Genomic DNA, 288,358 nt, shown 5'->3' with positions numbered 1-288,358 from the left:
GCTCTGTGGTTTAGACCACAGCACCACCCGTCATGTACTTAGACATGTTTAACTTGGAACAATGCACTGGAGGTCCAACAAGATAAAACCATGAAAGTGGCTTATTTTCACAGGCTCCTCTTTTCTGACCCTTTCATAGTTTTGCTATCTCATTTGTTTAATAAATATACTCAACATGGTCTCTGCAGCCATGGGCAACAAGTGCAGCCCTCCACCCTCCACCCAAAACCACTCAGAAAATGTCACCATCTCACTCCTGGGTGTCCATGTTAAGAACATGTTGAGTTGTTATCAAGAAACTTCCCGCCAGTTTCTTAATCTGTGGTGGTCCTCCAGCTTTGGGAGGGTAGCATGACGGCTGGGGGGGCTGTTAAATTTGGGGGTCTCTCCCCCCATGACAAAGCAGTGTACGACCCATGAGTTCCATGTCAAAGTACTCTTACAGCCCACTAGGCAGTGGCGGAGGGGGAGGCGGACCGTTTGCAGGCCCCACGGTGAGTGCCACATGGCATTTTGTCACTGCCCCCAGTGGTGACACCCGGGGCGGACCGCCCCCACCGCACCCCCCCTTCCTCCGCCCCTGCCACTAGGTATGAAAAGTTGGGCAGTCCTGGCTTAATCCCTCAGTCTAAATGTTCTGTTCCCACAACTCCTTAGGATATCTTAAGCACCTTTGGAAGTTTGCAGGTTGCTTGACTTCTGGAAGAAGGCTAGGTGAATATGCAGGCTACTTGATTTCTCAACTTTACACATCATTTCTACATTATGGGAACTGTGTTTGCTCTTCCTCTCATTTGAATCTAACAGCAGCCAACACTGACATGGGGTGGGGGAACACACACACAGTAAAGCAATCAACACTGGTATCCAAAAGAAAACTTAGATTATGGGTTGCCTTTACTGTGTGAACAAAAAGCTTAGTCGCACAAGTCCTTGTGTTTTCAGTTTGCATTTAATATTTCTCCCTGAGAGGATCTCAAATACTTTTCCCAGATAGCATTTTAAAGCTTATCTGATGAGTTTTCTGATCCAATCAAAGCCAAAGCTGTCAGGACAGACTTTACCAGAGTGAACATCCTACTCACCGAGAGCAACCTACAAAAATATTTTAACACAATTTACTCCTGTCCTTGTTATCATTGCGCGACAGCTGTGTGTGGGCTTCTGCATCTGCCCCACTTCACCAACCTCCCACAGGTCCAGCGCATGCAAGAATACATGATGTGCTCTTCGGAACTAGAAATGATGTGTGTTTTCATTACCTCCTTGCTCTTTTATATAGTAAATTGACTGTCTTCAGAAACATTCAGGCCTGAAAATAGATGTCCTAAGTGTAAGAAATAAACTAGCATACCTTTGACTTCCACCTTATAGTGGATTCAAGATTTCGCTCCTTCAAGGAGATAATGACTTCATTGCTTGCTGAGACTTACCACAGCTCCTTCTGGGATAAATTCCAACAGCTACTGATCAGTGCATGGCATGATGGCATGCTGTGACAGTCCTGGACAAAAATAACACCCAATTAAAATAAATTCATAGTAAAATCACATATTCAAAGCTCAGCCATAAAAAGAGGGGGGGGGACCTATATATAGGGACTTGCCTACATGATGTTCTGAATATCTCAATTTGATACAGAATGCCTTCAAAATAATTATCAACCTGCTAGAGACTTGGATAAATTAAGTGCACATATTTCAGCACATCCAAATGTTCTCACAGCCCCACTTGGCGCTTTCAATTACAATTCTATACACACTTATTTGGGATTGGGAGTATATCTATTAGAATCAATCAAAAGTGCTCTCCCTGAATATTGACTATGCTGACAGAGGCTGATGTAGACCACAACAGCTGAAGGACACCTCACTGGCCACTCCTGCATGCTGCATGAGGCTGTGTAAATTAATCCCATTTCACCATTTCATGTGCTGCCACATGAGAGACTTGTGTGTATGCTTCTTTCTCTATAGCTGACCTCTCCCAGGTTCTGCTGATCCAAGGTGCACAGAGCAGGTGGTGACTGAACGGCATGGGAGAGAATCGCTCTAACTCTCACTTCATGTGGAATGCCTTTACTTCACACTAGATTGTGAGTACAAGTTCATCCTACCATCCCATAAAACAGAGACAGGGCATCCTTTACAGTAGGGTCACCAACATTTGGGGGCCAGTGTACACATTCTGAATTTTGAGAAAGTCATGAGTCACCAGTCTCAAAATGGCAGCCATGGGCGGGGGTGGCGCAATACAAAATGGCTGCCTTGGGTGTGCCATCACACAACATGATTTCCACATCTAAAAGCACAGAAAAAGAGACAGGGCAACAAAATGGTTCAGCCAACACCCATCAATGACGAAAAGGCACCAATAACACTCACCCCCTCACTCCTTCACAGAGAAAAGCTCTTTGCAGCTCTCAATTCAGAATGGAAAGCAGGGTGGACATCCAATTCTGGCACCCAATGAAAGGTGGGCATGTTTTGTTGGAGTGTAGGAAAGGCTTAGTCAGTGCAGACAGGAACTGAGTAGGAAGAGCTTTGTGCATTTGGGTTTTTGAGGGATTATTTATTGGGACCTTTCATGGGTGCCCTAGGAGGTAATGGTGTGAGTCCTTGGAAAGGTGGAAGTAATGTTTACTGCCCTGTCTTTATGACAAAATTAATGGAAATTGTGAGTAATTTTTCATCAGGCTCCACTTCAAGGTTGGTTAACGTGAATGGTAGTCAGGAGAGTACTGAGGAATTTGGCTCCTTGTGTGTCAACTCACAATTATTTCATTCGCAGCTCTTTAGCAGCTCAGGACACTTATTACTCAGTTTGCCCATTCAGTTTTCACAGAAGGTAACAGGTAGCTGAGGTGTTAATTATTCTGTTCAACTCTAGTCACTTTTTTTTTTAAGGGCAATTTAAGGCCCTTGATATTCTGACCCTTGCTTTGCATGGGTGACTCGACGAAATTACACCTCACTTCACATAGTGCTAAACCAATTCATGTCTTTTTCCTAGACAGAGTAAAGCAACTGCAGCTTGTTCATATTCAACAAAGTTTCTAATAAGCAGGAGATAAAACACTACAGCAAACCTATCAATCCATCTAACTGAGAAAAACCAAGATGGTAATAAATAGAATTCAACTTTTTGGGACAGGAAATATGTACATTTTAATAGATGCTATCTTGGAAAATTATTTTCCAGATGGCAACAAATTTGGAGAAAGTATTTCCCATCCTGCACATGACAATTCACTTGCTGTAAACACTAAGTAAAGAGAAAATTTGAAAATATATTAACGTGGAAGAGTTTATCTGTAAGTGTTTTCACCTTTACAGAGGCACTTAGATTAAATTGTACTATTGCATACAGAATAAGAACATTTGGAATGGATTAATATCAAAATTAATAATTTGGGATTAATTGAGAATATGACTACATCCCAGAATTTGGGCAGCTTGGTGTCACAAAATGCATACAAACCAATACAAATGTGCTGTCACCTTGAACCACCTTTGGACAGACTATCAACAATTATTTGCTTTTTTAAAAGACAAGGATGTGCTTCTGAGTCACAGTTCCTGCCTGTGTCCCAGGTAATGTTGCCCTTTAAACAGAATAAAGAGCAAAATTTTTGATATATTTCTCCCCAAAAGTAATAATCTACAGCGCAAATGATCACAGAAAAACAACGGGGACACAATGAGATGGGTTTTCCGCTGTCACTTTCACCCTCCAAACTGCTCCTTCACAACAAGCAAACAAACCCACAAGATAAGTCAAAGTACCATCTCTATGTATGTGGTAGATTTAATTTGTTTGATGTTCAAGCCATCTCCTTGGATGTTTTAATTAGCAGTTGACTTTCTTCCAATGTAAACAGCCAAGGCTACTTGTATTGCAATTGAGGAAAGGAAATGTAAAAGTACATCTTGAAAATATCCTTGATAGCTATATCCCTCTTGACTGGTGCCAAATTTTCTTTCAGGCTCAAAGTGCTTAACAGACATGGCCCACGACAATTATCTGAAAATATAAAAATAGCATTGAAATCAGATACTGAGGGCACATTTGTCCTTTGCATTGCAATACTGTGAAGTCAATAGCATTTATGTCTTGTGATTCCACTCAACCTCAGTTTATATTTGGCATATGAGGAGGACAAATAATTCCCAAGATTACCATTTTCTTGTAAAAAAAAAAATCCTATTAACTATTCATGGAATAATAAAAAGGGATACCTGGGAAATATATGTAAGGCAAAAAATGTCAGATTTCATTTATAATTAATAATGTGTTTTTGGATCAGAAATTATTCAAGGGATTCTAGGTTTCATTAAGGCACCACTGTGCAATAAAATCTTTATACATAAAACTGAAAGCAATTGATACTTGAGATTGGCAATAATTTAGATGCAGTAGAATGAAGCATCTTGTGCAACATCGTGGAAATATGGTGCAAGATAGAGGATTGTGGTTAATTTGCATGAGGTGCATATCAGAGTACGGTAATTGGCACAAAATGCGCACAGATCCAAGATTCATAATCTGTTTTCAGCAAGTATGTAACATTTGTGCAAGTATGAGACTGAGTGCCACATTAACATAAACATGGTGCCATGGCTAGGCGATTTCCTACATCCAACCCATCAGCAGACTCCACACATAATGCTGCACTTTTATAGAATTGTAGAATTGGGGGCTTCTGGTCCCACCTGCCTTGATGGAAGCAGCCCCCATGACAGCGGGGGATCATCGGCAAATGAAAAACAAGGATGAGAGAGGGTAAATCATCCTTGCAAATTCTCCCCAAGGACGGGGGGGGGGGCGGGAACAAGCTTCACTCGCAGTTTGTCTCAGTACCTGGCTCTCGCTCCGGCATGGAATGTGGGAAGCAGAGAGGCAAAAGCACTTCGCCTGGCGAAAACCCTCCTACGCCTTTAATAATCAGAGTTTTTCCATTTAATGGGATCTTTAATTTGGCTATTATTAGGGATATATTGTAAAACACACATACACATGAATTGTAGAATTGTAAGAGAACCCAACGGTCATCTAGTCCAACTCCCTTTTGCCACCTGAAAAGGCTCCCACCTATGAAGATTCCCACCTCCAACCCTGAGTCCAGGGATGCCCTTCTTCCAATGTGCAGTTAGTAGTCCTGTTTCTGTAATCTGAAGACCTCATGGAAGGAACTGGGAATAAAGCAGTTTCTAAGTCCCTGACACTGTGATATGTTGTTAAATGGGTGAATCCTGAAAATCCTGAAATTGCCCTCAAAATGATGTGATTTGACATAATACTAAACTTTTATGATCTACCATTTTGCCTTCAGATTACTGGTTTTTATTAATTTATTTATGCACCCAATTTGGACTGTGCCACCATATGTTTGGTTCCCACTTTCTAGGTACCCAAAGGGACTAAAAATACAAAACAGAAGTTTCTGAGTCTGATAAAATCCCATGAACTACAAAGGTTTTTAATTGGTGCTGTTAAATGCAGAATAGTTCAACGTAATATGCTGCAATGAAAGTTGATTTACCAGGCATTCCATTCAGCCATACAGAACTTGGCTCTGCCACTTTGTTGTTTTATTAGACGGATAGAGTCATTGTGTTTGGCAGATAATAAATATATTTGCCAGTCTCAGAACTGGGGGGGGGGGGATAAATCCAAATGTGGAATATTTGTGTTAGCCACATTGACATATCTTGTGTTGTGAATGCTCAGTTAATCACTCCACACCAATTCCGCACTGACGATTCACACAATTCACTGTCACTCAAACAACAGTTATTCTCAGAAGCCTATTAACAGCGTACCTTATGGCTTTTTCTACAGCAAAAAGTCAGCCACAAATGAAAACTCCTCTTCTTTCTGCCAATTAAGAAAAGCATGCGAGCAGACAGAATCATACACCAATTATCTGATTTGGTGACCGTCTGTAAGACACACATATAGTTATTCTTTCCCTCCCAGGTACTTGCATAAAAAGCTCTATGAAACCGGGGATGTAGATAAGCTTTATTGTACTAGCCGAAGACCATGACAAAACCAAACAGACACTATCCAAGAAAGAAATATATAAAAATCTATATAGCTATATATAAAATCAATATAAAAACACTCAGCTTCATTGGATGTCCACAATGTTAAAAGATGACATAACACCTAAAGAAAATGAGAAAGGGGTTCATGAGGTAGTAACTGAAAATAAGACACTAAAGGCTAGCCAACTAAGTGAGAGCAGAGAATAAAAACGTTTTATTTATTTTGATGAGAGATATGGCATGTGGAGAATGTTGAAGGTCAGTCTTCAACATCCTGATGCCCTTCAATGTTTTGGACTACAACACCTTTCATAGCACTGCTGAGTGGGCTTCATGAGAATTGCAGTCCAAAATATCTGGAGATGTTTGGCAAAAACTGGTAAATATGCCTGGCATAGATGGATAATCGGGGAACACGATTCCACAGGAGAGGATGGCTGAGTCAGTAAAGCATGAGACTCTTATTCTCGGGAGTCGTGGCTTCAAGGCCCACATTGAGCAACAGTTTCCTTCATTGCAGAGGATTACAGTAAATGGCCCTTGTGGTCCCAGCTCTACAATTCTATGATTCTGTGAAAGGTACCAGAAGAAGAAGAAATGGAGGGATGGAAAGAAGATAAAATTTAATAAGAAAGCTTATGACATGGCTCCCCAAATCAACACAGACTGTGGAAACTTCACACTGTACTTCAAGCATCTAGCATTGTGTGCCTCCCCATTCTTCCTCCAGACTCTGGGTCCTTGGTTTCCAGATGAGATGCAAAAGCTGCTCTCATGAGAAAAGAGATTTGGGGAGCCATGTCATCATCTGGTGTTGGTCTACTGTGCTTCATTAAGTCCAGGGTCAACGCAGCTGTCTACCAGGAGATTTTGGAGCACTTCATGCTTCCTTCCGCTGACGAGCTTTATGGGGATGCTGACTTCATTTTCCAGCAGGACTTTGGCACCTGCCCACACTGCCAAAAGTACCAAAACCTGGTTCAGTGCCCATGGGATTACTGTGCTTGATTGGCCAGCAAACTCACCTAACCTGAACCCCATAGAGAATCTATGGGGCATTGCCAAGAGAAAGATGAGAGACATGAGACCAAGCAATGCAGAAGAGCTGAGGGCTGCTATTGAAGCATCCTGGTCTTCCATAACACCTCAGCAGTGCCACAGGCTGATAGCATCCATGCCACTCTGCATTGAGGCAGTAATTGATGCAAAACAGGCCCAAACCAAGTACTGAGTACATATGCATGCTTCTACTTCTCAGAGGTCCAATATTGCTCTATTTGCAATCCTTGTTTTGCTGATTTCATTTAATATTCTAATTTTCTGAGATTGTTAATTTGGGGTTTTCATCAGCTGTACACTATGATCATCACAATTATCACAAATAAAGGCTTGACGTATCTCACTTTGCATGTCATGAGTCCATTTCATATATTACCGGTAGTTTCACCTTTTAAGTTGAATTACTGAAATAAATGAACTTTTCCACGATATTCTAATTTTCCGAGTTTCACCTGTATTGAAATTAATGGAGCTAAGGCAGCCATGTCCATTTATTTCAGTGAGTTTGCTTTGATTAGCACCAGCATTGGAGACAACCCTAAATAGTTTTAGTTCTGACACAATTATATCTTTTTAAGGTACTTGTGATAAATCAGTCAGCAATTCAATGATATGTATTCCGCTGCAAACTCATCAAGACTGCACAAAGATTAAATTTGGTTTAACAAAATATTTAAGATGCCAAAAACTCAAATGCCAGAAAGTGCACCTATGAACCGTGGGGTTTGTTTGTAGCTATATATCATTCTAATGTCAAGAACAACTACTCCAGTTCCTAATTAGCAGAGGATAATTTCATTAAACCAATTAAGCAAGTTATAAATCATACATACTGAGGTAGGAAAGAAAGACCTATAAAATTTAAAATGGAAATATAATTTATAGTGGGGCAAGCTAGTATATTTATATGAAGAATATTTAATATACTAGCCATAAGTCATTAAGTGGAATGTGTGATTAATATAACTGGAAAATTGATAAAAATGAAAAATGATTTAAAGTAAATTATTCATTTAATGCCAGTCGTGAAAAGTAGTCATTTTCATCATTGTCAAACCAGAGAACAAATACAAAAAGACGAGTGAGTTTCATCAACTGGTATTCTGAAACATGTAATACACATATTAAGTCCCACTGAGGTGAGAATTCCATATGTGATTCCGACACGTTTCCAGTAATTTGTTTCGATTTGACCCACTTATTTATAATGCTTACTCTTAAGAAAAGAAACAACCTCTAAAGGATTCAGACTAAGACTGCAATCCTAACCAAACCTACTCAAGGGTAAGATCATCTGTAGAGGTGGATTTAGGGCAACCCAACTGGTTCCTCAACACAGGGTACAGGGGCCAAAGGGACGCCCTCCCAAAGCCTAGTAAGTGCTGGGCTTTGGGAAGGAGGCGTAAGGGGTTTGACGGGGTCCCAGAGGCCCCCTTCCTCCTTCCCAAAGTCTAGTTAGCACTTGCCCAGCTTTGGAAAGGAGGTGGGAGGGCTATAGACCCTGCCAGAGCCTTACACTTTCTTCCCAATGCCCTGCACCTCCCTTACCTGGTTTTGGGGAAGGCACCACAGGGGCTGGGGAGATCAAATATAGGCCTTGCACAGGGCACCATATTACCAAGGTCCACTCCTGTCCTATTGAATTCAATGGAGCTTACTCTCACGTAAGTGAGATTAAGGGTAGAATTCAACATCACTTGATCATTCCATCAGTGGAAGCATTTCTGCTCGCCAAATGAAATTATCTCCCTCTTAGCCTTACATGTGTTGTTCTGGGTCTTCTCTTGACCCTCCAGAGTGGATTGAGGGTGAGGTAGGGTGGGGAAGATGGGAAGCCCCAATGTCCTTGCAGGCATCTTTGTGCTGGTGCCCACTAGCACACTGGGTTAGTTGTATCCTTAGGATTACATCCAAGTTTAGTTGAACTTAACACCTAGGGTATGGTGTGAGAGCCAGCCTATCACTTTGCCAGGTTTGTAGGGCCCAAATGTTCATTTATGTTCACCGAGAAAACATCCTTGGAATCTCACCAGAATCTTCTGTAATGGCCTGACATACAAAGAGTTTGCAAGAATGAGGACTTTGAAAATCATCGGTCAAGAAAATTCCCATATAATTTAACCCACCAATTCCTTAGCTGGTCAAATAAATTTCTGGGGCAAATCTAAGGTAGTGGAGTTACTTGGGTTTCATTTTCGGGGGTGATCATTCATGAATCGGATAATGCTACTGCAGGTACAGTGGATGTAGCTATGAAATCTTAACAGTGCCTTTGTAATGCTACCAATATACCAGGGCTTCTCTTTTTTTTCCTGTATGATGCTAAAACTGGGACTTTGTTCACAGAGCTGACACAGCCAGTGCTGAGGGAATATATTAATGTGTTCTCTCATGAATACCTTTGTTCTTCCCCCTTGCAGTTTTCTTCTTTATTAGAGAAAGAATTGAAAGCTGGACTGAAAGCAAATGCTTGCTGTTTCTCAGTCTGTGATCCTGCCCTGTAAGGCTCTTTATTGAATGAAAGATGATGTGTATTCCTAGAGCTGAGCCAACCCCTTATCGGAGAGTTGCTTAAAGGAAATAAACTGCAGGAAGTGAATTCCAGAAGAATAGATGTATTCACTGCTCACTTTTAGAGAACAGCTGTTAATTCCAGTTGCTGCAGCTATTACCGTGATCTGGTCCCACAAGCAGGCGAGACTATTGGACTCTCCATGGTAGACCAGACCCACCAAATACAGAGCAGTAATCATGGCTTCTGCTTCAGCAAAACCTTAGTGTAATGGTTTGAAATCTGTGCCTACTCAGTGCTCTTTGCAACAGAGCACAACTGTCCTCGTCTGACATCACTGTGCTGTATTGGAAGTCAGGGGAAATGATCCTGCACAGCAGCAAGCTGTTAGGATTCAGGAGGAGGAAGCACGCTCCATCACCCCCCAAAATGACAATGCCAGACAGCAAATTATTTGACATGGGCAGCACCTTCATTAACTTGCATGCCCAAATTGCAATACTCTTAAGTGCATAGTTCAAACCAGCCACCCGCAGCTAGTGCTTCCACAGACTTACTTCAGAGTAGACAAGTATCTAGTTGCACTTTTGTGCTCATTCGTCTGTTCAAACAAATTCAGTTTCCTAAAATATGAAATATAAAAACTCCTCCTTGGCATTACCTGTGTATGAAGCCCTGTAATTGTCTTTCCAGGGAAATAAATAAATAACTCTGTTAACAGTAATAATAAAGTCAAAAGGGGTCATGAATGTTGCAACAGAAGTAGTGAAGGTTCGGGAGATAGGGAAAAATTAGGATGCTACTAAAGCAGCCATGAAATTATTCACAGCTGTTTCTGTACCACCAGTGCTTCTGTTTGTTAACATGAAGCTTAGCTTTATACTACCAAACAGAATTATTGATCTGGACTCAAGCGCTGGTTTCTGCCAGTGCACACACATTTATAATATGTATTATCTTTCCCAGACCTTCAATACCAGGCTTTTTAAAAATAAAAAAAAGTTCACAAGCTATTCCCATTTGTTAAGCTACATATCCACTATAATCAAAAGGTGACTTCACAAACTTTCCCTAATTGTTATGGAATTATAGAAGCCAGGACTGCTTTCAGGATTCTGTTAGAATCCTGGAAACTAAGACCCAAGTTTGAGGCAAATACTCTTTGGTGAGGGAAGCCCAGCAGAGAAAGAAAAAGCATGGAAATACAGGCTGTAAAACCTTTAAAATGTGCCCTTTCAGTAAATTTTAAAATGTTCCTCTTCCCTAGCATACAGAGTGAGTGCACGTTTGGTAAGTTATAAAATGATGTACTTACAAAATTCTTAGGTCAAATTCATGTGCTTTTCCATACAGCAGTCAGAAAAAGTTGCACATGCAGTAAAATGTTGCTTGGTTACAAAATGGTAAGAGTTCCTAAATGGTATACAAAAACACTAATTTCAGGCTCTATTCTTGTCTGATACAAAAGAGCCTGGTCGAAACCATGCGGCTGAGCTGGAGCAACAAGTTCAGAGCTCCTCACATACTGAGTTCACATGTAGACAGAGTACAATAAAAGACTTGGTTTCCCATTTCCTCCCAAGGTGGAGGGGAAGTGGTATAGGCTAAGCCCGGCAGGACAGCTTACTCTATGACATTAACCCCTTCATACATTCATTCCACTCAAGCATGCTATTTATATGAGGCTGGTTACCCTACAGATTTCGACTACCTTGACAAACAAGTGAGGGCTGAAAAATGAATGGCTGCAAATTCGTCTTACCTTGCAGGTGCTGCTCCCTGTCAATGTATTGAGGGTTTTAGCATTGACTCTTCCTTGTCAAGCTGCTGGGAGGAGGGGATGGGCTCTCTCCAACTGCCCTGGAATGGCAGTCCTCTTGAGAGGCTGCTCAAGATGCCAAGACACCATCCAGCTGTAAGTTCTGGTCCTGCAAGAAAGTGACTGCCTTGACATTTACCATTGTTGGCACCGCCATCAATCCCAATGGTGCTAGGAAACAAAGCTACATGCCCAACACATTAGCAACAGTGCTCCACTTGCTGCTACAGCATCAGAGGAGACCACCTCTCAGCTTTGACTGTTTAACCCAGCACTTATTTGAAAAGGGGGCATATAAATGAACCAGGGGCTCATCCACACTTCTGCTTCTCCAGCTGCTTTCTCCAGGGAAAACCTGGTCTTTACTGCTGAATCAGAACAACCATCAGTCAGGTTTTCCATGGATAGATATTTGCTCTGATTCGGTGATAAAAAGTGAGCTTTCCCAGGGAAAGCAGCAGGGCAAATACAAAACTGTTTGGCTTGGAGCCAATTTGATTCCCTCCCCCTCTTTCTTTTTTCTTTTCCTTTCTCCTCCTGCGATGAGGCTACATTTTAATATTTTAATGTTTCAATATTTTAATGTTGTATTTTAATTTTGTTTTTCAGTTGTATTCATTCAACTTGTTTTTATTATTGCTTGTTAGCCGCCCTGAGCCCGGCCTTGGCTGGGGAGGGCGGGGTATAAATTATTATTATTATTATTATTATTATTATTATTATTATTATTAGGATTTTTGCCTAGAAAGCACAGGGCAAGCAAAGTGTGAATGAGAAATTGATGTTATAAGCTGGTAAAATTGAGCCCCACGACATGGTTTTCCAGACCAGTCCAAATTCAGTAAGTTGCCTATTCCTGCTCTGTGTGATGTGTGCTGCACTGCATAGACTACAAAACAAAACAAATTCCTTCCAGTAGCACCTTAAAGACCAACTAAGTCAGTTCTTGGTATGAGCTTTCGTGTGCATGCACACTTCTTCAGATACCAAGTGTGCATGCACACGAAAGCTCATACCAAGAACTGACTTAGTTGGTCTTTAAGGTGCTACTGGAAGGAATTTTTTTTGTTTTGACTATGGCAGACCAACACGGCTACCTATCTGTAACTGCATAGACTACAGTATCCACAGATTCCGTGGAGCATCCCTTTCGGTCTTGCTGCCGCCACTGCTGTTTTATGCAAATGGGTGGAGCACAGAAAGGCACACTGCCTATAGCAGCATGACATTTTAGAGGGTGTGGGTGTGTATCTGTGCGCATATGTACCTTTCATGTTAGAAAACAACTACTCTGCTCTGAAAAATTGAGCCAAGTTAAGAAAGGTCAGAAAATCAATGTTATTAGTTGTGTCAACAACGGCTGCTCTTGAGTATTGATTACTCTAGCTGCAAATTATCACTGATTGCTTTGGGGGGTGAAGAGGGGTCAATAACGTGTTCTGTTCATTAACTTGCCCCAAATGAAGTGAATGTGATATTTCACGTTTCTCCTCTCTGCTCATGTTTCTTTCTTTCTTTAAATGAGATTCAAAAGAACAGAATTTTCTTCAACAAGGCTGACCCCAGATACATTTTGCTGCCTGAGGCATAGGACAAGATCGGCCTTTGCCAATTAGCACAGCTGTGCTGTCTGGAGCTGGAGGGAGTTGCAGTTAAAAACATATGGAGGGCAGCAGGTAGGCAAAGCCTGGTCAAAATGGTGCCCTCTCTTATTCCATCCAGCCTTTTCTGTGATGGCTCCCCGCTTGTTGAATGCCCTCCCCAAGGAGGCTCACCTGGCACCTTTGCTACATACCTTTAGGCACCCCCAATGACATTGCAGAAAAGCTGGTAAAATATGAGCTGGGTGAGATGACTGTTAGGTGGATTTGTAGCTAGTTGACTGACTGAACCCAAAGAATGCTCATGAATGGTTCCTTATCATCCAGGGAAAAAGGGGCAAGTGGGGGTATGTGGTTTTGTGTTTTTATAGTCAACTGCCCTGTGATTTTCACCTCACATCCAAGCTCCTAAGTAACTAGGAGCAAGTCTCACTGAAATAATAATAATAATAATAATAATAATAATAATAATAATAATAATAATAACAACAACAACAACAACAACCTGCCCATCTGGCTAGGTTTCCCCAGCCACTCTGGGTGGCTCCCAGCAGAATAGTAAAAACGTGATAAAAACATCAAACATTAAAAACTTCCCTAAACAGGGCTGCCTTCAGGTGTCTTCTGAAAGTCAGATAGTTGTTTATTTCCTTGACATCTGAGGGGAGGGTGCTCCACAGAGAGGACACCACTACTGAGAAGGCCCTCTGCCTCAGGACCTGTGCATAAATCTGCTTCGTACTACCCCACTGAAAAAGTCATCTTTAACCAAGATAAAATTTGCCCCCTTATATGAATTTAATTCAACAGCATTGAGTGAATCTGCAACAATACTTCTCTCTTGCTTTCTCAGCTTTAATCCTAAGTACCTGCATCTAGGATCAAAGTGTGGTTGTTTCAGGGATGGATAACTGAAGATAAACAAAATATAAATAAGGTTTATTTTAGCCTTCCTACCTGCAGATCAAACAAATCCCAGGTATGAAAATATTCAAAGGTTGTGGTGGCAAAGCACTGTCAAATATGAAATGCTAAGGTATAATTTGCACTGCTTATCTGTTCTTTAATCACAAAGTATGGGGGGAAGTGGGCGTGCAGGCATCAGTGTGGCTCCCAAAGTCCCCAGCCCACCCTGTCCGTGGAATTGGGAAGTCTGCATTACCTAGATCCCTGATTGTGATAGACATGCTCAGCTGAATGCAGTTAGAAGCCCCATTCAGACCTCCCCACTCAATACAGGAAGGTCAGAGTAGAGAGCTACCATCCCTGCTACCCTATCCTCCAACTCAGGCTCCCACAGTTTAGCCCCTGCTCCACACCATTTCATCCCTCTACTCCATCAGAGCCTGCCAACCCAAACCTGATCTTGACACTTGACATTCCAGGTTCAGTCCATAGTATCTCTAGTGGGCCTCAAATAATAATAATTATTGTTTAATTTTTTTTCTTTCTCTCTGTTTGGGGTGGGACAAATGTTCAGTTGGGGCGGGGGTTAGTTTAATTTTAGCATACAGTGGTGCCCCGTAAGACGAATGCCTCGCAAGACGGAAAACCCGCTAGACAAAAGGGTTTTCCATTTTGGAGGTGCTTCGCAAAATGAATTTCCTATGGGCTTGCTTCGCAAGATGAAAATGTCTTGCGAGTTCCTGCGGGGGTTTTTTCCTTCCCCCCTCCCTTTTTCTAAGCCGCTTATCTGCTTATCCGATAAGCCGCTAAAAGCCGCTAATAGCGCTAATAGCGCTAATAGCGCTAATCCGCTAAGCCGTCAATGGGCTTGCTTTGCAACACAAAAAAACCGCTAGACGAAGAGACTCGCGGAACGGATTAATTTCGTCTTGCGAGGCACCACTGTAATTGTTTTTTGCTTTGTTTTTACTTTTACTATTTTGTTAGGTTATTGTATAGTTTGTATTTTGCTTTTTAAAGGGAAAGGGTCAGGGCTGCCTGGAGGTGGGCCTCAGACAACAGAATGGCTGGGGCAGGTTCCACAGGGGCAGAAAAACTGGGACATCCGATCTCAGTGATTATGTGTAGGAGGAGGAGTTACGCTAAGACCAGACCATGTCATTACCAAGGAGGCAGGCTTAGTCATTGTTTGAGGACTATCCCTGCCTCCGGGTCTGGTCCTGACTGGAATGATACTGGAATCAGCAAGGGAAACCCACATGACCTGAAAGTGCTGCTGTGCAATGCCAGGTCAATGATGAATAAGACCACTGCCATCCACGACCTGATTGTGCATGGAGAACCTGACCTGGCATGTGTGACAGAGACTTGGTTGGATGAAGCAGATGGGCCTGTTTTAGGAAGTCATTAGTTTGCACCAGGCATCCTATTGGGAAGACCCAGTTTTCTGAGTGGATGTTCTGGAAGTTGGGAAATAGGGGCAGTATAGGATTCCTTTTGGTGTACCGACCTCCCTGCTGCACCAATTATAGCTGTTTTCCAAGGCAGTGATAATGACCAGAACTAGTCAGAGATTTCCAGAGACCCAGAACAAAACCAGATACAATACAAATGAACAGTTGTAATATTTTAGCATTGTGGGTTAAAAAAAAAAGGTTAAAGGTAAAGGTAAAGGACCCCTGGACTGTGAAGTCCAGTCAAAGGCAACTATGGGGTTGGGACGCTCATCTCGCTTTCAGGCTGAGGGAGCCAGCATTTGTCCACAGACAGCTTCCAGGTCATGTGGCCAGCATGACTAAACAGCTTCTGGCACAACAGAACACCGTGCCAGAAGCCAGAGCACATGGAAACGCTGTTTACCTTCCCGCTGCAGTGGTACCTATTTATCTACTTGTACTGGTATTCTTTCAAACTGCTAGGCTGGCAGAAGCTGGGACAGGGCAACGGGAGCTCACCTTTGGAGCACATGTTTTAAAGCATATTGTTCCTGATCCTCCCAGGAAAAACCTGGTCCATTTGTGGACTCCTGGCCTTTGCAAATTTGGTGATCTTCAGTGTCTTAGAAGGCATAATATCCTTTCTAAGACAGCAAAGCTAGAACATAATTTCACTAGTCATTACTCAACTTTCCAAGCTTCATTTGCTGACCTACATTACTGGCAAAGGAGGTCTAGTAGCTGGCCAAAAAAACAATGTCTAAAATGTGCTGACACATATATAAGGCAAGCTCACCCACTAAGTACTATTTCTGTCTTACCAGATGTCCCTGCCTACACCATGCTGTGAGCTCCAGCTATTTGTTCCAGCTATTGGTTCCCTTTGGACACTCCATGGAGTAAACACTGCTCTGAAAGCCATATTGATACCATGGTAAATTGCATGGTAAATGGTTGGACAGTGTTCTCGAAGCTACAAACATGAGTCTGACCAAACTGCGGGAGGCAGTGGAAGACAGGAGTGCCTGGCGTGCTCTGGTCCATGGGGTCATGAAGAGTCGGACACGACTAAACGACTAAACAACAACAAATTGCACCTTGTCCACATCCTCAAGCCCTAACAACATACAGTAACAATATAGCTACTCAGCTGAACATACATCCTGAAATTTCAGCAGTATGGTATAAATCAGTCCTCATACTGAACTGCATTCTTTTTACAAGAAGCATTTACACCAGGGAAAGGCAAGCTGGGAAAGGGCCACATTACCCCAGTGAAGAGTTGTTGGGGATCACATTCCAGTAAAGGGCAGGTCCCTTTCTATTTCCCATAGAAATAAAAACATAGATTTAACTCACAGTAACTGCATTCAGTGTTCACCCTCTATGTCTTACACAGACTTTTTGAAGAAGAGGAAGAGGAAGAGGAAGAGGAAGAGGAAGAGGAAGAGGAAGAAGAAGAAGAAGAAGAAGAAGAAGCAGCAGCCGCCGCCCTGTCCTCAGAGGGCAAAAATAACTTGGTAATCCCAGCAGAAGAATGTAAATAATGTCAGTCTCCAGATGAACTACAAGCCCTGCTTCACAGCTATTCAAAACTGCAAAATGCAACTGCAACCCCATGCATCCAGTTACTAAATGGATGGGCACTTTTTGCATATTTATAAGAAACTCAAGTCTACTTCCCTCTTTGCCAAAATGTTTCTTCCTCTGCTTTGATCTTCTTGCAACAAATCTAATTTCGGAAGGAGGAGCTACAATTGCACACTTTATACAATAACAAAGTCATTTTGCTTCTCTCTGAACTTCTGTTGGGAAGACTATGGTCCCAAAGTCTGGATGAAATCAATGCAGATGCAGACCTGGGTACCAAACCGATGATTTACACAAAATACAAACCTCCCCATACCTATCCTTCCTGCAAATCTACTTCACCAACAGAGAGGAGCACCATTTAGTATCCTGCTTCAAAGCCCTGATCTCAGATATTTTCCAGACTGAACTGAGGAAAGCAATTTTAAAATTGTATTTTCAAAACATCTGCTACTATAATTGTAGCAATGCTGTCAATAATCCAGGTCAAACAGTTATACTCACAGTTACAGATAGGTAGTCGTGTTGGTCTGCCATAGTCAAAACAAAATAAAAAAAATTCCTTCCAGTAGCACCTTAAAGACCAACTAAGTTAGTTTTTGGTATGAGCTTTCGTGTGCATGCACACTTCTTCAGATACACTGAAACAGAAGTCACCACTATATAGAAGGGTCTGGTGACTTCTGTTTCAGTGTATCTGAAGAAGTGTGCATGCACACGAAAGCTCATACCAAGAACTAACTTAGTTGGTCTTTAAGGTGCTACTGGAAGGAATTTTTTTATTTTGTTTTAGTTATACTCACACACCTTTAATCTCAGGAATTTGCACTTTGGGCATTAGTACCTAAAACATAAGTCTATTTATATGTTTTTGCAGATGTCGCTCAGCAGAAAAGGCCTATCAAATAAGCCATACATAAAGGTATAGTAAAATAACATGTGTTTCAAATCAGGTGAATGGAAAGGTGCCTTTTTCTAAATTGCTTTGATTTCTGGACTGCATCTGCTTCTCCACAAGGTGGATATATTTCTGCAATAGAAGCATAATAGACTACTTTTGTGTTCACTTAAACAGGGGGACTTCAGATCCAATGTTTCATCACTGAGCAGCATATGGTAGCAATGTATTCCATGGCAAAGTTCAATCCCATTCCAGTCTATCTCACAACCCTCTAACCATCTGAGACTTGCCTATGACAAGTCACAATTATGCACGAGGTCAGCTTATGCAAATCACCTAAATTGGTGGCGCCATGCCAATTTATGCCATCTGTGGACCTAGACCTGCAGCTTCCCATAGTTGGCAGAGCCATGATATTTCGAATGATGCTGATTGGAGAGGTTTAAACATTTCAGTAATAGGTATTTAGATAAATCTTAGAGGTTAAGCCAGGGAAATCTATCATCTTCAGGCAAGTCCACCGAGCTGACAAAGCTAGCAAGGCTCCCTACCCCTCCATTTATATTTAACATTGGAGGGGGGGAGGCAACAAAGACACATCATCAAAGTGTGATATAAATTGAAAAGCCTGGAAATGTGTGAAAAGCGAGAGAATTTCCTGTGATAAGATACTTTTCCTCATAGGCTTAACTCAAGTGTTACAGTATCACAATCCAGGGCTACTTAATAAGTAAGGGCCTATGGCACATTCTGGGACGCGGGTGGCGCTGTGGGTTAAACCACAGAGCCTAGGACTTGCCAATCAGAAGGTCAGTGGTTCGAATCCCCATGACAGGGTGAGCTCCCACTCCTTGGTCCCTGCTCCTGCCAACCTAGCTGTTCAAAAGCATGTCAAAGCACAAGTAGATAAATAGGTACCGCTCCGGCGGGAAGGTAAACGGCGTTTCCGTGCACTGCTCTGGTTCACCAGAAGTGACTTAGTCATGCTGGCCACATGACCCGGAAGCTGTACGCCGGCTCCCTTGGCCAATAAAGCGAGATGAGCGCCGCAACCCCAGAGTCGTCTGTGACTGGACCTAACGGCCAGGGGTCCCTTTATCTTTATCACACATTCTAAGGGCAGGTTTGGTGGGTTCTTTGCTCTCAGTAGGAATTTAGCTTCCCATCTTTGATTATGATGCACAGAAAAATAATATTAAGCATTCCCCCTCCCCCCAGTGGAAGTCCCATTCAACCACAGGGTTACTGTTGCTGCTCTTCCTAAGCCTGGCAAGGAAAACAAGCCTTTCAAAGAGTGTTCTATGCCTAGTTGCCAGGCTATACAGACATAGGATCCAGACAAATTCCCCCTCCCCTAGTCCTGCCACTTCTACACCCCCAGAATGCCCCCTTTAGGGAGATTTGCAGCAACCTCGGCTCAGCCAGCTGATCCCCAGCTGAGCAAGTTACCCAGGCACCTCTTTGGCTGAGCTGGGGTTGGGGACATAACCCTGGCTGAGCGAGGAATCAGCAGATTGAAGAGGCATTTTCCAGTATCCTAAGCTGCCCATCCCAGCAGATCTTGGCATAGGATTGTCCATGAAACCACCACAAATAAAGATAAAAGATAAAAGCAGTCAGTGGAATTAGTAAGAATAACCAAGGAGCATAACAGTAATTCACTTTTTATTTAATATATTGTAACATTGATATTCCGCCTTCTCTCGAAAGAGCGCAAGGTGACATACACACTTTTCCTCCTATCCTTTTTATCCTCACAATAACTGTTATGTACTGAGTTGAATAGGATCCAAACTGCAGCAGTCTGATTGGTCCTAGAACAATAGGCTCCAAAAGGCAGCAGTCTGATTGGTCCTAGAACAATAGGATTCAGAATGCAGCAGTCTGATTGGTCCTAGAACAATGCAGCAGTATGATTGGTTAGCAGGAACCACCCAATCATGCTCCAGATAGAAGTGAATCCACAACCTGATTGGCCTACAGTAGAATCCTGGAATTAGCCAATCATGTGCAGCCCATTGTATAAATAATGTATATAAAGCAGATACTTTGAGGGGACATCCATTCATTCCTCCTCACCACTATGAGCTGAATAAAGAGCATGAAATCACTTTGCGACTCTGAGTATATTTCACTGGCGACGAGGATGGGATCCCGCTGAGCTGACTGCCACACACAGCACCGCAGCACCGCCACCTGCCGCACCGCTGCCTCGCACCGTGTATCCAGGCTTCAGCTCCGGGACACAAGGAACTCAGAATGGCAACTGACAGCAGCTTCTCGCCATTCAACCCAGCATCTGGAGACTGGGAAGCGTACGCCTCCCGTTTCACCTTCCTCCTAGAAGCCAAAGGTCACCGATGAAGAAGACGCCAAGAAGAGGGCAATATTCTTCAGCGTCTGCGGAGAGGAGACATTTGAAATCGCCCGGGCTCTCCTTGCGCCTGAAGACGTCGCTACTGTTCCCTACAAAACAATAATGGAACAGCTGAAGGGGCACTTTTCGCCACAGCCCTCAGTGGTGGCTTGTCGAAATGCCTTCTACACAAAGCGGCAAGCCCCTGGGGAAACCATAACTGGGTTTGTGACCTCTCTCCGCCAAGCTGCCCGGTTCTGCAACTTCTCAGAGCTGGAGAACATGCTTCGTGACCGCCTCGTCGGTGGCCTGAAGGATGAGAAGCTGCAACGACGCCTCTACGCTAAGAAGAACCTAACGTTCCAGGTCGCTCTGGAGGAGGCCCTGGCAACGGAAGCTGCTGAGAGGTCGACGCAAGAGGCACGGCTGAGCCAGCCGTCCCAACCGAGGGTCCACCACGAAGACCTCACCAACGACTCGGGATCCGACAGGGAGGAGGTGCACCGAGTACAGCAGCGCACTCAAGCAGCCCACATACCACAGCTGCCTCGACGAGAAGGAGGGAACTGCGCAAGCTGTGGAGAAAGTCACGAGAGGAGGACCTGCCGTTTCCGCAACGCAGAGTGCAGGCAGTGCAGAAAATTGGGACACATCGCCCGGGTGTGTCGGGCTCGGCCCACCCGAAGCCAGGCATCAGATGACCAATCCAAGAGCCCCAGGTCCCGGGGCCCAACGCACCAAGGCAACTCGACGGAGCTCACAGACTTCCAGGTATACCAGTTGCCCCACCCCAACGTAGAGAAAATTTATGTAGAGGTACAGATAGAGGGGACCCCATGCCGCATGGAGCTTGACACGGGTTCAACTCTATCCATAATCTCGGCAAGGACCTTAAGGAAACTGTGTCCTACTGGGGGTCCCAAACTCAGGCCGGCCCCATTCACCCTCCGGGACTTCCAGAAACGTAAGGTCCCCACAATGGGGGTGGGGACCTTCAGGGTGCAATACCGAGGGCGGACGCGGCAACTGGACTTGCTTGTGGTCAAGGGCCCCTACATTAGCTTACTGGGGTTGGCATGGTTTGGACCACTGGGACTAGCCATCACCGGGGTGAACCACATGAGCTTACAAGTGGACGTGGACGCCATATGCAAGGAGTTTCCGGGGGTTTTCGATGGGAAATTGGGACAGTATACGGGCCCCCCCATTGCTCTACAGCTTGACCCCGCAGTACGACCAGTCAGGCTCAAGGCCCGCCGGGTCCCATTCGCCCTGAAACCCCGTATAGACGAGGAATTGGACCGACTCGTGGAGCAAGGAGTGCTGGAGCCGGTGCCTAATGCCCCCTGGGAAACCCCAATCGTCACACCCGTCAAGCCTAATGGTTCGGTCCGCATCTGCGCAGACTACAAATGTACCATAAACAAGGCCCTCATGGCCCATGCATACCCAGTGCCAGTGGTCAGCCATGTCCTTGCCACCCTGGCTGGGTCGAAAATTTTTGGCAAGCTGGACTTGGCCCAAGCATATCAACAGCTGCCAGTAGATGAGGCCACAGCAGAGGCACAGACGATTGTGACGCACAGAGGAGCGTTCAGGGTAAAGCGGCTGCAATTCGGGGTCAGCGTGGCACCAGGCATATTCCAGAATCTAATGGACTCTCTCCTTAAAGGGATTCCTGGTGTCACCCCCCTTCTTTGATGATGTGTTGATTGCCGGGCCCACACCAGAGGAGTTTGAGGACCGCCTCCGCACTGTTCTGCACCGTTTCCAGATGGCGGGTCTCAAGGTGAAGCGGGAAAAATGTCTACTAGGAGTACCTCAAGTGGACTTTCTGGGATTTATGGTGGATGCAGAAGGGGTTCACCCGACTGGGGACAAGGTACGGGCCATTTGTGATGCCCCAGCGCCCAAGAACAAGACTGAACTTCAGGCCTTCTTGGGATTATTGAACTTTTACCATTCCTTCCTTCCCCACAAGGCGGCGGTAGCGGAGCCCCTACACAGACTCCTGGACAAGCGGGCCCCTTGGGTGTGGGGCCAGCGCCAGGAGGCCGCATTCCAGGCAGTCAAGGACTTGCTTGTCTCAAACTCGGTCTTGGCACACTTCGACGAGAGGCTGCCGGTGGTGCTAGCATGCGACGCCTCGCCCTATGGCATCGGCGCTGTCCTGGGACACCAACTCCCGGATGGAAGAGAGGTACCGGTAGCATACTTTTCCCAGACACTCAACGAAACCGAGCGGAACTACTCGCAAATCGACAAGGAGGGTCTGGCAATCGTGAAGGGAGTAAAAAAATTCCATGATTTCTTGTACGGGCGGCCCTTCACCGTGGTGACTGACCACAAGCCGTTGCTTGGCTTGTTTGCCCCCGAAAAGCAGACCCCCCAAGTGCTGTCTCCTCGCGTCCTCAGGTGGTCAATTTTCCTTGCCAGCTACCAGTATGCACTGATTCACCGCCCTGGAAAGGCGATGGGCCATGCAGACGCCCTCAGCAGGCTACCACTACCGGAAACAGGCCCCGACCCAGCACCTGCACAAGAGGTTATGAGCCTGGAGCTGCTTCCTGACCGCCCCATTCAGGCACAAGAAGTTGCACACCATTCCAAGAAAGATAGGGTCATCTCCCGGGTCCTGGACTGGGTGTGGAGGGGATGGCCCAGCCGCAGCCCCGGGCCAGAATTCGCCGGCTACACAACCCGCAAACATGAACTGTCAGCCCACAAGGGGTGCCTGTTATGGGGAAGCAGGGTCGTTGTTCCCCAGCCCCTCCGCAAAAGGGTCCTCACAGCCCTACACGAGACACACCCAGGGGTAGTAAGAATGAAGGCCCTTGCCAGGAGTTATGTGTGGTGGCCGGGGATCGACGGAGAGATAGAGGCCTGGGTCAAACACTGCCAGGCCTGCCAGGAATCCCGCCCAGATCCCCCAAGGGCCCCAGTCCAGTCCTGGGAGTCCGCCCGAGCACCATGGTCACGCCTGCATGTGGACTTCGCTGGCCCCTTTCAGGGGAAAACATTCTTCATAGTGGTGGACTCCTACACCAAATGGCTGGAAGTCGCACTGGTACCGTCCACTTCTACGTCCGCAGCCATCCGGGTACTACGCAGGCTGTTTGCAACCCACGGGCTCCCTGACACTCTCGTCTCAGACAACGGGACTGCATTTACATCAGGAGAATTTCAAACCTTCACAGTGCAGAACGCCATCCGCCACATCCGTTCGGCGCCATTCCACCCTGCCACCAATGGCCAAGCAGAACGCATGGTGCGGACCACCAAGGACACCCTTCGCCGCATGACGCAAGGGGATTGGGAGTACCGCCTTGCCACATTCCTTCTAGCACAGCACAGCACCCCCAGCTCAACGACTGGCCGGAGCCCCGCTGAACTACTAATGGGTCGGCGCCTTGCAATCAGATTGGACCGCCTTCACCCCGATAGAGCTCAGGATGAGGTAGTGGTGGGGGAAGGCAGGAACCCCTGGACCTTCGAGGCCCAGGACCCAGTGTACGCAAAGAATTTTGGGGCAGGCCCTGCATGGGTACCTGCCACAGTCACCAGGGTCACGGGCCCCGTGTCGTACGAGGTGCTAACAGATGGGGGGCAATGCTGGCGCCGCCACTGCGACCAGATACGGCGACGATTCCCGGGAGAAAACCAGGAGGAGGAGGACAGGTCAGAGGAGTCCCAAGGGAACAGTGGGGCAGTGAGGCCCATAGAGCAGCAGGGGCAAGCAGGAGAGGCAGAATCAGTAAATACAGAGAGGACCCGCGAGGCCGAAAGGACACCGGAACCAGAACCACGACTGAGCGAGCCGGTTGCGCCAGACCAAACAGCCCCATCCTTGGAACACGAGCCAGAACCTGAACCCCGGACCAGGGAACACCCCAGGCCGCAACGCACACGTAGGCCACCGGCGTACCTTGAGGACTATGAATGCGACCTTCCGGGCAGGACTGGAACTTAGAGGGGAGGGGTGTTATGTACTGAGTTGAATAGGATCCAAACTGCAGCAGTCTGATTGGTCCTAGAACAATAGGCTCCAAAAGGCAGCAGTCTGATTGGTCCTAGAACAATAGGATTCAGAATGCAGCAGTCTGATTGGTCCTAGAACAATGCAGCAGTATGATTGGTTAGCAGGAACCACCCAATCATGCTCCAGATAGAAGTGAATCCACAACCTGATTGGCCTACAGTAGAATCCTGGAATTAGCCAATCATGTGCAGCCCATTGTATAAATAATGTATATAAAGCAGATACTTTGAGGGGACATCCATTCATTCCTCCTCACCACTATGAGCTGAATAAAGAGCATGAAATCACTTTGCGACTCTGAGTATATTTCAATAACCCTGTGAGGTAGATTAGGCTGAGACACAGCGACAGGCCCAACGTCACAATGTGCGCTTCATGGCTGTGTGGGGATTTGAACTCTAGTCTCCCAGGTCCTAGTCCAGCCCTCTAACCACTCCACCACACTGTATATATACAGAGAATACAGAGGAAAGACCCATTGAAATCAATGGATTTGATTCCAATGGATCTACTACAAGTACGACTGTGGTGGTGACAATATAAAACCTTCACGATCATTTTTCAACCCTTATACAGTGGTACCTCAGGTTAAGCACTTAATTCGTTCCGGAGGTCCGTTCTTAACCTGAAAGTGTTCTTAACCTGAAGCATCACTTTAGCTAATGGGGCCTCCTCCTGCTGCTGCCGCGCTGCCGGAGCCCAATTTCCGTTCTTATCCTGAAGCAAAGTTCTTAACCTAAAGCACTATTTCTGGGTTAGCGGAGTGTGTAACCTGAAGCGTATGTAATCTGAAGCGTATGTAACCCAAGGTACCACTGTATTAGGATTTACCCTAGAGAAAGACAAAGAGGGTGCCTGAGAGTTTGAAAGAACAGAGAGCACTAAGCACCATCAGCTCAGGGCCCATGTACAGATTGTTATTCTTACTGCTACTAAAGGAGGTTGTATCAGTCTCATTTGTCTTTTAGGATTAGAAAGTTAAGCTATCCTTTCCATTCAGTTGAGCAGGGCACCAACAAAAATCCAAAATTTGCAGTATGCTTCAGGATGTTATTAGTCTACTGCTATCACAATCTCTGCTGCCACATAACTATCTTTTACAGCAACATCACTAATATTTATGAAAACTGCAAGAGGTCCTCAGATTGCAACATTCAGAGCACTTGCTCACAATTTAGCCACATTAGTAATAAAAAAATCAAAACAATTAAAGAGAAGTTAATTCAAACATTCTCAAAAATCAATTAGTTTTTATCAGTCCAATTCTAATTGGATCCAATTATCATCCAACTCTAATTTAAAGTTTCAATAACTGTTTTACAGCTAGTTATATTATCTGATTCATGCCTCTGGGTTAGAGATTGCAGGAAACTGGTGGTGGCTTGAAGACTTTCAACTCACAATTTCTTGAGGGGTAGGCGAGAGGATGCCCTCCAGATGTTGCTGAATTAGAACTCCCAGCATCCCTTACCATTGCCGAGGGAGCCGGCGTACAGCTTCCGGGTCATGTAGCCAGCATGACTAAGCCGCTTCTGGCGAACCAGAGCAGCGCACGGAAACGCCGTTTACCTTTACCGGAGCGGTACCTATTTATCTACTTGCACTTTGATGTGCTTTTGAACTGCTAGGTTGGCAGGAGCAAGGAGCTCACCCCGTCATGGGGATTCGAACCGCCGACCTTCTGATCGGCAAGTCCTAGGCTCTGTGGTTTAACCCACAGCGCCAACAAGTAAATAATCAGTTGAGTCTTCTACTTCTACTTTTTCCTCAAACTGGCATGGGGCAGTGGCAGTGGGTGGAGTACATAGTATTTATATATCAATGTGCTTCATGTGTGTGTGATGCTTAAAATTCTGTAAAGTGAGTCTACTACTTTTCCCACATTCCCACATGAAGGACTGAGGCTTCCCCAAGGTCAGAAGGTGAGTTTGTGGCAGATGAGAGATTCAAACCAGGGACTTCCAGATCAGGAGCTCATTCCCTTAACCACTATGTTACACCAGTTATCAGTCTTCCTCCATCCACAAAAGAATTGCCACATCAAAATCCTCTGTGTGTGTGTGTGTGTGTGTTTAACCACTTTGCCATCATGGGCGTAGCCAGGGGGCAAAGGAGGCAGCTGCCCACCCCATCAAGTAAATAAATAAAAATACTTAACTAAAAGTAGAAATTGTAGAAGATTTTGACAGATTTTTCTGAGCACTTGGGGTCAAAAGAAAGTAATTTTAAAAACTGTTATTGAGACATTTCATTCCAAATCTGCTAGACAGAGCCAGACAGAGGATGATGACATGGGGGATGTCCTGCTCCAGTAACATAAATTCTGGCTACCTTCCTCCCCCCCCCACACACACACACTTAAATCCTGGCTACACCCATGTTTAGCATGATGTTCCACCAGCAGTAGGGGTTTTACAGCAGTCAACCCCAGTTATGAGAGCAAAATTGCTCTTCAACACCCTCAGTCAACTCCAGCCTACATGCATAGTGTGGAACTATTTGCAGTGTATCGCTGCCTTTAGAGTCCGTGCCATTTCATGATATTCCCTGCTGCTTTAGCACAGATGGTGCAGCATTTAAATATTTCATTGTTTCTGTTTTTGCTTTGATTTACGGTATGCGATACTTGTCTCGTTTTACAAGGAGTTCAGTAACAAATGGCAGTCAAATATCTGCACATTCCTTTTTCTCTTTTCATTTGTTCTGGGCTGTAACTCCGAAAAGCTCTGCTTTAGAGACAGTTTTATGCATTCAGGCACAGCAGTGATAGTCCCTTGGATTCAATGGGATGGCATGAACAGATGTTTGTAATATTGGAAAGGAAATAACGATGGGATAAAGTGACAGGGAATAATGTTCACAGGTGTACCAAAATGAGAGCTACTTATTAACTGAACCTCTTCTTTGTAATCGGTAGCTTAAATTACTCTTCAGAGTCATGTGCCATTAGAAGCTTGCTGGAGGACCTGGAATTTGAAGTAAATATCACATCTAAATATATAAAAATATCCGTATACAAATTGCACTTACGAAGGAAAAGTAAGTGTTGACTGCCATATTAAATCCAAAACAGATGCCTATTTTGTAAAGAGGGGTGCTAATACAAACTTTTTCTGTGGTTTATTTCTATAGACTGCAGAATGATATTATGTACTATTATTCTTTATTAAAATTGTATACCATCCTTCATCCGAAGATCACAGGGTGGTGCACAACATAAAAATACAAAATGAAAACATCATATATGCTTTTCCCCATGTTTCCCTCCAGACCTCTTTTGGAGTAGGCTAACAAGTAAGCCTCCAGATGTTTTGGGGCTACTAACTCCCAACAGCCCCAGCCAGTATGGCCAATGGTCAGGGATGATGGGAGTTGTAATCCAGCAGCATCTGGCGGGCCAGATAACTCCCATTTATTCCTATTACTCTACATCCATGTATGGTTAAGGCTACAATTTTAACCCCACTTACCTGGAAGTAAGCTCTACTGAAGTTGGTAGGACTTCTGAGAAATTGGATTGCCTGGCCCTGTAAATTATGCAAGAGCTTCCTTGGCTGGGCACACTATTTATTTATTTATTTATTTATTTATTTATTTATTTATTTATTTATTTTTTCTGATTCCATTAGCCAATTCTGGCGACATTCATATGTGGATTTCTTGAGAAACTTAACCATTTGTTCACAGTTTGACATTCCCCACTTGCCTCAAGAGAACCTGTGTTCTGACTATCTAGCATTGAGGATTTTCTCTTGCTGCTTGGTTGGCTACCATCAGATGCCAAATAGCAAGAACGCAGGAGAGATTTAAGCACCACGAGGCAGACACTGCTGGGGGTTTGTACATTTATGTTTTGATTCCAGTTAAACAATACCCAGAGGGCCACCATACTAACAAGCTTTATAATGATTGACTTCACCAGCCACTTTGAGACCTTGGCTTCAGCTGAGTAGCTCGAAACTTCAATTAGCATGAAATTTATGTCTGAGAAAAGAGCAGTGATGCATTGGTTTGGTTTCATTGTCCTCAGGGTCTGACTCACACATAACATTTATGCTTAGTAATTTCAGGCAATCAAAATTAAGCAATTTAATCTATAGCATGTGGACAGAACCAAATATGCTGGTGACTACTGTACATACTTTTGCTTATACTGTTTATATAATGTTTAAGTAGATATTGCAATTTTAGTGGTGAAAGACCCATGAAATTTTACAAATGGAGAGTCCATTTGTTGCCCCCATTATTCTGAATGCATTATCTGTCCCTTCGACTACCCTCCTGAAGCCAGTTCCTCATTTGGAGCACAGCTTTGTAAATGTATCACTCTCTTGACCAAAAGAGCCCTAAAGCTACAGACAGTAATAACTAGAAAGCCACAGCCTTTTTTGTACCTAGACTCAAAAGATCAGAAATCCCCTCACAATTTTTCTATCAGTAGTTCCCTTTATGAAGACTCCTAGGGCAGAAGAATGGAAGAATGGGGCATGACAGAAGGAAGCAGTGATCTCTCTCTCCCCTTCCTCACTCTTCTCAACGAAACAGCGAGTCACTCCAACTCCCAGGCCCTCACAAAAGTACCTTTTGTCAAAAGCCCTAGATTCCAGTTCACTTTCTCTTCCTAATTCTCTTTCCGTATAGAATTTTCATCCTCATAGAATAACAGAAGTTGTGTACTCTTTGTGGAGCAGAACCCAGAAAAATACTACTTGAGATTCTACACTTATCTTGCCATCACACATTATCCCAGTATCTTGTTATAAAGGGCTTAAACAAATAGCATGATAATAGATTGGAACTGATTCAATGTTAATTGGGTAAACTGTGTTCCAAGGCTTAATGAAGAATCCCTGATCCTTCTTCAGTCTGGCATGCCTACTGCCTCATTCTTTAAACAGAGCAATTAGGACTTATCTCCCACAGCTGGTGTCCCATGGAATCAGAAGTGGAGGAAAAGGTGCTTCGAGAGTGGATGGATCCTACTGAATTGTATTAGCAGTAATTTAGCCCTTTAAAAGGAAGACTTAACAGAGTTGGTAAGCAGAAGCAAGGTTATTTGTTTCTATTGGAGACTATGCATCTCCTGTGAGTGTGCAAAGCATACAAAGTATGAAGAACCATTTTGTCTTTCTGGTTTGGTTTTGTTTTTCTTGGACACAAAAGCTGCAATTCTATACACACTTACCTGGGAGTATGTTCCACTGAGCTCAGTGGGCTTTGCTTCTGAGTAGGCATATGCAAGATTGCTCTGCACGCCACATACTTTCCACACAGTTCAGGCCAAAAAATAAATTCCCTTACAGCAAGGCTGTCTTGCCTATAGCTGGTTTGAACAACCATCAAGAAGATGCTTCACTTCCTTAAAACAAATGAACGCCTGTGCTCAGCCTTAGAGGAAACATGAAATTGTTTTGAGTTGAACCATTATGTCCTAAGCAGGCAAGCCAGGTCAGTTCTGGAAGGCAAGAGTTGTTACATCAGGAGGACTGTTACTGCAGCAATTTGCACCATCCTGTGTGCCAATTGAATCTTGCTTCAAATCACACTTTGTCACAAAAGCATTTGAAGCTGGCAATCTTTTGAATTTTAGTACTAGTCATTTTTCCAGGCTCCGAAACTTTCTGTCAAGCAGACAGATACCCTATGGATCTCTTGCAAAGACAAATATCTAATTCTGTCAAAAGGAAATGGCTGCCAATAACAATGCTTTTCCTATCCCTATATTTATAATGCTTATCTTCTCTCTGGGGACAATGCTGGTAAAGGGTTATAGACAGAGAGATAAATAAAAATATTTAAGGGTTTTTCTCCTATTAGATTTGTGTTTGGGAGCTTCCTCAGGAAGCACAAAGACTGCAATCCAACTCCCGGTTAGTCTGCTTAAATTTTATTTCTTTCAGGAGGACTTAAACAGCCAAAAAGTGTACAGGGTTGTCATCCAGGAAACCTCTTTGGAGGAGCCAGAATGAAACTGTGTGTGAGAAACGCATTATTCATGTGGATATCCAAATTACTTGCATCCAATTAGCAATAACATACACAGAATATTTGGCACAGATGTCTGCAGTATGCGTGTGTTTTTAACTTCACTGTAAATATTAACCAAAAAAACTTAATTGTATCATAAGGGTCTTGGATTACACACTGTAAAGTAGTGATTCATGCCTCATAAAGGCGCAATCCAAGAATATTAGATGCAGCCAAGTCTCACTCTTTTATTTAACTGGGTGCTTAAATCCCATACATTTCAATGGAGCAATGCCTCATTCCATCTACGCACACACCGAATCCTGGAATCTCATAGAATTGCAATTTCCAGACCCCTTGACAAACTACAGTTCCCAGAATCCTTGTGGGGTGCTTTAAAAGTGCTTTAAATGCCCAACCCCATCCCCACTAATCCCCCTGGCTCACCACCCACTATTCCACTCCACAGCACAAAACTTCCAGATAAAAACCTGGCAATCTCCTTTCTTGTAACTCACTCTTTGATATTGTCTTAAGCATGTGTTCCCTGCATGATTGCCTCACAGTAGAGCTTCTCTGATTTTTACTTATAACAAAGAGTACATGGAGTAGAGTGTTAGGGTCTGTCTCACAAGAAAATGAGATTTAAGATCCATCATGTGAGACAGCCCCTCACCTGTATTTTGAAGGGGTTTTCATTGGCTCTGTGGGGGCTGGGATATGATGATGTGGTCTGGCATTGAAGCATGATGCCAGTAACACCCTAAGTCAAACTGAGGACCCCACAAAGCCTCTTGTCACTCTGTAATTCTGATTCTGTACTTTTCTGTACAATATACTCTCTCTCTCTCTCTCTCTCTCTCTCTCTCTCTGTGTGTGTGTGTGTGTGTGTGTGTGTGTGTGTGTTTCTCTAGGCTCATGGGCTTTGCAAAAAGTGAGGGTGCCCAAAATGCTGTCTCTGAAGCACTGAAGAGCACCTGGATGGTTATTTGTTAAAACATAGTGGCTGTTTATTTTTTAAAAGCTACAAGCTTCGTTTAAGCTTTCAACAAAAAACAAACAAACCCCGAGCTCTTTCGAATCCTGTGGGCAGCATTCTAGATTGCCCAAATTGCATGGCATAAGAGGATAAAAACAACCACTGGAAAGAAAGGCCAATGTGAAGCTGCAAAGTTTTTTAAAGCATGCAGGGCGCAAATATACACGCCACTCAGACACTGCTTAATTATTTTAAGATAACAAACAGCAAGAGAGGAAAAGCCCTGCTCGCACCCTTAAGGGAGAATAAGGAATCCTTTCTACTTATAAAGTAAATGTCATGGATTTACTTGTCGGCAACTTGGTAAGTGTAATCCACTCTGAAGGGGCACTTGTTCCTCTAAATTTCATCAGCTTCAGCCAAAAGGGGTGAGAGTTATAACCATTTTTAGATTTCTCATTATAGTGAATGCAGGGAAGCAGGGTTTCATTTCATACAGAGTGGTTCAGAACCTAAAACATGATCAAATCTGAGGGAGGACAGAGTGACTTAAAAACATGGAAAAAAATTTTAAAAGTTTCAAATACCAATACAAAGGAACTCCTGGGGCCACTGCACATGCTTAGAATTTAGCCCAAGGTGAAGAAAAACATCTGCTGCCACCCATTCACATGCAGAGGTTTATCAGGATGGCATTTGAATCTTATTTCAACACTGGTGGAGACAAAGCCTCTCCTCCTCCCAGAGGGGAGGGGTTGTGAGCAGGAGCAGCCTCCCGCGGGGACAGGGAGCCGTATTCGGCTCCCTGCTCCTGATTGGTTCTGCTGCCGCGGCCAAGCCTCTCAGCCAACCAATAGGGTTGGCTGGTGGGCGGGGCTAAATGCATTTAAACAGCCACAGCAGCCCTCTTCTCTCAGTCTGTTCCTGCTTCCTTCAGATCTCCCACCCTCCCTCCCTCTTAGGTCAGTTTCTTTTGCGTATTGACCTTGCTATGGACTTCGGTTGGTTGCCTTGGTTGCCCAAGGGGCCTGGTAGGACTTTTTTATCCATTTGGCAAATTGGCACCAGCCTCTTGGCTTTTTTAGCCTACCTCGTAGCAATTCGTCACAACTTTCGGGTATTGGCGGTTAGGCATTGGAATATGTGTGCTGTGTTGGAGGATTGGGTATGCGCCATCATCTACCCCTCCTCTTTTGGGTATTCCGTTAAAGGAATCCGGTGGTCGTAGATCCTGTCCAATGCCCTGCTAGTGGCTAGGGCCATGGCACGATCCCCGGTGATGTCATGGGGTTATGACTCCTGGCTGTGTGTGGTGAAGTCCTGTATTGCTGTTTCATCCAATGCCTAAGCCAATACTACTCACATGCTGTAACCAATAAAAGTTGTGGCCTAATTTTGCCCATTAACCTAAAATAACGTGTCTGTGTGATTTATTATAATCCTTTGCGGGTGGAGGGTCCTCGACTCACAACAGTGTCCTGAGGGCAGGAAACTAGCCTAGTGGGTGCATAGCAGTCTGCACAATTCATGCAGTGGTGTCCTCCAGCACCTCACCACCACTCCGCTTTGCCCAGCATCTGCCAAGGCGATCGCCTCATTCTACCTAATGGCAGAGCTGGCCCTGTGTGAAACTGGCCAAGTTTCAGCCCAGTCAATTCTTGCCATGTTATTTAAGAACTTTTGCAAGGGCTTCTCTGATGAAATCAAAACATTAACAAAAATATGAGGCATATCTTTAATTTTAAAATGCATTTTCATTTTTATAGGATTTGAAATGATTTATGCAGGAATTCTGGTAAAGAAGAAATCTGACATACGTAACAGACACAATCCATCATAGAATTAGACTGAACTGTATGTTGGATTGTGGCCAGTAGGCATTGATTTTCTTAAAAACTTCCATGACTCTCTAGTCGTACACTAATGATCTAGATTAGTTCATGTTCCAGTAAATTCAATGTTTTTATGTTTTAAGAAGCTTATAAAATATAACCAAGTATATGCTACCCATTGCATTAAGAAGACTGCATTATAGAAAGGCTGTTAAAATGAGTTCATAATGTATTATGCATGATGGAGGCAAATATGTGATATTAGTCAATAACATTAGCCTAACATGACATCACCCACTGTAACTGAACAAAGAAAGGTTGCCTTATTACAAACTAATGTGTTCCAACTTAATGAAGCGGCTAAGGAAAGAGACTTTCCAGTTTTTGAGCGCATTCATGTCTACCACCAAAGTAAAGGATGGGGAAGTTCGTAAGTATTGAATGAAGGGGCTATATTTGGGAGTGAGAGCTCCACCTCCCCGGGAACCCTGCAACAAAGAGGATTTTCATGACACAGCTGTATCATGTGTCATGAAACGAAGGCTGACAAAAAGAAGGCTGCATAGCCTCTTTCTCTGCTTCCTATGGGAGAAATGCACAAAGGGACAGATTTGCCCATTTGTCTAAAAAAAATTATTGATTGTATATTGTCTAGAGTAGACTCCATTGTACAGCTCACTGATTAAGCCCCTTTGTGGGAAGAAACACTGGTTGTACCGGAACAGTGTCTGGGTGTCGGTTTACGAGTTGATGTTGTTTCTACTAATGCATGATTGACTGAAAGAAAAAGACTTCTTCTCTGATTTATTTGTTTGCTTGTCCACACTCCTTACTCGGGAGTAGTTGCCTTTGGTGATATATTTTTGTATGACTTTACAGCCGTATCATGGCAAGGACTTGGTAGTTTCAATGGCTCCCTCCTTGTGCGTGAAGTCAAATGGTTGGTGGCAGCTCAAAACTCTCAGTTTTGCTCTTTCCTTGAGTTCAGCTTCTGAATACCCATTTCCCATGCCTTTTGTTGATGTTGCTGCTGCTGCTGCTGTTTTGTTTCCCTTTATTTATTTATTTATTTATTTATTTATTTATTTATTTATTTATTTGGTTTTTTTAGCATAACATTTTCAACAATTATTAAACATACTTTTATATCTTATACAATCACGTCTGAAAATTTTCCAATCTTTTTCACTTAATTTACATTTCTTACTTTCATTATTACATTTAAATATCATAACTAATATCTCTCTTCATTCTCTTCTTTACACTATTTCATATATTCCTCCTTACAAAGCTTCTTGTAGTCCTACTAGCGTAATTTGTTGATACAGTTGCTCTTCAAATAGTTCATATATTTCTTCCAATCTTCGGTAAATCTCTTATTTCCCCTGTTTAGCTACCATAAACCATGGCATTCTGGATATCTGATTAGAGTGAGAATCAGATTGCTAAATGTTATCCTTTGGGACTATTTCCCTGCAACCCGGTATTTGTGCTATTCAGTTCCACTGGTTTCTATTTTATCCTCTGTACTGTTTAACAGCTACGTAAAAATATTGGGGTCATCCAGGAGGTTAATGGCTGTGGGAAGGGCCGAGGCTCAGTGGTAGAGTATCTGCAGTGTATGCAGAACGTCCCAAGTTCAGTCCTCCTGCCTGAAACCTTGGAGACCCACTTCCAGTCAGTTTAGGCAAACCTGAGCAAGATGGGGCAATGGTCTGACCCAGTAGAAGGTTCCTATCCAGCTTCCTGGGTTCTTATCCAGCTTTCTCATCAACCTGTTACAGAAATGCAGTTAATATGCATGTTTTTAGCTTTGTAAATGGCTGCAGGGAAGTCTAAGCAGCCTAGGAACTATTGGAGGCAGGTGGAGAAGAGAATTTAGGTTTTTCTCTCTCTACCACAGTCCTGGGGGGAAATGCTTATCGTATGCTACTATTTGCATTTCAAGGGAAGCATTGGCATCCCTGGCTTCTGATAACTGGTTTTTGATGGGATCATGGCAGAGAGAGAAAGAGTTAAACTCTTCTTCTCACCCGCATGACCCCAAAGCTGTTCAGGTTTCTTTGTGGCTGCTACTTACACAACAAAAACATGTACATTAACTGCATTCACACATTTAAGGTCACATTCTACCTTGGCCCTAGGTCTTGTTATTTTCCTCTTTGCTGGATGCTTTCACTCATTTTGTTGTTGTACTGGTATTTATTTTGCTCTTTTAATGAATGTGTATTGGGAGGGTTCACTGGTTTGTTTTGTTTAGCACTGTGCACTTAATTTTTGTCTTGTTGCTTTTAATTTGCAAGCCACTATTGAATTGTGGGCAGAAATATTCATCCAAGGCCAGTCAAGTCTTCTTTTTATTTTGCTTTATTTTACCATTGTTGTCACCGTCACAAGTGGTGACATTTGGTTGTCGTCTGTCAGAACAAAGCATTGAGCACAAGAGAAAATTGCAAAACAGGGTTATTTGTCAAGCATGTTACTTGTCAGGAAAGATCTATGAGTTCTAGCTGATAAAAAGAATCTATGGGTTGTAGCCAATGCTAGTCCTACTCAGAGTAGACACACTGAAGTTAATGAACCCAAGGTCATCACATTCACTAACATCAATGAGTCTTCTTAGAGCTGAGATAGCGTTGGAGACAACCCCATGTTTTAGAAAACTTTGGAACACACCCATCAGAACATAGCTTAGCAAATGTATGTAAACTGATAAAATGCATGTAAAATGTACATTCATGCAATATGAGTGTATTCTTCCCCACCCACCCCATTAATTGGTTTAACTATTTATTTCTGATTAGCATATCCTTTGCCTAACAGTTCCCTCTGAACTATGTGCATAACATTGTATAGTTTTGTCTCACATTTTAAAGTATTGTTTGCCCTTCTGTTTTTATGCAGATGTGTGGGAAGCATGTCTTGCACTGTATTTTGGATCTGTGTGCCTGCAAAATCTCAAATCTAAATTCCAGGGGAGAGCTACAAGAAAAACAATTTTGAAAGAAGACAAGACAAATCAGAGGTCCTAATTCCCTCTGCTGCAACTCTCCAAGCTGTGATGGCTTATATAGCCAAAACAGAACCACCTAAACAAAGAGGAGAGAGAATCTAGCTGCCCATAGGACTGGTGTTTTCTCCTTAATCCAGCACTGTCTCAGTTCTGACTCCTTGTCTCCCAGAAGACCTTGCTGGGCTTTCTGCTGCAAAAGTATTTTGTCCAAACAAGCAACAGATGGATTTTCAGAACACAAAGAATCAAATGTGCAGATCTCTTCCAAGACAGGGACCCAGGGACAGGGAGCCGAAAGCATCTCTTACATGACAGTCCATTGTCCAAAGATATAAGAAAGAGTGTGGTCATTTTGACTTCAATCCTGGTTGAAGAAAGTGATTAGCTATTCCTACCCATGATCATTATTCTGTGTGTACTCATCCAATATTTTAAACACAGTTGTTTTTTGTTAACACATCTATCACAGAGGCACCTGAATAAGTCCCAGGAAAGGTGCATCTTATACCGTGGTTACATACGCTTCAGGTTACATACGCTTCAGGTTACAGACTCTACTAACCCAGAAATAGTGCTTCAGGTTAAGAACTTTGCTTCAGGATGAGAACAGAAATCGTGCTCCGGCGGCGTGGCAGCGGCAGGAGGCCCCATTAGCTAAAGTGGTGCTTCAGGTTAAGGACAGTTTCAGGTTAAGTACAGACCTCCGGAATGAATTAAGTACTTAACCTGAGGTACCACTGTACACTGATTAGGGTAAATTGAGATTCCAGGTTTTTAATCCAAAACACACCATAAGAATGACTCTCTAACGAACTCAGTTTCACTCAGCTGTGCTGCGGCTAGTTCTAGCTCTGGGCTGGCATGAACATTGGCTGTGGAAGCAACTCCAGTGTTCAGCTCATTGCAAGGAAAAATTCTATTTTTTTTCTCTAGACTTGTTTGAATGCATCCATCTGGACCTTTACTACTCATTAGATTTATTTGTGATGGAGGGTACTAATGCACTGAAGGTTTGAGTGCTTTACAATAACACAAGCCAGCTCAATGTCATGTGGAAAAAGAAAATGGGCCATTTGAAATGAGCAGCTTCTGTGCTGGGTTCTGTGAACCAGTTCACTCCAATTTAGCCATCCTGTAGATAGAAATCCATTCAAGCTGCCAATGGCTAGCTGGTGGCCAGTTTTAACAAAGCTCATCATAACACTCCAGTCTGCATTCCATAGCACTTACTATACTAAATGTCCTCAATAAAGTTACAAATATAGACTGAAATGCTATTAAACGCAATCACAGACAACGAGAAATGCTGTGATTATATTTTAACAAAAGGATATATACAGACTTCCACCTGCATTTGGGCACCAAATTAAAATAATTACCAATTATTTTATTTATAAGCACAAATATGCAAAAAATATATGAACACTGTAAGACAACAATAAAAGGAGCAGTGCAGATAATTACAATATTTGATGTGCCAGAGATATTGATACAGAGGTTGTTTAAGAGACCCAAATTTCTTTCCTTGGTGCAAACAGATAAGTTTCGTAGTTTTTGTTATGTGAATGGTGCCATGGACCCCCTGCCTGGGTTACGTGGACCCCCTGAGGTCTGTGGACCACCAATTGCAAACCACTGGTCTAGTTAACTAAAGGGTATTCCACCTCTTTTCAGTTACAGTCATCTGTATATCAAAAGAGGTTGGGATAGTAATCAAGAGCCTGTGCAAATTTCCAAAAGTTCATCATAGAGAATGGACACCAACCCCTTCCCTTAGTTCCTTGATTTGAATCTAGTGAGGCTAGAGAGTAGCCTCTACTCTCTAGCCTCACTAGAGCACCTTTTCTTAGCCACCCACAAGTAAACAATTCATTGGCTGTATAGGTTATTACTCTAATATCTTTGAAAGAGCACTAGTGTGAAGCAACCTCTACCATGGAGCCTCACCCAAGAAAGATTCAGCCCAGCATCATGGTCAGAAACCTCACATCAGGAATGAGGAACAGATGCTATTGCACTCCAGCTCCCACCAGCCCTTGCCAGCATGGTTGATGATGAGGGGTGATGGGAGTTGCACTCCAGCAACATCTGGAGGGCCATAGATTCCCTATCCCTGCCCTAGATGCTTGCCTCCCAGACCTCTTCAAACAGCCGTGTAAAGTAATGCTGGTCATGAATATAGATGAGAAGCAATCTACCATCCAAGCATAGCTCCATACTCACCCAACCTATAATGCCTTGAAAACCTGTATTCTGTTTCAGTGCAACTAAGCTTGCCTTCTTTGTTTCTTCTTAGAAGGCTCCTGTGCTTGTAGCAGCTGAAGTTTTTGCCAGCATAGAGAAGCAATAAAACCTGACCCATTGAAGGCATGCCTGCCCTGCGGTTGTCAAAGGCAAATGAGAGCCTGCTTGGGAGAAGTTGCAACGCTATTGCAACTGGGCAATTGAAGTGTGTAAAACGACAGACCCCTGTGATGCTTTGAAAAGACGGTCTCTTTGCTGAGCATCCAGAAGACAACCAAAGGCCCAGAGTGGAAGGGAAGCTGCTAAGACTATTGCTCTGCAGCCTAACAGGATTGCAGCAAGAAATTAGCAATAACTTGCCTAAAAGGATACTACCCTTGTTCCAATGGGGTCTCAGGGAGGAGGTGACCTCCAACATGTGTTTGATCCAAACTGTTTTGGGATGTGTAAGTTAGAAACAGCACCAAAGTGGGTTAGAACAGTAGCTTCACTTTTTTTTACAACCAGCACCGCTGGCTCACTCTGATGTGCACTATGCACCCATTTGGTTAGGTGTCTTGTTATAATCTTCATTGTTTTTTCATAAACTTTTCCCTTGCCCTCTTTTAAAAACAATAGTGGCACTGTGGTGTGACCCACTTTAGGACATTTCTGGATCCAACCAACCAGTCAAAAAACTATGTTTTGGACTATTTTCAATTAATACATGAAAACACTTGAAAAAATACTATGATTGGTTTGAACCCACAATTCCCTGACTTACCATATCAGATGAAAGTGCCAATTAGCCAATGCTCAAATTGCTTATCTTTGTGACAGCCCCCTTACTTTTGGTTTTAGAAGACTATGGGGAGAATTAACTGATAAAGAATGGGGGGAGGGACACAGGGTTGGCTTTCTGTACGTCATTTTGGAGGGGGGGCTATAGTGAAGAACCACAAGATATCCTGTGGCATACTGTTTTCTCTGTAAAAGCCCAAAATAACAGTGCCTGTATATGAGTGAGAGGAAGAGAGCAGAATAGTATACCCTTAAAACCCAGAGATCTTCCGTTCTCCTTGATTCTAAACTTAGCTCTGCCACTGGTCCAACCGTACAGATGACTCACTCGACTTCCTTGGATTTAAATCATCCGTCTTAGAAAACTTGTTAAAGAAATACGTCACAGAAAATTAAATGTTGTCTCTAAGTTTAGCTATGCTGCCCAGAGTATAAATATTTTAACTTTCATGAATTCCTATCTCCTTTTCATCTGAAAAGCTTGTTTATAAAGGAAAAGAAATTTTAATGTGCAGTTTTATGGGTCATTTTAATGTGCTGTTTTATAGATTGACTCTTTTATTCTTAGGTTTTTGACGTAACAGCCCACAATTGATTACAACTTTAACCATGTTCAAGGTTGTTTCATTCCAGCACAGCCCACACAATGTTCATTCTCTCTGGCTTTGAGGTGTTGCTTGTCTAAAAAAAAGGGCAATTCTTGAGCCCTCCTGATAGCATTCTGCCATTAAACTGTTACTCAAATCAGGGCCATAGACAGGATAGCTCAGTGGCACATACGGTGAATTTTTTTATAGGGAAACAGTTAGGGCCAGAAACAATTGTGTTATTTTTTGCAATAAAGAATTCTGTACAAACTATCTGCCATGTGCATTTTTTTGACTGCGGAGCACTCTTGACAGCCACAGCCAGTGGTCATGTTCTCCAATATACCCCACCAAGAGTTTTGGGGTGGTAAGGGAGGCCTCTTGTCAGTGCACCCTGTACCTCCCTACTGGCAAGGAGATCAAAGCCACAGCTGAGCCAACAGAAGAAGACGGCCGCCTCCACAGGGCCTTTCCACACGCACAAGGGAAACAGGTAGTTGCCTAATACTAGTTCACACCAATTATCCATCAGTGTTGCAGACTGTGAATGGCAGCAGCTATGCAAGTCTTGGACACTGTTTTTCACATTGTCTGCTACGTCATCCTTGTTCAAACTGGCCCCTCCCTACCCATAATTCTAGGTCTAGAGACACACAAATGGTGTAATTCTTCACTGTGGTTTTATAAAAACAATGTCATTTATAAAGCTGGTGACCTTTTAAAAGTTTGAGGCCTGTGTGGCACTATTCTGTGGCATGATTTGCCACTTGACATCAGGGTAATGCAGTAGAACAGGGAAGTCTTGCAGACAGAGCATATGTGCCAGAGGATTTTAGTCCTTCCTGATCACCTGTCATGTGCTCATCGTACAGTCTTTCTTGTGCATCTCATTTGCTCACAGCCTCAAAACTACTACCCACAATATGGTGACAATAGTAGTCTACCCCACAATAGTAGTCTACCCCACATGCTATGAGAGGAAAATGCAATGAAGATAATTAAATGTGCTAGATAAATAGCTGTTGGATACCACCTTTTAATCAGTGAATGCTGCTACATTTTTGCAACTTTCCTTCCAGGGAAAATTGTATATGTATAGAATTCTTATTTGCGATGTTTGAAAAATTCAGTGCATTTTTTTTTTTTTAAGTTTGCCTTAAGTTGCTGGACAACTTTCAATACCCTGGTGAACTACCTTGATGATTTCCATTTTATGGCCATGGCAGGGTGTGGTATGTTCTAGGTTAAAAACTTTAGAAGATAAGAAGAGACTGCTGGTTCAGGCTAATGACCCACCTAGTCCAGCATTCTCATAGTGGCCAACCAGATGCCTATGGGAAGCCTGAAAGCAAGATTTGAACACAACATCACTCTCCCCACTCGTGTCAGACCTGGCTTTCTAGTCCAAGCAACAGAGCATCCAATGTAACAACTGGCTGCAGAGAATTCAGGCCTCCCAGAAGAGCATGGTAAGGTGAGAAGGAGGTGGCATTCTGCAGTTTTTAATGGTTATGGGCATCCCATGGAAGGAAAGAGTTGGTGCTTTTCCCTTGTTGCTCTCAAGGTGTTTGTCAACAGGTTGCTGGAAAAGGAAGGAATGAGGGCGGGTTGTTATTTGTGGCCATAGTAGGGTGTTCCGGATCAGCCGCAAAGCAGCAAACACAAGGGCTAGAACACAACATGGCCTTAGCTAGTGGCTGACCATCTGATAGGGAGATAGGTCAGCATGGCATGACTTGGGACTGTCTCCTGCCAACTGTTTTTCAGTATGGTTGGATTCAGCTGTGCTGGGATGATTTGAGGCTATTGAAAGAACAAGTCCTGGTTTTGGAGCACATTGGTGGAGGCATATTTTATGATCAAATGCATTTATACCATGCATAGTTGGGAGGGGGTTGGCCCTAGTGACTTAAGCAGAGCTCAAAATGAAATGAATAGAAACCTACATTTGGCATTGTCCAGGATGGAGGGAAGTATATGTCTCACTATGAGAAGAACTGCACAGGACAGATGGGATCTATTGGGCTGATATCAGTCATGATATCTACCCACAACAACTTTATGGTTCCTCAGCATAATATTGTGTTAATGTGTCTGGTGGAAGGAAGCAAGGAAGAGTAGCTGGCATGGCTGTTGCCTACAGGCACTAATAAGTTCCTTTGTGTGTGCCAGAAAAATCAGTGTATCATAGAAGTCCTCTTAGGATGCAAATCACTGTTCACTTAATATCCTCCTGCCAGGAGAAAAGATCTCCCAGCTATAAAGGAGCAGAAATAGACTGGATCATGACATACACACCAGCCCAGAGCAATCCATACAATCAATGTTTTTGTTTGCTGTTAACCAGATGTTAACCTCATGAAATCTGCTCGTTGGAGGTCAGGTAATTGTCCCCTAACAGCCTAGCCTCTCATTAGCTTGAATGGAACTAACTCAAGTTCTGTAACTTTTCCTTCTGCACCAGTGGGTCTTGCTTCCAAGTATCACGGTGTTAAGGCACCTTTTCCAAGCTTAGGTTTTTACTGAAGTAGCACATCATCTTGGAGTGGGCCTGTTGCTCCTGCTGCTGCTGCTGCTGTTTCTACAACTTCCTAGTTTTGCCATCTTGGAGTGGTTTGATTATTTCTGGTACTGAACGAAGAAGCATAGGAGGATTGTTTTTCTTTCTCTAATTTAAATGTGGAAGAGCTTTTTACACTCTAGCTAAGAACAGTTTCTAATCTGCTGGAATGATGGCAGTCACAAGCATAACAAGGATCTGGAGTATTTCCAATTATTTCCCACACATTTAACGGAAGGCTTCCCCTTAGAATACCCTACTATGAATCCTTATGCTGTCAGTTCAACCTGGTTCCCAGGTAGCAGGCACCGTTCTCAAAGGAGCCCCTTAACTCTCCACACGCTGGTGGATGGGACTTGAAGCAACACTTTTTAGAGTAGTGGAGCCGTGTTTTTGACTGAGTGGTCCTACTGCTGTTGCTTTGTACCTGAGTACAAACAGGTGCAACTTGAAACTGGAGTGCTTAGAGCATTGATAGCATTGGAGAAATGGAATGTTTTAAAATGTATCTGAACGTTTTGTGTTTTTAGAACAGTCTTCCCCAGTCTGGTGCCCTCTAGATATTTTGTACTGTGTGACACATCAGCCCCAGCCAGAGGCTGCTGGGAGTTGTGTTCCAAAACATTTGGAGGACCACAAGTTAACCACCCATGCTTTAGTTTAGCACATCCTCTTTATTATAATAAAAAATGCACTACTGGGAATTCCTGGGCTGTCCATTACTGCTCATTCTTAACCATGTTTCTTAGGGCCCCACAAAATGTCCTTTTTATGGAGTATGCGTCATGCTTTTGTGTCCATGATGGTATCAGGGTGGTTAGATGCATTCCTGCTTTCCATGTTGTTTGTGCCTTCTAAGGTTTGGGGGCAGTATTTCTGCTTCGTTTCAGTGCATGTCTCATGGTTTCCTACTAAAATCCCATAACTTTTCATATCACAGACATTTGCAGGGCATGTGCCACTTCTGTTGCACTACAGTGCAAGAGTGCTCCTCCAGATGGCGAGAATGCAGTAACACTCGTGACAGAATAGCTAAGAAAGCAGCAGGATGTGCACACAGCCCAGTGTAAATCCACCACTCGTGCACTCTTATTGTGTTAATGACAAGTTGCAGAAAACACCCACAAAAAGACACCAGTCTGGAGGGGCCTGTGGAAAGTCCTAAAGAAAGTACTAAAGAGACAGACCTGCTGAATTTGCTGGGGTTTATTTCACAGAAAACATGCATGGAATAGAGCTGCAGGCCTGATCACAGATTCGCCTCCAGGAGACAGTCTATGTTTACTCCAAAATAAATCCCATCACGTTTTTAATGAGATTTACTCCCCAGTTAGTAAGCCTGGTTTCAAAAGTGCAGCTCTTGAACACAATCCAGAAATACCCGTGTCTAATTCCTACAGAATTCAGTTGTACAAGAGGGCCCAGTGAAGAGCTGAACAGCACGATCCCGTTTACTCCGAAGAAAGTCCCCTTGAGGTTTCCTCTGAGAAAGTGTGTAGGATCACACTGCACATCCTATTAATTTCAACGACATTTAAACATGGATGGTAACATTCTTCGGATAGTTGCCCCACATCTGTTCGACTTGACTTTCTAAAGCAGGTGTGGCTAAACTGTGACCCTCCAGATGTTGCTGGACTACAGTTTCCATCATTCCTGACCACGCTGGGTGGGGCTGATGGGGCAGGACCAGTCCAACAACATCTGGCAAGCCACAGGTTCCCCATTCCTGCTCTAAAGTTAGATAGCTGAGAGACTTAAACCATTGCTTCAAGAGCAGCTGCAACAAATTCATTGGAGTGTAAATAAGAGCTGGCTCTCAAAGCGATTGGAGGATCCCTATAATAAGTGGGAGAAAGTAAAGCTTTATTTCTTTTTAAAAAAAAACCTGATTATTTTGAATGAGTTGGTTGGGGTGGCTTTTGCTTTGGTTCTCTCGATTGTGTCTGAAGTTGCAGTTCCAATAATTTCCTACTTGATTATATTGTAGAAGCGTCAAATAAGAAAGGGGGGGGGAGAAGAAACCCTACAGGTTAAAATAAAATGTTATAGATTTCATTAAAAATAAAATAATCAGAATCATAATTTAAGAGGTTATTTCCTGGTGGAAATCCATTTGCACTGTCTCCCCCAAACATTAGACGAAATGGCATTGTTTACAAAAATTTATTAATACAAACTTTACACACTTTGAAATAACAGTTCTCAAAGTCCTGTTGATGGAAACCACGGGTGTTTTACTTTTTGCTGTAGTGCTTTTTTGATACTCAAGTTGCTACACAGAAGGAAGAAAAAATATATAGATATAGATAGATATCTCCAAAATACTGACATCTAACCTCAGTGATCACTGGATTTCCAATTGGATCCATGGGATTTAAGGCTCTTGGCGACAAAGGATAGGTATCCTAGACAGGCGACCACGGGCTGTGTGGAGAAACGTTACGCTGGCAGACTGACTGAAACTGACTAGCCCACTGGACTAGCAAGGCGAAGCTGAGCACGACTAGCACGTCAAAAGGGAGCCCCTAGAGGTCGCCGTCGCGTCATCGCACCAAACATGGGACACAAACACACAGCAAGAGGTCCTGCCCGTTGTCCTCGTCAAAGGAACAACTCGCGAGGCTTGGAGACTTAACACCAAAAGAAGGAAAGGGAAAGGGGGGGAAAGCGAAAAGAAAGAAATGCAAGCTGATGTGTTGCAGCATTGTAGGGCCACTAAATAGCCATCTGTGAACTCGTGGCGATTTAAAAGGCGAAGGGAAGGCACGAAAAGCTGCAAACGGCATCCTGCGTCACATGGCCTGAAGAGAATGCAAAATTCAAGTAAGATTGATCTCATACACACCACTCAGGCATCAGATCGAAGGCCCTCGACGGCTGCGCTACCGCTGGCTGCAGCCGTAGCCTGCCTGGGACCTGCATGCAAACTCGATTGGGTTTGCTGTGATGGATTACTCGGGGCCCGGATCAGACCGGGGGGGGGAAGAGTCTGACGGGTGAGACGGGCGCCTTTTCTCTGCTCGACGGCTGAGTGGCTCGTAAAGCAAGACGAGGCGCTGGGCTCGAGGGGGCGCTGGCGTGCACCTTCGCCCCGGCTTTGCCCTTAGGAGATGCGTTCCATTCATTTCAACGGGGAGCCGGCTGCTAAACTGCCGTCGGGATCAGAGTGCCAATCTCTCAAGAGCTTCCAGATCTCCCCACCACCCGTTTTCAGTAGCTGAGGAGCTGGGAATCCTGCTGACGATTCTCGCAGATAAAAATCCCCTTTACTCGGAAAAACAAGGGCCATTCATAACAGGGCTGTCGTTTCAGACACCAAGGATAATTCTACGTTAAAGTTACGGGGCGGGCACAGCAGAACTACAGATGCGCTGCGCATTTTAAAGCAGTCTCCTACCCCTTGAAACGGTCGCGGCTTCCCTCAAAGAATTCTGGGGACCGTAGTTTCTTAAGGAGTGCTGAGTTGCTAGGAGAGACCCCTGTTATTCCCCTCAAAGAGCTACAGTTATCAGAGCTCCCTGAGTAGAGGGGCTGATTGTTAAACCACTCTTGCAATCCTAGCTCTGTGAGGGGAATAGTGCGTCTCCTAACAAGGCTCAGCACCCTTAACAAACTACAGCTATCGGGATTCTCTGCGGGGTGCGATGCTGCTTTCAATGTTCAGCGCAGCTATTTGTTGCGCGTGCTCTTTCATATACCCCATAATAACTAGAAGCAATGTTATCAACACAGAAAAAAAGGTTGCCTTCTCCCTTCTTCTATTTAATTTTTTGAAGCAAAGGAGACTGTCCTTAGTATGGTCATATTTGTCCTGCTTTTAACTTGACTAACTAGAGGTGTCCAATACAGGAGGAAGAATCACACGGAGTTGGAAACCTGGGCAACTTTTTAACTTGGGAGATACGCTTTGCATCGAGGTTAGGTTTTCACCCCGTTGACTTCAGTTGAACAGTCAAGCAAAATCCCACTGCTAAAAAAAGAGATTTCTTTCCAGCACATGAATGAAAGGTGGCAACCTAAATGGATTTAGATCCAAGTCCTACAACTCAACAAGGAGATCTGGGATGGGGGCTCTAGAAATAAGGCGCCCACCCGTTTGGTCGAGTCTGAGCTGCGGGAGACCCAATTAATCCGAGGCCACCCTATGATTGAAGCTGATTGACACCCTGATCCTTTAAGGCGCATTGCAGCCGGCAGCCAACATCCCAAAAGGTACTCAGCTCGTTAAAGCAATGGTGCCGTCGAGACAGGACCCTGGGAAGAAAGACCTGGGTCCCTAAATACAGTAGGGCTTGTTTACCATCTGAAGGGGAGCGGGAGAGCCGCCAAGGCTATTCAACCCAGGGTAAAATGACCGTAATGCACCACTGTGTTAAGAGAACCCTCAACAAATGTGTTTTCCATTGAAATGAATGGGACGTCCTTCTGGATAAGTCTGCTGACTTAAAAATGCCAAGTTCCCTTGATTTCAGTGGGAACAGGGAGAGGGGCGGGGTGTTGCTTGTTCTTTGAGCAGCTTCCGTTCATTCATACCTGTGACTGGCGCCGTGCGCAGGCGCATGTCAAATAAGTGTGAATGAACAGAAGGCAGGACAAAGACCATCAAGGAGAATGGACGGTTTGGAACTGCAACCTTCAGCCCCACTGAGTTCAACAGAACTAGATCGGCTTCGAACCACCCTATTTACATTTGGCAGTTAATTCTCTGGAGGAAAGAGGGGGAAAACAAGTCCCTTCTGAGTTGGGACTATTTCAATACCCACTGCACACAATCCAAGGGATTATTTCAATGCCCTCCACACACTTCACACACAAACACAAACGCACGCGCAGGCGCACACGCACTCACATTTCAAGGTCCCCGTCCCCACAGAAAGATGCTTGATCAGGTCTTAGAAACTGAAGCGCAGAGGGAACACTACACATTCTAGCATGACCAAAGTTGATTGTATGAAATAAATTTTACTAAGCGGTTAAAGCCATAATGTAGAAAAATACATTTTAAACCTCCAAACTCAATAAATCAACAAGGAACCGAAAAGGAAAGGAAAAATAAAGAAAAAAAAACTTTTTCGTCATAGTGCATAATTCTTTAGTGGTGGAATATATAGAGAGATATATAGATATATGCGCTACAGCAGGGGGGGAGGGGCCTAAGACAGTCTGACAATTAAGAGCTTGCATCATAACAAAACCAAAAGTGCCTGAGGCGTTCACAATATAATTGTTGGTTGTTGCTTTCGAGGGGAAAAAGAAACGAAAGTGGCCCCGATGGAAAACACAACATTTGCGAGAGAGGCCATAGAGGGCGGAGAAGCGAAAGTTCTATCAGGGAACCATGAACTGGGGCGGGGGGGGGGGAGAGTGAAAGCGACTCCCACCGGGTGGGCGGGCGGGGCGGGGGGCGATTATCAAGAGAGAACGCTAGCCAATATATCACAAGATGAGAAGAAGGATGGACAGCACTGGAGAGTTACACGTGAATACTTTGCATCAAGATCCGATACCAAACAGCTCGTAGGCCGATGGATCTCTTTGAGGCGGGATCCACACCTGCAGCAGAATAGGTGGAAACGGAAGGTGGTAGAGTTGCTAAGGTTGCAGAGTGGAATATACCATTTCAGATTACAGGTGCACTTTTTTAATTAAAAAAATGCACCCTTTAATTATTTCTATATCTTATTAACTTCTGGCGTTGGGAATGGAGGAATGGGACTGTACTAGAATCTTCCTTCCAGTTCTCTACTGACAGGGCTCTTTCTTTCTTTCTTTCTTTCTTTCTTTCTTTCTTTCTTTCTTTCTGAAGTGCTATTGTCCACTTTGCCATCACGAGTTTCACCTCCGTCTGCTGCATGGATAGATCCGGCCTGATGGGGCATGTTATCTTTAACTCCTAGAACCTAGTCTGTGCCAAGTCCAAAACCCAAAGGGATGGGGTAGGGGGGTCGTTTCTTCTCTATTCCGCCCTAGATCTGAACTCCGAACTTCCTAACGGATCGAACTTATTACTTCTGAGGCTACCTCAGGGTTGGATCCAGACTTTGGCGTTCTTAGAGTTGACGCATCGATCTATTCTGAGTATGGCCAAGTCTGGACCCTACATATGCACAGTGTGAGATATGTATATATTTATACACAGTGCATTGTGTATCTATATGTGTATACACACACCTGCATATGGGAAGAGGCCCCCTTCTTAGTCTGCTATCCCAGAAACCAGAAAAAAACAACTCTTCCAGGATTTCTCATTGGGGCGCAACTATTTATTTCGACAATTTGCATCCTGCTGAACTACAATCGTCTCTTAAACTACTGGACCCTGGTCTTCTCTACTTACAAGCGCTAAGGCGGATCGGCATGACCCTTCACCCCCTTTCCCCTCCTACAGGTAGGGAGAGGCGCTCCTTTGCCCCCCCCCCATTGAGAGGAGTGGCCAGGAGAGAGGGGTTCTGGGGCGAGGGGTGGCCGATGCACCTTAAACGGTCTTGCAGGCTCCGTTCTTCACTTGGTCTCAGAGCAGATCCAGATACATAGAAAAAAGGGCAGTCAGAGTAAAGCAGGGAAATGTCATTTCTAGCAAGGGAGGGGGAGGAGGAAGGACGTGTCAAAGGAGCCTGACAGGAGACTCACCAGGGCAAGGAACTGCGTCAGTAATTCTCCCAAATCAATAGCCTCATATTCCCCTTGTAGCAGGGCATCTTTGTCTATGTACAGTAGCAAATGGAGAATAGTAATTTCTTCAACCCTGTCATGGATAAAAATACTCTCCTTTTAATTTCCATTACAAAAATAGGAGCAATATTCAAAACAATGATTGTCTTCTCCACTTTTTTCTCTTCTTTTTTTTAAATATAAAAACATAAAACAGCTCAGGCGAATGTCCTCGGTCTCTTGTGCAAATGCTAACCACTGCAGCATCAATTGGTCCTCTCTAATTCCCTAGTCTATCGAGCTAGCTCTAGCAGGTCTATAGATTCTAATCTTAACATTTAGTTAGTTTAAGGATTGGTCCACAAAGTAGATCTGTGCGTTTTCTCTAGTGCTTATTCTTAAATATTATTTTGGTACAAAAGAAAAACAATATTATTATCAAAATATTCATTTAATGGCTTTACTTCATACATAAATACATGTTTAGATAACACAGGAGCGGTGATTGATCAGTCAGTTTGGAAATGACTTTTTAGGGACGGGGGCGGGTTGGGGGGGTCCTCTCTCGGATTTTTTTTCCCCGGGGGCTTTTGTATACACTGGAGCGATTGGGAAATTCATCGCTACAAATAGGCTACTCGGCGTCCTTTGTTTCTAACTCTTTGTTTATACCTTTTCCCCAGGACTGCTGCCAAGTATTTCTTGACAGCCATTTGTTTTCGGTAGCGGCTGTAGCTGTCTGTGAATATGCCGTCCGAGTGCCTTTTGGAAAGCGGTTCCGAGTCATCCTCCAGGCCGCTCGCTCCGCTGCAAGGAGTAGGGGAAAGAGAGGAGGAGAGAAAAAGAAGAAGGCAAAGCGAAACGTGGTTGCAAAATCGGAAACCGCCAACCCTGCCGCAGGAGCTACGTCTTTCGGAAGCAGAAAAGGGAAAGGGGTCGGGAAATTGCGCCCCAAATGCACAGGCAGGCCACCTTAACGCCCAGAAGGCTGGTCAGTTTCACTGCCAAGGGGCGTTTGCTGGATGGACTCAGTGTAGACTCTTATTGCGCACCATCTTGTTCATAAACAAGAGGAAGGAGTCACTTTCTATTCTTCTTTATCTTCCATTGTATTGCTTTCTGCTGTGTGTGTGTGTGTGTGTGTGTGTGTGTGTGTGTTGGGGGGGGGTGTCCCAGCTTTCCCTTTTCTTTCCTACCCAGGCTTGCTCCACAGGCCAATGCCCCCCATGCCAAACAATAAGCCCCTCGCGATCTGCCCCGATTAATCTTCATCCTTTTAACAATTCGAAGCTTTATGTGTGTATGTGTTTCCCCTTTTATATCATCCTCATTATCACCATCCTTTTTATCACAGTTATCCAAAAACATTTGGTCTAGGGAAGGATCTGGCGGTGGAGTGTGCAGGGACGGGGGTTTTGTTTTGTTTTGTTCCTTGAAAGATGGGGGTCGCTCCTTTCAAGCAGCGCGAGCAACACGTAGAGCAGGGGCCGGAGCAATAAAGGGCAGGTTCTTTCCCCGGCGCCAAGAAACAAAGGCTTTCTCTAACCACGCTGCGGAAGTTGAAGTGTGATCATAATACAAGTCGACAGTCGGGAGACAATCTCTTCCTGGCATGAATTATTCATCCTGAAATGGTGTAATCCATTTCCCCCTGGGCTTTATTAAAATGTTGCCTTCTGCCGATACACGCGCGAGCTGGCATCCGGCTAGGAGGGTTGATTTCAAAGCAGAGGTCGGGGACCGGGAGGGAGAAGGAAGGAGGGGCTGCTTTGTTTTTATTTCCCATTTTATTTCTTTTCCGCACGTTCTGTGGTCAGTCTGCGCCTGGATCTATGAAAATGATGCCCTCTTCCTCCCAAAGGAGCCTCGAGTATTTATTTAATCATCCCCAGCATGTTGGAGGGGGTCGGTCAGACTCTGCGGAGGAGCGAACTGTGCAACTGACAAGGTCTTTATCAGCTGAGCTTGTCGCCGCACCTTTTCATCCTGTCAAGCTGAATGGGGCGGGGAGGAAGGCCGGTTGTGTCACATTCGAGGGAGCGTGGAGGATTAGCAACCCTATTTAACAATATAGCCCAATCCTCTGAAGGTTGTAAACCGGGAAAGCCCACCTCTCCGGGAGTTCAGCCCAGTTCTGTTTAATAATACTCTTCTCTAGATGACATTCCACCCGTAGTTTGATCAACAGCCCAACTTAACGGCGACGACCCGATTGGCACCCAGATTCCCTAAACGCGAAAACAGACTTGTTGGTATAGCTGTCAACATTTCCCTTCTTTTAAGGGAAATTCCCTTATTCCGAATAGGATTCCTCGCAAGAAAAGGGAAAAGTTGACAGCTATGCTTGTTGGTGTTCCACAAACCCTGGGACAGCTTGATCCAGAACTGTGAATCGAACTGTGATCCAGGTTTGCATGCATTTCTATCGTTTGTGCAGAGATGTCAGATCCGCTGAGCGCTACAAAATAACATGCCCAGTGCCATTTAATCCATTCTAACCCCATGGGATGGTTCATTAATATTTGTTCCTTAGATTCTCCCCCGCCCCCTTACACACACACCCTCCCTCCCTCCCCCCACCCCCACCCAAACAAGGAAGACCGTCTTACCCCACCCGCTTGGCCATCAGAGAATGAAGGTACTTCCTCGCCGATAACTGGCCCAAGACTTTCCTGTAGGCTTTATTAAAGATCCCATCCGCATGCCTAGAAAGAAGAAACGAAGGGGGGAGGGAAGTGGTGGAGAGAGGGAGGGAGGAGGAGGGAGACACAGAGATCAAAATAAAACAGGCAACAAACCACAACCAGCAAGCTGGTGGAGGAACCTAGTACTACCCAGAGCTCATCCTGCAGGGAAACCTCAGCAAGGGGGGGGGAAATCTGGGGGTCGGCCTCTGCTTGGGTCCCCCAGGGACCTTGGGCCGCTCCTGCATGGGCAGCGGAGTCTCGAGCGCGCGCGCGCGCGCTCCCACCCCTCTTCCCCCCCCCCCCAAGTGGCAGCTGTCGGGGCAATTCGGGTCATTTTCTAGGACGGGGCGCGCGGCGCGCTGCTCAGAAACTGGCTTTTTTTCCCGGAGAGAGGTAAGTCGGATTGCTCGCCTCCTTCTTCCCCACCCCGTCTGTTCTCGGTCTGACGCGGAAACCTTGCAGAGGAGGATCCTCGGCTTGAGAAGGGTGCTTCTCCTCCTCACCCCCTTCCAAAGACAAAGCGGAGGAAGGCTGGGAAACCACCTCTCTTCCCACCCCACCCCCACTGGCCCGCCACACCCACCGCGCGGTCCATTGCGCAGCTGCTCCGGCGCAAGGGGCGCGTCCAGTCCAGGTCAGGGTGCCCAGGATGGCAGCCTGCACTGAACTCTATCTATCTGTGGCTTAATCACCTCTTTTCCGGTGGGTAATACAAGGTGTACACGTCGTCCAGCATGGAGGAAGGGTCGGCTATCCCGAGGGGCTCGCTGTCGAAGGCGTAGTCGGGCAGGGTGTTGCCGTCTTCGTCGTACGCTTCATCTTCCAGCCTGTTGTAGAGGGAAACAGGCGCCGCGCCTTGAGTGCGGGATCGCGGCGGGAGCGGGGCGGGTGGGCACGTCGAGGGGGCGGCGGTGGGAGGAGGGGGAGGCGGCACTGGCTGGGACCATGAGGCACCCTCACCCCACTCAGATGCACCCATGGCGCCCGAGGCTCGCTCCCTTTCCCCCCACTTCGCTTCCCCTAAGCTTGGTCTGCCCCCTTAGCCGCGAGGAAGAAGACTGCCAGCCAGCTAAGGGAGCCCCCCCCCAAAAAAAGGGAAAGAAAGAGCCCCACAGGCTGCTAAAACGAGAGGAGGGAGGAGGAGGGGCAGACATCTCTGCAGCAATTCCTCCTGCTCGCCAGCCTCCTGTTTTGTCCTTCTATTACACTTTCAATCCAGAGGTCCACGTCCAGTTCTCCGTTCCTAGGTAGCGTTCAAAGGACTTCGCGCATCTTTTCTCATTCAAGCCAAAGGCTTTTCGCGCTCCCAGTTGACCCAGTGGGACAAAGGGGGGGATCTTGAACTCAAGACCTCCCCACCCCGTTATCCTTTCTGCCTTTCTGCAAATCGGGTTCGTTTCGATTTTATTTCGGTGTCTCGGACAGTTCAGAGCCAATGGGAGTGGAGTGGATCAGAGCATGCATGGAGGCTGGGAGATTGGGTTGAAATCCTCGCTTGGCCATGTCACTTGTTGGGGGGAGACCTTGGGCACGTAGGGACGAATTAACCATTACATTGATAGGGTTCAGGCCAGTGATGGGAACCTGTGGACCTCCGGATGTTAACGGACTCCATCAACCCCAGTTAGGCTGGATGTCGAGACAGCAACCGGAGAGTCTCCCTCTGTTTCCCAGTTAAGCTCAATGGGCGACCTCGGACCCACCACTTTCTTGTAGCCTGGTCTTCCTCACAGGGCTGTTGTGAAATGAGAATCTATGTATGTAGGCATGAACTACATCACTCGTGACTTTGCCACAGCTATAGGGTAGAAGAGGGATTTCCCTTTAAAGAAATTAGTGTTCCGATATTTATCTATTTCTTTTCTCATTTTAATACATATTAATTTTAGATAATTCGTTTGATGAATTAATGCTTCTCTCCCTCGGCAACATACAGTTCCCTCCTATTAGCCTAAGATCCCTTGCACCCTTAATCCAGGCCTGTCGGCAACGCAGAATCTAACCAGGGAACGGTGTAAAAACGTTGGGAGATGAAATGATCTTTATACACCCAACACACGCCATTCACACGCAGTGTCTGGGAAGCAGGCCAGAATCAGCGTGTGAAAAATAAGCAATAGGGTTTTTATTATGGGTATATTTTTAATGCCTATATATTTTCTTCACATATTTGAAAGAGCTCTGGTAAGACACACTTTTACAATGCATAAGATTTAATCCCTCGCATCTCCTGGTAGGACTGGAAAAGCTTCTGTCTCGACCAGTTCTCCTCAACCTTGGGTCCCAGATCTTTCTGGATTACAACTCCCGTCATTCCTGACCATTGGCTAAACTGGCCGGGGCATGATGGGAGTTGTAGTCTATGGAGCTTCAAGACTGAAGAACATTGGAAATCCTAAACTGACTGTAATGCTGTGGCTCGGTTTAAGGCAGCTTCCTGTGGGCTGGGTTTTCTTCCCACCTCCTCCCAAGGCCTCAGGGTGTCCCTACTCCTGAGAAGTAGGAGGAGACCCCCTGGGGAGGAGACATCTCTAAAAACGCATGAATGGAGCGGCTCTGGACTCGGGGCATGAGTTTGCGTTTCTCCCCTTTCTTCCTTCCTCTGCGCAAGCAGACACACGCTCTCCGCTCTCTTTTCTGCGTCTTACAACGGTTCCCCACCCCTCCCCGCTTCCCACCCAGCCTGATCTCCGTCGTGGTCTCCCTGCTGCCGGATTTAGGTCACTGCGCGTCTCTCCGGCAGCTATTTTCGTCTGCGGAGCTCTGGCAGGAGCTATCAATAATGGATGCTCCTCAAGTGTTTCGCGGCTGCTAATTCAGGCGCTTGAACGGAGCCAAGAGCCGCCCAAGTGCCTCCCCCGCTACATCCACTGCGGGGGGGGGGTAGGAGGGTCCCCCTCCCCGGGACTGACAGCTGCTCCCACCCCCCGCCACCCAGCCCCACCAACTCCCAGGTCTGGGCTGGCAAAGAGGGCTGAAAGACCTGGGGGAACCTAGGACAACAATCTTGCAAGAGGGTGGGGAGGATGGTTCGTCTCAGGACAACCTCAGAGCCTGGGTAGGAGCGTCCTGGCGCGTTGGGCACTCTATCGCCAGGACTGAGCCGCTTTCATTCTCAGTGGTTCCTCCTCGGGGGCAGGGAAAGCCTCGTGCTTCCCCAAGATTGGTGGCAGATCACAAGAATCCGCCCCTCCTCCTCCCAATTCTTCTGATCTAGAAACCAATAGGGGTCAGCAGCGTTCTTGGCTTCTGTCCCTCTTAAAGAGGAGGGGGGAAAGGAACGCTGGGGGAAAGCACCCTGTTGGTCTGGGCGCAGCAGCCTTCCCGAACTTAGCACCCTGACGGAAGTCCTCAGCACCTCTCCGCAAGCGGTCTCCGCAGGACCACCTTGGAGGGATTTTCGAAAAAGCGCAATATTTGTCTTGCTGACTCAAAAATCCCATCTTGCTCTGCCTTCTGTCCTCTAGAGTGGTTTGCCCTAAGCGTTTGGGAAGTTCACAAGCAGCCGTTCGTTACAGATCGGCTGCTCCTGATCAAGGAGGCTCCACTTTTAATAAGAGGAAATTTGGAACAAAGGGGTATAAAGTCGATACAACCAACTTAGGTTATGCGGAAGGAGCCTTGTGCCGTATTAAAGGTTATAGACTCCTGGTCGACTCAGGCTCCCTTTGGGGTAATTTTGGGAGCAACTACTCTCTACTACTCTATCTCTACTACCAACCGTCTGTCGATACTGCTAATGATAACAGGGAAATGCTCCCGGGTGGTGTTACAGGCTTGTCCTGCCATCCTAAAAGTAACGTTGCTATCATCAATCCATAGTCTATACTCTACTATAAATCACTGTGGAGCTTATTGCCAAAGGAACGTGCTCAGGTTCCTGGTATGAGACAATTGACTGAGGGATAAGGTTTAAACAGCCTAGATTTAAAAAACACATTTCATTGGAATTTAACTTCCTGGGGCATGCATTTGGGTTTGCAACCTTAAGGTACAGGCCTGCTCGTTAGATTCAGTATGGTTATTCCAGAAGCAAACCTTTTGGTAAGAATCCCAGTTGAATGGCATTTGGTGGAGCGATCTTAGCAGTCCATTCACATTTTCCTTTCAATAGAAGTTATACTTGCGGGAAATCAATTTAGTAAGGCTCAATGCTACAGTGTTTCCATTTAGAAGACCCGCACCATCGAAGCTTTAAAATCTTGCAGAGAAATCTGAAGATCGAAATGACAAACTGCGCCAGCCAATAGAATTTCACGGATGGGGCCAACCCTACACACTTCACGCGTATACATTAATGGTAGCTTCAGTCTGGGCCACGGCGATTCACTTTAAGCTGCCTTCCCTAGATGCCCATCTTCCTTCTAAGCACGGCTGCTTAAGCAGCAGGCGCCATTGAAATTAGCGGGGCCTCCGCCAGGTACATGCATTAGTCCTACCGAGTTCAACGATTCCAAGTACTATAGGATGTGATCGTATCAGTGCATCATGTGTGGATTGAGTCGCCCATCATACATACCGTAACACTTCTGCTGTAATATATTACTCACTAGATGTAATTTCCTACCTGTGATCCGTACTGCCAGAAACGTAGCAGATACCGCAGAGTCCTTAGCTATAACCCAAACCCTTCCTCTAACAATTTGCCTACAGGTTCAGTACCTGCCAGGCAAACGCAGCAGGTAATAGGCAGCCAAATTCGGGATTAGAAGTCTACATGTATACCTATGTCCTAGATAGAAACATGCTTTCGTTGTGAGCCCAGGGATGCTCCTATGCACACAATCTAAAATCATAAAAGGGTTTGTTCCAGAATATATGTACATAGAATTGGGCTACAGGTACATTTATTTCGGAGTCAACGTTTTAGATATCAGAATGGCTGGTCTATCATAATCTGCCTGTATTTCTCAATGTTTGGCACTCTGATTATCTGGAAAGAAACTCCATATATCTCACAACTGTTGCAGATAAACACACATAAGCTTCACACACCCACACCCTGCTTCTAAACGCATAACTTGGAGTTAATAGCCCAAGGAAGATTTAGGATAGCAGCCTGGCATGTCAATGAGTGGCTTTATATTTCGGTTTATGCTTCAGACCCAACCCCATGGATTGGTGGTATGGAATTCATACCACAGAACAGAAAGCAAATGGGAACCCCAAGATAAGCATTGCTTATATTGGAGAAAGCGGAGGAGGGTGAAATGAAATTCTATACATTCCGGAGACGAATATATTGTAGGATATCGCGATTTCCTACGAGCATTTAATTAAGTAATTTTCAGGCGCGCGCACCAGCACGCACGCGCACTCTCTTTCACACAGAGAGAGAGAGAGACACACACACCAAACGCAACTTGCACAGTTGCTCGGTAGTCAATTTCACTGCTGCGCTAAGGACAGCAGCCTGTGTTTCTAACCTGGAGGGTTCCTTAGAGCATCAGCTATCAATGTCTCTAAGCAAGTGACCTAACCCGGACTTGGAACCTTGAGCTGTGTGGGTTCCCCAAGGTTAGAGAATGAGGGAATTCTTGGGGAGTTTTCCTTCTTGGCAAGGAAAGGGCCAATTTGTCTCTAGCTGGAGGCTAGAAGGCTGAATCTGAGCTGGACAGCTCCCAGCGAAGCGTCTGGACCCGGTTAGCAGTGGCGAGAGAAGGGTGGGGGAAAGAAATCCCGTGCAGTATAATAAGCCAAGCCCTGGCTCCCAGTCGGGTGGGGAGAGCCGGGCATTCACTCACCTCAGCGCGGGGTATTGGAGTCCAGCAGCAGGCGAGCAGTAGACGATGCAGTGCATGATTATCCCATAGACCAGCAGGGCGAGAAGCGCTTTGTTACACATTGCCACTCTAGGAGGGTGGGAAAGAGAAACCGCGGTCACAAGGGGCTCCTAGGGGGCTCCCTGTCCCCTTCCCCAGCTTTGTCCAGTAAAGAACCAGCTCTTGTCACCTTGAAGCTATCAGATGCTGGGGAACCCGCCTGTGGGACTTTTCACCAACCCAGGCACAACCTCTCCCACCCACCCGCCCCCTCCTCCCCCCCCCCCCGCACTGCCATGCCCCTCTCCCCCGCCCCGATTCCGCTCATTCGCCTTACCATTCAACTCTGGAAACCAGGCGCAAGACTGGATCTGAATCAAGGAGGATTTCTCCCCTCTTGTTGTTGTTGTTGTTGCTGTTGTTCTCCTCCTTCTCCCGCTCTCTTCCTTCCAGGAAGTTTTGGTGGGGATAGTTAATCCTCCTGAAGCATCGTCTCTCTCTCGGTTTCCCTCTGTGTCTCTTGCTTTCTTCCTCTGATGGGCAAAGAGGGAAACCGCAGAAAGGGAGGGGGCGTGGGACAGACAAGCAGATCGACTTGTTAGCTGCCTAGCTTGGGGGGGGGGTTGCTCAGCTCAAATTTTTTAAAAGTTGCAGGTGTAAAGTGGAGTCTGCCAGGCAGGCAAGAGACAAGGGGAGAGAGAGAGGGTGAGGAGAGGAAGAAGGGGAAATCCTTGCAGGAAGGAAGAGGGAAACAGAAAGGGAGAAAGTGGGAACTGGCTGCGTTATAGCAAATGCTACAGAGCGGTGGTTTTCCCCTTCCCTGAGCAGCTCTTGGCTTCAGCGTCGATTTGTCTCCTTTTGCTTCACTACCTCCTCCTTTCTTCTCCTTTCTTCCCCCTTCTGTGCCTTCCAAGCTGACCAGCTTTGGCTGCTGGATGCTGACAGCCCCGGCTCCCACCTTAGCTACCAGATCTTTTGCACTCTCTTTGCTTTCTGTTCCCAGCTCTCTGTTGTAAACAGGGGGTCTCTCCCTCTCTTTCTCTCAATCTCTCTGCCTTGTTGCCTTGCCGGGTGTCTGGCTTGTTTTGTTTCTCTGTTGATGTGGCGTTCGGATTTTTATTTGCCAATGACTTTTTTTATTGTTGTTGTTGCAGTCACGTAATAATCGGTATCAGAAAAGACGTCACCACCCCAATTCCTCAAGGAACAGAACAATCCCAACTTCAAGATGATGCGAGCAGGAGTCATAAGCTTCTCATAAGCACTTTAACTTACACCTCCCCCCCGCCCCTTCCCAACCAAAACTCTCACTGAGGTGGCTAATTTTCGAATTTCACATTTCCCCTATATTTCAGAGACGGGTCATTCGATTGCATGTCTCTTGCAGAAAGTCTGTCCTTCACATATACTTTTTTCTCCTCTTCCTAAACGCCTTGCTTGGAAATAATCCCCATTGATTTCAATGGAAATTGCTTCCAAGTAAGTGGACTCCGGTCATTTTTCAAACAGAAGACTTGCTATTTGTTTACAAAGCCAAGAAATCTTGGGCATGTGCTTCTTTAACCAGTGCAATTAAATATTTCAATCTCTGTTTTTGTTGCCGTCGTCATTACATTACTATTAATTTCCCCTCCAAAGCTGTTTGAAGTCTTAGAGGATTCTCTATAATTTTCTAATTAGAGATGGCAATTGACAGTCGGATGGATTGATTACCCGCTGGGCGAACAGTTGCTTTCCCACCGGAGCTGTCCAAACACTGTGGTGCTGAATGGCTTTGGCAACTGCACAAAGAACTTGGAAGAATGTTGCCCCCAAGATTGCTCCATATTTACAGAGCTCCCATGCTGGCAGGGCAAAATTAGAAATGTCATCGTTTTATTCATACGGTGATGGGGGCTTGTTGTCATACCATATTCACTGTGATTTATTTGCCCATTTTGAAAGTGTAATGAACATACGCATATTTATTCTCTGAATGTGGAAAGGGGTTGTATGCTTTATTAAAAAAATTGTGGACAGATCTCGGTTTTAGACGCCGTCTGAGAATTTCAACAACAAATAACACAAACGCCCAGGCAATGAGACGCAAGGAAATGATTAGAAATTGATAATTCTGGGAAAGTTATGTTTGTATCTTCTTCCTCCCATCTCCCCCTTTCCCCCCTGTAAACCCAAGCAGCTTGGACTTGGCAGGGAAGCACACGCAGGCGGGGAGGGTTTCCATTAAAACTTCATATGCAAGGGAATTCTTAAGGGAATCCCTCCTTGGGAATTCACAATCCATAAGCATTACTTTCCTGAAAATGATGTAGAGGAAGAGAGGCGATGGGGAAAAGATCACGTCTGGTCTCCGTTTCAAGTAATTTGGTATTACTGGCTTCTTGTTTCCTTCTTGAAGGTAGAAGTCCAGATCCATTTCAGAAAATTGTCTCAAGAATTGCAGACTGATGGAGCCACTGCCGTGCATGTTAATTATTAAGCTGATGAGCAAAAAAAGCAGGAAGAAGCGGAACCACAATGATTTTTTTTAACTTCCTGATTCAGTTATTTGGCTTGAACATGCACGCAGGAGCGCTTTAAAACATCGAGTTCTCAAAACTCAAAATGTTTATATAATTTAACAGAAAATAAGCTCCACTGCTTTCAGCAGCTGAAGGACACACAATGTTTACGATAGTTTTAATCAGATTTTGTCGATTAATTTTAATTGTGTTTTAGTTTTTTATATACAGGTAGAAATATTAGACTTTCTCCTTGAGCATGTAGCAAGAAAATAATATTTATTGTTTGTTTTTCTGATAGAATCAGTTGCCATCGAGGAACACTATTCGCTTGTGCTTTTTTAACTTCCACTATACTTCGTGTGAGCCGATACAAATAAAGTTTATTTTCTCCCTTCTTCAAATAACTAATTTATGGACTTACAAAAAAATCATTGAAACCTTCTGATGCGTTTCGCTACAGAAAACCTGTTGCAAGCAGCGTTCGCCACCTTGTGGAAAGTTTAAAAGGTGCGTGACTCAAACTCGCGTTCAGAGCTATCTTCTGTACAGGGACTTGGGAATGAAGTATCACAAGACGAAAGCTTCACAGCCCTGCATTTTACTCTACTTTTACTGTAGCTGAAGGCGCTGGGGAATCAAATCAGCCCATCTGAAATGGTTTCTCTCGTGTCTGGGTTTGTTATTGTTTTCTAAATAGTTGCTTTCCCTCCATGACTAAAAGAGAAAGAAAAGCACAGAATTAAAAGCCTGTGATGGTTGGAGAGTGTTCTCGAAGCTATCAGCACGAGTTTGACCAAACTGCGGGAGGCAGTGGAAGACAGGAGTGCCTGGCGTGCTCTGGTCCATGGGGTCTTGAAGAATCGGACACGACTAAACGACTAAATGACACAAGTCTGAAAGCAGCACACTCATTGGTCTACTCAGTGGTAGACAAACACTCATTGATCTCCACTCATGGCCACATGGTATATTTCTATGCTCCGAATAGTGTACAAGTGAGAAAAAGCAGAATGTCACTGGGAAAGGTAGGGCACTTTCCCTTAAATAACCTCTTTTCCAATCTTGCATTGTTAACTGCACTCCAGGCCCCCTGCTCACACAATGATTAATGTGCAAGGAACCCTCTGTCATGTATTCTGCAGGCAGTGCTGAATCTTTATAACACAGAGGTGCTGGGGCTCAACGATCCCCAGGGGCACATCCTCCTACCTAGAAGTGCTTTTTCATAATTCCAGATGTGCAGCGTCTGGTCTAGTAGCTCTCTAGTGTTTGTTGCCTATATTTCCTTCTTTCTGTTGTGGCCAGTGGCGTTCAGGAGAAGAAATGCAGTTTTTAAAATAAAATTAAAATCCTATAAAGAACTTTATTCTTGGAGATGACATGCAAATAAACTCAGGAACTAACAGGTGGTTTCTAGCATAAGCTTTTGTGGACCAGAGTCCACTTTGCTGGATGCATGAAGTGTTATCCTCAGCTGCCAAATGTATATTTGTGCTAAGCGGCAATGAAATTCAAAAAAATATATAGTCTATGGAAATGCTATGTGATGTATCTATTCATGACAGCAGAAATTGGTGATAACACTAATATCCTTTGTGTCATTATGCTAATTAACATGGTGGGGCAGGAAACTGTTATCTATCCAAGGAAATAATTGACACATATCTCATCATGTGTTTATACATGTGCCTATTAGCCTCAGACATCCAGTGCACTTACACTACATGTATGAGGCATATAAAGCAGAATAGACACCAGGTGCAATCATCACAAGAAATGACAAATACTGTGCAGTATTTCCTACCCAGAAATAGTACCATACCCACATAGGAAATTAGAAAGATGTTGGGTCTTGAGTATGTGCAAATCAATGTCAACCAGATTCTTGACTTGCATTATTCATAATTCATTTTATGAATCTTTTGCTGTTCTACTGACCAGAATAAAAAGTAACTCATGATTTAATCATTCAGAAGTGGCTAGGTGATTCCAGACATGGCTACCCACCTCTATCCCCCCTCAATGGTGTTTAGACAGAGCTTTAGCCTGTAAGATTATTTTTTGTGTGTTCTCATTATTATTTACATTGTTCATATTTTATTTGTTTCTATTTCATCTGTTCTTCATTATGTTTTAATTGGCTAATGTTTTTGAATTTGCTATTTTGCGTGTCATAGCTTTTATCTCTTGTTGTTAGCTGTCCATGATAAGGTGGGATATAAATATCTTTAATGCAACAAATAAAATAAAGTATCCATAGTGATAGTTAGAAAAAATCAAAATGGGATAGTCAAGATCAGTATGAACTGTATTATACAAAAAAAATCAAAAGAATATAACAATGAATGGCAGAATAGGATGAAGGCCAAAATCCTAAATGCACTTACTTGGGAGTAAGCCACATTGAATACAATGGGACTTACTATTGAGTAAGCATGAATGGTGCTGTTAAAATGAAGGCTTGTGCACAGCCAGTGAGAATTTAAAATCTAGTAATTTTGTTACCTTGAAAAGCAGAAACACTTCTATCTGTTATAAAATAGTTTGTCAGGTATGATGGAGTTCACAAATGCAGGGAGCTTTTTAAGTTTCACAAATCCAGAGCTTCCTTGGACACACAGAACCAGCTTCACAGTTTTTCGGATTCAGGCAAAAGACTTCAGCCTGACCTCACAATAAAAGTTTGTTTCCAACTTAGGTGCCAATTAAAGCAGTGTCCATGTGCAGATGCCTGGTATGATGCAAAATGCTCCATGTCTTCTACGCAGATGCCTTTTAGGTAGGATGACTCAGATATACACATAAAGAATGACCCAAGTAGAGCCATTTTTGGTAAGCTATTTTTCTACTGCTGTGTCCACATATGGAATGAAATGAAAAAGCTCGTCCATCAGAACAGACACTCTTAATTTCTGTTTCAGCCTTGCATATCCACTGACCGTAACGTGACAAATTATAATCTCTGTTTTATAAATGAGAGGTAACATGCTGAAAGACATGTGGGAGGGGGCATATAAAATCACCCCTCAAAGGGGGAAATGACACGGAGCAATGTACACACAGTGATTAGTGATTCTGTAGCCTAATCTCATCCCTAGACCCTTCCCTTCATTTTTCTCTTCTTTTCATGCATAGTATCTCACTTCATCCCATATCATGTAATGATTCCATTTTTCTCCATTCTTTCCTCCCTTAAAAGAACCATCCATGGTTTCCCTGCTACTTGGTATCCTCATAACAATCCTGTGAGCCAAGTTAGACTAGGAGACTGTGAATGACTCAAGGTCACCCAGCTGTCTTCATTTGAACTTGGGTCCCCCTTACCTTAGTCCAGAACTTGAACCATTACACCATACTGGCTTTTTACAACATTTCCTACTACCTGAGGCTGCAATCCAGTTCAAACTTACCTGAGAGGAAGTCCCGTTGAACTCAGCATGACTTACTTCTGAGTAGACATGCAGACGGCTGTGCTGGCCATTCTTCTCCAACTCACTGGCACCTCCAGTCTCAAGAATTCCCATGGCAACCACCACATATTCCTGTGGTCTGCATGTTGATCGATGCAAGCATATACAGGGGGCATTTTCCCATGAGGAGAGCAAACTGGGGAGTTGTGTTTTTTGCTTTTGTAATGTTAGCCAATTTTCAGGTTCAGCACATGAGGACCAAGTAGGCACACAAGTGACTGTTGCTAATCCCAAAAACAACACAAGAGTGTTTGTCTCATTGGGTTAAAAAGAAAGGTGAAAGACTTTTTTTAGCTTCTCTGATTTATATATATCCCCAAAAATGATCTTCCCATATAAGATTCTGTATAATGTCATGCAAACTAATGGGAATGTTATCTGCCAATAACTGTGCCAACAGAACATTGGATTTATAATTAAGTGACATTTTATGCGATTGTGGGGGTTTTGATACCTCTTAAAATACCTCTTTAAAAGAGATATTTGTATTTCTGAGGTATAACTTAGTGGAATACGTAATGTCAAACATAAGCACAGAGAAGCAAATAGGCCAAATTCTTAATAATTAATCAAAAGGCCATTTCATCTCACCAGAGGAGAGAAGATAAGTGAATAAAAGACATCCCTGGTTTCTTGCTCCAAAATGCATTACACATCATTAGCAGGATAACCATTTACTCTGTTTTTCTTGTGGTATCACTTAAAGAGATGTCGAAGGGTCAAAGTGTCCTTGTTTTGACTGCAGAAACTTTTGTCGCTCTGCATTGATTTTAGATGGGATTGATAAAAAGCCCCGTAGTAAAATCCTTGACTTTTTGCTAAGGATTTTTTGTCAGATGGGTTTAACAGACTTCTAGAATGACTGGGTTGAGGTTAATGCAAAGCAGGGCTGCATTCAGTCTTGCTTGGTTTATTGTGGTGCTTTTTAAAACTATAATCCTCTTGGTTGATGTGGTTTGAAATTATACAACAAGATGCAAGAACAAGATGCAAAATCAGGATCTTTTCATGTGTGTTAAGTGATCCTGACTATACAATATTGCTTAAGAACGTAAATGCATCTTTCAGGATCAGGTCCACCTGGTCCAACATTCTCTGCAAGAATAGCAGCAATCAGCCAGACCACTAAAATCTCTGTGGTCCACCAATGAACCACGATTTACCTTCTGGTTTCCCCACTCACCACCATCACTCACTACTGGAATAAAGAAATAAAGGTATCTCCAGCTGGAGGTATGCAGAAGAACTGAGAAGTACACCTGAAAGATCCCCAAAATTAACATGATTTTAAGAGTGCGCACACACACACACACACACACACACACACACACACACACATATAACTGGATATTTGAAACTTACCTAGGAGATGCCACTCCAAAATATTATAGAAAACTGGGAAGGCAGAAATTCCATAGCTTCTCTACGCAATTTAAATTAGGACTAGAGTTTTCAGGACAAGGTTCATAACAGTAAGAACAGTGCCAAGGGGAAACTGTGTAATAGTCTTTCTTACAAGTTTTGAATAAAATTTTGGATAGATGCTTAAAATAAAAGTACCTTGTTTTAAAGTCAGAAGAGGGATGTTTGAATCCACATATTGCCTCCTAGATTAAAGCTTCTTGTTTAAACCTATCCCTGTTGCTAAAGAATCATTCCCATCTTATTTTGTGAGACTGTGTGATCCACTGGATGTGAAGCAAACTTGATATTTATTTAAAACAAACCATTTTGAAAAATGTCAACCCTTGTCCCAGTCATTGACCAAGGAAACTTTGTCATTTTTTGTTTAAACTGGAGGTTGGGTTGAGCTCGTAATTTTCCATATACTGCAATCCAGAAAAATATGGCAGCTACATTCAGTCCAGTGCAGAAATAGAAATTCAGAGCCAAACAAGATGTGGTCTTCATTTTGAGGAGGGGGCAGGGAGAACAGCCCTGTGAACATCTGTTTCCCATGGTTAAAACATTCTCTCAAGGGGCCTGGTTCTAAACTGAGATGGAGGTTTCTGTTATTTGCTTCTTCCTATATTTTAGAACCGTATTAAGAATACCTTGGGAAATACTCAATTCATTCAAGCAGGCTACTAAACAAGATGTTATAAGAGCCCTTGGCAATTTTCAGAGGAATTTCCTACTAGGTTAAAGCACCTATGTGGGAATAACCATACATAATTTGATTGTTATAGCCTGAACTACACTTTTTTTTTTTTAACCATGTGAATATAAACCGTGTGGGGTTTTTTTACAATGAAATTGTGCATTTCTGGGTTTTCAACCTAAGATACCAAAAATCATCATTCTATAAGACTATAAAATACTTCCTTCAAACAAATAAAGCCATCATAGAAAGCCTAGTGCTTTTGATAGCAGCTTTGCTAATATTTCAACCCTACATTATCCATAACAATAAGTGAGATGACTTTGATGAATACCCCATATTTCATGTCTGGGTAAGCCAATCAACTTCTACTGGCTCCCAACATTTCGTAAGGATGGGAGGACCAAACTATGGTGGCAGGACATTTGGATGAGTGGCAGAAGCGCCTTCAAGTATCCACATGTTTCTTTCAACAGATTCCACCAATAAGCAGCTCTTAAACATGAAGTTCTCCTATAAACCCATGGAGTTCCTTGTATGGACTGGGGTTAGCATCACCTTTGGATCCCACATTATGAAATGTTGCTAAAGACGAGCAGCTACCTAGTCTCTAAGAAAGCAGACAATGAAAGATGCCCTTCCCAAAAGATGTACTTTCTGTCACTATGAGTGAGAGGGAAAGTTATGAATGCAGAACAGCAGAAATTCCACACAACATTTTACAGTCACTGATACTTTTTTGTGGAACATGATTAATCTCATAGCATTGAGGTAAACAAAATATTATTGAAAACTGCATTACTCATCCATACAGGATGGAATAATTGAAAAGAGTTCTCAGCTATATGTAAAGATGCCCTTCACCTGAATGTGTTTTTACTTCCTTCCTCTTTTCAGTGTTGATTCATGGCCGGGTTTGTCATTCCACTCAGCTGTGAACTTGTGTCCTACAAGTGCGTTGGGACACAGGATTTGAGTGATTCAGTCCTGTAGATATATTTCTATCCTACTGAACAAAATCATTCATTTTCATTTAGGGTTCACGGTTGACACTCCTGAAAGCCATAATGTCATCTCACTGGAATGTTCTTCTGGTATTGTCATCATAAGGCAGTGTTTTCCAGAATGAGGATCTGCATGAGAGGTTTTAGAAAACATTCTTGGGACTAAAGGGTAAAGCAACACAGTTTTCTCAAAAGGGCTGATGACAATGCACCAAGGCAATGCCAAAAGCAAGCAGATTCCAGACATGACCACGGCACTGAGCAATACACAGTGATTCATATCACCGTTATTACAACAAGGGAAAGTGCACTGTGAAAATCAAAGGGCTGATAGAACATCTGCTTTGTTCTCTGGGATCTCAAGATAGGGCTGAGATGGACCCCTGTCTGTGTAGATAACATGGAGCAAGATCATGGGTAGGAAACCTGTGGTCTTTCAAATGTTATTGCACTACAACTCCCATAAACTCCAGTCAGCATGGGCAATGGTCAGGGTTATAGTGAGTTGTAGTCCAGCAAATCTGAAGGGCCCCAATCTAGATGGTCTAATGGTCTGACTTGGTATAAAACAGCTTTCTATGTCCCTATGCTTCCTAAAGTGATTTCCCATAGTCAGTACATAGAAAAGGTTTCTATGTTTCTCATGGACACTAGAAAGTTGGCTGGTGAACTGAAGGATGGAGGGACATATTTTGTGGGATAACCAGTCTCATATAACCAACATGCTTAAGTCTAATTAACACATGAAGGGGTTAAGACCATAGAGTAAGCTGTCCTGCCAGGCTTAGCTAGGTCACTCCCCCTCACCTTGAGAGGAAGGTAATCGAGCCTATTGTTCTCTCCTAGTCTACCTTAGAAGCTCAGTGTGCAAAGAAGTCTGAGCTGGTTGTTCCAGCCTCTCTTGAGTTCCTATACCAATCATTTAGGAACTTTCACCATTGCAATTAAGCCAAGTTTTACTGCCTGTGTTTTCTGACTGATGTAGGAAAAGCACATGAACTTGACTTTTGAAGAGTTTGTAAGTAAACCAATTATTAACTTACTAAATGTGTGGTCTTCTTCTATGCTAGTGGAAAAGGGGAACTTTGGAAGGAACTTAGAAGGGCATATTTTAAAGGTCTAACAGTCTATATTTCCACACTTTGCTGCATATTTTGTGATTTTAAATCTCTGCTGGGGTTATCTCACCAATCTGGATCTTGGCATCCAGGAAATTCTCCATTATAAAATTCCCGTACAAAAACATCTTTTTCCTGGGCTACCAGGCTGAATGGGATGTGATGAGTTTCATATACAGAAACACAAATTTTCCTAAACCCTCAGTGTTATACAAAGCCTCATTTCAGTTTGTTTATTAAAGGCCTAGGGAAACTCAGTGGCTGGTGGAGAGAAAAAATGTTTTCTTGTTCTTTTACATAATTGCTTTCTGAAAGCCACTAAGAGGATCATTTTACACCACAATGTCTTTCAAACGGACATCAAGAAGTCTGACAGGGAATGTTTCAAATGTTTCAGAACTTTCAACATCTGAAAAAACATTTCCTTGAACTTTTATTTATCATTTTATCCTTTCATTCAATGTCAGCATCAGTGGGAAGGTGAAAAGGTTAAAATAAGGTGCTTTCTGGAAAATAAATACATTTCAGTTCCAAGAAATCAGCCATCATGTCATCCATGGAAGCCCTTGTCTGGTCTTCTAATAATGCAGGATCCATGTTCATGTCAGAAAGTGAAGTCTCAATTTGTTAAAGAACAACTTTAATGAAGACCCATTTATGCTGAATTACACCAAATACATAAATGCAAATGGATATATTTTAATGCAAACATGCTTCCATGCAAAGCATACTTCGGCATGTTTTATTTAACTGACCATATTTTTATATATACATCTTTTAATATATGCACAAATGTTTATGTTGAAATGAAACTAAATTTAAATACAGTTGGTGTAGGCATCAGAGCTAAATTGTAGGCACCTGTCATCCGGAAACCAGAAACCAGACCTAAATTCAGACCCAGAGCCTATAAATACTTTAACTCTATAACTGCCTAGACAAAGTTCCACCCTGAACAGGAATGGTATCCCTTACCAATGAGGAGAACAAATGGCCATTCTGAGCAAGTAAAATCACTCCTTGCCACCAGAAACCTTTACGACTTAGGGCAGGAGTGGGAAGCTCATAGCCCTGCAAGTGTTGTTGGACTCCAGTTCCTATCAGCCCCAGTTAGCATGGCCAATGGCCAGAGATAATGGGAGTTCTAGTCAAGCAACATCTGAAGGGTCATAGGTTCCCCAACCATGGCTTAGGCCCTCACTTTTCCAGTGAGGCAACTCTAGACTCAGACACCCTCCCCCCACTCTCTCGCTGTTCTGTAGCTCTTACCTGTAACCCTAGTGTCTTATTACATAGAACATCTGAATAGTGATATAGATTGCTGGTTCGGGCTCTAGGAGCTCCTGGAATTAAGAGGACATCAAGCACCATTTATTTCAACAGGCAAGGTATGGGGATTACATACCTTCCAGTGAAGCCAACAGATATTAACATTATTTTCAGCTGGGCTGGATCATCTTGGCAGACAATGGTAAGATCCCTATTCTCAAGATGACTTGTCAGATGGAGCTGGTTTTATTTTTCAAAGCGCCTCTAGTCAGCCTAATTACCTGAGCATCAAGTAGCAAGACTAAGCCAAAGAGAGCAGCCATTGCAAACATTGCTCTATTAAAGAAAGTATGATCCTGCCTGGATCAACTGGACTGCACACTATCATCACATCTGATTTATGTGTGCTCCGCTTCAGTTCTTTGCTTACCTTTGCTGCTCCTGTTTTTTAGTTCAAGCCCTTCCATCCCCTCCCCAAAAAAGATGCATATTTTGTGGATATTTCTGCAGCAAGAGTAATGTGAAAGCCTGCAGCATTCTTAACATGGCAAAATAGTCCATTGTATTATGTTTGCATGTAGCACCAATTGGTGACATTCATTGCCCTACACCAAGGTCCGTAAAAATATCATGCATGAAGCAACTCTGAAAAGCCAGCTCAGGCAAGGTCCTCTAGCCCTTTTCAATAGCTTTCTACAAAATCATTTGTAATCATCATTCTTACAAAGCACAGCCCACCAAGAAATTGACTTGAACAAGCCTCATGGGAACAAACAGGAAATGTGTGAGGCAGTTGCATCTACTTTATCAAGGCTGTCTCCAGGTTTGAGGGTGCCTAGGGTAAAATTATCTCTACTGGGGCCCCACAGGGCTTAGCTGTGACAGCAGAACTTTGAGTTCCCCTACAAGTAGCACCAGGTGACTGAGTCAAGACGCCATTTTAATTTCCCACAATGCTTCAGAGTGATCCTACCTCAAGATTTAATATGGCAACTAGATCTATGTAGCTATCCAGTGCTGTTTAGTCTTCAGCAGTTTGGGATTGTCTTGCAATTCCTCCTACCTTTGGATTTGGCTACAGTGTGTTGAAAAAAATGCTATAGGGTCTTCTTTAGGCATTTAGTACTTTGCATAGGAAGCAACCAATTTTTACTTGGATCTAGGAGGCTACCAGTCGGTTGAATGAATGCATTGCATGCATGGATAAATGAATGAATGGTCCCATAAGGTCTTTCAGTTGTAACGGAATTTAAAAGTTAAGTAACCTTTAACACAGAACATTTTCCCCCAAGTACCAAAATTGTTATTCACCAAGCAGTGATGCCTCTTTCTTTTCTCTTTCCCCCCTCGCTAGACAGACTGTGAAAGTAATTTGTGGCCTTTTACATCTTTAATGCAGGACAGGGCTTAGTCATTTCACAAGGAGATAGATGAGTTCAGTGTGGGTCAGTACCTCCGGGGCAATTTGTTAATTAGGAATCCACACAGCTGTGTTCAGGTATAGCATTCTGGAAAATGCAGTGATGAATGGTGGATTCCAGCACAAAAGACTCTTGCTTTTGGATGCTAGTGTTGCAGCTGACATTCAAGAGTAGTGGTGTTGTGTAATATCCTAAACAGTTCCATTTCCCCTCTGCTCCCCACAATATGCTCAGACATCACTGAAAAGGTAGAAGGAAGATCTAAAATAAAAACATTTATCACTCTCCTCAACAAATTTGTTTAACTCTTGCCAAATATATAGGCTGACTTCAACATCTGAAGTTGCATCTGCCTTGGAGATTATTCTCCCTGCCGTTTGAGTTTGCCTGTTGCAGTGATAGGAAGATACCAAGTAGCCTTTATTGAACTAGACAGAAGTACACAGAAAAGTATGCTATTTCCAGTTTTCAGATCCAGTACATAATGAAGCCTCAGAGGAATCCTGATAGACGTAAAGGTCACAGTTTTACTTTCTGTGTTAAATACTGTAGTTGCGTTGGAATTTCAAGACGTTCTCCTGTCTCCTTCCCTGCAAGTGTCATTTGGTAACAACAATATCCAAAATGCCTGGCATGTTAGTCTGTTGCAGGTAGAAAGGGAGTGGAGGATGACAATCAGCTTGTAGTGCCTTAAAGACTATTTTGGCATAAGCTTTCATGGAATAGAGCACACGTCATCAGATGTACGAAGTGCTATTCTGAATATGGGTGTAGCCAAGAGGGGGCAGGGGGAGCTGCTCCCTAATCAGTAAAAACAAATAAAAAATACAAATATGAGGTTCTGCTCCCACCTAACAAAAGCCTCCCCCCCCCCAACAAAAATCCTGAGTACGCCCATGATTCTAAATTAACAGTATGTGTACCGATGGCTGGGCAGGGATGGGGAATTGGTAGGGATTCCGACAGGTGTTTTTGTGCCTAATTTACTGTGTGTGTACTGTGCTCTTCAAGAAAACAGATTTGCATAAAATGCCAGGTTTAATTGTTTCTCACATCCATTACATCAGCAGACACTCTCTGCCCAGTTCTAGTAAAGTTGCCCATCTCAATGCAGATTTCCTGGAATTGGAGGAGAGAAAGTTGGAGGAGATAGACTTGAGGTCTTTTAAGTTTAGCAAGATATCTCAGTCACGTTCAAGTTAGGGCAGATCTACACCAAACATTTAAAGCACATCCAACTCACATTCAAAGCACATGACTTCTCCAAAGAATGCTGGGAAATATAGCTTGTTAAGGGTGCTGTGAATTGTAACACTGTTCGTGGGAACCACAGTTCCCAGGAACTGTTGTAAAATAGAAATGGGTGCATTCAGTAATGTTTTAACCTTTGGAAAGCAGTTTCCTTTTATTTATCTGTAACCATATGGGTATAGCCTAGCCCTAGCACAACCATTTAATGGGATTTTTTCCCCCTCCTCCTAGAAAGGTTGCTGAAAATTTGCCCATCTAACTTTTCTTCATGCATATGGAAGAAAATATACCTAAAGGTTTTATAACCCAGAGGTCATAAAAGACTCTGGAAGTTGAAGCAACTTGGTATAGCACTGATGAGCAATGCTGAATCCATCACAGTTCTAAATAAAGTCTTCTGGGAGATGTAAAGTTTCAGTGTTTTTGATACAGAACAGAAGTAGAATTTATCAGATGAAAAAAGTGCTTTGTGCATTCATTCACTTCCAGTTGTAAATCACTCTCTCCTTTTTTACAATATCTATTTGTCTTCCTTTTTTCACAGCAATAAAAAGAAGTAATTTTTTTTGCCCTGTTTTAATCACAATTTAATGAACTCATTCCGAGCATGGGGAAAGAAAGCCACAAGATTGGATAGTATGTCCAAAGCTCAGTTGTTATTTATAGAACAAAGAACATATGACAAATATTCCCCACATTTGCTTCTCAGTCATTATCAAGGTTCCAGGAAAAAAAATGGCACTTCTGGTAAGTTTTCTTTGTGCAATACCTCTTCAGTGCTGTGATACAGCAGTTCATAAGAAGAATATATGGACTCCCAGAGCAGTACATGCATAACAGTAAGAACTTTATTTCATTTCTAGTTTAGTTTTACATACCATGACAAATAATGGTGGGAAGCTATTAGGTACGGGGGAGAATTTTGGTCCTAATTCATACTTCCAAAAACATTACACAAACCTTTTGAAATTTTCCCAATTTTGCAATGCAGTTTGCCAACCCAAAACTTCACTTAAAAAAAAAAAAAGCATTTTGTTGCACACCACCCCAATCTCTGAGGAGAGATTCCAGGGATTTCAGATCCATCTTTCCTTTTGGGAATGAGGCCCAGTGGAGACTTTGGTGTCTTTATGATATATGGTTTATTTATAAATATACACAACCTGAGCCTACTATGGAGGGGTTCACAACAAGAAGGTCTTGTTTATCCCATAGCTGTATCCTTGGATTCAAGCAGAAAACAGCCATGGCCCTCTCTCGCTCCCTCTCTGTCTTTCCAGCCTGTAGCATTTTTCTCTAGGTCACATCACAGCCAACTCTGCCCTCAACACTCAGGCTTTGTCCTTCTAGCTATCTGAGAGCTAGAGGAGGGAAACCACCCATTTGCCATCAGTCATGATGCCCCCTCTCCTTTGCTCTCTTAATGGCCCATCGCCTTTCCAATGTTCTTTTTGTATTTTATTGTATTTTAATATTTATTTATAATATTGTATTTTAGTATTTTGTTGGAAGCCGCCCAGAGTGGCTAGGGAAACCCAGCCAGATAGGCGGGGTATAAATTATTATTATTATTATTATTATTATTATTATTATTATTATTATTAGCTCATCACTTTTCATAAATGAAGTTAACAACAGCAACATAGATGAGAATCAACTGGCAGATCTCTTGGTGATTTGCAGGAGGTCATCAATGATTTCTGACTCCCAATTGTTTAACAACGGCAACAAAAAACAACTCTCCCCTAAATTAACCTGCTGAAATGAAGAATGCTGGCAGATGAGGGAAAGGATAACCAAGACTGAAGAAAAACCGTGAGCTCTAGTTCTGGTACTCAAAACAAAATCCTGAACTTGCTATTACTCGATTATATGTCTTTTGCTCCTAGACTTTGTGTGGTGGATCCGAGGATTTAGCAACAGAAATGGATTATATCTTGCAAGCCTGATGTCTGTTCATCCCTGCTCTAAAAAAGACAAGTCTGGCTTTTCAATAAGCAGCTCTTGTTCTGTTAGACAAATGCTGATATGCAGAGCAACTCCTAATATAAATTCTGTTTGCCTACTGCTCATAAACTTTAGCAAGGATGAAAGCAAGGGGCAGCACCTCTCCTACCACCGAACAGATTATTGGCTCTGTTGCCCCTAGTTACCTACAAGGCAATTGAAAAGGAACTCAGTTTTACATAAGAAGCAGTGGGTGGTTCAAGCAGTACAGGCATATAGCAGATGCATAATATTCCCAATTCCCCAGCTGGGGAACTCCCTAGGGAACCCCCAGGGGAAGAAGTCTCAGAGCCAGAGGATTGGTGGTGGGATGGTGCTGAGTGGTCAGAGGGAGAAGAGAGAGCAGACTGGGAGGAAGACATGTTGCAAGCTGAAGACATAATAGGGTTTAGGTGAGCAGGAAGAGGCTGGGGCAGAGAGCAGTCCAGAATCAGAGGCAGAAGCAGAAGCTGGAGAGGAGGGGGCCCAAGTGGCAGAGATGAGGCGGGCTGCTGAAGAGGCCAGGGAGTCTTCCAGTTCTGCTGTGACCAGCTCCCCTCCCTCCAGTCTCCCAGAACATGAAGAGGAACGAAGAGGGAGCACAGAGAGACAAGACAAAGGAGCTTCAGATTGCTGGGAAAGGACCTGGTGGAGGAGTCTTGGAGAGTGGTGGGAAGGCAGGAAACATCATTCCTCACAGCTGCCTCATTGGGGCAAGACCGACTAGGAAGAGTTGCTGTGCTCACTAGGCCTGTGTGGTTTTGGTTTCTTTGACTAAAGAGTTAAATTCACTGGTGTCTTGTGAGTTATTGCTGTTCTGCCCCAGACTGCCACTCCTGACAATACGTTGCCTGATTCACATATTGCTTCTTTTGTTTAATCCCTCCATATATCGGCCAATTTACCAATATATAAACCCACTTATGTACCTTTTCACCTAGATATTAGTGGGGATAATTTACTCACCTGTTCCTTTCAGACAACTCTGCAGTGCCTATTGATCCAGTAATTAGAATATTAAAGATTCATTAATATCACTTCTCTTCATCCAAGTGCATGAATCACACTGGCAGAGTTCTATGTCTAAAACTGCCAAACCGAAAATAACCTTTCCCATCAAAGACACATTTCATTGTTATTCCTTTCCAATTTAAGAATGATTCTGAGAAAAGGAAATGGGAAGTCAGACATCTTGTTTCCTGAAACTGAATAACTTAAGGCTAGGGTGTCTTTTTTTTCTTGTAAGAAGAATTATATGGGGGAAGGTATTATTCCCAGGGGTAGCATAATACCAGCTCATTCCCTACCTTCCACAAGCTGTCTATGCAAATCTTCATCTCATTTTAGGTAATGACATGTGGGTAGAAGAGAATGGATTTCCTATGGGAAGGTTCTATATCAGATGTGGTATTTAGTTTATGAAAACAGCAAATAGATCTGTAGGGGGCAAACCTATCGAAACCTTATTTGATCTGACTGGAAATTAGTCCCTCAGCAGCCACTCCTGAAGGTGAAATGCCACTAACCAAGTGACTTTTCAGTATGTGCATAATACAAGATTGCTCCCACTCCGTCGAGTTCAGGTTCTGACATTTCTTCTATTCCAACCCCCAACATTTATAAGCAAGCAGTACTAATGATGATCCTAACTTGTGAAGTTGCATTAAATCAGGAGCGGTGCATGCACAGTCTTTCACACATACAAAAGTTAATATGTTCTATTCTGCCTAATTGGCAGTTTCCTTAATTCTGGGGTCCTTTCAATAGTGTGGTGACTTTGAGAAAGAGTAGCAGGAAGAAGAAAGAACTGACTGAAAATGGAAGTACTGTGTCAAGCATTTGCTGGAGTCCCAAAGTTGGTAAAGGAGCCATGGGCCCAACAGTGTCACCATTCCCATGGTGTACAGATTAGCTTGTTGTTGTTGTTTAGTTATTTAGTCGTGTCCGACTCTTCGTGACGCTGTGGACCAGAGCACGCCAGGCACTCCTGCCTTCCACTGCCTCCCGCAGTTTGGTCAAACTCACGCTGGTAGCTTCGAGAACACTATACAACCATCTCGTCCTCTGTCGACCCCTTCTCCTTGTGCCCTCCATCTTTCCCAGCATCAGGGTCTTTTCCAGGGAGTCTTCTCTTCTCATGAGGTGGCCAAAGTATTGGAGCCTCAGCTTCAGGATCTGTCCTTCCAGTGAGCACTCAGGGCTGATTTCCTTAAGAATGGATAGGTTTGATCTTCTTGCAGTCCATGGGACTCTCAAGAGTCTCCTCCAGCACCATAATTCAAAAGCAGAAGATCCAATGTTTTCTTTTACCCACCTTGTCCCTTCCAAGTTTCCTCTAGATGTTGTTGGACTACAGTTCCTATAATCCTTAAACACTGGCCTTGCTGGCTGGGGCTGATGGGAGATGAAATCCAACAACATGTGGGGAACCACTGGCTTCCCATCTTTGCGTTCAGCCCTTGCAGCTGCCACCAATCATGTCTGCCACCACTACCCTGTTCATGAATGGGACGACTTGAGCAAGACTGCCACTACCCAATCAGACTTGCTACCAGTTACTACCCAACCCATGCCAGCAGCCGCCACAGCAGCTGGGACTCAGGAGCACCAGTGCTGGGTGAGCTAGTGTCAAGGTGGGCTATGCTCAGCAGTCCAGGGGACATGCATAAGCCAGCAAGGGGTTCCTTCATTACCACATGGTCCCTCTTTGGGTTAACCTTCTCAGGTGGGAACTTGGAAGAGAAGTCTTGGCCTGGTGAGGCTGAGCCCAGAACTTTCTTCTACATTCCTCGAATCTGGCACCGATTCTTGAGAGAGGCTGCTGCTGAAAGGAGGCAACTTGGCTCTTTTGCAGTGGCGTTATGCACACGCCACTGCAAATGCGAACAAAACACACAAACCAGTTTCTCAACTGCTTCCCCTTACCCAGGATACATGTGGGCACTCAGAGGTGACACAAGACGTTTTGCTGCCTGAGGCAAAGGACAAGACAGCATCTTCTCTCGTTGCTGAGAGGATTTCCAACACTGGTGATGGGTCAGCGTCCTCCACTGAACCTGAGGTTAGCAAGCTAACTTAGTCGGCACTAGACAAGCTGTGTGGCTGTCTTCCAACATTCATCACAGTTCCTCAGCACCTGCTGCCTGAATAATAATAAATAATAATAATTTATTATTTGTACCCCGCCCATCTGGCTGGGCTTCCCCAGCCACTCTGGGCGGGTTCCCAAAATATATATATATTAAAAAAGCATTTGCCTCACCCTGTCTAGTATTAGGACCAGCCTTACCTGTGCAACACAAAGCTGTGCAAAATAAACTAACTTCCTAAATAATAAAATTAACCATGAGGTGGGAGAGAGAACTGGAGTCTACTGCGGAACAGGGAGACTAACTTAAGGATAAGGTCGGTACCAGAAGTGGAAGAAGACAACTTAGCTGAGTTTCTGACCAAAAAACTGGAGTCTACAAAAAAAATGAGGCTTTTCCTTTCTTTGAACCCAGACTCAGACAGTCCAAAGAGGGGTCAGGTTAGCCAAAAGTTTTGATAGACTGGCAATCTTTAACTCTACTTGCGGCAGGAGTTCATAGAGTTGATTCAGCATTCAGTATAATGTCTGTACTCACTTTGTATAGGCCACTGCTTTAGTTGCTATGATACAAATGGCCACTGTTACAGCTAAATCCAAACCACAGGATCATTAAACAGGCAGGCTGTGGCTGTGTGCCCAATGCACCAGTCTACCTCTGCAAAACTCCTTCTCAGAAGGATGAATGCATCTCAGCTCACTTATTTCCAGGCTGCTGGAATCATATTCTGGTCTGATAGGCAACAAATTACACTTGCTCTCAGTGATTCATAATGAATCATGTCTGGGGCCCAGAAGGATTGAAATTATCACTCTGAACACAAGATGGCACTTGGAACCTACGTATTTTAACAAAACCTGGGATGCCCTTTGGACAATTTTGGGGTGAAATTGCTATCTTTAAAGAAAGATCTATAGCATCAAAATTCACAGCCACATGAATTCCTGAAACTGATAGTTCTTGTATCTATTATCCCATATTTTTTTGAAGGAAGTAAATACTCTCACTTGTTTATATCCACACTGAAGTCAGATGTCTATTAAAAGCATTGCCAGACGTGTAAAGCAATCACTGGTTTGGTGTGGCAGAGGTCTATAAGCAGCCAGCGATACTGAGCAGCAATCAGATTTTTTCACAAATAAATATTTTTTTTAATTTAAAATTGAGTTGGGGGAGGGCAGGAAGGAGAGGGTTTCCAATGCCTTCCTGCTTGTTTCCAAGGAAACACATTCATTTCTGGATGCACTGGAGGGGGTGGGGCTGGATGTATATGCACTGTTGAAAATAGGAGGGGTGGGTCTAAGGGCTGACACAGGGGCAGAGAGATGAAAATCAAAATACGCAAATTTGCAATGTATGGTCCTTGAAACTCTGAACTGGAAAACCGGCATGATTTGTATACAAAGTGGTCACGTACAGAACCACAGAGGGCAAGAGAGGACAAATAGAATAGGGGAAACATAAATTTTCAGTTGTGGTGTCTATGGTCCCTCATACACACAGCACAGATCACACTGCACACATACACTCCACATATTCACAGCCACACGTTCATCTCTCCCTCTGTCACACAAGCAGTCAACACACACACCTGTCTACCCCCCCCCCACACACACACCATATGCATCTCTCATTCTCTCTCGGACCACACAAACAGATACACTTCCCCTTCCGCTCCACTCTCAGACACCAACCTGGCATGTGAAGGCCGCCAAATTGCATAGCTGTCAACTTTCCCCTTTTTTTAAGGGAAATTCCCTTATTCCGAATAGGATTCCTCGCAAGAAAAGGGAAAAGTTGACAGCTATGCCAACTTGGCACGTACAGGAGCCAGGTTGGCAATCCCTGATGTAGACAATCACATTGTTACTATAAATATTTAGCCTCCATGTGTCTTTCCTCATAAACCGCAAAAGACCTTCGACTTTGACTGTGCTCTGCTTAAAACAGCCCAAAGTCTGTTAAAACAGGCATTTTATAGAGTCCTACAAGAATAAACCAATAAATCATTTGCTGTGGACACTGGCCAATTACAGTAATACTAGGAATCTAGAAGTGGATGGATGCACAGGGAGAGGGTGCCAGCTGGCAAGCAGGAATGAAGCCTCTACAAACTATAAATTGACTTTTAAATAAAAGATTGAAGAATTAGGGGGAGAGAGAGAAAAAAAGATAGAGGCCAGTACATTTGTTTACAATTGGGAGAAATGTGGAATTTACTCCTTCCCCCTGTCTTTTGAGATAATAAACCACTTAGCTCCCTTGTACAATCCCAACTTAAGATCCTGTGTAATGCCCAGCACAATTGTTTTACTTCAGGCCCTTACTTGCCATTCTCTTTCAATTATACACAAAAGGTTAACTCAATATCCCAGAATGCCATTTGAGCTATTTGTGTAAAATCGTTTGTAAAGGGCTGTTCAAATGGTGTGTGGTGATTAGATTTTTCTACTCAGCATTGTCAAATTAATCGTTATAAGCAAGTTAAAGTGTGCATGCACGTGCACACACACACACACACACAGAGAGAGAGAGAGAGCGTGCACTTATTCCAAAGTTTTATTCTTTTTTAATATCACCACTGTGTATGTATAGTCTCCTAAAAAAAGAGCAGGCTGTGTACACACCAGACATCTAAAGCACATTTAAACTGCGTTCTTCCTGCCCCAGCCAGTGTAATGTATGTATTATCAACTAAGTGCAGTATCTAGCACACTTACCCTTTAAGAGAAACAACTGGAGCGATGTCCTGGAGAGCGGACTTAAAACTGGCTGTAGAAGTTTGCCACTACTTTAGGCAGGCTCCCAGGCCTCTTTAGAAATAATGTTTGTTAACCATTAACTCAGCCTGTCGTGAGTTTCTGCATAAACAGTTGAAAAGAACATATGGTGTCAGAGGTTTTCTGGGACATGCTTTTCACACAGAGCAATACTACAATAAGTATGCCATCCATGGATTTTGAAACTAGAAGCACAGCAGAGAACTGGACTAGATGGATCTGCTGTTTTCAGGACCAGAAGCAGCTGAATCCCTTTTGGTCTGAAGCCCCAAAGCTGCTCATTTCCCAATATGTTTTATATATTTGACAAAGTATATATACTACTTGATTGTAGTAAAACCTCTAAGTGATTTGCAAAAATATCAATGCTATCAAGAAAAACAGTTTAAAACATTTTAAAATAATTAAAATTAATAGTAAAAAAAAAAAAGATTAAAGCACTACAGCATACCATATTTACTCAAGTCTAATGCGCCATCGAATCTAATGCGCACCTTAATTTTCACAACATAATTTGGCCCAAAAAGGTGAGCATTAGATTTGAGTAAATACAGTATATGTATTTACAGTATATGCCTAAACAAAAATGTTTTAAACAGCTGCCAAAAAGAGGACAGCAGAGGCACCTAGAGTGCAGTGATGCATTGGGCAAAAGGGCAGGTACACCTGTAGTGCTTGGATCGCTAGTGGCAAGTTTACAGAAGCAGAAAAAACAACCCCCAAAAGGATGTTTGAACCTTTTGAGGTAGACTGCAAAGCAAGGGGAAGGGGAAGCAAATCTGTTCAATCTATTTAGCCCTCTGTCACAAAAGACTCTGGACAGTTTGTCGTTCTCCTCCGCCTCCTTCCCTACTTTCAGTGGGTTTAACCGTCAACACTCCTGAAAGAAGTTCCTCCAGTCATGGCACCATCTGGTCCAGACGAGCTTGTTAGCCAACTGGGACAAGAGCACAAGTCAGCCATCATTAGGCAACAAAGATTCACCTATTATTCTGTCTGCATGCTTGCTCTGAGTCATATGCTTCCTTTCAGAAGTGATTAATGAGTCCTAACAGCTGCTGTAAAAGAATAATTATATATCTAATGCACAGGTCATTGAAAGGAAGGATAAGATGATCTGTGTATTTACTGTTCAGTACATCTTTGGGTTCTCAGTAAAACCTTGGCTTTCTCATAAGATCATCCAAGAAGTATATGAGTGAAATATTTTTTACAGAAAAATATTTTGAGTCATTTTCTCTAATATTCTGAAGAACACCAGCATTTGTCCTGAGAAATGAGACCAGGAATTTAAGACCTTCAGATCAATGCACATTTTTAGAGTTGTGTGTCTGCAGGTTATACAGTGGTACCTTGGTTCTCAAACGCCTTGGTTCTCAAACACCTTAGTTCCCAAATGCCGAAAACCCGGAAGTAAGTGTTCTGGTGTTTTAATGTTTTTCGGAAGCTGAACATCCAATGTGGTTGTCGGCTATTGTTTCCAGGGTGCCTGCACCAATCAGAAGCTGCGCCTTGGTTTTTGAACATTTCAGAAGTCAGACAGACTTCCGGAGCGGATTAAGTTTAGTGCTTTTGTTTTTGCTATTTATTTTTTAGGCTTTTGGGTTAATTTGTTTTTGTGACTGTGTGGAACCCATTCCAGCTACTGATTGATTGATTGATTGATTGATAGTGTGACTGCGGAAATGGATAAAAGCCTCCCATCAAAACAATGACTATCTGCAGTGCAGGTAAGAAAAATAATAATAATAATAAATCATCTACAATATAGTCTTATTTATTTTATAATACAGTACATTGATTATTGCTTTCATTTTATAGATCAATGGTCTCATTAGATAGTAAAATTCATGCTAAATTGCTGTTTTAGAGGTTCAAAACAAAATAATAATAAAAAATCCTTCCAGTAGCACCTTAGAGACCAACTAAGTTTGTTATTGGTATGAGCTTTCATGTGCATGCACTCTTCTTCAGATAGAGGTTGTTTTTAAAATTCTGGAATGGATGAATCCGTTTTGCATTACTTTCTATTGGAAAGCATGCCTTGGTTTTGGAACGCTTTGGTTTTGGAATGGACTTCCAGAATGGATTAAGTTTGAGAACCTAGGTACCACTGTATTTCTATATGCTAATGTAGGTAGGTACTGTCAGGGTGTGTTGGGGTCGCATGCCAGGTGGTCATATCTCCAGATCCAGATGGCTCCCAGTTGTTCTGGTGGGGGTGGGGAGAAGAGTCACATGGGGAAAGACAGGCAAATCTAAAACTGGCAACTGAAGATCAGATGGACCAGGAACAATAGCACTATCCAAGGCAGGTCACAGTCCATAAGCAGCAAGGCATGTTGCCAAGACTGGGGCTGCTTACAGACAAGTGGCTCTTCCACTCTAAGCTTACCGTGAAAATTGCAGCGGATTTCCCACAGTATCAGGAGCACCAGAGGGCACAATGAGCTGCTGTGCTTGGGCCATTTGAAGCTCAGTACTTATCCGGGTGGTGCTGTGGGTTAAACCACAGAGCCTAGGACTTGCCGATCAGAAGGTCAGTGGTTCAAATCTCCGCGACGGGGTGAGCTCCTGCTGTTCGGTCCCTGCTCCTGACAACCTAGCAGTTCAAAAGCACGTCAAAGTGCAAGTAGATAAATAGGTACCGCTCCGGCAGGAAGGTAAACGGCGTTTCCATGCGCTGCTCTGGTTCGCCAGAAGCAGCTTAGTCATGTTGGCCACATGACCCGGAAGCTGTACGCCGGCTCCCTCGGCCAGTAAAGTGAGATGAGCGCCGCAACCCCAGAGTCGGCCATGACTGGTCCTAATGGTCAGGGGTCCCTTTACCTTTTACTTATCCACTACTGTATAATCCTTATGGTGGACACCATTTCATCAGTTTTGTTTTTTTAATCAATCTTTTTGATATTGCTAGAATAATGGATCTAAAATGCTTTTCTAGTGTGCCTTTTTTTTTTTTAGTGAAAAAGAAGTCTAGAGTGATGATACCTCAGTATTCATTCCTGCGTCCAACCCTCCAAACATCTTTTTCACTGTTACATCTTTTTCTTGAAAATATTTCAGTAACCCCCTCCACCGAAATAACCAAGTTCTTCTAGCAGTACTTGCTAATACAAAGAGACACTGAAGTAATTCTGAGAAAATCTATGTCCCCATTCTACATGACCAGGTAGGTTGTCCTGAGACTCAACATCACTAACCTGCTCATAGAAGCACATTGAAGTTGAAAGTGCCATTCCAATGTATTGCACTGAGGGGTATGTTTTGTGTGAATTGACCTAATGTGGTAGTAACTATAGGAATCAAGGGAATGAGCTAATGTGGCTATGTTTCTGCCTTCCAAATGCATAAGCACTGACTCAAAAAAACCTGAGCTACGATATGAGGCACTGGAACAAAACTGCCAGGTTTGATCAAGAAGAGCTTTGTACACGTGGAAATCCCTGAACAGGAAATGTAATTTATCCATTCAGAGTTCTACCTGCACATGTTTACACAAACGTGTGTGTGTGTGTGTGTGTGTGTGTGTGTGTGTGTGTGTGTGTGTGTGTAGAGGGAGAGATAGTTACTATAGGCAGAGTATGACCTCAGTACAAAACTGAAAAATATGTTTTCTACGTAGAACGGGCTAAATAATAAATAGGCATGAATCTGACATCAGAAACTGCAACATCCAAAAACTGGCGTGGGAACATTTCAGCACCCCATGACATCCTGTAGCTGACCTTAAGATGACCATTTATGAACAAAGAAATCTCAGAGACAGGCTGCAATATGAAACTGCTAAATTATAATTCATAAAGAGGTTCAACGTTATCATGTATACCAGGCATGCCCTGCACCCAAAAAAATGGGGTAAATCACTGCCAGTTTTTAACTCTGTAAGTAGATCACAGTCTCTTGGGAGTTGGCAACCCCTGATGTATACTGAATCAGGATAATTTTCAGTTGTGCTACATGAGTTCATTGCCTTCCAATGCCAGGTTATCTGCCTTACTAATATTTTGTATGAATGGCCACTTTTAATAACATAAAGGTAAAGGGACCCCTGACCATTAGGTCCAGTCGTGACCGACTCTGGGGTTGTGGCGCTCAACTCACTCTATAGGCCGAGGGAGCAGGCGTACAGCTTCCAGGTCATGTGGCCAGCATGACGAAGCCACTTCTGGTGAACCAGAGCAGCGCACAGAAACGCCGTTTACCTTCCCGCTGGAGCGGTACCTATTTATCTACCTGCACTTTTACGTGCTTTCGAACTGCTAGGTTGGCAGGAGCAGGGACCGAGCAACAGGAGCTCACCCCGTCACAGGGATTCGAACCGCCTGTCTTCTGACCAGCAAGTCCTAGGCTCTGTGGTTTAACCCACAGCGCCACCTGTGTCCCTGTTAATAACATAATTAGCACTAATTTTCCTTCTCATCTTGCTGTGTGTAATTCATTGCTGCTGTCATATGTATCTATGCCTGCAACTCATGACAACACTTCAAACTTCTGATGAAGTGGATGGTAGTCCATAGTAATAAATTTGTTAATATTTAAGAGGCACAACACTGTTGTTTTTGCTGCAACAGAGTAACATGGCTACTCATCTGGAAATTAACAATTAGGTCATACTTGAGTTTAATTTCAGCTTCAGTTCAGCAGATGGTGCTATGCCCCTGCTAGTTTTAAGGACTACAAAATCTTTTAAAATGCCATTATAAATTATTTGCTTGTTAAATTTCTATCGTAAAGAATAGTCATAGTGATTTATTTTTAAAAATCATGTATTTTTAATAGATTATAAAAAGGCATTTTCTCTTTTGCTTGTTTAGCTTGCTATGTTCTAGACCAGACATAGGCAAACTCAGCCCTCCAGGTGTTTTGGACTACAACTTCCATCATCCCTAGCTAACAGGACCAGTGGTCAGGGATGATGGGAGTTGTAGTCCCAAAACATCTGGAGGGCCAAGTTTGCCTATGCCTGTTCTAGACATACCCTAAATTAAAATGAGTTTGGGACTATGCTAGTGAATGATGTCAAACCATGTGCATCCTTTAATATTGCAGCCCTATACAAGTAAAACTCACAAGCAGTTCCACAGAGTTATGGGCCTTATTGCCCATAAGTACACTTAGGATTGCAACATCTTGTATCCACTCAAACACAAATTCTAGTGAGTTCATTCCTTATGGAGTACAGGATTCCAAAATGTAAAAGTAAGCAGTCACTTTTAATTTAAAAGATTTCTTATCTAATGAGAGACCTCACACAACAAATTAAGTAGATTTAAATCGTATGCATGTTTATGTTTATTTTGTTAATTAAGAGATAAATCCTGTCATCTATTTAAAATTCAAGAGTAACCCAGTTTCCTTGTTCCAAATCATTGCACTGGTTATGCAAGTTTCTCACATGAATGGCAATTGTTCCCATCCATTAAATATTGGAAGCTCAGCATTAACTTGAAAGTGAAATGCCTGGCCAGAATTACAAACTATTTTTATTTAATATTTTCATTCTTGTTTTTGTAAATCTTGTTTATGAAAAACTGTAAAATTCTACCTGTTTCATAGGACACATAATCTGACTAAAAAGCAATAGAACCACATGAACTTCAAGTGTTTTATTTAAACATTTAAAAGGTTTAAGAACACATTTCAAATGAAAAAAATATTGCAGACTGACAATGGATACAATCCTGCTGTAGCAAGCAAAGAATCAAAGTGTGTGCTACACAATGCTCTGGAGAGGTGAACAAGGAAGTGGTTATTTTAAGCAGCCATAAGCAACACTCATGTGTCAACAAATGGAGACAGGATATAGGGAGATAAAGATTAGCGAACAGCAATACGGTTTGCTTTATATAATGTAATCCGGTTTGTCTGCTGTAACTGCTTCTGACACAAACATTTCTGAACAGCAAAGACCTAGAATTGTTAATACGATGTTTGCAAATGCTTTTCAGTAGTGAACAATTTGGGTCACTCAAAAAGTAGTCTATTTTGCTTTTCTTTTTTAAACAAGAGTTTTCCTCGAAACAAAATGAAAATGCAATCTTTACCAAGCCCACATGTAGGCTTTGTTTACCTCATGGAGCAAATAAACAGTCAACAGATGCTTAAGGAAAGTGTATTTATTAATCTGTTGTTTTTCATACAGATTACTAGAAGAGCAGCCATTAAATATGTACTGTATTATCTGTTCATTTATGAACCACCATTCATATACATGTCTCAGAGTAATTTACAGAAACTTCATAAAAACAGCTTAATATGAGCTAAAACAGCTAATGTTAGAAATGTAGAACTCTGATCCTAATAGCTCTCATTTTAAATAGAGCTCTAAAAAGTGACTATGGGCACATTTCAAATAAGTCAAACGATGATCACTGAGACTTCTTTATAAGTGAACTGTAGTTTGTTAAGGATGCTGAGATTTGTAGCTCTGTGAGAGGAAAGCTACAATTCCCAGGTTCCTTGGGTATGAAGTGTAAATGTGAACTGGATGTGCTTTAAATGTTTGGTGTGGATCTGCCTACTGTCACAAATGTGATCTTACGCTAGTTTTGAGTTCATGTGCTGCAATCACAGTCTGAAACGGATACGTTTGAATAATGATTTAGCATCTAGGTGGTATACGCCAATGTGATTTGGTCTTTATTAATTAGAACTGCTTGCCTACAGCTGATAAGTTATATAATTTGCAGTTTTCACATTTACAGGCAATAGGTCAAAAATTACTAACATGCTTTCCCTCCCTTGTCTTTCCAAAATGCACAATCCACCATGGCACTTTCTGTTAACTACATATGCAAGAAGTGCACCTAGGTAGCAGTGCATATGAAAGCATGACTACGGACAGGCAAGTACTTAGAAAACCTTTTTTAAAAATATTTGTTTTGTAAAATTCCTGGAGACCCAGTTCTCAAAGTCCATAAGTCTCATGCAACTGTATGCAATTGGCTGTGCTAACTGTTGCTTGTTTCTGCATATCAACATTCATTTTTCTCTTCTACTTCCAGGCTTGTCATGTAGTCACTTTCCTTTGCCTAATTTATTATACATCCTTAGTGTAACAAGAGGTATTTTGGTTGCTATGCAACTTTTCTAATTGCTAGAATGTGATGCCTAGTATGTCCTTGTTGATCAGTATTAAGCGTTTCCAATGATGAAAATAACTGTGTGCACTGGGGAAAAATTAGTCTATGACAGCTGATATAACAGAGGTACTAAACCTGCCTTTTTGTGCCTTCCTTTCCTATCATTTCCATTACAGTTAACAAGGGGAAGGTATTTATGGGCCTTTTACCAGGTGAAATGTTGACCAAAATACAATGTGTATGAGACAAGCAAACACTGTCGATAGTTTTGCGTGTATTAAATAAAATGTTTCCAATGAAAATACAATGATTTCTAGTTGTGATTACTTTATACACTCCTGGACAATTTCTTATATATTTTTGTCAGTTTTTTCCTTTTCGGTATTGTTACCTCAGATTTTATGTGAGCAATTTACATAAAACAATTTTATAGTTATATATAGTATAGCTTATATAATTTACAATATAATTTTAAGGGAAAGTTGATTTTACTGATAGTTGACATATATATAACCTCATATGATACCAAGAAGCAAGCATGCTTGTTCTGTTCTGTTTCTGCATTGCAAATAACTAAACACAAGACACATAAAAGTATTAAGTTTGGTTTCTTAAGCTTTACTTTTAGTAAGAATATACTTTTAGTAAGAATAAAAATTCGTATTCAATATGAATGGACTAAATATGGACTAACGTTAAGCCTTCACATAGCTCAGCCTAAGTGAAAGTCAAGTACTGAATTTTAGAACTTGAGCACAGAACTTCAAGCAACTTTGGGAAATGCTTCATTCAGGACTTTAAAGACTAAGTGGCAACAGAAGCAGTATACTGACACACTGCAATAAGTTTCAAAATGCATTATCAGTTGCTTGTTTTAGTACTTGGCTTTGTTTCACAAACAGAATTCAACACACACATTTTATAAAACATTCGTTTTTAGTGATAGAGCATGATATTTTCCTGGACCATTGCTAAGCAGATCAACTCTTGCAAGCTTAAGACACTCTTGCAGGGCTCAAGAGCAATTATTATAAAAGCCTTCTAATGCAGCCAGCACTAATTTGGACCCTTGCGCTGCCAGGTCAGACCTGGAGCATTTTCTAGGGTTGTTATACCAATGGTTCACTTAAAACGTTTTAATTTACTGTATAGTCTCCAAGGACTTTTAAAAATTCAGTTTAGCTGAAGCCACGACTCTGAACACAATATAACAACCACCCCAAGTCTTTTTAAGTGGAAGCCAATTCTGCTGACAGAAACAGCCCTCTGCCGCGTCGACTGCTTTTTGAGGAAGCAGCCCCGATTTATTTCCTGACGATGCGCAAACACGGATTGGCGACGGGACACCAGGCGCGTCGTGAGGATAGACGGCAGCGCTTAAAGTTTCCTATATTAACATTGCATTCACAACACCGTCGTCGTCATTATGGAATAAACTTGCGAAACAAGCCCTCCGCGGTCCCTGCCCCACCCCAGGGCTGCTCTTCCCAGCAGGCTCCCGAGTCCCGCTCCCAAAGCTTCCCTTCCCGCCGCCTCTCCCGGAGGCACCACCAGCCCAGGATTCCCAGGGAGCGGCCTGGGCCTGGCGGCGCCAAGCCAAAGAGGCTCAGCGGGAGAGAGTCAGGGGGCGCTGTCGGAGAGCCCGCCGCCTTCCGTCGAGGGAGCCCGACTTTCCCCTCCTCAGCAACAGCTGCTGCCCCCTTCCTCCTCCCTCGCCGGGTCTCCGCCGGCCGCCATGTTAGGTCGGGATGGTGAACTCGGGCTTTGCTGAGGGGGACCCGGCGCCTCCTCCGCCTCCGCCTCCTCCCTGGTGCGCGTGGAAGGATAGCGAGCGAGGGCCCTGGCTTCCCGGCTCCTCCCTCTCCCCACGGCCTGGGCTCGCGTGCCGCCGCCGCCGCCGCCTCGCCAAGCGGCCGCCCAGATATCTCTCTCAGCCCGGGGAAGCCTAGGCCGGGGCTGATGCCGAGGGGCTGAAGGCTCCGGGCGGCACCTGCGCGGTGGGGGCGTCGCGTCGGGCGCCCCCTTCCTGCCTCCATCTCCCCCTCACGCGCTCCTGCTCCCCTTTACTCGACGGGCCGGAGGTGCCTCCTGCCCTCAGGCGGAAGCGAGGGCGCCCTCACGCCCTCAGTCCCAGAGGAGGACTCGGCGCTTTCTCCCGGAGCGGGCCCAGGAAAAAGCAGGTGAGCGTCCCGAGCGCTTCCGTCGCCTTCCCCGCTCTCTCCCGGGAGGCGGAGGCGCCTGCAGAGCGCTAGGCCCCGTGTGCTTCTCCTCACCCGTCCCCCGCACCGACCTCTCCGGTCGGGAGTGCTCGGCTTCTTATGGTACTAGCGGGGGGGGGGGCTCTTCCTTCTTTGCTCCCCACTTCCAGAGTTTTTAAGCAACTCCTTCCGCCCATATGGGTTCCCCCCTTTCGTTTAGGAGAGTTTGCGCCTGTCAATCACGCAACAGTGTGGGAATATTTCAAAAACGCTGCCTTTAAAAGTTTCATTTCCATGGGGTGGGGGGCGTTTGGATGTCCCCCCCCCTTTCTCCTTCCCCGCTCCCTCCCCTTTTCGTGTGTAGAGGTGGCAGCCTGGCAGGAGACGCGCCTTCTGCTTGTGTTTGCTTCTGAAAGCCAGATAGCAACTGTTCCCAACAGAAGGGGTCCTCTTCGCCCTCGCTTGCTTTGATTGACGATCCCAACAAGTTTCCTGGTTAGGCTTTGTTTGTTTTGTTTGTTTTGGCAAGGGGAGGAGAGGAAATAGGAGAGGAAACTCAAGTACTGTACCAAGTTATGCTTTCCAACCTTCACAAGCGCCCTTTCCAGTCTTTTCAACTTTTAAACTCCTGGAATATGTCTCGAAGTGAGTTGATGAAGTCTCTCTTTGTAGTCCCCTCAAGCATATGCTGTATGTTGCTAATAAAGTAAGCCGGGACCATTTGTTCTCTTGAGTGTCAACGTCGTTTAAAGGATTTAGCACAGTTCTTAGTTTTAAATGTACAGTAGTCTGTTTCTCAGCCCCAAAAACTGCAACTGTGTTGTTGTGGGTCAGAAGGAATTCAGAAACTAAAAGCTGATTCCTGATCTGCACTTTGGTCCTGATATATGTTTATTGTTTTCCAAACAATGATACCAGAGATCATGACTCTTAAGAATCATTAAGCATTTATTACAGAACAAAATACAACTGTGGTTTCCTTCAAGCATTTGGGGTTTTTATTTTCCCACTGGGGGGGAAGTAACTTCCTTTAGAAACTTCATGAGAATTCATGACATGAAGACATAATGAACTTGCTTAAGTTAACAAGGCAGTATACAAAATGTATAGGATAATGGCACATTTCAGTTAGTATATCTATGTGTCCATAGGCTACATCATTTTGAAGTGTAATTAGTATTTACTTGAATTTACAATCAAAACAATTTATTAAATGCTAGGTCCTAAACAAAAAATCTTTTTCTTTGAAATGAATATGTTCACACTACATGTACTTACATGCACTGAGCATGTTTAAACCTTAAATTAATCATGAGCAGTTTCACTCTTAACAGTTAATATAATATTTACTGTGAGTCCACCCATCACATTTTGTGATACTGTACTATGTTATGTAATTTTTAAAGTATGCTGATTAGGGAGGGACTGTAATGATTTGTTGTCAGTACTTGGGGAATATTAAAGTTGCATTGTCAAATAAAAACCATTTCAAGTTCAGATATTAACTGAAGTGTCTTGGAGTAAAACAGTCTGAAACTACTTTGCAGCAGATTAGCATTTTGCTTTAATTTTTATTTTCAAAAACCAGTGGAGTAAATGATATAGTTAAAAGTAGTTTTAAAGGAGGAAAGCACTTCTTTATGCAATAATAAAATAATCAGTTTTGAAGGCCTTGTTCTCTAGTTAAGAACACATGCAACTTTTAGTGTTCCAAAGAAATTTCAGCGTTGAAAGAAATTTTAATCAAACAAGCATATAAGTTTATCAATGAATCACTTTGAGTTGTATCTAATGTTAGTCCTATTCAAAGTAGCTCCATTTATTTCAGTGGATCTTCTCTGACTTAGTTAGATATCACCCCTAGGCTGCAATTCTATACACATTTACCTGACAATATCAATGAACTCAGTAGCCTTTACATCTAAGAACAAGCATAGGATTATGCAGGCTATATGTGTGTAAAATATTGGAAAGCAAGAAGCATATGTTTTAGATACCATACACATACCATAGCAGGCATTTCTTCCTACATGTGAGAAAAGATGGAATGCCTCTTTTAAGATGATGAAATTTTTATAAGTAAATCTGTTTTTTAAAAAATTTAAAGCTGCTGTAAGGTTAGTCAGAGGCACATTTTTAGTTGACTAAAAAAAAATTTCCTCAGTTAAGCAGTGCAACCACTGTACGTTTGACTTCAAAACAAAAACAAAAAAAGCCCAGCCCCCCCCCCCCGAGGTGAAATGCGTAATGCCAAGCAGATCTCTTCTGCTTAGCAGGGTCAAGTGTTAAGACAATATTTACTATAAAGGCAAAGCATAGTGTTGCAGATCAAATATAATCCATACAGTCTTCAAATAGCAAGTGATTTCTGATAATGTTTCATGGTTTTCATATGTTAGTTTTTAATCAAACTGCTTGAAATATGTCACTTGCATTAATTGTTACAACAGTTGGGTTTTTTTCAAGGTCTTGCTGTACTATCTAAATTACAGTTTTACCCTAGTGAGTGAAAACCTGAGGTTTTGAATTTATAGCCTAATCCTTTGCACAGATTTTTAATGGAACTTAGTCCCAAGTAAGTAGGTAAAGTGGGGGGCGTAACCCATGGGCTGGATCATCTCCCCCCCCCCAAAAAAAAAACTTGATTCCCAAAGACCCCCAACAAGGTCAACCCCACTACCAGTCTATAGGATTGCATTACCATGTAGCAGTTCAAAATCGCTTTGGGGGTCAAATATTGATGGTGGAGATGCAAAGTCAAGAGGATGTACACAGTACAACTTCCAGTTTTCCAAAAGCTGCGTAAGGTTGTCACCAACTAGCTATTTCCCCATTCTTCAGAAGATTGGAAAACTAGCATTATGTACAGCCTCCAGTGCAGTGCTAAGAGCTATGGTGTGGGTGAGTCTTGAAATGAATAAAGGATGTAGGAGATATTTTCTGAGCCTAAAGGCTTTTTTGGATCCCAGCTGTTGTAGTGTTGATAAGATTGCTAGGTGAAAGTTTCAAGTTACAAGATTGCTTTTAAACTGTTGCAGTACTTACAATGAATATATTGATAGACTTAAATTAAGATTTCTATATTTAAGCAATAACTCTTCATTATCTTATGAATGCATTAATATACCACCTTCTAAAAAGTCTTCTCACAAGGCTACTTGGAAAAAAAATCTATAAAAAGCAATCACATATATCTTTTTTAAAAATAAAATCATTCCTCCCTGAATGAAGATGTTTTCAGTGTGCATTGCATTTCAAAAGTACAAAGAAAGAGGCTTGTTCTATTTCCCCAGGGAGGGATTTCCATAATTCTGGTATCACTAAAGAAAGGGCCTGTCTCTGGTACCCTTCAAATGTGTCTGATTTTAATGAATACCAAAGAGCTGATCGTGATGGGGCACTCTTAAATGTTTGATTCGTGCAACAGCAAAGGCAGTTCTGTAGATCACTTTCCCCCAACCTAATGACTTCCAGATATTTTAGAAAACAACTGTCATCAGACCGTCAGTCAGGGATGATTGGACCTGTAGTCCTAAATATATGAAGCACACCAGGTAGAGCAAGGCTGTTTTAGATAAACAGCCCCCAGGCTGTTTAAAGATTTAATGATTTGGACCAGCACCTTAAATTTAACTTGGAAACAAATTGGAAAGTAAGCTAGTGTAACCAGTGCATAATAGGTGTTGTATTTATTTTACTTGAAAATTTATAATCCACGCTTTCATAAAATTTAACAAGTCAGTTTACAGCATATGATGTGCAATAAAATCTGTCTATAAATATCTATAAAACATAATTAAAAGCATCAATATGATCTGATTGTTGTGCTTCTACATGCATGTTATGTTGACAACTGCATTTGGAGTCAGCTGAATATTTTTGTGCAGTCTTTAAGCATCTTCCTAGGGAGACTATTGGAGTAGTTCTGTCAAATTCATTCCCCAGACCCTAGGTTCAAAACCTCTGTTGTATGCCTTGAAATCCCTACTGCTGGCAAGCAAGCAATGGAGAATGTTTTTTTGCCATAATGATGTGCTTTTTGGGGTTCTCAGATGCATTTAAGCTATCTACTTTGGGAAAGAAGATCAGGACTGTAGCTAGGGGGTGGTGAGGTGGGCCCCTGCCAGGGGCGCAGGCGATGGGGGGAGGCACAAAATCGGCTAAAAATATGTCCATAAATATAAATATTGATTATTGCCTCATAAGAAATGGTTTTAAATACAGGGTGAATTGAATGGGTGGAGGGGGCAGCGTTGGAGGAGAGGCAGAAAGAAGAGCTAATTTGTCTGTGGCTAGGGGGCGCAATCTGTACGGTTCTGCCAGGGGCGCAAGATCACCTAGCTACGGCCCTGAAGAAGATTCACTTTCATCCAAGACCGTTCTTATATACTTATGTTTGGGATTTCTGATAAAAGCCACCTAAGAAAAAGAGCTGAGAGAGCTGAGATCATTGTTATCCTAGGAATAAGTTTGCTGCTTAGAAATTATTGGCAACACAAGTATATTAGTACAGGATTATTATAACAGTATACTATTATGGGATGGAACAACATTACACCACCTAACTAATTTTGCTTGAAAGGAATTCTATTTATGTCAGCGAAATATCAAGTAAATATTTTCAGGAATGGGATTATATCACCAAATATCCTCCATACCCATATGCTCTTCCTTCCACCTTAAATCAACAAGACAACTGTTGCATTATTGTATATGTCTTATGAAAATCTAGTTCTTGGGATACGTTGTTTAACCTATTGCACACGTTTAGCTGACAGAAATACTTTTAGATTACCACAATTCTTTGCTAAAAGGTTGTTGTCTTGGAAACACTGCCTCTGCTTTGTATTCATTGTCTCTGAGAATACAGATGATGATATTCTGGTACTGATGTTTCTGGAGGTATATAGACAACTAGTCCCCCTTGATGGTCAAAACTTGATGGTATTCCACTTGAAAACAACTGAACATAAAATGGTCAGGCATTCTAAATTATAAAAAAATCTGCTTGATCTTGGGTAATAAAGCAAATACCTCACCCCCACCCCATCCCAGAATTGCTCCTAGAGATAGTTCTTTTTTTCTCTTCCTTCCTTTTGGTGCTCCTCTCTGTTCCAAGATAGGCCTGTCACTATCTCAAATGGAGATGACTTCTGTTAACTCAGGGGTAGGCAACCTAAGGTCCGTGGGCCAGATGCGGCCCAATTGCCTTCTCAGTCTGGCCCGCCGACGGTCCGGGAACCAGCATGTTTTTACATGAGTAGAATGTGTCCTTTTATTTAAAATGCATCTCTGGGTTATTTGTGGGGCATAGGAATTGGTTCATATATATTTTTCAAAATATAGTCTGCCCCCCCCCCCCCGGTCTAGAGGGACGGTGGACCGGCCCACGGCTGAAAAAGGTTGCTGACCCCTGTTGTTAACTTATGGATTCTGTGATAGGGAGGTGATCTTCAGATAGGCCACCTTCTATCCCAAGAACACATCCCAGTCAGGGGGCATTCCTTCTGCTCTGCATTTAAAAGCAGTTGGCCTCATAGTATCTGTGATGGAGGATACACTTATATCAAGCCCATTTTCCTCCCCCTGTAGGAAGCCATTGCTTTCCTTTCTCCCAGCACTGGAAACTGAAGGTCTGTTTGTACCTGTGTACTCTGTCTGCTGCCAGTATTTGACGATGTCATGAAGATAGCTCTGGGTTAAGATGGTTTGGAGGGCTGCACAAGGGAAGTGGGGTTCAAAAGTGTAGGGCATTTGTACACCTAGAGGTTCCTTTGTTGGTGGAGATTAATCTTGTCCTTCACTCCCCAACCAGTCTGGGGAACCAGCATATTTGCAGTTGGGTCACCCACTTTCCTAATATATAGAATAAAATAGTGTGCATTCACAAGTAGAATTCTTTGGCTGTATTTCTTGGTGCAGATTTGAATACATTTCTATATAATGGGGAGAACTTTAAAAAATGCATGGGACTGATGAAAAAATAATTGATATCCTTTCCAAAAAAGAAGAAAAGACAAGGCAATGTCTTAACACATGCCCAGAAAGCCAATATAGTTCTGTAGTTCTTATCTTTAACATTTAGGTTCACCATAGAACAAATGGTCAGACCATGCAGATTGTCAGAACAAAAGTTTACTTATTGTATTGCTACATAGTGTTATGGGATATAGTTGGAGAATGGAGAAGCTGCAATAACCACAAAAACCTCAGACAAGTATCTGGTTTTCTGTTCTTGTTCTTGTAGTATGTGACAGAGGAAATTAGGTAACATTATTCTTCCTGTCATGACTTTGTTTCTAATGCTCCCTAGAGGTGAAAATGCTTTGCTGAAATTTTGTTGTGATGTTACTATATTTGTTGCTGTGTGCTTCAAAAGCCATATACAGTTTAGTAAACTGTTAACAAATAAATGAGCACATTTTGAATGCTTCATACAACTTTTGCAATTAAATATAAAAATCTGTCAAGCTGATGGAAGTTAGCTCTTGAGAACAAAACATCTGGTATGTAAAATGATGTCCTCTGAATCAATGAACAAATTATTCCTTGTCCAGAATTAAGAATTCCTTAACATCCTTTATCTGTCACTTCTGCTGCAGCAATGAGCTTACTCTTTTATAGACTTACTAGGCAATCCTATTGACCTGCAATGTCAGACACCTACTTTGGCCAGCATAGGTAGCCTTGATGCAACTTAATCAGGATCATAAATTTACACAGTAAAAAGTTGAAAGGGCAAAGAAAAATAGCACAAAAGCAGAATGCAGAAGCTATAACAGCTGAGGCCCCATTGGTGAGAGTCAGTATTACTCAGACAATCATGGTGCATCATGCCAATGACACCTGTCAGTTAGGCATAGATGAAACCGATCTGTACACAGTATAGAAGCACATGACATTTTCCATCTCCACCTCACACATGTAAAGCATAGCCTGATACACAGGCACCCAAAAGCAATCTACACTGTGATGGAAACAACAAGATCCCTGGAACTCTGAAGCACCAGAAATCATTGCACATGGGAGATTTCAGTATTTTTATGCCTCTTGCATTAAAAGTAACAACTCCTTCGAATGTACAAATAAAGTGGAGGAAAGATGGCAGTATCTCACAGTACCCATGGCTCTATACCTACTGAAGGGGAGAAGGAGCCTTCTGCCTTCATGGGAAGGGAGGAACTAGGACTGGCAATAAGGGCAGCCATACCTGCACCCTCCCAGGAGTATGTCCATAATCTAGGGCATAATACTGGGAAACAGGAAATGTAAATTCAAGCCCCACCTTGGTGAATGGCAGGAACAAGGCCCAGCTGACCATTTGCATTCCTGGCCAACAAAGCATGAGCCATCCCTGAGTGTGCATTATGTACATCTCTCTTGGGAGTATGTTGCTAAGCTGTGATTCCTAATTGACCACCCCTCTTGGAACAGTATGTGCAGCCTGAGGAAACTTGTTTGCTGCTCAAAGTTCCTCAGTTCCAATCTTTGCACTTAGTTGTTTTTCAACAACAAATTGTTGCTTCAGTAATACCATCTCCATCACTTGGGGAAGACTCGTCACTTTTATTTGCTTGCTTGGTTTACATGGGCAGAGCCACTTCCTGAATGGCATATGCAGTTGAAACTGAAACATCATTAATCTCATAATAGTTATGCTGATACTGTTCTGAGACATAGGACCATGTGGGAGCAGCATTCATCCATCAAATGGTAGCAGAAAAACTCCACGTTGAATAATCTATGTTTATTGTGGGACTGTTGAGGTTTATTTGAAATTAAGTCAAAATCCTGGGTTTGGGCAACTCTGTATAATACTTCAGTCATGAAAGTTCATTGTTGGCCTTGAATTGGTTTGAGTTCGTATTCCCTTCTTTCTTTCATCTTTTCTAAGCTGAACTTCATTCCCTGGTCTATCATGTTGTTTATTATTAGATTTCTAGGCTTGTTGGACCTAAAGGCAGTGAACTAACTGACCAGTGATACTATAGCAGGAGCTGAATGATGGCTGGAACAATAAGCTCTTTGAATTCAGAATAATACTTTGTTTATGGTGAAATGCCGTTCTTGCAAATTTCAAAAAGAAAATCGTTCTAGATTGGGCATGGTACATACACATCAGCACCTGCTGAAGGGAAAAGACCTACCTTGCGCATTTCTTCTCGTTGTTAAGTGTGTTGCATGAGTGTCCACATTTTCTGTACATCAATTGATTTTCGTTTCAGCCATTTAACAAGTTTCTCACCAACCAACAGCACCTAAGACTCAAATATTCCATTTCTTGGCTCTCATTCAAGCTTTTTATTACTCTGTGCACTTACTCAGAACATAATTTGAGAAGAAGGAGTTCCGCGTCAGCAATACAGTATGATCGCAACACACACACACACACACACACACACACACATTTTATTTGCACAAAATTCAATTATATGCGCTTGTTCTGAGGGCAGCAGTGACCTTCCCCCTGATGTAGGAGGCAACTCAGAAACAAGTGGTGAAACAAAGGTAGATGGAGGAAGAAGAAATATGGGCTTCTGGAAAGGCCAACAGAGAGAGCTACAAGCAAAACAAAATAGCTAGAATGGAGCTACAGCTTCTGCCTGCCTCTCTCCCTGTCTGCCTTTCTCCTCCCTTTCACAGCTGAGGGAACCAGGTTTCTTCTTCCTCTTTCTGCCTTCACTACTTTCTCCACTCATCTTGCAGTCTAGGGAACCAGTGGGGACAGGAAGGTCTTCCACACAGGACTTCAGACAGCTTTTTGCTATGTTTGATTTTGCGTATGAGTTGTGATTGGACTGTATACTTATTCACTCCAAATATCCTGATGACCTTTTCCAGTGGTTTCACATAAATGTTAAACAATATTGGAAATGATTGAGTCTCATGGAATTCCACAGCAAAAATACCACAGGGCAGAGCAACTGTCTCCCAACACCACATTCTGGAACTGATCAATCAGGTAGGAGTGGAACCAACAAAATGCAGTGCTTCCAATTCTTACCCCAGATGGTTGATAATCAGAAGGATAATATCGTCATTGAAAGCTGTTGAGAGAATGAGCAGCGTTGCAGCTCATCTGTCATTCATCAGAGTAACCAGGGCAGTTTAATTTCCAAAACCAGGTTAGAAGTCAGAGCGAAATGGGTTAATATGTTTCATCTATGACTTGTCTGGAGTATGGGAGTAAACACCCAATCAGGCTCTTTGTCCAAGAAGAGAACGTTGGCCCTTAGTCAATAATTATACAGAATTTTGAGGTTTAGAGATATCTTTTTTAGGGGTCTCATAACTGCCTTTTTTAAGGAAATATATTTAATATACATGAGCATATTTTCAAATAAATCAAATACATATTTTGTGTTGTTGTTTTTTTAATGTGGTTTAAGTCAGAAGGCCACAGAACTTTCAGCCTCTCCTGGAAACATTCTTTATTTGTATGCTCTTCAGCTAGCTTCATTTATTGAGAGACCCAGTGTGATTTTTAGAAAATCTTGCTGCAGTTTCTTTGTAACTGAAACACATTGTCAGTCCGCTCAGTCTTCTCCATGCCAGCCAACTGTCCCTTAATGAAGCAATTCAACTCAGTGAATAGGACTCATACTTTAAGGAGACAATTGGCTAGCAGAGAGAGTTCCAAATGGTTTAACTTTGCACAAGTGTGAAAGAGTTTAGTAAAAAGACACTGTCAGTTAATGTTGGCATAAGTTCTTACTATATGAAAACACTAAATTGATAAGTACCCCATTTAATTAAATGTGAATATAATAATTTACAACACACTGTTTGTTAAATCTTTCTAAACAGTTTGAAAAAACATCATATATTTGTGATCTCAGTTGCCCACATGCAGATGTGGAAGGCTACATATGGGTGGCCTCCACATGGATCTCCTACCTTACTTGAACCCATTCTGATTTGCCAATTTTGCACACAAAAAGCTAAAATCCCAAACAAAGCTGAAGCGGTATCTAACCTGCAAGTAAAAAGTATGAATAATGTAATGCTTCATACACAAATCAATATATTTACTCATCAGCATTCATGTAACATCACATAGCTGATCATGTCTATATTTCAGAAACCTGGAAGAATAAACAATAATAACATACCTTGTTAAAATTGCTTATCTGAGGTGGATCATTGTAAACTACTTACCATTTCTACAGAGGCAATGGAATTAAACACTTTGTGTAACTAAAGTAACAGAGCAATCCTATACGGATATTACATCAAAGAAGAGCTGCACCACTGCTACACTGGCAAAACAGCAGCCGTATTCTACAGGTGCTTAGCTGGAGTGGGAAGAAAAACACAAAAAATAAATAAAAACCATGTGCACCTAGCATATCCTAGAAACATGACCAAGGCTGTGTCAACAATAATGCCCAGGATTCACCTACTTCTTTTTCAAATTAATTAGCATTAACTTCATAGAACTTCACCAGTTCAATAGTACTGTTTATCAGTACTGAGGACATCTTTTCTCAGCAGGTTTTGAACTCAGTTACCTCTGTAAAAATGGCAAGTAGAAGCAGCTTACACAACTGAGATGTTAAATTTAAAGATGTGAAATTACTAGCATGGATTTGTTTATTATTATTATTTTTTAATGTTTAGAGAATAAAATTGCAAGTGGTTATTAAAATAGTCCATTTTAAGTTGATGCCTTAAAATGCAATGTTATTTTTTTTGTATTCTTTTTGTAACAGTTTTTAACTTAAAAGGCTGCTAAATATTGCACTGTGTGACTATGTACTTAAGAACATAAGAAGAGCCTGCTGGATCAGGCCAATGGCCTATCTAGACTATCATCCTGTTCTCACAGGGGTCAGCCAGTGCATTGGTGTGAGTCCAATAGCTTGAAAATAACTTATGTCAGAGATCGAAGGGTCTTTATTAGTGTAATAAGGCCATACAATTTCAACCAGGCTCAAAATTATGAACTCTTCTGTCAACAAATTCAGCTTTTTATTCACCAGGAAGGCCATTCAGTTTCAGAATTTAGATGTCGAAGCCTCAGACACTTAGATCTCCAATTTGTTCTAAATACTTACCTAATGACTTAAGAAAGAATAACTTATTTAAATATTGACATATCAAAGTGATGCTATCTTTCTCTCTACAGAAAAGACCATGGGGTGTATTAAAAGTAAGGAAGATAAAAGTCCTACAATGAAATATAGGACTGAGAATGCTCCAGAACCCATTACTTCCCATGCCAGCCATTATGGAACAGATCCAACCCAAGCAAACCAGTCACCTGCAATAAAGGGATCATCAGTTAATTTTAACAGCCATTCCGTGACTCCTTTTGGTGGGCCATCTGGGATGACACCGTTTGGAGGAGCATCTTCCTCATTTTCATCTGTGCCATGTCCATATCCTAGCGGTTTAACAGGTGAGCATCATTTCAAAACTAACTCCAGATTCCAGCAGAGTCCCTTAGGAGTGAATTAACTAAACCAAAAGCTGCATGTGATTTGGTCTATACTGTGTCTACCCATTCATTTTCTAATCTCTGCCATGGTCTCTGGTCAAAAAGGTATTGTATTTTTTGGAAATTATAAAGCAATGTAGGAGAAAGCTTAAACTAATTCTGACCAGTGAAATCACCTGTACTTCACGCAGGTGTAGCCTAGTGATCTAACAGATGGGCATTACTTCAAAAATAAATTTGACTTAACTATGAGTTTGTACTTAAAAATATAATGATGGCAGGAGGAAAATGTTAATGGAAAGCATGCCTTGGAAGTAAAAACATGACTTGGAGACAGTAGAGCTGGAATAGGGAATCAGTGGATCTGCAGGTGTTGTATGACTACACTCAAATCATTGGAAATAAAACATCTAATGTTACCTTTTAAATGAAAATGTCATATATTGATTTACTCTCTCTGCAGAATTCAGAATTGTTTGGTGGTGCTTTGGCATGGGCTAGAGTTGAGTGGTTGAGACCTGCACAGCTTTTAGAGTCTTAGGGAAAGACAGGGACTTGAATTGAATGAAGAAATCATATGGAAACCCTTCTGTTTTTAAGATTGTGCACAGATAATAACTTTCCAGTAACTTGGAGACAGTAGAGCTGAGATAGGGAGCACCTTGGGCATGAGCTGCTTTGGCTCAGAAATGAAACCTTGTATCACCTTGGAAAATCCAATACTTGATATTTTTGTTACAATGAATGGGGCCATATGAACAAATGGCTGCATTTTTAACTATTTGACAGCAGTGGATGGAACTTGCAGGCATAATAGCACTTTCTAAGTGGATGAAGCCCACCAAATTTTAGAGAGAGGCTTTGGGGCTTTTGCACTGGCTGCAATTAAACTTTGCTAATTTATTTAAGAGGATGCATATACTTTTTATTTCTTTACAGAAGTGGATGGAATTTTATGTTGGTTTGACCTCCTCCCCCCCCCACCCCCAATTTCAGACAGATAGGTGCAGGGCAGGTTGTGCAAGGAATGTCTTTAAAGGCGGAAAAGAACAGACTTGCATATCACTCCTGTGGCTTTTCTGAAGAATTTCTCTGAAAATGGCATTGTCAAAAGATGCCAAAATAATATGTAGAATTTCATAAGGATAGGCACGGGGTGGGGGGTGTACAAGGGGATGGGCAGTTATTAAAGTGTTTGGCGGAAAGGAACTAACATCCTTCTGTGTTTTGGGGGGGGCGTCAGTATGTAGAAAACAGGATGCGGGTGGCGCTGTGGGTTAAACCACAGAGCCTAGGACTTGCCGATCAGAAGGTCGGCGGTTCGAATCCCTGCGACGGGGTGAGCTCCCGTTGCTTGGTCCCTGCTCCTGCCAACCTAGCAGTTCGAAAACACGTCAAAGTGCAAGTAGATAAATAGGCACCGCTCTGGCAGGAAGGTAAACGGCATTTCCATGCGCTGCTCTGGTTCGCCAGAATCTGCTTAGTCATGCTGGCCACATGACCTGGAAGCTGTACGCCGGCTCCCTCGGCCAATAAAGCGAGATGAGCGCCACAACCCCAGAGTCAGCCACGACTGCACCTAATGGTCAGGGGTCCCTTTACCTTTACCTTTATGTAGAAAACAGCATGGAGCATAGAAGGAGAGGTGTGGGGAAGTATGATAGATGAAAAACAGTTTGTGGCTTTTCTTTTTGATTTCTGTTTAGTTGACACTTCTCTTCCTCGCAGAAGCACCATGATTGGAAGTAAAAAAGAAGAGCCCTGGGGAAGCTATTTTCCAGTTAGTCAGTCACAAAACTGCACCCTCTACTCTCCCTTCCCCCTGTCCTTTTTTGGAGATCTTGAGGAAATGTTATGATTTTAAGGAGGCAGTTCTAAGTTCTCTGGAACTCTGAAGCTTCAAAGCAGCCATGAGGCTTCACTGACTTTGTTTAGGATGCCTCAGAGGACACCTGCTTCACCTTAAACAGCACTGAACCTGTCCCTGGCAGCCCAATTTGGCTTGGGATATGTCTGAACCAAACCCTGCTGAAGATTTAGGGCATGTGTTTGTTTGTGTGCTAAATGAGCATCCATGGGATAGTCACTTGGTAAAAAAGGTGACAACTTTGAAATGGCTCTTTTGACTGGTGGCGCATCCATTCCTTATGCTATTAATTACCATATTTTTCGCTCCATAGGACGCACTTTTTCCCCTCCAAAAATGAAGGGGAAATGTGTGTGCGTCCTATGGTGCGAATGCAGGCTTTCGCTGAAGCCTGGAGAGCAAGAGGCATCGGTGCGCACCGACCCCTCTCGCTCTCCAGGCTTCAGGAAGCTATCCGCAAGCCTTGCAAGCCCGGCGGGAGTTCCCGCCGAGCGCACGAGGCTTGGGGCGGCAGCCTGTTGCCCGAAGCACAGGGAGCCCTCTGGAGGGCTCCCCGTACTTGGGCGAGTGCCTGCAAGCCTTGCGCGGCCGGCGGGAGGTCCCGCCGAGCGCACGAGGCTTGGGGCGGCAGCCTGTTGCCCGAAGCACAGGGAGCCCTCCGGAGGGCTCCCCGTGCTTCGGGCGAGTGTCTGCAAGCCTCGTGCGCCTGGCAGGAGCTCCTGCCGGGCGCGCGAGGCTTGGGGTGGCAGCCTGTCGCCCGAAGCACGCGGAGCCCTCCGGAGGGCTCCCCGTGCTTCGGGCGAGTGTCTGCAAGCCTTGCGCACCCGGCAGGAGCTCCCGCCAGGCGCGCGAGGCTTGGGGCGGCAGCCTGTTGCCCAAAGCACAGGGAGCCCTCCGGAGGGCTCCCCGTACTTGGGCGAGTGTCTGCAAGCCTTGCGCGCCCGGCGGGAGGTCCCGCCGGGCGCGCGAGGCTTGGGGCGGCAGAAGGGTCTCCTTCTGTTCCTTCTCCAGGTTCGCTGAAGGGCGATGCCCCTTCTCCCTCTCTGCGCAGCACCTCTCCTGTGAAGGAGGGGCGCTGGGCAGAGAGAGAGAAGGCGCAGTGCTTCTTCAGCGACGCGTCTGTCCTGGCTTCTGCTTTAGCCCTGCGCAGCCTCTTTGGGCAGGGGGAGCCTTCATCCCGCTGCCCTGAAGAGGCTTGGCGCGGTTACCCCAGAAGTCAGAACAGCCACACGGTATCCCAGAAGCTAGATCCCTCTTGCTGTTCTGGCTTCTGGGGTTCAGAATAATTTTTTCTTGTTTTCCGCCTCCCAAAACTAGGTGCGCCCTATCGTCCGGTGCGCCCTATGGTGCGAAAAATATGGTAATTATATGGACCATTTCATTTTTAGAAATGGGGAAACTTCTACAAAAAATATAGAAGAACATTTCCAACCTCACATCACTGCTTCTACGCTATCCAGAAAACAGAAGTGTATAGATATTATATCTATATTTCTAGACATGCTGATTACTAGAAAAATCTGAAAATTAGACCTTTTTGCACATAACAATCACATTTACCTCATAATGAGGCCAACATTCCAGTACAGAGCAACCGAAGCCACACATGGAATGGAACGTCTGGAGACTAGAGTTCCGCTTTCTCTTCAAATTTGGATTTATGGGTACTTCCAGTATGCATATTTGCTTGCAGAATTCATGCTTCATTCATTCATTATTTTGCAAATATCTGTCATGTTCCAACCCTTTTTTAAAAAAAATATCCAAACTGAATAGCCCCCAAAGGGTTTTCTATAAAAAAAAAAATCTGCTGAAATTTCCCCACCCTCACACATTATGTTTCGACAGTTATGTTAGTTTTGCTGGATCAAGGGGATAATATGGTTGCAGTAACAGGAAATCACTCTACAACAATGATCATCTGTACTCAGTGTAAGTCTTTAGGAGGAAACGCATACATGTGTACAATAAATTTCCTTAGACCACTGAGGGGTAAAAAAAAAGTTCTCTCTTAAACTAAATTGAGATTGAGTATTTACAGTGATACCTTGGTTCCTGAATGGCTTAGTTGTCGAACAGATCGGCTCCCGAACGCAGCAAACCCAGAAGTAATTCCAGTTTGTGAACGTTTTTTGAAAGCCGAATATCCGATGCAGCTTCTGCTGCTTCCGATTGAGTGCAGGAAGCTCCTGCAGCCAATTGGAAGCCATGCCTTGGTTTTTGAACAGTTTCGGGAGTCAAACAGGCTCCTGGAATGGATTAAGTTCGAGAACCAAGGTACCACTGTACTTTGAGGGCTCTGTGAAAACTGCAACCATAAAGATTAAAAAATCTAAGAAGTTTATCCATAGCGTGTGCTGTACTTCAGGAATTTTCTTAAAGAAACCCAGCAGAATTGAAGAGGTGGCTTGTTTTTAGTATGTGGGCAGAGTTTGCAGCCTGTATTTTCTGTTGAACTGATACTTGCTTCTTCTTGAAATGTGATCTATACAAAATGCCAGTTTGAGGCCTTTCCTGAAATGAACTGTGGTAGAGTCTTAAAATAAAGCATACTGCAGTAAATGTATCTACAATATTAAAATATGTGCATTTGAAAGCATTGTGCCAAAGCAGTGAATTCAATGAGAGAATATATAGCTACCATCTGTAGAAAAATCAATTAAATTGTTCTTTACAATCCATTATAGTGATCACAGCACTATCTTGTTCTTGTCATCTTTTATTGAAAGTTGCAATTCACACTGGAAGTTTAGTTCTGGCATCTTGTGTGCTCTGGAAAAATATGGCCTCTGTGTGTGCTGAGCTTATTTGCCTATGGGGAGAAAGGAAAACATGGGGCTCAATAATGGGAAACAGATATGTCTGCTGATTGGAGTTGCTGAGTTAGAAAGGGTGCCATCATCTGTGTCACTTGCATTCCTTATTCTTCAAACTTAATTGCTACTCTCCAGTTGGCAGTTGGAGTAAGAAATAGTCACTGAAGCACATCTCTCTCTCTCTCTCTCTCTCTCTCTCTCTCTCTCTCTCTCTCTCTCACACACACACACACACACACGTGTGTGTGTGTGTGTGTGTGTGTGTGTGTGTGTGTGTGTGTGTGTATGGAGTTCCTACAAAGCTCAACTGTGCTATTTTGTTTTTTCTCCTTCCTGAAGTGTTTGAAGGACATTTGAGGGTCTGAACACACATGGTAAACGTACAGCTAGAACCCTTGCCTAGTCATTTATTGTAGAGCCGTATTTCTTGAATTTTTAAGCATGCAATGTAATCAGCCTGTAGTAGAACCATAATGTGAAATTCAGCTCTTGAGTATTAAAGCAGTAGGAGCTAACCAGAATTCTTAAAACAAATAAATTGAAATTGGGCAATGTTCCCATTGGAAAACACCTACAGACATTGCATTAGATCCAGATCAAGAAAATTGCTTTTAGTTTCCATTGCAGTAAGTGGAACTTACCGTATTGGCCTGAATATAAGCCTCATTTTTTTTCCAAATTCGGACTGGGAAAAGTTAAAGTGCGGCTTAAATTAACGACCTTACCAAAAACTGGCTTTTATGATATCGCTACTGAAACAGACATATGGTAAAACGGAATGGGTGTGAGTGCCTGTGGAATTTTAAGGGAGCAGCTTATATTTGGGTATTGTCTTTTTTTCTCCCCCCCCCCTTGAATTGTAAAGGTGCTGCTGATATTCAGGTGTGGCTTATATTTGGGTCAATATGGTACATCATGACTAATATTTCACATGGATTTTAGTAGGACCTAGGTGCAATGAAGCTCGTCTGGATGCAGCCCATTCTTCGCATTCAAATTACCCTCAAGATGAAATTTAAAGAACACTTTATATGCCTCCTGTTTAGCAAAAGACCTGATTTTCATATTTTTGCTTTTCCTAAGGTGGTGTTACTATTTTTGTGGCCTTATATGACTATGAAGCCAGAACTACAGATGACCTTTCATTCAAGAAGGGTGAACGGTTCCAGATAATCAATAACACGTAAGTATTTTCAGCTTCCTGTGGACCTGACTGCACATGTTAGGCATGTGTAGCTGTCCGCTGACAGGATGGCTACTGACTGGGATAGCTCAGTTGATAGAGCATGAGACTCTTAATCTCGGGGTTGTTGTTTTGAGCCCCACATTGGGCAAAAGATTCCTGCATTGCAGGCGGTTAGACTAGATGACCCTTGTGGTCCTATGGATCTGTGGTCAATGGTAGGAGCCACTTTTATGCAGACCATGCATGCAGGAGGGGTTGGATGCAAAAGGAAACTGGATTGCACCCATTGTTCATTTTAGGGGTCAGGATTATCTCCAAAACAATACCATTATCTTCTTAGCTGCACCACCATCAGAAGTGTGGAGAGTGGCAGCCTGGAAGAGGGCATTTTTCTGTGGCAGCCCCTAAATTGTGCAACTCCCTTCATTGCATAGTTTATGCCATTTGCAGAAGTGCTGCACTTCTTTACTCTGTGCCCTATAACACTTAAGGTTTCTTATTTTGTGGGACCCAAGTCTTGCTGAATTCATATTGTTCTAATCCATTTGGAATAGTTTTATGTGCTTTATAATTGTAACAGTTGTATTTGTTTTTTATAATTGTATAATCTTATCTTTGTAACTCATCCTGTGACCTTACAGTGAAGAGTGGGTAAGAAATAAAAAAATAAAGGGCAGGTAGTAGATCTAATTATATACACACGCACACACACACACACTATCTATCTATCTATCTATATCTAATAAGCATATATCATGAAACTTTTTGCCAAATTGGAACTTGCAGTAAGATGCTTCCAAGTCTTCTGAGATTCCAAGTCTCCTCTAATAATGAAACTGCTTTTTGACATTCAGAAGATGATCATATTTTATTCCCTAATTGAAGAGTTATTTTTAAAAGTCACTTTCCATTATTTTCCAGAGTTGAGAGGACATTCTGTCTCCTCCAGGGCTTCCTAACCTTGGGAAACCAGAGCCTTTCAGGATCCATTTTCTAGATTCATCCTTTCCAATTATTGGTCAAAGGTTTACTAGAGGCAAGGTGGAAATTGACCTTTCTACTGCATACAATTGCCCCTAAACAGGGGAAAATTTACTTGTTTCTAGTGCAACCTAGTTGAGATTCCGTTTTCCTAAATTTCAATAAGGCCATATTAGCTAAGCTAGGACTGAAGATCAGTTTATGTATTCATGTCATTTCACTTTGCAAAGTGACTTATTGTTCATGTATATTCAATGTAATACCTTTTTTTCCCCAGGGAAGGAGACTGGTGGGAAGCACGATCAATTGCAACAGGAAAGAGTGGCTACATTCCTAGCAATTACGTAGCTCCTGCAGACTCCATTCAAGCAGAAGAGTAAGGCATTGTTGTGTCCTTGGTCAGTCATTTCACCCATAACCTTTCAACAGAATTATAGGCAGAAGACTTATAGGCAGACGAAAGATTTCCCCATTCCAAGTGCCTTGAGGGACTAAATGAAACCAATCTCTTCATAAACATTGTTTATATTTTAGCTTATATTTACATAACATACACCAGAGTTTGGGGAACAGTATTTGCATGTGTAGATGCTGATGCAATTATTGGCCCATCACAGCCTGCAGATATTGGGTAAGGGAGAAGCTAAATTATTAATAGATACCATTTACAACAGCTTTGGGGCCAGATTCAACTACTCTCTCTCATGCTCACCCACTAGCCATGAGATGGCTCCAAGGTTTTGATTATTTGTGATTTTCATATGTACATGCAACCCTTGGAACTGAAGTCCCACATAATATGAAGGATTATTGCACATGCTTAATCTAATGCTGATAGAAGAATGCTCTACAATGCTTGTGTTGTTTAACAGATTTTTATATTTACCAATATTTTTTACATTCTATCCTAGTTACTAAGGGCAACAGGGTCATGGAACACAGCTAGATGGCTACACTTCCATTGGGGAAGTGCTGGAGTACTACTTGTAGATTATGTTTTTTTTAAAAAAAAAAAAAATATATTGGATTTTCACATTTTATAACAACACACACACACACAACACACATATGAATGCTTTCATATCCTTGCTTTCATAACCCTCTTTCCCTGACTTCCCCCCACCCCCCCCATACATCCCAATTTCCATATTAAATTCAGCAAGTTCTTGTTTCCTTCCCCAATCCTGTTCTTATTATGTTTAAATTTGATTCTTTTTGTTAGGCCCAATTCAATAATCCTTTGCTTATATACATTAGATCCTTATTCTAAGATCGATCAAAATTCTTATACCAAAAATTTCCCCTTTTTTGTATTAAAATATGAATCAACATTATAAAAACCCAAAAATCATAAAGTTTTAAATTCTACTTTTCCCCTTCCCCCCCTGCCCCAGGTATCTATCCCTTCCCAAATAGCTGTCCTCTTCTAAGATCCCTAGCCCGGATTTCTCACATCGGAGGCCTTTAAATCTATTTCAGTCTCTCCCTGCCTGTTCTGTTGGTAATCCATTTTGTTGGTCTTCAAGTCTCGGGGGGTCTCTTCATCCTTTCTCAGATCAGTCCTAGTTAGAAAGACTTGCTGCCAAGGTTCTGCCAAAGGTCCCCAAAGCCCCAAGTCATCAAATCCAGAAAAGAGGAGGAAGCCCCAGTTATATTTCTTTATTTTTTTAACTTCCCATATTCCATTGTGTCCAGCGGCTTCCTCCCTTGCTTTTCTCCCTCCATGACTTGTAATCCAAAGAGCTTCTCTGTTCCTTGGCTGCAAGGAGTCCTGTAAGAAATTTAATATCTGTACTTTCTCCCCTTTGACCTGTTTTTCCTCCAACTCCAAAGATGTCTTTTCTGGTTCAGCTGCAGAATCTTTCAGAGTCAATTCCTTCATTCCATCAGCAGGGTTACTTGTCTTAGAAATCAAGGTCATCAACTGTTTGTCCATAATCATAGCTTGCTCTTGTAAAGTTCCCACGAGAAAGAAGGCTCTTTCTATTTCTGCTAGTAGTTTTCCTTCTGCATCCATTGTAATGTCTCCAGTCCCCTCTAGAGGGATTGCCATTGTTAAAGTTCTATACCAACAGTCTTTTTGCCTTGTTGTTTACTTTGTTTCCAACCACTTCTAGTTGAATATAACACTTTTTAAATCCAAGAGATATAAAGTAATACAGTTCTCTTAATCCTGCCGTTTGACAGCTCGATTGACAGCTGTCAAAACCCTGTTCTTTCGCGCTAGGTTGATACAGGGTGCTCCCGGGTTCGGGGGGGGGGGTACACAGAAGTTTTCTAAAACTCTCCTCTTTCCTCCAGCACAGCTTAGAAAAAAAACAACAACAACTTGTTCACGTAAATTGATGGAATCTCTGTCAGTCTCCAAAAGACACGAGATTATTTCTCTCTGATCTTAGGCTTTCGCTCCTTGCTTTAGATTGTCTATATGAAGGGGGGGTGCGGACTTCCCTTTAGCACATCCCCCCTGATCGCCAGATTAAAGATAAAATTTCTTTTAAAGTACGAATTTCCTTTACTCACGGGGTGTTTACTTTCGGTCCAAATGTCGGGAAGAAAGTTGACGCTCTCCGGCAATGGCTTGCGGCTTCACTCCACTGAGGTAGCGGTCTACTCTCAGCACCACGCCACTCCTCGTACCTTCTCCGCAGCCTTTAAAAAGGCTCTTTGACTGTCGAGGAGGGCGCTTAAGGTGCCCACCGAGTCACCAAGTCCACAGGTATCCGCACCTGTGGTTTCTAAGGGTCCCCGCGTCGCCGGCGCGGCAAGACCCGCCCTCAGCGGAGCCGGTTCCCTCCGGAGCTCGGAGGGAATCCGCCATTAATCCGATCGCGTCAACCCGGAAGTCCTACTACTTGTAGATTATGAAAGTAACCTTCCATTAACTTGCTGTGGGTGGAATTGAATAATAGTGGTTGATGACTCATGCATTAGCAAGTCCTTTGACATAGATACTCCAAGAATTTATTTATCATGCAGTGGTTGTTGCTATGAACCATACTTTGTTATCTAAATCTTGGGTGAAAGCAGTTCTTTCTCTCTCTGTATTGCTGCATTTTTAAGTGCTTTTTAAAAAAGGCTTTGCATACTAGACAACCAGTTTTTGTCTTGCCACCAATCCACTCTCTTAAGTCCTCTGGCATGCATAGTGATCTTAGGAAAGGGTGAAATTGCATCTTATGATGGCGCTGAAGTTATCCTCACCCAGGTTTTGATGCAAACTTAAGGAACTTGTTAAACACCACATCAGATGAGAACTCGCAAATTCTTATCTGGCTCAGGTCACAATCAAATTTGGAGAGGAATTAATGGCTTCCCCCTTAACGCAATTCCATTTACCATTTGCAAGGAGGCAGCAGGAGCATTGAGCATTCGTAGGGCAAGGGAGAAAATTAAGCAGAAAGGCTTTGTTCCTTCTCCCTTTCTGTTTTCCTGACATGACAGTAAGCCTGGGGAAATATGAGACAGGTAAAGTCTCCTGTGGGGTACTGCAGTTGCAGCAACCTTTGGGAGAACTAAATTGCACATGACCATTCTGCCTTTGTACCCAGCGCATTGTTAATGAAAGAAGGAGAAAAGAGATACCCCTCTCTTCTTCTCCCTCTCTACAACTTCCATTGCTGCTACCAGATTTCTGGGTAAATGTAGGGAAGAGGAGTTGTGCTGAGTGTGGTGGACTGATAGGACCATCAAAGGCGGGCACTAATTTTTTTATTGGACGTTTTGTTTGACTTGGAAAAATATTTTCAGTTTTTTGGGTTTTTTCCCCAGGAGAACTTGGATAATATCTAAATTAATCTGAGGACAATTTTAGAAAGCTTTCCCATCTACAATCTTATATCATTTCCACCTGGGCTATGGGGAAAGCTAGAACTAGCAGAAGACTCCTTTTGCATACCTCAGTATGAATGAGCGCCCACCCTGTGGAACACCCTCCCTTCAGATGTGAAGGAAATAAGCAGCTATCTTCTCTTTAAAAGACATCTGAAGGCAGCCCTGTTTAGGGAAGTTTTTAATATTTAATTTTGTATTGTTTTTAACACTCGATTGGAAGCCGCCCAGAGTGGCTGGTGAAACTCAGCCAGATGGGCGGGGTATAAATAAATTATTATTATTATTATTATTATTATTATTATTATTATTATTATTAGAGAAGGAACCATGTCTATAGTTTATTTTTTAATCTATAAATATTCAGTTGCATAAGTTTAATTTTGTTGCTTGCTTAATGTTTTTTTCTATGCTAGTCAGGAGTGTTTAAGATATGATAGGAGACAAAATGATATGTCACACATAACATAATGTGTTTTCCAAATTAATAAATAGTTATAAATATTGCCTCGCTTTAAAATACTGTTTGATATGCTTGGCATTTAAAAAATACCACAAAACTACAATGAAACAATGAATGTTAAATGAAAAAATGTAGGGGAACAACAAAATTACATTGAAGCTACAATCCAAAGACTGCCTCAGCAAAACCAGTGATTGCATTAGTCCAGTGGAATTTTTAACTATTTTAATTGAGCAGTTAACCCCCCTTGTCATTCCCCAACTGTGGGCCACAAAAGAGTTTGCCATGGGGTATGAGAGAGTGGCTAGAGTTCAAGAATAAGAATAAAGACTTAGACTATTACTGGGCCTTTGGAACAATTTCCATGGTTCTTAAACCATAGTCCATAAAGAAGGAAACCATACTTCCTGTTCAAATAGAAAATATTGCAGGTTTATAGTAGGATCAGTGTGGAAAGCCATATTCTTATCACTTGAGATGCAATGCAATTGACTTTTTTTGGGTAAAATGTTATCTTTACACTGCAGTATTATCCAGACTGTTGCAAGAGAATCCTTATTTGACCATATATTTTTTCCTTTGAATTATCTAGATGGTATTTTGGTAAGATGGGCAGGAAAGATGCAGAGAGATTACTTTTAAATCCTGGGAACCAGCGTGGTATTTTCTTAGTCCGTGAGAGTGAAACCACAAAAGGTATATCATTAATTTTGTTATTTCTCGGGGCAAACAACTATTGATGTTTATAAATACATTGACAAAAGCAAAACTTTACTTTTTTACCTTTTTTTCAAGGTGCTTATTCCCTTTCTATACGTGACTGGGATGAGGTTAGAGGTGACAATGTGAAACACTACAAAATTAGAAAACTTGATAATGGTGGATATTACATAACAACTAGAGCACAATTTGAATCTTTGCAAAAGCTGGTCAAGCACTATACAGGTAAGTCTTAAATCTTCCAGCTTCATATATAGCTGCAGAAATGAAAATATATAGAATCAGATCTTAATATTCTTAAAAGATGTATAAAGAGCACTTTTGGTCTAATGAGAGAATTTATGGAAATGACTTTTTGTTGTTGAAAAATGTGACTATCTGGGGTTTTTTCTTCTTCTAATTACCAGATCATGCTGATGGCCTGTGTCATAAATTAACAACTGTGTGCCCAACTGTGAAACCTCAGACACAAGGTTTAGCAAAAGATGCCTGGGAAATTCCTAGAGAGTCTTTGCGGCTAGAGGTTAAGCTGGGTCAAGGATGCTTTGGCGAAGTATGGATGGGTAAGCATTGCACAGGGAAGGGTCATAGTTAATTGGTGCATCATAGGCCCTACATGCAGAAGAAACAAGGTTCAGTCTGGCTCCTCCCATTTGCAAAGGATCTCTGGAAGGAGGGCTAAGAAGACTTCTGCCTTAAGGGCCTAGAGAGCAACTGCCAATCAATGTAGACAACCCTGGACAAGGTGGACCATTGATCTGATTCAGATTAACACTGCTCATCGGTTCATGAAGCATGAATAAAGGGATTTTAATATGATTCTCTCTATAGTTTTCAAAGTAAAAAAAAGAGAAAGCAGTTATAGGTAACTGATTAGTGTAATGCTATTTATTTATTAGATTCTGAAAATCTCTCTCTGCTGTAACTGACAGTATAATGCACTGCTTCCATAGGAACATGGAATGGAACTACAAAAGTAGCAATCAAAACACTAAAACCTGGTACAATGATGCCAGAAGCTTTCCTACAAGAAGCTCAAATAATGAAGAAATTAAGGCATGATAAACTTGTTCCACTTTATGCTGTTGTTTCTGAGGAGCCAATCTACATAGTCACTGAATTCATGACAAAAGGTACTTGTTTCTTCTTAGATGGATACAAAAGAGATTGAAATGGAAATATTTTGTAAAGTCTGTTGTTTGGTTTGCTGGGTCTCCCTTACAAATAATTTGCTGGTCTTTAAAGGACTGACATATTCTCTTTTTTCTTTCTTACATTGTCACAGTTTTAACTGCTTAGCTGTTTGGTGTTCCATTAGGAAAAATTTGGCATCAATAGTTTGCTTCAATATAAAAAACATAAAATAAAGATTAATTTAAAACTATTTCAGATAAGACTTTCTAAAACAGGGTCTGCTTTGTATGTAATGCTAAACAATAGTTCAGTGTTACATGCACAAGTCTCAGGTTCACGCACCCCACTGTCCTTTCTTATCTGGTTGTGACCACCATGAGTCAATTGGAAGCATTTGCTTCCTTTTTCAACTAACCACTGTTTGTCATCATGTCTTAACAGTCTTAATACTTCCAATATCCCCCTTGTAGCTATGCAGAAGGAAAAGTGAGGGAGAAGACACAAGTACAAAGCTCATGAACATAACATTAAACTGTGGTTTAGTGCTTTGTGCAAACTCAGCCTATATGTCAGATACAGTCTGACTTCATAATAATAATAATAATAATAATTTATTATTTATACCCCGCCCATCTGGCTTCATAGAGTCTTTTGCATCTGAAACAAAAGGATAGTTCTTGTACTGCAGACATGCTGATCTGTTTCCAATTTAGCACTTGGTGCATCAGCTGAAATGAGGCCAAGACACAGGCTCCTGTGCTCCCCCTCTTCAGTCTCCTCCACATGGCCCAGAAGAGGATTTTGGCAATATTTAGTTATATTTTCACAGAATCCCAGCTTGTTGTTGCATATGAACTAGTTTTAAAAGCTAGTTTCATAATGCAGAGTTTAAAGTTTTAAAAAGTTATAAACCACCATCTTTGATTTTTAAACAACCATGTGCTAGTGACATAGAAGAAAAAGACTGGGCGCATGAATCTCATTCCAGCTTCTCCATGTAGTGCTCAACCATGACTTAGCTTAGTGTTGTGTGCGAACACAACCATTGTCAATTAATGTTGCCTTCTGTATGTGAATGCACATGAGTGGATGAAAACTTATGCACTCAGGTGCATAGCAGTAGTAGATGAAATTTGAACTGGCTTCAGTTCCATTATTTTCCTAGCAGCTTGCTGTAAATGTAGAAACTGCTGTTGTACAGATTCTGGTAATCCAGTCTCTTTGCAAGAGGGAGAGCTCTACTCAAATGCTGCCTGTGACTAATAGATAAATCAATACTACATTTGCATCCATTTCCAAAGGTCACTTGTTTGTTTGTGCATATGTGATGTAAAATTGATGCCTCACAAAGTTATGGAGGTGGTTTCTTTTTGGGGAGTCTCATGTTCAACCAATAAATTTTAAATGGCTCTAAATTAACAGCATTGAGCCTCTCATCCACATAAACCCAAGGAATTAGCAGCAGTAGCAGCACTGCAGTCCCTTCTATCGATTTCCTTCGTTTTGATTCTGTCAGTGTTAGGTTTGTGCAATATGCTTGAGACAACCCTATTTTCAACTGAGTCCCTTGCAAAATTATGTGAAATCATTGTGTTTTGGACACTATTGGGTTTTGCAAAGAATATTATCTATGCTAACAGATTCCATAGCTGAGAAAACAGCCTAGAACTATTCCCTGTAAATTACTTTAATAATGTCTCGTATAAGTTTCCAGCTGCACCTAAATAAATGCACTAATGTCTTTCTGCAGGTAGCTTGCTAGACTTTCTTAAGGAAGGAGAAGGGAAATATTTAAAGCTTCCGCAGTTGGTGGATATGGCTGCTCAGGTACTTGTTTAAATCAAGAGAGGTCATTTTGCTAGATTATTATCTTGTTACAACATGGTAGTATTGGGTAACATGTAGAAAAGGTTGAACACAACAGTCTGCTTTAACTAGTGTATAGCTTTTTCCAGTTTATGAAGAACTTTTAATTCTGTTGCAAAATAATAATTACTACAAGCTTGAATAGAATATATGCATAGTTAAGTCAAAAAATCTTAAATCTAAAAATGGTAAAAATCTAGTGTTATGTTTGTAAAATGTAACGTAGGCAGCTAAACAAGAGCAAACATGTTTATTAGTATATGTTAAGTATTTGGGAGGCTATGCACTGTTTTGTTAATATACAGTTTTTTAAAGATTGCAGATGGCATGGCCTACATTGAAAGAATGAACTACATCCATAGAGACCTTCGGGCAGCTAACATCCTTGTAGGAGACAACCTGGTGTGCAAGATTGCAGACTTTGGCTTAGCAAGGTTAATAGAGGACAATGAGTACACTGCCAGACAAGGTATATCTGTTATTTTGTTATATTTCTTATTAACCAACAGAATTAATTTGAGAGATTTAAAATCTAGAACCACATCTGGGTTCATGATCAGCAGGGCCTAAGCATAACTGTTTGGGGCCCAATACACGCTTGTAACATGGGCTTCTCTCACACACATATTACAGTTGCATACCATTCTTGCAGTCTCATGAACCATGAAATAAAAATTTCTATTTCAATTCTGAAATTGCATTTTCTATATTTCTGAAATTACACCATGTCCTACACTGGGGCTTTTTTATAATACCTGAACCCTATCATTGCTTTATTTATCTAACATTAGATCTAGCTTGAAGTTCAGAAACGTTATTATTTTGCAATTTGGGGGGTTGGTCCTAACAAAGGTGTTACCCCATCAGTGCTTGATCCCGCCTTCCCACGAACCTGCAAGCATTTTATAAGGTTATTTAAATGTTTATACTTCTGGCCTTTTCATTGTAAAATAATGAATTCTCTCCCCAGAGTCAATCTTGCAAGTTCACACCAAAACTACTTTTTATACTTCTATCCACTTTTAGGGGCCAAATTCCCAATTAAGTGGACAGCACCTGAGGCTGCATTATATGGTCGGTTTACAATTAAATCTGATGTCTGGTCATTTGGAATTTTGTTGACAGAGCTTGTAACAAAGGGTCGTGTGCCATATCCAGGTAAAAAAAAAAAAAAGAATAAGAATATTGTTGTTTGCTTATATGGTATCTTGAATGTGTGAGCCAACTCACTGTTCTATTTCTTGCTGTGTGTTTTTTGCTTAAAAATTCATGCAGTGGAAGATAGCCTGTTTTATTCACTAGTATTCAAAACTGGTTTGTCTCCAGCATTGTTTTCACATGTGAACAAGAGTTCACCACTAAACTAAAAGTACTGAATATTAATTTGTTAGTTTAGTTAGGTGGTTTATGAAAGGACTGGAGCCTATAAATTATACTATTATTGATTTTGGTCACCTCAGAAAATCAATTCTCTAGACAGTATACATACCAATATGTGAAACAAGATTACACCACCACAATAATACAATAAATTCAATGCTAAAAGCTGTCCCAGCATGAAATAAAACAAATGTCCATCACAGTAAACAGAACATTTCACAAATAAAAGAGCTAAAACCAACCTATCAGCAAAGACTAATATGAAAATGATATCAATAGGCCTGGGGGTATATAAAAGTTGTTGCAAAGAGAGAGAAGGTGAAGGAGCCTCAGGTTTCTGGGGAAGAACCTGGGTGAGGAGAGCCGTGGGAAGGTGAAGACCCTCAGTCCTCGCAATTGCCTCATTAGGGCAAGACCTACCAGGGAAAGTTGCTCTGATCACTAGGCTTGAGCTGTTCTGGTTTCTTTGGAGTTAACTTCACTTACACTGGTTGTGTTTTTTTGCTGACCTGCCCCTGACTCCAGCTCCTGACATTAACTATAGACAAAACTGCAAACTGTAGTTAACAAGACAGTGTCTATTTGTTTCAGATCTCGGTTTGTCACCCCCTAAACAAACCAAGACTTATGACTGACTTCAGGTTTGAAAACTCACGACAATCGTAGCTTAGTGACACAAACCATGGGTTTGCATTACATCTGAACCCAGCCAGTATCTTGTTTCAGATACACCCATTATTCATAGATTCTCAAAAGGCCAGAAAATCACTGGCCACTCCTTAAAAGCTCTTCCATGTTCTTGACTATAAACTTCAATCCATATTGTATAATTTTAGGCATGGTAAACCGGGAAGTTTTGGAACAAGTGGAACGTGGCTATAGAATGCCTTGTCCTCAAGGATGCCCAGAATCTCTCCATGAGTTAATGAAACTGTGTTGGAAGAAAGATCCTGATGAAAGACCAACATTTGAGTATATTCAATCTTTCTTAGAAGACTATTTTACTGCAACAGAACCACAGTACCAGCCTGGAGATAATTTATAAGTCTTTGGCCTACATTCATTGCACAAATCTGCCAAATATAAAATACTTCCAAAAAAAATCCTTGCTGATTGGAAGGACTCAGAGGAAAGCAAATTGCCATTTGCATGCTCTTGATGGCTAGCAAACTGGAATTCCGTAATACAATTGCACAAAACCACTTTTTAAAGTGTTATACCCAAATGTACCAATGATGTGATATTTTCCTTCCTTATTCTGTTAGGGTCCACAAGAAGCATACTTTAAAATTGGTGGTAAAATGAACATTACCATTACAGTTTATAAGAGTAGCACAGCTAATCTGTTTCTTTTTCTCTTGTCTTATCTGTACTGCAAAGGGAACACCAGCAATTAGATAAACTTCTGAATGGAAATGTTCTGAGAATAAGAAAGGAGGTGTACGGGACCAAACAGTTCAGTTCCAATTTTATAAAATGCCCTGTGTCCAAAAACTGAGATAGCACTACAGTTGTGATCTTGAGACCCGACCCATTTTACATTGATTTAATTAGGATAGGAAAGTATTCTTTTAAAAACCAGACAATTTATGATAAACTTGATTAAATTGTAGACCTCAGTAGTGGAAGTGAAGAGCATTAATGCACTGTAGAGATACTTTTTATGTTAATGTAACTGGAAATTAGTATATGCAAGTTGATCTCCCCCACCCCACCCCCGTTCCTGCTTTACTTTAATTATAAATGATAAAGGTAACCACAAGTTGAATTAATGCAATCAGGGGGAAAGAGAAAGTCTCATCATTCTTTCAAGAGGTAACCTTTCAGAGAGAAATGCCCCGTGAAACATGCCTCAATCTTGTGAGATTCTTTCAGGTGAGAGAGAGAAAGAGAGAGAGAGGGAGGGAGAGGTGGTTAGTAGCTACAAATGCTTCCTATAAAACATTGCCAGTTCAGGGATTCACAAAATTGCACTTCTGCTTTTCTTAACAAGATACTCTTATGTATCATTTACAAAGTATTTATGGAAAAAAGTGTGAAAAGTTGAGGAGCCCAATATATTTAGTATTAGATTATTGACAGCAAATTATTGATGGTTAGTTGGCCCAGCTGTTGCATACTATATTCAAGCTCCAAGCCAACAGAGCATGCATACAGAGCAGGGTTTGCACATGGACGGGCTGTTTAGAAAAGCCAGACACCCACCAATAAGTGGCTGTGTGTGGAAGGGGGAGTGGTTGGTAGGATTTACCATTCCCGCCCCCCCGGGCTTTGCATATTCACCCCACTAGATTCAGCTAGTGGCAAGCGTGGAGAAGCCTTCTTCCAACTGCATATTGTCCTGGAAGTAATAGTAGTTAACATAACCTCTGACATATCAAGCGATAATGTGCCGTTGGCATTGTTAGAATTTGCCAATTTTACTTTAAAAAAAATTCTGCACAACAAACTTTTTCTGTGAAAATTATGATCAACATCATTGTCATATCAGACAAATCATATGGATTTAGTTCTTAATGGTTACATTTGTTGCATCGGGAGTTTTGAATTCTGCTCCTACAATATTTTTTGTAAAACGGTGCAATTATGTTGCATTTTCCCTTATCATTTATGCACCCCTAACTATGAAATTTTCTAAGGGTTTTATGTAGAAAATAAATTATGGGGTTGTGATTTTTCCTGTATGTTAGAATGGGTAATACAATTACATTTATGTAATAATGCAACACATCAGTAAATTATAATGATATTGATTGGATGTTAATTAACAAATGGAACAATTCATTGTAACAACTTTTGTATAGTGAGGAAATAAAAAAACACAACTTTATGAGCCAGTTCATGAAAAACGATTATGTATTTTAAAAAGAATGCCCTCAGTATCTACAACTTTCTTTGTGATAAGTCTTTTACCTCAAATCTTTGATGTAATTAAGCTGTTTTGGCAAATAAGAACTTGACACTGACATACTTTTTTTTATTAAAAGTAATACAATACACTAAAAAATTCAATTATTTTTATAAAGTATGTTTTTAATTTTGTTTAACAGGATTGATTTTAAATTAAATTATAGCAGCTTATCTTTTTTAAAAAAAGAAAAGAAAAATCCTGATAGGTTCCTGGGCTGCTTTCTTAAGCCAGTATGACATAGGGGTTAGAGTACCAAGGAGAGCAGGGTGCAAATCCCCACTTGGGATTCATGCTCACTGGGGGTCCTTAGGCCAGGCACTGCCTCTCAGCCTAACCTACCTCACAGGGTTGTTGTGGGGATGGGGGAGAGCTATGTGTGCCACCTTGGGCTGAAAAGGACAATCTAGAAATGCAATAAATAAATAAATAAAATTTGAACATCACTTTAGAACTCTAGAGGGTTATAAGAATCACTATTCTGTTGGTGTTTCATTTTGCATTCTTCTAAACATTTTTTTCAGCAGTCCATATAGACTATATCTTGCAGATGTCAGGGCTTACTTAATTTCTCCCCCCTAGAATATTAATTACTTTTCATGAATTATTTTGTCGGTCCTGTTTCCGTATCAGTGAGCAAGGGAACCCTTCTAAGATACGCTCTGAACTGTTTCCCCTTACCAATTAACGATAAGAAAACACTAACGACTACTTTGCTCCATGTGGATGAGGCGTCTTGTGATATTATGAATGTTTTGTTATTAATTTGTATACTTCGCATCGGTTCTTGGGCTACAGTCCCAGGACTGCAGCAGTATTTGTGGATCTTCCCTGCTCCAGTACTTTGCCAAATAGATCAGAGACTGAACTGTACCATGAATTGAATAGTATCACTGCTATGTGTGTGTGTGGATCTCAGGATTCTCTCCCCTCCACTTCCTTCCACATGTGTGAGCTGCATTGGTAGATGTTGGGGAGTTTGCACCCCACAGCAGCCTCTTGCATGAGTGGTGTGTGTGTGTGTGGTTGTGGTTTGCTCCTCAGTGGACTGGGAGTGGTAAACATAATTAACTAAGAAAATTATGCAAAAACACAGCTGAAAAGAATGGATGCCACCATTTCCTTGTGTTGCTCCTGTTCATTTCAAAAGGATCCGTGCTGGGAAAGTTCCCAACAGATTGTGCTGTTGGTTATAATTTCTCAGACACTACTTCCATGCCATCTCAGCTCGTTTTTAATGCAAACGACACAAAAGCTTAGTTTTGTGCATTGTTTCCCATGTCTTCTTCCACAACCTCATTCTTCATTCAATATTGTACAGCCAATCCCACATCTCCAGTGTACAGAAGTGCCGCTGTATATTATGACTGTAGAAATCCTAGTATACTGTTTTCTAAACAAAACAAAATGATGATGCAAACTTTTTACATGTTTTCAACTACTACATTTATTGTATTTTCAGCACTTGCGCTACTGTAATCAATCATTTAAGAATGATTTCGATATTTTAATGGAAACAGTTATGTAACATTTCTGATCAAAACTGTATTGCAAACCTTGCCCATCTGTTTTGTTGAAGCTACATTGTGTGGTAACTTTTCATTTTAAAATTTTGGTTTGGTTTTCCTATCATGCTGTGTACACAAGCTTAAATATTTTTAATATTTTATTACTTTTGCATAATTAAACTTCCTAAAGTATAATCATTGTGTAGTGAATACTGTTTACAAAAACAAACAAACCATGGTTTAACATCTGTGGAAATCTAAGCATAACTCATTATTCCTCTATTCAGCAGTGGTGCTTATTTATATTACAGTCTATTTGTTAAATGTCATATTTTGCTAGATGTATGTCAATTCATAACCACAGCCCTTTCCTCAAAAATGTCTGATATGAAAGTTCAAAAAATAATAGCTGTGACATTGACAATTTGTATTTTCAGACAGTATCCAGGGCACTCTTCCCCATACAGGTTTCCTGGATTAAATCAACTTTTACCCAGACTTATTGAAAGTGGCCACTTATTTGCCTCTGAATCTTATTGAAGTAGGCTATAGCATTAAGGTAATTTGTAGTAGCAGTTCATATTCCTATGAAATTATATCAAAACATCTTGCATATATATCCTATTAGATGAGGTAGTGAACCCTGATCCAAAAAGTCCCCACTTAACAACTCCCTACTATTTTGGAAGATGCTCATTCCTGAAACTTGCTACTTCCACTGATAACTCCCAAGCGTCTCTTACCCCTGGTTTTGCTGCCTCCTTGGCCAGCTGCTGCATTTGTTCTAGGCCAGTCATTTGTCTGTGATGAAGAGCAAGTGAAATACTGTCAAGGATAAAACAGCCTTAGAAAAAAATAGTTTCCTTGCGGAGAACACAGAGGCTTGGGAAAATCTCAGGATAACAGTGCTGCAACCAGTTACTAGAAATTGGAGAGAGATGCAGGGATGATCTTTCTCTACTCTCACCCATTAACTTCAGAAGTACAGCAGACAAACTCCCACACAGCTCAAGGGAAAGAGACACAGCTTTGCTTCCTGCTAATCAAGCAGCACTATGTGCAGTTTCAGCAGAGACAAATATCCACGGGGTTGTTCCTATGTCTTATTTATACCATCTATTTGCAGTCTCTCTTTCTCTCTGTCCGTGTGTGAGAGAGAGAGGGAGATAGCAAGTGTATGAAATCAGCTTGAGGCCTATTTTGAGTGTGAAAATGCACACAGCGTTTCACATCAGTAACGAACAACATACATTATAAGGTATGATATTATCAGTTCCTATTTCTCTGATTTTAAATATGTTTTGTGACCAGGCTTTACTGTGCTTTTATGAGTAATTTATGCATTTTCCTCCATTAGTCCATTTTATACCCGTCAGCCTCTTCTGACTTGCCAATTATGTCTCCTTACTGATTTGTTTGCCTATCCCAATAATCGATATAAGGCATTTTTATTTTGGTCTACATAAACTGGTGTGAAACCCAGATACCCAAACTTAATAGTTTTTTTCTGTTTTTGAAATGACTAGTGAATTTAAGAAGCATTTCCTCAAAACCATAGACTTGCAAGTACTGTACAGTTAATTTTGAGCAGGGCAACTGGACTGTGGCCACAATTAGCATGTTCCAAAAATTCTAAGGTTGGCATCCAACTAAGTCACTGAGTCACTGATCTCATTCAACTATTTCAGAGAAGTAGGAACTTTTCATAAAACACCACCTTTACAAAGTACTCAGTCCAGATTTCAATGAGTCTGCTCTCAGTATGACTTGGATACTACCCCAGATGCTTAGAAAGTTAAGATAGTTTTAATCTGTTGTAGCATTTTAACTTTGTATGTTTGAATTTTTTCCTTGATTTTATTGTTTACTCTTTTGTAAACCACTTTGAGGGGTTTTTTTTATGATCAAGCAGTGTATAAATTTTATGAAATAATACGTAAATAAAATAAAACTGTCATTTCCAACTGCTAGATCTCTACGCCCTCCCATTTAAATGGTGCAATGATCATGTTGCTTTTCTATCTATTGGCACTCCTTTCAGAAGCAACACACAAGTATTATACTTCTCAAAGACTTCTAAGTGTGTACTGAGCTGTTCTACAGAGTCTGGTGACAATACCGATAAAGCATTTCAGGGATGCAAAACATTACAGTGGAGGCAGCTTCAAACACAGTATCATAGGAGCTCTGCAGTTTCATGGGGCCTGTTGTGCCTCTTTAGGCACAACATGTTAAATAAAAAATGTTAAACATGTTTTAGAAAACATGTTAAATAAGGATAATGCCACTTATTTCAGTCTTTTTTTTATATAAGCGTATCGTGCAGCCCTTCTCAATATGGCCCAATTTCATCCCAAGCCAAAAGCTGTTCAATCAGTGATGGTGGTAAATAAGGGCTTAGCAAAAGTTTGAGACTTCTGTCACCACGTACAATTCATTCCCACTGAAACAGGGAATGTTGAGGGCTGAAGGCAGTTTACAAGAGCTGGGAAGAGGTCAGCACAGGAACTACAGGAAGACCAAGGAGAAGGCACCAGAAGGCATACCAGGAATACCAGATAATCACAAAGGCCCAACTGATGCACTGGTTAGCCTTTCAGATGCTCTTAACAACATAACTAGTTGTGGGGTTTTTCCAGGATGTGTTCTAACATTGGGGTTGACTTAACAGTCTGTCATTTTAATCGCTACCTCACCTGCTCTTGCACCTGTAGCAGGAGCTTTGGGTGTAAGAATTAGCAAGTGAAGTTTTCGTTGGTATAGAGAGAAACATGATCACTTGCTAATTGGTGCAGATCAAAGGGGTTGTTCAGGCTCAGTTAAAGGTTCCAGTTCAAAAGGCGACAAATGGTACAGTAGCCCTCTGGATTAGTCTGTTTTAGATATTTTTGGCTTGGTCTGTTTGTTTTAGATATTAAAGCATTAACATTCCCTTTGATTTAAAGCCTGTTTTGTTAGGGTGATCATTAACGGCCATGCATCTGGACCATCACCTGCTTGGCACACATTTAACATTAGGTCCACGCTGGAAAAAGTTTCAGCTGCTAAAGCTTCAGAACTTGTGCCAGATCTCAGCAGTAATGCCTGTTTTCAGTGCCAGGGGCTCAACAATGGAATAGAGATGGGGTAGGGAATCTGTGGTTCTCCTGCTGCTGTTGTATAACCACTCCCACCATACCTGGCCACTGGACATGCTGGCTTTGGCTTGTGGCAGTTTGGGAGTCCAATTACATCTGAAGTGCTTGCCCACTCCTGGAATATATAGATTAAAGTGCACCTGAGTGTGTGCAAAAAAGCATTTTCTATACCAATAACTCTGGAGAATCCCTATCCTCATCAAGGATTGAGGAAAGAACTTCCTAGTCAAAGAGGATGTGTCCATAAATGCTCAAATCCCAAGTCTTTGATGTGTTACTTTGTTGTGGGGGGGGGCGGGGCAAGAGTTAAGGCTGCAATCGATCCTGTTCATCTGGGAGTAAGCAACAATGACATCAATGGGGCTTCTAAGTAGACAATTGTACTGTAACACATTTATTATGGTATAAACTCGTAAGTCCACAAAAGGTTATGCCATAATAAACCTGAGAAACAGTATCTATTTTGGGGGGGGGGTGTTTGGGAGAAAGTTAGCATTGCAGTGGGCCTGTGCATGCTATTAAAGAAACAGGTTTGTTTGTTTGTTTGTTTTTCTGAGTTCAATCGCAAACCCCATTAAAGCACATTGGAAGCACCAAAGAATTCTGGGCCCTGTAGTTCATCCCTCGCAGGGTTACTACTTCCAGCAACCCTTAAGAAACTACAGCGCCCAGAATTCTTTGAGGCAGGGCGGGAAATGCGTGAAAAAGGCACAGTTGCGCAGCTAGCCTCGGCGCTCCAGGATAAGCGCAAACTCCACGCGATTATCCCCTTGGAGTTGCATCGCAGCGCGACCCTAACTCAGCCAGAATTCCGGCCAGCCTCTTTCCGCCTTGTGGGGCTCTAACTTGTGGGGCCGCCCCTTCCTCTCTAGCTCTTCCCTGTTCTTCGAGCCTCCTCGGCATTTGCTTCCCCCTCCAACCTCCTCCCCTCGGATGCGGCCGCCCACAAGCGCCGCGCGGGCCAATCGGCGTCCCGGAGGGATCCCCAGGGGTCGGCGGAAAGCGGATTCCCGCAGAACTCCCGCCGGAGGCTCCCTGTCGCGATGGGCCGAGGGAGGGTGTTGGGTCTGGCCGCGAGCGACGTCCGCTTCCCCACGTCCCTGGCCCGCCATGGCTCAGACGCGATGGTAAGCGCTGCGCCCGAGCGCGCCCTCTGCCAAGGCGCCGCGCCGCAGCCGGAGCTCCGACGGCTCCAGCAGGGCAGATCTCCTCGGGCGCCCACGCTAGATCTCGCCGATTGGGCTCGCCTGCCTCTCTTGCTTTCCTCCCTCGGGCGTTTTCCCAAGCTCAACGGAGCTGCGGAAGTTGAATCTCCTCGTTTTCAATGGGTTAGGATGCTAGTCGGTCACTTTAGACGTGTTCCTGCTTTCTCTGCTCTTGGATCTGTCGTGATTTAGACGCCACGCTGCTTGTCCCTTTACGCAGCTAGGTTTGAATGGGCAAATAGCTTCATGACAGGTAGTATCAGCCCCGTGCAAGTTTGTGTGAGGCCCGGGGTGGGAATCTTGCTGGAATAAAGTTATAAACTCAAACCAAAAAGCATCCAGTGGGCGTAGCCGGGATTTTTGTTGGGGGGGGGCAGGGCTTGGTTAGGGGCGGGCAAGACTTTTGTTGGGTGGGCAGAACCGAAATGATTGGTCAGTTAAGAATTTTTATTGTTTTACCTGACCTGGGGGGGCAGCTGTCCCCGCCCCGCCCCCCGTCCAGTGCCGTGGGGAGCAGCGGGGTGGTGGCCAGCTTATCCCTCTGAGGTTGAGGCTGACTGCCCCCACCTCTTCACCTCTTAACTAAAATTCTATAGCACCCTTCATCTGAGGATCACATGATGATCCTTTAAAAACAGAAAAATACATAACATAGTAACAAACGCAAAACAATAAACGCCATACCCACAAGGGAGAAACTACATCATGTTCTATATGGAACTACGCTGTTCCCTTTTATTGTTAGTAAATTCATGGGGAAATTTCTTAATGAAGAAAAAGTTGCTGCTTCCTGTTTGAAGGCTTTCGCTGCCCTTTCCTACAACGCTGATGGTAAAGAGATACACTACACCTCTTGATTTAAAACAAAAAACAACAACCCTTATTCAGAAAAATTGTACTTGGTGAAGATGTCGATGTAAGAAGCCAGATGTAGATGCAAGTGTGTGTGTGTGTGTGTGTGTGTGTGTGTGTTGCTGGCATCAATATTGGTTGTTTTTGCTCTTCCATTTAGCACCCCGACCCAGATTATTCTGCGGTTTATGTTGAAATAGAAACAGATGCTCCTGACGGGCTCAAAGGTTATGGCTTAACATTTACGCTGGGCAAAGGGACAGAAGTGGGTAAGTTATCATGTTGCCTCTGATTTAAATTAATCATCTGTTGTGAGAATGACAATTCCTCATTGGAAAGGGCCTCCAAGAGGAAATCTAAGTTCAGGAGCTTTCTTGATCTTTGTACTAATAAGTCATGTATTGCAACTGCTCCGCTGCCAAGCCATAGAGCACTGAAGCCTTTTGGCCAAGGGTTAGAGAATTTTCATTACTTCTGTTAGTGTTAATACTACTTCAATATTGAGGGTACCTACAAAACTCTTGCCATTTCCTGTTGCCTTAGGCATGGCATTTAATGGCAAGCTATCCTTGCAGCTCTCAACTGCAGGTTACCAGAGTGTTGCTTTAAGCAGCCTCCCTCCATTTTTTCAGCAATCATGATGATATTTTAAAAGCTTCTTGCCCTGAACATCAGCTCAAATATGCTAATGCCAGCACTCAACAGGGTTGGTAGCACTGATGTGAAGTTGTTGCATTCCTTTGGACTCAACCATAGAGTTAAGAAGCTTTTAAACATAAATCCCATATTATGAAGGGCTGCCATTAGTGGACTCTATCACCACCTGCTGGCTACTTCCAGAGGGGCAGCCATATTTGTTTGTTGACGCAAAAAACCAAGCTTGTGGCATCTTAAAAACCAACCAGATGTCAGGGCTGGGGAATCTGTAGGCCTTCTTTGAAGAATTTCAGTCACCATGTGAAAATAACAGCCCCTATAGATGTAAGAGCCTTCTGGTTCTGCAGATAAAATTTATCTGATAAATAAACATTTTCAAATTATGTTTTCATGTGGTCTTGACTTTAAATCAGTAAATATAGACCTTGATGCCTTTCTGCTGCATCTGGAACCTAATATTTATTGTAAAACAGGGATAGGAAACTGTGGCCCTTCATTGGATATTTGACTCCAGTTCCTATCAGCTCTAGCCAGCAAGTTACCTCACCTCACACGTGTCTGTTTCAGAATAACTGGATGCAAACTGCCCCATCTCTTCCTACATTTAATGTTCTCTCACGTTTCGATCTTGCCACATGCACTTCACAGACCTGTAGCACATTCCTGGAAAAACTCTACTTAAATTTCATGCCATTTTCTAATCATACACACACAATGGGCACTTCTGTGGATAACGTGTACTCTCCTGCTCCCCAGAATTTATTCTGATCTAGTTATCTGTGTAGATTTGCATGCCATTTAGCAACAGAGTTCAACCTGGATAAATTTTGCTTCTTTTAAAACACATGAAAAGTTTCCTATGCACTTCAGTGCAAGTTTGTGCACATCAGTGGTGTGCTTTACATTTAAGGAATAACTGAAAGCACTCTCAAGCAGCAGGTGAAATTCTATCATTTACCGGGGGGGGGGGTGTATAAATGGTGATGTAAAATGTTGCAAACATGATCAGATTTAAAGCAAAGGTTTTAACACACAACAGTTGCAATATCAGCTACTATTTTCTTCTAGAAATATTTTGGCTACTTCCTCCCCCCACCTGCCCCCGCCCCCCGCATATCTTCTGCCAATGCAAACTGCTGAGCAATTTTCCCATTGGTTTGGGTTTCTGCTTAGTATAGTAATGTCTTAGCCACCTGCAGTTCCTTCGATCCCAGTGCAACAACAACAGAATCATAATCCTTTAAAGCCTTTCCACTCCACTGCAGTATCTTGCTGCAGCTATTAACACTAGTAAATGAGTTGCAAGGCATGATGTTGATCAAACAGCTGTGATAACCCTAATCGGATTATATGACTTACAGTTCTCTTTTGATATCCTTTACTGCTTCTGTTCACCTCAGCTGAAGTTAAGAGGAGTTTGGCTTATGCATCATGCAGATACTTTCTGTACACACACCGAAACCCTACCTTATCCCACTTCTGCTAGGAAGGAATTGATGGCGTGCAATCCCTTTGGAGTTCTGTTATTTTCTTGCCAAAATTCGGAACTGCTTTACAAAATCTGATTAGTTCAATCTACCTTCATCTGCCACGCCTCTTTCATCGGTGGTTCTTTCTGCTTCCATTGCTGTGCCAATAATACTCTGGTTGCAGTTGTCGCATATAAAAACAGTTTTTTGTCTTGTCTTTTAATGTCAGTGCCTACAATACCAAGTAAAAATGTTTCGGGGTTTTTTTTAAATAAATGTATATTTTAACATCTTTTTCATCTCATTATAAATCATTTCCCAGAAGCCTTTCACTTTCTTACATTCCCACCACAGATGATAAAAAGTGCCTTCCTTTTCCTTACATTTCCAAAATTTGTTACTTATTTTATACATTTTAGCTAATTTCACTGGTGCAATATAGCATCTATACATCATTGTCATTACGTTTTCTTTCAAAGCATTGCATGCAGTAAATTTTCTTCCTTCTTTCCATAATTTCTCCCAGTCTTTTAGCTGTATATTATAACCAAAATCTTTGGCCCAATGTATCATACCCGACTTAAACTCTTCATCTTTCAAATGCCATTCCAACAGCAATTTACACATTTTTTACAATGTTTTAAATTTGTTATTAAATTTGTTATTTGTTCTCCTGAAACACTAGCAGTCCTTTCATAATGACCAGGTTGCCTGCCTCCCTATGAAGCCAATTGTGTATAAGAATTTTCAGGAAAGCCCTGTCAATATCTGGGTAGTGTTTTCAAGGGACATGGAAGAAGGCTTTGTCTATGACTGTGCCCAGACTGGAATTCCCTTCCTTGTGAGAGCTGATGGCACTTTCTACCTGTTTAGACAAGCCTTTGGCCTCATTATTTGCCACTCCCATTTACGTGGTTTATAACCTGCCTTCCAAGAAGTTCCTAGCTGAGCTAAGTGGCTTTAGGATTAATCCTCCTCCTGTATTTGTCATACTGTAATTTTACATAGTTTTGTTGTCCACCTCATGCTAAGTGAAGAAAGGTAGAAGTAAAGCGCTAAGGACAATTCTGTGATTCAACCAGACATCCCTAGCCAAACTGGTATTTCATTGCTCTAGGATTTCATTCAAGAGTTGTTTTTCATTTGAAGGACTGAACACACAATATTTTCACAGCTTACTAAAATCCTGGATTCATTTGCAATTTAAAATCCTTCAAGATTTTGGTGTATTTTGCAGTTGTCTGTGCAGTCAATGCACTTTCTGCTCATGTGGTCAATAAAGACTTGGATGAAATAATTGGTGATTTTCGAGGTTTCTACCGGCAGCTCACCAGTGATGGGCAACTCCGATGGGTAAGATACTTTTCAGCATTTTGGAATAAGGCTAACGCATGAATGCAAAAGTGTCCGTGTAAGAAAAAATAACTGGAAATCTATTTACCGTATTGGCCCGAATATAAGCCGCACCCGCAAATAAGCCGCACCTTTAAAATACAAAGGGGGGAAAGAAAAAAAATACAATACCCGAATATAAGCCGCTCCCTTAACATTGGGTTACAGGCTGAAAATTGCTGTGGTTGGTAGAATTGTAACTCCAAGCCAGTTTAAGGCTTTGATCTTGCAAGCCCGCAAAAGTTACCATACAATTGCTAAAATCGCAAATTGCTGTTCAGTTGCTACAATTCTGCAGGCACTCACACCCGTAAATGGCAAATGAACAGTCTCAAGCTCACAAATCGGCAATAATTTTTTTTTGTTGTTGTTCCATTTTACCGTATGTCTGTTTCAGCAGCAATACTGTAAAAGCCAATTTTTGTAATCCACACTTTTAACTTTTCATGTTTGGAATTTGGGGGGGAAAGTGCTGCTTGTATTTGGGCCAATACAGTAGGTATTGATCCTGCCATCAGACATGTATTACCAAGTAAAGCAGAGCTGACTTGGTACAACCTAAGACTTAGGTTCAACATTGCTTGTATTCTTGTATTTGTGGCAACGTCAAATGCTCTCACTCAGTCCCATTTATTAACTTACACATTTTCAACAAATATTCACTAAATACCACTATTGTACAAACCCCAAACAATGCAGGGACATTGCTAAGTGAGTTGCGCCCATCATGTTATGGTTTTGTACAAGCCAATGTATATGTTTGTGCTGGGTGTGCTGGAAAATACTAGCTGTACTTTAATACGCCTTGGAATATAATTGAACTCAATTTATTTAAATCTCAAAGGGCTGATTTGCATGACATGGAAAGCCAAACTCTGACTTACCAAGAATGTGTGGGATCCTGGAGAGGAGTCTCAACCACTTCATTCCTCCCTAGTCCTTTTTGCTTCTGTGATGGGCAGAGCTAAACTCAGTGCAAGTGGATAAGTTTTATGCTCGCTTGGTGAGGCAAGGTTTGTTCTTGGTTACAGCTTACAGTTAGTGAGGCGAGTCCCTGTTCAGACGGCGTGCTAAACCATATCTTTGCATGGTGGTTTAATTGACCAGGGAGGAGCAAAGTGGTTGTGAAACATCTTTTGGGAGCCTGCATGGTTCGCAGTCTTGCTCCAAGGTAGTTTGGCTAAACGTGTCATGCAACTCCCCTTCACTGTTTTCTTCCATACAAATATGTATTCACAGCAAGTCTGGGAACCAAGAATTATAGGCTTACAGAACTGCAAGGAGACGCGTAGCTGCTTATTCCATAAAAGGGTATCCTTGCTCAACCTTTTCTTGATAACGTGCAAGCAAGGAGGCTGCCTTAGCTAGATTATTCTAAATGCTTTAGATACCTTGTGGGCCTTTGGGGAGAGTCTTGTCATACTTATCTCTTCATGGCTACCATAATATATTGACGACATCCTTTTGTCAACAGATTGGTCCTGAGAAAGGAGCTGTGCATTTAGCCACGGCTGCTATTCTGAATGCGGTCTGGGACTTGTGGGCCAAACAGGAAGGGAAGGTAATGGATTGGAAGCAAGTGGACAAGACTATCACAGTTTAGTCCACCTCCCAACTATTCTGTTTTTCCATGAATGGAAGGGTAGGAATCTTCCTAATTTCAGGTGGCTGATCTGTTTCTATCACTGATATTCTATTATTCAGATTTGCCCTCAAGACACACATGTGGTGGGTGGGTGTTGCCCATCAGTGGTCATGACTGGAGCCAGCAGTAGGAATAGCCAGAACTGGTGCAAACCATACCTTCAAATTGATATAGCAGGGCTCATAGCGAGCTGTTTGAAGCAGTGCTTATTAGCACCAATCAGCTGACTGAGGTAAAAATGCACCTTCAAAGGGGCTCACTGTCAGCAGCAATCAGTTCCAAGGCATGGTTGCATCTCTACCTCCTTCAAGGCAGCTGAGACGCTCAGTCATCTCTCTCCTAGAATCATAGAATTGTAAAGCTGAAAGGGACCCTGAGAATCATCTAGTTCAGGCGTCAGCAACCTTTTTCATCCGTGGGCCTGTCCACCGCCCCTCAGACCATGTGGGGGGCAGGACTATATTGGGGGGGGGGATGAACCAATTCCTATGCCCCACAAATAACCCAGAGATGCATTTGAAATAAAAGCACACCAGCATAAAAGAGCCAGCGTGGTCTAGTGGTTAAGAGCGGTGGACTTGTAATCTGGTGAACCGGGTTTGATTCCCCGCTCCTCCACATGCAGCTGCTGGGTGACCTTGGGCTAGTCACACTTCTCTGAAGTCTCTCAGCCTCACTCACCTCACAGAGTGTTTGTTGTGGGGGAGGAGGGAAAAGAAGAATGTTAGCTGCTTTGAGATTCCTTCAGGTAGTGAGAAAGCAGGATATCAAATCCAAACTCTTCTTCTTCTACTCATGTAAAAACACGAGGCAGGCCCCACAAATAACCCAGAGATGCATTTTAAATAAAAGGACACATTCTACTCATGTAAAAACATGCTGATTCCTGGACTGTCCGTGGGCCGGATTGAAAAGGTGATTGGGCCGCATCTGGCCCACGGGCCTTAGGTTGCCTACCCCTGATCTAGTTCAACTCCCTGCAGTGCAGGAATATGCAGCTGTCCCATACAGGGATTGAACCTGCAACTTTGGCATTATCAGCTCCATGCTGTAACCAACTGAGCTGCCCAGGCCTGCCAGTTCTCAGTAGCCATGAGAGGCAAAGGTTGAGCAAACAGGTGGCAGGTTGTAGCACTCCATACCTTGCCAGCATTCTTAGGCTGTATCAGCTCAAAGTATCCAAATGGAAATTCCTAGTCAGTTCCCATAATGCATCCTGTTATTGACTGTTACCACAGTGACATCTGAGCTCGAGTGTATCCTATCCTCAAAGTACTGTGCAAATAATTCACAGTGAGTGTTCAGTTTTAGTTAAGTCATATGCATTTACTAAACTGAGGGATAAGGAGTGATGCAAGATCTCCTGCTTTGGCTGAGTCAAGATTTGAATCCAGGTTTCTCTAAGTTCAGTGCTCTAGTCATATAAATCAAGTGCAAATATTGGTGGGGGAAATCTACCTACCATATGCATTCCACAGAATGAGATTTTTCAGTAGCTGGAAATCTGACAATATGCCCATCTTTTCTTAAATATTACCTATCTATAGCCTTTTGGGATATATGGAGGGATGTGTTATTTCTTTAAGTAAAGCATTTCAGATGCTTCCAAAATCAATTTTGTAGAAACAGAATGATTTCCAAGTAATAGAAATGATCCTGCCATGGCCAAATACATGCAGAGTGTAAGAAAAATCCAGAGGTGCTCCTTAAAATACTGGGGAACTAACCACAGAGTCAGGGCAAAGCCCCTCATCACTTTGGCCAGCCTATCAGAGGAAAGCAAGCAGCCTCTAACCTGTGCATTCAGCATCCTGGGCCCCTGCAGAGAGCATGTTAGCAGAAATGACTAGTACCACCCAATTGCAAAATGCAGGTGTTGTACTTAATGGAACCTGAGCACCAGTTCATAACAATTCCTGGCTCAAAACAAAATAAAAAAATTCCTTCCAGTAGCACCTTAAAGACCAACTAAGTTAGTTCTTGGTATGAGCTTTCGTGTGCATGCACACTTCTTCAGATACACTGAAACAGAAGTCACCAGACCCTTCTATATAGTGAGAAGGTGGGGAGGGGTATTACTCAGAAGGGTGGTGGGAATGGGTGATTGGCAGATAGCTGCGATGAGCCTGTTGACGACTCTTAACGACTGCAATAGGTCTAACAGGAAAAAGCAAGGGGTGAGAAGGTGAAAAATGGCTTTGTCATGTATAATGAGATAAGAATCCAATGTCTTTATTCAAACCAGGTCTCTCCATAGTTTTAAGTTTGGTGATAAGTTGCAATTCAGCAGCTTCTCTTTCCAGTCTATTTCTGAAATTCCTTTGTAATAGAACAGCTACTTTGAGATCTTGTATAGAATGTCCTGGGAGATTGAAGTGTTCTCCTACTGGTTTTTCTGTCTTGTGGTTCCTGATGTCGGATTTATGTCCATTTATTCTTTGGCGTAAGGTCTGGCCTGTTTGTCCAATATAGAGAGCTGAAGGACACTGTTGGCATTTTATGGCATACACAATGTTAGACGATGAGCAATTAAATAGTCCCGAGATGGTATGTGTGATGTTGTTGGGGCCAGTAATGGTGTTGTCCGGGTGTATGTGGCAGCAAAGTTGGCATCTGGGTTTATTGCAGGCTCTGGTGCCAGTGTCCGTGTTAAGTCTGGTTATAGTATTATTGTGGGTTAGGAGTTGTTTAAGATTGGGGGGCTGTCTGGAGGCAATGAAAGGTCTTCCTCCCAGAGCTTGAGAAAGAGAACTGTCATTGTCCAGGAGAGGTTGTAGATCTCTGATGATGCGTTGTACTGTTTTAACTTGGGAGCTGTATGTGATGACTAGAGGTGTTCTGTTATTTTCTTTTTTGGGTCTGTCTTGCAGCAAGTTCTCTCTGGGTATCAGTCTGGCTCTGTTGATCTGTTGTCTAACTTCATCTGCTGGGTATTTTAGTTCTAAAAAGGTTTGCTGTAGATCTCATTTCAGATAAAACTACCATTTCAGATAAAACCACAGCGGACTTTGCTACCAAACTCTGCCAATTTGTCCTTACCCACAACAACTTCAAATTCGGTGATGACCTGTTCCTTCAGATCAGCGGCACAGCAATGGGCACCCGCATGGCCCCACAGTATGCCAACATCTTCATGGCGGATTTAGAACAACGTTTCCTAAACTCCTACCCACTCAAACCTCTCTTGTACCTGCGATACATTGATGATATTTTTATCATCTGGACACATGGTCAACAGACCCTGGACACCTTCCACCAGAAATTCAATGATTTTCACCCCACCATCAACCTAACAATGAATCAATCTATGCAAGAAATACATTTTTTGGACACTACTATAAAAATACAGGATGGGCGCATAGACACCACCTTATACCGTAAACCAACTGACCGACAAACATATCTACATGCCTCTAGCTACCATCCCAAACATACCAAACAGTCCATTGTATATAGCCAGGCACTACGTTACAGCCGCATCTGCTCCAATTCTACAGACAGAGACTCTCACCTAAGAGATCTACAGCAAACCTTTTTAGAACTAAAATACCCAGCAGATGAAGTTAGACAACAGATCAACAGAGCCAGACTGATACCCAGAGAGAACTTGCTGCAAGACAGACCCAAAAAAGAAAATAACAGAACACCTCTAGTCATCACATACAGCTCCCAAGTTAAAACAGTACAACGCATCATCAGAGATCTACAACCTCTCCTGGACAATGACAGTTCTCTTTCTCAAGCTCTGGGAGGAAGACCTTTCATTGCCTCCAGACAGCCCCCCAATCTTAAACAACTCCTAACCCACAATAATACTATAACCAGACTTAACACGGACACTGGCACCAGAGCCTGCAATAAACCCAGATGCCAACTTTGCTGCCACATACACCCGGACAACACCATTACTGGCCCCAACAACATCACACATACCATCTCGGGACTATTTAATTGCTCATCGTCTAACATTGTGTATGCCATAAAATGCCAACAGTGTCCTTCAGCTCTCTATATTGGACAAACAGGCCAGACCTTACGCCAAAGAATAAATGGACATAAATCCGACATCAGGAACCACAAGACAGAAAAACCAGTAGGAGAACACTTCAATCTCCCAGGACATTCTATACAAGATCTCAAAGTAGCTGTTCTATTACAAAGGAATTTCAGAAATAGACTGGAAAGAGAAGCTGCTGAATTGCAACTTATCACCAAACTTAAAACTATGGAGAGACCTGGTTTGAATAAAGACATTGGATTCTTATCTCATTATACATGACAAAGCCATTTTTCACCTTCTCACCCCTTGCTTTTTCCTGTTAGACCTATTGCAGTCGTTAAGAGTCGTCAACAGGCTCATCGCAGCTATCTGCCAATCACCCATTCCCACCACCCTTCTGAGTAATACCCCTCCCCACCTTCTCACTATATAGAAAGGTCCGGTGACTTCTGTTTCAGTGTATCTGAAGAAGTGTGCATGCACACGAAAGCTCATACCTAGAACTAACTCAGTTGGTCTTTAAGGTGCTACTGGAAGGAATTTTTTTATTTTGTTTTGACCATGGCAGACCAACACGGCTACCTATCTGTAACAATTCCTGGCTCGCATGTCAAAGAATATAAGCAGCTGTCTTTCTGTAACCTGTTAATTTACCCTAACAATTGCTATAAGTGTTCAAACACAGGGATGAGAAACCTGTCCCCCTTCAGATTTTGTTGGAATACATCTCCTATCATCTCAGGCTGTCAGTCATAGCTGCAACTGATGGGACTTGGAGTCCAACAACAGGCCTCCCCTCCCTCAGACCTGACGTAACAACTTTAAATATTTCAATCTCTCTCTCTCATTTTTTTTAAAAGCCACTCTGGAAACTGCTTGTTGACATGGTAAGAAAAAAACTGTATTATTGTTTATTAATGTCCTTGCTGTGCTAAAGTAATGGTATAAAGCTATGGTTACAAATCACGACCTATCACTAGTTAAATAGTTTGTGGCAAAAATCCACAAAGTCTTCTGAGTCCTGTGGATTACACAGTTTACTTGCCATCTCTGTGCTTCCTGCACTGCTGTGCAAACAATTGTCCGTGAACAAATGCTATACCAGATGTTAGTTGGCATTTATAGTGCTCATTAAAAAAAAAAGTGCAGTAAGAAAGAAATGCCATGATAGTCAATATTACAATAGAAATCCATATTTATGTTGTTTTTAAGTTGGTTGGTGTGTAATTTGATATCACTAAACATTTGAGGCTTAAGTAATCAAGGAAAAGTAAGCAAATAGCTATTTAAATTTGTGTGCTCTTTTGGTCCTCAAAGTAATCTAGTGTATTTTCATTATTTGTTTTCCTGTAGCACCATCTATATACAGAGCACTTTATAACGAACAAGTTTGGCAGGTCCCTATTCCAAGAGGCTAATATATATACATGATCCACATCTAAAATTGTACAGCCTGCATGTTTTGGTATTTGTTGCATCAGGTTACTCGTTTGAACGTCAATTTTGCAGCTTGTTATGCTGCTTGTTTGCATTTGCCTCTATTATGCACAGGGCTTTCTCAATGAATGTTTGCTGTGTTGAGGTCCTGTCTCTATACAAACCAGATTCTAAAGATCAGTGGTTTTCAATTCATGTGCCACATCAGATTACACCCCTGGCTGAGCAAAGTTCCACTTTACCAATGCTGCCCTTGCATTGTTTTGTTGGTTTAAGCAGAGGATTTGTTCTATATTTTTATTGTTTGTGTTTATATGGTTTTTGTCCTGGCCTTCAGCTAGCACAATAAACTTATTGAACTTCAACCAATGCCACCCAGTGGGAGAGTACAGAAGAGCATCGGTGTGCTTTGTATGTGTGCAACAATATCGGCATTGAAACTCACAGTTGGTTTCAAACTTGGTCCTTTTGTTATTTTGCTTCCACCACTGTAAGGTGCCAGGATATTTCCAGAGTAGGACGTTGTGGGCTCAGATCTTGCTCTGGTCACAGCCAGCAAAGGTGGGCATGCATCAACAGACCTCTGAACACACAAACCTGTTCATGGAAAATGTCTCTTGGACTGGGTTAATCATACATGGTGTTTCACTTCTCAAATAATACAACAATTTTATTCCTTTTTCCTTACCAGGATCCCAAACAGTTGTTATCTTGCATAGATTTCAGATACATTACGGATGCCCTGACAGAAGAAGAAGCTCTCAGTAAGTTATTTTTATAGGCCGCAAAACCTACATTCCCTTACTTTAGGTTAGCCCTACTGATTTCTTTCTATTAACCAAGTCCGGAAATTTAATATTCAGTAATTAGTAAGTAGAGTGCTTTTTCTCAGTACAATGGTACCTTGGTTCTCAAACTTACTGTAACCCATTATGGAAGTCCGTTCTAGAACCAAGGTGCGCTTTCCCATAGAAAGTAATGCAAAATGGATTAATCCGTTCCAGACTTTTAAAAACAACCCCTAAAACAGCAATTTAACATGAATTTTACTATCTCACGAGACCATTGATCCATAAAATGAAAGCAATAAACAATGTACTGCAGTCACACAATCAATCAGTAGCTGAACTGGGTTCCACACAGTCACAGAAACAAAAGAAAAAAGGTGCAAAAACAAAAACACAAAATAAATAGCAAAAACAGACAGACCTCAGCATGGCACTCAAAACGGAGCACGTTCGGCTTCCAAAAAAAGTTCGCAAACTATAACACTTACTTCCGGGTTTGAAGTGTTTGGGTTCCAAGTTGTTTGAGTACCAAGGCGTTTGAGAACCAAGGTACCACTGTACTTAATGTGCATTAGCTCAGTAAACTTTTAAACTGTTCTTAGAGCAGCCCACTACAACCATCTCTTCCCTGTTTAGTGAAGTTTTAAATGTTTGAAGTTTTATTCTGTTTTTAGTCCTCTGTTGGGAGCTGCCCAGAGTGGCTGTGGAAACCCATCCAGATGGGCGGGGTATAAATATTATTATTATTATTATTATTATTATTATTATTATTATTATCTTCTTCTTCTTCTTCTTCTTCTTCTTCTTCTTCTTCTTCTTCTTCTTCCAAATGGGGTGTCAGGGCGCTGAGGTTGAAAATGAATGGCTTACCTATGACACCCTGCCACCAGTGAATCTGTGACTAAGCAGAGGCAGAGGTTTAAACTGTGAACTGTACTTCATGGCTCATGATTTAGGCTTCTGTGTAACAACAGCTCAGAATATAGACCCTGTAATTATTTGTACAGCAAGTGCACTTCCATGTAATTTTGCTTTATAAAAATAGCACTCTTTATAAATAAAGATAGGAATGACATTGCATTTTGGTTTTAACATTGTGCTTTCTCTTTTCATTTCACTAGCAATCCTTCAAAGTGGCCTAGTGGGGAAAAAACAAAGAGGTAAGCAGAACAACTCTTCCTTCTGCTGTTAGTTGATTATTAGTTTGACTCCCAAAAGGTTATTCTGAAACTGGATATGGGAAACGGCCACTGATGTCTCACATCCATAGCGACATAGCCTTCTTTCTCTTTCTTCTTAAAACAGGGAGTCTGTGGCCCTCCAAATGTTGTTGGACTCCCACCTTCCCTGACTATTGGGCATGCTGGCTGGCGATGAGGAGAGTTGCGAATCCAACAACAAGTGGTGGTTCCTCAACCCTTCTTTAAAGGCAGCGTTTGGAAACTCTAGCTACTTTCAGGCAAAGCAGTGGGAAATGACCCTGTGAGAACCCAGGCTTTTCATTCATCCTAGAGGTCTTTTTAAACATTTTTACTTTAGTGTCCAGTTGTTGTAGGGAATCCAGATGTGTTTTCCCAGGGTAGCGATTCTGTTGCAAGGAAATTTCATTTAAATTGCTGGTGGTGACGTTCTGCCTCTTTGTAGAAGAACAAATGTTGGAATGCGGCTACCCAGCTTATACCACATCGTGTGCTTGGCTAGGCTATCCAGACCAACAACTGAAACAGGTTTGGTTCTTCTGCACTCTTTCCATTTAGACTTCTGCTTTGAGTTCAGATGCATAAAAGATGAACAAACATAATTGGTTTAGGCAGTACAGAGGAAGAGTCAGAAGCAAATTCTGTTTTCAAATGCAGCTGTCAGATATTGTCAGTTTTTTGGCATGCATGTGGGTCACTGTTGCTCTTAGACTGTTTCACACTAGGGATGAAGGAGAAATTTGATCCAGTTTGCATTAAAATACGAACTCTCCTAATGCAGAGTTTCCAAAATAATACGCAAACGGAAACACAGCCACCGTTCAGACCTTTTAAAACCAAGTAATATGTGCAAAAATGCATATACTGGGATACTGTGTCCATAAAAGTGCATGTATTAATGAAAATAACATTCCAAAAATGCATTATTTTAGGGGAAAGTGCTTTACAAAAATATGTTGCTAGGCATGATTGCATACAAAAAGGTGCAAATTAGGAGACATGCACTAAATGTTGTTGGGTTTTCACAAGGATTTTTTATTATTATTCCAAAGTGTTGAAATGTGGAGAACTGAATTTAGGACTAAAAACGAGAAACTGAGAGGGAACGAAATTGCAGAGATGGGCAAATCTGTCCAATTTTCCCTGGCTGTTGTATGTGGGTGGGATATGGAAACAAGTCTTAAAGGGTTTGTTCTTTCTCCTGCTGTGCATAGAACAATTTATATGAATCATGGTCCATGTGTGGTAACGCCAGTTTAAGTAGATATTGCTCCCATGATCCATTTGCCCCTCTTTTGTGACAGATAGATCTCCCAGGATAGACTCTCCCTTCAATTCTGCATGCCGTGTGGGTAGACACACTTGTATTGTACACATACAGGGATTGTGTGAAATGACAATTTCTTCTCACTCCCTATTTTTTCAGTCTTTGCAAACCTGGTGCCCTCCATATATTTTTGAACTACACAACTCCCATCAGCCCCAGCCAGCATAACTGTGTTGACCGAGGCTGATGGGAGTTGCATTCCAAAATATTTGGAAGGTACTAGTTTTGCAGAGGCTGCTCTAGACCGGTGAACCTAAAAAGCAATAAATCTTAAATCACGCTAAGCGAGTGAACTCACCATTAACCTGTGAAATACGCTACTATGAAAGACGAGACAATAAAACCAACAGATTCTGTCGGTTCGGCTAAGATTCCTTTTGTACAAATGGTTGCTCACGTGTGCTGTATGTGTGTGTGACAGATGTAACTTTCTTGGCAGCTTTGTACTGAAGCGCTGAAGAATGGTTGGACCAGGTATAGTCAATTTATATTGAATACTTCACTTCTAGTTGTATAAGATATACATAACAGGCAAGTTCTGGTTTGTCAGGAAAACGACAAAAGAAAATGAATTTTCTTACCTTTGTTGTCAGAAGTTATTGATTTGCTTCCAAAGTGGGCTACACAATTGCTGCTTTATGTACATACAGGCACTGTCAGGAGCTCGTCCTACACTTGAGTAGGACCCTGGCAGAGACACATGCCCGACTGGCATGTTCTCTCCCTCCTGGTCTTTCGTTCGGGAGCTTCAAAAGCTTTCTTCAGCCCGAACATCACAGCGACTGATGCCAACAGACATCGGCACGCTTAGGGATCCGCAGAGTTTGTGCAGCTTGCGTAACAGACCTCAGCATTTTGGCTAATCTACTTTATTTAAATATAAACACGCATGGAGCACTGCAACATGGCTCCCCCTCTCTCTAGCATCAGACAGCAAGGAGAAATAACGGATGACAATAGTCCCACTTCACAGAACACAGTAACACAAACATCCTGTCTCCGTCACTTCCCACTTTGTGGAGTCAAAACATACACCGTCATGTGATAGACAACAATCCCATGACTGCAATCATGGAGCAGGAATTCTAACAGGCACTACATCCAAAAGTTGCAATCATGGTTGGTAGTTCACCTGACTACCTGCTGCCTGCATTTCTTCTTCTGTTTCATGGGAGGTAGGGGGTAGGGGCAAGGCAGTGGCAAGGCCTGCATGGTACCAGCAGTGTGTGCATTTGCACTGGACAGACCTTAACTGCCACATCCCGCATACCCACCCTCCTGGTGAGAAGCAGCAACACAGGTGATGGGCGATCAGGTGAGTACCACCAACCACTACAGCAAAGTTGTTGCCGTCAGCTTTGACAGCTCAGCTCAATTGCTGGGCTGAAGGAAAGAAGAAATGACTGTCCTTCTGCACCTCAAACAGGTGAGCAGCACAGCTGGTCCCTTTGTTCTGCATTGCAGGGGTATCTGAGCATGTGCATACATGTGTAGGGGAGGCAAGTTGTATCTCCTGTGCACATACAAACTTAGGCTGTGAAGAAACCAACCTAGAACGTCGATCTAGGATTTACGTTTCACCCTAACTGAATCAGGGCATTGGACTCAGTCCTACATCAAGTTACTCATGCTCACATATCACCGAGTCCACCGGTTGGCATGGATTTACATGAGATGTTTTTACACACATTTGAAAGAACAACAGTTGTTCTCATTCATATTGCTTCTGAAGTTCAGAGTTGGAGAGTAGAGTATAAACTTTTCGAGTTTGGAACTCCTGGGCTAATTCTGAGCCCAAACCAAGTCTTTCACAAGTTCAGTCTCACTTCACAATTAGTTCATCTCTTAACAACAGTGTTCTTCAGTGCCACAAACACCCATTTCCCGTTCATTCAACAACAAAAATGTACCTGGAAGAGGTGCCTATAAGAAAGCCTGTTCCTTCAGAAGTCTTAAGTGGCAGCAACATTGTGGGCACCAAGACTCCTGGGAAATATAGTTCCTCACTTTTTCCAGATCATTTCTAAGAACCCAGGATTCTTGCATTCAGAACATTGTTACTACAGCAGTTAAGTAATCAAGGCTCCTGAAACAGGCTTTAAAAAGTAACATTTCATGATAAATTTTGGGAGAAAGTAGAAAGGGGCATCAGGAGTGCTTTTAGAGAGTCTAGGAGTAGGAGGCCTTAATCTCTTGAGTTCCTGTGGGTGTCTTTTACAAGGATATTGTGGGAGGGAAGTCTTCTAGGCCTACAACACGTTACAGAGCACATGATGGGCCAGGTTTAAAACAAATTAATTATGCCCCGATCTAAATTGAGTCTATATTAGCTCCTTCTAGGCAAGCAAAGACTTGAGTTTAGCCTTGAAAAGCTTGCCCTTCTTCAGTTCTCATTTTTATGCTGTTACATAAAAGATAAAAGAAATGAGTGATCATAGAAGAAAAAAGCTGTTACAAACTTTTAGCCATCTTAATTTTATTACAAATGTGTCCCTAGGTTCAAAGTAAAAGTTGGAGCGGATCTCCAGGATGACATTCGGAGATGCAGACTTGTTAGAGAAATGATTGGTCCTGAAAATATACTGGTATATATCACATATCTAGGGCTATGTTTTGTTGTAATATCATGCTGCCTGTCACTGTCGATCATGTAGATGGTTGGAATCCATGCCTATGTTGGGGTGGAAAGTAACCAGCCATTCATTTTGGCCAGGCTTTCTCAACCTCGGCCCTCCAGATGTTTTAAGACTACAATTCCCATCATCCCTGACCACTGGTCCTCCTAGCTAGCGATCATGGGAGTTGTAGGCCAAAAACATCTGGAGGGCCGAGGTTGAGGAAGCCTGCTTTGGGCATACTGACAAATCTGAGTCTCTTTATTTTTTGGAATCAGCTTTGATGAACTTAATGTTTAAAAATATACATTTTAATTATGTGGCCCTCCAAAACTTTCTTCAGGCACTGTCTTTAGTACAGTGGTACCTCGGCTTACAGACGCTTCAGGTTGCGCATTTTTAGGTTGTGCACCGTGCTGAACCAGGAAGTACCAGAACAGGTTACTTCCAGGTTTCGGCGCTCGCGCATGCGCAGAGACAATAAATCATGCTTTGCGCATAATCATGACCCATGCGTGCACAGACATGGATCACGTTCGCAACCCGAGGTTCCACTGTATAGTATTTTGTTTTCTTATTCATTGTAATAAGGTTAACACATTGTGTGCATTTACTTGGAAGCAAGTCTCACTGAAGCATGCACAGGACTGCAGTCTTAGCCAAAGCATAACTGCTAGGATTTTTCACTGCATTTGAGTCCTGTGTTGATCAGTTAATTAGGACTTAATTTCTTTGGAATAAATATGTAGTTTGGAGAATTGGGTACATTATTTCTTCCTACTTCAATAGAAAATGCTAGCCAGCAGATACTAGATGATTCAAATTGTTTAACACCTCAGCAGTATGAACCTAGCGTGTGTCATAAGAAAAGCTTGACTCAAATTCTCATTACTTTCCATCTGTCTAAAATCAACATCACCATTGTTACAACACTGAGTTCAATGACATAGTTGGGTGAATGCAGTCTGTAACTATTCTCAGATGCTGGACGCTAACCAAAGATGGGAAGTGAAAGAAGCCATAGAATGGGTCACAAAACTAGCTGAATTCAAACCACTGTGGATAGAGGAACCAACTTCCCCTGACGATATTCTTGGGCACGCAACCATTGCCAAGGTCAGAGTTGTTGTTTTCCATTTCGGTGAGATGACAACCTAGAATGTAGATCTAGGATTTATGTTTTGTCCCAACTGAATCAGGGCATTGGACTCTCTACATAACAGAGAACTTTGATGATTTATTGACTTGTGGTTTTCTTTAGAACACTCAGAGTTCAGGCTCAAACAGTTGTCAAAAGTCATTAACATCTACTTGCTACAATATCCTGTCACACATGCAGCATATATTCCATTAAACTTTAAATGAGTAACATATTTGTGAAGGCTAATAAAAGACTGAAAAATATATACATCCGTGTGCAAGCCAACCAGCAGTGCTCCTAAAATGCATGTGATTCAAGCACTCTTTAATATGTTTGGCCTGAAGTTCAAATTATATGAGAAATATAATACTAGCCAAGGATGTGTGATCAAAACTTATTAGAGCACCAGTGGTCTCGCATGTACACCATAGCCAAAATCCAACACCAAGTTGGTAATGCTTAAGCACCACTGATTTCAGTGGGATTTGTGTGCATAACTGTGCTCAGTTACAGTCCAAGGATATTCCATATGGTCGCACACACCCGCTTATGTAATTCTTCACACCTAATTGATTAAGCAAAGAAAGTATCAACTATGCTAATAATTCTATCATTTCCTTTAGCTTTCTTCTAATTGTATGAAATGATTGCTGAACCATTACATTTTGTTTCCCCCCTGTGAATATCTGGATTTGGAAAAACTCAGAAACCTATGGCATGTCACAAGCTGTTCTTGTTTTTAGGCTTTAGCGCCATTAGGGATTGGTGTTGCAACAGGAGAACAAGTAAGTTTCCTTATAAATGTCTTATTTTATATTAGTTGTCTTGGAAGCCATTCCATCGAACTTTCCTGAAATGTGTGATTGGGTAAAATCTTCCCATCGCATTTCCTTGAACTGAAATATTTGTTTATGAGAAAGTGCCAAATAAAGTGTGCCTATCAGCTAGGGATCCTAAGTTAATTTACAGAGCAATCCAATAGCTGTCTAATTGGAAGTAAGCCCCCTGGAATTCAATGGGACTTTCTCCCAGGGAAGAACATACTGCAACCTTAAGGAAATTCACGGAAGGAAAGTTTCCTATCCCCTTCATTCTCCTACAGAAAGTATCTCTGGAGGGCTAGGATGGTGGTGGTGCCAGAACTATGTGGAATGGATCTGTGGGGAGGAAACTCTATTTAAAAAATATTATGCTAACTTATTTTAGGAGCCATGACAATTGTGATAAAATCTTACAGTCAAAGATTTGCTTGGAAATTATTTTCTTGTACTACTTAAAATTTAAACAACTTATGGAAGTATATTTACTGAATTGTCATTTAAGGGGGAAAAAATGGAACAAATCAAAATTGTCAAGAAACCAGTTTTAGCAAACCCAAAGTGCTAGGTATTTTATATTTAAATATGCATGCATGCTTCTTTGGGGCAGTCATCTGAGATATGTTAATTACAACTGTATTTGTTTGTTTTGTGAGTGTGCATTGTTAAAATTAACACCCTGTTCCATTCCTCGTATAATTTAAAGCCTTCATATGGAACAGGGCAGGCAGAATCTTTTCAGTTTTGTCTCTTAGGCTGTTTTTTTAGGATGCAGAAGTTCAATATGCATTGCTTTAAAAGGCAACAACAGCATAGGCTCTATAATAAAATGCTGTAGTTTCTATGGATTTTAAGCTAACCTTCAAATATTTTGATCTTATTTGGGCTAAGCAATTCCCCCCCCCCAATCATTTGCAGTGCCATAACAGAGTGATATTTAAGCAGCTCCTGCAGGCTCAGGCCTTGAGTTACGTCCAGGTGGATAGTTGCAGGTTGGGCAGTGTCAATGAAAACTTGTCTGTGCTGCTGATGGCCAAGAAATTTCAAGGTAAGGCTCTTGAAAATTCTGCTGTAGAAGTACTAGGAGTGTTTTCTGGTCATTTCTGCTGCTGGCATAGCATTTGATTTTGTGTATGTTAGCATGATTTTTATGTGATTCTTTATAGCAGAAGTAGGTAGCATTAGTGAAGTTTGGCTTTTTCCAGGAATCATCTATGATAAATATATTTTTAAAAGGCCAAAGGAATGAATTAAGCACCACAAAGCATATTTTAGGCTAGAGGGATGACAAGTTGTGTTGTCTTGTCAGCAGTGCTAATGCAGCTTGTATTTGTTTTCAGTCCCTGTGTGTCCTCATGCTGGAGGGGTTGGGCTCTGTGAGCTGGTACAGCACTTGATAATATTTGACTACATTTCAATATCTGGTAGCCTTGAGAACAGGTTAGTAGTAGTATTTATCTGATTCTTCCCTATTGGAACAGTCTCTAAGAGTCTTGGCTTTTGACTCTTGGACCCGATGCCTAGGTTCTGGTTTTTTATCAATCAAACATATGATTTTTTTTTGATAAAGAAATTCAGGACAAAGCTTTACCCTTCTTTGCCACAACCGTAGCCCTGGTTTTCATTTTTATCCCCCCCTTGTTGTTAATGCCAGCTGTAGTCTGAAGTCTTTCTAAAACTTTGTTTACTTAGCAAACCTGAGCAACCATCATACTCCCATGTATTTCTTAACAGTTACGGGATCGATTACCGTATTTTTCGCCCTATAGGACGCATTTTACCCCTCCAAAAATGAAGGGGAAATGTGTGTGCGTCCTGTGGGGTGAATGCAGGCTTCAGGAAGCTATCCGCAAGCCTGGGGAGCCCGCAGGAGTTCCCGCATGGCTCCCTAGGCTTGTGGATAGCAGCCTGCTGCCCAAAGCCCAGGGCGCGCTGAAGCAGTCCTGCGCCTGGGGGGAAATAAATTGTTTTTCTTTATTCCCCCCCCAAAAAAAAACAACAACAACTAGGTGCACCCTATGGGGCGAAAAATACGGTACCTGTAGTGTTTCATTTCCCCACCCCAATGTTCTATTTAAAAAATATTACAATATTACAATTAACTTACTATTACTGGAATGAACAGTGAAATCACCACTCAGCTAATTGGTGGGGTGTCCATTCTATCTTCAGCAACTTCTCAAAGTAACAGCCTTTTACCAATATCATACATTCTCTTTGTGAGTGGATATACTACTTGAAGTGTTTTGTAATATTTGTTTTGTATTTTGTATGTAACTAAAATGTACAGCACGGTAATGATGGAGCTCAGAAGTAATCCCCCCCCCCAATGCTATTCATTTCTGCTCCAAGCTGGCTTTATTTTGATGCAGCAGTTAACGTTATCACAGTGAAAAGCTACAACACTCAATTTCTTATTTATAATATTTTTTGAGGGAGGTAAACTTACTGGGTTACAATGGTCTCCTTCCATTATTAGGAGCTCAGTATTTCACTTTACATATTTCCTGGTAGCCCAACAAATTTAAGTTAACATTATACTCAAATAGCTTGTGTGTCAGAATGTAATACTTTTTGTTAAACTGGAGTCATTTTGAAATAACTTTATTTTTTGGTAGGACTTTAAAGGGGTCTAGTGAACCAATGTTTTCCTTTCAGGATGTGTGAATATGTTGACCATCTACATGAACACTTCAAGTACCCTGTAGTAATCAAGAATGCATCCTATATGCCGCCACAGGTATTTGTACCCCCAGAATATTTCCAGTGCTCCCAGAATGCAAGTCTTTCTTCAAACCTTTAATAGAGCCAAGAGGGAAATCCACATGTATCCTATCCACAGTATGTGCAAGTTGTCATTGTTTTAAAACAGCCCACAGGCTAGATTTGGTTGCCGTGTCATGGTAATATCAGGTGATTGACAGGTAGATGACCCCATACACCTGCAGAGAGTGGGCAAGTTTAGGTTCTGCTAACAGGATCCTGTTCCCCACCCATAAACGATACTCAGGACAGCTTCTGAAGTTTGGATTAGGGCTCTTGCTGAAGCAGCGTTCAAGAAGATTTTGCAAATCCACAAAATATATGGCTGCTTTGTATTTACAATTTTAGTATTGAAATTAAGGGTCCTTGAGTAAGCTTCCAGATGATGTTAGCATTAATTTTTGTTCACTATAACCTAGTGAACACTATGAGCAATTAATGCAAAACTTGCAGTGTAAGCGTGTCTATTCTACTATGATATAGCTCCATTACAGCTTTAGTCATGCTTCCTGTTTCCTAAGTGCTGCAAGAACTGCCATATAAAAACAGTTTAGCCAAAGGTGCAAGATTGTTTAATCAGCCTAAGACCTGGTGAAGAGGAATGTTTTAAATAGAAAAAAACAATCTATGACCTTTTAAATTTGTCTGTTGTTGTACTACATTATTTGTGTTTTTATCCTATAAACTGTCCTGTGATCTTTATATGAAAGGGGAATAATAATAATAATAATAATTTGTTCTTTCAGGCAGCTGGATATTCCACTGAAATGAAAGAAGATTCTGTAAGGAAATACCAGTTTCCACAAGGAGAAGTCTGGCAGAAACTCCTCTGTGAACATAAAATATAGCTAAAATAAGCTTAAACATTGAACATTTTCAGGGTGAGGTTTAAACTCCCCAGAGCTATATTTACCACAACAAATGGTTGGTTTTGCTGAAGCTACAAGATGATTTCGGATTCAAATTAATGCTTTTAGAAAGCTTTCCTCCACTTACATAACAAGAATAGATTGCAGCCCCAACTATAGAACTCCCGATCACTTTAAGAAAAAATAAGAGCCTTTTTAATAGTTAAGCTGAAAGGGTACATGATTCATTTTTCCTGACACTGTTCCAGGAACTACAGGATTATATAATGCAAGATTGCACTTTGAATGTGCATCTGCTGAGTTTAGAAGTTTCAAATAAAGAAACTATGACTAGATGCTGTATTTTGTTCTGTCATATATACTAAGGATGTTTTCAGGCATGTCAGAGGTGAGGGAAGTGGTGTATAGGGTATATCATACATATAAAATTACTCATAAAGAAGGAAGAGGCTGCTGCTTTCACCTTCTGCCATAACTACAATGGAAGGAGACACTGGAAGTTATCACTACAATTTACTAGGAACTACAGAAGTCTTCCCAATAAAATATCATTTCTATTTGATAGCCTAGAATGTGGGGGAAGGGCTTGGCATATTATTATTATTATTATTATTATTATTATTATTATTATTATTCAGTTGCCAACTACTTATCTAGTTGTTCCATATTTTACACAGCTTCACCTTCCCTTTTACTACCTAGTCAGGTAAACTTGAAACCTATGTAAATTATGGTAATAGAATACAGGTGATGCACATAACACATATGTACTAAAGAAATATATGTATATTTTATTGCATAGTTCAGAAATTGTAGAAAGTGCTTTTCTATTATACAACCTAGAAAGTTAACCTCTCACAGCAAGTGAAGCTGAAAAAAGTATCCTCTGGGGGGAAAGTATTTCATTGGATACAGTGCATACTTCAAACTCCATAAGAAAACCATGATAATTTATCATGAAATATCTTTAGTATTTTCTAATATTTAGAAAGTCAAAATATGGTTCTTCTAAGGGCACTACTGCAAATTGGACCTTAAGGCAAGTAAACGCTGCTACAAGTCACCTAGACGGCCATTTCCATTTTAATAGCTGGATGAGGATCATAACCTTCTAGTTCAAAGTCATCCGCATTGAAGTCATTGATGTTTTCAACATTGCGAAGAATTTTGAGTTTTGGAAATGGTCTTGGTTGCCTCTGAAGCTGAAATTTTAAAGTAGAGTTGGTTATTTCAGAGGGATGGCATTCATATAAAATTGACTAATTATGCAAGGGGTATTCACTTTAGCAACAAATTTCACAATGGGATTTGTTTTAAATCATCTCATGTTAATACTTGTATAATTAAACATTATACTTGTTTAGGAATATTAACTGCACACATAATGACCAGTAGTTGCTCTGCTGCTGCTATATCTACCCACAAATGCTCCAATATAAGTCCAGTTAGTCAATGCTGGGGAACAGCTGATGTTAAAGTCACATTTTGGCCAGATTGTGCCTGTTTTGTCTCCAGCACTTGCAGAAATGTGAACAGTTCAATAAACTGCACAGCCTTTCACCTTTTAGTAAGCTGTGTTCAACCTACTCAAAGCCCATGGAGATCACATCTATAATGTATTGGTCATGTTCAGCAACTCTTATATTATTAAGCAAATGACAAGAGTAATGCATTCCATCATTCCTTTAACTCCAAGATTGAACTAATTCAATATATATACAGCTATGGAAGGAAATACACAGTGTGAGTAGTAAGGCTGGCTATTTGCCAAACTATTTACCTGGATTTTCAAAGGTTCGATATGATTCAGGTAAATATGAGCGTCTCCTAGTGTATGTATAAACTCTCCAGGCTATATAAAAAAGAAACACAGCCTTAGTATTAGAAATCGAATGAACAAGAATATACAGGGTGGTCCAGAAGCAGGTATACTGCTTTAAAATCCACATTCTTTGTTCTTGACTCAAGTTCTCATCATTCACAATATCAGTAAAGGGGGAAAATAATTAATTAATTGTATACCTACTTTTGGGCCACCCTGTACATGCTGGTATATTTCTTAAGCAAGATTGCTCTAACCAGATTCCTCAGCAAGCCATTTAATACACACAAAATTAGATGTTATATTCCTTATTCTGAACTGGTTTGAATGCAAGTCAACACATTACAATAAATGTGTACAATAACCTTGGTCTGCTGTCACAAGCACATGAAGGAGAAATGTTTGCATACTCTAAATAAAATCTGTGGTTCATAATTTTCTAGTGGATACCTGCCTCATTAGAGTAGCAGCTATAAATTGTTAACATTAATGACTTTCTGTGGGATAAATTGTTCTACTGGCTCAAGAAGCAGCCACCCACATATGGTGCAATCCTGTATGCTGTGTTTACAGAGACTAAGGTGCTTAATGGTTTTTACAAGTCCATATGACATTCCTTCTCTGCATAACTCTTCTGTCTTGAGCTTAATCCACTGGGGTCAACTAACAGAAATCCTACATCTGAGCAACACTCTCCCAGCAAGATGGAGCAGAACCCCACAAGTTTTTCCCACTTGAAGCAATAACAGGTTGCACTCGAGGACCTGAACAAAAGCCAGCAAAGCATGCCAAGAAGATACAGGCAGACTAGCCTGGCACTGATCTGCCCTGCTGTACACAGAAATAGCTTTTGGAGAATTATCAGAACCTGGGAGTTGCTCTGCACCCTGTGCTGTATAATCACAAAGAGCAGAATTACAGCCATGGAAAATTCAAGTGCTTCTCACAACGGGCACAGGAAATGGAGTTTGAACATCTGTACCTTGATCCATTATAGTGATGAGATGTTTAGCTTTGCTACAAACATTTCCCAAGTTCCTCATAACTAGCTTTTATAAACAGAAATATTAGAACAGCAGCTGTATTAACTTTCAGGACATTTTGGCAACATCACAACAGTCTTACGATTCTCAAATTATGGCAGCCAGTGGAAGATACAAAGAAGCACATTGGACTATAAAATGCTTGACCTGATAAAACCACTGACAGAATTCTTTTTCTACAAATTACGCCAACACGCTACTTTTGACTCTTCTATAGTTATAGTAAGAGGCCATCCAAATAATGAAAGCTGAGATCCTACACACACTTAACCGGGAGTCAAGTGGCATTGAACTTGACATACTTCTGAGAAGGCATACTTCTGAGAAGTGTATACAATTGCACTGTCAAAGAAATATGAAACTTGTTCTGGTGTTCAACAACATGTACAAATTTTCAAGTTTTTCATTTATACACCCTCCATTTTAGAAAGTCTTCATATACTACATTCTTTCTAGTTTATTTATTCTTTATTTTGAAAGTGGAAATAGATAAAAGCATTAAAAATACCTTCAAGCCTGTAACATGGGCAACCATTGAAGTGAGCAATGAGTAACTGGCAATGTTGAAAGGTACTCCTAATCCCATATCTCCAGAACGCTGATACAGCTGACAAGAGAGTTCACCGTTTAAAACATAGAACTGGCATAGAGCATGACATGGAGGCAAGGCCATTGAGGATATATCTGAGAAGCAAACAAGGCAACAAAAATTACAGTATGTCCAATGGCAAAATTCCACCCACAGAATGATCTTATTGGCTTTGTTTTGTAAACTAGCAATTACCATTTCCTAACATAGCAACAGTGTGTCATTGTTAGAAAATGACAAAAACGGAAAAAGAATGTTAAAACTAAATTCTAAAGAACTGGCCAGTTCTTAATGCATTTTGTGTAGAGTATTGTAGTGGCAGCTTGAGAACAATCCCTTTTCCCAGGTGAACACAGTAGTTTGTTAATTATTTTATAAAGAAAAGCTGAGTGTATTTTTTAAATTTAAAAATACATTTAAAATATATTTTACTTTGATCATAACCACAAGGCATACAAAAGCCAGCAAGAAGTCAGTTTACAAACAACAAGCTATTGTTGCAAGCTATTCCACTGTTTTTGAACAGGATTATCATGCACAACTACAAGGTACAATGACATTACATAATTAATTCCATAACCATACCTTTGGGATTCCACGCACACATGATTATTCTTCTGTTATCTGGATTGTTTCTGATTGTATCAATTACTTGCTGCAGCTGATCTACTCCTTGCCCTGTGTAATCTGAAAATACAGTAGGAAAAGTGTGACAATGTGACAAATGATAAATTTTTAATTATCTGTGAAACCGTCAATTGTCAGGCTCATTCTTGGGAGGCAATTCATATCATTTATTTTCATACTACCCCACTAAAATTTACAAAACTACTTAATAGTGAGATAATTTTCCTCTACTAAGAAACACAAAGGCTCTGAATGCACAGCAAGATTGAATCCATCAGTGCTTTTTCTGGTACTACTGCTTCTTCCTTGCTCGTGAAACACAGAACCTGCAGTAATACTGCCCCTTCAGTCTATGATTTCACACTACTTTTATGATAACTTTTTGCGTTCCCTCAGTGCAGATTTCCATATGAACTTATGTGTGCCATTGATGGGAGTGGCTTGAATGATGAAGAACTATTTTTGACACCCTTTTAACCCCACCACATCTTTAACATAAGATAGGTGGAAGTCTATGAGAAGGAAGTGATTGTGATAGTAGCTATATGCATGCCCTCTACAGCCATGTCTAGTACCTTTCTGCTAAGGTACTAAATACTTTTGTGTACTCTTTATTTACCCAAGAAAACCCACAATAATATGTGAAATGGGCAAATGAACAGAAAGGCATCTTTTAGGAACATTAATTCTTTCCCAGAGCAGCTGTACTGGGGGGCGGGGTGTACCGTAGAGGGGGAAATATGTTCTATTTAAGGCATGAATACATTATTTTACCATAATCTCTTCAGTACCTAGAATACTGGATTTTTAATTAAGCAGTTAATCCTGTCCTCAGTACGGAGGATACCTAAATATAGGAAACCAGTAGAATGTGTCATTACCTGTATGCATATCTTTGTATTCAGCTCCAAAATGTCTCCACTGGAAGCCATAAACTGGGCCCAAGTCTCCTTCCTCCCTAGAAAAGAATCCCTGTTTGTCTAAGAATTCACGAGAACCATTGGCATCCCAGATCTTAACACCTTTTGCAGAAAGTTCTTTTGCATTTGTAGAACCCTGTGGGGGGGGGGGTAAAAAAAGAAATATTTATTAATGTTAATTAAGAACATAATTTTAAGATGCTTCCTGAATTCCTTAGAATTATTAGCTGAGCTTCCTGCATTGCAAAAGGTTGGATTAGATGACCCTCGGGATCTGTTCCAATTCTGCAATTCTGTGAGCATTTATGTTAAAAAGGCAGTACTGTACAGAAATGTGTGTGGGATAGTACATTCTGCAGTTTTTTAACACTACAGGAACAAAGATAGCAAGGGTGATATAGAAGACTTGAACACACACAAAAAGGACCACCATACCTTGTCAAACCTAGCACACAGTAAAAATTTAAATGTATCAACTAGTTCTGAGCTAAAAGTAATACATAGAATATTGCTGTACTAGTACATACCAATTATTATACCATACCTTGATAAACCAAAGTAGTTCTTCAAGTACTCCCTTCCAGAAAACCCTTTTAGTCGTTAGCAATGGAAAATTATCTGAAAATAAATTTTAAGAAAGAGCAGATAAGAGAACATCTGTAATTCATCAGTACAGTGGTACCTCGGGTTAAGTACTTAATTCGTTCCGGAGGTCCGTTCTTAACCTGAAACTGTTCTTAACCTGAAGCAGCACTTTAGCTAATGGGGCCTCCCACTACTGCGCCGCCGCATGATTTCTGTTCTCATCCTGAAGCAAAGTTCTTAACCTGAGGTACTATTTCTGGGTTAGTGGAGTCTGCAACCTGAAGCGTCTGTAACCCGAGGTACCACTGTACACATTTAAGAGGAATGCAACATTACCTACCAAATATATTAAATATGGACAGAGCAATTCTATTTGTAGGAAGAGGCAGAGAAAAGAAGAATCCACGGTAGACCCACTGTTACATCTAAAGCCCAATTGTTTTGCTGCAGCAAGGGAAGGTGGATTATGGTTTTATTTGTTCCCCATTAACCTTTATCTTCTGGCCAATGGACTCCAGTGGGAGAATTTACTGTGTCATATCCAGATCTATTACGGTGGTAACACCAGAGCAGCAAAATCCGGTGGATTCACAGCCTATCCTGTTTCTGGCTTTGTGAATAACCAAGAGCTGTTTGAAGAATCGCTGTGTCGTTTGATATGTTCACCCACATCTTAACACCCCTCGGCCCCAAGATGAGAAAAATGGTACGATTCTGACATTTAACTTTTGGCTTGTGCCAATAATCCTGGAATCGGGGAGTCGGGAGCTGGGAGGGAAATAATCGCGCGCACATAAACAAACGCACTCAAAATGCGCTCTGCCGTTAATAATCCGGTTTTTGGCGGGGAAACGCTGCGTCCTTCCTCTGCTGCTGCTGCTGGTGGGAGGAAGTGAAAACAGGGCGGCGTCCATTCCTTCCTTCCTCAAACAGGGAAAGAAACCCCACGAACATTTTAAAAAAGCTTAGGGTTTTATTGTTATGGTGTCGTCAGTCCCACTACGCTTGCCGATTGCTAGGTATCGAAGAGCGTCTCCACATGACCGAGAGGCGCCATTATCCCCTCGCAGGAAGGCGCAGCGTCTCCTCATTTCTGAGGGGGAAAGAAAAGAGCCGGCGCTGAGGGAGGAGAGGCTCACCTCGGAGGCTGTAGCGCGCCTGCAGCCCGAAGACGGAGAGGGTGCCGGTGCCCGTGCGGTCCTCCTTCCTGTGCCCGAAGCGCAGGATCTGCTCCACTTGCCTCAGATACTGGAGCTCCCCGTGAGGCGGCGCCGCCGCTGCCGCGCCGGAGGACTCCTCGTGAGGGCCTTCGGTCTCGGTCACCACAGCGGGCATAGCGAAGAGGCGACCAGGAAGCGGGCGGGAAAACCCAGCGCGACTACAAGGGCCTCCCGCTTCTGAAGCGGCGCAACTTCGGAATTGGCGCGCTCACCCACCCATTTCCCCTCCGAGCCAATAAGAGAGGTGTGGAGGCGGGCACCGCTGCAGATCCCGCTTTACTATTGGCTTTCACGTTTCCTATATCCTCCGCGGCTCTAGTTGAAGGGAGATGCGTTTCCCTCTTGCCGCCCGCGCAGTCGGTCGGTGTTTTGGAATACGCGGCCGCCGTCCTGCCATTAGGCGGGACAAATGGGAGCTGCAACAAGATTTTGCAGCATTCTGGGTACTCCAGTTCCATTTCCCCACGTCAACAGTCAACCAGCTTGCCATACAAGATGTGCCGGCGGAAATCCCGTCTACACAACTGTTAAAGTTGCAGTACCCTTTTGCGGGGGCGGGGGTTACCCTACAACGAGCAAGCTCAGTCCTTATTCAGTCCTTATTAGGCTGGATTTTGGGGTCCTCTCCTTTGGAGTGCTGTGAGGGGTCCATAGCTGTCAACGTTTTCCTTTTTTAAGAGAAATTCCCTTATTCCGAATAGGATTCCTCGCAAGAAAAGGGAAAAGTTGGCAGCTATGGAGGGGGTCTCTTAATAACTTAACACCTTCAGTAAACTACAATTTTAGGACAAAACAAATTCCTTCCAGTAGCACCTTAAAGACCAACTAAGTCAGTTCTTGGTATGAGCTTTCGTGTGCATGCACACTTCTTCAGTATGAGCTTTCGTGTGCATGCACACGAAAGCTCATACCAAGAACTGACTTAGTTGGTCTTTAAGGTGCTACTGGAAGGAATTTGTTTTGTTTTGACTATGGCAGACCAACACGGCTACCTATCTGTAACTACAATTTTAGGGATTATTTGGTGGAAGCCATGACTGTTAAAGTGGTATAAGTATGGTTTGCATGTGTAGTGTGGATATAATTGGTTTTTCTCTTCCACACTTTATAAATTCAAGCTTATATAAACGATGGTGATTCTTAATCAGTTTTTGAAATTGGAAATATTTTGATAGCAGGGAACATACCTTTAGATTACATTGGATAACAGTATGGAGCACAGCTGGTTTCCCATGTTACATTCTTAAAACGCAAGCACAAAATTGACTGCACCTGCATTCTTATAATGTATGAACGGTCAGATAAGATGCACTGCTGAGTAAAACTCAAAATCTTGTTCCAGCAATATCCAAATATTTGAATATCACAAAGAATACAATATTAATTTTGCATAAAGTTACTTGTTCTTCGTTTAATAGGAAATTGCCTGGATTTGGCCATGAAAATAAAATAGAGAAAAAGAGAAAACAAAATAGAGAAAAATCCCTCTTAGAACAATGTTTATTAGACCAGCCTAATAAAGAGTTCTGGAGAAGTCAAAAGCTGCACAGTTAATTTGTGGCATTTTGATTGTCCTCATAAGATATAACTTGGTCCCACAATGAGTGAATTGATTCTAGGTATAAAATTATTCAAACTACAAATAAGAGGTTGATGCATTTTTTGTTTATTTGGGAAGTAAGAATATAAAGAATAAGTATTTTTTTAATGAATGAAAAACATGAATATTCATACACTATTGAAGATGGCTTGTATGTGCCCTTCATGGTTTGCTCTTTGCAATTTCACCCTCTACACAGTGAACCCTGTCAAGTAGAGAAGCACCACAGCCTATTCTTGCATTGCCATTACAATGTAAAGACTTGATACCATGCTTTGGATACTGACCATTATGGTATACTGTAATGGCAGGTTCCTTAACCAGAGCACACATGCAAAACTGATTCAAATCATTAATAAGTGGAACTACATATTCAGGACTTTAGTATACTTTGAAAATACTTCTTCCAACGTCTACATTACTGGAAAGAATACAACTGAAATCTATGCATGTATTTCTTACCCCCTCTCTTTGGACACATAATCCAAATGCTAAGGAGAAACATTTTCAGTATTCACCAGCTATATCTCTTTAGATGTGCTCTCAACAACTGAATGCAGAGAGAAATCACAAGAGTTACATTCATACTGATATTCAACACATTTATTAAACATTTTATCATCTGCAGGTTTTTTCTGTATGATGACTTTTGGTGTACTTTGCTAAAGGAGAATATGCTGGATTCAAAGTAGGAATCACTGCTCACTTCTTCCTCTCTAGGGAGATAAAAAAGAAAAACAAATAGTATTAATTAACTATGAATAAAGTTTCATAACAAACCTAAAAAAAAATCATTAAATGTTTTTAATAACAAACAACAACAACAACAACAATTTATTTATACCCCGCCTATCTGGCTGGGTTTCCCCAGCCACTCCTGGTGGCTCCCAATAGAATATTCAAAACACAATAAAACATCAAACATTGAAAACTTCCCAAAGTTTTAAGGATATAATGTATGCCACTGCACCAATGCATCTCTTCACTCCTCAGCAGCAGTGCAGGACTTTTACATTAGTTAGGAAAACATCAGGCCTTTGGACTTAGAAAATCTAACAACCTTTGGTTTTGTCACCATCTTCCTGAGGTTCAGGCTTGAGAATGAGCTATTTATTTTTATTTATTATGCCATACCATCCTGTAATGGAGTCTACTCACACAGGCAAGATCCACTAGTCCCATGCTGCTAAACTCATTTTGTCTGCCCTCTCTCTCTCTCTCTCTCTCTCTCACACACACACACACAACCACACAAATAGAGAATCCATTGTGGGAGTGTATATCCACTGGTAACTAAAAAAGCAGTGGGTGGAACATAAAGAGGGGCTGTATTTCAATAAACTCTGGCGTAGAAGCCATTCAGATGACCAAACTACCAGTGTGTTCCCTAATGCTGGACTTGCTTAGTCATCTCATCCTGTCAAGTGTTAAGGAAACTTTTGCCACAACGAGTGCATCTGTGGTAAATGATTGCTTTCAACCTCCCATTCTCAGTAACGAAAGCCTGTCTATAAAACAAAATTTACAAATTACAATTTAACCGTTGTGTTGTTTTTTTAATGTAAAGACAATCAACTTGCCTTGCCTAGAAATTCTTTTTGTAAAGCTGTAAAGCCTTCCCTGCTACATATTCAATGAATTCTGAACTCTCAGTGTCCAGATCTTGGGGAACCTTGACAGTAAAAGTAGGTGAAGTCAAAATATTCACATCTACGACAGTTTCATTTGGACTGGCAGCTTCACCTCCTTTGACACTTGATGACACCTGAAGGAGAACCAAATGACATATGTGAGAATACGGCACCTCAAGACACACCATCATTTTTTAAACTTCTCGGTTTTAAGGGGAGGAATAATAAAGTGCCCCTCTTAAATTAGTTTATTAATCAAATGCAATCTAAAATTGTATTGTTTGACTTGGTTTTGTTTATCATCATCATCATCAACAACAACATTATTTTGATGATGGGAAATACATTTCCAACTGTTTGATGGTTGCTATTAGGGATGCAGAGGCCCAGAAAAAAGGTAGTAATTTGGGGCATAGTTTCAATGATATTTGATAATATATCGTCCACATTTCACTTATTTCTTTTCTTTATTTCATTTGCCATATTCATGGAGCTACCCATCAGCATACGTTCGGGGGGGGGGGCTTGCAAAAATAAAAGAGTAAAATAAAGTATACAATGCAATGCATTATATGTTGTTATTAAGCAGTATATAAATACCCTTATTACCGTAATTAAATTGCATCAATATAAACAGTAGAATGCAGCATTAAACACTTTTTAGCAGCAGAAATTTGTCTGTTCCAAGAGCCCAATTAAGGTACAGATTCTCCAAATTGGTACTCAAGCAGCCAGGAGTCCTGGACAGAGAAATATGAATTTCCAGAGACTACAGCAGTTGCACCTCCTGAACCCTCCAGCATATGTTGGTTCTGTACTGAGCTCCCAGATGGGCACAACCAGAAGCAATACCTCCTAGACCCCTGGTCTTGGTGATGCCAATTCCTCATCCATGGATTACAAAACAAACTTCCCAACAACTGCTTTTTTCCCCTTCTTAAGTCACCATGGGGGTACTATGTAAATTATATGCAATATAGCATAATTTATCTTTCCTTTATAATTTTCAGTGCAAGCGAGAGCTTGGATTTTATTTTTTTTAGAAACACCTTTTGGAAAATTACTGGAGGCACTGCATGAACTTGTACCCTATGTGCCTGAAGGATTATAACATTCCCTTTGCCCTGAGCTATGTTTTTGTTATATTGATCTAAAGAAGACGCCTGTCAGACACTAGCAAAACTCTCTTCTTGAAAAGTAATTTACAGAAATTCAAACCAGTTTGTGCCATTTCATTGCTGTCAGATACAGGTCAGTTAACCATCATCACACTAAAAGGATTTAGAGTAGGCTAGTGTCTAAGCTCTGGAGTTTCAGATCATCAAGGGATTATCAAGTATACTTAAAATCTACCTCTGCAAGAGCTTAGTATTTTAAAGAACTAAAATAACACACACACATTTTCCCTAGGCAGTACTGAAGCAATAAATATCAGTGAAACAAAACAGAGAGATCATTGTGCAGTGGCATTTTAATGGGTGGCATTTACCTTTACTATATTGAAAATGTTTTCTGGTCCAATAGTCATGTTGGAAAGTTCGGACACCCATCCAAATCTTTCTTTCATTTTATTCAACAGGTAGGCTGTGTCTTCTGTGTGACGTTTGACCATCTGGAGAATCTGTTGGTATTGCTCACCAGAGATGTTCACCAGCTTAGAGGCATCATCATACTTTGTATGTAGTTCAGGAACATCGGGGCAAACTATAGGAATCAAACAAAATGTATAAAACTTCCTTAAGAAATTTAAGAAACATTCTTAAACATTCATATATTTTTTAAAAGTGTAATTGCTTATCAATCTATAGAAGTACCTATTCTCAGAATTGTTTTTAAAAGTCTTAAGTGGTAGAACAGTGTCTATGCAGCTGGATTCTGTTGTGGGCTTATCAGTATATACTTTTGGACATATATGTAGTTGATACTAACCCTGGTTTTACTATAGCAAGTAAAAACACCTACTACAATATATTTTGTCCTTAGGAAAGTTTTACTGAATCATTTGACTCAGTTTTTGTGGCTTCTCAAAACCATTTCAGCAATTAAATCTAAATAGATATGACTATTTTGCAAAACAGCAATTGACAGTACTATCGTTGGTGATGAACAGGGCCGTTATTTACCTCGCATAAAATGATCCTGACATTTTTGGCATCTATCATGAAATTGAGGGCATCCCGATGAATTCTGACGCAGCTTATTGCAAGGAGTTCTCTCATGGTCTGCCATGTTCTTAGAGAACATTCCACTTCCATCAGAATCTAGAGTAAACATGCATATGATGTTAACAATACACATGGTACACAACATTAATGATAACATAGATCTAATTAAGTAAAATATGATCTTGAGTGGTTTAAACATCAAAGTAAACATGAAACAACCAACTTTAAAGCAGCAGACCTATTTGTGAGGCTGACAGTGGCAGTCTGGTGGTGTTTGCATAGGGAACTGTCAGTAACCTAAAATGAGGTGGATGGGAAATCAAGTTTGTTCATCCCCTGTCCGGAATGGAAATTAATCCAGTGAATACAATTGCTGCTTTTTGGATAGCCAGTGTGGTGTAGTGGTTAGAGCAGGGGTCAGCAACCTTTTCCAGCTGTGGGCCGGTCCACTGTCCCTCAGACCTTGTGGGGGGCTGGACTATATTTTGGAAAAAAAAGTATGAACGAATTCCTATGCCCCACAAATAACTCAGAGATACATTTAAATAAAAGCACACATTCTACTCATGTAAAAACACACTGATTCCTGGACCATCTGCAGGCCGGATTAAGAAGGCGATTGGGCATCAGGCCTTAGTTTGCCTACCTATGGGTTAGAGTGTTGGACTAAGATCTGGGAGACCAGGATCCAAACCCTACTTGGCCATGAATATCACTGTATGATCTTGGCCTGTCACTAACTCTAAGCCTAATCTGCCTCATACGGCAGCTGTTGTGATTAAATAATGAGGGAGAGAATGATGTACACCACCTTGAGCCCCTTGGCAAAAAAGGTGGGATGTAAATGCAATAAATAATAACAATAACAATAATAATATTTGTCAGAGCCACCCTGGGTCCCAGCTCACAAGAGACCAAAGTCCAGTCCAAGCTATATACAAAAGGTTTTATTGAAGATCATTGTCGTCATTACATCCAAACTCCGTGGCTCCGCATCTGTTACCCTTAGATGTTAGAAGTCCCCTCTGAGTCCGTCCCTCCCCTGCACCAATTTAAGAGGCTTGTACTGCTCCACCTTTTCCTCTCTTTCCTTTTCCGCAGGGTCTTCCTGCCCCCCTGTCTTCCCTCTTTCCGGGACTCCCCAGAGGCTGAGTCTTCTCCCGCCTGCTCCCCCCTCCTTCGTGCTTTGGCACCAGGCTCCTCCTCAGAGCTCTCCTCATTTCCGCGCGCCTCTATATTTGAACTTGGCGCGCGTACGTTGCCTCTGACCTTCCTTTCTACAGTTACGCTGCTCTCGGTACTACACTCCTCCCTTTCAGGCAGGACGTCTTGCTCCGAACTCCTCCCCCTTCCTCCTTCCTGTCCTGCTCTTTCTGACACACTGGCAACTCCCCCCCCTCTACTCCGTTCCGACGGGGGAGCTGGTCCCGCTTTGCCACTCCCACTGGGGATTCCCTCTTCGTTCCCCTCTCTCTGACTGATTCCCTCTCTATTGCCCCTTGGCCTGACCAGGGGGGCTCCCTTCTGGGAATCCTCTGATTCGCTAGACGGACTTTGGGACAACCTCGGCTCGTTGTCGTCCTCTTCCTCCTCGCCCTCGCTCTCTGTCTCCTCTCTCCCTAAAACCCTGACATCCATCCCCCCCTCGAAGCCCCCCCTTCCCCCCTTCCGCTCATCGGGTGCAGGTTGTGGAAGCTGCCGCTCTTCGGAGGCGGACGCAGGATACAGATTCTGCACCTCCATCTCCTCTGTTTGCAGTTCGTTGTACGAGTGTTCGAATTCGGGTTCTTGACCCAAGGTGTTCTCTTCTCCCTCCTCCATTGGTACCTGGTCCGGTGCTGCCTGCCAAGGTCCCGTCAGCCATTTCCTGCGCCAGTCCTCCTCTGGTTGCTCGTCCCACCAATAAGAGGGTTCTGTGTCCACCCCCGAACACGATCCCCTGGGCGAGTTGGAGTCCGGCGACCTTTCTTCAGCTGAAGAAAAGCCGTGGAAAGTGCTGCCTGAACATGTGGGCGTAAAGAGCCAGTCATCAAAGTACTCGGCTGGCATGGGTCTATGAGGGAAAAGGGCATGGAACTCGTCTTTTAAAAGAGGTTCGTCTAAGGCGTAGCCCGGCACCCAACCATTGGCACTGACTGGGGCACCCTCTCTGACTAGAAAATATTCTACTCCCTCTTGCCCCCATCTCGAGTCCAGGATCTCTGTGACCTCGTTGAGTGGTTCGGCCCTAGGCGCCCTCTCCCTCTCCTGTGACTTAGTGTGTTGTTGCGTGACTGTGTCAGACTCCTGAAACCTGTGCGGTGCCTTGTAGGGAGTGAGCACCGATCTATGAAAGACCGGGTGCACTCTGGAACCTTCGGGGAGGGCTAGTCGAAAGGCTACAGGGTTGATTTTAGCCTCCACCTGGTACGGCCCTAACTGCCTGTGCCCCAGCTTCTTCTTGGCCAACGACTTGGCTGGCATCGCTTGGGCCGCTAACCACACCCAGTCCCCCACCTGGATCTCCTCTCCCTCTCTCCTGTTTTTGTCAGCCTGCACCTTATATGCTTGCTTGGCCAGCTCTAAATGTCTCCGCAACTCTTCGTGCACCTCCTGCAGCTCCGCTGCAAACTGGTCGGCTCCTTGCGGCACCCCCTCTCCCGGTGCCACGAACCCCGGGAAGGTTCTGGGGTGACGACCATTGTTCGCGAAAAACGGCGTCACCCCCGTGGACGCGTGCTTCGTGTTGTTATAGGCAAACTCTGCCATCGGCAGGTAGTCCACCCAAACTGCTGGTCGCTGGTTGGCGTAACATCTCAGGTACTGCTGCATGATCGCGTTGACCCTCTCAGCTTGGCCGTTGGTTTGTGGGTGTCTCGCCGACGTGAGGTTGATCTTGACGTTCAGGATACCTAAAAGCTTCTGCCAAAAATTGGAAACAAACTGGCGCCCCCTGTCGGACAGGATGGACTGCGGCAGCCCATGCACCTTGAACACGTGATCGATGAAGAGTTTGGCAGTCTGTTCCGCCGTCGCCACCTTTGCGCATGGAATGAAGTGCGCCATCTTGGTGAACAGGTCCACAACCACCAGTACCGCCGTCTTCCCCCTGGAGCTGGGCAGGTCAGTAACGAAGTCCAGAGCTACCCTCTCCCACGGTTGCTGTGGCGTTTCCAGCGGTTCCAACAGCCCCGCTGGCTTCTGGTGTACTGGCTTGAACCTCTGACAAGTGTCACACCTGGCGACGTAATCCGCTACCTCTCCACGCATCCGGGGCCACCAAAAGTCTCTTGCCACCAGTTCTATTGTCTTCTCCTTACCGAAGTGGCCCGCACTGGGGGCGTCGTGCAACTGCTGCAGAACCTTTGCGCGAAGCTCGTCGCTTGGCACGTAGAGGGCACCTTTGCGAGTTAGCAGCCCGTCGCGTAGTTGGAACTCTTCGCCACTCTGCACACCTCTGCGCAATTCCTCCATCTTGGACTGTGCGAACTGATCCACTTGCAACACGCGTCGCACCGCGTCCAGATCTACTGTGGCGGCAGCGCACGACCACGCCTGCGGTGCGAAAATGTGCTTGGCTGCTACAGGCGCCGCTTCATCGAGATATTGCGGTTTCCTGGATAGCGCATCGGCTATAACGTTGGAATCTCCTGGGACGTACTCTATCCGAAAGTCGAAATCCGCGAAGAATTCCGCCCAGCGCATGTGCCTCTGGCTTTGGAGCTTCGCCGTGCGCCAATACTCTAGGTTCTTGTGATCCGTGCGGACCTGTACTGTGTGCTTGGCTCCTATGAGGAAGTGTCGCCACGCTTTGAAAGCTGCGTGAATGGCTAACAGCTCCCTGTCCCATATGGTGTAGTTTTGCTCCGCTTTGCTGAGCTTTCTGGAGTAAAAGGCACCGGGTCTCCAGTTTCCATGTGGATCTTCTTGCAGGAGTACGGCTCCAACCGCTCTGTCTGACGCGTCGGTCTCTAGTCGTATGGGCTTGCCTGGATTCACGTGCAGCAGCTGCTCCTCGGAGGCGAAAAGGCTTTTAAGCTTCTGAAAAGAGCGCTCCGCCTGTTCCGTCCACACGAACCTCTTTTTCTTGGAACTGAGAGTGTCCGTGATCGCTGCCGTCTCCTTTGCAAAACCTCTGATGAATTTGCGGTAGAAGTTGGCGAAGCCGATGAATCTTTGGACTTCCTTCCGATTGCGAGGGCTCTTCCAGTCCAACACCGCGCGGACCTTGGCGCTGTCCATGGCCAGCCCCTTGTCGGACAGCTTGTAGCCTAGGAAATCCACGTCCGTCACATCAAACTGGCACTTCTCTAACTTGGCGTAGAGCTTGTTCTCCCGTAGTCTCTGCAGGACTTCCTTTACGTCCTTCTCATGGGCCTCCTCCGTTTCCGAAAAGATCAGGATGTCGTCGAGGAAACACACGCATTTCTTGTAGAGAAGTCCCGCTAGCACGTGATGCATAAATGCTTGGAAGACGTGAGATCCATTTTGGAGACCAAATGGCATAACTCTGTATTCGTACGTGCCCAGAGGCGTGAACATGGCCGTCTTCCACTCATCGCCCTCCCGGATGCGTATGAGGTTATACGCTCCATGCAGATCCAATTTGGTGAAGATCTTCCCCTTCCTTACGGTTGCCAGGAGATCATCTATCTTGGGCATGGGGAAGGCCTTGGGTTTGGTCTTACTGTTTATGAATCGATAGTCCACAATGAGTCTTTTCTGGGGCGTGTCTTTCTTCTTTACAAAGAAAACAGGACTGCCCCCCACCGCTTTCGATTCTCGGATGAATCCGCGCTTCAAATTGTGCTCTATGAACTCCCTGAGTTCTTGCATCTCGTCCTCAGACATGGAATACAGCTTTGCAGTCGGCAACTGCGCCCCTGGCACCAGGTCGATGGCACAATCATAAGGCCTGTGGGGCGGCAACTGGTCAGCTTCCTTCTCGCAGAAAACCTCCAGGAACCCCTCGTACTTGCGGGGTACTGCCTGCACCATGCCAAGTTGCAACTGCTGCTCAGCTCCCTCCTCCTGGCTGGACTGGATGCAATGTTGAGCACAGTACGATGAGCAAAAGGTGATCTGCCGTTGGTACCACGCTACAGCAGGACTGTGTCTCTCCAGCCAACTCATGCCTAATACTATAGGCGTGTCTGAAAGGCGGGTGACATTGAAGCTGATGACTTCTCGATGATTTCCAATCCTCATCACCATGGGAGGCGTCTGTTGCACAACTTGTCCTCCTAGCAATTTCCTGCCATCCACCGTGACTACGTTCAGAGGTGTTGTCGCTGGCAGAAGCGCTATGCGATGCTGCTTGACAAAGTGCGTCCCCACAAAATCTGCGTTGCTCCCAGAATCAATCGTGATGGGGACTTCCAGGGTGGTTCCATTCGGCAACTGAAGTGTTGCAGTGAGCTGCACCGCTGGCTTGGGTGGTAAAGGGTCTGTGCGTTGCAAAAGCGCTGGGGACTGCTCTACAGATTCGCCTGGCTGAGCCCCAGCAGCTCTGCTTCCAGCCAGGCACTGTCGTTTCCCTGAGGTTGCTCTGCTTGCATCATTTCTGCTGCAACAGTTGCTAAAGCTGCAGTGTGTTTCTGCAGCCTCTGGGGACACTCTTTCGCCATGTGCTGTGCACTGTCGCAAATGTAACACTTCCTGGTCCCTCTAGGAGGCTTTGCCTTCACTGCACCGGAAGCTGGGGCTCTGGCTGTTGCTTGAGCCTTAGCACCACCAAGTTCCATGGGCTCCTCCCCCTGCCTTCCCAGTGGCGAAGGATGTGACTGACTGAACTCCCTGGGGATGAAAGAAGACGTCCTCGCTGGTGGACGCACCTGACGTTCTTCCTCAGTGTGCCAAGGACGTCCCTCGTGCCGTATCCCAATCGCCAAAGCCCTCTGCACAAGCTCCTCCAGGGTCTGGGGTCTGTCTCCCCTGGCAAGTTCATCCTTAATGGGACCGCTGAGCCCCTCCCAGAACAAATCCCTCACAGGTGCACAAGCCTTCTCCCAGCTTAGCGCAGTCAGTAAAGCAAAAAATCTAGAATGGTACTGACGCACAGTGGCTTTGCCTTGCCGCAATCCAAAAATTTCCCTGCGTGCAAGATCCACATCTACAGTAGACTGGAAGCAGGCATCCATCGCTTTAATGAATTCATCTGCATCGCGGCGGGCAGGGCCATCTTCACGCCACAAATTGCGCAACCAGTCTCTGGCCGGCCCATGCAAGTGAGAAACAATAAACCCCACTTTCTCCTCCTCATCTTTAAAGTCATGACGAAGCAAGTGCAATGCATACAAAACGTCTGCTCTGAAACTGGGGTAGTGCTTCAGGTTCCCATCGAAGTGGGTGACTAGGCTGCCCCCCCTCCGTCCAAGTCCAATCCCCTCTGATCTGGACCCTGGGAACCCTTCCCTGCTTGCACGTTCCCACCTTGTTTGCAGGTCCTGGCAGCGCTTCTCCATTTCGTCATGCTTCTTCTGAGACGCAAGGACTGCAGCAGTGAGTTCGGAAACTGTAGTTCGCAGCGCTGTCAACTGCTCCTCCGCAGTCATGGCTGTCACCGTTCGTGAGGTTTGCAAAAAAAAAAATTTTGCGTTCTTTGGAGGGGACTTTCTGTCAGAGCCACCCTGGGTCCCAGCTCACAAGAGACCAAAGTCCAGTCCAAGCTATATACAAAAGGTTTTATTGAAGATCATTGTCGTCATTACATCCAAACTCCGTGGCTCCGCATCTGTTACCCTTAGATGTTAGAAGTCCCCTCTGAGTCCGTCCCTCCCCTGCACCAATTTAAGAGGCTTGTACTGCTCCACCTTTTCCTCTCTTTCCTTTTCCGCAGGGTCTTCCTGCCCCCCTGTCTTCCCTCTTTCCGGGACTCCCCAGAGGCTGAGTCTTCTCCCGCCTGCTCCCCCCTCCTTCGTGCTTTGGCACCAGGCTCCTCCTCAGAGCTCTCCTCATTTCCGCGCGCCTCTATATTTGAACTTGGCGCGCGTACGTTGCCTCTGACCTTCCTTTCTACAGTTACGCTGCTCTCGGTACTACACTCCTCCCTTTCAGGCAGGACGTCTTGCTCCGAACTCCTCCCCCTTCCTCCTTCCTGTCCTGCTCTTTCTGACACACTGGCAACTCCCCCCCCCTCTACTCCGTTCCGACGGGGGAGCTGGTCCCGCTTTGCCACTCCCACTGGGGATTCCCTCTTCGTTCCCCTCTCTCTGACTGATTCCCTCTCTATTGCCCCTTGGCCTGACCAGGGGGGCTCCCTTCTGGGAATCCTCTGATTCGCTAGACGGACTTTGGGACAACCTCGGCTCGTTGTCGTCCTCTTCCTCCTCGCCCTCGCTCTCTGTCTCCTCTCTCCCTAAAACCCTGACAATATTATAAAACATATTACAATAGCATTGCAGTGATTTACACCAGCCTGAATAGATATGCTCCTAAAAATGCAAAAAACTACAGTAAAGGTTCGATGCTACTGATATTAAAATGCGAGTTTTACAACTTGCCTTTAAGTTGTTCTGCCATGTCTCTTGCAGTCTCTCGGTATTCTTCAAATACCTCAGTAATCACTTCACCAACACCTTCCAGGACAGTTTTGCTGAAGTCAAAAACTAGTTGGAGGAAGCCTGGCGCCTCCCAGTCTTTAGGGGGAACGGGGTTTCTTACAGTTACCTCAGAAAAAGCTGGCAAAAAGTAGGGCTCCGTCAAGTCTGGATCAGACATGAAATACATTTGGAAAGACTGATCAAATTCTTTTTGCATCCGTTTGAAAAAAACAAAGCTTTTTTCAAAGATTGTGCCCATGTCAGATAACAGCTGGTTGAACAAGTGTTCCATTTGTGCCAGCTGGGCATCCTCTTCTTCAGGTTTTTTCTTAAACTGGAGATCTCGCTCTTGAAGCTCATAAACAGGAAGTGATAATGGAGTCAATTTCTTGAAAAAATCTTCAACCTGCGTGTGGAGAGAAAATAGTTCCTGTCAGCAAATTGTCCAATTCTCATCCTTTGGTAATTGGTGCAAAGGAATGTTTGGAAAGCACATGCATGGACACACCCCAAACTTTTTGAAATGCAAATTTTCCATATTAACTGAATTATGCTGAGACGCCATACTCTAATGTGTCATGGCAGCTGTATTCATTTAACCTTAAAATGAAATGCACAAAAGCAAGTATTATCTTTCAAAATAACCAAGGACCAGAAAATCAAGCGTCTTACTTGGACAATGAGTATCATTACTGAAAATTCTGATCCAACTTAGGGTAGGTGGCAGTCCATGGGATATACAGTGCTATCCTATGTTTATTTGGAAGCAAGTCCCACTGTACCCAACCAATTTTACTCTCCTGTTTAGGATTATGGGATGAAGGAGCTGTTTTGGCACTGTCAAACCCTCCGGTCAACACTTTGCAAAAGGTAACTCAAATTCTACACCAAGGAAAGCTGTGTGGCTCCTATAATTTATAAACCCAGGCAAAATTTGCATGCATCTTGTTTATATTTTAATCTGCTTCTGCTGATCAAAACAAAGAGCAAATGGCTATGTGATGCACTAAAGCTCCACCTCTGACTTTTGAAGATGCGGAATAAAATAAAAATAAAGCTGGAGAAAGTTGCAATTTCAACTCTACTCCTTTTTTCTCTGTGGGTTCTCAAAATGATGGCATGCACACAACCCTGGCTTTTAGCAGAATATACAGTTATGCTGCTTCCCCTCACATGCCTCTTACCTTACTTGTAAATGTGGAGAAGCCATGGCGGCAGGTGGTATAAAATCTCATGCAGTTACTTTCTAGACAAGATTGGCACTCGCCCCATAAATTCTTCAGAGACCCCTGGCATATTTGCTCTTCGTCTTCCAGTCTTTCTTTGACCTCATTCATAAGTCTTAGAGCTTCCTAATTAAGGAATTGGTTATAATTTATGGATCACAAAGTTATTAATTCAGAATACACGTCAGCGTTTTGAAAATCGGCCTTAGTTATTCATTATTTCTACAGAATTGCTGTGTCCCATCCTGAAACACTAATCCACTTTAGGGCACAATAAATGTTTGTGCTTAATAATCCTCAAGTTAAGATTTCTGCATTTCCGTGTTCAAGGATAGTGCCAGTCATATTTTCCCCTGCTTCAGTCAACAACTAGATCATGGCGAAGGGCCATAGCCCAGTGGTAGAACATCTGCCTTGCATGCAGAAGGTCTCGGGTTCAATGCCTGGCAGGGTGGGAGAGCCTCCTTCCTGAAACCCTGGAGAGCTTTTGCCAGTCAACATCCACAATATTGAGAAAGATGAACTATTGGTTTGACTCTGGATAAGGCAGCTTCCTTTGTGCCTTCCTAACAAGCATATACCGTATTTTTCTGTCTATAAGACGCCCCCATGTATAAGACGCCCCCTGTTTTGGGGGACTCAGATTTAAGAAAATGGGGGAAGACACTATCCGTGTATAAGACGGATATTATTTTTGAGGGGGGAAACCTAGTCTTATACACAGAGAAATACGGTAAATCAGGTGGGATCTTGCAACACAATGACCTGTGGATAGGCACTGCAAAATCAAGGCTATTTCCCCTCTTTTTATCCCCCCTCCATTAACCCCACCACCACCATGCCATATGAGCACGTGAAACTGCCATATGAGTCAGCTCACTGGTTCATTTAACTCAGAGTTATCCGCAACCCTGATTGGCAACAGGTCTTCAGGCAGGAATATTTCCCAGCTCTACTTGGAGATGCTGGGGAATGAACATGGAACATGAAAAGCACATGTTCTACCACTGGTTGACAGCTCTTCTCGATAGAGCTGGCACCAGGGGCAAATCACAACCTCAGCTGCTCCTTTGAGCAGTGATACTATAGGAACGGCTGTCCAGCCCCTCCTGGATTTGATAGCAGAAGGGTATAGCTGACGGTAGAGACTTGTCTGTGTCTCAGAAGATGAACATGGTAAGGTACATTAACTCCCTGGGTCCAAGGCATTTGTTGTTCCTGTTGTTAGTCTTCCTGAAGACTCTGAAATCCCCCTCCCTCCATTTCCATGGTCCTGCTAGGGGTGCCCTTAGCATGGTTGTGTTCCAATTCTAGAGAGTGATTACTTCTTAACCACAGCCATACAAACAGTTAGTCAGGTAAGCAGACCTCAGCTCCATACCATATGGCAGTCATCTGTTGTTTTTATTCCAAAATAGATACTAGGGACTCCTGGCAATTTATTATCGTTTGGAAAGGATTTCCTAGAAAACATGCATGCTTCCTTTTAAAGGAATTAATGCACAAGGAATTTTGAACAATATTGTTTTTAATAACAAAGTGCTGCATTTATTCAACATTCCTAACCACCCTAATAAACAAGCACTGACTTACAATGGTTTGGGCACATGAAAAACATTTCTCTCTCTCACGTGCAGCAAAATATGTAGTTATCATATAGCTCAAATGTTTATTTCTTTGAGCAACTTATTCTATGTGGAGGTTGTCCAAGGTAACGTTCTGAAAACTAGAGTGCTGCATTCCTTTAAAGGCCCATGTTTTGTGACTTGGAGTGCTTAGTCTCCAAGCTTCAATTATCTGATTTAGAAAGATTGCCATTTTATCACATCTCCATTTAAGTAACAAAACAGCATTCAAAAAAGGGTCATACCCTTTGTCCCAGCATTGAAAACAGTTATATCATACATTTGAGTCACCCCAGGTCTAAAACTGTGATGACTAAATTCACCTCTTTTTCTTCACTGCTCTTCTTTAAAGTTTTCATCAGATCAGTGTGCTTGACTTCATTTCTTTCCATCATAATTTTCATCTGTTTAATGCCAATCAGTGCATTCTTTACCTCTTCATCTACATATTTCTCTCCAACTTCAGATAAAACTGAGGGGAAATGCCATATTATTATTAGTAATAATTTTAATGAACAATCCCTTAAATTGTGGCCTAGGTGCTGAATTACAATTAACACATGCTACTTAGAAAAATAATAATAATACTGGGTCTTTCTGCTTCTGTCCTCAATGTATATACAAACAGATAATCTGGCCTAGAATCTCCTGTTAATCATATGCAGTTTAGGCTTTTCAGCAATCATATGTTTCAACTTACTGAACCTTAATTTTCAAATAAAGTTACAGAATGCTCATCATATAAACTATATTTCATACAAGTGTCAACACATTTTGTCAAAATAATGTAGGCATCTTGGCATTATTCCCAATGGCAAAAAGCCAACGGATTTCATGAGCAATTCAGCCAGGCCATCTTGTTACTGTATAGAATTACTGTACTGTTAGTTACTGAACAGACTATGTTAATACAAAATAAAAAAATTCCTTCCAGTAGCACCTTAAAGACCAACTAAGTTAGTTCTTGGTATGAGCTTTCGTGTGTTATGTACTATGTATAGTATAACATATACTATGTTAATATCACTGCAGATTCTCTTGTTGATTTTTTAAAATGACTTGGTCCTTTTCAATTCAGCCGCAGAAACCATCAGATTGATAACTGAGGTAACTAATTCCATACAGAGGGCTTACGACCAACCAAGAGTTTTGCTGATTTCCCATTAATTTAGGATCTAGGCAATTCACACTGACAGGAAAGCCAAGTCCTATTGAACTCAGTGGAGTTTACCTCTGAGTCGATATGCACAGAATAGTATTATTGCCCTATTTATTTGATCTAGAAGTGATACTAATCATCTTATAATCCATATACAGAAGACTCTATCTTGGTGGTCCATGTCAATTAGTGTAGAATGGTTAACATGTTGTGGTGTTATATTTGCAATTACCAGCATGGACTAGAATGCTCACATTTATTACAGCAAGACAGTAAAATGGGGTTAAGCGATAGCTAATCTGTTTACAGTGATCTTGAGAATGTCTCCCTAGCAAAGAGGTAGGAAGTTCCCAGGTTCAAATGAGGCTTCTTTATTCACTTGTCTATTCAGAAATATAGTGGCCAGCACAGAGGTTTAACATGTACATACCTTTCAGGTTTTCCACAAAATTTATGTCTCCCTCCACAGTAGGTGCACACTGATGTCCCCTCAGACATAATAAGTATGTTATTAAGAACAGTGCAGGCTTCATGTTTTCTGCATTAGGAATGAATACAATACAATAGGTTAATGAGTTGGTTTTCAGATACATCTCAGACAGCTAGGAAGATTACCAGTTTTTTTGCTCTATAAGACTCACTTTTTCCCTCCTAAAAAGTAAGGGGAAATGTGTGTGCGTCTTAGGGAGCGAATGCAGGCTGCGCAGCTATCCCAGAAGCCAGAACAGCAAGAGGGATTGCTGCTTTCACTGCACAGTGATCCCTCTTGCTGCTCTGGCTTCTGGGATTCAGAATATTTTTTTTCTTGTTTTCCTCCTCCAAAACCTAGGTGCGTCTTGTAGTCTGGTGCGTCTTATAGAGTGAAAAATACGGCAATTTAGAAATATTGTGCATTTAGTATTTTCCTACTGTGATGATAATATATATTTTGTAAAAGCATTTTGTAAAAAAAAAAAAAAAAAAAAAAACTTCAAAGAATGGCCCAGTTTTAAGACTGCTTCTGCCAGTAATAAAATGCTTTAGTATGTAACAATATCTTATAACAGTGGAAACACACAGTGCAACAACATTGTGGCAATGTTTCAAATGATGCTAAACCTGACATTTTGTATCAAAGTGTCTCCTCTTCTCCCCCCCTCCCAATAATATATATTAACTTTTAATGAAAACCTTTTCCATTCTTTCGCTGCTTCAGGAAGTGTAAAAATTAAAACCCAAAGGGTTCCCATTTTGTTAAGCAGAGATGATTTTGCAAATAATATACATGTTAAAATGGGATTCATTAACTCTCCTGAAAAATAACTAGCTTTTCCACGGTCTAAAGCTGTTTTCGGTGTTATTTAAAATAATGCAGAACATGTAATATGTGTGGGATATCAGTATCAATGAAAATGTATCCAGTGTAATCAACCTCCTATTGAAGTTAATGACTAAAACACATATATTTTTTCTCCCACCTTCTCCAATATATGCTCTGGAGTCTAATAAAACACCTTTCAGTCCCATTCATTCCAGGTCAGGAAATTTATGCACATGCTTAATTTTCCCACTGATATCAATGGTGAATTTAAACTGCTTAACTTTGGCTGGATCATGCCTGCCCAAGTCTTTATGTTCCCTTTTACATTTTGTAAAATATTTCGCTTTTTGCAATATATTATTAATATATACCACACAATTCTTGTTTTACTAAGGAAAAAATTATAAAGTTTTGTATTAGTTTCTTCTCCTTTTCTTTTCAAGTAATTGTACCTAGGTTTTTATTTGTATTTTTTTTTAGAAGGTGTAGTGATATCAAACTAATAGTAATAAAATCAGTTACAATTCATGACCTACAAATGTAGGTCATGGATTCTATATTTGTAGGCCCAGCAATAGCAGGTGGCCAGCACATTTTATGGGGAAAAAAGATGCTGTTTAGTAATAGAACCAACAAGATGTGATATTTACCACAAATTCTGATGCGTCTTCTTGCAAACCTCTTTCAAGCTTCGGGGAAGACCAAGGCAGGATGCTGTTCTAATTTCCATGAGTGTCACAGATTTTGCCATGTACTACTTATCTAATGACAAGGTACTTAATCCTATTAATGGGACATGTTGTGATTAGACTCCAGGATTTTCCTCTCCAGCCTGCCTGTGCTTACATCCAAAAATAAACACTAGAGGGAGCATAAGACACAACTGTGGGAAAGTGGATTTACTGTTTTCTTGGGCAGAGCAAGCTAGATGTAATTGTCAATGGCTTCCTGCCTCTTAAAGCCAGAGATAAAAGCCAAAATATTGCAGCAGCCCTTCTTTTTAGGCCTTTTGAAATGTATAATTCATCTATTTTTAACCTGGCCTGTTTCTTATAACTCTGGAACAATTTAATGGTGTGCTTTATATGTTGTTCTGTTTTCGGACAGCCCGACAGTACAAGATTTTTGCCAGGGGTCTAACAATTTACTTTAGATAAACTCAAGGTCTTGGGGGCATACCCGGGGGATGTCTGCCTTTTCCCCTTTGACCAAGTCTTTGAATTTAGACCTTTATTACAAAATTATCCCAAATATGTTTTATCAGCCTGTTCATTTCCATGGGAGCTTACTTGCTTGTTTATTTTATCTTTATTAAAAATATTTATTTTTAATTTAAAATAAATCAAAAACACACTTGCTTAGGCTACATTCATCTCATACATTTTAAGTACATAACTTCCCCCCAAACAGTACCCCTCACAGAGCTACAATCCCCAGCATCCTTAACAAACTACAGTTCCCAGGATTCTTTGGAGGAAGCCATGTTCTTTAAATGTACGGGGTGGATGCAACTTATGAGTGATTATAAGGGCCAGCTTCAAGCAACACCAAAATGAGGCAAGCCAGCAATGCAGGTGGGTGGGCATCAATAACAGTCTCAAGGACCTGTCTACCCACTGACCAAGCCAGATTAATGACTCAAACCAGGTCTTGATTGGAGTACAATATAGAAAACATGGGGATGCAGCAGTTTGTCAGTGACAACATCTGAATTCCCCATAATAACTGAGTGAAAGAGAGCCACACTACATGTGATGTTGATCAAGTGTTTTGCCCTTAACTTGGTTTCCCCCCCCAAGAAATGGGGGAGGGGAGATTCTGGCCAGTGTTTAGGAGTGGGGTATCGGGGAGCTTTAAATCTTTAAAAGGTAAAGGACCCCTGACAGTTAAGTCCAGTCACGAATGACTCTGGGGTTGTGGTGCTCATCTCACTTTAAAGGCTGAGAGAGCCGGCATTTGTCCGCTTCACAGACAGTTTTTCCGGGTCATGTGGCTAGCATGACTAAGCCACTTCTGGTGAACCAGAGCAGCGCACAGAAACACCGTTTATCTTCCCACCGGAGTGGTACCTATTTATCTACTTGCACTTTGATGTGCTTTTGAACTGCTAGGTTGGCAGGAACAGGGACTGAGCAACGGGAGCTCACCCTGTCGCAGGGATTCGAACCACCAACCTTCTGACTGGCAAGTCTGAGAGGGTCAGTGGTTTAGACCACAGCGCCACCTGCATCTTTAAATCTTAGACCTATGCAATTTGCATTGCAAAAAAAGAGCTCCCACAGAAGCAAATGGAACTTTTCCTCATGCAAATTGCAGAAAAGTGAAGGCCTCATACAAATCAGCAGCAGTAGGGGGCAAAGGCTAGAGCCCTCCTGCACATCTATTTTAGAGTCCCAATCCAGATCCTACTCACACACTATTTCTGAAAGATATTGTGCCCTTAGCATTACATGAAGTTTGGCTGCCATTCCAGGGGAAATGAGTAGTGTGGAAGCAACCCAGCTACATCCAGGAAGCAGGAATAATCTTGCTTCATAAACTAGCAGTGTTATGACAGTGAGCAAGCACAGAATAAGGAAAGCATCTGTTATAAAATATTTGCTATGATAAAATGTGAATTACTGAGAATAAATGATCTGTTAGAAAATGTGTGGATTCCAAATATTAAGGGGGAAAGAAATGCATTATTTTACTCTAAGCCACCCAGGTTGTGACACAGCATTCCAGCCCCAAGTAATATGACATGGAATGCACAAAGGTCTGCAAATTCCTTTGGCTTTCGTTGTGGATGTTAACATAGTAAAAAGTGTGTGTGGTGTGGGGGGGGGGTGAGGGGCGAGCCACTTACTCATGAAGTGTGTGAAAATGCCTTGTGGGAATTAACAAATAGTAAATACCCTTTTAGGAGACAAAGATGTTTGAAAGCTTTTTAAAAGGTATTGGAAACATTCAAGAACCTTAAGTCCCTAAAGTGAGAATATTAAAACTTACAAATCTGTCTCAAGAAATTTGGTTTGGCATGCACCCTATAATAATAATATTCCTACTAATGTCTTATACCGTTTCTATTGTTATTGTTTGTTTTGCCCAGAGTTGCCCAAAAGTAAATTAAATTAACATGAAGAAAATTCTTTTGTGTGCGTGTCATCCTCTGATCCAGTGATAATGTTCTATATGTAGATTCCCAAAAACAGATGTGCTCTACAGACCATACAAAAGGCTACTGCAGGAAGCAAGCAAGTAAAGAGACAAAGAACTACCTCCAATACCCTATCTCCACACACATGCAGCCAAACAAATTCTGGGCAGTATTATTGCTGCAAGGATTCCTGCTTGTGCAACTGGATTTTCCCTCCATCTCCTGCCCCTGTGTGTGCCTTGTACGCTCTCCAAATCTCCTTAAGAGGGTTGGGACAAATTTGATTGGGGGTACAGAGGAGAAGGAAGGGAGAATATTAATTGTACAAGCAGAAATCTTTACACCGAGAGAACATTCATTTAGCAGTACATTGGCTTTCACCCTGTGAGTGCTATAAATTCCAAGAACTTTATCTATTTCAAATAGTACCTGTGCCACAGAGCATTTCTCATAAGGCTGCCACAGAAGGTGCCCCCCTCTCACTGCAGCAATAAGTCTGCTCAGTCAGATACCACCCCAGATCCCTTATCTTGGGCTAAGTTTGTAATATTGTCATATTTCCAAAAGTCTAAAGGGGGGTGGAATTCCCCTATGACTGATGCTTAAAAGTATCACTTCTTCAAAATATTTTGTATGACCACACTCTACTCATAGCTGCAGCTGAACAGAAGTGGCTTCAGGAAGCAGTTACAGTTCTGCCTGAAACTGATAGTTTTTTATTTATTCTTAACCCCCTCCCCCAATCTACATTTGCTGATTTCTGCCTGGAACAGAATTCTACTAAATGGAGAGGGAAGATATGATTTTTGCTGATTCCCTCTGCCCCGCTCCTAAATCTGTTCCATAAAGTTGGGGATCCTCTAGAGCAGCAATAGTTGGCCAGCAGGAGAAGGAGAAATCAGCAAAAATTGCCTCCTCCTGTTCAGAGGAGCCTCACCTGGATCTGATTTGGCTAATGGAAGGAGCCCTTCTCAACATAGAACAGCAAATCTGGATCCAACCCTTTGTAAGTTATAATAATTATAAGCAGTATAAAGTTAATTCCAGTTTTAACTATACAAAGTAAAAGTTGCTGCAATTTAGAATGATGACTTGAAGAAGAAGAGAAGAAGAAGAGTTTGGATTTGATATCCCGCCTTTCACTCCCTTTAAGGAATCTCAAAGCGGTTAACATTCTCCTTTCCCTTCCTCCCCCACAACAAACACTCTGTGAGGTGAGTGGGGCTGAGAGACTTCAAAGAAGTGTGACTGGCCCAAGGTCACCCAGCAGCTGCATGTGGAGGAGCGGAGACGCGAACCCGGTTCCCCAGATTACGAGACTACCGCTCTTAACCACTACACCACACTGGAAAAGAGTGTGTTTTCTTTAAAATTATCTTATTAATGTGTGTTTTTACAGCTAGGGATTTGACTGCTTTGCTGCCCATTTATTGCTGGCATGTAATTTCATAATGTTTTGAAGTTCTTACATATAAACACTGGTTGTGGTGGAGAAAGATGGAACTCATCATTGAAGCATACATAGATGGAAGGAGAATTGCCGGGAGGATAGGTAAATACTACTATTGTGGAGAATCAACAGAGAGAAAGTTAGAAAGATGAGCTCACATATGTTCCGGGAAAGAAATATTCAGTGGAAGGCTAATGCATGCCACTGCTGTAAGTAGTAGCAGCCATAGTGAGTGGAGTCATATACCTGAAAGAGCAGAGGAGGAACCTGTGGCTTTCCACATGGCGTAGGACTCCCAACGCCCCTAAACTATCCCTTAACTGAAGTGTACAGGTGCTACTGATAACCTTTTTAAAAAATATATGCTGAGTTGGCATTGTACTGCAACCTTCCCACCTCTGTTGCTACCAGCAGCCACCATTTTTTGATTACCAGTCATGCCTTGATTCTGCATTATCAATAATCTTCTGCGTTCAGCGTTTAGAAAATGGCTGCTGTATAAAGACAAGCATGGTGGTGCCAACCTCCAAGCTTAAAGCTTTTGAATTCTGAGGTTGCTGGCAATGATGCATAGCTCGGGGCAATGTTTAGAGGGAGCTAACCAACTATTAATCCTGTCATAATATCCCCATTACTAGGCTTGCCCAATGTCATGTTAAGATTCAAAACAGATTGTGTTTGAGGGATGTCTTGCCTGCCCCCATATGTTTCTTATAAAGGACAATTAGAAGGATATTAGGGGAAAAGGGGATGGCATGACTCTAAATCTCACTTTCACTGGCTAGGATTCATTTTCCCATTGTAATTTGCCACTTTGCTTTGAGTCACGCTGCCCTCAAAAGCAATGAAGCATGATCCAATATATATCGTTTTACATATCAACTTAAAGAGGAGTTATTATATCATTTTCATAGACCCTTTTAACGTATGAACTGATTTATAAGATGCCTCTCATATATCTGCACAAAGTTCCCATGAAGTAAGTCACTGTTGTCGCCATTGTTCAGGGACAGAGTTGTGCTCTTGTACTCTTATGAGCTGGTTTCCTAGAAATGTTTTGGGTGTGGTGGATCATGCCTTCTCCAGCTCTTATTAAGGCCATGGCATTCAACTCTGGGAAGTGTTGGGAACTCATTTGGACAGAGGTGGATACAAGAAGTTTGGTGCTCTAGCTCAGGAGTGGTGACCACCCGGCCTGAGGGTCTGATTCATCCCCTGTCCCTGGCAAGTGATTTTCTGTAGATCCAAAAACCTCCTAAACATTTTTCTAAAGTTTGCAAACTGCATTGGGGCTCTGCAATGGAATGGAGATCTTAAGTGCTGTGGTGTAAAGAATCAGCATCGTTTTTCTTTCTTGGATTTACAGTGCAGAATGGGGTCTTTGCTGTCGTGACCATGGCAGCATGATTGTATCAGTTCCACAACTGCCTCCACATTGCTGAGTGCCATCTGAGCACTCAATAGTCTTTGTATGAACACATCTGCAGAGCTAAGAATTTTTCAAAAGAGACCTCCAGGGTGCCCTTCCTGGTCAAGGCAGAAGCCTTTAGTACTTCTCAGAGCACTGAGCACTTTCCAACAGAGCTCATTTCAGATCAGGGCCCGAATCAGTGGAGAATTGGGCAAATTGTCTCCTGTGATCACTGTGAATCACAGATCTGCAGAGGAGCAGAGAGGGATGTGCTTCAGTGCCTCCTGAAAACCTTTCCTCACAGTACATGCAGAGTGTTTTGATGCACACCAGAACAGCTGGATCGCAGCCCATATCTGTGTAGGTTGCATTAACATTATTGTGTAACTTTTAACACAGTTTCACTGATGCATTCTGTGTTGTGGACTTGGTGAGATACTTGAGAATGGACAAACAGTGCCTGTCTGTTGGTATGCATGTTTATGCCTGTGTGTGTGGCCCCATGTACTTCAGCACACAACCCCCGGGGGCTTTGCCACAAGGTGTTAGGCTCCCCAAAAAGCTTAGCCACCCTTAGTGGGCAAGATCTTCCTATTGATCCTGGAGCTCCTCTCCATCTGTTGTTTCTCCTTCACAGACACCTGCTTCTCACACATTCCTGCAACAACTCTTTGCTTCCTGAGACTGCTGATCCTTAGGGACTGGCAGTCTACTCTTCACCTACCATCCTTCCCAGCTTGCCTTGCATGCCACTGACCCTCAGCTATCTATTCTGCCACCACATTTGGTACCATATGCATTGAGCTTTCCTTTTTATGGTGGAGCTTGACAGAAACATGTATAACCCAGAGCTGAGAGATGATTGAAAAGCTATTATGTGTAAGTCCATGCATTTCATTGCCTGAATGTGGGCCCTGCACAAAGTTGCCTTAGACAGCAGGCAAGCCTAGTAGATAGATCTGCTTTGCTGGGATCTAAAACCAGGAGCTGACTCTTGTGACTGGACAACAAATTCAATTAGTTCACAGACTTGAGATAGCTGTTTGCAATTAAAATTGGTTTAGAATTTTTAAAACTGTTAAACCACAAGATGACAGTGGGGGGAAGCTACAAAAACAGGCAAATAAATGAGGAAATGTTTCTGAACAAAGTAGGGAATGGTTCTCTGTTGTCTTTTCAGTGCCTATTGGAAAGGGTTTTTAAGTAGAGATATTTCTCAGTCTGCATCTGTATTGGAATTGCATTTGGATGGTTTTGGATGTATTGTTATTAATTTGTTTGCTGATCTGGGTTCCTTTTAGAGGAAGGATGGCATATCAATGTCAAAAATAATAGGGAAACCTCAAAGTTGTCTCTGTTTCTGCTTCCAAAACTGCATATCTGTTCTTTTCACACAGAGATTCCTTGCTCCTTCCCCTGGCTAAATGGAAGAAAGAATATAGATCTTCTCTACCCTTTATCACCTCTGCGTTCTTGTGCCATGTTAGTTCTCATGGCAACATATCACCTTGAATTTACCTAACAACAGGAGATACTTAACCAAGTCAGGGTCTGGAGTTGTTGTTTAGTCGTTTAGTCGTGTCCGACTCTTCGTGACCCCATGGACCAGAGCACGCCAGGCACTTCTGTCTTCCACTGCCTCCCGCAGTTTGGTCAGACTCATGTTTGTAGCTTCAAGAACACTGTCCAACCATCTCATCCTCTGACGTCCCCTTCTCCTTGTGCCCTCCATCTTTCCCAACATCAGGGCCTTTTCCAGGGAGTCTTCTCTTCTCATGAGGTGGCCAAAGTACTTGAGCCTCAGCTTCACGATCTGTCCTTCCAGTGAGCACTCAGGGCTAATTTCCTTAAGAATGGATATGTCTGAAGTTATCACTTCTTCAAATAAAATAAACATTTGAGGCACAAGGATTATTTTGCTTTGAAGAAGATTCCTGTGTCTTGTTCTACATAATCCCATGATGAATTTCTCATGATAGGTGACTTAAATCCTGTGCCAGTAAAGGTGGTAGAGGAGTAGGAGGAGGAGAGTAATAGTTATAATTTGACATCATTATAAGAAAATGGAACTCCTAGAAAACCCACTGAATCAAACTGGACCCCACCAACTACATTCATCAGCAGGCAAATCTGACCATCTAAAGGAAAAATAGCCTGGAGACCAAGAAGTTGTACATCTAGCAAACTCAACACTTGCACACTTTCCCTTTCTTTCTTTCTCTCCTCATTCTCTTTTTATGTTTTCATAACCTGCCAGTTGCTTTTTTGGCCATTTCTCTGCCCTCCCCATCTACTCAGGGGGTTGGACTCAATGGCCCTTGTGGTCTCTTCCAACTCTGTGATTCTATGATTCTACTCAGTAGGTTATCTTATTAAAAAGCTCAAGAAGATTCCCAATTATCAGCAGACTACCCTCTAAACAACAACATTTATATGTAACATTAGCTGCCATGTATTAACTTGGATAATAAACAAGCAGCCCAATAACAAAACAACAGATGAGCGACAGCTATTACATCCAGATCAAATCCATGAGCGACAGAGTTGCCAAGCTCATATGTCACACATAAAACTATTTTTTTAACGCAAACAAGCAAAGTTAATGGGCATGCTCCTCAAAGCTCCCACAGCACTCAGTGTCATTGAGTGAACCTGGGCTTATGATTTGTTTTCCCCAAGCAAACCACAAATGGTAAGCCCAGAACAAATTTTGATTACTACTATACTGATTTGTTTGGAAAGAAAGAAACCATGTACCCAGGTTCATTCAGATGACGCCAACAAGCTAGACTGGCTTGTTTCATCCAGAACATTGTGGCGGCAGCAAGAGGAACTTTTCAGGAGTGTGTTGTCCTCTAGCATGCTGCTTGCTCACATTAAACCATTGTATGACTGAAACTAAGGTTTAATGTGATATGTGCTGGGTCAGTGAAAAGTTAAAAAAAGAGAAGAATCCCACAGTGCAAATTTCAAAAATTACTAGGTGACTGCAGAACTCTGAGGGCTCAACCCCAGAACCATTTTTAAAATACCTGGGTTCATTTCTGGAATATCTTAAGTTATAAGATAGAGACATGCCTCCACATGTTTGCTGTTAGAAACTGACCACTGCATATCTGATATTTCAATTACAGTACCCAGGAGCATGCAAACCCCATTGATTTCAGTGTGGTTTATGAGATTTTGATGCAATATAAAGGATGTGTTTCATATCCTTTAGATAATCCACCACTGCTCTCTTTGCCTGTTAACATTTCACACATTTAAGGATACAGCAGTAATCTAAAGCAACTTGTGCTGTGGCATATCCACACTGATGAACTGCATATGATCTAGATTTTAAATGTTGACAATTTAGATTCCTTCTCTTCAACTGTTTAATGTATATGATTCCAACTGATGCATTTGCCTCCACAAAGAAACAAAATGATGAAACATTATACCCTTTCAGTTACAAACCTTAAGATGTCTATGAGTGTGCATACTATAGTTTATTCTTAAACTGATATTCTGTAACTAAAAAGAGAGCCAATGAAAGATGTCAAATGTTTTTATTATAGATATACAGTGGTACCTCGGGTTACATACGTTTCAGGTTACATACGCTTCAGGTTACAGACTCCGCTAACCCAGAAATAGTACCTCAGGTTAAGAATTTTGCTTCAGGAGGAGAACAGAAATCGTGTGGCAGCAGCAGGAGGCTCCATTAGCTAAAGTGGTGCTTCAGGTTAAGAACAGTTTCAGGTTAAGAACGGACCTCCAGAACGAATTAAGTTCTTAACCCGAGGTACCACTGTAAACTGTTTCATGAAGCTTTCACCTTATTAAACCTGATTGTGGATGCTGTTCTGCATTATAAAATCCCGTCTTCAATAAGAAAATGACAACGTGGTTTTAATTGTCTCATAAATTGCTACTGCTTTATTTATTTGTCCAAAAACAAAGAAAGATGAGGTAGTGGAAAATGCAGAATTAAGAATATCAGTCTAAAGCATCTATCAAGAAGGAGGCAATGGCAAACAAAAAGACCAAAACATAGTAAATAGATATATATACTTGTACAATGGTTCAAATATCTTATAAACACCAACATTTCCATCTCTGTTTAATGCCTAAAATGACATTCAGAACTTAGAATTCCATGCAGATTTCTCCAGGTCAAAGACTATTGAAAGATATTTGCTTCATAGCATTCCAGCTGGTCATTTCGTATATGCTCACTTCCTGTGCCTCTTTTATCTGCCTCTATTTATTTATGTCATTATCTGTCAACAAACAAATGTACAAATCAGTTCTGTTTTGCTTCTAGTTCTACAGTATGACCATTGAGACTTTAATCAATTTCTCGGAAATTACATATGATTTTTTAAGGAAGGCATACCAGATGTTATCAACCCCATGCATTGAAACCTTCAGGGTTTTGGTGTAACTAGACGTTTTCTTCCCCGTGCCTGTCAAAAAGAGTTTTCAACAACATTTTTCAATACTGAGCTTTATGCCTGTTTTTAGAAGGCAGCAGAGTTGAAAGATGGTATCAAAGCAAGTAGGTTAAGCTTGACTAATCAGTCTTACCTAGTTCTATTAATAGTGATAGCAGAAACATTATTCCATTATTTTGTAGACTCTAGAGGAAAACTTTTAAGGCAAAGTATAAGCTCTTCCCATATAGAAAAAGTGTAACATGCTAATCCTGAACATTCATACTGTGGCTTCATGCATACAGAATTAATAAAATGCAAATGCACGTAAGTGTGCTTAAAATAGGGCTTCCATCAGGCAAGCATTCCTCAAGTGCTACTAAAAGTAAATCAGGTACCTCGATTTACTTGAACGTGTTCCTTTTTCTTTTGTTATTTTAACCATTAAGGGCAGTGAAGTCACCCATTGGAAAGCATATCTTAAAAATGCTAGCATTGTCTATTAGAGTAAATGATGCCATCTCGAATATACATGAAATCAAGCTTGTAAATAGCCAGTGACTTGGTCATCTGCGACAAATAAGAATTGCTTCTAACGACATATCGTGGGATGTGGGTGGCGCTGTGGGTTAAACCACAGAGCCTAGGACTTGCCGATCAGAAGGTCAGCGGTTCGAATCCCCGCGATGGGGTGAGCTCCCATTGCTCGGTCCCAGCTCCTGCCCACCTAGCAGTTCGAAAGCACGTCAAAGTGCAAGTAGATAAATAGGTACCGCTCTGGCGGGAAGGTAAACGGCGTTTCTGTGCGCTGCTCTGGTTCGCCCGAAGCAGTTTAGTCATGCTGGCGACATGACCCGGAAGCTGTATGCTGGCTCCCTTGGCCAATAAAGCAAGATGAGTGCCGCAACCCCAGAGTTGGTCACGACTGGACCTAATGGTCAGGGGTCCCTTTACCTTTAGACATATCTGGAGATGAGTTGGTTCATTATTTGCTTTAAAGCTTTCAGTCCTAAATGACTAATGGCACAATTCTATGTCTGTCTACTTAGAAGTAAGTCCCATTGGCTTCAATGAGACTTATTCCCTGCTACTTGTATAGAGGACTGCAACCTAATATAGCATTAGGTGTGTAGGCAAGCAGTCTAGTAACTTTTGTGTGCTGTTTACAAGGCAGTTCTATTTCCCAGACTTAAACTGATGAAACTATGGAGGAAAGTTTGGTTCAAGTACAGATTTGTATTCAGTGACATCAGAACTGCGTTAAAACAGAAGGTACCTTGGAACATTCACATTTTATGAAATCTTGTTCATTCATACAAGGTATCTTCACAAATTATATGATGTATTCATATCATATATTCTAAACATTGCAACAAGAAACAAAACACAAGAGTGTGTATGCACACAACCCAGTGGTGTCTCTTTGTGAAGTACCTGCCATTTACCTGCTTGTCGCTGCAGTCTCACCTGTCACTGATCTGGGCAATCATTTTGGGGAGGGCAGGATTGTTCAGCTTCAGACTTCACCCCCAAGGCTCAGCCCTAACTACAGCACTGCCCTCATTCCACTGACAATGATTGCCACTGCTCTAGTCGTGTATTAAAAACAGCTGCTTCTAGATGGAATTACTTGGGGAAATTAGCTGCCAGGCTTTAGTTTCGATATTCAATATATTGTTTTCTGGAAACCAATTATTTTCTCTGGTTATTTTTTAAAAGTTAGTGAGATGCGCTGATGAATTTATGGAAAAATAAGTGATCTTCATCTAGGGAACCAATGGTATTTTTATTTTTCTAAGCCTGAATACGGGGACCATCAAGACAATGACGCTGACATTTAAAACATAGACAAATGTAGAACAAACCTCTAGATACATTAGCTGGTTCTGTAATGTTTCACAGTCCTGAGGATTTTGAGGAAACCACATTCCACGGAGCTGATCTGCTTCTCAGCTATGCCAGTTTTGCTGACTAGTCTTTTTAAGAGCCAGCATTGTTGTCTAATTGCAAATAAATAATCACAAAACCAATCCAAGCTTGCTGTGCTGTAACAGCGTTATTATTTGTTACTTTGGGGAAAGAGATTTCCCTAAAAAGTTATTGAAAAATTCCATTGTGTTTGTGAACCATAGCAACTGTGATGAGTTAAAAACAAAACAAGCCCCCACCCTGTTTGATAGATGTTACAAAAATACAACCAAACACTTTCTGTGCATTCTTATTTCGAGGGGAAACGCAGGAGTCATATGTGATCTGTAGAATACAGATGACTGAAAGCACTCACATTTCCCATCTGTGAGTCTGTCTGCTGTTTCCTTCTGAGCCACTTTACTGGCACAGCCAAGAAAGTTGATGTCAGAAAGCATGTTGGGAAACTGTCACGTTTCTCCTGGGCCAGCAGAAGTGACTGGAAGAGTGGCAGAGGCAGAATGATGTTCCTCACCTGGCTTCCCAATTCCCAGTACAGTCGTACCTTGGTTCTCAAACAGAATGTGTTCCGGGAGTCCGTTCGACTCCTGAAACTGTTTGAAAACCAAGGCACGGCTTCCATGGAAACCATGGAAGCTGGGCCGGATGTTCGGCTTCCGAAAATCGTTCAAAAAGCAGAACACTCACTTCTGGGTTTCGATCATTCAGGAGCTGATTTGTTTGGGAGCCAAGGTGTTTGAGATCCAAGGTATGACTGTATTGCTGCAGTTAACCAACAGGTAGGGACGAAGCATGGGGAACTCAGGGTGCAAGACAAAATCGCAAAAAAGCAAAAACAAAACCCCAAAGTATATACATTAGGAGGCACGGGTACTGAGATGCTGAGGATTTTTGTGAGGATCTTTCCACAAAATAAATTACAAACTGATGGGGAAAAGTAGTGGACAGAACATGAAATTGAAAAACTGAGGGAAACAAAAGTCAATATATTTGTCCATCCCAAAACCATATGTAATCTATTTTTTAAAAAGAGAGAGAGAGAAGGGGGATAATATAGGAACTCTTTTAATTACTTAATTAAAGAACTTCAATATATGCTTGGGCTATCTGCCTAGCATTTTCAGAGTGTTTCCATACTCTTAGTATACTCAGACTGTTAATAAAAGCCACTAACAAATTTACCATACCCCACCACATACAGTGAAGTTATTTAAGTAATTAAAAGAGTTCCTATATCAAGTAACAATGGAACCCTATGACAGAGGAATGTGTCTTGTTTGTAGATTTTTCTCTTCCAGTAAACCATCCACATTTTGAAAGGGAAAGAAGAGGTTGTCCGCTGGGATGAGGAGTCAGGAAGTCTAATAACTGTCCTTGGCACAGCCACTCTCCTGCTATGTGTCTATTGACTCTAATAATTTTTATTTTAGTGTTTTACTCTTTAAATCAGTTCAGCAATCACCTATACAAAAAGCAGCAGAGGCAAATTTTAACTGATTCTACATGGAAGTCCCTTTGTTTGTAAATGCAGTTGCCATTCACGGGGCACATTGTATGGAATGCAATGTTGTGTGGCAACTTTAAGGCATTATATATATATATGCAGAAACTCATTTTGCCGTTTTAGTTAGTCAAATGTTTCTGTGTCTAATGTCTCCTATAAGGGTCTCCATAGCAGTTCCCGAAGTTACTTCAGCCCACGCATAGACCCAGTAGCAACTTTTAATAGTTCAATGTATAGTTTTGATATTTGATTCTTGTGTGTTACTGAAAAAGAAAATGTAATGGAACACATGCCTGTAAACACAACTTCAACGTTACTTATAGACTGAAAAAATGGATTTGAATTTTCCAGTGTAATTCTCAGCTATGAGTTATATCAGAAATGCAGCAACAGTGTGTTCCGTTCAGTCTGTATCCCACACTTAGCACACAAAGCTCCAGTGCAGCTAACAAGAGACTTCTCCTTTTGTTTACCTGTATCTTTACTTCAGGATTGTAAGCCCCTTGGCCAAGTTGCCTATCACACCTGTAATCTGTAAACATGGTGAAAAAGGTAAAGGGACCCCTGGCCGTTAGGTCCAGTCGCGGACGACTCTGGGGTTGCGGCACTCATCTCGCTTTATTGGCCAAGGGAGCCAGCGTACAGCTTCCGGGTCATGTGGCCAGCAGGACTAAGCCGCTTCTGGCGAACCAGAGCAGCTCATGGAAACGCTGTTTACCTTTCCGCCGGAGCAGTACCTATTTATCTATTTGCACTTGATATGCTTTCGAACTGCTAGGTGGGCAGGAGCTGGGACCGAGCAACGGGAGCTCACCCCGTCGCGGGGATTCGAACCGCCGATCTTCTGATTGGCAAGCCCTAGACTCAGTGGTTTAGACCACAGCGCCACCCGCGTCCCATGTAAGATGGCACTAAGCACTAAACCACATAATGAACGGCTGAACCAGGGGTCACCGTCTGCCAGGACAGCACCCAACCTCCTCTGGCACCCATGAAAGGTGTCAGTAAGTATCTTCTCAATGCACAATGAGTGAGAGACTGCTCCTGCTCAGTTAATATTTTGACCGGATCGACCTCTTTTACACCCCTTACAATTGCCATTTTGTGTTATGCCACATCCCCATGACCAGCCATTTTGTGACTAGCCCCCTCAGCAATTCCCCCCCCCCCAAAAAACATTCCAGATGTCCCCAATATCCCCTAAAGGTGACCCCTGGGTAAAGAGGGAAAACACTGATGAGAATGGGATTCCCCCCCACCAATAAGGAATATGAAATGCAAGGTAGAACTGTGCAGCTATGTAGACTCTGCTGGATGGCACTGACACATGGATGATAAATTGCCTGTCACCAGCCCTATTTCTCTCTGAATAAAGTCGTGAAAGGGAGAAGCAGGAAGCATGCTTGCCGGGGCCATCCCAGCATCCTACACCCAATGGACAGCAAATGTTTGCACCTTGAAAACTGTACCCAGGGAGGTTCCCCATGCGATTTAGAACCCTGACTGTGCAGGGGAGAGGTCAAATATAGGAGAGTTCAGTGACATGGATTTTCTGTCTATAAAATATCCAGTAATGCTCTCAAAAACAAAGTTTAAAAATCTACTTAGTTGCTGTAATACAGAACTATCGGGGCCCTTAAATAGCCATGCAACCATATGGAAATCTGTGATATTCTTCCTGTTGAAATAACGGATGCAGAATTAATCACACATTCCTAACACACCACTGAGGTACCATTACAGTAGCTCTCAATCCAGTGTTTGTTTTAAGCAATATATTTTCGTCCTCTTGCCAATAATAGATTCATGGAATTACAAACAGATACTTATAAAATGCAGATCTAGGAACTGTATAATATTACTTTATTGTTATTTTATGTAATACATGAGCTTTTATTCACCATGGGAACACTAAGCTTTCTTTTAATTACAAATTATTAAGTAAAACTTCTGGCTTATTTGCCATGATCACAGTCCACTATATAATTTGAAAAGGGCATCAAATTGTATCCAAACATAAGGTTCCTTTGAACAGGAGGAGGCAATTTTTGCGATCCAAATGCTGATCTCTCTCTCTCTCTCTCTCTCTCTCTCTCTCTCACACACACACACACACACACACACACACAGTCTTGGATGGGAGTGAGAGGAAAGTGGAACTTTCTAGGAAAACTATAGCACACATTTGCTTACCTTGTTTCATACTCTTTTCTTTCCCCCCAAATGTCTTGCACCGTGCGTTTTAAGGATTATGGCATGTCTGATATATGATGAACCCTCAATTAGAGGAGAACGATCAAAAGAAATTATTGCGTACCTGTTCATTACTAGTTATATTTTTTGCCTTTGAAGATGACTCTAGAAAGCTATTCACTGTCTTGCATTTACCATATCTTTCATTATGCTGAAAATGGAAATGTGCTCTCACAGCACAAACACAGGGTATCTGCAGCAGCTTTCATTGGTCCAAAGGTGACTTTAAAATCATAATATGTAATCCAAGCTATTCAGCTGAATGTAAAAACATTCTGCATGCCAAGCAAACAGTGCTCTGGTTTCTCCATGCCCAAAAATTGGGAGTGGGGAAGAGAGAAAGAAACTCAACTTAAATAATTTAAAAGTTTGAGCCAAACTCTGTGGTGATCAATGGAATGATACATATGGCAGTCATATGTTTTTACTGGGTTCCAGTTTCTCGTTCACATTCATGAGTTACTCAGTACTACTGATGAAAGCATGTGCGCACTATCTGTATATAACCAGCACCAGCTCCTGGAAAATTGGGCGGTTGTTCAGGTTTGTTCATAGCTGAAGGGTATTTGACACAGCTATATCTCACGCCCTGCAACCTGTTCACTATTCTCTTCCTACTGCTCACTGACACCTCCAAAAGGGGAAAAATGGAAGTACTGTAGAACAATCACTATGGGATGTCCGTGCATAAGTCTGGATCTTGGAAACAACACTCCTCTCTTCCTTAGCACCAAAGCTGAAGAACAGTTGGATGAAGATGATACTTTGAAAACTCTAGTGGCGAACCTGTAGCTGTTGAGATGATGTTGAACTCTAGCTCCCATGAACCCCAGGCAGCATGGTCAATGGTCAGGGATAATGGAGTTACAGCCCAACAACCTCAGGAGGTTGATGTTTCCCCAACCCCCTTCTTTGAAAATAAGTCTGACTTCATTGTTAACAGTTTTCATCTGAAAGCACCGAAACATTTATTTGCCAAGCAGATAAATTAGCCATGTCTACATATTTCAAACAAAGTTAACCCTTTTTTTAAAAACTGCATTTTGTTTTCCTTTTGCCACTTTTTCGGTTTTCTGCTTAAAAGCTGTTCTAAACATGTTGCCTAGGATATGGGGAGCTCTAGGTAAGTCACATGCAATTTCAGGTTTAAACAAGCTGCGCTGCATAATTGATTTTTTAGATTCTGGATATTGCTGAACTGCAGTCTTTCTGTGTTTTCACTGTAGTGGCAAAAGTGTTTTTAGCTAACATGCTCGCCATGTGGAAATCAGTGACTTAATAGGAATAACATTACAGCAAAACTTCAGAGTATGCTGGAAAGCTTGCAAACATTAATAACAAAAATATGTTTGTAAATCAAATACACCAAGGTCTTATTTTTGGACTGCTGCTTAGGATTTAGCTTTAAAGCAGACATTTGTTCCTGAAAGAGAGAGCTTTGCAATTTATGTTTCTAATTTAAGAAGTTCCATAGTTCACCACATACATTATTTTTGAAAGGGCAGTGAGGGAAAGCAAATGCTATGTTAAATCAAACACAGATGAAGTATGTATTACCTTCAGCACTCTACCTTATACTACGTGTGCTTGCCCATACTTTGAAATCATCACCAGAGGCCATCATCTGCATCTTTGCCAACATCTGAGGTTTGGCGTGTAGCTGTTGCAGAGAGAATATTTTCAGTGGTGGCACCCGAGCTTTGAATTCTCTCATTGGCATCCACCCTAATGTCTTCCTGGTGTCAGACAAATATATTTTTATTCTCACAGGCATTTAAACACAGTTGGATCTGTATTACTTGCATGATTTTTATTTAAAATATTTTTATTTTATTGCACTACTTTTAATGATAACTTCAGCATTTCAGTATGCTGTTCTGATAATGTATTTGAAGGATGAGATAAAAATCTAAATAAATACTGCGAAATATATTGCATGCATATAGGGTAACTTCTCAATGTTTCCTGGAAATTACGATGATTTAGTATTTGTCTTCTTGATGCATTGAGTCCTGAATCACTTAGGACAGCCCTACTAGAACAATAAGGTTGCACTGAAAAATCACACACTTGTTATATTCAATAGAATCACCAAGGGTGCTCTGCTGTCTGTTCCAGCACAGCAGCCCCCGCTTATTGGAGTGCTCACTTGAAAGCAGAGACTTCTCGCTTTGGTTGAGAACTTTGTGGCTGACTGGTCCCACTCCACTATTTAAAAACAATGCAGGAGCAAATATCCTTCTTAAAGTGTGATGCCCAGAACTGGGCACAGTATTCCAGGTGTGGTGAATCTGGCTAAGGCAGAATAGAGTAGGACTATTACTTCCCTTGATCAAAACACTATTCTTCTGTTACAGCTGGTTCTTCCTGCCTAAGTGCAGGAAATTTATGGAAATTTATTTTGTTCGTTTGGCCCCAGTTCTGCAATCTGTTAATCCTGATTCTATCTTCTGTGGTATTGGCTACCCCTGCCAGTTTGGTGTCATCTGCAAATTTGGTGATCTTAAAGTCTGAATAGCCCAGATCTTTTGTCCAAGGGTGGGAACCAACACAGCCTTCACCTCCAGATGTTTTGGACTTGCTGGCTGGGCCTGATGGGAGTTGTAGTCCAAAAGATCTGGAGGGAGCCAGGTCGGCCAAGGCTCCTCTGATACATTTGCTGCTGCTGCAACAGCAGCAGCAGAGCAGCGTCGCTGTCACTCAAATGAATGGGGAAGCACAGCTTGCAAAGAATTCTATCCACATGCCAGAGTCCCTGCACATGTACCAGAACTGCTGAATCAACATTATATTTCATGTTTTCTCTCTGGAAAAATAGAATGTGTGTGTGTGATGGGGGAGCCAAGCCTTAAACTGGATCAAAACTGATGAAGCTACAGTGGCTTCATCCCTCATAATTTGTCCTTACTCAAAGAAAATAAAACCTGTATGACGGCCAAGGGGAAATGCTTTTCAAGATGCGTACCTGGCTCTGTTCCTAATTATACTGAGCTGGTTTTGTTATCTAAACTACTGCAGGTCACAAATGCATTGTGATGCATTTTTTTGCCAGTGGCAATTAACAAATTAAAAGACACTGAAGCCTTGTTAGAATGTCTACTCTCCCGTTTCCCCTTCTTCAATGGATTCCACAATTAATTGTCTTTTCTGACTAGCTTCTTCTAACTTCATGTGCCACTCCATTATTTATAGAGGAGCTGTAGCAGATGTCCACAGTTTTCCATGCCATTAACCCCAGGGTGAGCTGCAAGCACACAAAGGGTGATTCTTCTCTAGATGCCCCTACCCAGAGTTAGGGGGAAATTATCCCTCACAAGTAGAGTTTGATGAGTTCCCTTGGCTCCTGTTCATAAGACTGGCTCCAGTTATTGCCAGGATCATCTCCACCCCCCTACACACTAACAGATAATGTTCCAGTGGAACAACAAAAATTGCAAGCCAATATGTAAAGTGTCCTCCTGAGTACAAAGGAGATCCCAAACGTGTGAACTGAGACTTTTTCTTTCTAAATGTATGAATGAACTTGAGCAATTCTGTTCTGAAGGCGATTCTTAAATACATGCATAGCAAACACACACTTAATGCATTGCTATTCTGAAAAAAAAAAAAAGTGATAGCAGTCACAATTAAAAATTACGGGCCAGATTCATCTAAACAGTTGCACTAGTGAAAGCCAGCACAACTAGCACACTAGTTTGAGAAGTCTTTTCCTCCCCTCCCATACATCCCCCACCCAAATCAGTTCTGGGAGATTGTGAGGACTGCGGGGGGAGGGGAAGAGATGGTTCTATCTAGCAAAACGAAAAGCTTGCACTGATTGAACTATTGTAATAGTATGATGTTGAATTTCACCCCATGTCTAAAATATCATTTATGATTAATAAATTAAGGGCTACTGTTTTACAATGTGAAAAAAGACTGTGTGGCAGGAAAGAGAGATCAACACCTTGACCATGAGACCAAAAGCACACATGGAGGTGCCAAGCATTGCTCCCCCTTTCCCAATAATGCCAAAACAGTTCTGTTTCTTCATGAAACATAAGCGTGAATGCAGAACAGTTCCTGACATTGCAATAAATGGAGGAATCTGTATGTGCATGCACTAGTTGTTCCATATGTTCATTGGAACACCTGCATGCAGGTTTACTGCCCAAATATAGCAGTCTTACTCTTTGCATACTAGGCTATGGAATAGCAGCAGGCAAAGCAAGGAGGCTGTGTAGCAGAGCTAAAATGTCTCCCAGAGATCTGGGTTACTGAATTCCATCAAGGGATTGGGGAGGGGGCGTCACTGTCAGAAATGGAAATAGTAACACACCAGACAGGGGCCCCAATTTCCCTTACTGGCACAATGAATGGAATCTATGACAGTGTCTGGGATAGTTGTTTCCCATGTGTCAGGGCAAATTTGAGGCATCTGTAATGTACATCTGATCTATGTAATCTGCACTGTAAACATCTGGAAATCACTACTGGTGCAATGCTACCACCACCCTTCAATGCTAACAGTCAGAAGAGGAGCCTGCTATACTTACTACACAAATGTGTGGGGCTGGGCATTCTGAAAACTTGACTATGACCATTGCAATGATGGGTGTGTTTTTGTGTGCCACCATCTCCCCGTCCCCGTCCCCGCCCCCGTTATTACATTGTGCATGTGTGTGTATCTGCATGCTTGTTTCTTCATTTGCTCTGTCTTTTAACATGCACATCTCCGTATCTTCCCACCTCACCCTCTAGCAAAATCCATCCAGGAATTAACAGGTGAGCAATTGGGATATTGGGAATGAGAGATGATGCATGGCAAATGGTGTAAGTCAGTGGTTTTCAACCAGTGTGCCATGGCACCCTGTGATGCCTTGAATGATAGTCCAGGGTGCTGCAGGCAACAGTTTCTTTCTTTCCCTCCCTTCCTCTTCTGATGCCCTCTTGTGTCTCTGCCTCCCAAAGGCTTGCACACCTGTTTGTTGCAGCAGCCCTGGTTAAAAGCTCAGGTGAATGGTGTCTCTGGGTCTGGCCAGGGATGCTTCTCGGGCCCTGGTGGCGCAGTGTGAGGAGGCACCTCTTTTTGGGGCAGGATGGGCGCAGCTCAGAGACCAGCGGCGGCAGTTACAGCTGCCCAGAGAACTCCCAAGAAGAGAAGAAACTGAGGAACACTCCCCAAGGGAGGGTGTTTGAAAAGGGGTGAAGGGTTGCTGGCTCTGCAGGCAAGGGGTGACATAACTGGGCTCCTGAGCCCCACAGGGGTGCCGCAGAAAGAATGTAGTTGTCAAAAAAGGACCCAAAAGATTAAAAATCTCTGGTGTAAGCAACACATATCCAAAATGTGCAGAGCAGAAAAGGAAATACTGTAGTGCCAATACAGCCGAAGAGAACACAAGGGAGGCAGAGTTACTACTGTAATATAGATTGAGCAATATATTAGAGATTTCTTCCTTCCCCTTCTTATTTGGCTGCATATAAACACATTCCCCTTGTCCACTAAGAATACTGGAAACTAGTTTTTTTAAGGGTGTACTGTAGTTTTAAAGGGGAATTGTGCTGTAAAGGGCAAACTACATTTCCCAGGATTATTGGTGCGTGTGTGTTTTAAATATATGGTGTGTATGCAACCTTCTTCTGGTATGTCTGTTCTTTCTGAAGCCTGCTCAGCTCCCACCCTCTCACCACTACTCCAAAACAATCAAGGTCAAAGAAGAGTAGAAACACTTACTAAAGCAGTTATCTTAGCCAGGAAAGCAAAACATCAAAGGCTCAGTACGTTCATAAACAGTCATTTACATGAATTACAGAGGCACTGACCAAAATACTGTATGATCAGCATCATGCTTAAACAGTTTACAAAGCCTTTGTATGCTCTCCAGTTTCAAATTAGGAGGGAGTAGTGTGTTTCAACACTTATTTTCTCTAAGCTTAGTTATGCTTGCTTTCTGGATGGTAAATCTTAATGACTACAACTGGAATCCGCAAATATTAAAATAGGATACTTGAGTAACAAATCTACTTTTCTTGCAGTGATCTTACTATCTTGGCAAGTTTATACATTAAGGTCCAAACATAGCTGTTGAGGCCACATTCCATAGCAGATAAAAGGAACTATAATGCCTTTCAGATATAAGTGTTTCATCGTCTAAAGAAACATCCAGCTTTTGTACACAGCATCACTTCTTAAGGAATGTTCTTCATATCTTGTATTTATTTGATTCTGCATTTTTTAGGCTTGTTGCTGGCTTTCCAGTCAACCACTTCTAAGGGGAAGTCACTGTGATTTAGGCAGTGTACACACTATAGCTTTTAAACCACAATTGAAGCCTATTCTTTGCCTCAAAGAGTTCTGGGTACTGTAGTTTCTTAAGGATTTCTGGGATTTGTAACTCTGTGAGGGGTAAACTACACTGTCCAGAATTGTTTGATCCTTCAAATGTGCTTTGAAAGTATGGCATGTAAGCAGGTTTAGTTAAAGAACTTCCAGACTGAGGTGTTTCTGGGTAAAGCGGAACCGAATCATCATATCTGGCACGTGTAAGTCCATCACACAGATATTGTGTCAGCTCCTGTAATGGTATCTGCTTGTTCAAATGATGGAACTAACACATGCACTACAAACAGTCCGAGACTGTAGCACAGTCTCCCTTCAAACTGGTTATCTGTGCAGATGGGGACCATTCCTCCCACATAACTTGTTTAACAACAGCTGTTCAAAGCCCTGGGGGTCAGGGACATTGGCAGTGTGGAGAGATGCTGGAGGGTCCTGCTCCCCTTGTTCATCTGAGGAGAGCTCAGGATCAATTTCTGGGAAGGACTAAATTCTGATACTAACTTCAGAGTAAGTCCCATAGGATTCAGTGGGGCTTCCTTCTACCTAAACAAACATAGGATCAGGCTGCACATTATCAGGTTCCCCAGTTCTATTTATTGCTTAGGTAACTGGCATGAAGATGACATACAGCCATATCCTGTGCAAGTTTACATAGGAGCAAACTGTAAATCATCTTACGTCCAAACATTCTGTCATAACTGGGTTGTGGATCGGCCTGCTAACACTGTGTAAACCTTTTTTAAAAAAACTTATTCACCTTTAAGTCATTCTTTCTGGAATGTAGACTGACAACATAAATGAATCAATATGCTTAAGAATGTAAACAGGCTTATTAAAAAATAATGTCCATGTCCATTTTTCTTTTAAGCAGACATAGTTTATTCTGTGAACCGCCGTTAGACCTCCAGGTATATGGCAGTATATAAATTCAATAAATAATAAAAAAGAAATGCACAGTTCAGCGAGGCCTGCATTACTGTTCTCAATTTCCTAAAAATCACATCTCGACAATTGCAAATATTGTCAACAAATACTTCATCCGGAAATATTTTAGATCTCTGCTCTCACGATCTTTACTAATACATCTAATTATTCTTAAACAATATTATTCTTTTTCACCAGTTCTGACACATTGTAATGGGAGTGGGAGTCCCCTTCTCAGATGCCAGAATACCAAAGGTTCTCCAACATTTTTATGGTGTTGTTTTTATGACACCCCTAGTGCCCTGTCATATCTAATGTGTTTTGAAATGAGTTTTTTGTGCATTGTGTAATGCCCAGTAAAAACTATAATGAGTGCACCTGCCTGCAGCACCCTCGGAAATTTGGAATGTGTGAATTAAAATGCAATATAATTACTTCTGATTATGTATCCATGGAATAGAATTGTATACATATATTATCTTTTGTTAATATCTTCCTTATCTTTTGTTTTGCCATTTTTGTGGGGAGCTATTGGTATTTGTGGTATTTATTTCCTTTGTTTATGAATAAAAAACCACACACACACACACGCTGTAAGCACACAAAATGACCAAGGAATCTCCGTTAAAAATGACAGTCAGCAGCCCCAAATCAAAGGAGATGATGGCAGCAGCATACACATTGAAAACAGAATTTAAACATCTATCTCCTCTGTTGACTTGCAGCCTTGCATCTCTTCTGGTGAGGATGTACAGGTCATCTCCACTTCAAATGCTTTTCAGTATCAGCAGCCAACTCCAACTCAGCGCTTGGAGGAGAAACAGGGTTTCTGGGCTGTCGATTTGGCAGCGTTGCTTGCAACCTAAAATGGTACTGTCCCGGGGAGACTGCACCGTGCAGTCCTAGGTCTCCTCTACAAAGATAGAAGCAACACAGCCTATGCTGAAAATGCTCAGACTAAGAGTGTGTAGCTAGAGTCATGGCCAAGGGGTGGAGATGACTGCCCCACTTTGACCTCTGATCCAAGGGGTAGCCAACATGGTGAGGGCACAAATGCTGTTGGACTACAGCTCCCATCTGCCAAAGCCAGTAGGGCCAATGGTCAGGGATTATGGGAATCATAGTTCAGTAGTATCTGGAGGGCACCACACAGGCTACCCCTCTTATCCCATGACTAGAAAACTTATTCGAGGATCTTTTGTGAGAGACTGTCTTTGTCAAATGTTCCATATATTTGGCGTCTACTAGATAACCTCATGGCTTCTCCCAAATAATCCTGGGAACTGTACTTCTATAAGGGGGGTAAACTATGGCCCCGGGGGATTTTTTTGAGGAAGCCATGTGCTTTAAACTTACACTGTGAATGTTGACTACAACATGTGTGAGACTGCAGAGCATGTTTACTGGCAGGAAGCTTAACTTATCCTATGTGGTTTGTGCATGCGTGACGGTCTGGTGCCTTTGTTCTTATTTTAAACTGACATTAAAAATTGAACCTATGTTTTTCACATCGTTTTATAAACGGGGGGAAACACATCAACTTTTTTTTTAAAGCCATTTGTGCTGTATTTTCGAATGAAGACCCAATCGAAGCTGAAGCGACATTAGCTACTTCTGTGGTGGTTCTTCAACCTTCAGCATACGTGTGCCTCGATTATTCCTCCACTTATTTATTTTTTATTCACAAGAACCGAGACTCCCCACCCCCATGGGACGGAAGGAACGAGCCTCTATCAGCAGCGAAGAGCTGACAGTGGCTGGGCTTTTCCCTCGCTTTTAAGTCCATCCTCTCAGAGCGGTTGGGCCAAGAAAGTTTACACCTCCGCCCTGCGCCAAACCACCACTTTTCGCCTCCCTCGGAGCCCGCTGTGGAAGAGTCAACCCGTGTCGTGGTGACGGGAGGGCGGCTGAGAGTTCAGAGATTTTGCAGGACAGCCTGGAAGTCAGGGGAGGCTGCGGTTCCCAGTGTGAGGGAACTACTCTTCTTCAGAGCTTCTCTCCTCCTCCTCCTCATTCAACCTTCGCCTGAGGGTTTATTATTGCAGACTCTTCCCTTGCCTCAATTTACAGCCCAACTCGTGAAAGAGGCGGGGAAAACTGGAGGTGGGGGGAGAGCTGCGGGGGTTGAACTGTGGAGCCAGCAGCTTTCTGTCGTTTCCCAAAGCGAGCAGAGATTGGAGAGGAGGGGCAGAGGCTGGTCGTGTGAGTTCAGGCCGGTGGGGAGAGTTGCAAAGTTTACTATTCTGAGAGACCAGAGGGGGAAGGCTGGTGCTCCAAGCAGCTAGTCCAGAGAGCTCCATCCACCCGCTGATCAGAAGCTCCAGGGAGCTGCCCGGCATGAGAGTCTCATAAAGGAGTTCTGTGCAACAAGGAACAAACTTCTCCAGCGCCTGAAAGTTTCCTATGTGGCTGCCCTGCCTGCCAACATGAAAGGTAAGCAAGGGAACAAGGCGTATGGCTCTTTCAGAGAGTGCTGGGGAAGGAACTGGGCTGTGGGAGCAGGAGTCTGTCAGCAAATGAACATGTGGTGCTTATTGTAGGAGCAAATATTTTTGCAAGCGTGTGCGTGTGTAAAACTGGAGCTGCATCAGGTCCGTGCTCTGTCTAGTCCATTAATGATGAAAGCTGCCATTTGTTCCTCGAGAAAAGTCTGAGCTTAGCTTCTTGCTAGTTGTTTACAGGTCCCCCTTTTGGATTTTTTTTAGATTGGGAAAATCTGTCCAGGAGAATGAAGTACTCACCCACACAACAATTTCTGCTTTCCCCAGCACATTTTTCTTGACCACCTATCTTTTTTTCATTCCCCCCTTTTCCCCTCCCCCTGCAGTTTTTCAGAGAGCGCAGTGGGGGGTTGCCAACATTTCATGATGTTCTTAGTATTGCTTCTAGACATCTGGCAATGATTAGGTTCTAGCAGAGGCTTAACTGGCTTGTGAAATATACTTGGCATTCCCCCTCCCCTTTCAAGACTGGAAAATATTTAGTTTGTAGGTTGCATATGCTGAAAATCTGAAGTTTAAAGACTCGCCTTCACTTACAAATCACACTTTGGCATGCATGCATTGATTATGTTCTATAGCTTGTGACCACTAAGTGTCACTTAAATCATTTATGCTGCAATCCTCTACCCACGAACCTGGAAACATATCCAGTTGGTCTCTCAGTAGCACTTACTTCTGAGTAGATGTGTATAAGAATGCACTCGACAAAGAAAATGAAAAGTGAGAACCTCTGAATAAGTTTAGGACTTTGCACTTCAGAGAATAAGGCATCAAAGAATGATGTTTAGGAAGTAGTTGTGAAGCATAGTTTTTCGTTAGCCACAGAAATAAATCTAAGTAGGCAACAGAAATATATACTGTATAAGGAATCTGTGGCTGAGTATCAGCCTGTTGCTTAGCTTGTGCTGTTTAATTCTAGATGCCAAGAGGGCAGTAAACGTTGTGATAGCTCTTTCCAGAGACCAATAAGAATACTGAGGTTGTTGACTTAGCTTGCCAAAGAGGCAGTCTATGGGAGAAAGTATTTTCTTTCACTGAGCCCACACACATGTGAAAACAACTTTTGAATGTCATCTTGTGGGGAGTAAAGTACAGAACATTGGAGATGGTTAGCAATTCAAATGGTCTGTAGAGCCACCCGTGCTGCTATTTCTGATAATGCATGGCACTACTAGGATGGATGTAGTGGCGATAACAACTGAGAAGCAATGTACTTTTGCGCAATACCTTATGATGTTGATGTCATACAGTGCAAGGAATTAAGTCCATTGTGGGAATGAGAGCGGACTGTAACCCCAGCTTTATTCTAAATGTTACAAAATGCACTGGTCCCAGCAGAAGTTTTTCATTGATTCATGCATTTGGGTATAATTTAGGTCACATGGGGATTTTAGTGTGTTAACTGCATTGTACACAAAACATCTCTTTCCCTTGACTGGTACTGTGTCCACGTGACATGCTGCATATATGATAAGCTACCACATGATGGAGATTTGAGGTAGCCACAGCTATCTTAGGAAAAATGTTGCTTTAATGTTCTAATATGCATGATTTCTGCCTTCTTGCTGTGACACCTATAGCCTGAGTTTATACATGTTTGCCACAAAGTAAGCTCCACTGAATTCAATATTACCTACTTCGAAGAAAATGTGCATTGGATAGCAATTCTAGTGAGATTTTTCATCTGGAAAAAGTGGAAAACGTATCTGAAATATTGATGCTTTTAATGGAGATTCTATTCATGTAGGAGGGTTGCATGTTCTCAGTCTTCTTGGTGGGTCATAATGACTCTCTTTCTGTAAGAAATTGCACAATCACTTTGTGGAGTGTTTTTCCAGAAACTCATAAGAAGGCCAGTAAAATGAAATCTTTAAATTACAGAGTTAATGAGAAACATCCTTCAATGAAAATGGCAAATGAACTGGTAATGCAAGAGTTATGAAAATCATAAGCAGTGCCAAAGCACCTTCCCTCTCTCCTGTTGCATCTTTAACACACACAATTGATTTCCCACATTTTTTTGTTTAAATCTCCTCCTTCATAAAAACTTCTGAGCTTTTATGTTTAGAATAATCACGTGTTCTATTCATGAGTAACAGCAGAGTTGACCTGCTGCTGCAGTAAACATCCAACATCCCTAGAGAGCTGAAGACTATCTAAATAATTACATCACGAGTGATTTGCACAAAAATACATTGGGTTGGATCCAATCTTGGTCAGAGTAGACTTATCAAAAGCAATAGGATTTAACTTAGTCATAACTGACAGCTGTAAGCAATTTTCACATTGTGTGCCAAAATAATTTGGATTAACAGGTGAAGCACTAGATAGGCCACAGTACAGGATGGTTGGGCCATATCCGCAAGTTGGGTTAGTTAGAACAAGTGAAACATTATTTATGAAATGCATATAACCTCTGTTTTATTTATATTGGGCTGTATCCAACCAAGCCATACTCAATAGATTTAAATGAGATGTGACATTTAAAGCACATGGCTTCCGCCAAAGAATCATGGGAGTTCTAGTTTATCCCTCACCAAGCTATAATTCCCAACACCTACAGTTCCCATGATTCTTTGGGGGAAGCCATGTGCTTAGAATGTGTGTTAAACATGCTTTAAATATATGTTTTGGATGTGATCTAACTTCAATCCATTCATTTCTGTGTGTGGACTAATCAGATACAGCACATTTATTTGAAGATGTACCTTTCAGGCTGCACTGCTCTCATAAGGCAGTTTATAAGACTGTAAATTGCATAAAATTAAAAATTCAGAATGTACAGGAATAGGGTGGCCCTGAAAACACATTTCTCAGGTGTTTGGGTAAAGAAGTACATATTCAGCATTCACCAGAAGTTGCATGGTGAAGAAGCCAGACTCACCTCTGGGAATGCTACAACTTAGGGGCTGCCACGGAGAATACCCACCCTCAGACCACCAACAGCCCAAACTTTTGTGAGAGGTAGAACTGCCAAGAGGGATCCCTCTGCTGATCTTCACAACGGTTAGGGTCTGTAAGGAAGAAGGCAGTCTTTAATATACAGTATAGCATGTAGCGAAAGTAATATAACCTGAGTGCTTAGCTTCCAAAAGTGTTCTAGCTGCCACATTCTGTACCATTTCCAGTTTCAGATCCATTTTTCAAGGGCAGCATCTGGAAGTTCTCTGTTCTGTAGAGATCTGCCACATTAACTTTTAAAGCAAGAACTGAAAAAGACCATCACGTAGTTGGGCAAGAAGATCCAGTCTCCCTCTAGTCACCATTAAAAGTATTCTAGTTTTGGATTACATAGCATGCCTCCTACACAAGCAGCTCAATTTCCTTGCCAAATTCCAACTTTCTGTAAGACTGAATTTAAAGAAGGAAAAGGTCAGAAGATTTACTCTCTCTTATGAGTGAAAAATCATTCTCCTTGAATTACTAAGTATTTGTTACAATTCTGCCTTGCATTAAGGACATGGTTTATCCATGCTTTGATTACAATTCATAATATTGCAAATTTGCAATTTCTTATCCGTTAAAGATCAAGAATTATTATGGAAATTATCCAGAAACCTGAATTGCATTGTACTGACCCCAGTCACTTACAAATGGAACATTTTAGCAGGTAATATAATAGCATATTGTAGTTAATAACACAATCTTAAACATGCTAGTTGTTGTTGTTGTTTAGTCGTTTAGTCGTGTCCGACTCTTCGTGACCCCATGGACCAGAGCACGCCAGGCACTTCTGTCTTCCACTGCCTCCCGCAGTTTGGTCAAACTCATGCTGGTAGCTTCGAGAACACTATCCAACCACCTCATCCTCTGTCGTCCCCTTCTCCTTGTGCCCTCCATCTTTCCCAACATCAGGGTCTTTTCCAGGGAGTCTTCTCTTCTCATGAGGTGGCCAAAGTATTGGAGCCTCAGCTTCAGGATCTGTCCTTCCAGTGAGCACTCAAGGCTGATTTCCTTAAGAATGGATAGGTTTGATCCTCTTGCAGTCCATGGGACTCTCAAGAGTCTCCTCCAGCACCATAATTCAAAAGTATCAATAACATGCTAGTATGGGATCATAAAACAAGATAGCAACAAAACATGTATTCATGTTTCTTGGTGGGAAGATTGGAAAAGAAAATATAGTTGTGAGTAATGGGAATGGATTTACCCATTGAAGCCCATCATTGGGGGGGGGGGGCTCATTGTAGCATCTCATATTTTCATTCATAAGGGATGACCCTGCATTGTATATCTCTTTATGTATGTGAAACCTCCCCATGAAATGAATGGGAAGAATCCCCACCTGCTGTCGCAACATCTCTCCATGCTCATTAGAGCACACACATGGATTCCTGGAATTAAACTAGACTAGACGTTTTGGTACTGATTGGCTCTGCAACCCTGAAGCAAGGCAGCATATATTGCACCTAAGTGTATCCAACAAGTAGCTGCCCAACCCTTCTTTCAGAACCCCCAGGGTGGTTATTTCACTTCATTTGGGTGGTGGTGGCTATGCCCCCTAGAAAACTGATGGGAAGTAGACAGCTTCAATATATATTGTTATATTGCATCTTCCCTTATGTTCAACGTGTATACATGTGCAAATGAAACCACATATTACAAAAATGCTACTAATGACCTCATTGCAAGGAAACATAATCCAGGTATTCTGGAGTTCTCACTGCTCTGAGAATTCTAACAATACAGTATAAACCAATTCTCAAATCAATAGCAACAAAAGTGACACAGATAGGATGAATAGAATGACTTAGGAGGTGCCCTGTGTCAGGGGCGGACTTTGGTCTTTCAAACTCCAGCGGTGCCCTGTGCAGGGCCATAATTTGGCACACACACACACACACACACCTCTCACCCTCCATTCTGATAAGTTTAGTACGATCATCATAGATGTAATGCCCTCTAGTTGTGCAGTGCCCTCTAGGCTCAGTGCCCAATGCAGCAGAACTAGTCATGCTGTCCTAAATACACCTCTGTCTGTTTGAGCAGAAAGGTGCTTGCATGTGCATAAGGCAAGCATCCTGAATTCTGTTGTAGCTCATTGGACTAGGGCACAGTGGGTTTCAGTGGGGAGGAGGAACCAGAAAAACTCTGTTGTGTGAGCTGAGTTTATCTTGTGCTTAATCTATCAGTAATTGCAGCTCAATACAGTGGTACCTCGAGTTACATACGCTTCAGGTTACATACGCTTCAGGTTACACACTCCGCTAACCTAGAAATAGTGCTTCAGGTTAAGAACTTTGCTTCAGGATAAGAACAGAAATTGTGCTCCAGCGACATGGCGGCAGCAGGAGGCCCCATTAGCTAAAGTGGTGCTTCAGGTTAAGAACAGTTTCAGGTTAAGTACAGACCTCCGGAACAAATTAAGTACTTAACCTGAGGTACCACTGTATTTCAAAATTCTTGCATCAAGCTATCTAGATTTTCAGGATACTTTAACTTTTCTGCATTAAATTATTTTGAGTTTTCAGAACATGGGTACATGAAAAGGACAAAATATTTATGAAAACTCAACATGGTAAAAACCAGGATGCAGTTCAAGAAGAAGTGAAATCTGTGTGCAAAAATATCCAGCTTTTTAAAGTGAAGCAAGCAATATGGAATGGCTATGTGAATGCATTAGAAGGGCAGGATATTGATCTTTTGAGTAAATAAATAAATGGAACTGGCTGAAATTAAAACAGGCAGAGATTGGAATCTGTTTTTTAGGACTGAGGGATCAGAACACAAAAATACTTTCCCCTATGCACTGCAAACACATCTAGTAAACACCCAGGATAGATTTACTGCATATTTTTTAAAGTCATTATTATAGCATTAAGTATCAAGTGCAGTCTCTTATCAGTAATATGCTGTAAATCTAGGTTTTTAGCTGTTCAAATATTAACAGAAACTCGGCCTAGCCAATTCAAATTCTTCATTAGTAACCAAAATAGGAACTTGCTGAGATTTGGTAGAGAAGTGAGTTTTGTTTCAAAATCATTTTTTACTGTAAAAGCTTCATGCTTAGTTTCAAAACTCACTCTTGTATACATGTGGTGAAATCCCAATATAGCAATGAGTGGTGGCCGCAGTTAGATTATTAATGGTCACATTTGCGCTTAATGATTCTCACATTCTGAATACTCTTCACCAAAAACATGTTTGGATTACTATTTGTATTTAACACGACATGTGCAGCAGCTCCCTCTCACGTGTGCCAAGAATGACATCAATAAAACTTCAGTAAGGCTGTAACAGTCCCACTGAAATCATACTGAGATTCAAGGAACTCATGAGCCTGACAGACTGCCAGAGAAGGTTGAAAAGCTATATGGGTAAGAAAAGTTTGGCTTCAGCCTCAGATTTTCTTGGTCACACATGGCCCATGACAAATGTACTGTTTAAAAATATAACACCGAAGCACAAATCACACCATTTTACAGATTTGTGTGGTGCTGCGGTACTTGCAAATCATTGTGTGTATTTAAAGAGGAAATAAAACTAACCAACTTCCCTCAACACATCCTTTCTGAATGCCCACTTCCATAAAGTGTTGAGCCATAATGTTATTAGCTGTGTCCCCATCCCCAAATAAATAATTATATTTAGAGTTTACTCTTGTTAAATTTTGATGACTGGTAGTTCATTAAAAAAAATCTGAAAGGTACCTAATTCTTCCACTTAGATATGCTAGGAGGGTTGGATTAAGGAATTTGGAAGTCTCATGCTTGGTCATGTTTCAGGATCTCATTCTGCAAGTGGGATGCCAACTATATATATGCCAAGGAGAGATAGGAGATATTTCCTGTTTGTGCCAGTCTCTCAAATGTTCCTTCTGACAAAAATGGAAACAGAAGGTGCTTGCTTATTTCGCCCATGACTGGAACAGAAATCAATCCAGTGAAAACCAATTGGTGGTGGTTGTTGTTGTTGTTGTTGTTGTTGTTGTTGTTTTCCAGTCTGCAAATATCACATAATTGATGATGGGTCCCCCCCCCCCATTTAAATTATGCTTCCTTTGCATTGATTGAATTGACTGGAATTAATTATGTCATTATTTCCTGTTTGTGCCAGTCTCTCAAATGTTCCTTCTGACAAAAATGGAAACAGAAGGTGCTTGCTTATTTCGCCCATGACTGGAACAGAAATCAATCCAGTGAAAACCAATTGGTTGTTGTTGTTGTTGTTGTTGTTGTTTTCCAGTCTGCAAATATCACATAATTGATGATGGGTCCCCCCCCCATTTAAATTATGCTTCCTTTGCATTGATTGAATTGACTGGAATTAATTATGTCATTAAAAGGTAAAGGGACCCCTGACCATTAGGTCCAGTCGTGTCTGACTCTGGGGTTGCGGCGCTCATCTTGCTTTATTGGCCGAGGGAGCCGGTGTACAGCTTTCGGGTCATGTGGCCAGCATGACTAAGCTGCTTCTGGCGAACCAGAGCAGTGCACGGAAACACCGTTTACCTTCCCGCCAGAGCGGTACCTATTTATCTACTTGCACTTTGACATGCTTTCGAACTGCTAGGTTGGCAGGAGAATTATGTCATTAATTATGTTAAATTAATAACTTACATAAATTATGAAAAATGACATTAAATAGCAGACATTGAGATGAATAAATAGTATTTGGTAGAAACTGAATTGTGGTAGAAAGGAAGCAGCACTAATTATGATGAAGGAAGATGGGAATGGAAGTTGCTGCCTTAAATTGTTCCATGCCAGTTCCACATCCATCTGCATTTTTAAAAAAACTTGTTTTTCATTCATTTCCTCTCAAAGATTCATCTTTATATGTGTTATAAATGGGTTGTATACATGGTTGTATACATTTCAACCCCAAATATATGTTTTATAGGAATTTTGGTAAAGGATAAATTTGTTCCAAACCATGTGTTAGTCTGGGAAGTGTGAATCAGATCAGTTTCTTTAAAATGTGGACTGAATGAAATCTTGGAGCATCCCTGATGCTGAGTACTGCTCTTAATTTGTAACATGGGGGGTCCTAGGGTTCCAGCCAGCCTGCTTAGAAATCATCTCTTTCTCCCAGAGGTGTGAGAGCTGCTTATAGTTATTCAGTAGTTAGGTAAATGTGGCACATGCCTATAGTTAACTCACTTCATGGCTGAGTTTGAGCAATCATTTCATGGGGATTTCAAACAGTTCTGTAAACTCAATGTGTATTTGTATTTATTAAATGTGTTGCATGCGTACATGGTTTTCTCTTTCTCCAAACTCACATTTTAACATCACAACAATCTTGTGAGCAGTGCCAGATTAAACCCTGTGGAGACCCTCAAGGCAGTCGCAATCTTAGGCTCCCTCTCATAAATTATCTCCTAATACGTTTTTGTAATTTTATTTCAAGATCAAATCGATATTATTTTGATCCATTGTCGCAGGGCCCCCAAAAGGCCTGAGGCCCATAGGCTGGAGCCTACTCTGCCTATTTGGTAAGTCACTGCCTGTGAGGTAGGTTAGATTGAAAGAACAGGAATGCCCCATAGTCACTCTATAAGCCACATGTCTGAATGGAGATTAGAATCCAGAGTTCCCTAGTCCTCTAAGCATTACACCACTCTGGTCACTGGGTCATACTCAAGTGGCATTCGCCGAGTGTGAACAATTCACTGGAGTTTCCTTTGTGATCTATTCTATGCCAAAGAATTCATGCCAAGGATTAATAAACCAAAGGTCCAGGGCTTAATTCCAACACTGGGATTCCAGTGCTTCATAAAAGAAGGTGTACCTGACTTCCAGGTCTGGGAATCTAGGAACTCAAGCCTACATGGCCTTGGCTAGCAGTATTTGTGTTTCATCTAAGAAAGGGAATCCCTCACCTGGAGCCCCACTGCCAGTTTGTGGTGTCCTTACATCAACATATCATGCAGCAATTAGGATGATTAAAACAAAATTTCCTTTGCTTGACTACTATACTTTTTAAAAGCTGCCTATTAGCTTCAAGGAAAAGCTGTTTCCAAGCAGTGGGGGATCTTCATAGACTTAACGGTTTGGAGAAACAGGGGGTTAACCCTTTTCACAAAGATTGCCCCTCCTCTCTGGCAATTAGGTTTGGAAAAGATGCATTGTTTTTTTTCAAGCCTCATTGCTGGGGAAGTATGTGTGTGAGTAGGATGAATGAATAGTTGTGGGTTATGTGTAAGAGTGGGTGTGTGGTGCTTGATATGTGTGGATGTGTATGAAAATGCTGTGTGACTGGGTGCATATGAGTGGGAGTGTGTCTGTGGTGGCCTTTCCACTTTTTGCATGCCCATGCCCACCCATGGCATGAGGCGTCTGGAAGTTTAGCCACGATGGAATGCGGGTCTGATGTAATACATAATTAACTGCTGGACTTAATTGTCACAAGATGTCATTTTTTCTAGACCCTACAACAAAAAAAGATTAGTCAGATTCATAGAGGACAGGCTTTGTCAGTAGAAACTAGGCATAATGGTGTTGTTGTTTTTAAGCCCCATTCTGAATTTGGACCCTGTTGCACTCCTAATTATATCTTTTGGGGACTTAATGGGGCTGAATCCTTTCCCACATACTCTACCTGCAAGCTCCGTTCTCTTCCCACTTACCATACTTACCTTGTAGCAAACAGCCTCTCCCTCTGTTGTCTGGCACACTGTAGCAGCAGCCTCTACAATACAGTCATACCTTGTGTTGCGTTCCGCTCGTTACAAACTTTCAGCTTACAAAAGTGTTTACTTCTGGGTTCACCACCCACGCATGCACAGAAGCAATCTGCGTGCTTTGCACACACACAGAAGCGCTCAATCGCGCAACCACATGCACAGAAGAGGCGCTCTAGTTGCGGACTTTTCAGGTTGTGAACGGCACCCCGAAACAGATTAAGTTCGCAACTAGAGGTACCACTGTACCAGAAACCCTGAGAAATGTCGTCTAATAGACTTATGTGCCTTAAGACAATTGTGTTTTCCAGGGCTTCTGGCACCACTGCAGTGAGGGAAGGTGGCTTGAGGAGTCCAGTGTCAGGCAGAGAGGAGCCATATCAGGCACTACATCTCTGGTTCAGCCCAAGACAGAGAAGAATAGGAATATGGGGCGAATTACTGGTTGCCTTGTAATGCAAACATGTTATGAATGGGAAAAGTTTGTATCTTGGTCTAGGTGTTTTGAAGTTTGGCTTCGTTGATCATTCAGGGGAAGTATACTTCTGAATGGAAATGAACAACAGGTGACTGTCACTGTTGTGTCCTGCTTTTAGTGCGTAATATTTCTGCTGTAACTGCAAAAGTTGCAGCAGTATTTTTTCACATTACAGTTCAGATACAAGTTCTTTTAACATGTTTCTAATTTAGCTAGTCTCATACTTGTTTTCATTCATACTGCCTGCTTATTTAGAATTAGAAAATGTCATGTATCGTGTGTTCTCGTTTGTCAAAATTGGTCAACGATCCCAGTAAATTAATTCGATTTGTGTCCAGCTTGTGAGTTTCCCAGAGAAATCTCAATGGCCAGAGTCAGGACTAGTAAGCAGTCGCCTTGTCTCTGTTGCTTTGAATAGGATGTTGCAGTATATGCAGCCAACACTTGCACCATCTTAACTTGACTGAACTTGAATAAAATCCTTGAATGACAAAGTCTGAGCCTCAGCTTTTGATTCTTAGTAGACTTGGCCCATAATCTTGACACCAGACATTTATTTATGTTAAGTTGTCGGTGAACATATCAGACGACACAGTGATTCTTCAAACAGCTTTTGTTTATTCACAGGCCAGAACAGAACTGAACTGAAGGGTTCAGCCAGCCTGCTTATATAGAGCTCCACTAGAACGCAACAGTAACCATTTTCTGTAACTATCCAATCACTGAACGTCACTTTCAATCCCTTATTTGCATATGTGGACCTGAACTATCTACAGTATCCCCCTGCTGGCCCAGGGTGAGAACTTCAGTACATAACAATTTATTTTACTCTTTATTATTACATTATATCCCACCTTTCCTGCAAGGAACTCGAGGTGGCGTACTTGATTCTCCCCTCTCTCCATTTTAATCTAACAACCCAGAATTGTTGGATTCCACTTCCCATTAGTCCCACCCAACATAGCCTATAGACAGGAAAGAGGGTTATTGTCCAAAACGTCTGGAAGATACCAAGTTAGGAAGGACTGATACAGATTTAGGCACAACTTCTGCAAGTATGAAGCAGAGGTTCTTTTTCATTCACAAATGATTAGTGCTGAACTTCCCAGGTTTCTTAGAAACATCTTTGGGATCAATAAAAAGGTCATGGCAGCTATGCATAGATCATGAGTTGCCTAGGCCATTTTCAGATAGCACACAACCATGCATTCATGTTTTGAAAGCAGAAACACATGCTGACATACATTTATGGCTCTGTTTCTGTATTTGTCTTAAAAACACCACAAGTGCACGCCATAAGCAAAAGATTTAGCATGAATCATTACAGAGTCTTACTGCCAAGCAGAGAAAAACTATGCTTTAAAAAAGAAGTCACACTCTTATAAGGTTGCAAAACTAATTAATGCAATGGTCCAGGATAGCTAAATAAATTCCTGGCAACGCTGTTGGGCAAACCATGAGTAATTAATTGGCTTAAACAAACCATCTAGTGTTTGGGGGGTGGAGGTGTGGATTTTCAGAAACAAGCATAGCTGGCTATTTAACTCTTTCCAGGTCTTACATGCCAAGCTCTACTTTGCCTTGCAGATCTACTGTAGTAAAAGCACCATTAAGAATTTCACTTACTCACGGCACACATTCTTTGTGTCTAGTCATTCAAATTAGTGCTGATTAATAATAGAGCTGAAGCCAATACAGCTGTATGCCCTGAACAATTGCACTTTCTGTGTTAATAACTGTCTTGTGCCATGTGTCAACACAAATGCTAAAGTTATAATGAATGCCAGATATGTTTCTTCTGCATTAAAGACATGTGCTGGTGGTCTTTGGAATGGAAGAAAAAGGGCAAGGAAAGGATAGTGTCATATCAGTAATAGGTAATGGAATTGTTGTTTCTTTCCTTATTTGGTAAAGTCCAAAGCAGTTTAATAATTTCTATTGTTCTCAAGAAAATACAAAAGGTAATATATACCTGACTAGAAATTACACTTCTGCCTACAAGCCAACAAGCAATCTGAAGCAGATTACATGGAGAACATAGGAGCCAGCTCCAAGGGGCCCTGGGTGCCTGGGTACCCACAATAATAAAATTGTGGGGACTGGGCACCCACAAAGTCAATGAGAAAAGCCAGCAGGTAGCAGCGGTGCTACCTCCAAGAGAGAAGCAGTTCAGCTCCGTCCTCCACAGCCAGCCAGTGAGGCTCTCTTTTATGGGGGAGGGGGAGCCTCAAACACAGAGGCAGTGTCTCTACCTCTGAGTCTGAGCCCCTCGCCACAGAAAAGGGCGCCTCGCTGGCTGTAGATAGGAGGAGGAAGATGATCCACCACCACCAGCTGCCACAATGCACTGTGATGTCTCATGTCCACGTGGTGGCAGGCACCCACAATCTTAAGGACGAGATGGCACCCCTGTTGGACAGCAATACTGGAAGCAAAGTCCCTTAATATTGAATGGATACTGAATACCCTTAATGAAAGAAGCAAAATGAACCCCACCCTTACATGGCACTACAAAACCAATCCATATTAGGGCAGGAAATATATGTGTTCCATTGTTGGACATATATTTTTTGTAAGTATGCTTGCAAACACAAACACACACACCTGGCTTTGAGTGCATAAAGTGTGTAAACTTTCTCTCTTACCTGCCAGGGTACCCAGTAACTTGGCATAGAGTTTCATAGAGAGTATGTCAGGGTTCAGTTGTAGATTTCAACAGCTACATAAAACCACTGGCAGTTGTTGTTTACAACTTTCCCCTTTTGGGCTGTTTGGTTTCAACAAAATTGTTTTCTATATCTTCTTTATTTGTTTTTAATGTTGTCAGTTGTTGGTGTTATATTATTCTAACTTCTTCATTCTTGGAGTAGATCCACTGATACTAGTGAGGCCTAAGTTAGTCGTGACCAATTCATGTCCCACTGATTTAATTGGGTCTACTCTAAGCATAAATATCTGGATCCAACCCAGCAAGTTTAGACACTTAGCAACTAATAATAAATGATGATGTCAGATAAATGAAAACCTGGCAAGCCAGCTGATTACAGGCCTCGTTCTGTCTATGGAAGAACTAGACCACATGAAGCATAAGATCAGAAACTTCAAAGCATCTTGCTAGGAGGTCTTCATCCTCATTCATAAAAGATCCCTCTTTTCTCTTCTAACACAGGACAGGGGTTAAATCTCTGTATTTGTTTGCCTTATTGTAGTTGCAGCAGTGATGTATTTCAAGCCAAGTATAGCTTGCTTTCTTGGATATTGTTTGGTAAGTGAAATTAGTCTGTTCTATTAAACTATGTACTGGACCACCCAATAATTTCCACACACAAGCTGCTGAGCATGACCAGATGGTTTTGTACTTTTGATTCCGACAAACAGAGCTCCAAAAGTTATGTATCAACTAAAGATAGATGTTTCAAGGGGTGGGTGGGGGAAATGCCCTTGATATTTTTCAGATCCCACTGAGCCAAAGATTGCATTTAAGTGCAAATTCTAAGCAGAATTGTCTACAAATGTTTAGTTCAAACATATATTATCGTACACTATATTATATGCCAGTGGCTGTCATATACTAATATAAAATTCTGCCTTTGTTTTTTATATGTATACACAGACGATTTTGCAGAAGAAGAGGAGGTTCAGTCCTTTGGCTATAAGAGGTTTGGTAAGTTAAATCCTCACATTTTCATAGTGTTTAAACTGAGAAGAAAAACTTCTTCAGATGTAGCACAAAAGTGTTATGAAGGTTTACAACTAGCATGTAATTCAAACTTTAAAAGGAAGAGACAAGATATTTGACTGGAGGTTGAAAGTGTTGGAATACGTTTGGAGAAGATGTGTTAGTTGTATAAAGTTTACTTATTATAGGGAACTGTTTTCATCAGTTGCTTATTTATGTCATTGTTTTTGCCAATCATTGTAATTCAGAAGGAATAGTTCTTTACTAGCAACTGAGAGCCATGCCATCTTGATACTATGACTTAAGTCACTTCCTGACATTGGTCTTAATAGTGACAGTAGCAACAAGAGAAGGCATGAAACACAAAGTGCATTATAAAAGTATTGTTTCCTGTTGTGAGTCTGAAGTACCATCACTGTTCAGGTACAACAATAGCCTTCCCAACTCTGTGCATCTCCTGCTAGCCCATGTGGACTAACGCTGAGCAGAATGGGGAATTTCCTCCTTCCCCTCTACCCATGTGGTTTGTGAGTACTTGGTACCATTACCTATTACCTTAAAGACCATTTACATTGCAGCAGTTGTTGATAATGAAATAATTTATTAATCACCTTATATCTATGTATCTCTCAAGTTGATTTACAGATTATCATAAAAGCAGCTAAAACAGTTTTTAAAATAGTACAGAAACAGCTGAAAATATAACCACATAAGCTTTGTGTAAGCGAGTCATAATGTATGCTCAATAAACAAGACTGGAGGAGCCTTGAGTTTTAAATTGGAAGCCTTTCCTTTGACTTCCAGCATGGTGGCTTTGTAGTGTATGAAAATGTAATGGCCTGTGAATAATTTAAAAATACTGCTCCGCAATACAACAAAGTAATAATTAAGCATTGCAGCTGAGAGACATTTTCAAGATCTATTATGTGACAGAACAGGTACAAATATATTAAGTTTTCTTTTGTCCCCCATGAATTGTCCCACTTTAAACTATAGTAAATCTCTTCGATGATTTCAGAAGTATCATATTACTAACGAGAGAGACAGTAGAGTGGGAAGCTTTTATAGTGTTGGCAGCAGGAAGGAATTTAACAGACTGAACTAAAACAAGGAGAGGGTAAAGGCATTTTTACCTTATCCCCCCTCTCCTCAAATACACTTCAGGGACGCCTCCTCACTCTAGGATTCTGTGTTCCTTAGAGGTTGAAGGCAATCTTATATTTGGAAGAAAGCCCTTTTAAAATAGTCTAAACAGTGAATTTTCCCTCCCTCAACAAACATGCAATCCCACATCCTCTGTCCGTGGGATCACTAACTTACTGAGTTCACTTGAAATGCCAGATTATGCTACCATTCCCTGCAATAGGCAAAACCATAGTCTCGCTGAATTGAGCCAAAAGAGTATTAAATAACAACCAGTGTGGACTCTGGCCTTCTTTGAAAGTGCTTGGAGAAATATGAGCTTGTAGTGTGTGCTGTGTGTGTGTGTGTGTGTGTGTGTGTGTGTTTATTTAAACAGTGGAGGAAAGTCACAAGGTTAGGAGAAGTTCTTTGTCTAAATTTTCATCTTCTGCATTTAAATTATCTTAGAAAGTAGATGACTGAAGGGACATGTTGAATTCACGAGTCGGAAGGAAAATAAAATAAAATAAAAGTTACTCATTCATGGCATCTGTACAAGTTCAGTGCCATCCAAGGCTTAAGACAATGAAAAGAATCTAAGCAGCTTCCTTAAAACATAGAGATTGTATGAACACATGTGTCAGTAACTCCTATCTATGAAAATTTGTTGAAGTACAATCTCCTTTTGCCAGTGCCACATACCTCTGACTGCAAGAGGACGAGACCACAACATGAGTGATTGATTTTCCTGACATGCCCCTGCTTATAAAAACTCCCCATGACATCTGGTTGACCTCTGTCAGCAGATGCAAGAATGCTGAGTTAACTGGACCACTGACCTGACCCAACCTGGTGATTTTTATGCTCTTAGGAATAGCTCCTCAGTGACAGAATGGTGTGTTCATCCATTCCAGGGATCCTATGGTGTGCAAAGGAATCGTCAAGAGTGACCGGTTTGCTGATTCAGATGTTCATTATTCTAGTCTGCCGGGTTAACATGATATAAATGACAAAGCACCTTTTCTTATCACTCTTAGTTAGACATCAGTCAGGGAGTAGCTTCTTTGAAGGCAACTGCTCCAGATAATGAACCAGAGATTTATGTATATTCTGGGAAGATGCCACCAGAACGAACCCCTTCCTAAACCAGGAACTTTTTGTTGTAAAACACCCAGTGAACAAATTGTGGAAGATGACTTGTCAGAGATAGAATTATACATGTACTTCCAAGAATTCCCTTTGCTATTTAATTATGTATTATAAGGGAACATTGGCTTTGATGAGACATAATTGCTTTGCATTTTAAATCTAGAATTACACCCATCACAATGTTGATGGTGATGGTAATGATACTATTTTCCTGGTTGTTCCAAATTGTTGTTCTTTGAGGGGGTGTCCAGTGCAGAGGCATCATCATAATCATCATCATCATTTTCCCATTTCCCACTGATAGTTCCCATATATTTTCACCCATTGCAAAGATGTCCCTATAGCAAAAAGCTACCACCACCGTACCATTTTGTTAATTATTCCCCTATAGCCTTAGTATCAGAGGTAGTGTTACCATGAATTGGGGGGGGGGGAATCTAGAAAGTTGAAAAAACTATTTTAAAAATGTTTTGATGGCTGTTCTTTGATTCACAACTGTATGGAATCATTCAAGAAGCTGCAGTAAGTTTTTGTTCTTGAATACTCATTGTTTGCTATGCAGATCAGATTTTGGTATATTTTCCTTCACCCTCCTTAAGCTGCTGTCATTTGGTGAGTTAGCAGCAGTTTCATGACAAAAAGCAAATATTGGGAGGAAAGTGAAAGAATTTGACTCAGTTCTTGTCATGGAATGATGGAATGGTGTCTGAACTACGAATAAGGGAGAGAGAAAGAAAATACTGTCTTCTTCAGAAGTAGAATGAAACAACAGATAAGGGTAACATCCTCCCATTCAGTGTTGATCTCTGAAGCGAAGTAGATCTGAAAGAAGTGTGGTGGCAACTTGACACAGCCATATGTGTGTTGGGATGCCAGTGTAAATATGGGGGAAAGCAGTTCAGTTCACAAGAAGCAGAATGCCTGATGTGTTAAAAAGGGTAGAATGTTGATGTACGGAAATTCAAAATAGGGTCTGCTATAATCATTGCATGCCCAGCTGCAGAGTCCCCCCCATCCCAGTGCGCCTGTATTGAAATGGGGTAAATGAATGGATGAAACAGCTGTCTGGGATTTAAAATGGCGGAATTGTCAGCAGCATTAGCAGACATCAGCTAGCTCCTTGGAGGGTGTCTATAAAAATCAGCATCCATTTATTATCTGATGAATCCTTATGGGATAATCCAGGGTGGGGTATGCTCTTCATAGCATCCTCTAAATTGCTGTCATAGTGATGATTGTCTTCATAATGGTCAAAACTTAATGGAGAGCTCTCAATCATTATTAAGTGCATTGTATTCCCATTGTTTCCTTTACAGAACTTTGCCAGGGGTGGGGATGAAGATGAGTTCAGAATCAAGCGCATAATTCTCATGGTCATGAAGAAGAATGGGGCAGCTGTGTGTACCATGCACTGTTTTCCAACCAGTGGTTCTTGACCCCATGGGTGTCACAGGATGGGTTGAAAAGAAATTAAAACGATGTACTAAACCAAAGTTTATATTTACACACATATATTTTAATATAGGAGTACAGCATTCTTTTTCAGTCCTTCAAGAAGATACGTGTGTATGTTTGGCATACTATATATATATATATAAAGATAGCTGATTTTGTTGCTTTCTTTTTATTGCAGTCATCACTGAATTGCAAAGATATGATGCTGCAGGTGGGATGCAGCTTCTTTTATAAGTTTGTTTCCAAGTGCAACAAACATACAGTATACCTTAAATAGTTACAATATTTTTTTAGCTTTGCCTTTGGGTTAATATATAGTATCTGCAGTGCTACACACAAACATGTTACCTCTACTCCATTCACAAAGAATGTTAAAATTACACATTATCCATTAAAATACTTTTTTAAAATTGTGATTAAACTGGCCACCTTATTTTGAAGAAATAGCTACCTTGAGGGACCCAATCTGGATTCATTGCAATTTTCTGCTGAAAATCGCTTTCTTTAGCTGATACCCCACCCCCCACCCCACAAGGCAAACAGCATCTTTGGGTACAAATAAGAGCCTGGAGTGGTGGTCACAAACTATCTGGGTGGTGGTCACAAACTATTTTTCAAGTGCAAAGAGGATCACTAGTCTAAAAAAGTTGAAAGACTCTGATATTGTGTGGGGTACACACACACACACACACACACACACACACACACAGTAGTACTATAGATTTGCTCTGATTCTGCTGACCTTAAATCACAGTCCTAAGGCATGTTACCATAGTATAGACCAAGCTTCCCCAACCTGGCGCTCTCCAGATGTTTTGGACTAAAATTCCCAACTGCTGATGTAGAAGATAGGGGAAGGTAGGGGAAAGCTGCTATAGAAAGTGCAGAAGTAAATTACTGAAAATTCTTCATGCTTGGTTGCCTGTGGCAGAGCTCAAGGAACCCCATATTGCTTTTCTGTCAGCACAGTGAAACTGTAACCAAGCCTTTATCCAAAGTGCAGAGATCCTAAATGCTAGCCAAGAAACAGCAGGAATAGTAATTTTATTTAGTCTTGCCTCTTTTGAAAATGTCATTTGCCCTTTTGCAATGAGCTATCCAAACAAGGAAACAAAACTTTCTCTTGCTTGTTTTGAGCCCATGTGGCTTTCTAGATGAATGCTTAAGCATGTAATGAAAGATATAAGAAATGGGAGACTTTGGTAAAGAAAATATGGAAGTGTTGAGCAATAGCTTCTATTTTATTTTCCATTTCCCATACATAGATTGATGCCAATGATTCTACCAGAAAACCTTAGTGTTGGGGATGGGCAGTGAAGCTGAATTTGTTCAGTGAATTATTGGAATTTCCAGAACAATTCATTATTTGGACTTGTCTATGTGAGGTGTTATTAATGTCTCATTTTAACATGAAAAAGCAGATTATTATTTTTCCATTCTCTTAGGTGTTGTCTAATGTTGTCACACATACAAATGCTTTGTTTGCCTGATAGGGCTGCCAGGTTTTTGAAGAACAGCTTTCATGGAAAAGAGTGTGATGGTTTGGAAATTGCCTGCCATCAGCCTAATAGCGAGTTCAGTAGCGTTCTTCTGACAGAGTAATATTCCTGTGGGTGTAATTTTAAATCAGAGCTTGAGGGTTCACCTGAATTGCTAGAAAGCAAACTAATTTGGGGGAAAGGGGGAAATCAGAGTTAAACACAATATATCTTCTTCAGTCAAACGGCATGACTTTTTGAGGCAGCCACCAGCTGCTTCTTTAGCTGTCTTCTAGGGTTAAAGTTGTCCCTATTCTGAATGAGGCAGGCCTGTCTTGGTCACTTCCCAAACAGTCATTATAAACATGTAACTGCTAGTCAAAGTAAGATACAAGCCCTTCGCAAAATTACGCAACACCCATTTAAACATGTGGCAGCCTGCCTACACAAGCTCAGTAAAACATGTTATGTAACAGATTTTGGCCACTGTGTTTAAAACTCGTGTGTGTTTTTCCAGTGGCACCATTTCTTCTCACTTCTGTAAGAATACACCTTCTCCCCTCCCCCTTTTTTAAAAAAGTCAGTTATAAAGACTTTATTTTTATATATTTTTCTTGCATACACCTGACTATGGAACAGTCCAAGTAGACACAATTTTAGTGTGTTACTTGTACAGTGTTACCTCGGGTTACATACGTTTCAGGTTACATATACTTCAGGTTACAGACTCTGCTAACCCAGAAATAGTACCTCAGATTAAGAACTTTGCTTCAGGATGAGAAGAGAAATCGTGCTCTGGCGGCATGGCAGCAGCAGGAGGCCCCATTAGCTAAAGTGGTGCTTCAGGTTAAGAACAGTTTCAGGTTAAGAATGGACCTCCGGAATGAATTAAGAACTTAACCCGAGGTACCATTGTATGTGCTTTCATATATCCATAAGTTACAAGTGAGATATTTGTTCATACACCTGAATGATTCTCCTCCCCCAATTTTAAAGTCCTCCACTGTGGGGATCAGAAGCACTGACACAGCAGACCCACAGTGCAATCCAATCCATGCCCACTCAGAGGCAAGTCCCTTGAACTGAGTGACACTGAGCTCAGCCATTGTTTATTTTACATCATGGTTTAGTCAAGAATGTGCCTGCTGCCTCCAGGCCACACATACACACACACACACCAGTCCAGCTTATCCCTGTGAGAAGCACAAACAACCCATAGTATGGTTTGTTATGTTGTGCAAACCTGAATAACAAACCGTGAGCATCAAGCCAGAAATAGGCCCAGATTTGATCTTGGCTTATGGCTCATAGTTTGTTTGAAACAAACTACAGTCCGAGATCACACGACACGACAAGTTATACTATGGCTTGCTTATGCCATGCACAGCACCTGCAGAGGTAGGAAACATGTTCACAGTTAAGACATAAAATGAGTACAGCTACTTCTGGATAAGTAGGCATAGAATTGTAGTCTTAGGTTGCATGTAAAATGTAGTTTTTCTCAATCAGAAATCATTCATGCTCATCTTCAGCATGCGACTTTCTAACTAGATTGATTCTAGATCCTATTGTCCACAAAGGCTGGGTGTGGTTACTTGATTCCCATTTGAAAACACTCACCTTAATTACGTAATCCAAACCTTCTCCTCCCTGCACATGATCCAGCTAAATAAGGAAGGAAGTAGTGATTACATTCTTGGTATATGCCCACCCACCATGTTATTGGGACTGCCTACATGTGTTTTCATCTGTTTTCAAAGGGGCACACTGCACAGTAATGCAGAATCAATTTGCAATGAGCTTTTATTTTCTGAATGAAACCCGTCTCTCAATAAGTGCTTTTCAGGGGCAAAATACTGTGTGTGAACTATGTGGGGGGAAAGCAAATACTCAGTCACCGTTGATTGTGGAATTGTGTGTACGGAGTCTTCATTCCTAAAATCCAGCCTGTCTTGATGTAATCTACTCATTAAAGAATCCTAATAACGATCAGTCTCCCTCTCTCACAGACATGTGGTTGAGAGAATCTTCTATGATACACAATGCCTTTGTTAAAGAGTCTGCATCCACACTATGTCCATCCAATCTTCCGTTTTGTTGTTTACTCTTAAATGTATATAAATCCACAGAAATGCATCCTATTTCAGCTTTCTTCATACATACAAATAGACTAAACCTTTATTTTGCTGGGCTTCTCTCTTAATTAAAGCAAGCAAGCAAGCAAACAAACAAACATTGAGAACTGTCAGTGATCAACAGGTGGGTATGGAGAAGAGTAGCAGGTTGTACTAGTTTCTCCAAGGTCAAACTAACGTCCCTTTTCTAGTACTTTTCTGGTACTAGCTGACCATGACTGCTTGGGGAATGATATGCAATAGGGAATTGGGAAGCTCTGTCTTCTGCTTTCCTTATGTGCCTAACATTTGAAAAGTACACTGTCCTAAAAGCATGTTGTTGCTATTATTTCTGTGCCACCCTTTCTCTCCATTAGGAATGTAGCACAGTGTACAGTAGCGCCTCTGGTTACCCGAGGGTAACGTAAACTTTAGGTTGCGAAAGCGGCCAACCCGGAAGTGTTTCACCGCATGCACAGAAGCAGTCTACCGCCGCGTGCATGCGTATAACAGTGATCCTCAGGTTGCAAAAACCTCGGGATCTGGCCGGACCTCCGGAACAGATCCCGTTCGCAACCAGAGGTACCACTGTACAATATCATCAATTAGCCCAAAGCACTTATGGTCAAATCCCATAAAAACTCCCTGAGAAAGAAGCTAACTTAAACTACAATCCATATTACAACTGATGGGAGCATCTACCTTCCAAAAGTCCTGGTGAACTTGTACGAATGTCTTTCGCTGACACCTGAAGGCTACCAGTGAGGAGATTCCTCCCCAGGGAAGAGACTGGGGTGCTGCTACCAAGAAGGACCTGTCTCGTGTAATCACCCCTGGGCCATCACCATTGGCAGCAACACAAGCAGAGCCTCTCCCACTGAACGCAGGATATGGGCCAGAACATACTGGGGGAGGCAATCTTTTAAATACTTGAGCTCATAGAAATTCAGGGTTTTGTACATCAGTACCAACACCTTGAATTGGGCCCAGTAGCTCACAGTCAGCCAATGCAGTGCTTTAAGGATGCTATTAAAGTACATAGTCAAAATCCACTGAAAAGTCCCCCTGGCATACCTCACGGAAATAAATGAGAAATGAATGAGGACCCTTCCATGCTTTTATGCAATTCATTTCATTTGAACAGTGGATTATGGCTTTTATGATTTCCGAACAGAGCTACATAACTTGTTGGTGAATACTTCAGAACACAATTGGCCTTGGATGACAGTAAAGTTTCTTGTATCGAATGCCACAAAGGCACTTCAATAAATGAAGAGAAGGCAATTTCAGATTGTACAGATGCAATTATAATGGAAAATACTACTAATAAACACATGTTTTTAAAAATCTCTGTAGTGGGTGAAGTAGGAATATTTCTCTAGCCCTCTAACCAGCATCTGGTTCATACTCAAAGACCATGCTGTAATATTGGCAAAAAACCAGAGGTCATCCTTTACCAATGGAAATTGCTGCAACAAAAATGATATCATATTTCTTTAGTATTCTTTTTGCTATAGCAACAGCATTATATTGCATTAAGTCAAATGGAATTTTATTCCAAAACATACAAATAAGTTGGATTACTACTTCCTACATTTTTAGTTTGAAAGCAGAATTTTCTCCTTGGTTTCTGTGACAGACTTTTTAAAAAGTTATCTTTCATATGTTGTGGAAAGCACGAAGAAATATTTGTACTCATGATTTGAATAGGTGGGTTTCCAAACACCATCAGTCCAGTAAATCTGCAGATATTTCAAACAAACAAACTCATGCCCCAGTTGGGAAAGAACTTGACAGCATAATGTCATAAGGATCAAGCTAATCGGCCTTTTCATTTTAAAGAGAACTTCATGATACTGGGCTCAGTCAGTTTCATCACATGTTCCTAGTCTGGCACTCCAGTATTGTGCAGCTGGTAGCACAGGAAATATCATGGGGAAAAGACAGCAACATGTCTCCTGGGATAACTCTCTGCCACCCACTGTAGCTGCCTATTATAGTGGATTGTCTCTAAGCACCCTAATGTGGTTTGTGCTTTGTGGACGAGGTTGACATAAGCATAAGAGGTTTAAAGACTGTCTCAAGGCAAATCTTTAAAAATGTAGTATACACTTTCCGCTCCGGCAGGAAGGTAAACGGCGTTTCCGTGCGCTGCTCTGGTTCACCAAAAGCGGCTTAGTCATGCTGGCCACATGACCCGGAAGCTGTATGCCGGCTCCCTTGGCCAATAAAGCGAGATGAGTACCACAACCCCAGAGTCGGTCACGACTGGACCTAATGGTCAGGGGTCCCTTTACCTTATCTTGGAGTGCATAATACTGGAAATACTAGGTAAAGGGACCCCTGACAGTTAAGTCCAGTCGCGAACGACTCTGGGGTTGCGGCGCTCATCTCGCTTTACAGGCTGAGGGAGCCGGCGTTTGTCCTCAGAGAGCTTTTCCGGGTCATGTGGCCAGCATGACTAAGCCACTTCTGCTGCAACGGAACACCGACACCGGAGCAGCGCATGGAAATGCCAATTACCTTCCCACCGGAGCGGTACCTATTTATCTACTTGCACTTTGACATGCTTTCAAACTGCTAGGTTGGCAGGAGCTGGGACCGAGCAACGGGAGCTCACTCCATTGTGGGGTTTTGAACTGGCCACGTTTTGATTGGCAAACTCAGTGGTTTAGACCACAGCGCCACCCATGTCCCACTGGAAATACTAGCAGGTGCCAAGTTAGTATTAAGACGTCATCCAAAGATAATTGCGCAGCATGTCTGCTTCAGTGATCTAAGACTGCGATAACACAGCTAAATCAGCATGCACAAATTCTGGGTTCTGCTGTATCAACCCCACTTTTTGACTTCCTTAGGCATAGGGTAACTTGGAATATTTCTTGCACATGGCAGACCAGTTATCAAACCTCATCTGCCTGTGGCAAATCACAGCCATGACACACTGAGGTATGTGTATGAACAGGTCTTCAATTTAGCAAAATTCCAGGTTATTGGGGAGGTCTCCTCATCACTCAGAAACTAAAAACTTGAGACAGTCTGCTTCCTTACTTATTTGTAAGTAGTAGTGCTTTAACAGACGAGTAGAGCCTACTCCTAAATTATTGTACCACAGTGGAAATCCTGTGTGGAATGCAAATTGTGTATGCAAATTGTTTGATGGAATCTGATGTTTATATAACTTGGTTAAAATTATATATAGCGATATACTCTTAGAACTGTAGAGTTAATCTAGTACATAAAAGGCGACCTGTTTCCTGTCTGCTAGGATGCATTTATCTCAGTCACCAGTAGTTAAACAGTCCAGCCTCCAGTTTTTGTTGGCACCAGGTTTAATAAAACCGAATGAAGACAGCTATATTTTTCGGTCCTGTGTTTGATGTGTGTAGTGCTGAGAACAGCAAAAATGGAGAACAAAGTGCAACAGAGCAGGCACAACAGTTGTTGTAGAAACAGTTGTGGTTGGTGAAGGCATCTGATGCTTCAAAATTTTAAAATCCCCTATTGTGGAATGATGAAAAACAATTTGTTGTTGAGCAAAATATAAGCTGAGTTTTTCATTATAGCAGCATACCTCTTCCCATTGTTTTGGACACATTTCCTCAAAATACATATTTCCAATACTCATTCATAGAAAGAAATATTAAAAACTTCAACTGCTCCAACTGGCATGTATTAAAGTTCTCTCTTTGCTCTGACTTGAATTGTTTTGGTTTATATACTGTACTTAACTTCATCAGATTGGAATATGTGATACAGACATATTTCAAGACAAGGTTAAAAACATCTGCAGTTTAGAAACAGGGTCCCTAGGGAGGGTGTTAAATCCAGAGAGTGCTGATCTGTTTCCTGTCTTTGTTATGATTTCTCCACTGTAACTGAATATCCCTCTGAGCTACAGCAAATGAGAGTTATCCTAGTACGGCTGTGTCAGCAGTCCAAGAATTGCTGGCATTACCTCCCCCTTTCACGTATTCCTAGCTAACTTCCAGAATTTTATTCATTTTATTGAGCAGATTTTTATTCATTTACATTTTAAACTGTTCTATCAGAGGTTGCTTTGAATGAAATGGACACTTGCCTCATGCTCTCATCCTCTGTATGTTAAGAGAACAAATGTAAGTCTTAGCCCAGAGATACCTATGTACACAGAAACATAGAATTGTAGAGTTGGAAGGGACTACGAGGGTCATCTAGTCCAACCCTCTTTTCCCCCACCATGGGGCACGAACCCATGATCCTGAGATTAAGAGTCTCATGCTCTACCTACTGAGCCAAGTGACCAAAACTACCCAAGGATGAAGCAGAAAACATTGCTCAGTTTAAAACACATTGCACGTTATGTCCAATCAAACTCAGACAACCTAGTCCTGGTCAGGTATACCCTAGTACAGAACTTTCCAAATTTTCAAGTTGGTGACACACTTTTTGGACATGCATCATTTTGCGACACAGTAATTCAGTTTTACTAGCAAATCAGAGGTTAAGTTAACCCTTTCCAGCTCCAAGAGGAGCATGGGGAGCATTTGTGCGACACACCTACACACTGCAGCTGACACACTAATGTGTCGCGGCACACAGTTTGGAAAGCTCTGCCTTAGTACATTTAGTGAACAAGAGGACTGCAGTTGTGCTCCACTCAGAATTCAGCGAGGTCACAAAACATCCTTATAGCAATCTCAAGGGGGAAAGAAACCTGCCAGAAGGTGTGTAAGTCAGTGGTTGAAAAAACCCATGCAAGGCATAGCAATAAATGGGTGAGCAACAGAAAGAGTTGTCCATCATGGTTCTGCAGACGTCAGTGTTACGGCCAGTACTCTTCACTATATACAACCAGAGTTCATTACATTAAAAGTATTATGTCCCAAGTATGCAGGAGAACAATTGCTCTTTGGTCTGAAGCTGAAGCTGGGAGCTGGAAATGAGACGTAAAGGTTTGTCTTCCTCTGTGCTGAATCCAAAGCAATGACTTTGAGGAACTCACCCCCATAAAAACCTAATGCAAAAGCAAGATCTGTGGAGTGTTAGTGCCATGAGCCTTTCCATCTTATGCTCAGATCATATATACAGTGCTCCCTCAGCCAATAAAGTGAGATGAGTGCCGCAACCCCAGAGTTGTCCACGACTGGACCTAATGGTCAGGGGTCCCTTTACCTTTACCTTGGGTTAAGAACTTAATTCGTTCTGGAGGTCCATTCTTAACCTGAAACTGTTCTTAACCTGAGGTACCACTTTAGCTAATGGGGCCTCCCGCTGCTGCCACGCTACCACCATACAATTTCTGTTCTCATCCTGAAGCAAAGTTCTTAACCCGAGGTACTATTTCTGGGTTAGTGGAGTCTGTAACCTGAAGTGTATGTAACCCGAGGTAGCACTGTATGTGTAAATAAAACAATATATCCTAAAGACAACACTAATTACAAAATTATTGATGGTATCGCCTAGCAAACTCATAGTAGGAACTATAGATTTTGGCTGTGTGGTACTACTAGAACAAAACTGAGATGTTTATAGCTCATCCTTTCGTCTTGTAGCTGGTGGTTTCCCCTGGTTGTTTACTTTTACAAACTTAAGTGATAATTTACTTTAAGACTGGCTTTGCAGTGATCCTTTCCTAAATCCTTTGTTGGGTGCCGGAAGATTATACCTTCCCTACTGGGTTAATTTTGTTTGTTTGTTTTCATTCTTCCTTGGTAGAGAGATGGACATCTGGCAGCTCTTTGATGCTTTCTGTAATGATCTACGTGTTCTCAGGCTGCTTAAGCTGCCAGGGCTGACCGCCTCTGAAAGAGAGCACAGCTAGTCAGCATATTTCTTGGTCTTGGAAATACACTGCTAGGAAAGTCTGGAACTTACATTGCTTTGCCTTGAACTAAGCAATGAAGACTAGCCAATAGATTTCCAGTAAACTGTACATATATTTAACACAGGGGAAGTCTTTGAACCGTGCCCTCTGTGCGACTTCTGCACAAAATGGTGCCAGAAATGGTGCCGGAAATGGTGCCAGAATGGTGCCAGAATGGTGCCAGAAAAGACAGCAGTGCGAGGAGTGACATGCAATTTATATGCCCACTCTTCAGGGTAGGCAAAATATATTTTGAAAAAATGAACTTAACAGACTTCAGTCCATTAATTTCAATGGATCTGTCCTGAGTGTTAATTTAGTTGGGTACAGCCTACTGTACTATATTTTGTGCAGGAAATGTAAGATTTTCCTTGGTTTGTACTACTGTTTCTTGCATTTCAATGCAACAAATAACAAATTCCATACCATCAATTTTCCAGAAATACTTGTGTGCAGAGGTGGACTTAATACATTATGTGAATAATGCATTTACTCATCCTTGCTGACATCTGTAGTTTCCAACAATACTGAATACCTGAGGAACAATTATATGTTAATGTAAACAGCATCGTTGTTGTTGTTTTAAAAAAATGTATCTTGTGTTGCAAACAAGTTTATTATTGTTGTTTTCGTATCTTTTATTTTGAAAATAGAGGTAGGTAGGTAGGAGGAAGGGAAGGAGGGAGGTTGACTGATCACCTGAGGAGAAGAAGAGCCTGCTTTTATGTAATTGTCTCCTCCATCTTCACAGAGATGGTGATTAGTACTGCCTAGAGATTACTGTACCAATTATAATGCAGTGAATGCACCTGCCTGCTGCAGTGTGGAAGTATTTATCCCTTGCAAAATCATGTTATGAATATGGACTTGATACAGAAATGCAGTTTATATGCAGGTCTGTTTCTATTCCTGTGGGTTATCCTTACTAGATCGGGGTATATCTTTGATGCAGACAGGCTTCCTTACAGACACACACACACACACACAAACGTTCTTTTTGGATAGTCACTAATTTAAAAAAAGTATTTTGACAACTTTTCTGGATGTGGTATGGATGCAATAGCTACGCCACTGATTTTTTACTTTAATGGTCTGAGTCATAGTCTTGTTTATATACTGCAAACCAGGGGTGGAGAGGCTTTTACAGCTTGAGGGCTGTATTCTCTTTTGAGCAACCTTCCAGGGGCCACATGCCAGTCAGTAGAGAGTGGGGGTCAGGGGCAAAAATGGGTGTAGCAACGAATGCAAATTTCACATCTGTACAGAAGGCTAGTTTCTACACACATTCATACACACACTCTTACAATTCAGACAAGGAAGAGACATTTCCAGATTTCCAGAACACATTTCAACCAGGCAAACACTCAGGGGTGGGTGGGGGTGCATGGGTGGGTGGATGGATGTAGCAGGGCCAGTGAGGATGTGGCCTGGGGAGAGGGGTGTGTAGCTAAGAGAGATTTCCAAGGGCCAAATAGAGAAGCCTGGAGGCCACATCGACATCTGGTCCTGAGGCTCTCACCCCTGACATATATTGTTTAATAATGTACCATGTCCACATATCAAATAGTAATAATTGTTCCTTCAGTGAGCAGAAAATGCATTGCTTCTGCACCATCTCTCAATTAAGATCACATCATGAAAATCCAAGTCTTCACATTAAGAATAGTACATTCATGGTAGTTCCACCGAAATAGCTAATTTGCTTAGTTTCTGTCTTTCCCATATTGATCTGAATAAACCACAGTTTAAAAGAGTGAAGTAACTTCTTCATACTTGGCACCTTCACTGCTGTTTTTACTTCCAAAAGGAAGAAAATAGGGCAAGAGGTTACTCTTTTGATTTATTAAATTCAGCAAATCTGTGTTATATAGCTTAGAAGCTTGTTAGTTTGCTAGAACAATTTCCCGGTTGTTTCCATAAGAAATATTTCTGGCTCACATTCTTTAAACAAGCTGATTGTTTTGTACAAGTCCAAATTCACATGCCTTTCTAAGTCCTAGTTCAATGAGTCAAGACAATAGGAAGTGCTAGTTTCCTATTACTGTAATTGAATGAAATCACCGCTTTGTACAGATTTGGATTTGAGAAGCAGTCAGAAGCAGTCCTCTGCAAATATAGGAGCTAATAGTGCAATCAAATGCATATATAATATGAAATAAGTCCCGCTGAATTAAATGGAGTTTACTCCCAATCTCAGGTAAGTGAATATAGCTTTGCTGATTGTGTTGTGTAATACATATAATTTTCTAGTGTGTGCGTTTAAATAAGCATATATATTAATGCCAGGAGAATGATGGACAGCTGTACTGCACATGTGGTAATGATAACTGGGTGATAGATTGCCACCTCACCTGCATATGGCATAGAAAGCGCTGCCCCTCCTCTGGGGATACTTGTAACATTCCAAGCTCATGAGTAGCTTCAGGCTGCTGCCAATTTTGTGAAAACTTAACTGGAGAAAAAAAACCCTCTTCTCTCAATACATAGATTTGTTCCCTGATATTGTACTGAATTCAAGTCAAAACAAAATGAAGAATCCATATGTAAGAAGAAGATGGGTGTTGCCTGTGCTATTTTTCTAGAAAAACAGGTGCCAGAACTCACCATGAACGCCTCTCTTGTTCTCTTATAATGGCAATGGCACACACCTGAGAGGTGCCAGAACTGAATTCCAGTGAGTTCCAGCTGAAAAAAGCCCTGGGTATTGCCTGAAATACCCTGGGTATTAGCTTGAAAGTTAGAATATAAGGATCACATTTCTGTCTCTGGCATTGCTGGTTCCATCAGCACTAGCACGGAAGATGAACCAACTGGTTGTTGAAAGTATCATATTCACATGTAAGCAGGTTTTTGAGTTGATGTTTCTTCCAGTGTTTCTGCTTCATTTTGGCATAAAATGAGTAACCAACCTTTGGAGGATGAGGTTCCTGAGGCAAATGAACCTGCCAGGGTTATCTATTCATGGAAAGCAAAGCATGCAATTCGGGTCTGATTGGTTGATTTCCGGTTTCTTAAGAAGAGCTTTTCAGCTAATTTTCTTTCTTTTTCTTTTTTTTTACAATAGTTCTAGATTCTATGTAGAAAACAAAGAACTCGGTCTCCGATTCTATGTAGAACACAAAGAACTCGGTCTCCATTGATCCTAGAACAAAATGTTGTGTGTAAGCAGCCTATGACACCTGGAAGCATTCCACATAACATTCTAAACAAGGAAGTTTATTAAATTCCCAGCAATGTTAGGTGTGTGATAACTTAATTTCCAATAAGGTTTTTGACCTTGCTCAGCAGGTTCATGCACAGCTGGGAACAACATGGAACTGTTTCTCTTTTAGTTTAAGAGGCAGCATTGATCGATGTCCTCTTGGCTGGCTAAGAATCAGGAGGTTTTGGTAGAAAGCATTTTGCACCAGATTGGCATGTAATTATTATTCGTTTTTACTGAATTTAACAAATAACTTCTGCAGACAGTTATACTAAACCTGTTTCTGGATGTGTATCACTTCAGATTGCTGGTCACATTACTGAAGGTTCCTACATACAAATTTCCTATGTTCAGCCCATCTCCAAGAAATGCTAGCATTTGTGTGGAGGAAATTTTTTGTAAGGAGGAACATTGACTCAAGTGAGTCTGAAGTGGTTCAGTTCAGATACAGTTCAGAGAGCCAGAGATTTTAGGCCGATTCATACAATTTATTTTCTTCATCTAAAGGTAATATTGCATTTGATGTGTGCTATTTCAAGAGCAGGGATGTGAATGTGGGGTATGGATTTTAGATATAAAAGTATGTGCTGAAGCAACAAGAGTTTCTGGCTGAGGTTTTTTTATTTTGTTTTTATGCCCTTTCTCTCTTACCCCTTTCTTCTCCTTTAAGTGGTCCTGTTCTATATACAGTACATTGGTGATATAAGGCTATTTGGCAAAGATATGATAAGTATTTTTCTTTTCAATTAAAATAAAATAGAAGTTTGCTGGTGAGGAGGAGGATAATATTAATATGCATACATCCTTGGCATCAGCCACTTGTAGTTAAAACATAACCTATGAATTACAAGTTTCCCTTTTGCTCCTTAACAAAGCAATTTGTTAATGAAAACACCTGTTTATAAAATAGGGAAAGGGAGCACTGTGGAGACAAGTTACAGAAAATGAAATCTTAAATTGTGCACAGAGCTACAAAAATGAACGACGGACACTTGAAAATGTGCAGGGGCCTGTCCTGCAGTTGTTGTGGCTGCAGTTACCCATGAGCACAATCTACCAAAAACACTACTGCTGTGCATCAATTTTCCATTAATATTAGTGAGATTTGTGCAGGAGTTTTGTTTAGTTGCACAGCAGCCCAAGTTGGTTGGTTACTTTTTTCTTTTCTTTTTTTTTTTTTTTTTTTTTTTTTGGCTTTTAACATGTATCCTTTCCCTGTTAACATAAACTTTCTCATTTTTATTCCATCCTGCTTTGCGAAAAACCAAATTTTCTGTTCCAGATGACCTGGGTTTAATTAAATACAATCCCAACAATGTCTTGTCAGTGCTTAGCAACAAAACACATTATGTGGCTCATAAGTTACCACAATGCACAGGGGTAGATGGCAAAGTTAGGAAGATAACTCAAGCTGATACATAACAGAGAAACTAGCTATAGAGAACTATGCTGGCTGACATACTAGGCATGTTAGTCATGGACCATTATTATTGATTTAAGTTTCCTACAGGTACAATAAAGAAACTAAGCAGAAAGGGTTCTCCTAGCTGCCAAAATGACATCAAGAAGCAATTTAACATGTGCGTGATGTGATGATATGCACATAGCATGATTTTATTTCTTCTTTGTATTATCCACAAGAGGAGAGGAGATTTGGCTCCTCATATAAATTATTGAGACCAGCATAGCAAAACAACAGCAGGTGGAATCAGTCATTTATGTCCAGCCATGAATGTATATTTAGTTCTCCCAGTCAGTGTACAGAATACAGCCGCTATCCTTCTCTGACCCTGTCTGACCCATTTTGGGCCATTTGTTCAGTTATTATGAATAAGAGGCTACTATTCAGGTTAATACTCCTTCAAAGTCTATATCACCACAACTTGTTAAAAGCTATTTAATTTGAAACCATCAAAGATACATAGAGCCCCAGGCTAACCAAGTGATGCTTGGTTTTACTTTATAAACAACAGCCTTAAATCTCCCGTCTATTTTGCCCATCTAGCCCAGTATTTAGTCTCTGACTGGCTGCCCCAGGGTCTCTTTCACATCACTTGGCATGTGATCCTTATAAGCGGAGATTCCAAGGACTGAACTTGGGAACTTTCTGGATGCAAAACGTGCTCTACAACTGAGCTGTGGCTCACTATATGTGAAGTTTAATTCAGTTTAATCGGTGCCACTGATCCAGACACCTTGATGAAAAGCTGCCTAGGGCAACTGACAGTCAGGCCCAGGCCTGGATTTGAATTTCGGACACAAGATGAGCCTAGCTAATATTAGCCCCTGAGAACTGAAATGGAACTCAAAATCTTAAGATCCATTTTCCAGTTGGCTGAGGGACCAAGACCAGCTCCCCTCAACACATAATCTCGGCACTGCCATGCCTATGTATAAATACACATAAATGTACTCTGCATGTTCTCCCCTATTCCCAGATCATGCTGCTCTAGAATGTGAGTCAGAAGCCAGAGTCACATAGGAATGCATACCTCTGAGCACCTCATCACTAGATATCTTGTGGCTGGGTAGGAGAGCTGCCTCCATTGAAAAGTAGTGTGTTTCATTTTATATTTTACTACACATGTGAAATACTTTGCGAATTTAGAAAAGGTGTTCCATAACAGTACTACATTTTTATTTCAGACAAGTCATTGCTGCGTATAATACTTGAACATATTTAAATGTGACAGTATTAAATGTGTAATGATAACATGGAAATGGTGTCTGCTGTAATGGTTTCACACATGTAAGTTATCACATGGTGTTTTTGCTACTGAGTAATGAACATGAATGTTTGAATTCACCCATTCCTGTACAATAGGAAAATATTCTCCAAAATTCTCTTGTCTCTTTACTTAACATTCATTTCTATCATCCACAGACTGTTATTTCCTTAAGGTGGGAAGGAAGAAAGTACAGCAGCCAACTTCCTAAATCCGATTGACACAATTTGCTGTTCATATCAGAGAATTAAGTGCATCTGATTTGTATCAGAACAATATATAAATCTTGCCCCAACACTTGCCATCTTCTTTCCGCACCGTTTGAGAACCACTGCAATAGACGGATAGAGAAAGTGGAGTCCTGCAAGGATTGATATTGAAACTTGTGTTTTAAAACTCGTTCATAACTGATCTAGAGTCAAGGGTGACTAGTGAAGTAGCCACGTTTTGCAAATGATACCAAATTTATCTCAATGAAGGTGTTGATCCAGTGTGCAGTAGATGTGGAAAAAGTCATATTCCATGCCCAGGATCATTAGAGAAAGGATTGAAAACGTGAACTGCTAATAGCATAATTTAATTATACAAATCCATGGGGTGACTACACTTCGAATACTGTGTATAGTTCTGGTCAGCTCACCTCATAAAGGATACTGTAGAGCTGGAAAAGCTACCAGAAAGGGAGGCCAGAATGATCAAGGAGATGGAGCAACACCTGTGTGAGGAAAGGTTACAGCAGGCTTCCTCAACCTCAGCCCTCCAGGTGTTTTTGGCCTTCAACTCCCATGATCCCTAGCTAGCAGGACCAGTGGTCAGGGATGATGGGAACTGTAGTCTCAAAACATCTGGAGGGCTGAGGTTGAGGAAGCCTGGGTTACAGTATCTGGGCCTTTTTATTTAGGGAAAAGGAGAGTAAGAGGGGACATGATAGAAGTGTGTAAAATTGTGCGTGGTTTGGAGAAGGTGGAGAAAGTTTTACTCCCTCTCTCATAATACCAGAACTCAGGAGCACCCAGTAAAGCTGAATGTTAGAAGATTCAGATTTGTGAAGAATAAGACACTAGCCACAGTGTCTGTGTTCTGCTTTTACTGTTGGAAGCGGTACACAGACACTATGGCCAGTAGTCTTATCCTTCACAAATCTTAATTACTGTTGGAAGCAGTAAGGTTCTGGATGCCAGTTGCTGGAAATCAGAAATGGGGCAAATGCCGCTGTACTCAGATTCTGCTTGCAATTCAATGAATCAATTCAATGGGTCTTGTGTCAATCTATGTTGTGTTCTGGCCTGATGCTGGAACCCACAGTGAAAGTACCGATACAGGAGGCAAAACTGGTCAAAGGGTCTGAGTGAGCAACTTCTTCCAACGAAAGTTGGAGATGCCACTGTCTCCAGACTACCACCTCCAGGTTCTACCCCTCTAAAAGAACTTCAGAGCCTTAAAGGGCCAATCTTCGGGCCTAAAGACCAGCACTACTCTTTCGTTTCCTAGCTGCCCTTCTGGTGCATTCCCAGCGCTGCAGACTGGCAGTGTGCAGTAGGAGGTTCTTCAAGGGAAGATGCCCACGATGCTCCCCAGGCTCTGGTCCTGTGGGCTTGGTGGTCTGGGAGGTTTCTCTGGGAACTGCCCCAGGTACAATGAAATTCCATAGTCAGCTCTGAGCCTCAATTCAGACCCACCCACTGGCAGAGGAATGAGGGTGCGGAGGGAGCAGACCTCCCCTGGCACCACTATTCCGGTAGGGTGCCATTGCAGTGGGCCCTCCGGACACACACTATGCACCCCCCTGCATGCCAGGTGCCATGCCCCCACAAGCAGCGTGACACACCCCCCCAGAACGTGCGCTACGCCTCTGCGGGCAGCGCACCACACTCCCATGGGTGGTGTGCCACCCTCCCAGGATGTGCATCACGCCCCCGGGTGTGCATCATGCCCCCCGGGGGGGTGCCAGCCACACCCACGCCTGCTCTCCGCCTCCAGTAGCGGAGCACGCAGCTTCGCCACTGGACCCAGCTTCCAATCTGCTGCTCCTACAGCCTCCAACTCTGTCTGTATCACTACTGAATACAGGGATCGTGACAGTCTGTGTGCTCTTAGATAGGAGGGTGAATATACTGAAGATAAGACCCATTAAGTTTGTGAAACTGAAGTACATTGTAGAGCAAAATCTCACCACAACAGTGAGAGTTCCTAAGATGTAATAGGAAAAGTCTTGAAGAATTGCAAGCAATAGAAAAAATGCAAAGGTAGGAGCATCTGAATCTGATTTAGAAAGTTTTTTTAACAAAACAAAACAAAAAAAGCAACTTGTAAACCATGTGTGAATTTCAGACTGGGTAAAAATAAAATAAACCCACATTACATATCTACTTCAGATCAGGAAATGCTACTATCAAGGCGACAGACTGTCTTTATTGCCACATAGGCAAGGAAATTGCAAGGGTAAGCAAGCAAAAAACGCTTCTAATGTTTGATGCTGGCCAAAGTGAGCATGCATTATATATGATGCCACCAGATCTGACATCTTTCATTTGTAGAATACAAATTAAGAAACTCAAAACAACTTCGTTTGGTAACACAATAAAACAGTAAACATGAAGGCTGAAATTTCAAAATTAGTGGAGAATTATTTTGGCTTCCTTGGAGACAGCATCTGTAAACAATCAGGCAGAAGCTTTTCCGTAAAACAACACAGAATAATCTCAAAGAGCATTTAAAGTCTGCAGCATTTAAACAAGATTTTTAACCTATAGGGAAGCCAAAGTCAACACAATACTTCCTGCACATAAAAGCTTGGAATGTCATAGCCATGTGGGGGCAATAAATGGCTAATATATTTGCATCCTTTAAAGGAAAAAAGAAGATCTGAATATTGTTGATATGAATATTGGCAGAAAAGAAAGAATAATGTGATTTATGAAGGGCTGATTGGAGATATTGACAATTGTGGTCCAAAAACAAGCCGTGTGAGATAATTCTGAATTCCAAAAGATCAAAAGCTGATTTGATCCAGAGATCAAATTCTATAAAACTAACTAGAAAAATACTACTGCTAACTCTATTTTATAATAGGTCAGAGCAAGAGGACGAAAGTATATAATGTGGGATGGTCTACCTAATACTTCAAAGCCCTGCCCAGAGTGGCTGGGGAAACCCAGGCAGATGGGTGGGGTATAAATAATAAAATTATTATTATCATTATCATCATCATTATTATTAAAATTAAGAGCTGCCACTCAAGATCCTAGACCCATTTATCATGATCCAGTTCTGGGTAGAGGTAGTTGAATGTGCACACATGGCTGATAAAGCTATCTCACTTAAAAAAATAAGTATTTGTATGCAGAGACATCACCTTGCCAACAAAGGTCCATATAGTTAAAGCTATGGTTTTCCCAGTAGTGATGTATGGAAGTGAGAGCTGGACCATAAAGAAGGCTGATCGCCGAAGAATTGATGCTTTTGAATTATGGTGCTGGAGGAGACTCTTGAGAGTCCCATGGACTGCAAGAAGATCAAACCTTTCCATTCTGAAGGAAATCAGCCCTGAGTGCTCACTGGAAGGACAGATTGTGAAGCTGAGGCTCCAATACTTTGGCCACCTCATGAGAAGAGAAGACTCCCTGGAAAAGATTCTGATGTTCGGAAAGATGGAGGGCACAAGGAGAAGGGGACGACAGAGGACGAGATGGTTGGACAGTGTACTCGAAGCTATGAACATAAGTTTGACCAAACTGCGGGAGGCAGTGGAAGACAGAAGTGCCTGGCGTGCTCTGGTCTATGGGGTCACGAAGAGTCAGACACGACTAAACGACTAAACAACAACAACAACGCTTTCTTCTGTATGCTCAGATATGCCCTTTCCATTAAAGGCAGATAACCCCCAAAATCTGAATGCACATTTGCACTCCAATCTCTGCTTTGGGGGTAATTACATGAAAGTCAGGATAACAGTTCTTTTTTATTTATTTATTTATTTATTAATATTTTTTATTAAGGATTTTCTTGTTTTACAGAAGTGTAGTGCCTCGTATTTTTTTTTCCTTCTTCCATGTAACATTTTTACAAATCCGTTTCATTTGTTGAGGCATTAGGGGGAGAAGAAAACAGCAAGAAAAAAGAAAGGGGGGGTGGGGAGAGGGAGGATGGATGGGGGTGGGGTCGGGTGGCGGTGTTTCTATTATGTTTAATGTATGTAGAGTTTGGTGTCAGCGTTGCTTGTGTTGTTCACTTGTGTTCCTTTGGTGGTGAGAGAGGTTGGGGTTGGCTTAGGGTGTGATTGTTTGCTTGTGATTGGCTGTGGTGATCTTTGTTTTCGTGTGTGAGTGAGGTGGGTGGGTGTTTTGGATCAGGTTAGCCATATTGATTCGTATGCTGTTGGTGGATTATTGTCATTGTCCTGTTGGGCTGTGTATGTGATAAAGGGGAGCCATACCGGGGTGAAGGCGTCTTCTTCTGTTTGTCCCCGTGTCAGTTTCAGTTTATTAGTTAATTTTTCTAGTAGGGCTGTTTCCCATACTATTTGGTACCATTGGTCCATGCTTACTCCTGACAGGTCTCTCCAGTGTCTGGTTATGTTGTTTCTGGCTGCTGAGAGCAGGTGGGTTATGAGTTCTTTGTGGTGTAAATGGGCATTGTTGTCTTGGAAGATGTTTAGTAGGGCCAATTCTGGGGTGATGTCTATTACTTGCTTAGTTATTTTACATATTTCTTGTATGGCTGTTGTCCAGAATAGTTGAATTTTGGGACACTCCCACCACATGTGGAGGTATGTGCCTGTGGAGGTGCACCCTCTCCAGCATTTTGGTGAGGTTCCTGGGTGTATTAGCGCTAGTTTCCTTGGTGTTAGGTACCACCTGTAGGTGAGTTTCAGTGTGAGTTCTTTTCTTTTCGTTGATATGGATTTAAAGGGGGGTTTAGACCACATTCTGGTCCATTGAGTGGTTTAATCTCATAGCCTATGTCATTCTCCCATTGTTTTTTGATTGTGTCTAGGGGATTTGCGGGATTTTGGAGTAGTATTTTGTATATTGCGGATACCGTCCCTTTACCGTTTCCCTTTGTTGTTAGGAGGAGGTTTTCGAAGGTTGTCAGGGGCCTAGTTGCTGCTGATTTTACTGTTGGGTTGTTTAAGAAGGCATGTAGTTGGTGTTGTGTTAACCAGGTCATTTGGGTGTCTTCTAGTTTGTCTTGTATTTCTTGTGTTGACAAGGGTTTGTTATTTTTATAAAAGTCTATTAGGCGATATAAGCCTTTGGTTCGCCAGGTTTTTGTCTGGAGGTTTTGTGCTGCATGGTAGAATAATGGGTGGTACGCCAGGGGGATTAGTGGGGATGGGGTTGGGGATAGTTTGCCTATTTGTGTTTTCCATGCTTTGAGCATGGTCTGTGTGTACCTGTTAAGTGTTGTGGGAATTTTATTTAGTTTGTTTGGGAGGAGTGGGTATGTTGTGGTGCAGGTGTTTTCAATTGTGTCCCTCTCTAGGTGTACCCATTGTTTTGTCTCATCTTCTAGTATATATGGGATTATATGGCGTATTTGGTTGGCATTGTAATATGCTTCTATGTTGGGGATTCCCCATCCTCCTTCTGAGGTGGGGAGGTGCAGGTATTTGGGGCTTATTCTTGGTTTTTTATGTGAGAAGATGAAAGAGTGTAGTTTTCTCTGCCAACTGCGAAGTTGGGTTGAGGGGATCCAGATTGGGAGGGTTTGGAATAGGTAGGTTAGTTTTGGGAGTGTGATCATTTTGATCATGGCTATTTTGTCTGAGAGAGTGAAATTCATGTTATTCCATCTCTTTAGGTCTTTGTTAATTTGTCGCCACAGGGGCTTGTAGTTGTGGAGGTACAATTTATTGAGGTTTCTGGTTATTTGTACCCCTAGGTATCTGAACTTGGTGTGGCAAAGTTTTATTTTGGTGACCTTCGTGAGTTCTTTTTGGGTGTGAGGAGGGGTGTTGAAGCACATAGCTTCTGACTTTGTAAAATTTACCTGTAGGCCCGACACCATTGCAAATGTGTTGAGTTCTCTGATTAGGGAGGTTGCTGTGCTTATGGGGTCTGGTGTTGTGACCATTAGGTCATCTGCAAAGAGCCCTAATTTATAGGTTCTGCCTTTTATTTCCACTCCCTTGATGTCTGTGGCTGCTCGGATGCGGATTGCTAAGGGTTCCAGAGCCAGGATAAATAAGAAGGGAGACAGTGGGCATCCTTGTTTCGTGCCTCTTTGGATAGCTATAGTATTAGAATCCATATTGTTAGTTCTGCATTTTGCTGAGGCTTGGGAGTATATTTGTTTGAGGATTTGTAGGAAGTTGGGGCCAAATTTCATGTTAGTTAGTACTGCTAATATGTATTTCCACTCCAAGCAATCAAAGGTTTTGAGGATGTCTAGGGACATAATTGTCAATGGGAGTTTGGTTGCCTTGCTGTGTTCGATCAGATTCAGTAGTTTCTTGATGGGGTCTGTTATATTGCGGCCAGGGACAAAACCAGTCTGGTCTGGGGCTATTAACTTGTGTAGGAAGATTTTTAGGCGGTTGGCCAAGATTGATGTGAATATCTTGTAGTCTTGGTTTATTAATGAGATTGGGCGGTATGATTCTACTTTGAGGCTGTCTTTTAGTGATTTTGGGATGGAGACTATTTTGGAGTGGGTCCAGGTTTTGGGGATGGGGCCCCCTTTTATGATGTCATTGAATAGGCGGGTCATGTAGGGCATCAAGGGTTCTTTGAATTTCCTATAGAATTCTGCTGTGAAGCCATCTGGGCCTGGGGCTTTGTGTGGTTTCAGGTTTTTGAGGACCGCATCTATTTCCTCTGGGGTGATAGGGCTGTCCATGAATTCCTGTTCCTCATCAGTTAGGGTAGGCATGGTCAGTCCTGCTAGAAATGTTCTGATTTCCTTCTCTGGTGGGTTATGGGAGGTGTATAGGTTGGAGTAGAATTCTGCAAATTCTGAGGTTATTTCTTCGGGGGAGAATGTTATGTTGCCGTCTTTTTTGGTGATGCAGTGTATTCTTGTTTTGAGTGCTTTTTTCCTACATCTATTTGCTAGTAATCTGGAGTTTTCCCCTCCATATTCGTAGAAACGTTGTTTAGAGTATAGAATGTTGATCATTGTTTTGTTAATTTCTAGGGAGTCTAGTTCTCTCCTTTTTTGTTCTATAAGTTTGAGGAGTTTTTTAGATCCTGTTTGTTTGTAGCGTGATGAGAGGGCTGTGATGTCTTGTTCTATTTTGCTAATTTTTGAGGAGGTTTGTTTTTTGAGGACGAGGACGAGATGGTTGGACAGTGTACTCGAAGCTATGAACATAAGTTTGACCAAACTGCGGGAGGCAGTGGAAGACAGGAGTGCCTGGCGTGCTCTGGTCTATGGGGTCACGAAGAGTCAGACACGACTAAACGACTAAACAACAACAACAACGCTTTCTTCTGTATGCTCAGATATGCCCTTTCCATTAAAGGCAGATAACCCCCAAAATCTGAATGCACATTTGCACTCCAATCTCTGCTTTGGGGGTAATTACATGAAAGTCAGGATAACAGTTCTATACTATACACCTACCTATTCCTAACTCACTAATTTTAGTGAATCTTAGGTTTGGCTACACCTTCTGTGCATGCAGAAGGTCCCAGGTTTAATCACCAGGTAGGACTGGGAGAGGAGCCTGTCTACAACCCCAGAGAGCTGCTTCCAGTCAGTGTAGACAATATTGAGCTAGATGGACCATTGGGCTGATTCGGTATAAGGCCGCTTCCTATGCAGATGTAATGTTTTATAAATGGAAACATAAATTCCACAATGAAACATGAAACATAAATTCCACAATGGAAAGGGTGTGTCTTGTGTCAATGGCAGCTTCCTTCTTAGAGTAAATAGCAGCCTCAGAGGGACAATTTTCATCAGGACTGCAATGAGGGGGGGAGAGCGTTAACCTCTGCCTTCCCATGCTCTGTGGTTCTGATCCTGGGATGTTTCACTCCCTGCTTCTTCTTTCTCTAAAAAAGGCATGTGAAATATGATCATGGGTTAGCTGTTAATCTCAGCTAAAGAATGTTCTATGATTGCATTATGTTTTACTCTGACCTTACCAGTTATACAAACAAGTAATGGATTCTTCACCCGTTAAGTCTTTGCTTTAAAAAGTAATGTTATAAATTCATTTGGGCCTATCTTTATATCATAGAAGTAATCCTATAGCAATGGTATCTTATGTACTCACATTTATTTCAAACTTTTGATTTCCTTCCTTTTAGATATCTTCCTAGTCATTCACATAGGGTTACTTCTACTTTATTGGAGGCACCCTTGCTATCAATACATAGGCTTTTACCTAGACACCTTTACTTAAGCCAAGACATTCTTTCAGATTTCTAGCTAGTTCATACTCCACCCCACCCCACCCCCCCAAAACTTGAAATATGCCATTTTTCTTGCATGTGTATATGTTGACTAAAATGATTTTTTTAAATGAACCTACTTGCAAATCAATACCATATGTGTGAGAATGTGTGCCTTGATTCTATTTCTTCTTTGCAAATAGTGAAAGTGATAGTGTCAAGTCTTCTGATGCTGGAATGTACTTGAATGTACACTGGAATGCACTATCTCTTATAGACTGATATTTGGCAAGCAAGCAGGCTATTATACTTTAAACACACTTATTTAATAAGTACATTCATTCTGAAAGTATAAATAATTTTGCAGGAACCTTGTAAGGGGAAAGAGAAGGAGCACATTCACCAACATGAATTAAATATCCTGCTAATTTTCTTCCCTCTTTCATAAACTCCAGTTTGGAGTCATAAATTGGCTTATTTCCCACAAAAGGCAAATTGTGTCTCTTCTCTTTCCAGGTCATCCACTATTACTAATGGGTTATAGTATTAAAACTTCAGGCTAGTGGTATGGCCCAACAATCCTGAAACTCTTTCTAATTTTCTCAGTGGTCTGAAAGATTTGTTTTGACATTCTCTTTCCGATAATATGTTCAGAAATGAATTACAGCTTTTAAAAACTGTATTTTTAATACCGTTTTTTAGAAAACCTTTTAATACTATTGTACCTACAAAGGTTCCCAGGGAGCCATACTGCTTCACTCACAATGGCTGTATACAGTGCTTTTTTCAGGGTGGACTCGGGGGTACGCATACCCCGAAACACTTTGTGAATCTAATTACAGATAGGTAGCCGTGTTGGTCTGTCATGGTCAAAACAAAATAAAAAAATTCCTTCCAGTAGCACCTTAAAGACCAACTGAGTTAGTTCTAGGTATGAGCTTTCGTGTGCATGCACACCTGAAGAAGTGTGCATGCACACGAAAGCTCATACCTAGAACTAACTCAGTTGGTCTTTAAGGTGCTACTGGAAGGAATTTTTTTATTTTGTTTGTGAATCTAAGTTTGGCTTCATTGAGGGGCAGTATTTCAATATGAGTAGGAAAATGACAGTACCCCTAAACCTTTTTTTTTTTTTAGGAATAAAAGCACTGGCTGTATATCTCCAAGTTTCCTGCAATGTTTCTGGAGCAGTGAGGAGGTGTCCTGCTTTTTTGTGCTACGTATATTGAAATAGTGCTGCTTTAGATGGCAATAATGTGATAACACTGGGGATGTATTGCAGAAGAATTAATAAAGTAGAATGATGTGTGGATGGTACAATATAAATCCACTACGAATGCACTATTATTGCATCAGTGACATGTTGCAGAATATACTGCGGGGGGGCGGGAACCATTCTGGAGGGGGCCATTGTCTTACCACTAGGAAAACTGTCTCTTTGGTCATGATTCCTCATACCTCATTTGGTGGGGGCACTTGGAGTGGAGACTTTGACAATGAACTCAGGGCTCAGGCAGGCTGATATGAAGGTGCAAAGGTCCTAAACTGTAAGTTTAAGTAATTAAAATTACTTAAATTAGAAAGAGGCCTCAGTTTCTCTGGGTTATGGCCAAGTAAGTCTTACTCAGAGTAGACCCATTGAAATTAATGGATCTAAGGTACGCATGAAAATAATGGGTCTACTCTAAGTAGGACAAACATTGGATACAACTCTCTGCATCCAAAATATTTATTGTGGCATATAAATATTTGTATAGGTTACCTATATATATATTTGCTCTATTTCAATTATTTTGGTCGTTTACAGAGATGAAGATACCTCAGTTGTGAAGCATCATAACAGAACGCTCATTTTTCGTAATCATTTTTAATTATTTGGATCCAAACTAAATTGGCTGAAATTAGTGGAGTTAGTCAAGACAGGTCCTAATGATTTCACTGGGAACTAAGCTCAATTAAATTGGTCTGGATTCATCCTGGTGTCTGTTACTTCATTGATTTGCTATGTGAGTAATGGAATAGTAAATCAGCCTTTCAGATACATAATATAGAAATTATGGAATTCGAGGCACTACACTTCTGTAAAACAAGAAAATCCTTAATAAAAAATATTTTAAAAAAAAAAGAAATTATGGAATTCCCAAATTATGGAGTCTACCCTGTTTTTGGTGTAGTTTAATTAGGTGGGTGGTATCTCTGAAAGTATTGTTATACATTGTGGGTGGTGAATGCTTATAGCAGGAAACATAGCATTTTCCTCCTTGTATTTCATTTGGCAATCTAATGTCCACTTTTGGAGAAGCAAGTGTCCCTGGGCTCAGTAGGATGCACTTTATTCCAAAGTGCATAGATACATAGATTTAGATTGTTAGAGTAAAGGTGACCTCACTTTATTTCTTGGATCTTGTTTCTTTTAATGCTGGATACAGAACAGTAGACAAATGCATCCCACATATTTACTATCATGAGGGTTAAATAACCAAGGCTAAACAAAACTTTGGCTTTTCCATATTTAGTGTAACGGTGAGCTGTGGCTCCAAACCTTTTCCTCTCTGAGTATAGCTTCTTAAGAAAAACAAATATAACTATGGGAAGAGCTCTTAGTATAAGAACTTCCATATGAGACCACTTTCTAAGTATACCAGTTTTTATACCTGAACTTGATCTTTAAATAAAATTTTAAAAAGCCATAAAATGAGTGATGGGTGAGATGTTGTTCTACAATTTTTGGGGTTTTTTTTAAGTTAAACACAAAAGCAGTAAATGTTGTGTTGGCTTTAGAGAAAGGAACAGCATGTGTGCACATTCAAAATGTGAAGAAGATGCTGGCAGACAAGACACCCTCTTGGAGCCTTTATTGGTTTATCCCTGTAGAAGCTGAAGACCCTGGAAACATAAAAGAGACAGACATTCTCAGTAAAGTGGACCAAAAGCACAACCAAAAAGACGAACCTGGGGGGGAAATGTGTTTGAACAACTGACAAATCTCCCCGTTTCATCACTTGTATAATTTAATTCAAAATAAGTAATCAAGATTACAACCTGCCTCAAATGTAGTTAGTAACAGATACAGGCAAAATGTTTAATAGCTTGTTTAGTTGCATATATCTGCCTTCATATATATTCGCATACATTCATACTAACAGACTCACAAATGTTTTGTGATGTTTCTAGAAAATTGATATAAATGTAAAGAGTTTAGGTCAACAGTTCAGATTGTTATTTTCACTTCTCTGTGAAAACGTCTTACCATATTTAGAACACTGTCCCCTTTCCAATTAGATATTTCCACCTCTTTTCCGATTAGTCCATTTGGATACCTTCAAAGCCTTTATTTTTATTTGCCCAGTAAAATAGTGGATAGTGGTTTCCATTGAGAGTGGCACAGTTCTGAAATAACCATTTTCTGCTTCAATGTTGTAGGAATGGACCGATCATGTTTATATCTCATACTTTCTCCCTCTTGTCAGGGCTAGTTTGCCTGCACTATATTGCAAAGCATTAAGCATTTTTCACCATGCACCATCACCTCTTTCATGCCAGATAACTGACATTTATTTGGCAAGCGCTTTACCTTCAAACCTCAGCCTAGAGTCAAATTTTCTTTTGCATTGGGTCTTCTCCAGTTCAGGTTTGATTTAGTTCATAATTCTTGGAAAAATGTGTGATTCCAAATATCATATATGTTGCAGAAAGGGCCGACTACTGCCAGAAGAAGCTACATCACTGTCTCTTCTTCCATGATTTCAGATCTATGACATTACTGGAGTTGCATAGGTAGACCTTCTGATTCTAATGCAGTTGTGAACAGGCATTTCACCTGGTCTCTGGGATGGTTTTCAACATAAAATGGAACATAAAATGTGTAGATGACTTCTACACTTTTTTTTTTACCATGGAAAATGAACAGGCTGGAAAATGAAGTGCAGGCACCCAGTCACCCATCAACTTTATTTCCCTTTTCCTAGAATGCCTCTGGGCACCATGTGGGGGTTCTTTGCTAGCTTTTCTGTTGGTTGGTTGGTTGGTTGGTTGGGGAGTGTTTTGCCTGGGTTTGTTTGAGGGGTATCTCTGTGTGTTTGATTTGTATTGGGCTAGTAGTAGTGGTGGTGGTGGTGGTTGGAGCTTCCGTATGACCGAGCTGTAATGGCTCTCCTCCTCCGTCGTATCTTCGGAATCCATTGACTCGTTGCTCCGACGGTGATTAACAACCTAAGCCTTTAATGAGGCTTCAGGCACACTCCCATTACGCAGAGTACCCAAACAGCAACAGAAGAGCGAGAAATGTGTGCTACATTGCTACGTTTATTTCTAACTATGCAGGACAGAAAAGAATATGTGTCTGCTCTCTGTGAGAGACAGAGAACAACAGGAAACAAAAGAAACAGGAAACCAGTAACTTCAACATCCGTCTCCCGTGAGACTTCCAACAGTCTGGAATGTCAATAGAGTCTTGTGACTCCAAAAAACTGCACAGTGGCATAACAGAAATCTAACAGTGGTGGTGGTATTTACCCATCCTTCACCCTAAGATCCCCTGGCAGGTTACAACAATATATGCAGCTGTTTCACCTGTTGTGTTTTGGAGGAAGGTTCTGGAGATCACCTGTTGTTCTTCTGCGAACTCAGTATTCTGTGATGCCCACCAGTTTCTTAGATTTCCAAATTTGCTGCTCTGTTCAAAAAGGTTGGGGGGTCCCTGAGCTACAAGATGAATCAATAATATGTGTCAGATCCTTCTGCAAAACAACCACCATAAACTCATTTCAAGTCCTAGAGTTGCCTTAATAGCAATTCATTAATCCACATAATTCATTATTTCATTGGGCAATGTGCTTTTCTACTGTTGCAATAAGCTTGTGCATAAAGGTACTTCCAAATAGGGTCTTAATTTGCAAATGGGTTGTTAGCAACAGATGTTTTAAATTTAGATTTCCCCTGGAAAAGCTACATTTGGATTAAGTGGCAGAAAGCAATACAGGGTGGCATTTTGATGTCATCAATGAGCACACATGAGGAACACCAATCTCACAATAAACACCTGTCTGGAAGCACCCCACGGCTAAACCGTAAAAGGAATATTAATGAACTCTCCCTTTATCCTCCTTTTTTTTAAAGCTCTTCTAAGATGTAAACCAGAAAATCCAGACAGCTCTCTGGTTTAGGCTTGTGAATTAAATCCATCTCCTTTTGACAGCCACATACATGTGAAATTGTAGTATTTGAACTCCCCACTGGGTCCTGAATTTCAAACAACCATAAATAATTCAAACCTAAACTTATAGTCAGCCCTTTTTGAGATTCAGGAATGTCACTGTTCATATATTTATGAAGTGCAAGAACTTTTGTTATAAGGAAATGGTGGAAAGGAGATATTTCTAAATCAAAACTGTTTGTGCAGTATTTAACATTTTAGAATGAAACAGTTCCATGTGTTTAAGATATTTTGGCGTATTGCTGCAAAATATATCTATACAGGCACATATATGCTGCAGTTTCGTTGTAGCTAAGGATTGAATCAGACACGATGCTGATGATCCATAATTAGAATCTCCTGGAGGTTTTCAGTATTTAAAGCAACAAAGCGGGGGAGGGGGAGAATCAAATTAAGGCTATTGTGCTGGTACAGAGGGATTAACCCTTCCTTCCCACTTGGGCTTAATCCACATTTCCACTTGCCCTGCCTCTTGCCCCTGGGGAAAACCCACTGGCTACTACTGATTGGAGCAAATGTCAATCAGGTGTTCTCCAGATCGACATTTGCTCAGATTTTGCACTAAGAAACAAGTAAAACCTCTCGGACCCATGCTTTCTAGGCAAGGAATAAGCAGAAGGATGAATAAGCCCACAATATTTCCAAGTGAATTTTCCCCTATCCCCAGCGAATATTTGTCCCACAGAAATACTGTACATTATTCCTCACTCACACTGTTTCTGGGTGTGGATTTCAATCAAAAAAGTATTGAGGGGGAAAGGGTTGAAACCCCCCTCACCAGGATCACAGTCTTAAACCTGTTCACACACACACACACACACACACACACAGAGAGAGAGAGAGAGAGAGTGTCTGTTACTGCTTTAAGCTTTAAAAAGTGATAGATTGTATTACAGGTTTCATGCCATCTTGTCTAGTTGAGCTCTGAGCCATGAATCAGAAAGTGCCCTGATTGTTAAAAAAAGAAAAATGAAGTATAAGCTGGCATTTTGGTGATGGTAATATGTGGTGGTGGTGGTAGGGAGCCTCTTCAAAAATGGCACATGTGTGCATGAGTAGTGTTTATTCTACAGTAAACTGGAAATGCTGTACATTTATATGAACATGGCTACTTTTCTCAACCAGTGACATGATTTGAAATATTGCTACAAAAGGAAGGCTAGTACAGTAAAGTGGGGCCCCAAAAACAGAGTAAATGTTAGTCAAAGAATTTCCTATCAGTTTTCTAATCATACTATCCAGATTTCAGTAAGGTTTTCTTTTTCTAATACTTGGTAAAAACAATAGCTACCTGATTTGAAGTTCTAAAACAGAAATGGGGAGCCCTCAGCCCTACTGATGTTAGGAAAGTGCAAAGTTGCCTTACACTGAGTCAGACCATTGGTCCATCTAGCTTTGGCAGGCAGCAGCTCTTCTATCCCCATCAACCCTAGCCAGCATGGGAGTGTGGAAGTTGTACTCCACCAACATCTGCAGAGCCACAGGTTCCCCACCCCAGTTGTAAAAGCTCAAGGGGAAAGCGTGGTGACGGTGTGTGATATTAAAACAGACACAGTACCTGCCATTTATGCTTTGTAATAGCTATAAATAGTCAATCCCCAAACTACAACATCATGATCCCTCCCTACATGTCAAGAAAGTGTTTGGCTGTATTTCCCTGAGAAAATGCATTTAACAGATGAAAAGAATCTGTATGCTCAATATTTGAAGTGGGACCAGATCCCATTCCTTAGCAAAGCCATATGGCTGTAATGTAGCCAAAACAGAATATCCATCCTTAAGCCATATTTTGTTTCCATAGAATCTAGTGGGAAACCTTCCAGGGACTTCCAAAGCAAGCAAGCACAAGCTCTAATTTTTGTCAATAAAGGTGTCATATTCAGGTTTTAGAGCATACTTAATTATCATTCTTATTTATATAATTCTCAAATTGTTTCTCTTAAACGGGAGCTTTTACAGAGCAGGTTTGCATGTAATATAAGCCAAACCATGGTTCAGCATGAATATGTGAAGGGTCTTGGAGAGCATATTGTTGCCACGATAATCCTTGCCCAGTCCTCCTGCTACTGTGTTGCTGTGAGCTACCCTACAGATTGACTTAATGTGCTGTCCAAAACCCAGGTTCATGGTTTGTCTCCTGCAGGCAAACCACAAATTGTAAACACGAGAACACATCTTTGTCCTGCAGCAGAGTCCTAATGAACACCTTCTCTTCACTTTGCTTCAGCCTGAAGTGGCTGTTTCCCCCAGTACAGATGCTGCCATTTTTTCAGCTGTTGCATATTTGTTACTAAGCAACACCATCTATTCATATCTGGACAACACAGATCAGCCTAACACCTGACTGCAACTATGGTCACACCCACAGTTAAAGTACATTCGAAGCACATGGCTTTCACGAAAGAATCCTGGGAACTGTAGTAGAAGACTTGTACTTCTAATGCATGGTGTAGATGTGACCAAATGGCGAAAAACTACACTGTGAAGATGAGGCCAGCCACAATGCCATGTGTATAAAACACAGATATACATGCATGCACAATGCAAAAAATAATAAAAAATGGGGAGAATGCAGCATATTCACAACGAATAGCCTTAGGGGCTAGATATATGAAATAAATAAAGTATGACTGGAGACAGAGAACATAGAACAGACGTCTAGCGCATGGCAAAGGACGGAAATATATAGTAGAAATCCACTGAGAGACATCTGTGAATGCTGGGTCAGGAACAGCAGAGACTCCTGCATGATTTCAGTGTGAGTCTGGCCCAGTTGTCAGGGGCAAAACAGGAAACCACATATCATGTGGTTTAGAATGTCTGGAGACAGGGACATATAGACAGTGTTTGCTACAGTACCCAAGCCCAGTCGAAGATGGGAAGGTTGTTATTTCTGCAGAAAGTTCAGAGGACCTCATGCCCAAACTCTTGGACACCAATGACAGGGAACTTTCTGAGGAGGCACTGGTGGGCATGAACCCTTCCCACGCCTCTTCCTTTTGAAGAAGGGGAGGACAAGGCCTATCCTGTGGGGCCATGGAAGGATCACATCCACAATCTGAATCTGGAGGAGTCACTGACTGGCCACTCACATGGTATATGATAAGCCATGGAGAGTTTGGATCCAGAAAAGGTGCAAGAGTCATGGTATGAGAGGGGAGGGCTGAAGAGCCCCAAACCTCCTAGAGCCAGATTCAGCTCTAAAAGGGTTAAATTATACAGTGAAGTATATTCATGCAGACTGTATTTAAAGCAGTCTTTTGGAATGTTAGGAATGTATTGTGCTTATGTGAGGTTTTAACCTTCCTGCAAGGAAGCAAAAATGGTGGGGGTCCTGGAACGACAAAACACAGAGAAGAAGCAGATGTTTGTGGCATAAATTGCATTGTATCCTTCCATGCTATTGTGAAAGAGAATACTTACCTCCATTTTCAAAATTCTGTAAGTTTTTCCTGTAAAAGCATATAATCAAGGTACTGTTTGCTTAATTTGAATTGGTATTTGAATTTTAACCCTCCTCACTGTGTTTTTGTTTGCTTGCTTGCTTTGCCCTCTTAGGGTTGCTTAGCCACAATGCTAGAGTCAAAAACACAACTGGCAGAATTTCCCTGTCCGGGGATTCCCTGTTTACGAATTCACCTTCCATCCACAGTCCCACCCATTTCTGAAGTTCTGAATGGTGTTAGTTGAGTGGGGAAGAGGAGTCATCAGGTATTAGCTGATAGGAACTTGGTTTTATTCAGAAAGAGTCCAAGTCCCAGGATGAATTGGTACTACAGCATTGTTTAAATACCATCATGTGAGACGAAACAAAAGGTCATGACTCTTATGTTTATACCTCTACTATTTACCCCAACACATAAATTGTTACCAGACTCTTAATGGCTTTAAAAACAATGCGAAAGCACTTCATACAAAAAGGCATTTCAGAGTTCCGCAGTGCTGTATATAAAAGGCACTGGTGTATAGTATGCTATAAACAGCAGGCTAACAAATCACAACTGTAGTTTGCCTTTTGTTTCTTTTGCAACCTTTTCACAAACTCTTAAGAGCCATTGCAAGCAAACAATCAAAGCCACAGGAATGGAGACAGTTGGGGAGAAGCATAAACTGATGTGGTTACTTCTTAACTCAGAGGGATGGTGGCTTGCATTCTCTGGGTAAGTAAAGCTTGTGTCAGCCTTTTCATTATAAGCCATAATTTCTGAGTTACTCGCTTTACAGACTCTGTGGCATATTCACAGAAAGCAATACCTGTTCCAAGAGAAGCTAGACTTCTGCAGTCAGTCTTGCAAACCACTTTCCTAGTTGAAAGAACCAGTGGCTGCTTCTCTAATCAATCTACTTGCTTTATCTCAACAAGCCATTGCAGAACAATTCTGGAATGCACCTGCAAAATGATTTCAAATAGTCCAGCATGGACTACTTAAAAACTAGAAATATACAATGGTTCTTGTTAATTCTTTAAATATGGCAAGAAGCAACTTGTTTAAAAGCTAAAAAAGAAAAGGCTGGTATCTTCCCAGCACAGCCTGACCTTTGTCATCCAGCTATACTAAGGGTCAAACAAGGCAATATACCATATGCATGAATCACTTTTAAATTAAATAGTAGCCATGGGAAACTTGATCCAGATCAGGACCTGGGGTATAGGGAGCTTTAATCCTTTATTTCCAGTCCTGTCCTGCTGTGGTCTTGACCTAGATTGGTGTCCCCATACTTTCTATTTGCATTGGAGGTAAATTCCCCCATTTGTGCTAATTGGCAATGAAAATAGCAGTTTAAGGGGGATCTGTATTGGGATCATATGGGGAGGGGGAGAGTTAGGGTGACCTAACTTCCCACAAATACCATAGATCCAATTCAGAACCCTCCTACACTGGCTATTTATGTTTAGGTCGCTTGCTGGGACTGAGGGATGTTGTAGTTTAGCAACATATTGAGGGCCAAAGGTTCTCCACAGCTGATGCTGATCCTGCTGCAGCTTAATTTGTAGCTCTGTAGCTATACTTGATTGGAAACCACAGGCCCTGCCCAAGTTCTACATGTCTATGTCTGTATAAAAAGGACCCCTGACCATTAGGTCCAGTCGTGACCGACTCTGAGGTTGCGGCGTTCATCTCGCTTTATTGGGCGAGGGAGCCGGCGTTTGTCCGCAGACAGCTTCCGGGTTATGTGGCCAGCATGACTAAGCTGCTTCTGGCGGACCAGAGCAGCACATGGAAACACTGTTTACCTTCGCTCCGGAGCGGTACCTATTTCTCTACTCGCACTTTGATGTGCTTTCGAACTGCTAGGTTGGCAGGAGCAGGGACCGAGCAACGGGAGCTCACCCTGTCACGGGGATTTGAACCGCCAACCTTCTGATCGGAAGTCCTAGGCTCTGTGGTTTAACCCACAGCGCCACCCGTGTCCCTTCTATGTCTATATAGGAATACACATGATACAGAACATTTATAAATGAACAGATGCATCACAGAATGAATACTAGTTTATTCAATAGGTTGTGTTTTGTTTTCAAAATGGCATTTTCTAGTGATGAACCAGCTGTTTTAAAGTTGGAATGTGCCTGATGTGCATGGACTAGGCCAAAAGCACTGCATTAACTAAACATACTCTTTGGTATTAAAGTGGTAGCAAAAGAGGAAGAATTCAGGCATATTTGTATTAAGCTTTTGACCCATCTTTACTGAATGCTTTCTTTCTGCACTTATAGAGTCTTCCATATTGTGTTCACAGATGTTCCCTAGTGACATGAAATGAGACTGTGTGTAGCACATGTGATTAAACATGTCAACTGCAGATATTTCTACATGGAGACACAGAAACTCTCTGATAATCAGATGGTTTCCATCTGGTGATAGTGATTTTTTTAAAAAAAACTTTTCAGCAGCAAATCAAATTAATTCTGCTATCTGCCCTTGTTGACAGACCCAACTGAATGCCATACTAACTTATTTTTGGTGTTTCTCTTTGTCACTTGCAAGTAGAGTTGATAAACTACTGGACTGGTCCACTTTTAACTCAGTTTTTGCACTAGGTTCTTTATCTGGGATTGCCATGATGCATTCACATCGTTTCTACAGAGAACCTTTGGTCCCAAAAATTAATTACAGCATCAATCTGTCCAGCATGGACTCACAAAACATTGTTTTGGGGTTTCAGAGCTACTGTCTTTTTAATGAATAGCTCCTCCTTACTCTTTTCCTTTAAACATCCTTCTCCCTCTGTGCTTAGTTTTCTCACATTTCTGAATCAGGCCATAGTCAACTCCTGTTTTATAGATCAGTGGTAGAGCACCCACTTTGCATGCAAAAGGTCTCAGGTTCAGTCTCTGGCCTTTCCAGATAGGGCTGAGAAAGACTCCTTTGTAAAACCCTGGAGTGCTGCTGCCAGTCAACAACAACATTACCTAGCCAGATAGTCTGACTCCCTATGTTCCTGTGTGGAAGGGGAAACCTTTCCTCCTCTTTGCAGCCAGAACAATTGTTCGTAATTTTAAATTATTATTTCTTACCTTTGACAGCACAATTGCACCAATAAAAATGAAGTTTAAAAATTCCCATTTGCTCTGACTGCCAATTCAAGAATTTTAGACCACACAAGCAAACAAGAAGAAACTAATTACAGTGGTAGAAGTCACTTTAAAAGGGGGGGAGGAGGAGAGGAAACTACTAATTGAAGAAACAGTTGCAGGAAGAAGCAGAGCATTTGCTATGACTTACTTCTGAGTAAGGAGGGACGTGGGTGGCGCTGTGGGTTAAACCACAGAGCCTAGGACTTGCCAATCAGAAGGTTGGTGGTTTGAATCCCCGCGACAGGGTGAGCTCCCGTTCCTTGGTCCCTGCTCCTGCCAACTTAGCAGTTCAAAAGCACGTCAAAGTGCAAGTAGATAAATAGGTACCGCTCCAGCGGGAAGGTAAACGATGTTTCCGTGCGCTGCTCTGGTTTGCCAGAAGCGGCTTAGTCATGCTGGCCACATGACCCGGAAGCTGTAGGCCGGCTCCCTCAGCCAATAAAGCGAGATGAGCGCCGCAACCCCAGAGTTGGCCACGACTGGACCTAATGGTCAGGGGTCCCTTTACCCTTTACCTTTTTACTTCTGAGTAAACATAGTAGGATTCCTCAAGGAATGGAATTGCCAGATTCTGAAATGGGGAATTTCATGTTATATCAAGTTCTGAGTAAAACCAGCATTTTAACGCCAGTTGTGGCTGACAGTGAAAAAGCAATATTGCAGAGGTTCCAAAGGACCCTAGTGTGGATGCAGCCTAAGATTCTTTAATTTTATAAATGACAATCTGCTTGTTTGACAACTCTTGATCTAGGAGTTCTTGGCTATGGAGTTCATTGCACATTTGTTCCCAACTTGCTCATCGACCACCACAGATTCACCTAAACATATATGGTGATATGCAAGCTTGGGATGTGCAACCCCAGTCAAACAAACAAAACACTACAACAGGCTTGGTGACCAAATGTGGCTCTCCAGGCATCTCTGTTTGGATCCTGGGATTTCCCCCAGTTCATGTGCTCCCCAGGTCATGTCCTGCACTGGCCCTGTTCCATCCCCTTCTTGAGTGCTTTTGCCTGACTGGAATATGTCCTTGAATTATGAACATGTTTGTATGGACGGAGGATAGAATAGGTGTTAGAGATACATGGGTGTGAGTGTAGAAACCTCTGACGTTGGTGCGGTTGGAATGTAGCCTACTGTACAAAGGGAAGAATCACATCAGTTGCTCCACCTACTTCCTTCTCTGGCTCCACCCAATCGTGGGACACAGCTCTTGGAAGGTCACTCATCTAGCCTTTGGCCTGAAAGATTCCCCACCCCCTTCCTTACAAGCTGGAAAGCACATTAATATCACCTATCACAACAGCTGCTTTAGAACCAAAGACAAACGGTATCTCCAGAACTTGGGATTTATGTTAATGGAAAAACATTTTTGGTGGGGACAGGGTTACGTAACATAATTGGGTTACAGCCAGTTTGTTCCCATTGAAAACAAGTTGCATAAAGTTAAGTCGTGACTCATTTGTCCCTTTGATTTCAACTAATTAAGTCTGAATCCCTCCAACCCATTTTTCCTATATACAGTAGATTGATTAAAAAGGAGAGCGAGACAGAGTTTATCAGTAGGTAAAGTAACGCCAGTGATGAAAATAAATGTCTTTGTGTTACTTGTGAAGACTGAAATAACAGGGTGACTAATTTAACTTGGGGTGTGGGGTGTGTGTGTGTGTGTGTGTGTGTGTGTATGATAATCATAGTTTACTGGGGTCACATAGTCTTATCTCTTGTTAAAGAAGCATCTTCTGCAAAGAGAGTGAGTAATAGTCTACAAATAGGTTTGAACTTTTTCAGTTAATCAGTAGTGGGTCAGTTATTTCCAGTATGGTGAATTTGAACTAAATAAGTGAGCATTTCTAAGGAAGGGAGGAGAGGGAGAGAGAGAGAGAGAGAGAGAGAGAGAGAGAGAGAGAGAGAGAGAAAGGATGGACATTGTTGTTGAGAGTGGGTTTACACACACAAATGTGGTTTGTATTTGCATTGAGTGGATTCCCTGCTACATACCTAAGTGTTTTGATATAGTACTTGCACTGAAAGTAGGTGAGATTGTTTGTCTGCTGGATGAGATGTCTATTCTTGATGAAATTATGGATGAAACCAAGGGGGCTGTTTATGTGAAAACACACACACACACACATTTTTGGGACACCTGCCACTCCTGTACCCAAGAGAACTGTAAAATAATAAGACTGTGAAAGCAAACTGGCTTTTAAAAGCTTGGGAGACTAAATGGAAAGCCACGGGGTTGACTGACAGGCTTCCTGAGCTTCATTTAGTGATCCCTTCATGAATCTGTTTCAAGACAGAGGTACAGCTTTATTGCACAGTTTGACACTCTAGAATGGGCCATCTTAGTTAAAAAGCTGCGAAGTGATTAAATCTGATAGTGGGGGGAAACCCCTGAGACAAAATTTTTGGCAGTTTTCTACTTCATGTAGAGTGCTTCAGGTCAGAGAGGTCCTGTAAATAGCCCAGTAATGGCTGGTTCCTCAGCAGGCATAAGCATGTGCTTTGAGTTTGCAAAATGATTCAGGAGCATGCTGTGAGATAGCTACTGATAACAAGCAGATGTGAAGCGTGCTTTTCAAAGTGGGGGGACCTAAGAAAGGGGAGCTACACTAGACATTAGTTGAATCTGATTTTGGTAGGCATGATATAATTCCCATTATAACTGCTTTTGGCATTAGTGTAAGCTTTAGGGACAAGGAGAGCAAATTTGAAGGGGAAGAATGTGTCCCTTTCCTGCAGATATACGAGACCAAAAATTGCATAGGCATTTAAATGGGTTCTTTATTTATGATCTTATCTCAAAAGATTATGAGAAACAGTTTTCCAGTGACCTATAAAAGCTTTTCTTTCTGTTTTATAATATACTGAAGCATTTTAGTAATGATCCATACCCACTACCGCTTTAAAACCAAAGGTATGAAAATCCACCCCTGTGCTTGTATGTGTGTGTTTACTTTAAAAGGCTTGTGTGATTTTACCAGAAGGAACCTTTATAAATATGGCCTCTACTAACTCCCCCTAAAGCAAACATCTCTGGCTTTGCTGGCTGAAGCCTCTGGGTACTTCATCCGTACCACAATGAAGTTCCACAGTATGCTGATTCATATGATGGGAAATGGAAAACCAGACTTCTTGGCACATTATATAAAGAGTGAGTTGCTTCTTGGTGGCTTGACAGTGTGCTACGAATGCACTGAACTCCCAGAATGCACTGGTGCACATGTATGTTGTATGCCTGAACACATTAAAAATAAGATAATCATAACCTTATGGGCCCAACGGCAAAAATTCTAGCCACTGTCCAGGAAACTGATGCAGGGAGGAGCACCTGTGACTAATTCACCCACACTCGATTCTTTAAAAACCATTTCAGGCATGTGTCCCTCTCTGCCACTGCCGTTTGATAAATCAAAGCGGGGGGACAGGGACCAAAGCAGGTGCAATGGCTTAGTTTGGGGCAAATGTCAGAAGCCTGATGTTGAATGCTGCTGCCAGCTCTGGTTACATTTGTACTTAAGAACACTCAGATTGAAAAACTGACCACATTCCAAAACCTTAGTCTTTTTTTTTTTTTTTTTTTTACAAAGGTCAACTGCTGCTCAAAATTGATGCTACAAGCAAAGTGGATAGTATCCCCCCCCCTAATTGCACAATTACATTATATAGTGATTGCATCCTTATTGGATTCACTGTTGAGGGCATAGACATTTTATTTTCTCTGCCTTTCTGTTTGTTCCTCTAGCAATGAACAAACTCAACTCTGGGGCTGTCTCATGTGCTTATTTAGCACCTGCAGCACTCCAGACATTTAGCTTTGGAACCAATTACCGTATTTTTCGCTCCATAAGACACACTTTTTCCCTCCTAAAAAGTAGGGGGAAATGTGTGTGCGTCTTATGGAGTGAATGCAGGCAGGAGGCTCTGCTCAGCACTCCCTTTAAAGAGCCGTGTGGAGCGTGTGTGTGGCTCTTGCTGGCTTTTCTGGCAGGTGGGAGAAGGGACTGATGGGCTGCCCTCTGTCCCTTCCCCCACCTCCCAGAAAAGCCAGCAAGAGCCGCTGCCAGGCTCTGCTCAGCGCTCCCTTGTAAGGGCTCCCTTTTGTCCCTCATCCCGCTTTGCTGGGAAGCCAGCAGAAGAAGACGTGCTGCGCAGCTATCGCTCTTGCTCTGCTGGCTTCTCAGCAAAGCGGGAGGAGGGACGGAAGGGTTTAAAGCAAGAAAAGCGAGAGCCGCTTACATGCTCTGTGCAGAATATATATTTTTCTTGCTTTCCCCCTCTGAAAACTAGGTGCGTCTTACGGTCGGGTGCATCCTATGGAGCAAAAAATACGGTATGTATCAAATGAATTTTCCACATCTGGGACAAGGAAAGTAGAGGTGCCCTCTAAATGGATCCCCATAGCTCAGGGTTGGGAACTTGTGCCCTTTCAGATGTTGTTGGGCTACAACTCCCAGCATTCCTGGTTTCGGCCATGCTGATGAGAGTTGGGGATGGGAACAATATCTGGAAGGGCACAGGTTCCTCACCCCTGATGTAGCTTGTGTGAGCAAGCCAAACCACATGCTGCAGAAAAATGCAAAGAAGTCTGAGGGTTACTACCATGGGGATAAGAGACCTTGTACAATGCTTCAGTACACACAAAATGGAGTTTAGCAAAGAAGCAGTGGGGGATCAATTCTTTGATAACCAAAGCTGAGTTGTAGCTTTGGGGAAAGATTAATCTGGCTGGGCTCCCCAACCCCCATTAGTGGATTGAGAAGAGGGGCATGTAATTGAATCAAGACATCAGATTTTCGAAGTAATTGAGTGAGACATCAGATTTTAGGAACCATTTAAGGTGGAAAAGCTACTGAACTAAGAACCAAAATAGAAATTAGACCTAAACATTTAAAATATATTCATAAAGAACCAGGAAATACATCAGTAATTCCATTTCACCTTGAAAGAAAACAAAAAGGGAATTAAAATTTAATTTTACATTTATTTTCAAAACACATTGCCAGGCAAGAGAATAATATGGCTGGCTACAAATCGTATGTCATTTTCTTTCATCATATTTTGAATGCAGAACAATTGTGTTGAAATGGCAAAGCCATTTCAAACAGGTTGCAAAAACTCCTAAAGGGCAGAGTGAGATCTAAGTGTTTTTCTGCAGTAGAAAAGAAATCAATAAGGCCCAATACACACCCAATCCAGATTGGGGACCTGTGTTTTTTAAGTTTGCTATCGAATCTAATGTGCCATCAAATCTAATGCACACCGTAATTTTCGCAATGTAATTTGGTCAAAAAAGGTGCACATTACATTCAAGTAAATATGGTAGTGTGATTATACATAGGTGGCATTACACACCTATCAGATGCTATATGAAAAAACCTGCAATCAAACCCACTATGCTAGAGATGTTTCCAACAGTTGGGATCTTATCACATGTGGTGGAGCTGCAAGAATTTTCAATATCTTTGGAGTTTTGTAATAGATGAAGTAAGTCTTATTACAGGTAAAACGGTTCCCTGTGACCTCAGATTAGCATTATCAAACTTGTTTACTGAAGATGTAAGATACTTAGTGGTAAAAGAATTATTAATCCTTTTTACGGTGGCAACCAGAAAAGTTTTAGCTCAAAACTGGAAGACAGCTGCTAATTTGACACTGGAGCATGGTATGAGAAAATCTGGAAGATAGCGCTCGTTGAAAACTAAGTTTTACAAATACACCAAGCAAAGATGATTTTGAGGAAACATGGTACATTTTTATTCACCACACCAAAAGCAAAAACAGGAAAGGACACTGTTGTCGACTCCTGGCAATCTTTGGAGTAATCTACTAGATAATTCAGCATGATATTGCCTAATACCTACAGTTATTTTTGCCGCAACAGACCAACATGACTACCCCTCTAGAAATAGATAGATTATTATATTAAATAGAAATGCAGCAGAAAACTTCAAGTATTTATTTTTCAGATCAGCAGCAGACAGGTTTAATTGTTTTGAAGCCAGGGTGAATTTTAGCTAAATGTTTAGTGCACATTTTCTTTCAGGGCTAGAAAGTGAGATACTTAAAGCTAGAAGCTGTGAGGAATTTATAGATTATAAAAGGCAATTATGTTGACAGTTTTACCAGCTGATCTGTCAAAAAACAAATGACAAGGCAGTTTGTTAAAGAATAGAGACACATGTGGACGGAAACTGCGGTAGCTAAGAAAGTGAAATATCTTGGAATATGGGTCACGGCCAAAAATTTAAATCTATATAAGGATAATTATGAGGTCACCTGGAGGAGTATTAAGAAAGATATGGAAATTTGGGGGAGGATGAAGCTCTCGTTTTTGGGGAGGATAGCTGTTTTTAAAATGAACATTCTGCCTAGAATGTTGTTTCTATTTCAAACTATCCCCATTCTTAAAGGCTTAAAGCAATGCAAAGAGTGGCAAAGAGCTTTGGCGAAATACATTTGGCAGGGGAAAAGGCCACGGATAAAAATGAAAATTTTGATAGATAAAAAAGAAAGAGGGGGTTTCTCCCTTCCGGACCTAAATTTGTATTACGAAGTGGCATGTATACTTTGGTTAAAAGATTGGATAAAACTGGAGAACGGAGATTTATTGGACCTGGAAGGTTTTAATAACTGGTACGGATGGCATTCGTACCTCTGGTATGGGAAAGTGAAGGTCCACAAGAGTTTCCTAAATCATATTTTTAGGGGACCAATATACCAGGTATGGGAAAGGAATAAAAATCTCCTTGAAAGAAAGACCCCCTGGTGGATCTCACCAATAGAGGTTCTAACAATTAAGAAAACTAATATGGAGGAGAAAAACGCCACCTATGAAGAACTGCTAAGAAAAACAGATCAAGGGCCTAAACTTAGACCCTACGAAGAGATAAAAAGTTTATTCACTGGCTGGTTGCAATATCACCAGGTGAATGATTTGTTAAAAGAGGATAAGAAGAATCTAGGTTTTGAAGATAAAAAATCAAAATTTAACGTAGAGGTAGTAGAAGGTAAGAAGAAAACATTGTCCAGAATCTATGATATACTACTAGAGTGGCAGACAAAAGACGAGGAGGTGAAGGAGGCAATGATTAAATGGGCAATCGATTTTGGCTATAATATTGATTTCAAAAGGTGGTGGGAACTGTGGAATAGTAATATAAAGTTCACGGCCTGTATGGCATTGAGAGAAAATGTCTGGAAGATGCTATATAGATGGTACCATACGCCTGTGAAATTGGCCAAAATGTATAGATTAAAGGATAAGAAATGCTGGAAGTGTGGTGAGGTGGAGGGAGACCTATACCACATGTGGTGGACATGTAAAAGGGTGAAAGGCTTTTGGGAATCAATTTACAATGAGCTTAAAAAAATATTTAAATACACCTTTCCCAAAAGACCTGAAGCCTTTTTGCTGGGAATGACGGGTAAAGAAATTCAAAAAGAAGATAAGACGATATTTCTCTACGCCACCACAGCAGCAAGAATTATGTTGGCACAATATTGGAAAGTGGAAACTATTCCCAGCATGAAAGATTGGCAGATTAAAATGGTAAATTATGCTGAGCTTGACAGACTAACAGGTAGAATAAGAGATCAAGATGAACAGAAATTTCTGAAAAATTGGAGTAAATATTGGAACTATATTGGAACAAATGTTTAAAGTGAACTGGCGGGGTTAGAATAATTCTATCAGCGAGTGAATCTAAGATCTTAGATTAAAAATCAAATACGTAATGGAAGAAGATATTTGATACTTACCAAAATGGTGGAGGGGAGTTCAGGGACCGGTTTTCTTTCTTTCTTTCTTTCTTTCTTTCTTTTTTCTTTTTTTCTCTTGATGTAGCCAATTTATCTCTCTCTGTACAGTTGGGGGAAGGGAAATGTTGGCGTGTGTACTTGTATTGTGATTTTTTCTGTACTTTTTTCTGTACTTTTTCTCTTTTTGTATATACCTGCTTTGTGTATAACTTCAATAAAAATGTAGTGGGGGAAAAAAAGAATAGAGACACATGAAACGTCAAGGAATCATAGACTCTTACCAAGGGCCATCTAGTCCAACCGTGCTGCGACCTTACAATGGATGGAATTGTTTCTAAGATTGTTATAAAAAGGGCAGTCAAGGAGCATATTAAGCTGCCTAGAATAGCTCTGTGGCTGCTAAGTAAAAAAATATGTTTTAGAATGCTTCCTGGATGACAAACTAATGTACCAAAGCAACAATCAGCAAGACATTTATTAAGAGATGGCCCTGTCTATCCAATTTGGAATGAAAAATTCACAGGCAATATCCCTCCATATAATTTTTTCCCTTTATTATAGTGTTCCAACTTTATTATGCATACCTTCCAACATTTCTCTGATGAAAATACAGTGGTACCTCGAGTTACAAACTCCTCAGGTTACAAACGCTTCAGGTTACAAACACCGCTAACCTGGAAGAGTTACCTCGAGTTGAGAACTTTGCCCCAGGATGAGAACGGAAATCGTGTGCCGGCGGCACAACGGAAGCAAGAGGCCCCATTAGTGAAAGCACGCCTCTAGTTAAGAAAAGTTTCAGGTTAAGAACGGACCTCCAGAACGAATTAAGTTCGTAATTAGAGGTACCACTGTAGGGACATTGTATTCCATAATAACAATAATTTTATTATTATTTATACCCCACCCACCTGATCGGGTTACCCTAGCCACACTGGGCAGCTTCCAACATATATAAAAACATAATAAAACATTAAACTTTAAAAACTTCCCTATACAAGGCTGCCTTCAGATGTCTTCTAAAGGTTATCTAGTTACTTATCTCCTTGGCTCAGGGGTCACATAACTCCATACCCTCCAACAGTTCTCTGATGAAATTAGAAACATCCAAAGGAAAAGCAGGATATTCCAGGGTTACTGAGCTATATAGTCCAACCAGGGGGGATGGGGAGTGAGGAATGTTGCACATGTGAATAATATATGTACATGCTTCTCTGGAGGACTGGCATTGTCTTCATATTGCTTGCTCTTTTCATAACAAATGCTCTGGTTGACATCCAAACAATGTTAAGCCCATTTTAAGTCACATGATTTTAGTGGGAGATGGCTAATCATGGAGTAATTCTCCCACTGGCATCAATGGACCTTAAAAGTGTTTAGTTTTGGCTGAATAGTGCTCATGGAATTCTTGTTCAGAGGTTGCAGCACACAAATTCTTTATGATGGTGATGGCAACTGGTAATTGACAGTGTATATTTTTACCATTCCACATTCACAGCCATGTCTAGAGAATATTACTCAAATTAAAATGACTTTCCCTGTTTTAAATGCTGCATTAACAGTGCAGTCCTAACCTCCTGACCAGCCTTGTTGGGAATAGGTTGGTGGAGTTGTCCTTCTGATGGGCTTGTCTGGCCTGACCCCATTCGGAATTGCTCTGCCCCATATCCATATTTGTGCTTAAAAATCCACTTTGGAGTTTAAAAGCCTTTGGTAAGATTGTGTTTTTGCAAGACTCACCATTTAAACTGGCAGTTTAAAGGCTGTCAGCCCTAGGAGTTTAATTGTCTTGGCACATTTTTGTGGTTTGACATCCTGCTGTAACAAATCTGTGCTTTTCCTCAAAATGAACTATAGCAGTCTTGAAGTTCATAATGTTTGGTTAACATGGAATTCAGACACTGTGTGTGTGTCTTTTTAAAATTTCCCCCATGTTGTGGTTGAGTCTTTTTCTTCTGTCCTTTCAATTAAGATATGTTGTATTTAATCACAGTAGGGTATTGTTTGGTGGTTCCCTATAATTAATGGCTAAGGCTGCTGAAGTGTGTAATTAGGCTTTTTATCTATTCATTCTGTATCTCTGGCCTACAATGAGCAAGAGCAAAGTCATAAGCAAAATGACTGGGTTATAAAAAAAAATAAGTGAGAGATTATGGTCAAACTGGATAATGGGGTTTCTTCCATTCAGTGAAAAGGTTTGTGTACAGTACATACAACTAGAAGTATTTCCTTTTATGAAACTCTTCCAGAGAAAATAATGGCATCCTTTTGGGACACTTTATTATGTCATATATGGAAGAAAGGGGATGCGGGTGGCGCTGTGAGTTAAACCACAGAGCCTAGGGCTTGCCGATCAGAAGGTCGGAGGTTCAAATCCCCGTGATGGGGTGAGCTCCTGTTGCTCGGAACCTGCTCCTGCCAACCTAGCAGTTCGAAAGCACGTCAAAGTGCAAGTAGATAAACAGATACCGCTCTGGCGGGAAGGTAAATGGTGTTTCCGTGTGCTGCTCTGATTCACCAGAAGTGGCTTAGTCATGCTGGCCACATGACCCGGAAGCTGTACACCGGCTCCCTCGGCCAATAAAGCGAGATGAATGCCGCAACCCCAGAGTCGTCCATGACTGGACCTAATGGTCAGGGGTCCCTTTACCCTTTACCTTTTATGGAAGAAAGGATTAATGAAGGGATGCAGCAGTTGAATCCGTGGTTTTGCAAACGAGATCTTTCCTGCACCTTCATATGTACAGAGCTTTAAGAAACTGGGCCAATGATTTTCAGAGGCACTGATGGAAAAGACAAATAAAAATCCTATTGAAATTCAGAGGCATGGATGCATTTATGCTTGTCTGAAAGACCAAATGTTAGCATATTTCATGAGGTTCCCACTGGCAACAGTTTTCCTGCCTCTTTGCACATATTTTTATTTTAGCTTTTATCTTTTCTTTCTTTTATTTATTTATTTATTTATTTATTTATTTATTTATTTATTTTATTCCTTTATAAATGAAAATCTTTCAATAAAATATCAGTTAACACCCCCCACCCTTTTTGGCCCTAATAGGGCTTTCCAGAGCCAATAACATCTATTTTAAGCAGATGAAGACCGTCATAACTGCCCCCAAGCTCTTTCCCCACACACCCTGCGAAATGATAATCTGAAGATCAGAACTGGAGTTTACATTTGGGCCTTGTCTTGATAAATAATCCAGATATTCATTTCAACAGACTCTTTAGAGCTTTGTTGCTTTGCTTTATGTTAAATATAGGATATTATGTTTTCAGCTAAGATAGTAAAGCAAGGCTCATAGAAATAACTCAATGAGAGAGGCTAACATTCAAAAGAATGACCCATGAATTGAAATTAAATATATTAAGGAGTCTGCCTCCTTGAAAAGCATCCCTCTCCTTCCTGAAAAGGGGCAAAACATGGTGTTTTTTTTCTTCATTCTTGAGTAGTAAAACTGTTTATCTGCAGCTCCAAAAGAATCTGCAGATGGAGACCCCCCACATGAGAACAAAGTCCCCGGTCACTGGAATGTAATACTAGAAAAACAAATACTACAAAGGCTAGTAACAGGAGGATGTCTTTCTAGCTTGTTTTTGTGTGACCATCTTGGCTCCTGGAGAAAGGGGGTCCCCAAAACATGTGTACCAGCTGGATCCCTTTGTACTGAATTTCAGTCTGTTTAGCCAGATGTCTTCCCAACAGTGACGAAAAAACAGAGCTCTTATTCTAATAAGTCAGGAAACAGAAAAGTGTGTCAAGTGAAAGGAGGCCCATTGTCTCCCATCTGATATTTATTAAACGTTGTTTAAGTCAGCAATGAGAAATGTGCAACATCCGGAAGTGACCCCGACTCTCTGGTATGCTCAACCAGTGACAAAAGTCTGGGAGCAGCTCAACATTAAAGCCATGTGCTCAGATTGCATAACAGAGTGTGCAAACCATGGGACGAAAATAACAAATGAAAATCTGATGCAGACTAAGCTTGGTTCTGCATGACTTAATGTATGACCTCTAAACAAAACAATGTATACAATACTGGTCTAACAAGATGTCAAAAAGCTCTTAAGAATAAGATGATTCTTGCACACTTGTTTTTCCATGCAGAAAAGTTTCTTTTAATATCAGTTAAAAGAAAAGCACCCTTGTTAAAAGAAAAGCACCTTTTATCAAAAATGAATAGATCTGCTTTTTTAAATGCTGCAGTTTTGTTAGCTGTGTTCAGATGACATTTAAAGCTAAGGTTTAGCATTGCAAGAATGAGCCTAGCCTTCCCTCGCCACCCCCAGATTTAACCAATGCTCCCTGCTGCAAGGAAGAGATCAGAAGGTTCCAAGTTACGTTTCAGATTAAATGCAGTTTAGAGTTGTCATCAGAGTCCTATAGTGTAGCTAACTTTAACTATGGTTAGTGAAAACAAACTAGCTTCATAAAGTTCAATTTGAAGTTGCCTGGTTTTTAGTAATCATAGTTAAAATTAACCACGGTTTATTTGGATGACATGACAAAGCTGTGGTTCATAAAAACAAAAAGCAAAGTGAAAGTTTCCAAACCCATCCTTACCACAGGGAAAAGGTGAATGCACAAGTCCAGTAAGGAAGCTTGGCTCATTCTAAAGAATAGTGTAGCATTATCCTGAACCCCACTGGTTTTCCACTAGTGTGGGGGTTCTTAAACTGTGGTCTGTGCACAACTGGTAGTCCATTAGTTTTGTTCAAGTGTTCCACATCATTTCTGTAGCTGAAGAGGAGTTGAAGATAGGAGGTGGCACACCTATAAGATTAAATATTCATTCTTATTTTTAGTTGCCTGTTATTTCCTTGAAGAAAACAAGAAGAAATAAAAGAATCAATAAAATACAGTTTTAAAATATCATACAGCATCTAATATAGAGCATTATAATTGTTACAACAGGCAGGAAAATCATTATTTCATCTGTCAAGACCCTCAGCAACTTCCAGTGGTCCCTAGGCAAGAAGGTTTGGGAGCCACTGCACTGGGCCCTTCATGGAGCAAAAACGGTTCCACAGTTCTGCTGTTTTTCTAATGGAAACCTCCAGAGAGCATCAGATCTTATTGAAAGTATCATGGGAATGCTTACTGTCATGGTCCAGGACACAGATGTGAAAATTTAAAAGCTTAACAGAATAAAAATGTAAAACACCTGAAAAGCATTCAGGGTGAAAAGGCCTAAACATGAAAAATGACATAGAGTTAGATGTAAAATCTTCATTTTCTTTTGCAGGCATTCAAGAAGGAACACAATGCACCAAGTGTAAAAGCAACTGGGCACTGAAGTTTTCCATCATACTGTTGTATATATTATGTGCCTTGTTAACAATAACAGTAGCCATTCTTGGATACAAAGGTATGTATCACATCTATAACAGCTGCCTTTTGAGTAGGAATCCAAGAAAAAAGGATGAAAGGAAATATTTATAAATAAATTGCTTTTTCAGATTCACTATGATATGATTTCAGAAAAGGCTATTCTGATATATATTTCAGTATTAGAACTGTTATTTTCAAAAACTTATTAATATACATTCATCACGATCTATACATATTTACTTGTAAATAAGAGCCTACATATAGCAGGCTATTAGGGAATGTGTACCATCTCTACATATAGCAGGCTATTAGGGAATGTGTACCATCTGGATAAGGATCACAGAAATTAGGATTATATGTATATGTCCCAGGCGACATGTTATTTCACATGTATGGTGAGCTGCACACAAACAGTCCTTGAAATCCTACCAAATACAGAATTTCCAGCCTTAGACTATGTTGATTACCAGGGAACTGACTTTCATGTAAGTGTGCTTTGGAAAAGGAATGTAAACTTTGGGAGAGAACAAAATTCTTTGTATGGAAGAGGTTCCATTGGGAACTCTAGAGACTAGAGACTAGGGCCCTGCGGGACCTGACATCTTTCCGCAGGGCCTGCAAGACAGAGCTGTTCCACCAGGCCTTTGGTCAGGGCGCAGCAATCTGCACAGAATTTTGCTTAATGGTTGCCATCAATTTGATTTTAATTAATTTTATAATGAATGTTTTTAGAATGCTGGATTATTTTGATTGTTGTTAGCCGCCCTGAGCCCAGCTTCAGCTGGGGAGGGCGGGATATAAATAAAATGTATTATTATTATTATTATTATTATTATTATTATTATTAACTCCATCCAGGTAAATTCATCTTTATCAACCTTCATGAGGATGGAGCCTTCATTCCCAAACAAATATATTGTAATGTAATTCCTGGAGATACTTTGTCCTAAGGAATTTTGTGATCGTGAAACTTCTGGTAGCAATTGGCTGGGCCACTGAGAGAATGAAATTGTCAACAATATTTAAGTGTGGGGGTTTTTTAACCCCACACAATATCAAATGTTTGGGGTGGATAAAAACTTTTAAACACTTGTTTTTTCTTGGTGCCATTTCAGGATATTTGGCAACAGAGACAAGGCTTCCTATGGTGGTGTCAAGACTCTAGAATTGAAATGGGGGAGGTCAAGATCTCTAATTAGTTTATGCCAACTCTGTTTAATGGTGTAGTCCTTTTGAATTATTGCTAAGATACTGTTTTTATTGTTCCAGTTGTAGAAAAAATGGACAATGTTACTGGAGGGATGGAAAATTCACATAAAAGATATGCTGAGAAACTCACAACAGTGGAGGGTGACCTGAAAAAATTGGGTAATTCATATGCAAACAAAAGCAGTGTGTTAATTATTGTTTAGTTTATTGACTGATCAGATTTCCTTGTCAGTTTGTTGTTGTTTAGTCATTTAGTCATGTCCTACTCTCCGTGACCCCATGGACCAGAGCACGCCAGTCTTCCACTGCCTCCTGCAGTTTGGGCAAACTCATGCTGGTAGCTTCGAGAACTGATCAGATTTCCTTGTCAGTTAATTAGTACTTAAACCCTATTCAAGAGCAGTGGTGTTGGTTTTTCAATGGAGAAACCTATATTGTTGGAACTATTCCCAGAAGGGAGGAAATATTTTGTGCCTAATCTCTTGGAGAAATCCAGCTTGACCCATGCATAGGAATGGAGGAAAAATCAAACTCAGTTCACATTTAAAGATGAACCTTACACAGTTTGCATTTTCCAAAAGAATTCACAAACTGAAAGCTAGCCATCCTTCAAAGTTTGCACTTCTAAGAATTTTGCAATGCCGTTCTGCAGGCAATGCCATTCTCCATGACATTCATTCATATGTACTCTAGTGAAAATTAGGACCTCTTATGGCACCAGTGGCACTTAAGTGCACCATTGCGTTTTATGTTAAAGAAAAAGGAACTATCAGGTTATGTTGTCTTAAAGGAAAAGGAGCCATTATTCTGTTCTTCTAGAGTTAAAAATCAGCCATATGCCAAAATATTTTTGGTTTGTTTCATCCGTTGAATTAACAAAGAAGCAAACTCTATTAAAGCAAAGTTCCTCTGCTAAATAATAAGCTACAAAATCACCCCTGAATTATTATATTTTTGCTCTCCTTTTTTTTTTTAGATTACCAAGCTGCAGAGAAAGCTGTGAGCACCAACACAGAGCTTTCAAGCTTCAAGGCTGACATTCTGGCCCTCCGCCAACAGCTTCATGAGATTTCAGAGAAAACAGCAAAGAACAAAGATACACTGGAGAAGTTGCAGGAGTCTGGGAACATGTTAGATGAGCGGCAGAGCCAAATGAAAGGTGTTTTGGATAGCAACTCTTTCATGATTTTAAGTGTCAACAAAACTCTCCAAGCTTACAATGGCTACATCAACGACCTTCAGAAAGACACGAGTAACATTCAGACAAGTTTGCAAAGTCAAATGCACTCACATAACATAGTCATCATGAATCTGAACAATCTCAATCAGACCCAAGTTCAGCAAAGAGATCTTATTAGTGCTTTGCAGAGATCTGTGGATGATACAAGTCAAGCTATCCAAAGGATCAAAAGCGACTTTCAAAACCTTCAGCAGGTTGCCCTCCAAGCACGGAAGGACACAGACTGGCTCAAAGAGAAAGTGCAGAATTTGCAGACATTAGCAGCCAATAACTCAGCTTTGGCCAAAGCTAATAATGATACACTTGAGGATATGAGCAGTCAGCTTAGCTCATTCAGTGGACAGATGGAGAACATCACCACTATTGCACAAGCCAATGAACAAAGTTTGAAGGAGCTCCAAGAACGCCATAAAGAATATGAAAATGGAACATCTGCCAAGTTTAGCCAGCAAGAAGACCGATTTCAAAACTTTGAGAAAGATATTGTCAACATCATTAGTAATATTAGCTACACGGCTCATCACTTGCGGACACTAACTAGCAACCTCAATGATGTCCGGACAACATGCACAGATACTCTTAGTAAACATACAGACGAGCTGACTTTTATGAACAACACATTAGCTAATATTCGCCTGGATGCAACTGCTCTCAGGATGCAACAGGACGTGATGAGGACAAGATTAGATATTGAAGTATCCAATTTATCTGTAGTAATGGAAGAAATGAAGTTGGTAGATTCTAAACATGGCCAGCTCATTAAGAATTTCACAATACTACAAGGTGAGAAATGTCTCAGATAATCCACTGTACATAGTGCCAAGATACTGACTAGTAATGCTTGTTTTTCCCTGCAATGTTAATATCATCATAAATCATGGCCATGGGTGCTAGTGCAAGTGGGTAGTACGGCTCACTCAGCCAAGGCTGTACAATTACTGTTGTGCCAGAAACCACAATATTTCTGTGCCCCTCTGTGCATTGCTTAGGAAGCACTTGTTCTTTGTGGTACTACATCTTGAACTTTCCAATCTGGTGCTATCTGAATTTCTGGGACTGAACTACTGAAGGGTCCTTACTTTTCCTTAACACTAACTTGGCCAATGGTTCTGCACCTAAATATTCTGTAGTATGGCTGCATGTGCTTGTTTGATAGCCTACGATGTTCTAAATTGTACTTGCCTTTTGATATGAACCACCACCTTGATTAACTTGGCTACAGAATGAATACATGGTGTCTGTTTCATAGAGTGCATAAATGCCTTCTTATAAAAGACAGTTTCTGCTTTCTGCATGTCTGCCTGTGTTCTCTGCAAGTTTGCTGTTGGTCTGAGTAGCCGAAAAGGAAATAGTGCTACATATGCATGAAAATGGCTGTATATTTTATGCCCAATCTGTTAAATTTTACATAAAGTGTCAAAGAGAGGTCAAATCTGTGAGATAGGCCGTAAAACTTTGATCACTGGGGATTCAAAGCATTTTTATTTTTGAGGTGATTTTTAACTCAGTATATTTCTGTGTTAGGGAATGAAATAGTAAATGTTATGCCCTCTCCTCTAAGTGGTTAGTTAAAGATAATTACTCAATTAAACGCTCTTCAAGTTCTACTGTAGGATTTCAAAAAGTTGGAAGATGTGCAATGCCAAGAAATACCAAGAAACACAAACAAAATCCCAAATGATATGGGATGTCTGTACTTGGGGGCAGGGGGTGATTAATGCTAAATGCACATTTTCTGAACAAAGGCAAATAAAAAGTTGATGAAAAGCAGCAGAAGGGAAAGTTGGGCATTACTGACTGCTGAAACATGCATGAAGGACATTGGAAAAAAAGTTAATACTTTGATAATGTAGAACTACTTTTCACGTTAAATGCAGGAATTAAAGGCACCTATTGGTATGTGGCACTAGATGAGATATAGTATATATATGCTATTGTGGTGGATTTTGAAGCACAATTATGTGGAAGCCCACAGTTTCAAGTATTTCAAAATTTAATATAAATTGTGGATTAGTTTCCACTCACAGAAATAAATGTAAGAAGAAATAAGTGTTTCCATCAATTAATGTTGACCAGTTGATCTTGACCTTCCTAACTTAATTTGCAGCTTAATATTCCCAACTATTAACTATCCTCTTGCATTTGCCTGGAATTGAAATTTTGTACCATCTCAATCAAATCAGTGGCTTTTCTCTATAGGAATTAATTTTTAATACATAATCTAGTAGGTAAAGGAGTGTTTCAGCCCTGAAATACCAATTCCTACTTAGGTGGAAATGAATGAAAAATATTAGTTGCACTGTCCCCAAACAATTCAGTTTTAGCAAAAACAGTAACAGATAGTTAGTTAATGCTGTGTTCAGAACATTCTGAAATAGCCACTAAAATAAGTTTTTTGCTGGTTTTTCATTTGTTCTGATTATCAAGAATTTGATAGGTATCGACTATGTATCCATTTGTTAACTCAGGCATACCTCCTGACATGCAGTATGTGTGCTATTATACCATAGGCAGACCTTAAACACAAAAAAATATGGCCCAAATCTAACCAAGTTTTATCTTCCTTCTTTAGTAATGGAACTGGGGATCATCAGGACTGACAAAAGGAAGTACATCTTCACACGGCATAGAATTAGAGAATTCATTGCTACATGATGTACTCAAAGGAAACCAACTTAGATGGCTTCAAAGGGGGATTAGACAAATCCATTGAGGATGAGACTATTTAATGGCTCCTAGTCATGATGGCTATATGCTACCTCCAGTATCAGAGGCAATCTGTCTCTGAATACCAGTTCCTGGGAATCATGTCCCAGGCCGCTGTGAGAACAGGACCCTAGACTAGACAGGCCTTTGGTTTTACCAGCAGGGCTTTTCTTTTATGCTCCTAAACCTGTTCCAGTCTCTTTGCCCACATACATATACACAGTCCTTGGTACTGTGATACAGCAATCCAGTGTTTTTACTGTAATTTAATTTTAATATATTGAACTGCCATATTAACTTTCCCCTCATGTTCAAATTATTACAGGACCTCCAGGCCCAAGAGGTCCCAAGGGGGACCGAGGGCCCCAAGGTCCTACCGGCCTTACTGGGCCCAAAGGACAAAAAGGAGAAAAAGGTGAACCAGGACCACCAGGACCTCAAGGTGAAAAGGGACCGATTGGACCAGCCGGACCACCGGGTGAAAAAGGCGGGAAAGGTTCCAGAGGTTCACCTGGATCCAAAGGCCAGAGAGGTTCAACGGGGAAGACTGGTCTGCCAGGACCTAGTGGAGAACCAGGACTACCTGGACCACCTGGCAAAGATGGCCCCCCTGGCCCACAGGGCCCCCCTGGACCTCAAGGTCTACAAGGAATTGTTGGGGAGCCAGGAATACCTGGTCCACGTGGGTTGCCTGGTCTGCCTGGCGCACCTGGAATGCGTGGACTGCAGGGCCAACCTGGACCTCCTGGCCCACCAGGTCCAGGAATACCGGTGGCACTACAAAGCGAGGCTAATGGTAAGCAATTTGCTCACATACATCTCTACCAGTCTGCCTGTGTCTCAAAGTGACTTATAGTCGAATTGTATCTGATTTGCCCTTTATACTTGTCAGAAAATAGATTTAAAGGCCGGATTGTTAGAAAGATATGACTGCAGCTCTATGAATGGAAATGCCATTCAAGTTATATTCTGGAGTCGGTATTGTTTGTCAAATTGATTGGATCCTAAATTGTGGAATGTCACTGTACTACAATACAGTGGTGTCCAGACATTTAGGAACTGATCACATCAATTCAGGTATTTATGGGGGCCCAATTTTCTATCGCTCACTGGCTGAACAAAAGTGTTCCATGTTTCAGGTTGTCCTGTTTACTGGAAGAATTTTTCGGGCAATTGTTACTACTTTTCATCGGAAAGAGCCATTTTTGAAGACGCAAAGGCTTTCTGTGAAGAAAAATCATCACATTTGGTTTTTATAAACAGTAAAGAGGAGCAGGTATAAACCACATCTGATACTCTGACAACTAGAGGTGGAACCTCAGCAACATGGATATCAAAATATTGGTGGGGGACAGCAGGGGTTATTACATAGTTTCAGTTTTCCAACAGTTCCAACTCCAAACTCAGTAAGGGCCTATTTGCACAAAAGAGCGACGCAGGGAATTTCATGGCTGTTGCTGATAAAGAGTACTAGTAACTTCCTTTAAAAGTGTCGACAATGTTTGTTTTTAGGGCCAAGCTACATGGAGCTGTGCTTCATCTCCTGAATTTTTCTTTTACTGAATTGATTAGATGTTGCCAATTGTTGAAAACAGCATCAGTGAGTGAGGAAGTATCACTCTTTCCCGTCATACTATTTTCCCCAGTCAAAATTCTGCCCTATGCATGGCATTATTGGCCCCAGAGGGGAAAATAATACCTTTTGATTTCTAGACAGTTGTCAGTGTGACACCTGTGTGATATGCACCCAAAGATCCTCTCTGGTGCCCACACAGTGCTGCTCTCCCAAAATCTCCCACCTTTGAAATTAGGCTTGAAAAGATAATTCTTTTGTAGCTAATTGAAGGCTTTTTATCCAGCCTAACTGCTGGTGAAGGGGAGAGCGGGTATTCACGTGTGTGTGCCTGCATGCGAGCATGGTTGCAGTGTGTGCATGGTGCTCACAATAGTTCATCCAGTTTGCAAATGTGCCCATGGGCACAAAAAAGTTGGCGACCCCTCTACTAGTTTGATTGAGGGTGTAGAGGTTGATGTTGATTGGAAAAACAGCACCAAGAAAATGTGTTGAACATACCCTACCCTTTCCCTCCTACTGCTTTTTACCAACTGGCAGACCTCTTCCTCATGGCTATAGTTCACTAAAAAGAAACAGAGGAGAGGTGGGAATCACCCATGGATCTCGCAAGACATGTAGCTCGACTCTATAAGGGTGCTTGCTAATAGGCAATTGTCTGAAGCAAAAGTGGTCACTGTTTAATTAATATTTATGATAACTATACTTTGATAATTAATAGGTTATAAGCAATGGAACTCAAAACCACAAGTAGTCAACTTAGAATAAAAGGGACTCGGGGGACTTTTATGCCCAAAGACTTTACATGTTTTGAGATATGGAATAACGCAACCAGTACTTTCTTCTGTACACAGCAATGGCTAAAAAAACAGGTTGTTGCAAAAGGCAGCTTCTGGATTGGCCTCACGGACTCAGTGAAAGAAGATGAATGGCGATGGCTGGATGGAACCTTACCAGAATATATGTACGTGTAGGAAGGATATGAATTGTTCTTTGCTTTTGCTACTGTTCTTGCTATTGGATTTTTTATTTGTCACCATGCAGACAGGATGCTGCAGAAGGGAAAGATTGCTGCAACCCTCTGAAGAAATGCTTTGCCATGAAATGTTGTTATCTTTTGCTCTTCTATACTCAAGGCTTTCTCTCTGTTGTATTCACAAGGTTTTATTTTCTTGCCAAAAAAGAAGATGGATCATTGAGTAAAAGAATCATAGAACCATAATAAGCCAAGTTTGTTATGGAATTTTATTGCAAACTGGGGATAGAGTAATCACAGATATATTTTTTTCTTGGACTCATCCTTCATTTTTTAATAATTTGTATTACAACTGCCCATAAAGAGAGGCCATCATGTTACAGGAAAATATTCTCTCTTATTTTAATTAAAACTTACTAGATCAAACTGAGCAAGCTCCTTTTAAACTGTAATCAGGGTGTTCAATGTTTCATTTAGGGCCAATGTTGGATCACAGAAACTGAAATCTGTTGTTCCCACCAAGTGAATTAATGCCTGTCTCCTTCAGTCACAATCTGTCTAACATTTGGCACTTTGTTAAGGATGTAACACAAAATTGGCTAGTGCTGTCGTATCTTGATGAAACCCCCAGTTACGTAACTGAAATCACCTTCCTAAAACAAGCCTAACTCAACATGAAGTTAAATCTTTGAATTCTCAGTGTTCTAGATCTTTGAAGATTTAGTATTCAATCTTTGAGAGCAAATGGCTATGTGAAGTCAACAAAGGTGATACGTCTAAATTCACATTATGTCTCTCTCAACACATCCTGAGCCCTTCGTATCTTTCTATGAATCCTATGTGTATATAAATATTAGAACATAGTATCCTTCCACTTCTCTTTAACCCCGTCAGGTTAGCTGGCTTTTTATTGAATTTTCAAAAAAGAAGCAAAAAGTCAAATAATACAAGCTAAATTAGAATAAATCAGGTCCAGACCAAATCAGTGGTTAGACATCCAAGCAAATAGATTTGTATGAAGAGCCTATATATTAGGGAACTTCCTATCTTTATTGTGTTCATGGAAAGTCACCTTCTCATCTGCTGCCAGTTGAGTCATGTCCTCTGTCCACAGTATGATGGGGAGGGGGGCAGGTGGAACAGACTGCTGCTTCCAGTATTGAAGCATTAGACATTTATCCACAATGAGTGCCTTTAGAAGCAGTTAAATTATCCTTCAATAGAATATTAACATCTATAAATCAGTGAGCTATGCTTGAGGTGTGCCATATCTGGATAGAAGGGCAGAGGAAAGTATATTTTAGTTTATAAATTATAAATATGCTGTGCTTGATTCTAATACAAAGGGCTCACATTTCTGAGAATCTGCCATATAGTATGTGGGGATAGAGTATATAGGGCTGTATAGTGGGAGTTTGCTTGCATATTGCATGGGAGGTAAGGAAGTGGACATGATAATACAGCCCAAGTCACATAAAAACAAAATATGAAAGAAGTTTAAATATGAGAGGTTTGAAACTGTACCTAACTTGCAGGTTCACAGGCAGAAAGCCAGACAGGCAGAGCTGCTCCTACTTTGTATTGAGCCACAGATTGAAACTCTCTTCATTTTTAGTATAGAGGGCAATTTAGGGAAGTACACTTGCTGTTTATCATCTGAAATCTGGGAGGGTCTGATTTTATAGGAATCCAAATTTCCATTTTATTTCTCTCTTTCAAACACAGAAGGCATAGACACATGTGACTTTATGCAGCACCTCTGAACTTTTTCCAATGTTTATCTTATGTTGTATTTTGCATGTTCCTTTGTGATCTAAACACCAACAGTCACTTCAGCTAAATGTAATTGGTTTTTTTCTAGAAAACTTGGTGCCTTCCCAAAATGTCACTCAGACTCCATGAGCTGGACAAGCATGTTCTTGGATCCTTATATTATTTAGCTTTGGGTGCTGTGCCATCCACTTCAGCCAGCAACCACAGCCCTGCACTTAATAAGCTGTTTCTTCAACACAGATGATTCTTTAAAATCCTGAGATTGGCAGCACATTCCATTTAATAAATCAAATGATTTGGGGCCCATCATGTAAAATTTTCAGCGGAATACTAACTTACTCTGTAAAGGCTAAAGGACTTTAAAAATTGTTAGGATTTTTTGTTCATTTCCAATCTGAAATGTAATTTGCTATGCAAACAGTATATTTTTCTTCCAAAGGTGCAACAGAGGGTTGAAGAAACATATGCAGAAAAGCCATCTTTGCCAAAGTGTTGGCTGGTTAACTGTGAATATGCCTTGGGTTTATGGTATTTTAAAACTCTTATTTTCTGCTTCTTTCCGTGTATTGGTGAACAAGAAACTACCAGTTTGCTTTGATTTGGGGATGCATATGCAAATCCAGCAGGAAGACATCCTTATGTCACAGTAGCTTATCTGCAGCTGCAGAGGAAGCAGCTAAATGCTGCCCCATGACTACTCCACCCCCTTCTTATGCATCCTTGTCCATCCCCAAATCAGAACAAAGTTCATTGGACTAATTTTAGGTCTCTGAGCTTTGGCAGCTTGTTGAATTGATTCTCTTCTCTGCAGCCCAGATGTTTTCCATTTCCAGGAAGAGTCATGCATTGTTTGTTATAAGGAGTATGTTTTCTGCTCAGAACAGACTGTCGTTATTTTGTTTTTGTTTTTCTTATTCTCATCTGTCCCAGTATCACATGATGGTTTGCTATTTGTTTTGCGGAATGATCTATTTTCTGTTTTGTTGAAAGAAACTGGAGCGCTGGACAACCCGATAACTGGAAACATGGCCATGGACCTGGGGAAGATTGTGCTGGGTTAATCCATGCTGGGCTTTGGAACGACTTTCACTGTGAAGATGTTAACAGTTTTATTTGTGAGCAGGAGATGGACAAAGGTATGCTAGAACCTTGACTAGGATCAATTCTCATTTGCTACAAGGGCCAAACCCCAAGCCAAGTTTAAACAGTTGGAAAAAGAGGGGACCCAGTCCTCTATGCCAGTGTTTCCCAACCTTGTGCCTCCAGCTGTTTTTGAACTGCAACTCCCATCATCCCTGACTAGCAAGACCAGTGGCAAGGGATGATGGGAATTGTAGTCCAAAAACAGCTGGAGGCACAAGGTTGGGAAACACTGCTCTATGCATATGACTAGTTGGTTGGAAGCCTTAGAAGAGGATTGCAGTTCAACCCAGTCATGTACAGATCAAAGCTTATTTCTAGTTCAGTTTCTATTGTTCAAGCCATTGAGGTTTAAAGGTGCTGGCAGGAATCCAGAAACTGTACAGCCCCTCTAGTCCCCCTCCCACACTTTGGAAATATGAGCTCCATGTATTTTGCACAGTTCGTGTCCAAAAATATACCCACCTCTTCACGAAGCAAAATCTATACAATAGATTTCTCTTTCCAAGTTACCACATAAGGACACCTTGTTGCATGTTCAGGATTCAGAAATACAAGTATTACTTTAGCCACAACAACCTGGGGTATATACCGTCCACAAGATTCAGTTTCAATACCAGAAGGCACAGATTCAGTATAAAGTGCTTTGAAGGCTGTTCAGTTCAGTCCAAATCCCAGTACAGTAAACTGAATTGTATTTCCCATTCACTATTATTGAAAAATTTAAAAATAGTTGTAACTTTTGGAAAGAATTAGATGAAATTTTCAGACATAATAGCCTCTCCTGAATGGATAAAGTCCAATGAATTGCATTTTTTCCAGGTTTTGTGTTTTGTTTTTGTGTTGGGCATCTTTACATGTTTGCTTTGTAGAAGAAACAAATGTTAATTTTTTTGTAACTTTTGGGCAGAATTTGATCAAATTTGCATGCCATTAGCCTCTTCTGAGGTGATGAATTCTGTTCTTAGCCTATTGTTTTTTTTAAAAAAACAGATATTATGTTTATAGCACTTTAATGCATTGTTTTTCCTTTCCTGCTTTAGCTGAAGCTCTGGGATTGTAATAGGCTGTGAACCTTATAAGAGACACAAATGAGTGAGATTTCCTGAATGATGAAGTATCCTCTGGGACAGAACCATCACCCAACAAAAAGGGGGAGCACTGAGAACATTGATGAAAAATATTCATCAGCACAATTCGTCCGCCTTATCTTCTAATTTTTCAGGGGTTTTACAACGTTGCACAAACGCGTCAATTGGAAATACAATTGGACTAAACCAGCTATAGATCCTCTTCAACCACAAAACATACAGATGCTGAAGATTTATAAAACAATGGACTATGCCAAGATGACTACAAATCATGACTTTTCCACAGGAAGAGAAAAAGATACAAACCTACTGTGTAAACACAATAGCCACTTGCTAAAATCCCAAATACTGGCAAATTATATAAATATACATTTATAAATATATATAAATTTTATATATAAATATATATAGGCCAATTCTGATCAGTAATATAGAATATACTTTTAAAATTTTTGTATTTTTGTACAAAATATTTGCTTACTACAATGGTCTTTTTAACTGCCTTTTTATATAAATATAGTACACAGAAGCCAAAGAAAATAGCAGTGATACTACTTATAATTCACTAGAAATGATTGTCAGGTATAAGTCTCATCAGTTTAAAACACAGTTTTGTTTTATAGATAAATATATATGCCAGATAAATTACCCTAGTTTAATAACTTTTGAAGTTGACTGTAGGTGGCATTTGCCGTATTTTAGCAGTCATCACCAATCTGGTGCCTTTCGCATGTTTGGGGGCATAGCAGTGCTGGCTGGGACTGATGGGGATTCTAGTGCAAAACATCTGGATGCCACCGCATTGGCTAAGCCCAGCATAGAGCAAGTTGTGATCCCAAAGATAGATATGATGCGGTTGTCTAATACCATTTTTCTGATTTGGTTCCATTTCATGTGATGGAATGACTGCAAGATATGCAGAGTAAACCATGTACAGATGGGAGCCTAACAACTGCTACAATGCTGTCTTCAAAGAAGTGGTGTCACCAATGAGTGCAGAGGCCAGAACTCAGTAGCGGAGCAGATTCTTTGCATGCAGAAGGCCTCAGGCTTAGTCTCTAGTATTTCCAATTCAAAGGATCAGTAGATAGTGATGGGGATGACCTCTGCTAAAGACCTTGGACAACTACTTATACTGGGCCAGATGGACAAATAGTCTCAACTGTTTTAAGGCAGATTCCGACATTCCTGTTATCTCCTTCCTATCTAGAAGGTTTGTGTTGCCAAGAACTCAACAGTAATACAGACAAATGGAAACGTAAAGCCAAACTAGACAGTTCATGCAGTTCAATGTGTGTAACTTGTCCTCAATGTCTTTTTGGTTGGTTGGTTGGTTGGTTGGTTGGTTGGCTTACCCCAAAAATATTTGAGAGGAGCTAATGGGCAATGGAACAACAGTACCCTTTCCTTTTTAGCCATGTTTCCGCTCCAATCATCTGCTTCTAGTTTGGTCCTCAGCTGGCACAAATACTGGCATTAAGACTTCCTGTGCAAGCATAATGTTCAGGAATGAATTTTGCTTCAAGTACATTTTGTGCTCAAAATAAATGACATGTCACACATTTTGACCTTCATGAGAGTTACGTGAGGTTTATGCATGGATGGCACCATCCAACTGTTTGTGTGTGTTTAGATTTGCTAGGAATGGCTTGTGATTACTTCTGTTGAAAGTTCACAGCACCTAAAAGGGATTCCTTTAGTCATGCAGCAAGCAAACTGATCATGTGCAGAAGCAAATGCAGACCACAAGTTTGACATCATATCTAGACAAAGGAGGAGGACAGAAGACATGGCTCGTTCCAGAAGGAGTCTCTAGCCAGAATAAGTCTCCAACCATTCCTTGTCATGGTCCTTTTTCCATTCATTTGGGAAGCTATTACATTCTGCACTCTGTAATCATGCCAACCAAGATAAACAATGAAAAACAATGTGTAACTGTGAAACCAGAATACCAGAATGCTTTGGCTTCTTTACACAAACAATTCAATATTCATGGCATAGCAGACAAGACTAGCCATTCTAAAAATCACTTACTGCACCGTACCTACCTTTCAGTCTCCTGCCTGACCACTCTTCTGCCATGTCTTTGCTGTGCCTGATCAATCATGACAAGTCACAGGGCTCACAAAATATTTACACTATTCGTTTTTTAAAACATTTCAAGGAATATATTTAAGAGTAGAAGGAAGTTCAGAACAGCTTGCAAGAGGCCCTTTCTCTGAGGAATTGTTCCTTCAGTCGAGCCTGCAGTTACTGTTTCCTAGAGATTGGTGCCATCTGTTCCCACACAGATCTGACCAGTTCTGTACAATGCAGCTGATAAATCTGCAGACAATTCACACAGGGCCATATGAGTTGAGCTGACACTGCGTTAGTTGAGCACATGCTGAAGTGATCATGTGCTCAATGTACGATTTTAGCACATTTGTGGTACCATAGGAAATGTCCAATGAATGCAAGGTAGCTACATACTGAAGCCATAATACAGAATGCAAGGTAGGTGCATACAGAAGCCCTTTGGCCTCTGCCATACTTTATAAAGGCCAACTCCACCCTTTTCAACACACTAATTATTCACATGAGAGCCAATTCCCCAAACCTCTCAGTACATGGGGATTGCAGTACTATCAGTCAGTTCTACTTCCAGTTTCATTGCCCCACTTTTTGTTGTGTGAATGACCGTGTCACACAAGCACAACCTTTGTATATGATATCCCAGTCACTCACATCCAGTGGATTGATTGATGCATAGTGTCAGTCCAGGTGAGCACATAGGCAGTAGGACTTGGAGCTATCATGGAGTTACTGATTGAATATGGCTGCCATTTGCTGAGAAAACAGGTAAATTTGGAGCACTTTGGAACACCACTTTAGTATACACAAACATGTTCTTCCTCCTTCAAGTCTTTCAAGTGCACATCAGTAAATTTTTCAGCAAGCTGCAACCAGCATCACGTGTGTGTGTGTGTGTGTGAGAGAGAGAGAGAGAGAGAGAATGAATTGTTGTGGAGGTGGGGGGATGATTAACAAAATCAATCCTCCTGGCAAACTGGGAATATCTCCTCACTCATCCAAGTTTTCTTTGAGAAAAATAAGCGGTTCACGTAAATGTAAACAAGCTTTAATAACAGGTAGGTAGCTGTGTTGGTCTGCCGTAGTCGAAACAATATAAAAAAATTCCTTCCAGTAGCACCTTAGAGACCAACTAAGTTTGTTATTGGTATGAGCATGCACACGAAAGCTCATACCAATAACAAACTTAGTTGGTCTCTAAGGTGCTAATGGAAGGATTTTTTTTATTTTGTTTCAAGCTTTAATAATAAACTGAGAGAAAACTAACAAAATAACATAATGAGAGAAACTAAAACAACATCATGGGGCAGGTCTGAGGCAAGAAATGAGAAGAGGCAGTTGATCCCTCTTAACTGACATTCATAACTGAACACACACTGAAGGGAGGGACTAATTCTGAAGCAAAACACAAGCCCCACCCACCAGATACCAAGCACTCTACTATTCAAATTAGGCCCCAGTGTTTTTCTTACAATAACAACATGTTATTATAGTATCCCTAGAAGTATGATGGAAGCCTTCCAGGGATAATTGCAAACATCTCCATGTAATGATTACAATACCTTGGCCTTACTGTAGAGTAGGGTACAGACGAATTATTTTGGAGAAACAACTTTATGCTTTCTCTGTCCCCAAAGAGCTATCAATGTCTCCAGGTTCTCCTAATTGCATTTGGCTCTGTGTGTTTTGGTTCACCTTGTGTCTGTATGAACCAAATACATTACAGTATTTTGGATGATTTCACTGATGTGATCACATTAACAAAGTTGAAAAACTTAAAAGTTTATACCCATTGAGAGCAAGGTCAAAGTATGCAATCAGCCTAAAATACACAATGAAATGCAGAAATTCCATAGTAAAGTTACTGAAGACTGTTTTGTTTATGTACCAGTTGGAATTCAGTATTAATAAGGCTGTAAATGCCTTATGCTAAAGAATGTGTGTTTTTGTAACTTGCTAGAAACCAGAAGGAAATTACTTAAAGAACTACAAAAATCTGTCAGTCATTTCACAATTAATTAGAGTGTCAAATTACTTGGAAGACAAGGCTTTTTAAAAACTGAATCTCTTCATTTGCCATAAAAAAATCTTCCATTTCTCTTTATGTAATAAAAATGTAAGAATGTCATTGTGAAGTTCTCCCCATTGAAGGATTTGTGGTACCACATCACAATCTTGGGTTTGCATGAAGTCAGGGCAGGATAAGGTAGCAAAAGTGAAGGCAGGCTGCATAGCAGCAGTGGCCATTGAATCAAAGCAAGGAGGCACACAAAGGGGGGGGGGTTTAAAGCAACAGAAGTTAGAGTAATGCACAGATGGAGGAAATAGAGAGGGAAAATGGCAGTTTTATACAAAGGCAGAGACTTGAATGAAGCAAGGGTGGAGGGTAACTGAGAAAAGGTGCCTATTTTAAACACTGACAGAAGTTTGAGTAGAGCAAGCAGGGAGTGGTACTGAGGGGGGGGGGAAGCGGCACTTTAAAACAAGGTCTGAATACAGTGGTACCTCAGGTTAAGAACTTAATTCATTCTGGAGGTCCGTTCTTAACCTGAAAGTGTTCTTAACCTGAGGTACCACTTTAGCTAATGGGGCCTCCTGCTGCTGCCGTGCCGCTGCTGCGTGATTTCAGTTCTCATCCTGAAGCAAAGTTCTTAACCTGAAGTACTATTTCTGGCTTAGCGGAGTCTGTAACCTGAAGTGTCTGTAACCCGAGGTACCACTGTACAGCAAGAAGGGAGTTTGGAAAAACTCAATTTGATAACTTGTTGGTCTTAGCTCCTGATTTAGAAGATAAACCTCTCCTCTCTTCTGTCTTTTCTTATTTCCTCTTTTCTTTGCACCCTACCCATTCTGTTTTAGGAACAGGGGGGGAATAGGTACAGGAGGGGCAGGGGGAACTGTAATCAAATTGATTTTGTATTTAAGCCCATTTGAAAATAACAGTAGAAGTAATAAAATGCTATTTACAATGTTGCATAGCAGATGATAATCTGCGTAACACATGATGATAAGCCTAAAGGGACAGGTCTTTTTTCTTCAAAAATTTTTTTTATGGTAATATGGCTTTTTCTCATAACAATATATTAACCATATATGGTGTAAATCAAAGCATAAAACATATTCATGCTAACTAGAAATCAGGTTACTATAGTGTGGCTTGTCAAGTATTCTTATTGTCTTTAAAGATAAACGGCTTTCCTTTGCACTATTCTCGCATGACCACTTTGGAAATACTGAGTAAGCTGCTTAAACTAATCAGGTGATCTCTTATGCATAATCCAGTCAAAGCAGAATGTGATGGTAGAATTGTGAGTCAGTGTGGGACAAGAGATTTTGGAAAACAAATGTTCTATGTCATTTTCTGAGGGGAAGAAATGTAAAAAATGAAAAGGATGCCTAAACGAAAGCCTCATAAAGGGTTAAAAGAATATCTATGGGCCAAGATCCATAATTAGCTGTATAGTGTGTATGCCAAGCAAAACTAAGGAAACTGGATTTTCTTTGATATCCATGAAGTAAAACCTCCCAGCCTATGGATGTACATACAATGGATTCCTAAAAACCTCTATTGCATAATAGGGACAGGCTGAAATAAAACATGTGTTGTTGCTGTTATTGTTGTTTTTAACAGCCAGCCTACTTTGAGCTTCAATTTTCAAGGGATTGGCCCTTTTTTAATGCATTTGGCCAGTTTTTGCACACTTTCATTTTTCCTTTGGTTTATTCAAGCAGGCAACAAAATACAAGACCTTAGTGGGCCACTGTATATGGATTGGGGTTGGTAGATCACAAGCTTGTGTAGGGCTGTATTAGTCATTATTCAGGTTAACAGAAGCATGGGTCAACCCTCATTATCCTGGAAGAGTACAACTGGCATATTAGGTGTAACTGATAAAATGCACTCGTGTTACAGCCAATGAAAGCCTCAAGCCCTCTTTCTGTGTTGCATTTGGACCATACTTGTTTTCGGTACAATTAAATATTTCTGTTTCGAAGATATTTTGGACTCTCCTTGGAAAGAACCACCTATTATACAGTTTTAATAATTTTTATTTGCTGGCACTGCCATCCATCCTATCTGCCTTTAGCCAAACTAAACATTAGGCTTTTTTAAAGAAGCCGCTCTTAAGTGACTTTGGTTACATGGTATCCGTGGTTTCATGTAACGTGGAATCCTTCTGATTTTCAAAGTTGTGGTTTTACACATTAAGGTTTTTAATTTAGGCATATTCTACTACGGTGATGCCTTCGAGTTTAAAGCACACTTGCTATTCAAGAAAAAATATTTCCTGTTTATCATAAGGTGGGTGGACCAATGCAGGAAATGACTCATGAAAAACTGGGAATGGCTAGGCTAGCTTGCTTTAACTGAATTAGATTCTTACTTCATCTGAACAGCAAACATACTTTGTCAGAGTGGAATACGAAGAACAGTAGAAAAAGTAGTACCGGTAGCTTCGTTATAAAGCACGAGAGGGATGGGGAAGCAAACACCTTTTCAACTGAGCTTGCTTAGGACATTCCCTAGGTTTAGTAAGTACAGAAAAATACTTCCAAATAAAACATGCCCTTTACTAATTTGAAAATGTACCAGCTGTGCTGAAACAGAACCAACGTGACCTCTACTTTGGATCACTGATGCAGTCAAAATGCCTTGCAAGTTTCTAGCACATCAAGCCCAAGCTGGAAAACAGAAGCCAAACAGTGCATGCTTGTTTTCTGGGTCAGTTCTGACACCTACTGGCACAATAACCAGTTGCAGCAATGCTGTTACAAATAAGTACACTTAACAAACTGTTCTTATGCCAGGAAGTGGAAAAGTAAATAAAATCAGAACATCTTTGATGTACAGTTATCCAAATGAATAGTATTTCTTTGATCCATTCATTCCGTTTTTTAAAAAATAAACACACACTATTTTTTCAGCTAGCCAACTGGAATATCAACAAGGTTTATTGGTATGCATAAAAACAAGTCAAGTCCAAGTGCATTTTTTTCCTTTGAGCTAGCCTCCTGCAAATCATCACAGCACAGTTTCCAGTCAAGTGGGGGAGGGGAGATAATTGCCTTGTGACAGGACCTTTTGTCAATATTGCTTTCCATGATTCTGGCCTGTTTCATTTCCCAATTCTTACCCATTTTACTTGCCTGCTTTTCATAGCAAATGAAATTGGCAAAGCTCCTAGGTGTGTGCTGCAAAGCTCAATAGTGCATATGCTTCTAAAACTTAATTTGTGGCCTTTTCCCTAAAGCTCCTAGCTGGGGGGGCGGTTCCAATTGTACTGTAGAAGAAAAAAATCATCACAGACCTTCCCAAGTGTCCTATTTTCCAGAGACAGTCCCGGATTTATAGAAGCCATCCCAGTTTTTTATTTGATCCCGGAATGTGCCGCTTTTCCTTACGATGTCCCTATTTTCATCAGAGAAATGTTGGATGATATGTGGTTAAGCGCCCCTGAGCCAAGGAGATAAGTAACTATACTAGTTTAGAAGACATCTGAAGGAAACCCTGTACTGTATAGGGAAGTTTTTTAATGCTTAGTGTTTTATTATGTTTATATATATATAGGAAGCTGCCTAGAGTGGTTGGGGCAGCCCAGTGAGATGGATGGGGTATAAATAATAAAATTATTATTATTATTATTATTATTATTATTATTATTATTATTATTATTTGAATAGGATGTCCCTATTTTCATCAGATAAATGTTGGAGGGTATGTAATCACCCTTCCCCACATCTGTGTTTCCCAGTAAGGATTATCCCCATACCTGTAACCGAGGAAGAAAAAACAAGATACACCTTTATATGCTACTTCGCTATGGAACATCTAGCTTTAAGGGTGCTACCAATCATGGACTTTGGAAATTATAGTATTTTCCTCAAATCTAATTTATGCTGCAATCTAGATAATGAAATGTGTTTCTCTTTATAAAAAGACAACCCATAGATGGTTGTTCTCAGTGATCCCAAATGGAATGTTAGCAGATTTTTGCAGCATTACATCAACAATGAACTATTTTTCTCAATGTATGTGGGGATAGGGCTGCTATACATCTAGATTTTCGTGTACATTACCGGGATTTCAAAGGTGGAATTGACATGGCGGGGGGGAAATCATTACAAAAGGTGGGGCATTGTTCTGGATCTTAGGACAATTGTTTGGCTCAGCAACTTTGGCGTTTGTCTAAAAAAACGCAACAATTTTGAGGGTGTCCTGGTTTTTACTTTCTGAAATAAGGCAACGCTAGTGGAGCATATAATAACAACAACAACAACAACAACAACAACAACAACAACAACAACAACAACAACAACCCACCCATCTGGCTGGGTTTCCCCAGCTACTCTGGGTGGCTTCCAACCGAATATTAAAAACAATACAGCGTCAGACATTTAAAATTTCCCTAAACAGGGCTGCCTTCAGTTGTCTTTTAAAAGTAAAATAGTTGTTTATTGCCTTGACATCTGCTGGGAGGGCGTTCCACAGGGCAGGCGCCACTACCAAGTTCTGATCTACAAAGGAATGGTTGATTGTTTTGTTTTCCTCCCCAGAGGTATCCGATCAAGAAGAAACCAAAATGAACTTGCCCGCTTGTACAGACTGTTATCGGATGGGGGCCTCTTGGTGTCCCAGTGACTCACAATAGGCCTCATTGGCAGCAGGGAGAAGCCTTTCACAGTTCCTGCCAATAGGTTCTGGAATGCCCCGCCAAGGAAATTTCTCCTTGCCCCCTCATAAAACATTTTAGTGTTTTAATTCTGCCAGAAACTGTTTTAATTGGGAACTCTGGATTGTTACTTTCATTCTGTGGTTTTTAATTCTTCCTGATTAGCTTTTTTATATGGTATTGTTTTTTCTTATGGTTAACCACTGAAGCCTTAGAGGAATGCACAGAGGAAAATTATTTGGGAGGAAGGTCAAGTTTTCAATTAAGTTTATTCAGGATATTATCTCAGCTGTGTAGATAAACTTTATAGCTTTACAAACCAGTCGTGTGAATCGCTCTGAGATCTATGGATGAAGGGCAATATACAAAGTCAATTATGTCATAATCTTAATGCTGTTTTGCAAATGGTGAAACTTCTAGTATTTTCATAATTTTATCTTTGACTTTTGTATTTTTTAACTGTATCTTTTTTTTTAGGTCACTTTGAGATATTTATTTTCTTGTATAAAGTAATTAATTAATTAATTAATTAATTAATTAACAGTTTGTTGTTTTTTCTTGCAATCTAAAAATGAAAAGGGAATAAGCTTTTTAGTCCAAACTGATTGGGGGGGGGGGAAATCCCACAACTTGCAGTGCTAATGATGAGCCAGAGATAAGCACCTCTTATGCTGATCTTACAGCCCAGCCAGGTTCATTCACATGGGGAAAATGTATACTTTGTTTTCTAATTATTCAACATGAACAGTTTTGCTATTTGAAAATAAATATTATAATCATTTTTGGATGGATTTCTTCTCTTTTTGGAAAAGTATTTTTACACTCTCTTACAATGAACTATAATAACTTCAACAAACATTAGAATACTGATGTTCTTGTGACATTGCCCATTTTCCTCTTTGAGTTCATACTTCTTGTGATTGGTTTAAATCAGTGCTTTCTCTTCAAACTGTTAGGGTCTACTTCTTAATAAACTTGAACTTGCTCTTCATTGTATTTCAAGACTCAAAAACTGTGAAGTACAGGTAAAATTTGCTCCTTCAGTAAGTACTTGCCAAAGTGTATAATTACTTCTCTAGTACTGCCACCATCTTAGCTGTGTGGCCCCAGAGCTCTAAACACTTGTTATTTTTCCAGGGGGATATCTCTAGTTCTGAATCAACAGTTTTAAGCCACTGAATAAGAAAGGCACCAGGTCTCTTCCTCTGCTGAGGAAATAATCCAAGTACAGTGGTACCTCGGGTTACATACACTTCAGGTTACAAACTCCGCTAACCCAGAAATAGTGCTTCAGGTTAAGAACTTTGCTTCATGATGAGAACAGAAATCGCGTGGCGGCAAGGCAAGAGTGGGAGGCCCCATTAGCTAAAGTGGTACCTCAGGTTAAGAACGGACCTCCAGAACGAATTAAGTACTTAACCCAAGGTACCACTGTATTCATCTTGCTCACTGGCAAGCCACACCCTCCCCCACCAGCTGGGATTGTTTTTATTATTTTGTGTTCAATTGTGCTGTATCATTTTTATGTTGCAATTCACCTAGAGAACAATGTTATTGGGTGCATTTATATAAATATAGTGAGTAAATAAATAAAAATTGGCAATAATGGGCATTCGCAGATCAGCCAAAAGGGATGTTCCCATTTGTGGGTTCCCTCGCCCCTCAACCGGGTCATATCAGGCTAACATACTCTATATGTTACTCATAACATACAGTAATCATAACACTGCTCTTTTAAGAGCAGTGGGAGTTAAAAGGAGAAATAGGGTTGTTATGAAAGAGTGGCCTTTACCATTTTTTCATGCACCACTGAGGATAGCAATGTGAACAAAAATAAGAAACATTTCATTTAGTCTTCCCAGTAGACCATAAAAACAATCTGGAATAAAGAGGTTTTGTGAGTCTTTCCCCAACCCCCAACCCCACCGCACTGGCAACTGTGTTGTGCCATGTGTTTTAATAAGCAAACAAACAGTGTAGAGTGATCTTACCTAAAGGTGAATCTGCGCTGTTTTATAAGCTGGTGACAAGAAGTGTTCAGTCTCCAGAGAGTTAAGGAAATGAAAACATCTAGCTATGCAGTAATATCACTAAAAGAGCAATTTCCTATTTGGTTTTCTTACAAATTTGCACAGAATCAATCAAGGTGACACCTAGGCATTGTTGCTCATACAAAATATAACACGCCAGAGTTCTTCACTGTAAGAGAGATTGCCTCTACACTATTACTGTATCAGCACTATTACTGTATCAGACTGGGACTCTCTGTGCACCAATGTCTGCTAAAAACACACATTTATAACATCTGTTGAAGACGCAGCAGGAAAATTAGGTCATTGAGTTACTGTATCAAAAAGTCTCCAGAACTCAATGAACATTTTTACCACAATAAATTATGCAATGCAATAAAATGTGTGTAGAACTGTAGATGGAAAGATTGCATTTAATCCCATGTTCCTGCCAACATGGTGTTAGGATTTGGAAATACATTATTTTACCTTAACTTACCCAGCATTTCTTGAAAAGGTAGTATACAAATTAAAGAAATAAGCTTATTATGTGGACAGAGGCAACTGGTGCTAGTGATCTTTTGTGCACTATTCCCGCTCCATCTTTATGAATTCTTTTTCTTCCAGCTGAATTAAATTGTGACCTTGGGTCAACCCATTTCCCCTCCACATAGTTCATGTCCTCCTTTGTTTTGTTGTGCAAGTGTGCCGCAGCCCACACTCGTTCTGAATTGCACCATTTGGGGCTTGATATTGCACACCTGTGTGTGATATTGCACACATGAAAAGATGCTTTCTTTTAAAGCTAAATAAAAGGTCCAACTTCAGCAGAAGCTGAACTGAATATAGAATCCCTGTTGGAGGAGCACACTTCACCCCTGGATATAATC

The 288,358-nt window shown here is 41.7% G+C and overlaps 6 protein-coding genes and 1 long non-coding RNA gene across 18 annotated transcripts; 3 read left to right on the top strand and 4 right to left on the bottom strand.

Moving 5' to 3' along the window:
- Positions 1 to 43,422: 43,422 nt before the first annotated feature.
- On the bottom strand, positions 43,423 to 58,566 carry ADCYAP1 (adenylate cyclase activating polypeptide 1). Of its 8 annotated transcripts, none has more exons than XM_081873235.1 (7): positions 57,672 to 58,562; positions 57,317 to 57,424; positions 52,265 to 52,402; positions 51,495 to 51,590; positions 49,558 to 49,692; positions 48,865 to 48,979; positions 44,934 to 45,035 (listed from the first exon to the last, which is right to left on the bottom strand). In XM_081873235.1, the coding sequence occupies exons 2-7, from the start codon at positions 57,415 to 57,417 to the stop codon at positions 45,027 to 45,029; spliced, it is 594 nt and encodes a 197-aa protein (XP_081729361.1). In that variant the 5' UTR covers positions 57,418 to 57,424; positions 57,672 to 58,562; the 3' UTR covers positions 44,934 to 45,026. The 8 variants fall into 8 exon arrangements, with proteins under 8 accessions (XP_081729356.1, XP_081729355.1, XP_081729361.1 ...); XM_081873231.1 differs by lacking the exon at positions 44,934 to 45,035 and adding an exon at positions 47,628 to 47,787 and having other exon boundaries at positions 57,672 to 58,564; XM_081873230.1 differs by lacking the exon at positions 48,865 to 48,979 and having other exon boundaries at positions 43,423 to 45,035; positions 52,265 to 52,399; positions 57,672 to 58,566.
- A 29,368-nt stretch (positions 58,567 to 87,934) lies between these two features.
- Positions 87,935 to 120,905, top strand: YES1 (YES proto-oncogene 1, Src family tyrosine kinase). Of its 2 annotated transcripts, XM_081873248.1 has the most exons (13): positions 87,935 to 88,592; positions 99,739 to 100,011; positions 103,766 to 103,849; positions 105,817 to 105,916; positions 107,178 to 107,276; positions 111,787 to 111,890; positions 111,990 to 112,139; positions 112,322 to 112,477; positions 112,868 to 113,047; positions 114,799 to 114,875; positions 115,230 to 115,383; positions 115,941 to 116,072; positions 117,131 to 120,905. In XM_081873248.1, exons 2-13 carry the CDS (start codon positions 99,747 to 99,749, stop codon positions 117,337 to 117,339), a joined length of 1,710 nt encoding a protein of 569 aa, XP_081729374.1. In that variant the 5' UTR covers positions 87,935 to 88,592; positions 99,739 to 99,746; the 3' UTR covers positions 117,340 to 120,905. The 2 variants fall into 2 exon arrangements, with proteins under 2 accessions (XP_081729374.1, XP_081729373.1); XM_081873247.1 differs by lacking the exon at positions 103,766 to 103,849 and having other exon boundaries at positions 87,940 to 88,592.
- On the bottom strand, positions 94,730 to 96,833 carry LOC309348264. The gene is made up of 2 exons (XR_014159317.1): positions 96,758 to 96,833; positions 94,730 to 94,919 (listed from the first exon to the last, which is right to left on the bottom strand). It is a non-coding gene; the product is annotated as an uncharacterized lncRNA (long non-coding RNA).
- A 3,829-nt stretch (positions 120,906 to 124,734) lies between the features above and the next one.
- On the top strand, positions 124,735 to 148,359 carry ENOSF1 (enolase superfamily member 1). Of its 2 annotated transcripts, none has more exons than XR_014159297.1 (16): positions 124,735 to 124,974; positions 126,065 to 126,173; positions 129,268 to 129,383; positions 130,897 to 130,983; positions 135,928 to 135,954; positions 137,196 to 137,268; positions 138,414 to 138,452; positions 138,937 to 139,019; positions 140,258 to 140,292; positions 142,316 to 142,403; positions 143,415 to 143,549; positions 144,318 to 144,359; positions 145,311 to 145,440; positions 145,733 to 145,832; positions 147,011 to 147,132; positions 147,902 to 147,992. XR_014159297.1 is itself a non-coding variant. In XM_081873254.1 (16 exons), the coding sequence occupies exons 1-16, from the start codon at positions 124,891 to 124,893 to the stop codon at positions 148,001 to 148,003; spliced, it is 1,332 nt and encodes a 443-aa protein (XP_081729380.1). In that variant the 5' UTR covers positions 124,735 to 124,890; the 3' UTR covers positions 148,004 to 148,359. The 2 variants fall into 2 exon arrangements, 1 of the variants encoding a protein (XP_081729380.1); XM_081873254.1 differs by having other exon boundaries at positions 147,051 to 147,132; positions 147,902 to 148,359.
- A 429-nt stretch (positions 148,360 to 148,788) lies between these two features.
- TYMS (thymidylate synthetase) lies at positions 148,789 to 155,067 on the bottom strand. The gene is made up of 7 exons (XM_081873255.1): positions 154,750 to 155,067; positions 153,570 to 153,643; positions 152,987 to 153,161; positions 152,064 to 152,165; positions 151,398 to 151,573; positions 149,805 to 149,876; positions 148,789 to 149,226 (listed from the first exon to the last, which is right to left on the bottom strand). The coding sequence occupies exons 1-7, from the start codon at positions 154,943 to 154,945 to the stop codon at positions 149,089 to 149,091; spliced, it is 933 nt and encodes a 310-aa protein (XP_081729381.1). The 5' UTR covers positions 154,946 to 155,067; the 3' UTR covers positions 148,789 to 149,088.
- A 1,441-nt stretch (positions 155,068 to 156,508) lies between these two features.
- Positions 156,509 to 184,999, bottom strand: CLUL1 (clusterin like 1). 2 transcript variants are annotated; one of them, XM_081873252.1, is made up of 10 exons: positions 184,942 to 184,999; positions 183,438 to 183,507; positions 172,187 to 172,294; positions 170,921 to 171,069; positions 168,931 to 169,098; positions 167,708 to 168,152; positions 160,185 to 160,322; positions 159,551 to 159,765; positions 158,007 to 158,195; positions 156,509 to 157,142 (listed from the first exon to the last, which is right to left on the bottom strand). In XM_081873252.1, exons 2-9 carry the CDS (start codon positions 183,454 to 183,456, stop codon positions 158,016 to 158,018), a joined length of 1,422 nt encoding a protein of 473 aa, XP_081729378.1. In that variant the 5' UTR covers positions 183,457 to 183,507; positions 184,942 to 184,999; the 3' UTR covers positions 156,509 to 157,142; positions 158,007 to 158,015. The 2 variants fall into 2 exon arrangements, with proteins under 2 accessions (XP_081729378.1, XP_081729379.1); XM_081873253.1 differs by lacking the exons at positions 183,438 to 183,507; positions 184,942 to 184,999 and adding an exon at positions 173,707 to 173,834.
- Positions 185,000 to 198,285: 13,286 nt separating this feature from the next.
- On the top strand, positions 198,286 to 278,256 carry COLEC12 (collectin subfamily member 12). 2 transcript variants are annotated; one of them, XM_081873237.1, is made up of 10 exons: positions 198,291 to 198,836; positions 212,621 to 212,671; positions 264,922 to 265,044; positions 266,277 to 266,375; positions 267,193 to 268,239; positions 270,488 to 270,958; positions 271,302 to 271,438; positions 272,590 to 272,699; positions 275,475 to 275,620; positions 276,668 to 278,256. In XM_081873237.1, exons 1-10 carry the CDS (start codon positions 198,830 to 198,832, stop codon positions 276,685 to 276,687), a joined length of 2,211 nt encoding a protein of 736 aa, XP_081729363.1. In that variant the 5' UTR covers positions 198,291 to 198,829; the 3' UTR covers positions 276,688 to 278,256. The 2 variants fall into 2 exon arrangements, 1 of the variants encoding a protein (XP_081729363.1); XR_014159296.1 differs by lacking the exons at positions 271,302 to 271,438; positions 272,590 to 272,699 and having other exon boundaries at positions 198,286 to 198,836.
- The last annotated feature ends 10,102 nt before the right edge of the window (positions 278,257 to 288,358 follow it).

The sequence above is a fragment of the Podarcis erhardii genome, assembly GCF_964252035.2.
Source record: "Podarcis erhardii genome assembly, chromosome: 8".
NCBI lineage: Eukaryota > Metazoa > Chordata > Lepidosauria > Squamata > Lacertidae > Podarcis > Podarcis erhardii.
Note: the sequence above shows the minus strand (reverse complement) of the source record. Positions and strands in the feature narration are given on the sequence as shown.

What these genes read in the sequence shown, in the direction of transcription:
- YES1 (XM_081873248.1), top strand. Translation starts at nt 99,747, where the DNA reads ATGGGGTGTATTAAAAGTAAGGAAGATAAAAGTCCTACAATGAAATAT. An exon ending in GCTGGTCAAGCACTATACAG is followed by an intron (nt 112,140 to 112,321) that starts GTAAGTCTTAAA and finishes TCTAATTACCAG; the next exon opens with ATCATGCTGATGGCCTGTGT. An exon ending in CTTTGGCGAAGTATGGATGG is followed by an intron (nt 112,478 to 112,867) that starts GTAAGCATTGCA and finishes CTGCTTCCATAG; the next exon opens with GAACATGGAATGGAACTACA.
- ENOSF1 (XM_081873254.1), top strand. Translation starts at nt 124,891, where the DNA reads ATGGGCCGAGGGAGGGTGTTGGGTCTGGCCGCGAGCGACGTCCGCTTC. An exon ending in GTGATGGGCAACTCCGATGG is followed by an intron (nt 129,384 to 130,896) that starts GTAAGATACTTT and finishes TTTTGTCAACAG; the next exon opens with ATTGGTCCTGAGAAAGGAGC. An exon ending in CAGACCAACAACTGAAACAG is followed by an intron (nt 139,020 to 140,257) that starts GTTTGGTTCTTC and finishes CTTTCTTGGCAG; the next exon opens with CTTTGTACTGAAGCGCTGAA.
- ADCYAP1 (XM_081873229.1), bottom strand. Translation starts at nt 57,417, where the DNA reads ATGTGTAACAAAGCGCTTCTCGCCCTGCTGGTCTATGGGATAATCATG. An exon ending in TATTACCCACCGGAAAAGAG is followed by an intron (nt 51,591 to 52,264) that starts GTGATTAAGCCA and finishes TCTTCTTTCTAG; the next exon opens with GCATGCGGATGGGATCTTTA. An exon ending in CTGATGGCCAAGCGGGTGGG is followed by an intron (nt 49,693 to 51,494) that starts GTAAGACGGTCT and finishes TACTCCTTGCAG; the next exon opens with CGGAGCGAGCGGCCTGGAGG.
- COLEC12 (XM_081873237.1), top strand. An exon ending in AGCCATTCTTGGATACAAAG is followed by an intron (nt 265,045 to 266,276) that starts GTATGTATCACA and finishes TTATTGTTCCAG; the next exon opens with TTGTAGAAAAAATGGACAAT. An exon ending in GGAACCTTACCAGAATATAT is followed by an intron (nt 272,700 to 275,474) that starts GTACGTGTAGGA and finishes TTTTGTTGAAAG; the next exon opens with AAACTGGAGCGCTGGACAAC.
- CLUL1 (XM_081873252.1), bottom strand. An exon ending in TCAGGATCATTTTATGCGAG is followed by an intron (nt 159,766 to 160,184) that starts GTAAATAACGGC and finishes TGATTCCTATAG; the next exon opens with TTTGCCCCGATGTTCCTGAA. An exon ending in ACATTTTCAATATAGTAAAG is followed by an intron (nt 158,196 to 159,550) that starts GTAAATGCCACC and finishes GTTCTCCTTCAG; the next exon opens with GTGTCATCAAGTGTCAAAGG.
- TYMS (XM_081873255.1), bottom strand. Translation starts at nt 154,945, where the DNA reads ATGCCCGCTGTGGTGACCGAGACCGAAGGCCCTCACGAGGAGTCCTCC. An exon ending in AACTACTTTGGTTTATCAAG is followed by an intron (nt 153,162 to 153,569) that starts GTATGGTATAAT and finishes CCCCCCCCACAG; the next exon opens with GGTTCTACAAATGCAAAAGA. An exon ending in GTGTGCGTGGAATCCCAAAG is followed by an intron (nt 151,574 to 152,063) that starts GTATGGTTATGG and finishes TTTGCTTCTCAG; the next exon opens with ATATATCCTCAATGGCCTTG.